Raw genomic sequence first — 241,813 nt, 5'->3', positions numbered from 1 at the left:
TAATCCTCTTAATGTTCGCTGTCAGATTACTGAAATCTCCAAACATTCCATTCCGTTTATAATTAAACAAGGGAACATTTCCTAATACTCTCAGACTTTTAAACACACGTCTATTATTTTATAGTGTACTTTGATATGTTCTGAAGAGAACTTAGTTTTCTTCCACTTTTTAAAAATTGAAATATATTTCATATACCATAAAATTCACCCTGAATTTTAAAACATGCACGCAAGTCAGTGGTTTTTGTTATATTCTCAAGGTTGTACAATTACCACCACTAACTCCAGAAATCTTGTGTCCATTAGCAGTCACTCCCCATTGCCTCTTGCCTCCAGACCCTGGCAAACACTACCCTACTTTCTGTCTCAATTTGCCCATTCTGGACATTTTATATGAATGGATAATACAATATGTGGCCTTTTGTGTCTGTCTACGAATAGCATAATATTTTCAAGGTTCAGTCATGTTGTGGTAACTGCCAGTACTCCATTCCTTTTTTCTTTTTTTTAAGATTTTATTTATTTATTTGACAGAGAGCAAGCAAGCACAAGCAGGGGGAGCAGCAGAGGGAGAGGGAGAAGCAGGCTCCCCGCTGAGCAGAGAGCCCCACCCTGAGCTAGATCCCAGGACCCTGAGATTGTGACCTGAGCCAAAGGCAGATGCTTAACTAACTGAGCCACCCAGGTACCCCACTCCTTTCCTTTTTATGGCTGAATGTATTCCATTGCATGGATATACCACATTTTGTTTAAACTTTCATCAGTTGATGGACATTTGGTTATTTCTATTTTTTTTTGGCTATTATCAATAATGCCGCTATGAATATGCATGTTCAAGTGTTTGTGTGGACATATGTTTTCAATTTTGGGGGGTGAATTAGGTTTTTAAATTAAACTTTTTATCATTTTAAGAGACCAACTTATGCATAGAATGTTATTTTTCTTTTTTTTTTTTTTTTTTTTTAAGATTTTATTTATTTACTTGACAGAGACAGCGAGAGCAGGAACACAAGCAGGGGGAGTGGGAGAGGGAGAAGCAGGCTTCCCGCCGAGCCGGGAGCCCGATGCGGGACTCGATCCCAGGACCCTGGGATCATGACCTGAGCCGAAGGCAGTTGCTTAACCAACTGAGCCACCCAGGCGCCCCTAGAATGTTATTTTTCTTATTCCCACACTAAACCTAAACCCAAAGGCATGTGTTAGGATAGAAGGTGAGTTGCCATATTTTCCAAGGGCCTACTATATGAACAGTAGTGAACAAAATCCAGAAATCCCTGTCTTTGTGAGGCTTACATTCTAGTTATTGCCAAATTCATGAAGATGAAATAATCAGATTAAGTTGAACTATATGAATTGGTAAGTTTTATCTACATTTTTAACTACAAAATGGCAATTTCATATGGTTCAATTTAATAGTGAGCTAAATTTCTATTGGAATATTATGTAGTATTTTTATTCCACTCAGGTTAATTTCCCAGACAATGCTCACAACGTTGAAAAATCTAAAAACTTTGTTCTTTTAACTATTTCCTAATGGTGTGCATATTAGGTAGTAGTTGAAAATATTCAGAAAGAAAAGCCAGCCTGAAAACCTAAAGACATCATTCTTCAATAGCAAGATAAAGTTTGTTGAATGCTACATGATGTCATGCTCAATGTAATCATGTTCTATAACAATAAATTGTAGCGGGGCGCCTGGGTGGCTCAGTCGGTTGGGCAGCTGCCTTCGGCTCAGGTCATGATCCCAGGGTCCTCGGATCGAGCCCCACATCGGGCTCCCTGCTCAGCAGAGAGCCTGCTTCTCCCTTTCCCTCTGCCTGCCGCTCTGCCTACTTGTGCTCTCTAACTCTGTCAAATAAATAAATTTAAAAAAACAAAAACAAAAAACAATAAATTGTGGCAAAGTTTTAATTATTTTTAATCAAATATTCCTTCCCAACAACTCAGTATTTTCAACTATCATACACTATTGAACATTGTTTGATAAAAATTCTCATGACTCAGAAACAAAGTAAATATTATTCTCAGAAGACCTGTGATTAGAAATTTATTGATTTTACATGCAGCCAAATGAATGATAAGATTTTAAAAACCAGTTTTTCTTCCTTTTTTCTATCTAAAGGAGAAAGTTCAGAGCTCAGAATATGCTGTCAGAAATTTGGGTTCAGATCTCAATGTTGCCACTTAGTAGTTGGATAAGATTAATCCTCCAGGGAAATTAAATTGCATAAGCCTCTTTTTTCTCCACTGTAAATATGGGATGATGGTAAGTAGTACTCTCTTCCTAAGACTGTTGAGCGGCACATGGACCATTCACCAAGACAGACCATATGCTGGGCCACATGACAAGTCTCAATAAATTTAACAAGTCTCTGACCCGTCTGCCCGAAAGAGTCCCTGTCACATGGTTATTCCATAAATATTTGTTGGATGAGCAAATGAATACAACCCTGATTCCCCATTCCAACACACCTGTGGACCATGCCCATCTCTCCGATAACCTCCTGTCCCTGTGAAAACAGTACATTCCTTCACAGCATTTCAAGGCTTACATCCCTAGGACTAGTTTCAGGGGAGAGAAGACGAAGAGATTTAGAGTATTTCCCCTCTGCTCCACCTGCTTAGTGAATGAATTCAGTGATTGGCATTTGTTCAAGGGCAACTCAGTTTGGAGTTGGTGAGGGCCTGGCCTAAAGTGCCTCTGGGTGCCCCACCCAATCACGAGTGGTGAGGCTCCCAGTCCCCAGAGGGCAATTTCCTTGTACAGATTTATGGAGGAATTCTTGGGGAAGTCACTGGGAAGGCAAATTCTGAGAAGATGGTGACACATGGTAAGTAAAGCTCTATCATCTCAATTGCTATGTATTGAGCAAGATCCACCTGGAGGGATCCAAGGTTCAACAGAGTGAGTACCTAGATGGGAACTTCAGCAAGTGGAATAATCGTAACTGCAAACGCCATCATTATCCTGTGCCAGGCTCCGTGCTGTTTTATGGACTTTTTTTTTTTTGGTCCTTACAACAATCTTATGAGGTACTATTAATGCGGGGATAACTAAAGCTCTCAGAAAGTTTTCTTTGTTTACTCAAAACACCTGTAGAGACAGGATTCAACTCAAGTAATCTAATTCCAGAACTAACATCTTAACAGTGTTACTATACTCTAGGACTGCTTTTTTTCCCCCTCTCTAAAAAATACCCAAACTCCTTTAAACTACCTACCCATAGAAAGATTTCAGAGCGCAGCTACAGAAAAAAAAAAAAAAAGACTTATAAAATGGCTATCATGGCCTGTTACAGATGAGAATGAGCCAATTAGAGAGTCCCCAATAAGTTTGAATCTTTCAAACATATTGAACAAAATAAACAAGCCCACCTCCCACTTAAAAAATACAGTACGATTCCATTTATATAAAGTTCAAAAACAGGCAAAACTAAGCTACGTCATTTGGGGATTCTATATGTAAGTGGTAAAGCTACAAAGAAAAGCAAAGAAACTATCTTTCTTAAGAAAATAAGCTAAGAGTGAAAGAGAGAGCAAGCTGTACTTGGGGAGGCTGGCAATATTCTAGTTTCTTCCCCTGGGTACAGGTTACATGGCTATTAGCTTTATAACAGTTTACTAAACTGTACGTGTATGTTTTATACACTTTCTGTGGGGATTTTATCTTTTATAATAAACATTTTAAGGAATAGAGTTAGGGACATCCTTAAAAGTTGGTTGGAGACCTACATTTAGTTTGTTTTGTGAATAACATTCCTCGATTACAAGCAGAAAATAACTTTCTAGGGTCAGAATAAGTTGAGACCATCGTCTAAAGAGAGAAGGGAAGGGTTTCAGTCTGGGACAGACTGCAGCCACAATTACGTGGATGATGCAGAGAAAGAGATTTGGGGCTAATCTTTGTTTTAATTATATCAATCATCTTTGCAGTGGAAAATTGGCCTTGTAGGTTTTTTCAGGAACTGAACTTCCTGAATCTTTTTTTTTTTTAAAGATTTTATTTATTTATTTGAGACAGAATGAGAGAGAGAGAGAGAGAGCACATGAGAGGGGGGAAGGTCAGAGGGAGAAGCGGGCTCCCTGCCGAGCGGGGAGCCCGATGCGGGACTCGATCCAGGGACTCCAGGATCATGACCTGAGCCGAAGGCAGTCGCTCAACCAACTGAGCCACCCAGGCGCCCGTTCCTGAATCTTTTAAGCTCAAAAAAAAGAAATAGGAAAAGGTAAACATTAACCAAATACTGCAAATACTGTGTTCTTATATTTAATTTTAACTTGATGGGGCTCTTTAGCTCCTGTGTCTCCAAACTTAAAAAGTACTAATAATAGAGGCGCCTTGGTGGCTCATTGAGTTGGGCTTCCGACTCTTGATTTTGGCTCAGGTCATGATCTCGGGGTCCTGGGAATGAGCCCCACGTCGGGTTCCATGCCCAATAGGGAATCTGCTTGAGGATTCTCTCTTTCCCTCTCCCTCTGCCCCTCCACCCAACTCATGCTCTCTCTCTCTCTCTCTTTCTAGGATAAATAAATAAATCTTTAAAAAAAAGTACTAATAATCCTTAACTTATTACAAGGAATCCTGACCCGAGAAAAATCACTTGAACTGGGATGGTATGAAACTCATTTACTCCTAGCAAACCACAACCTTCTCTTGACATTTTGTTGGGTATGAATTACAATTCTCCCGTCATTTGTTACAGGGGTTTCTGCTTGGCAGCTTTTCTGACTTCATTTGGAGATTATTTAGGAGAAACTTTAGGAGCCTGCAAAGGGAAACTTATTACAGCTCCTGAAATGTTGACGCTAACCCACACAGGGTGTGGTCTGAGTGGCACATTTGAGATCTGTACATGAAAGGGAATATTTAGTCACTCAAAAAATATTTACTCCGTACCAGCTCTGTACCAGACCCTGTTCTGAGCCCTGGAGATACAATGGACTCAAGACAGACAGGGTCCCTCACGGAGGCTTATACTTTAGTTGGGAGACAACAAAGATGATTAAACTGAAAATGAACAAGATAATTTCGAATAGTGATGAATGACTTAAAGAAGTGAAACCAGCTGGGGCGCCTGGCTGGCTTAGTCAGAGGAGCATGTGACTCTTGATCTCAGGGTTGTGAGTTCGAGTCCTGATTTGGGGGGTAGAGCTTAAATAAACAAACAATTTGGGGGTAGCGCTTACTTACATAAACAAACAAACTTAAAAACAAAAAAAGAAGTGAAACAGGCTAAGGAGAAGAGAGAGGGCGGGAGAGGCAATGGACAGAACTACGTAGGGTAGAATGGACACCCATGGCTGTCTCAAAGAGGTGATATTTGAGCTGAGACTTTAATGATGGGAAGGAGCCAGTCAGGCAGAGATCTGAGCCAAGAACATCCTAAAGCAAAATCGAGGGCCACTTCAGGCATTTAAAGAACAGGAGGCCAGGAAAGGGGAGTTGAAGTGTGTGGGAGATGAAGTCTGAGGAAGGTGGAGGTCAGGCCTCGGATGCCACGTTACCTGCATGTGTGTTTTCATCTAACAGAATAGAATGGGAAGGCTTTGGAGGGGTTTAGGCCTTTCATAGTAATGAATTTATGTTTTAGCATTTTGTGGAATTTTAACTGTCCACCTAAGCATTTTCCTGTTTTTTAAAATAATTTTTGATAACACTGAGGACTTATCTTTTGAAATTTGTAGCTTCTGAACAGAAAGGACTAAACCTGAGCAAGAGAGCCAGGGTGATCAGAAACCAATTGATAGGATCTTGAGAAATGCAAACTGACTCTTATTTATCTTCCTACATGCATCTTCATTAGAAAGGTTGGTCTCGGGCGCCTGGGTGGCTCAGTTGGTTAAGCGACTGCCTTCGGCTCAGGTCATGATCCTGGAGTCCCGGGATCGAGTCCCACATCAGGCTCCCTGCTCAGCAGGGAGTCTGCTTCTCCCTCTGGCCCTCCTCTCTCTCATGCTCTCTGTCTCTCATTCTCTCTCTCGCAAATAAATAAAATCTTAAAAAAAAAAAAATAATAATTCCGCTGGGGCGCCTGGGAGGCTCAGTCGGTTAAGCAACTGCCTTCGGCTCAGGTCCTGATCCCGGAGTCCCTGGATCGAGTCCCGCATTGGGCTCCCTGCTCGGCAGGGGTCTGCTTCTCCCTCTGACCCTCCTCCCTCTCATGCTCTCTGTGTCTCATTCTCTCTCAAATAAATAAATAAAATATTTAAAAAAAAAAAAAGAAAGAAAGAAAGAAAGGTTGGTCTCTGTGCCTGAGAGGTACAAGCCGCTGGAGGGGCTAGAAACGGAGGTGGTACAGGGATTTCTGCAAGTCATAGGATTATTTTTCATGCTTTTTCTATGTTTTCTAAAATTGCTCAGTGAATGAGGGTGTATTCCTTTTTTTTTTTTTTAAGATTTTATTTATTTATTTGAGAGAGAGAGCAGAGAGAGAAAGAGAGAGCACGAGCGGGGGTGGAGGGGCAGAGGGAGAAGGAGAAGCAGGCTCCCCAACAAACAAGGAGCCCAATGCGGGGTTTGATTCCAGGACCCCAGGATCATGACCTGAGCCAAAGGCAAACGCTTAACTGAATGAGCCACCCAGGCGCCCCCAGCATGTATTCTTTTTGACAATTAGGAAAAACATAGGTTTTCATTTTTCACTTTCATCCTAAGTTACTGTGCTGGAAAATTGAAACTTACAGAAAAGTCGAGAAGATAGCACAATGAGCTATATCCTTCACCCAAATTCACCCATTGTTAAGATTGTTGTTGACATTTGCACTTGCACGCACGCACGCACACCCACACACTAACATACATGGTAATTTTTTTCTCAATCATTTATACTCATTGATATCTTTTTTGGTTCAGCAATTTAAAACTTACTTGCAGATGTGGGGGGAGTAACACTTCACCCCACATACTTCAACATGAATTCCTAAGAACTGAGACATTCTCCTACACAGCCACAGTCAGGTTGTGCTGCTGTAACAGAATACCAGCTACTACCCAGCGTTATAAATAATAGAAATTTCTTTCTCACAGTTTGGAGCATGGAAGTCGGAGATCAGGCTGCCGGCACGGTCAGGTTCTGGTGAGAAGCCTTTCCTGGGATGCAGATAATAGTTTCCTCCTTATTTGGTGAAGGGGGCCAGATCTCTCTCTGGGGTCTTTTGTGAGGGTAGGGCACTATTCCCATTCACAAGGGGTCCACCCTCATGACTTAATCACCTCCCAAAAGGCCCCACCTCCTAACACCATCAGATTGGTTAGGATTTTAACAGAGGAATTTGGGGGGATACATTCAGACCATAACAACCACCATAACATTAACAAACCCCCGAAAATGAACATTAATATATAATCATATCTAATATGTAAGGACATACTCACGTAGCTACAGTTGTTCCAAAAATGTCTTTTATGGTCTATTGTTGTTGTTGTTTAAATATTTATTTATTTGAGAGAGAGAGAGAGCGTGCACAAGCTGGGGGAGAGGCAGAGGTAGAGGGAGAGAAAATATCAGACTCTGACCGAGCATGGGCCCAGGCCGGGCCCCATCTCACGACTACAAGATCAGAACCTGATCTGAAACCAAGACTCAGACGCTCAACCGACTGAGCCCCGCAGGCACCCCTGTTGTTGTTGTTTTAAATCCAGGAGCCAGGGTGCCCGGGTGGCTCAGTCGGTTAAGCGTGTGCCTTTGGCTCAGGTCATGATCCCAGGGTCCAGGGATCCAGTCCCCGCATCGGGCTCCCTGCTCAGCGGGGAGTCTGCTTCTCCCTCTGCCACTTCTGCTTGTGCTCTCTCTCTCACACACAACAATAAATAAATAAAAGCTAAATAAATAAATAAATAAATAGATAGATAGATAAATAAATAAAATCCAGGAGCCAGTCCAGGATCATTCCTTGCATTTCGTTGTCGTGTCTCTTTAGTCTCCTTAATTCTTGAGCAGTCCCATTACCATCTTTGTCTTTCATGATATTGTCATTTTTAAAAAGAATCTGGTCCAATTGTCCTGTCGAATGTCTCACCATTTGGATTTGTATGCCCCCTCCCCCCTGCCAAATGTTAGAGTTAAAGCAAACCCCATTGGCAAGAACACTGTATAGGGGATGCTGTGGACTTCTTATTCCATCACATCAGGAGGCTGACACTATGAAGTTGTCTCAGGACAGTGATGCTAACTTTGAATCAGGTGGTGCCTTACCCTTTATAACCAAGAAGTACTCCGTGGGGTGGTACTTCGGCTGTCTTATTCTCCAGCAACCTTTCATCCGATGAAAGCTTTCAGTGTCCATTGCTGATTCCTGCCCGACTCAAGTATTGCATCAGCTGGTGCATGTTATCTGCTAATACTATCAAGTCTTAGCATCAACACTATTGAGTGCCACCAAGAAAAAAAAAACAACACACACAGAATTTCCAAAGTGGAACACATTCTAAGTCATTAACATGTTGACCTCACATTCAAAAAGTTTCCTTTTTGTGATACAATTTTTTTCTGTGTTGCCTTTAAAAAGTCAACCAATTCCCAGGACACCTGGGTGGCTCAGCTGGCTAAGCATCTGCCTTTGGCTCAGGTCATGATCTCAGGGTCCTGGCATTGAGCTCCACACCAGGCTCCTGGCTCAGTGGGGAGCCTGCTTCTTCCTTCCCCTCTGCTTGTGCTCTCTCTCTGAAATAAATAAATAAAATCTTAAAAAATAATAAGTCAACCAATTCCCTTACCTGCATAATATGTATAATGAGTGTTTTTTTTTTTTAAGTTTTATTTATTTATTTGCAAGAGAGAATGAGAGACAGAGAGCACGAGAGGGAGGAGGGCCAGAGGGAGAAGCAGACTCCCCGCTGAGCAGGGAGCCCGATGCGGGACTCGATCCCAGGACTCCAGGATCATGGCCTGAGCCGAAGGCAGTCGCTTAACCGACTGAGCCACCCAGGCGCCCTGTATGAGTGTTTATTTATGAAGGAGGGCAGGTGATGCGGGGAGAACGCAAAGCCTACTTTTGTATAGCACTCTTCCCTCATGCAGCCTAGGAGATGAGGTGTACATTCATAAAAATAAAAAATAATAAAACAAAAGGACAGGTAAGTGCTGTGTGAATAGTAAAGATAAGAACACTCTCTTTTCTAAGTGCACCTGCAGGTGAACAGTTCTCTTCCTGGTCTTCCTACTTGTGTCTCTGCGCCTTGCCCTTTGCTCACACTAATTCCTCTACCTGGAATGTTCTCCTTCCACCTTTGCATCTGCAGGCTCATGTCTTAAGATATTGCCACTGCTTCAAGACTGAGCTACCCCCTCTTCTGTTAAAAAAAAAAAAAAGGCAACAAAAACGGTTTCTCGGGCGCCTGGGTGGCTCAGATAGTTAAGCGTCTGCCTTCGGCTCAGGTCATGATCCCAGGGTCCTGGGATCGAGCCCCGCATCGGGCTTCCTGCTCAGTGCAGAGCCTGCTTCTCCCTCTCCCTCTGCCATTCTCTCCACTTGTGCTCTCTGGCTCTATCTCTCTGTCAAATAAATAAATAAAATCTTAAAAAAAAAAGTGGTTCCTCCCAATTCTGCACAAATTCCAGAATCAACTTACCTAATCTCTTGGCTGTTCAGTCTTACACCACTTTCTAACTTGGATTATGTAAGTGGGTGGCTCCTCCTTCTCAGCTACACATTGACTGCAGGTAAGCTCCCCTTCTGCCTTGCCTGGGCTCCCAGTGGGCCCCTCTTTCTGGTACTTTGCACTTGTCTTACTTTGAGTACATGAACAACAGTCAATGCTTCAATAAACCGTCCCTACGTTTGTTGAGGTTGAATTATGCTGGTAATAATCTTGATGAGAAACTCTATGTTTCCCCTCTGTGCTTACTTCTTTCCAAACATGCTCCTTACAGTAGTAAGTTAACCAGGAAGTTTCCTTTACTTCCTTCCTCTAGATAGAGGGGAAAAAAATAACAGGAAACCAACCCGCAGCAAACAATGAAGATGAATATCAAATATTTGTTCCTTTCTGTACAAAAGGTGGGCACAGTATTAGGTCATCATAGAACCACTTGAAACAATCAAAGTTCCTTTGAGCTTTAAGAATTTTTAGTAGAGCAATTTGGCTGTTTTTATTGAAATGAGGTCACATTAAAATACAGCCTTTTAACAGAAATCAGTAGATATTATTCCAAGTGTCCACAAGTGTCGCCTGGAAGCTGTGCTTAGTCTCAAAGCTGTGATTCAGGAACTCAGCCTGAGGCTACTGGTAGATAACTTCCTTTCTTTCTGTGCTCCCATACATTTTGGACACCGTAAGAAAAGAAATAGCAGGTATTATCAAGTAACTTTCCTGTGTCACTACAACATCACAAGTTAAATATTAACTCCGTCTTGTAGATAAGAAAACTCAGTTTCATAGACGATAAAAATTTGCTTCCAATTACGCAGCTAGAAAAGGATAAAGAAAAAAAATACATGTCTTTCAGACCCAAATCCATGCCATCATCATAAGACTGTGCTTTTAAAAGATTTTTTAAAATTTATTTGAGAAAGAGACAGTGAGCGAGAGAGAAAGAGAGAGAGAGTAAGCGAGAGAGCGAGCAAGGGGGGAGGAGGAGCAGAGGGAGAGGGAGGAGGGATCATGACCCCAGCCCAAGGCAGCACTTAACCAACCAACCAACCAACCAACCAACCAACCAACAAGCCACCCAGGCGCCCCAGGACTATGCTTTTTAGATGCCTGCCCCCTCTACCAGACTGTGAGGTCCTTAGGTCCACAATACCTACTGTTATGGCTGGTGCATCAATACTGAATACGATCGAGGATGTCCCAGTTTCCATGTCCCCTTTCCTCTGTCTCACTGAATGTCAATTTCAGTCTTATATTCACCCTCCCCATGCAGCCAGGGGGCTTCTGGAGAAGCTGACTCCACCCCAGCTCCAGGGGGAGTGGCCTGGTGGCTAAAGATAATCCTAGTCCCTTTGCCAGTGATTGGCTCAGGAACTCACCCCTAAGGCCATCAGCACAAAACTGGACACGCTGCTCCACTGCTGTTAGCAGCCATCTCACAACCTCGAGGGGAACCCGCATAGAGATCAGGTCCACACCGGACAAAGCAGAGACAAGAGAACCAAGAAAAACCAGAGCCTAGAGCCCACTCTGGATTTCCACTTATGTAAGATAAAACATTGCCTTATTCTTTAAACAACTTCAAAAATGTTTGTTGTTGTTGCATTGAGCGCTGAAATGGTCCTGATATAGACAATACGCGGATATTAATAAATATCCATTGATGAATATTTTCTTTTGTGCCAGGAATAACCCTTCCAAGGTGGGTATCATCACCCTCGTTTTCTAGATAAGGAAATAAAGCCTCAGCAAGTTAAGTGATTTGCTTAAGGTCACAGAACTGGTGAGGTGAAAAATGAATTTGGAACTCTAGAAACTAGGATCTTTTGATTCTGTGGGTCCCTTACCTACCATACAAATGAAGGGGGTGAAGGTCCTCACTCTGTGACACCCTTTTGCTTAAGGAAGAACTCACACACAAGAAGTGATAAAACCATTTCTTGGCAAGATTAATTTTTCTGCTTCTTTTACTAAACAGACATTTCCACAAACTTTCACCCACATTGACCAAAACATCCATGTCCAAAATGGCCAAGCAATCATGGTGATTCAATCAACATAGTCTAGGTTGCGCTGAATTAACAAAAACCTCACAAAATCTTGGTGACTAAACACAACAAAGGTTTATTTTTGCTCATGTTCCGTGTCTAAAGAGAGTTGGTTAGGGGCACTGCGTCAGAGCTTTCTTACTCTAGGACCCAGGCTGTCAGAGAAGCCACCATTTCAAAGGTTAACATAGTAAAGGAAAAGAAAGTTCTGGAGGCTCTCACACTGACAATTAAATGTCTTAACTCAGAAGTGATGCAAGTCACTTTCATTAACCGTATATTGCCAGAACTAGACCTATGGCTCCATCCAGCCACAGTCTTCCGTGTGCCTGGAAGGGGAAGAAAACTGGGGATCTAAGTGGTGAACAGCGGTCATGACCACATAATTGCTTATACTAATGCCTGTATTAATGTTTGTTCTTAAAATAAGACAAAATAATGTAAAATGTAGAGCTTACAAATTTCACAGAGCCCTTCAAAACACTTTACCAAGGTAGTTTTACTAACAAGACCTCATTTTATCTTCACCACAACCCTTGAAGTAGGCATAGTAGATAAATGTTAGTATTAACCAATTTTATAGCACATTGAGGCTCACGGAGGTTTCCCAGCTTGTCCAAGATTACAAGTACCAAAGCTGAGAATCAAGAGTTGGACTCTGCATCCTATGTTACTTGCAGTACACTACACTATCTTTAAGGAGTCATCTTCATGAGAGAGTGTGAACACATCAAAGTGTCATCAAACACAGGGACAAACATTAGCCTTAGAAACAAGACAGTATGTGAGGTTTCCTTTGGCAGATTCCACAACTCAATAAATTAATAGTACACATGGTAAGAGTCATCCATTATACACACATATAATTAGGCTGAAAGATAGAGGCAGCCTAGTTACCTACCAGCATCATGGCCTTCTAGGGACAAAACCATATCAAGTCTTCTAAGAAGTAGTGGAAGAATGACCAAAATGTCTTTCTCCTCTTTCCTTCCCCTGTGACATCAGTCATGGTAGCAAGAGAGAAGAAAAGAGGAAGACTTCCTAAGGGAACTGGACTAGAAGCCAGGAGACCCAGTTATACTTGGGTCTGCCAGAAACCAGCTATGTAATATTTTTTCTCAGTTTTATTTATTTATTTATTTATTTATTTATTTATTTATTTAAGAGAAAGAGCAGGAGAGCTGGGGGAGGGGCAAAGGGAGAGGGAGAAGGAAAGAAGCAGATTCCCCACTGAGTGCAGAGCCTGAAAGGGGGTGTGGGGGGGTGGACTCTATCCCAGCACCCTGAAAAATGACCTGAGCCAAAACCAAGAGTTGGTTGCTTAACCAACTGAGTCACCCAGACACCCCAGAAATCAGCTATGTAACTTTAAGCCAGTCATTTAATTTGTCTTTACCAGTGACAATAAAATAATGTCTATTATTTTAAAAGGTTTTATTATACATTTTATTATATATTTATAATGTCTATTATTATTATAAAAGGTTTTGAAAATATAAAGTGCTATAAGTAGTTAATCATTCAGTATTTAATACTAAGTTGCTCTTTGTGCTTGGTCTTGGGGGAATACAAGAATAATTAAGGCATGATGTATGCTATGGGCATCTGATGTTTTTGTATGTCTAGCTTCTGTTAAGAACACACAGCTCTGGGGCGCCTTAGGCTCAGGTCATGATTCTGGAGTCCCAGAATTGGGATAGAGCCCCACACTGGGCTTCCTAATCAGCTCAGAGTCGGCTTTCCCTCTCCCTCTGCCCCTCCCCCAACTCGTGCTCTCTTTCTCTCTCAAATAAATAAAATCTTAAAAAAAAAAAAAAAAGAACACACAGCTCTTCCTTTGAAGACTTGTCCCTTCCCCCACTTCATGAGGTCTGACAGAGCTATGGGTCAGGATGTTTTGTCCCCACAGTGGTGGGTTTGCTAATAAGATGTGGCGATTGGTTCAAAGATGGACATAAGGCCCAACCAAGGCCTATCAGAGGCTTTCCAGAGATGTGGTAGAGGATTGCTGGAAGAGAATCTCCTTAATCCCTGGGCATAACCATGGTGCTTATGGGAGCTGAGCCATCTTCCTCAGTTACACAGAAGTATAAATAGAGGAAGATGAGACTAATATGCTGTGAGAAGCAGAGAAGACAGAAGGATGGGCTGATAGGGAGCCAGGGAGGCTGAAGCCAAGTCAATTCCTGAACTATTCTGTTCTCTAAATCAGTACATTCAGTCAGTCTCACCTTCTCACCCTGCTTTGTAAACGCATCTCAGGGCTCAACTCCAACCCTACCTCTTTATCCAAATATTCTCTGGCCATTCCAGCCTACTGTAGCCTCTCTAGAGCTCCCCTCCCCCTCCCCAGAATTCCTGGCTCTACCGGGGTCTGTTAATCCTGAGATAAGCTCTATAAAAGTGCTTAAGAAAGAGGATTATATAAATGTAAAAGTAAAGTAAAAGTAAAAATGGCATGTGTTGAATTGTTAAAAGTATTCCCTCATCCTCAGCTCAGTAGAACTAAAAATGCTCTTCAAACTGCTTTAAATCCCAAAGAGCACTCACTTGCTAATACCAGCGCACTTCATCATTCTCAAACCCTGTCTAGCCTTCACATTCTTTCAAGCTTGCCTCGACCAAGCTCTGTTTTTACTGAGAACATCTACAGTACTTCATCCTTTTTGAAAGGTCTCTAGAGTCAACCCTCTTCTCTCCTCCACTCCCTCCCCCTCTCCCCACATTACTCACCCTCTCAGAGTTAGCTTTTCTCTCCAAGTGCACCTCCTATGGGGCTTTCCACTAATCCCAAATTGGAAGTCCTTTCCTTGGTTCCTGTGTTCAAAAATGCAGGAGTTCCTTTTTTCTTTTTAAGGAGTAAATTTTTGTAAAACAGCAGGTCATTAAAGTTATTAAAGGTCACTCATCTTTGCCATTCATAAACCAGAGTATTGGCCCTTCACTCAAGTTCACACAGAACTTGATTCAGCCTTGTGCTGAGAAGTTGCAACTTTGCAAAGGTCCCACTATACAATTACCCGGATAGTTGGAATTCCTTAGTTTTCCAGCTAGAAGGCTTTGCTAAGGTGCATTATCAATGTTGACTCAGGTTGGTCTTTAGGTATTAGGTTAGCTTAGTCTTTCCTTGAAATGTCAATTATTGTTAGTCTAGCTTTATTATTGTCCTTTGGTGTGTTGCTTTGCTAACCATATAGTTTTTTTTGTTTTTTTTTTTTAAGATTTTATTTATTTATTTGACAGAGAGAGACACAGCGAGAGAGGGAACACAAGCAGGGGGAGTGGGAGAGGGAGAAGCAGGCTCCCCGCTGAGCAGGGAGCCCGACACGGGGCTCCATCCCAGGACCCTGGGATCACGACCTGAGCCGAAGGCAGACACTTAACGACTGAGCCACCCAGGCGCCCCTAAAATATATTGCTATCTTAGACAAGTGTGCCAAGACTATTCAGTGAGGAAAGGACAGTCTTTTCAACAATTGTTGTTGAGAAAACCGGATACCCAAAGGCAAGGAAATGAAGTTGCATGCCTACTTTAGACTGTATAAAAAAACTAACTCATGGCACCTGGGTGGCTCAGTCAGGCAAGCGTCTGCCTTCTGCTCAGGTCATGACCGGGAGGTCCTGGGATGGAGCCCCTCATCGGGCTCCTTGCTTGGCAAGGAGCCTGCTTCTCCCTCTCCCACTCCCCCTGCTTGTGTTCCCTCTCTCGCTGTGTCTCTCTGTCAAATAAATAAAATCTAAAAAAAAAAAAAAAAAATGCCAACATAAACAGGAAGCCACAGAAGAACTTTTAGTCTCAAAGTAGGGAGGGCCTTTCTAAGAATGAATTAAAACCCCCCAAAGACCAATAAATTGGATTCTATGAATAAAATGTCTTCATGGCAACATCTGATGGACTAACCCCCAGTACCTTAGAATGTAACCTCATTTGGGAATAGAGATCTTGCAGATATAGTTAAGACAAAATGGTATCGTACTGGAGTAAGGTGGGTCCTGAATCCACCATGACTGGTGTCCTTATGAGAAAAGAAGAGACAGAGAGAGACACAGGGAAGACACCATGTGACAATAGAGACAGAGAGCCATGTGCTGCAGCTAGAAGCCAAAGAATGCTGAGGGTTGTCACAAACCACCAGGAGCTAGGAGAGAGACGGAGAAAGACTCTCTCCTACGGGTTTCGGAGGGAACACTGCCCTGCTGTCACCAGAACTGTTTAACAATATATTTCCGTTGTTGTGAGCCACCCAGCTTGTGGTACTTTGTTATAATATCCCTAGGAAACTAAGAGACCCAGCTTCCTTTCTGGCCCGTTCAGACAGCTAGTCTGATCCTACAAAAGGTTTTGCTCTTGATCACTCTGGGAAAATGCACGGAGGTATAAAACACAAGGTACATTTACAGAGGCTCCAGAGGTTACAAGTGGCCTTGCCTAGAAGTATACTTATCGTGATGAGCCCTGAGCAACGTATAGGATTGTTGAATCACTATATCAAACACCTGAAATGAATATAACACTGTATGTTAATTACACTGGGATTTAAAAAGTAAATAAATAGAAGTTTGTTAAAGTGGCCTCCCCTGACCCCCCAGTTTTAAGTAGCCATGCAGCTCCTCTCTTTGACATCACAATTCCTCTCTGATACTATTCTTATTTACCTTTGTCTGCTTCATGAGAATACAAACTGCATGACATCAGGAGCCTTTTCCTTCCTGTTCACCACTGTGTCCTGAGGAGATGCCTAATAGATGGTAGACAATCAATACTCTTTGGATGATGAATGAATAAAAATTGTAAAGAATTCTAGCCCATCACCGACTCTGTGACCTAAGGCATGTTCTGGAGCTATTCCAGCTCTATGGGTCTTCATCTGTAAAATGGGGAGATGGGTCCATGCTGCAGGTTGGGGGGCAATGGTGGGTGCCATGGGGAGTGGGGGTGTTTTTTGGTTTGGTTTCACTGGGCAGCAATCAACCAGACTGGGTTCTCCACCAGAGTCTGACTTACTGCCGTGTGCCCCGTGTCTACTGCGGCCTGACACATAGTAGGTGGTCAACAAATTTACTGAATAAGTGAATAGAAGGCTTCTGGAGGTGAGGGTTTTGAGAAATATTTAGCATGTAAAACCTGGTACTGAACTGGATGTTGGGAAGATTAAAGTAGTGACGCCACATCCTCTCTTTAGCCTTGGGAACTGGTGTGAGCTGTCCACAAATTTTAAAACTTGTGAAGAAAAGGAAATAACACCCCTCCAGGGCTTTTGAACTGGCAGGCTGTACCCTCTGATTTCCACCACCCCAGCCCCTCAGAGAAGAAAAGGCAGACTTTCAAAGCTGGCAAAATAACAAAGTTTGGTGTTTTAAATGGAAACAAAAACAAACATTGACAAACCTTTTTCCACTTCTCAGCCTCCTCCAGGCAAATCCACACCACTTTTCTCTTTACAATTTAATATATTAAATTAAGTGCATATGTGATATTCAAATATATATGATTCCAGTCCCTTCTTAATAGTTATTTTATAGATTAATAACACCCAGAAATTTAAAAATTATTTATTTATTCATGTTACATAAAGGTTTTATTAAGTGATTTTGGTAGAATTTTTTAATACTTTCCCTCCTCTTGTTTGGACCGTATGTTGAATAATTATAATGAAATGGCTAGATAAAAATCATTTTCTATAAAATTAGATATAACCAATTTTTGTGTTGCTATTTTGAAAATGTCCATTTTTGTCAGCATGGTGCTTCAGTTATTTCATGCAACTGTCTCAGCACTTAAACGCTTGTATCTTGTCTTCAGTCTAAAGGCTTAACCTAGACTCCAAACAAGGCAAAGGTTACAGCATGAAAGTAAATATTGCACTGCCTCTTAAAATAACTCTGCCAACTGCAATATTCCCATAAAACAGTGTTTCTAAAACCAGCTCCAAGGGTGAAAAGCATAACTGGGTGTTTTTAAAAATTTTAAAACTCGGGGCGCCTGGGTGGCTCAGTTGTTGAGCGTCTGCCTTCGGCTCGGGTCATGATCCCGGGGTCCTGGGATCGAGCCCCGCATCGGACTTCCTGCTTAGCGGGAGGCCTGCTTCTCCCTCTCCCGCTCCCCCTGCTTGTGTTCCCTCTCTCACTGTGTATCTCTCTGTCAAATAAGTAAATAAAATCTTAAAAAAAAAATTTTTTAACTCTATCCCCAAATGTTTACTTCTGAACAATTACTTCCTATTCTCTTAGCTAATATTTATATATCTAAATGTCCCTTCCTCAACGTCTCTAAAAGTGCTCCGCCACAGTGTACTCCTAATTTCATTCTTATGTCTTACAGTATATTCACCAAGTGTATACTCTATCTGCTTCAGACCCTTTTGGCTGAGTGAATTCAAGGATGATACATTGAATGATACACTGGAGCACTCCTTCCCCCACTACAAGCCAGGAACACCTCTGAAACGTCTCCCTTCATTTCCCACCAGTTCATGGACACTCAGGCTTAGAGTACAAAGGCCAGCAGCAGGCTTGGGTACCATGGTACCCAGAAAACACAGGTCTGAAAAGAGCCTTCACTTTTGTTGCTTGCCATTTTTGTGTGTGTGACTTACTGTCCTTACCTAATCTGGCCAGGCCAGCCAGCAGTCTATCTGTCATACCTGTTGACTGAAGTACACATACCCCCACAACATTAAGTCCCCATCAGATTCTACTATTTTATATTATACTTCTGAAGATAATCTAATTAAGATTATTTTCTGGAGTCTGTATTTATAGATTTTTCTGATAAACAAACATGGATTTATTTTTTTATTTTTATTTTTTAAAATTTTTTAAAGATTTTATTTATTTGACAGAGAGAGACCCAGCAAGCAGAACACAAGAACACAAGCAGGGGGAGTGGGGGAGGGAGAAGCAGGCTTCCCGCAGAGCAGGGAGCCCGATGCGGGGCTCGATCCCAGGGACCTGGGATCACGACCTGAGCTGAAGGCAGACGCTTAATTGACTGAGCCTCCCAGGTGCCCCTGAACAAACATGGATTTAGTCAAGTTCAAAACTAAACCAAGTCCAGAGCATACAAAGAACTAACAGCTCGACAATGAAAAAAAAAACCAATAAAAAAGGACGAAAAGGCCTTATGTAGACATTTCTCCACAGAAAATATACCTGTGACCAATAAGCACATGAAAAGATGCTCCACATTACTAATCATTAGGGAAACATACATCAAAACCATAATGAGATATCGCTTCACAACCACTAGGGTGGCCATTTAAAAAAAAAGAGAGAGAAAGTAACAAGTGTTGGTGAGAATGTGGAGAAATTGGAACTCTCATGCACCGCTGGAGGGAATATAAAATGGTGCAGCCACTGTGGAAAATAGTTTAGTGGTTCCTCAAGAAATTAAACAGAGAATTACCCCATGATCCAGCGATTTCACTCCTACGTATATAAACCATAATAACTGAAAGTGAGGATTCAAACATATCAATATTCATAGCAGCATCAGTCACAATAGCCAAAAGGTGGAAACAATCCATATCCATCAACTGATGAATGAATAAGCAAATACCCTATACAGGCAAAGAGAATTCATTGGCATAAACCAAACAACCATGTTAGAAAAAAAGCATATTTTGTGAAAATCTGCCAATCATTTGCACATGTTTGCTCCGCTGTTGTGTGCTAAGACACTGTCCTAAGTGCGCTTTACATGTTTTAGTTCAATTAATCTTTTTTTTTAAAGATTTGAATTTATTTATTTATTTGAGAGCAAGGGGGCGGGGTAGAGAGAGAGCAAGAGAGTGAGGAAGAGCTGGGGAGAGGAGCAGAGAAAGAAGCTGGCTCCCCACTGAGCAGGGAGCCCGATGCGGGGCTCGATTCCAGGACCTTGGGTTCATGCTTAACGGACTGAGCCACCCAGGCGCCCCTAGTTCAATTAATCTTTACAAAGGCCTTAGGGGGCAAGTGATATTATTCTCATTATACCATAAGAAACCTGAGGCACAGGGCGCCTGGGTGGCTCAGTTGGTTAAGCGACTGCCTTTGGCTCAGGTCATGATCCTGGAGTCCCGGGATCGAGTCCCTCATCGGGCTCCCTGCTCGGCAGGGAGTCTGCTTCTCCCTCTGACCCTCCTCCCTCTCATGCTCTCTGTCTCTCATTCTCTCTGTCTCAAATAAATAAATAAAATCTTAAAAAAAAAAAAAAAAAGAAACCTGAGGCACAGAGAGGTGAAGTCACTTGGCAAAGTTTACACAGCACGTGTCATTGCCAGGATTTGGACCCAGAGAGGCTGGTCCCAGAGCCAGTACTCTCGGTCACTCCACTCCAACTTTCCACAAAGTTCATGAGCATATGGGATGCAAACAACTTCTGTGAGAGAAAAAAAAACAACAACCATGCTTACGTCTCACGAGTAGTGTAAGCAAAGCACCTGCTTTGTACCCTGGAGGTGCTCAAGTCACAGTCAACTAACATCGCAAAGGGGAGATGGGTAGACCAGGCAGGCATTGCAAATCATTCCAGCCTAGATGTGAGCTGACGAGGACGTGAGTGTCACAAAGATGAAGAGGACTTTCTATGGTCCAGTCGTGCAGTACCAATTTCTCATCATGAGAAGAGGGGAAAATCAAAGAGCCCCCTGCAGGGAAATAGTGGCACGATGCAAGTGACTCCTGAAGAATCACTCACTCACGCCGGCATGTCGACAGCAGACACCGACAAGCACCCTCTTGCAGTATGTGCTCTCGCCACGTCCTCTGCTTTCAAGCCCTTAATCCCCAGGGTTTCTAAGAAAATCCCAGAATCACCACTAATTGTACCAACAGCTGCAGACCGTTTCCACCACTCTGTTGCATCTGGGCGGCTGAACCCCTTGGCGGGCACCTTCCAAATACTTTTGAAGCTGTTCTGCATAGCTTTGTCTCACTGCCTAACTTGGGCTTGCCCTTCGGCAAGAACGATCCGCAGAGTACGCTTGATTATTAACAACGCTGGCAGGCTTCCTGGTCACGAACACCATTTAAATAGGGAAGGGTTGCTGCTTTTCACACATTACTAAGAAAGAGTATTTTCCTCACCAACCATATATCCTGCAGCCTCTTGCCCTATGCACAAAGACGGTTCACAGGCATGGATACAACAATGTTAGAGGAAAAACATGTCAACAGGTAAAAATAATTTTCAGGTTCATTCCTTTGCAAACTTTCTGTTTTTGAGCCGCTCACAGAGGAAAAGGTGAAGAAAATGGTTAGAATCTGCCGTCTCAGATGTGGGATTCGGTTCAAAGTCACAAACACAATCTTGGGTTTCAAGCAGGACTCAGTAAGCCAACAGTTCTAAGACTGTTGTGTTGCTCTAGCTATCAGTGTTCTCCAGAGACTACTAGAACAGTAAGCAGTTTTCAATTTATGAAAGGGTTATGTTCCTAAATTTAAACCGGGAACATACTTTTCTTCAAACATATATGGTTGTTAAAAATTGAGGGATTATATATGTATAGTTAAAAAGAACTAATTTTAAGTGTTCAGCTGGTGAATTTTCTTCTATGTACATACCCAGGTAACCAACCGGATCAAGGTATAACACCCAGGAGGGCCCTCCATGCGCCTTCCCAGAGGTAACCTCTATTCTGAATTCCACCAGCAGAGATTAAATTTTTTAAGTGATTATTTTTATTGATATAGAACAGACATATGTTAGGTGCAAAAAGTGAGTGAATCTCAAGGGTAGAGTGAAACAAATATTTAGGGGCGCCTGGGTGGCTCATTTGGTTGAGCGACTGCCTTTGGCTCAGGTCAGGATCCTGGAGTCCTGGGATCGAGTCCCGCATCGGGCTCCCCGCTCGGCGGGGAGTCTGCTTCTCCCTCTGACCCTCCTCCCTCTCATGCTCTCTGTCTCTCATTCTCTCTCTCTCAAATAAATAAATAAAAAAAATCTTTAAAAAAAACAACAACAACAAATATTTAAATATGTATATACCCGTGTCACTATCATCAAGAACAGTATATAGAACATTCTCATATCCCAGAATGCTCCCTCATACCCCTTCCCAGTTAATAACTGGCTCTCCTGAAAAAAAAAGAAAAATTTAAAAAACAGGAGCCTGGCTGGCTCAGTCAGTAGAGCATGTGACTCTTGATCTCAGGGTCCTGAGTTCAAGCCCCATGTTGGGTGTAGAGACTACTTAAAAAAATAAATTAATAAAATAACTGGCTCTCCTGAAGTCATCCCTATTTGTAGGTCACCCTTGCTTAATTTTGCATGTTTGGGGGCTTTAGATATATCAAGTTGTTTAGTATGCATTCTTGTCTGGCTTTTGTTCAACACTGTGTCGTGTTTTACATATAACAGCAATTTGTCCTTTTTTTATTGCTCTGTTGTATTCTATGACTGTATCATAATTTAATTTTATTTCTACTACTCTTTTTTTCACTCTACTGTTATTTTTAATAAAAATTTTATTTATTTATTTATTTATTTATTTATTTATTTATTTATTTTAGAGAGAGAGAGAGCATGTGCGAGCAGAGGAAGGGGCAAAGGGAGAGGACCCCAAGCAGACTCCCCGATGAGCCAGGAGCCCGAAGCGGGGCTCGATCTCACGACCCTGAGTCGAAAGCAAGAGTTGGACGTTTAACTGACGGGAGCCACCCAGGTGCCCCTCTACAACTCTACTGTTGATGGACATTGGGGTTATTGCCTATTTTGGGCTATTATGTGTTAAGCTGCTAAGAACGTTCATTCATTCATTCATTCAATCATTCATTCATTCATTTGACAGAGAGAGACATAGCAAGAGAGGCAACACAAGCAGGGGGAGTGGGAGAGGGAGAAGCAGGCTTCCCGCGGAGCAGGGAGCCCGATGCGGGGCTCGATCCCAGGACCCTGGGATCATGACCTGAGCTGAAGGCAGACGCTTAACGACTGAGCCACCCAGATGCCCCAAGAACATTCTTGTACATGTCTTTTGGTAAACATTTATACTCGTTTCAGGAAGAGGTACAGGTGTATTAGAGCATATAATAGGAAAATTTGACCTGTTCTGGTAAGGCCAGGAAATTATTGCACTAAAATGCTTTTTGGGTAATAATGTTTACTGAATCTCAAACCTGGAGGTCAGGAACACATCTCCTATGACTAGGAAGTTAGTCCTGCCTTTTCTTTCAGTCCTAGAAGTGCTCAGGTTAAAGATGTTTGGCACTGGCTGTCACTTACGTATCTGGACTATTCATAAATGAGCAAGATAAAGCCCTGACTACACTCAAAATTAGGACAACTACTATTCTGTAGGTGATATGTCTTTTCCTTTTGCTGTCAGCATCCCGATCCCTTCACATGCTTGCGGAATTCCATAAGTGATGACTCTCAGTTGGAAGGCTCAGCCCAGGTACTGAAGCTTAAAAGGCCCTTGCTACCCCAGTCTCCTTTGTAACCAGATCACGGCAGGTGACCTGCTTGCACAAATGCACCTGTCGCGCTGAGTCACCTGAATCTGAGTTGGAGTGCTTCCAGTGTCCAAGCATGGCAGAGTTGGTGGTGCACCTGGCACACGGAGGGCAGCAGGAGCAGCAGAGCTGTTCCCAGCAGATGGGATTGTAGGTGTCATTTTGGACACTGCTCCTGTTGCAAGGCCTCCAACTCAGTTCCTCAGCCATCCCCGCCATGCTGTAAGCTAGACAGTACATGCTCATACATTCCTCTTGTCCTTAAATCAACCAGCTGTGGTTTCTGTGGCTTATAACTAAGACCCCTGACTGCTAAATCCTCCGAACCAAATTCTCCCATTAATGATGATTACAAATATATATTGTTTTTATAGAACTAGAACAAAAAAAACCCTAAAGACTGTATGAAGTCACAAAAGACTTTAACTAGCTAAAGCAAACTTGAGAAAGAACCACCAAGCTGGGGGCGCCTGGGTGGCTCAGTCAGTTAAGCGTCTGCCTTCAGGGACACCTGGGTGGCTCAATCGGTTAAGCCTCTGCCTTCGGCTCAGGTCATGATCCCAGGGTCCTGGGATCGAGTCCCACATCGGGCTCCTTGCTCAGTGAGGAGCCTGCTTCTCCCTCTGCCTCTGCCGCTCCCCCTGCTTGTGTTCTCTCTCTCACTCACTCTCTCTCTCTTTTTCAAATAAATAAATAAAAACTTAAAAAAAAAAAAAAAAGAAAAGAACCACCAAGCTGGAGTTACCGCAATACCAGATTTCAAGCCATACTACAAAGTTATAATAATCAAAACAGGAAGGTACTGGCAAAAAAAATAGACACGCAGATCAGTGGAACAGGATACAGAGCCCAGAAATAAACCCACCCTTCTATGGTCAATTAATGTACAACAAAGGATGCAAGAGTATACAATGGGAGTAAAGACAGTCTCTTCATAATGGTGCTGGGAAAACTGGAGGGTTACATGCAAAGAATGACACTGGACCATTGCCTTACACATAAAAATAAACATGAAGTGGATTAAAGACTTAAATCTGAGACCTGCAACCGTAGAACTCCTCAAAGAAAACATAGGCAGTATACTGATGGACATTAACCTTAGCAGTATTTTCCTGGATATGTCTCAGGAAATATGTTTCCCAGGCAAGGGAAACAAAAGCAAAAATAAATAACTGGGGCTACATTGAACTAAAAAACTTTTGCACAGTGAAGGAAACCATAAACAAAATGAAAAGGCAACCTATTGAATGGGAGAAGATACTTACTAAAGATATATCTGATAAAGAGTGAATCTCCTAAATATATAAAGAACTCATACAACACCAAAAACAAGAATCATCTGATTAAAAATGGGCAGAGAACCTGAATAGACGTTTTTTAAAAGATTTTTTTATTTTTAAGTAATCTCCACACCCAACGTGGAGCTCAAACTCACAACCCTGAGACCAAGAGTCACGTGCTCTAGTGCCTGAGCCAGCCAAGTGCCCCTGAATAGACATTTTTCCAATGAAGACATACAGATGGCCAACAGACACATGAAAAGATGCTTAGTATCACTATTCATTAGGGAAATGCAAATCAAAACCACAAGGAGCTATCACCTTATACCAGTCAGAATGGCTAGACCCCCAAAAAACAAGAAATGACAAGTGTTGGTGAAGTTGTGGAGAAAAGGGAGCCCTGGTGCACTGTTGATGGGAGGGTAAATTGGTGCAGCCAGTGTGGAAAACAGTATGGAGATTCCTCAGAAACCTTAAAATAGAAGTACCATATGATGTAGTAATTCTATTTCTGGGTATCCAAAGAAAGCGAACACACTAATTTGAAAATATATATGCACCCCTATGTGTATTGCAACATCATTTAAAGTAGCCAAGATATGGAAGCAACCTGGCTCCTTCGACAGATGAATAGATAAGATGTGGTGTACATATATAATGAAATATCACTCAGCCATAAAAAAAGAATGAAATCTTGCTATTTGCAGCGATCTGGATGGACCTGAGGGTACGATGCTAAGTGTACTAAATCAGAAAAAGACAAATACCATACAATTTCACTTATATGTGGAATCTGAAAACAAAACAAACAACAAAAACTAATAAATATAGAAAATAAAATCTTGGTTGCCTGAGGGGCGGGGGGCGAGTGGATAGGCAACTAGGTAAAGGGGATTAAAAGGTGCAAACTTCATTATAAAACAAATAAGTCACAGGGATGAAGAGTACAGCATAGGGAATGTAGTCAATAATACTGTAATAACTTGGGGCGCCTGGGTGGCTCAGATGGTTAAGCGTCTGCCTTCGGCTCAGGTCATGATCTCAGGGTCCTGGGATCGAGCCCCGCATCGGGCTCCCTGCTCCTCGGGAGCCTGCTTCTCCCTCTGCCTCTCTCTCTCTCTCTGTCTCTCATGAATGAATAAATAAAATTTTTAAAAAATAATAATAATAATACTGTAATAACTTTGTGGGGTGACTACACTGATCATGGAGAGCTTCCCACAATGTTTGTAACTGTTGAATCACTATGTTGCACACTGGAAACTAATATAACATCATGTTATATGATTAAACATATATATATTTATATATATATGTATATATCTCATTTTAATTGGTAGCTCAAAAGGGTCTTTGGTGTAAAAAGAGAAACCTTGTATGCTACTTATAATTCAAACTGTCCCGGTGAATGCCTAGGAGGGGTCCAACATCTTGCAATAACTATAGTTTCTTCAAAGCAATTAAATGGTAGGGTTATCCATTAAACAAATTACAGGGCAAACAGAATTACACATACCTGGAGGCGAGGTGCGTGATAAGCTGCTCCCAACTGGTGGCCTTTTCCCCTCTCCTTGTAAAGAAGAAAGTTAAGGTGCCCAAATTTGCATTTTGTTAGTTGGAAACTGTCTCTCCTGTTCTCCAGCTTTCTCTTCTCTTTCCTCCTTTTGCTTTGCATCTGACCTTGTGGCTTTGCCAAGTCTATCAGTTGAAATGGAAATGTTATTTGAATGTGTCAAAAGCCATTGTGGAGACAGTAGGCTGCACCAGAAGATACAGACTTCCAAAGAAGCCCCGATTATATGATAAATGTACTCATTAAGAACTCAAGTTATTCATAATGAACCGCACTTCTGCTAATGAAAAGTTATCGATTACATTATCAGAACCAAAAATGTAAAATTAAATGTAAGCATTTTCATAGAGAATTTGTTTACGATATGATTGAAGGTATTTTTTCTTTCTCATATGCTCTCATTGCTCAGAAGAGTTAGGTGACTTGCCTGAGGCCACACAGTTTGGACCTAGATTTAATTCCCATTCCTTGCTTTTTATAATGTGAACATCAATAACTTTAAAACAGGGACACCTGGGTGGCTCAGTCAGTTCAGCATCTGCTTTCCGCTCAGGTCATGATCCCGGGCTCCTGGGATCAAGCCCCTTGTCGGGCTCTCTGCTCAGGGGGGAGCCTGCTTCTCCCTCTCCCTCTGCATTTTCCCTCATCCCCCCATTCCCCCTGCCTTGTGTGTGCTCTCTCTGTGCCTCTCTCAAATAAATAAATAAAATCTTTAATGGAAAATAACTTTAAAAAATTATGTAACTGAATTGCATTAAAATGAAACAGAGAACATAAAAGCTCTAAATTCAGAAAAATTAAATGATCTAGTTTTAGTTAAAACACAACATACTATATAATAAAAAAAATGTTGTGAATACCAAAGCTCTTCTTTATGGAAGAAGTACATGCCTGAGCAAGATGAGAATGGAGGAATATGCTCCAAAATGTTACCAGGCACTGTATCTGCGGGGTGGAATTATGGGCAATTTTATTTGTGTGTGTTTGGGAGGAAAAGTATGAGCTTACCTTCATTTTCTAAATTTTCTGCAATAAATGCACTACCTATATACTTTCTGAAAAAGCCTTTTTTTTTTTTAAAGATTTTATTTATTTAACAGAGAGAGACATAGCGAGAGCAGGAACACAAGCAGGGGGAGTGGCAGAGGGAGAAGCAGGCTCCCCGCTGAGCCGGAAACCCGATGTGGAGCTCTATCCCAGGACCCTGGGATCATGACCTGAGCCGAAGGCAGACGCTTAACGACTGAGCCACCCAGGCGCCCGTGAAAAAGCCTTTTATTACTATTATTAGTGATTTTGATATGGTACCTTTAAAATAGCCAATTATTAACTCAATGAAATGTATATTTTGAATATCTAGTCACCAGTTACTGAGCAAGCATCTTCCTGGTATGTTACATACATCATTCTGTTTTAATTTTTTTTTTTAAAGATTTTATTTGTTTATTTGTCAGAGAGAGAGAGAAAGAGCACAAGCAGGGGGTACAGCAGGCAGGGGGAGAAGCAGGCTCCCCGCTGAGCAAGGAGCCTGATGCGGGACTCGATCCCAGGACCCTGAGATCATGACCTGAGCCGAAGGCGGCCGCTTAACCGACTGAGCCAAGCAGGTGTCCCTGTTTTATTTTTTTTTTTTTAAAGATTTTATTTATTTATTTGAGAGAGAGAAAGCACAGGCAGGGGGAGCGGCAGGCAGAGGGAGAGGGAGAAGCAGGCTTCCTGTGCAGCAGGGAGCCCGATGCAGGGCTCCATCCCAGGACCCTGGGATCATGACCTGAGCTGAAGGCAGATGCTTAACCGACTGAGCCACCCAGGCGTCCCATCCCCCAACACCCCCCCCCCCAGTTTTAATTTTTACAAAAGTTTCATCAGGTAATAGCGGTATCATCACGTCGCAGATAAGGAGGCTGATGCTGACAGAGGTTCAATGGTCAAGATCACACAGCAAGTAATGGAGTCTTGGTTGTGGCGAGCTCAAAGTCCACCTTCTTCGTCTGCTGGGCTGCACCAACCCTCCTACCTTCTGACCACTCCCAGCTTCGCTAGTATAGGAGAGTTGCTCTGTCACAGGCTGGTGTGGCCTCTCAGATACTCTTCTTTAAAAACACATTGAAGGTATTAAAGTAGACAATTTAAAAATGATTATACGTATCATAAGAAGACTGGAAGGATATGTTCCAAACAGTATATATTGCCAAGGAGTGGAATTGATAGTGGTGGGACTTTTATTTACTTATTTTTTAAAGTACTCTACCCCCAACATGGGACTTGAACTCAAGATCCCAAGATGAAGAGTCACATGCTCTACCGAATGAGCCAGCCAGGCACCCCAATAGTGGCGGAACTTCTATTTTCTAAGCTTTTATACTTACTAGTATTTTTTCCTAAAAAATTTTTCTGCAAGTTTTTTTTTTTAAAGATGAGAATCAGAAAAAAATTATAGATTTTTTCCTATATTGCCTATCTTTTGAACATTGGCCCGTCTCAGTATCAGGTTCAGTACACAAACCATTTCTAGAAATGTGCATAACAAAAACGTGTACGTCATCACCAAGCCCTGGCCTTCTCACTCAGATCTCCTCTTGGACAACAGCCTCAGGTTCCCTGCTTCACTGACTACTGTACCTTCAATGCTAGAACAGTGATCTGACCAACAAAAGCCTTTGGCACATAACTGGCAAATGCATGACTGAAGAATATGTACTTTCTTCTAAGTTTTAGATATATTGACATATTCTCCTATTAAGTTTCAAATTAGGATATATGTTAAAGTCATCTGGAAGAAGGAAAATGTACAGGGAAATATCTTTGCTTCTGGATCTCACAACTTGCTAAAGGTGGCTGTTATGGGTTGAATAGTATCCTCCCCCCTGCAAAAAAATGTTCTAACCTCTGGTACATCAAGATGTGATGTTATTTGGAAATAGGGTCCTTGCAGGGGTAATTAGTTAAGACGAAGTCATAGATGAGAGGGTGGGTCCATAATCCAATATGATTGGTGTCCTTATAAGAAGATAGCCAAGTGAAGACTGAAACACAAGGGAGAAGGCAATGTGAAGGCAGAGGATTGGGGTGATAAACACACAAGCCAAAGAATATCAAAGATTGCCAGCAAACCACCAAAGCTAGGAAGGATTATCCTACTTGTTTGAGAGAGCGCTTGGCCATGCTGACACCCTGATTTCAGACTTCTGCCTGCAGAACCGTGGGACAACAGATTTGTTGTTGTAAGCCACTCAGCTTGGGGTACACAGTGGCCTTGGCTTTGAATTTTTGCAAATAATGGGGGAGGAGGAAACTGTCACCTGAACATCATGACCTACAGGTTTTCAATGACTTTCCAGTTTGTTTTCTTTTTTTTTTTTTTTAAGATTTATTTATTTATTTGAGAGAGTGAGAATGAGAGAGAGTACATGAGAGGGGGGAGGGTCAGAGGGAGAAGCAGGCTCCCTGCCGAGCAGGGAGCCCGATGCGGGACTCGATCCCAGGACTCCAGGATCATGACCTGAGCGGAAGGCGGTCGCTTAACCAACTGAGCCACCCAGGCGCCCCCAGTTTGTTTTCTGATAATGGAAAATATTTTCAAGAACATGCCCAGTCAACCCAGGAATGCTAGAAAAACAAACAATGAAGGGCACACAGAAGAAACAAGTAGTTGAAATTTTAATATGCCTAGGTATTGACATAAAAAATTTTAAAAGTTAGTGTTACAACATTGGTTTTCAAAGATTAACATTTACGATTATAGTAAAATTCAGTTTCACAAAGTTAAATTTCTTTAACACTTCATTTCACAATGACTCTAACTCCTTACAATCTATCAAAATGGTATTATTTCATGGGTTGTTTTTTTTTTTCCTTTTTTTAAAGCATTGGTGTGCTTCTTAAGTAAAATGTTAACATGGGGCCCAAATATATAAAACAGAAAGTGAAGCTGTTCCAGTTAAGGGGGGGGCTTCGAGAGGGACCTCACACTTCCCCACATGTCACCTCTTCAGACACTTAGGGCGTTAAGCATACTCTGGGAGCCATGGCATTAAAATATTAACAATAGACACTAAATGAGATTTCAAAGATAAAGAAAAACTAGGAAGTCCATTCAGTATCCGACGCTTTTTAAGCCTCTTGCTTTTCCACATGCTTTTCTTTGGTTTCACTGCTTTAGAAAGTTCTCTGAACATTAACTGTCCGAATGGCAGCTACGGTGTACTTCTGCACCTAGGAAACTTGCCGCAAGATAGACGCTGCTAAATAGGATCCAAGAGCAATGATATTTAAACACATTTTTTTAAGGTAGTCCATTGTTTATACTAATAAAAATAAAACACTTCTCGTGGATAAAGCCCCACAGCCAAGAGAATGGTTGGGAAGATGAAGCATCACAATAAATCAAAAGGAGATTCTAAGTAAATGTAGGATCATGGGGCCTTAGCCAACAGGGCAGAAGAGGCAACAATGGTTACACAATCCTTGCACTGGGCATGTACGGGAAGGGCTGGGCTGCAGGGAGGTGGACCTCTGTGCAGTGATAGCGATTCACGATAGGAAGGGTGTGGTGGACCCCAGTGGGCGCAGAACCACAGGGAAGCATCTGCTTAAGGCTACATGTGGTAAGAGTTATTCACCACAAAAAAGGAAATGCATGAGACACGTGGGCCTTCTGGTTACCTGGTTGAGTGTGCTCATTAAAAGCCTTTCCTTGGCAGTTTGTTCATGTCACAATCACTTCTACAGAATGCACGCGCTAATGGACTGTGTGTAACGTGCCGGGGTCTCTTCTAAGTGCTTTACAAACATTACTCATTTCATCTTGATAACAACCTGACAAGGTAGGCACTACGGTTAGCTTCAGTTTTGCAGACAAGAAAATAAGCACAGAGAGGTCGAGCAACTTGCCCGAGATCGTTAAGACTTGAAAATGTTGATCTCGGGTTCAAGGCCCTTTCAAGAGAAGGCAGGACACCTAGGCTAGGAAGAGACGCGTGTGCTAGAAAAACCCCAGGAGTCGGCCTGAGTTAAAAAGGGAAAAGCAGCACCAGAATGATACTCCGTATGTTCATCACACTGTGAGGATATGATCTCTAAACGACTTTTACCTCTAACAGGATAAATATAAAGTGTACACAGATGGACACAGCATTTCTTCCATTCTGAGTAAAGGTCCTTGGTAAGTTTGAACTTGTTTTGAAATGTCTGAAGTGAAGTCATACTATCAAAGCATGGCATCCCAGCTAAACCAACTAGATGCTGATGCAGAGAGCACATACTTCTCTATCACAGACTAGCATGGAAAAGACAGTAAATAAATATTAAGTTTAATATAAAAAAAGTGTTTTCAAGTAAGGTTTTAAGAATAACCTTGTACATTCCAATTCATTACTTTATCATATTCTTGAATTCTTTGCTTTATGTGAGAAAGTTTATTCTTCAGATAATCACAGCGTTCTTTTTTTTCCAGAAATGTGGGATCCTGGAGGAGAAACACAACCAATATTTTAGCTTCTAGTTTCCTCAGTGAAGAACACAGAAACGTATCATCACCCGGAAAATGACCCTTCATCGCAGATTTCCTGCAACGGATTTTAAAATCTTCCTAAGAAGAATAACAGCTCTTTACATTTTTAAAGATGATTTTATTTTTTAGAATACTAAAAGTTTCACAGCAAAATTGAGTGGGAAATACAGAGAGCTGAGACAACTTTAACTTCAGTAGTTTAAAATATATCAAAGAGCAAATGATAAGTACAGAAAGGATTAATAAAAGCTCTCTCCAGTCTCTACTGATCTGTGCAATTACGGATGGAGTGAAAAATGTAAATCAACTTAATTTTTTTTGAAGGAAATTTCAGTGAAAAGTTCTATATTGGTGCTCATTTCTCTAGGTTGCTAAAAACCAGGATGTAACAGAATGTGTTCAGGACAGAGAAGAGAAGAAAAGGCATTCAGGAGCCACTCATGTTCTCTAGTAAGTAGCATCTGAAGAAATATTAAAAAAGAGCTACTTTAGCTGAAAGAATCTAAGGTCTGTCAGCTGTCACCACTGTACCTGGGTAAGAATATACTTTGAAGAAGAAAATGGGTTTACTCACATTCTTTTTTTTCTTAAACTCTTCATGGATTCTTGAAATTCTCTCATGTTCCTAAAAATAATATATTGTACACTTGAATTAAAACACCTGCATTTACTCAAATCATAGCTCAAGATTATCTAAGTACACTGGGAATTAGAACAGAAAATTTTTATCTAAGACTATAATTAAAGTATTCACACACTAAAATTCAATTCACTGGACAAAGATTAGAGGGCTTACTACCTGCCACACTCACTGGCATCTAGAGGTGAACACGAGAGAAAGGCCCCGCCTGCATGAAACCAGCACTGAGTCCCAGGGCCACTACATACCAGCTGTGTGACCCTGGGCAAGCCGTTTATCCCAGGACTCCGCTCTCTTACCAGTAACCCCAAGTACCTCATTAAGTTATGAGAAGGTTCACATATTTGAAATGATCCTTGTAAAGTGCTTGGTATGTAATAACCACATTACACGCTGGGATTAAGAGGTTGAGACTATTCGACTTTCAAAAATAACTAAATAAGGTTCCTTTGAACTAGGAACATATTTATAATAAATACGAAATTTGTTAATGGACTGAACAGTCTGTCCAAAGGGAACAGACTAAGGCAATTTATCCATGTAAAACCTGTGCTTTAGAGTTGCCAGACACTGTAAACCTAAGACATAAAATATAAAGTATAATGTTTAGTTCTAAAAGCCTCCCCTGAGAACGTTTCTCATCACCCACCCACATTCTCTTCGTGACATATTTTAATTCTTCTGTGCCTTTCACATGAGTTTCATTTGTGCTCTGATCACTGGCCAGCATCTAGGTGACGGGCTAATTCAGCTGTCACCTGTCTGAAGAGGGCCTGGACTCTTAACTAGCTGCCCGGGGCCAGTGGTGCAGTGATGGAGATGCAGGCAGGGATAAGAACAGCAAAACCTATCCAGAGGCGGTCTGAAAAACGAAATTTAAGACACTGAGGACCGGACAGATTATTTTGGGCAATATTCCTCTCTTACAGGCTTAGAAAAGTCATGTGATTAATTTTTCAAGGGCACACAAGCAGGTCTTTGGGAGAACCTATACCTCCAAACGAGCCCGCTGGGCTTTGGAACACCGCCCTGGGGACCTGCCGGGAAATGAACGGGCCTCCCCTCAGATTCCCATCCTTGGCAAACCTCAGCCTGTGGCCGACGAGAAGTTAACTTTTGTGATACAATTAATATTTCTGCTTTAGATCGGGACTTGAGGACACATGGAGACTAACTGTGGCCTTGTCATTTGGCTACTTACTTACCATGCTGTGTACAAACCACAGGAAGTGATTATTGTTGACATTGTACAGAAATATCACGGGGGGACCCAGTCTCAGCCCATACTACAATCAGGCCCTTCCCACCCATCAGTTGCAGACCCACATGGCTGAGCCCTTGCCCATCCACACAGAGCCCATAAACCAGAGCCCACTGGGTCCAGGCTCAAAAGACTACACGACTGGATTGTCAGTGTCCTGTCCGTCAACCAGCTTGCTCTTCCCAGCCTGTGCCCATCCAGTCTCCTGGGGCCTGCTCAATCCTTCTTGCACTCCTTCGAGGGCTAAAATTTGGGCGACCTCCTGGAACCGTGGACCTTGTTTATCTTTCAAATGGTACTAGGTGACTCTTGACCTGCAATATTTGCTGGATTTTTCGTGCTTCCTGGTACTGGCATCTCATAGGAAACACCATTCCTTTGCTCCAGGAGTGGGAAATTGTTACTGCTCTAGATATTTTGGCTTAGAGAGCTCATAATTATAACTGATTTAAATGTACACTTAAAAAAGTCTGTGGTCAAAACAAAGATGCCCAGTCAATATGGATCACAGGAGCAGAATACATATATATAAAATACATATATATATTAGTTATATACATACATTAACTTGCTTGACATTTGTTAAAAATGCTGTGAGTTTTAAAAATTTGAATTATAGGGGCGCCTGGGTGGTTCAGTCAGTTAAGCATCTGCCTTCAGCTCAGGTCATGATCCCAGGGTCCTGGGATCGAGCCCCGCATCGGGCTCCTTGCTCAGCGGGAAGCCTGCTTCTCCTTCTCCCCCTCCCCCTGCTGCTCCCCCTGCTTGTGCTCTCGTTCTGTGACAAATAAATAAATAAAAATTTTTATAAAAAATTTTTGAATTCTACAAATAATAGCTTAGATTAATACATCGTCTTTTAAAAGGTTAGGATATTACAAATGTTCATAGCATTATTTGTCACAGCCAAAAAGTGGAAACAACCGAAATGTCCATCAGTTAATAAATGGATAAACAAAATGTCGTATATACAAACAATAAATACCACAAAAAGGAATGAAATGCTGAATCTTGCTACAATATAAATAAATCTTAAAAACATTATGGAAAGGGGTGCCTGGTGGCTCAGTCGGTTAAGCGACTGCCTTCGGCTCAGGTCCTGTTCCCAGTGTCCTGGGATCGAGCCCTCTATTGGGCTCCCTGCTCTGTGGGGAGCCTGCTTCTCCCTCGGCCTCTGCCTGCTACTCTGCCTGCTTGTGCTCTCTCTGTGTCAAATAAATAAATAAAAATTCTTAAAAAAAAAAAAAAAAAGTTATGGAAAGTCAAACACAAAAGGCCACATAGTATATCATTCCATTTATATGAAATGTTCAAAATAAGCAAATCCGGGGCGCCTGGGTGGCTCAGTCGTTAAGTGTCTGCCTTCGGCTCAGGTCGTGATCCTAGGGTCTTGGGATCGAGCCCCACATCAGCTCCCTGCTCCGCGGGAAAGCCTGCTTCTCCCTCTCCTACTCCCCCTGCTTGTGTTCCCTCTCTCGCTATGTCTCTCTCTGTCAAATAAATAAATAAAATCTTAAAAAAACAAAACAAAACAAAATAAGCAAATCCACAGAGACAAAAAGTACATTAGTAGTTTCAGTGGTTGGAGAGGGGCAGGGATGGGGACTATGTGCTGATGGGTATGGGGTCTCTTTCTGGAGTGATGAGAATGTTCTGGAATTAGGGAGTGGTAATGGTTATACAACTTTGTGAATGTACTAAAACCCTGTGAACTGTTCAATCTGAATTTTACGGTTTGTGAATTGTGTCTCAATAAAAAATGTACATCTGATAAAAAAATGCCATGGATTACCAGGGCATCCTGATTTCAGAAATATTAAAATGCGATCCCCCCTCCCCCAACCTTAAACTCCAGAACATTACAGAAAGCGACTGAGTCCCTGGTGACTGCTGTGAGCTCTTCCCTGGCTCCCTCTGTCACTATCACGGTTATCAGTCTGTTGTGTGTGCCCAGCGGCTCAGATCTACTCTCTGTCCTTACGCACTGTGCTCTTTGGACCTGGGGTGCTAACTGCTTGGCTGTTACTTACCCCTGGAGAATCTGGAGAATGCATGTCCCCTGGTTGCTCCCCTACACCCTGCCCACCTCTTTGTGAATAAATCTTTTTTGAATTATCTTAGTTTGAGTGTGCCATCAGTCTCCTTCGGGACCCTGATGGACTCAGTATGTATCTTAGGCAAATTTGTATTTCACTTAAGTAAGAAAATAAAACAATTGTTTTATAACTGTTTAATAATTTAGGGCAAAAGACACGAAACTATATAATGTGAACTGTAATCCTGACTAGTGCCCTTGAAGATCTCAAATGACTTTCCTAGACACAGACAGCAAATGCACATGGTTATTACACCCTCCCCACATTTACGTGAAGGTCGGATTTTATCCTTCCTTTTTCAGGGCTCCTCCTAGGCAGCTGCAGGCACTGACCTGTTGGTTTTCTGAACAACGTGGCAGTCTGCTCATCACTGCATCCAGCTCATCAAACTTCCTCAAGACGGCCTGGACTTCTGCAGAGAGCTCTTTGTACTCTGAAAACTGGTCTTGGAACACAGCTTTATAGCGTTCTCGTTCATCTTCTGTCTGAATCACAGGGTATTTTCTGATGGAAAAAATTAACCAGCGTTGTGACTTTTTCACAGAAAATAGGCTGAATGGGAAATCAGCCTAGCTTATTCCTCAGTGACCATGCCGTATCTTCAATTCAATATACTACCTCTCCAGGAATAAACAACTCTTTAAATACAAATGTTATTAAGCAGAGAAAATGAAATGCCCGAACGGGATCTCTCCGTTTCTACCTCAAAGAAGGATTTAAACAGACACTCACGCTACATAGTCAGGCATCACGATAGGCTTAGGGATGTGGCCTGGCGGGATGTGCCCACTCAGAAGTTCAGGTTTCATTTTTGTTGGTCTCAATTCTTTGAAATTAACTTCTTGGTCTCTCTGTCTGTCAGCACCGGTGGCCACATCACACTACAGTTTGGGAGAAAAAGAGGATTTATTTGTAAACAGAGGCCGAGGAAGAGGGGAAAAAAAAACCCCATGAATTTATCTTAGAAGAAAATGGTGGGGAGAAGCAGGAGGAAGAAAAGTAGAAGCAGCAATTAACATTTCACTTGAGAACTACATGTTTTATAGTCACAAAATTGTTCTGAATGTCTGTAATAGCTAAGGGGAACCACACTGAGGTACAGGAAGGAGTACACAACAGGTAAAACAATCGTGTGTATGTCAAATGTGGATGATGAAATGCTAAATGTGGGGTCTTAAGTACTTTATTTAGCATTTATGCCCCAACTAGCTATAAGAGAATACAAAATGTAGGGCGCCTGGGTGGCTCAGTCGGTGAAGCGTCTGCCTTCGGCTCAGGTCATGATCCCAGGGTCCTGGGCTAGAGCCCTGCATCGGGCTCCCTGCTCAGCGGAGAGTCTGCTTCTCCCTCTGCCCCTTCCCCAGCTTGTGATCTCTCTCTCTTTCTCTCTCAAATAAATAAATAAAATCTTAAAAAAAAAATACAAAATGTAGTTCAAAATAAGAAATTCAGGGGAAAAAATGGAACAAGGCTACTTAAATGGAAAGGGAAAAAATGTCATGGGGAACTTGAGATGAATCAACCACAAGCAGCCACCGAGTAGGTCATACAGGGAGACGGGTTACATTGTTTTCATTACCTGAAAAGGAAAGCAAGCAAACACAGAGGAAAGGTGGTGGAGGCCTTTCAGCTGTCCAAGAGTTCTGAGCCTGTGGTTCCCTCGTTTAAGTCACCCTGGTTTCTTAACTGGAAAGTTCTTAGAGGTGTTTTTAGCAAAAAATGGTACATTCAAAAGAGGAGAAGTAGCACAAGATGAAGTGGCCTGGAAAGGAAGTAGCAGGGCACAGGCCTCCAAGCTCGAAAATACTGATGCACAGGAAGCAGGACTGTCAATGCCCAGGGAAACCCACTCTGGAATGGGCGGGCTCACATGGACGTGCAGCACTGGGGAAAGACCGTTCAGGGGCCCCAATGGGCACTGCCCAGAACACCAACCACACTGGTGAGGCAGGTGGATGCCGGGAGAGGGGTTTCCATTTTACACGGGAACCAGCCAGGTTCAGAGAGATTAAGTAAATTTTCTAGGACCTCACAGCTGGGAAGTGGAAAAGCCATGATTAAAATCCAGAACTTTCTGGGGCATCTGGGTGGCTCAATCTGTTAAATGTCTGACTCCTGATCACAGCTCAGGTCTTGATCTCAGGGTTATGAGCTCAAGCCCTGCCCTGGGCTCCACGATGGGCATGGAGCCTACTTAAAACAAACAGGGGTGCCTGGGTGGCTCAGTTGGTTGAGTGTCTGCCTTCGGCTCGGGTCGTGATTTTGGGGTCCTGGAACTGAGCCCTACATCAGGCTCCCTGCTCAGCGGGGAATCTGCTTCTCCCTCTGCCGCTCCCCCCAGCTCGTGCTCTCTCTCAAAAAAACAAACGAACAAAACAACAGAACTTTTTGGCTTACTGATGCTTTAAATGAATAACACGAGAAAGGTTTACTTAAATGCATACTGTTCCATCCTAAAGTGTCCTGCAATTCCGGCAGCTCCCTAGAAATGGGAATTTCTAATGAGAAAATTAGAGCAGTAAGCGCCCCTCCACTGGCCCCTTGGGACTTCAGCACACACTTGTTGAATTAAACTTCTTGAACTAAACTGAGAGCAGCTTAGCAGGGCTCCCACTTGGCTGAAAACAAATGACACATTTTAAAACTTTGCTCTTTAGCTTGCCAGGCAGAGCTTTAAAATCCTTTTGTTTCCTGATTTCCCTATCTCTGAGGCTGCCTCTTGAGGTTTGGCTTCAGATTAGCTCATCCTAAAAATCACAAGCTTTTAACTCCCCAAACAGCGCAGCCCACACATTAACCGCGTCAGCCGGTGAGGCAGCTAACCAGCCCTGGGGAGGGTTATGAAGAGAAGCACAGCCCACGGCACCCAGGGCCACAGCAGGAAGGGGAACCAGATGGCCTTGGTGCAGGAGGCGCGTTGGCCACTGGGTCCCAAACAGCAAGAATGCAAGTGAGGAGCAGGAAACCCCGAGGAAAGGAGATTAAACTGGAGTTTTTCAGGGAACACCTTCTGAGGTTAGTATTTATTCTCCTTTGTCTCCACTATTTAAGATGCCATTTCTTCAAACTAAGGAATTCTTACCTGTTTGATCTTGATAATGAACCACAGTATTAAAAAGAGGAGAACGGGGACCCCCTGGGTGGCTCAGTCAGTTAAGCATCTGCCTTCAGCTCAGGTCATGATTCTGGGGTCCTGGGATCGAACCCCGCATGGGGCTCCCTGCTCAGCGGGGAGTCCGCTTCTCTCTCCCTCTGCCTTCCAGCTCCTCCCGCTTGTGCTCTCTCTCTCAAATAAATAAATAAAATCTTAATAAAATAAAACGAGGGGAACCTTTTTTGGCTTAAATAAATGGATTTCTATTTTATGGCATCCTTCTTTAGCTTCTAAATATTTTTTTAATTTTTAAAAAGATTTTATTTATTTGAGAGAGAAAGAGAGAGCATGAGAGGGGGGAGGGTCAGAGAGAGAAGCAAACTCCCTGTTCAGCAGGGAGCCCGATGCGGGACTTGATCCCGGGACTCCAGAATCATGACCTGAGCCAAAGGCAGTCGGCTTAACTAACTGAGCCACCCAGGCACCCTAGCTTCTAGATATTTAACAATCCATTTGCCACACAGCTGGCTGAGGGAGACGCTATGGAGCATGCTCACCCTTCAGAGCTTAACAGCAGCCCCAGGTTCAGAATTCCGGGTTAAAATCATAAATTCTGCCCAGGTAGAATTTTTTTCCCTAGGTAAAGTTTTTCAAGCAGGAACTATCATTTTCCTTATTTGCCCATTCCTAATTCCAAGATTCACTTTTTAATTTAAAAAGGGAGCTTTAAGAAGTCAGAATATTTTCAGAGACTATTTCATCTGCTTTAAATTTTTCTGTTTTTATGCTCTTAACATTTTCTTCCACTGTATTTGGGTGAACCTCACTGATCATCAATTCAGAAAACCTTACTGAGAAAAAAAAATCTGAAAGTACACATAAGACAAAGAATCAAAACCTTGTTAGGCTCTTATCAGAAGGATGAGTTGGGCTCCAGCCGTGGGACACACAACTTTCAAACAGTATTCCTGACTACAAACACACGGCCCCAGATTTCATACGACCTTTCTTTGCTTCTAGCGAAAAATGAGTCTCGTCAGCAAATATCAAAAAAGCTTTATTGTGACGCAAGAGAAAGTAATTAAAAAACGGGGTAAGTAATGCTATGGTTATAATTACTAAGCTTTTCAAATTAAAAAATGCACTGATGAGGAGGGTGGGGGATGGGCATAATGGGTGAATGTGAATGGGAGGTCCCCTTCCAGTTAACTTATTCAAGGGGATTAAAGACACAGCATAAGGAATACAGCCAATGTAATAGTGTTGTTTGGTGACACATGGCAGCTACACTTGTGGTGAGCATAACATAACATATAGAGAAGTTGAATCACCATGTTGTACACCTGAAACTAACGTAACATTGTGTGTCAACTAACTTCAATTAAAAAAATGCTTTAGATAAAAACGGACTGAATATGCTGCCAAGTTAGAAGTAGTGTGCATTTGTCCAAATGCTGAGCCTCTCTCCCTCTGAGCACACCATGCATTGATGCAGAGGCCCCGATCCCAAACCCACACCACCACCTTCAATGCTCAGACTGGATTCTGACTTTTCTAGCTTGGAAAAAAATCTGTCCAGCACTTAGGGATTTATTAGAATTTGTTTCTATCTCTGTTTGATCTTACTTTATGTCTGTATATTTCTTTTTAAAAATGATCTTATTTGCTCTTCAAAAAGTGTATTTGTTAAAATACAAAATAAGAAGTTACAGCCCAGTAAATAGTTCCAAACAAGGGACAGGAAACTTAAGTTCAGAGAGGGTAAGTAACTTCCTCAGAATCACAGAGCTAGTAGTAATCCAATTCAGATTTGCGTGATTCCAAACTTCATTTTGTCTTCATCATACTACACTGCCTCTCCTGTGGTAGCCTGCCAATTCCTCCCTAATAAGAACTGGGAAGGAAGCAAGTGAAAAACCAATGAGAAACTGGTGATCCAACCTTTTCTAAAAGGTTCCTAGTAGGTAAGTCCAATAGAGATTCCCCAATTAAGTCACGTGATTCCCTCACAGCGGTCTGCCTCTAGAATACACCTAAATGTTGATCCACTGTGATTCACTTCCCAGGGAAAGAGCCTTGTGAAAGGGTGCCCTTTGCATTCAGTTCCCTTATCTTGAAAGACTGTAAATTAATGGGATTGGTATGATTTTCAAAGCAGCCCTAGGAATAGGGGTTCTAACGCCATTAAGATTATTCCTGACTATTCCAGGACCTCTTGGGAGCTGGGACCCTGCAACACACCCTGGATATGCTGGTACCAGTCTTCCAGGTCAGCCTGAAAGAGGTACCCTAGCACTTGCTGGCAGAGCTCCCTAATCCTGTCCTACCTATGGAGCCTGCTTCAGCCACATTCTCACCAAACAATGACGCTGACCACTCTAGCTTTCGGGGCAATTCCCCAGTTCACCCAGGCCTTTCAGGCTGACTATTCTGCACTTTTTTAGGACTCTCACTAGGCTGTGATGCAGCCATGATGGTCATTCCTGGCCAGGGTGGGGTTCACGAGTTTCCCAGTCAGTCCCTCTGAGGGAGTAGGATTTATGAAAGGGTTAAGGCAGTACTGGCAATCTGGAATAAGAGTATTGGCAATGATCTGGCCAAACAACTCGCATGACTCCCAACTGGGAAGAGTGCTCTATTCATTTGGTCAAGGTCACCAACACTGGAAGGCAGCCCATGGGGTAAGATAGGGAAGCTGCACTTAAATCTCAGACAAAGGGCCAGTGTTACTAATTATTTAATTATTAATTATTTAAACATCAGCTCTACGTTGCTTATGTCAATTTTATTTGAAGTATTTATTAATTTAGTTTGTTAAAATCTTAAAAATTTTTTAATAGGTAATATATACACATGATATATAATTCAAAAGTCCAACAGGGTACAGAATGAAAAGTAAGTCTCCCTCTCCCCCTGTCTTCCCACAGTTAGGCACTGGCCCTCCTAAAGGGCAACTGCTATCTATCTATCCATCCATCTATCTATATAACAGTTTAAAAGTGAGCATCCATTTCGCTTACTGATTGTGACTACCCCTGAGTTAACGAGTCTAACTGAAATGCACATCCTGAAAGCAAGAATAAATAAATATTTAAAACTAAAGCACAAGGGAATTAGGAAGTTAAAACAAAGTACAATAAAAGCAAAAAAAAAAAAAAAAATCCACAGGTACACAGTCATGTGTGTGACTAATTCTATGAACAATGTTTCAAGTGCATAGGTTTGTAGCTCTAGGTCCACCCTACCCTGTGAAAGAGGAACTTCAATATTCTGTAGACCAACCAATCCCAGCCTCATTTATCCCATGCCTGGTTAGTCAGGGCTGCTCAAGCATCTCATGATTTCTAAAGATTTATGGATCCTGGCAAGGTGCAACTGCAAACTGCAATTCAGATGACTTAACATACATGTCAGAAGTTATTTAAGACAACTGACCCATTAAAAACTGTGGCTAATTACAGATCCCAATTGCTTTGACCAAGTAACAATGTTGAATTTGAGACATTATCATCCATAAATTGATTTCCCCAGGAGATAGCAGAGAACACAAATCTCTCTCTCTCTCTCCTTTTTTTTTTTTTTTTTGAGGAACACAAATCTTTAAGCAAGTTTAGTTTTATAGTTCTTGCTCACTCTCTCTTTCACACATACTAACACTTTGGGGTTTTCTTTTTCATTAGATTTGTAAGCCCTTGGGAAATGGAGATGATGTACCTTGTAGTATTCATATCACCAGGCCACAATCTAATTGGGACATGTTTGTTCACTGAATGAATGATGACACTGATGTATTAATCACAGTCTCTTGAACAAAGTGTCATTTGTCCACTTCATAAACCCCTTACTTTACCAGGAGCAAAAAATTTTCATACTGTATTTGTGTTATAGAGAATAAAGTTTAAAAAAACCTATAAAAGGTATTTTCAAAATGCATGCACTGAAAGGACTTGTATAAATTAGCAACTCAAAAAGTAGACAGGATACAAACAGTTAACAGGGAAGGAAAAGCAAACATAATATGTGAAAAATGCTCAATCTCACTCTTTATAAGAAAAATGCAAATTATAACTACCTTAGGTATCATTTTTCACCTATCAGGTTGACAGATGTCAAGAATTTTCCTAACACTGTTGGTCAAGGTGTAAGGAAGCCTATAGTGCTCCTGGGAGTGGAAATTGGTAAAACTTCTATCAGGCAATTTGGCAGTCAAAATAGACATATACGTTCATACAATGCAATACTATAGCTATAAAAAGAGAATGCGTAAGTTCTTCATGTAGTAATAAGTAAGTATCTTAGAAATGTATTGTTAAGAGAAAAAATAAGGGACATAACAGTGTGTATGGTATGCCAGCATTTGCGTGAAAGGGGGAGTAAAGTGTGTGTGTGTGTATACATGTACGTTACATATACAGATAATATAAACACACGTCTGAAAGGAAACACGTGGCACTGCTAACAATAGTTCCTTCCAAGCGGTAGAACTAGGAAGATGAGGCATGAGGTGTGAGAGAAGACTTTGTATTACAGACCCTCTGAATTTGAACCAAGTAAATACACTCCCTTTTCAAAGAAACAAATCCAAAGGTTGGATTCTCAACTTCTTGCTTAGAAATAATGCCCAATATCTTAAAAAAAGGACTTTTCAATGAGGTAAAATTATGATTATTAATATATATTAGGTTTTTTTTAAGATTTTATTTATTTATTTGACACAGAGAGAGAGAAAGAACGAGAGCACAAGCAAGGGGAGCAGCAGAGGGGGAGGGAGAAGCAGGCTCCCTGCGAGCAGGGAGCTTGATGTGGGGCTGGATCCCAGGATCCTGGGATCATGACCTGAGCTGAAGGCAGATGCTTAACTGACTGAGCCATCCAGGCATCCCAAAATATGTTTTTATATATATGTAAATAATTATAATAACATATCATTTAATCCTCTTGGCAAATATGTGAGGTAGGACTCAATTATTTTTTTTAAAGATTTAAAAAACATTTTTTTTTAGGAATCAATTATTATTATTCCAATGTTACAGATGAAGAAATCAAGGCATGGAAAGGTAAATACCTTGACTACTGCCATGATGTTAGTCAATTCTGGGCATAGGAATTTTCTTTCTGCCACAACAAAATTTAACATCTGAAAGCAAGGTGAGAAGGACAGAAAAAACAGCAAAGAACTGTAAAAAGACTAAAGAAAGTTTGAGAGAATCCCCTTGACTTAAAAAAATTTAATTTTATTTTTTTAATTAAATTAAACTTTTTAATTTAATTTTAAACATAAGGAGAACCTTGCATAATCTTTTAACTAACAAAATGAAAAGAAGCTATAAAAACTATAGAACTGATAGTTTTGCCCAGTATACACCATATGCATGTCCAATTTGGTCCTTTCATTATGAGAAAAAAGCTAAAAGTTGAACTGGATATTCAGTCAGGAACTCAATGTAACAGATACACTTTCACAGACAGATGATCTACTCTGTAGGTAAACAGAGAGGAGAGAAAGTATTGAACAATCTAGACATAAAATACAATGTGAACTTTATTCTTACCATTTTCCTTTTGGATGGCAAAGATGGCTCACTTATCTAGAACAAAAAAAAGAGTTAAAATGACTTTTCAGAGGGGTGTGAGGCTACTTTGTAAATATTTTCATCCATTTGCATTTATAATCCAATCTCAATTTCACAGACATTGATTCTCTACTTGACAGATGTCCCTCCTCCTCATCTGGGCAACTTTTGATGGGCTAGTGGAGAAGCAGAGGATGTGGGTTAACTGTAACTCCCTGTCCATCAGTCAGGAACACACAGCAGGGTTGGAGGTACAGACATGATAGAGACTATTAGGTAATTGCTTTGAATTACCTAGAGATTTTTATTTATTCTTGGCTCCTATTACCTTGTGCAATTAAATAATTTGAAACAGTTATAGTTATAAAATTAACAGAAAAAAACCCACAGGCCACTATAGCCTCTAACCTTTAAGAAGTTACAGCAACATACAAACTGGCACAACCTCCTACATGAGAGCTAATTCAAGTCTAATCAACCATTATAAAAAGTCTTATGGAGGCGCCTGGGTGGCTCAGTCGGTTGAGCGTCTGCCTTCGGCTCAGGTCACGATCCCGGGGTCCTGGGATCCAGCCCCACATCAAGCTCCCTGCTCGCAGGGAGCCTGCTTCTCTCCCTCTCCTCCCCGCTTGTGCGCGTGCTCGCTCTCTCTCTCAAATAAATAAATAAAATCTTTGGAAAAAAAAGTCTTATGGAAACAAGTTTTGAGAAAGGAGAAAGAAATGAATGTATTATGTTGGTAATTAAAGTCATACTCGTGGAATTTTGAAATGACATTAAGAAGTCTGTTGCTGGGACGCCTGGGTGGCTCAGTTGGTTAAGCGGCTGCCTTTGGCTCAGGGCATGATCCCAGTGTACTGGGATCGAGTCCCACATCGGGCTCCCTGTTCACCGGGGAGCGTGCTTCTCCCTCTGCCTGCCGCTCTCCCTGCTTGTGATCTGTCTCTCTCTGACAATAAATAAATAAAATCTTTAAAAAAAAAAAAGTCTGTTGTTATTAGACTTACAAAAAATCATTGACTAAGTGTATGTGTTTCATATCTGCACTTCACATTGATTAAAATTTGAAATTATTTTGTATACACAGATGTAAATTTAAGAAATATGCTTAATGTGCTGAGATAAATTTTTAGAAATAACTTGAATCTATGTTCTAGTAAGTCCTAGTAAGATTAATATATTTTGTGATGAGACAGTATGGATCACAATGAAACATGTTGAGGTTCTTTGTGTAACACATAAGGTACCTGTTAGAAAATTAGTGAAGTTTTTTGTTGTTGTTATGTGTAAAATTCCTACGAAAGATTAAATACAAAATATATAGGTGAGTAAAGAAATAGGTTACTGAGTAAATAAAGGCAGGACTTCATTTTTACCTATAGTTATGCCCATATATATAGTATTTGCAATTATATAGTATCTAGGAAATCTTTTAAAAGTGGGAAAAGAGGGTGCCAGGGTGGCTCAGTAGGCTAAGCGTCTACCTTCTGCTGAGGTCATGATCCCAGGGTCCTGGGATCAAGTCCCACATCGGGCTCCCTGCTCAGTGGGGAGTCTGCTTCTTTCTCTACCCTTCCCCATGCCCATACTTTCTCTGTATCTCACTCTCTCTCTAAAATAAAATATCTTAAAAAAAAAAAATGGGAAAAGAAAATGCATAATAAGTTGACTCAAAATTAAGAAAAAATTAGTAAGACATTGTTGGTAGCATAGGAAATTCTACTACACACTTCTCTGAAGAAAACAAAACATTAACTTATTTCAGGGTATAATGAAGCTAAAGGAACATACTCTAACATTTTTGCTACTGTTCAAATAAAATAGTTTTAAATATGGCTTTTATATAATCTTATCCTCCAGGTATTATTATTAATAATAATAATTCTCCTTCTCCTTCCTCTTATATTTAATTAGTTAAATCCTAGAAATAAAAACAAGTGCCAGGCTCCCATTCTAATTTGGGAACACACATCTTCCCAAAATAAGAATGAAACATCAAAATGCCTGGGCAAGTTTTCACAGAGTATGTTCATTACAACTCAGCCTCTCAATACTTAAAAAAACCAAACATGGTTCACTCTATTCTTACTTGACTTTATTTAAGTCACTGGAAGAAAGCGCTGCTCGTCGTTAACATGTATATGAGCACCTTCCTCCTATAACCGAAAAGTTTTGTTCTTTATTAAGCTTTACCACACTAAAGAATCAACCCTGTTCTCAAACTTACTTTAATGAGGAGATATTTATTGTACTCAAAGTGGTGTTATTTTGTTGCGGAAATTTGGTAGCTGTGTCTCCCCTTAAGCATCACAGACGTAGCGCAGCTAACAAACTATATACCATGTTCCGTATCTGGTGCCCAACGCAGTGCTATGCATCAGTGACACACCACAGTGGGTTATCCCACCAAAAGCAGATCGGACACTGAGCTAGGACTTTCGAATTTTAGATCATTTAAGAAACAAAAATGCCTTTTATAAAATCTTTGTTTCGACAACTATACATATCTAACAAGGGAGAAAATAACAGGAAACAAATGAAGGATGGTGAATGAATGAAGGATGAATGAAGGATGGTGAAATTCCTTACCTCCTGTTGTTCCATGTACTCCCTATGTCTCCGAGCTGCCTCGTGCCTCCATAACTTTAGGCAAACCAAAGCACTAATGAGATAAACAATCATGGTGACAAACAGGAAGATCATGGCTGCTATCTGTCCTCCTTCCACCCGGCAGAACACTGCATTCATCGGCGTATTAAACAACGGATAGTAGCAGAGTCCACCTCGGTTGGTATCATTCACATAGACTATGGCCGCAGCCATATACAAAATAAACAAGGCAACGTTAACTCCAAATTCAGTTAGAGGCCACCAATTAGAATCCAAAAGAATGGTCCGATAATACATGGACATGCCGAGAACCAGAATAATAACGGTGGCGATCCAAGCTAATCCAGCAACCACGAGTACAAACGGGGTTTTGGGGCCACTGTAGTAATAGCCCCCATAGGTACTGCCCAGGCCACCAATACCTCCCATGCCATAGGGCTGTGAGTAGCCAAACAGGTTATACCACTCGCTGTCCTTGTAAATGTAAGCTGTGACGCAGGCGAAGACACCAGCCCCCAAAAGCAGCTCCACCACACCCAGAATTCGCAGCAGGCCTGCCCACGACTTCATGTAGGCGTACCTCAGGTTATACTCTTCCACCTTCTCACTGTACGTTCGGGCGGTCTGGGTGTGTCGGCCTAGTGAGCCATAGGGGTCGTGGGGAAACATCGCCTCAGCCTCTTTCGGGGAATTAAAGGTTCCTTCTGGCCCTCCGCAAGGATCTTTGTAGGAGCTAGGGGGTGAGCGGTGGTTTGGTCTTGCTGGAGAAGCTGGAGGCGAACACTCCACTCCATCCGAGATGTATCTGATGTCAGACACCGGCTTATCCCATCCCGGGTCCTTTTTCTTCCCTCTGAAGAAGTTCTTCCAGGACTCAGGGACAAAGCGCCTTACGGGTTTGAGATCTGGTGCTATGGCCGGTTCCTCGGTGTCACTTGAGTAGAAGTCTGGGCCGAATGGTGGCTGTAATGGGAGAGGGGGTGGTGGCAAGGGATCAGCGCTCACGGCCAGCTCACTGTCACGAAGAGTCTGGAGGGTTCCTATGGTGCCATCTTGATAGGGTGAGTCCCTTGGGACTTCATCATAGTGCCTGTCCCGATTCCTGGATCTTCCATCATTTGACGACATTTGTGACTTTTACACCTGTGGCCAAGATTAAAGTTATCACTTATGCCTAGTTATTTATTCTTTCAATGATGCTGGGATTTTATTCACTTAATGGTAGATGATTGTATTTAGGAAACCAATATGGTCAGGTCTAATTATCATGATATGTAAAAATCATAATATAAATATTTTAAACATGTACCACATAATAGCCAGGGATAACATCATCATTCTGTATGATTTTTAAGGGCAATCAAAATTAAAATCTTAGTTCTGAATTAAAACATTTGTAAGTCTAATTTACCTATGAGTGCAGTAAACGTGTAGAAACCACGTAAGAAGCTAAATTTTAATCATACAGGATACTAACACATCCCAAGTAGAATCCTTTCCTCAAACACCTAAATCAAAATATTTAATAGTTTGAGCATACCAAAGTCTGATGAGCCAGCAAATACTCTTCATTTTCATTACCTCAAATCTCCTTTGGAATGGCTTGGGAGAAGCAGTCTGTTAAATACAGGGATTGAAGAGCCCCTTTCTTTCTCAAATCAGGGAAGTCAGTTTAGGGGAGTTGTTTCTTCCACTCTAAAATATTAATACTTGATACTCGATTTTAAAAATTGAATTCTCACGGCGCCTGGGGGGCTCAGATGGTTAAGCGTCTGCCTTCGGCTCAGGTCGTGATCCCAGGGTGCTGGGATCGAGCCCCGCATCGGGCTCCCTGCTCGGCGGGAAGCCTGCTTCTCCCTCTCCCTCTGCTTCTCCCCCTGCTCATGTTCTCTCTCTCTCGCTCTCTGTATCTCTGTCTCGAATGAATAATTAAAAAAATCTTAAAAACAAAAAAAGGAAATGCATTTCTCTTTTAAAAAATTGAATTCTCGGGGCACCTGGGTGGCTCAGTCGTTAAGTGTCTGCCTTTGGCTCAGGTCATGGTCCCAAGGTCCTGGGATCGAGCCCCGCATCAGGCTCCCTGCTCTGCGGGAAGCCTGCTTCTCCCTCTCCCACCCCCCTGCTTGTGTTCCCTCTCTCGCTGTGTCTCTCGCTGTCAAATAAATAAATAAAATCTTAAAAAAAAAAAAAATTGAATTCTCAGAGAAAAAAAAAATCACTGAAGGTTAAGATTCCCCAAAAGTACAACACAGAGCAACTGTGTATGTCATGGGTAGCACTCTTCTCAGAGTGGCCACCTAAAGGCGATTTGCTGTTGCCGTAACAACACTCAGACAGTATCTCAGAGGGGATTTGATCCACCTAAAAAAATAAGGCAGAGAAAAAGCACTTTCACTAAACCTGTTAATTTCCTTCACAAAATCAGTGAACCTGGACATGTATACAAAAAGGACACTACTCGCTAATGTAACTTAAACAGGCACAATAAATTTCTCCCTCATATTGCTTATAAGCGAGTACTTACTGAAAACTCACTGGGCATACAGCATGTACTTGGCACTATGAAGGTCTCTAAGTTTAAATGGAGAATCCCACCTTTGTGGTGTTGAACCATTTAGAAACTCCTCAGGCTTTGTTTTTTTGTTTTAGTTGAGAGAGAGAGAGAGAGAGCAGAGGAAGAGAGAATCTTAAGCAGGCTCCACACCCAGTGGGGAGCCTAATGTGGGGCTCGATCTCATGACTTGAGATCATAACCTGAGCCGGATGCTTAACTGACTGAGCCACCCAAGTGCCCCCCCCCCCGCCAAGGCTTTGTTTTATTTCATTTTGTAAAATGGAGACCTATCGTTCAACAAATTTACCAAACATCTGCCATGCACCAGGTATGCTAAAAGTGTTATCAGTGAGCAAAAGCAACTGAAATCCCTGCGTTCATGGAACTTAAGTCTCAGTGGGGGGATTAGAGATGACAGATAAGGGAAGTGAAATACATCAGATGCTAAGGAACAAAGTTAAGAATGGTGATAAGGAGCACTTTGCTGGTCAGGTGTTACAATTTTAAATAGAATGACTGGGAAGTCTTCACAGAGAATGTGACATCTGAATATAGAAATGAAGGGGGTGAAGGAGGAAGTCAGACAGCTATCAGGGAAAGTGGTCCAGGCAGATGGAACAGCTAGTCAAAAGCCTTGAGGCCGGAGTGCCTGGCAAGTTCAAGAACTATTAAGTCATGGAGGCCAGTGGGGCAGCAGCAGAGTGAGTGAGAGGGTAAGCAGCAGAATTAAGTCTGAATCATTAGGGAGGGCCTTGAAAACCACTGGAAAGGATTTTGGCTTTTACTGGGAGTGAGATGAGAAGACAAGGGAGCATTCTGAGTAGAGCACTGACGGGATCTGACGTGTTTTAATGGGATCACTCTGGATGCTATGTTGAGAGTACACTCCAGGAGACAAGGGAGACAGGAGGCCGCGGACTAAATCCAGTGGACCATGGTGGTAGCAATGAAGATAGAAAGAAGTCACATTTTTTTTTAAAGATTTTATTTATTTATTCATGAGAGATAGAGAGGGAGAGAGAGAGGGGTAGAGGCAGAGGGAGAAGCAGGCTCCCCGCGGAGCAGGGAGCCCGATGCAAGACTCGATCCCAGGACCCTGGGATCATGACCTGAGCTGAAGGCAGACGCTTAACCGACTGAGCCACCCAGGCGTCCCCGAAGTCACATTTTTTAATACAGGGAATTAAACATTTTTATTATATAAAATTGCAAACATAATAAAAAGTGAAAAGAATAGTATCATGAACCCTATGTACCCATCAACCAACTTCAATAATTATCAATTTATGACCAATCCTGTTTCATCTATCCCTCCTACCTATTCCTTCTGCCAATAGATTGCTTTGAAGCAAATCTCAGACGTCCAATAATTTCATATGCAACATTTCTCCCCCCCTCCAAACTGGAGATGGCCCTGGGACAAGCAGCCTGAAGAGTTTGAGATACCCATTAGAAATCCAGGTGGAGACGTCCAGGCGGAAATGTACATACAGAAGGGTAGGTACTACCATAGAGTAGATCCTGTCACCCACGGAATGGGTGAAAATGGAGAGTTCTAAATTTCTGGGTCTTCTAATGGGGTAACCCAATTTTAGACAATTACTGTGCTAGTTCCAGCATGGTGCCCAGTGCAAAGTAGGAGCTCTATAAATGATAGCAATAAGCAGTTATTTTTGTCTCGGTCATTTATCTCATCTGCATCTAAAAACATTTTATTTTACTTTTTAAAAGACTTTATTTAAATTTACTTGACAGAGAGACAGAGAGAGAACACGTAAGGGAAGCCGAAAGCCGAGGGAGAGGCAGAAGCAGGTTCCCTCAATCCCAGGACCCTGGGATCATGACCGGAAGTGAAGGCAGAGGCTTAACCAACTGAGCCACGCAGGCGCCCCGTGTCTAAAAACATTTAAATTCTAGAAATGCACAGTACGACTACAGTTTTGAAATACACTTTCCTAAGAAAAGTAGAAAAAAAAAGCACATAAATAACTTCAGCAAGTTTTATATAACTCAATATCCCGTTGCTTAACACACTGGTAAAAAAAAAAAGTGTGCTTCACTGTAATGGATTTACTTTATCTTCACCTGTGTAAAGTGGCTCATTTGAATTAGAACACCTTATCAATGTTTACATACTAAGAATTTTTAAATAAGCAAAAAAAAAAAACATGTGGAGAATCATGGAATAACAAAATACGTGATTTTAGAAGGGAATGGTGAGCGGTATTTGACGACATCGTCGTTATCTGGTACCCTCGTGTATCTTTGAGGGTGTCACTGAGCCCTCTTGGATTCAGCACGCTGAGGCACAGTGGGGTCTTTGTTTTGGACAAGCCCCGGGGCTCTGGCTCCATCCTGTAGGAACACACAGCTCTGAAAGCCATAGCGTGGGAGGATAAATGGTCTCCCCCAAGAAAGTGACACGGGAACCTTTCTCGGTCGCCTTTACAAAAACAGAAGCCTCGCCTTAGCGAGCTTTAAAGTTTTGCTGGGCCCACGAGATGTTTCCGGGCTCCTTGGGAGCAGGGAAAGGCCCGAGGGTTTTAACTCAACCCACGCGTGAGTGACAAGGGACACCGACCATCCGCGCTGGGGTCGCTCCCGAGCCCGCCGCTCGGCGTCCGGTCCCACCCATCTCTCCCAATCATCGCGTCTGCCCACCCCAGGGAGCACTCGGTCAGCGCGCCCGACAGAAGACCCGCTCTCGGTCCGTCGAGACGACGCCCCAAAGCGGCCGGAACTAGGTCCTTGCGCAGGTCGGGCTCGGAGGATCCCGGCGCCGGGGAGGGGCGGCGGCCGGGCGCGCTTCACCGCGCACCTGTGGCCCCTGGGTGAAAGCGGGCTGGCTGAGCGGCTCTCCTGACGCGCAGGCCCCGCTCTCCCCGGGGCCCTCACCTCTTCGCGCGCCGCGGTCCGGCCTCGGCCTCGGCCGCGGGCTATGGCGGGGCTGAGTGGCGAGCGCCGCGGGCCGGGGCGCGCGCTGCGGGGCACGGGGCCCCGCTTCCGCACCCGCGCACCTGCCGGGGGGCCGCCGGGCCCCTCCCCGTCCACCGCCGCCTCACGTGCCCCCCCCCCCCCCCCGCCCCACTCACCTGCGCGGTAGCGGGGACGAGCGCACACGCCGCCCACGGGACTGAAACCCGGCTCAGCTCCCGGGGCGGAGCCCAGCCAAGTTCGCCCCGCCCGGCTTTGTCAGGCTCGGACTCCCGCTCCCGGCCCGGGAGGGTCGGAGCCCGCCCCGCACCTCGGAGCGGCGGATACAAACCCAGCTCCGCCCGCGCCACGGCGCGCGCACACGGCTAGGAAAGGTATTAGAGGTGTGATTAGTCCGCCGGAGAGTTCTCATCACAAGGTTGCCATTCTCTTCCCTATTTTTGAAAAGTTAACAACGGATAAAGGAGAGTCGTGTACTATGCCCAATGATACCTGGCCGACAGTACATGTTAGGAAATGGTAAAAGAAGAAACGAAAAGAAGTTCAACATTTTAATTTTGATATAAATTAAATACTTTCCAAAAAGCATCTAAAATAGTCCACTGTACAGCATATAAAAATGGTATTTGAGAAGTTAGAGACCATAGAGAAACTGTGGATAAGGCACAAAGTTTATTTACACTCATAATTGTATACTAAACTGTTTCATAATTCGTATTTACAACCCCATAAAGTTTTAGTATTCTGAATTATTCCTTCACATTCTTTGATATTTGGCATAATGTTCACTCTTCATTCACACTGACCTCCTCTCCCAACACAACTCACAAGACTAAATAAATACTAGAGAAAAAAATTAAGATATTATTTGAAGCTTGATCTGTTTACTTCAAAATGACAGAGAAATCAGGTTCTTGTGCTACAAGAGTGAAGAATTAAACTGTCATTCACTTGAAAAGTATATTATCTCTGTTCAGATACCACTGAATAAAATGCACATGAACCTGCCAAGCAACAACATGACCCGCAGGCTGGTTTCTAGGTCCCATCGCTCTCATAGTCTTCTATTACCAGCTCTTCTTCCTCCATGTCTCCCTGTGCGGAAAAGGGCTGAGGCTGGCTGGCAGGCAGCTCACTCCCACTATTTTGACTCAAAGGCAGACAGCAAGTTTCAGGTTCGGCGGTTTGTGTGGGTTCACCCAGAGCTTCCTCTGCAGGCTGCCCTCCATTAAGCAGGGCTTCATCTCCACTGTCGGGGTCTAACAATCCAGGTTCCCTGTCCGTCAGGGCTTCCATTTTCAACCTGCCAGATTCATAATGCAGGCATCAATAATAACCAAGAAGACGGATACCTTTAAGTTATACCATGCGTGTGAGAATTATGAAGCCATCTCTTAACTTACCTTGACGTGCTCACTGTTTAGCCAAGCCCTTTGGTTTATTTAATGGTATAAACAAAAGCACAAGGTAAATGACAAAATGTGAAAAAATCATTACAACTTACAATACAAATGACTTAATTAATGTCTTTGCTAAAGAGTTCTTACAAATTAAAAGAAAAATTAAATAGAATAGAAAAATGGGTAGGGCACCTGGGTGGCTCAGCTGATTAAGCGTCAGGCTCCTGATTTTGGCTCAGGTCATGATCTCAGGATCGTGAGATCAGGCTCCACACTAAGAGTGGAACCTGCTTATATTTTCTCTCTTCCTAGCCCTCTGCCCCTCCTTTACCTTGTGAGAGCACATGCATGCACTCTCTCTCTCTTAAAAAAAAAAAAAGAAAAATGGGCATAAAACATGGACAATTTACATAAAAAATACAAATGGTAACTAAATTGTTCAACCTAATTAGTAATTTTAAAAATTGAAATTAAAATAATGAACCACTACCATCATCTTTAAAACTGGCAAAGACCTTTTATTTATTTAGTTATTAAAGTTTTATTTATTTAAGTAATCTCTACAGCCAACGTGGGGCTCAAACACACAGCCCTGAGATCAAGAGTTGCATGCTCTTCTGACTAAGCCAGCCAGGTGCCCAAGACCTTTTAAAAAGATTTTAATAAAACCAGTGTCAAGAGCTAGGAGAAAAGAATATACTGATACACTGTAAGTGGACATAAAATTGGCAAAATATTCCTGGAAGTAATCTGGCAATAGAGAGGAAAGGCTTCAGAAAAGTGTATATCCATTGATTCTGCAAGTTTTTCGGAATACATCCTATGTAAATAGCATTTGATGTTCACAATGATTAAAGCTATGAGGAAAACTGTGATAAAGTTGGAAATAAGCTAAATATACACAAATAAGGTGTAGGCTTTATTACAGGAAACTAGAGAACTACTGAATATTAACTATCAAGCTGAATATTAATATTTAGTACTGTCAACATGAATCAATGATAATGTTAAATATGGTCATCATGATTATTGATTTAAATAAGCTCTACACCCAGTGTGGGACTCGAACTTATGACCGTGAGATCAAGAGTCTCATGCTCTATCTTGACTGTGCCAGCCAGGCATCCCTAAATATGGTCATCATGAATGACTGCAATAAGTAGCACTGACAAATCCTGTCTCCCAAGTTAGATCCGGTAGTTGAACCAATAAAAACAGTTAAAAAGCCTTTTTAAATAAAATGCCAAGTACATAATTTGACCTTACAAATAAGTAAAGTAGAAATGAAATACAGGTGTTGTGTTAATCACTGATATTAGCCCAGAAGTGATTTTGCAATAAAAGGAACAGCACAGATAATGATTTACCTCTCTATATCTAAAAAAACTACATTTTTAAAAATTTGTCTGAATCTTCTAAGAGAAGGAAGTTTACAAAAAAAAAAAAAAAAAAGCGTGCTTTTGTGGTAGTTCCTGGTCACTGCAGCCTTTAAACACAGGCTAAGAACACCTCTGGGCAGGAAAGGTGAAAAGGGGTTTTCACATAGGCAAGATTTGCTAAATGGAGGATTTTAAAAATCCCCTTGCTTTTATGATTCCATATATGAGCTAGTGAAAATATACTGTTATATGTAATAAAATGGTGGATCTACAATGCAATCATATGACCATTAATCACTGGGAATTATATGTATCTCTTGGATTTTACAGATAAATTTTACTGGCTGTATACTGAATAAATTAGGTAACATTCAGTGGACGTTTCAGTAACAGGTCTTGAAACAGGTTTTGAAAATTAAAACAATCAGCTTACCTTCCAAAGTGTCGTTTCAGAGGAAGCCTTCCAATATCTTGGATAAAAGAAATTTGAGCTGAAACAGAGATTTTAAAAAAGCTTTAAACAGACAATTCTCTGAAGATAAACAAATGGACAACAAACACATGAAAGGATGCTCAAAATCACGAATCCTTTGGAAAATTCAAATGAAAACCATGGGATACCATTTCACATCCTTTAGGATGTCTGTTAGAAAAAAAAAGGTTTCACAAAGATGTGGAGAAACTGAAACCCTTGGGAATTGCTGGTGGAAATGTAAAACGTATAACTGCTTTGGAAAATGGTAAAGCAGCTCCTTAAAAAATTAAAGACAGCATTACTATATGACCTAGCAATTCCACTTCTGGGTATATACCCCAAAGAACTGACAGCATGGTCTTAAAGAGTAATTTGTACACCCATGTTCATAACAGCATTGTTCACAATAGCCAAAAGGTGGAAGCAACTTATGTGTCCATCAGCAGATGGATAAACAAAATGTGGTATATACACACAATGTGAGGTTATTCAGCCTTAAAAAGGAAATTCTGATATATATATAATATTATATATATTTATTTTATTTTATTTGGGGCAGAGGAAGGGGCAGAAGGAGAGGGAGAGAGAGAATCTTAAGCAGGCTCCACACCCAGTGCAGAGCCTCAAGTGGGGCTCAATCTCACGATGCTGAGATCATGACCTGAGCCAAAACCAAGAGTCAGACGTTTAACCAACCGAGCCACTTAGGCCCCTCAATACATGCTATAATATAGATATACTTTGATGACATGCTATGTGAAATAAGTCAATTACGAAAGGACAAACACTGTTATGAGTCCACTATGTGAGGTACCTAGAGTAATCAAATTCAGAGACAGAAGATAGATGATGGGCAGGGAGTGGGAGGTAGTGTTCAACATGTGGTTTCAATTTTGCAAGATGACAAAGTTCTAGGGATTGGTTATACAAGGTGAATACGCTTATCACCACTGAACTACATACTTAAACATGGTTTAAGTTGATAAATTTTTATATTCCGAAGAAACATTTATTGAGGAAAATCTAACTGCAAGAGTCTGTGGCATTTGAACCAGGACTCACTCCTTTGCTTCCTCAGCTTTAAGGAGACTTCACGCCAGTGGGTGCAGCCAAGGACCCATAGGACTCCCTTCCTCCTGTGGCCAGCCAAGAATTCAGGACTCCCTTTCTCCAACCCAAACCATGGAAGCTCTATCCTAGTAGCGCAACAGGCTGAGAATACTGCCTCCTCCTTGAACTGCAATGGCCCTCGCCCAAGTTCATTCATAGGGCAGGGGGCCCATGCTGTGAGGGGCCCAGCCATGATGATCAGAGGCTACCTCCACTTGAGCACTCACCCGGAACAGTGACTCACAACAGGGGCTCAACAGATCTGAACTGGCAGAAGAAAGAATAAGTCAACCTGAACAAGACTGATAAATATTGCAGAATCAAAGAAAAGGGAGAAAATGAAAGAAGAGAAATAAACAAAGCTATCAGAGGTATGTGGGATACCTTTAAGCATTCCAACAAACACTAACAGAGGACCACAATAAAAAACAAAGAGAAAGGAGTAAAAAATAATGTCTAAAATGACATAGTAAATAAAGAAAAGGGGGGAAAATGGTAAGAAAAACCAAAACATCTTTTTTTTTTTTAAAGGTTTTATTTATTTATTTGACAGAGAGAGAGAGACACAGCGAGAGAGGGAACACAAGCAGGGGGAGTGGGAGAGGGAGAAGCAGACTCCCTGCTGAGCAGGGAGCCCGATGCGGGACTCGATCCAGGGACTCCAGGATCATGACCTGAGCCGAAGGCAGTCGCTTAACCAACTGAGCCACCCAGGCGCCCCAAAACATCTTTTTTTTTTTAAGTAGACTTCACACCCAATGTTGGGGCTTGAACTCCCACCCCAAGATCAAGAGTTGCATGTTTTTGGGGGCACCTGGGTTGCGCAGTGGGTTGAGCGCCCAACTCCTGGTTTCCGCTCAGGTCATGATCTCAGGGTTGTGGGATGGAGCCTAAGAGCTCCATGCTCAGTGCTGAGTCTGCTTAAGACTCTGCTCCCTCTTCCCCTCTTCTTCCCCCCTGCCCCGCCCCTCTCGCATGTGCTCTCTCTCAAATAAATAAATACTAAAAAAAAAAAAAAAAAAGTTGCATGCTCTAACAACTGAGCCAGCCAGGCGCCCCCAAGACATCTTATTTTTGACTGAATTTTATGAACCCTTCAAAGTTTGTAAACCAACACTATGAGAGCTCTTGGATACTTACCTTTTTTAAAGATCCACTACAGAACAGAATCAGGATTTTTTTAAAAACCAGCTTTTTGATATGGAAAACTGAGTTTGTGATCCTGTAATCTGAATTTTTAACTAGTGGATAAATGATTCTCCAGATAATTTCAGTGTAAGTAGTCTAAACCAGTACTAGATACTAAACTGGGAAAGGTTAGAATAAACTCTGTTGTGTTAGGCTGAAATTCAATGTATTGGTGTGAACTCATGGTTTACACACACACACACACTTCCTAGCTCTGTTCCACTGAAACAGCCTAGACACAATGATACTCCAGTAGCAAGGACCATACCTTGTATCCAGATCCTAAATTCTTTTTTTTTTTTTTTAAGTAGGCCCTACGCCCAACATGGAGATTGAACTCACAACCCCTAGATCAAGAGTCACATGCTCTATCGACTGAGCCAGCGAGGCACCCCCAGATCCTAAATTCTACATACTATTTCCGCTATAAGGAACCAGGGCTCCTGAAGTATAAAATGATCCTGGATTTCTGATATTTATAAAAGGGACATCAGAGAGAGCTCTCTCTTTGCTCTGCTCTCTGCCATGTGAGAATATAAAATGGCTGGATCTGCTTGTATCTTGATTTTGGACTTTCCAACCTCCAGAGCTGATTTAGTACTTATTTATAAAATATGGAGTGCTATCCATGGTAAGTGCCATATGCCAATTAAAGCATATGCCTAATATTTGTATACGCACAGAAAAAAGTCTGGAAGAATTCACACCAACCTTTCAAAAGGAATTACCTGTGGTTATAGGGAACTTTTAATTTTTACTTTATATACTTCTGTATTGCTTTATTCCTTTTTAAATCAAAAACACGTATTCTGGATCAAAAAATAAAGGGAAAAAAACTTAGCTCACTAGAATATAGCAACGAGTTGACCTACAGAAAGATAAAGTTATAAAACACTACTTCTTGGGATAACTAAAAACCCATGTTATTACCTGGATTTCTCATTGGTATGGTTAGCAAGGTAAGGTATGGCAACAGCTGAGTTTGGAGGCATAAAGCTGGTAAGCAGAAGTCAGAAAAAAGTGCTTTTGCTGCCAAGCAATTTTCCCGATACTGTACAGAAAAAAAAAAAAGATGAAATGAAAACTAAAGTAAAAAAATATGGAGATGTATCCCTAGACAAACTAAGTTTACTATATCACAAATTGTGTTTATATACCACATACTTTTAAGAGTTTATCTAATTAGTTTTTTATTACTGTCCTAGCCTTACCTAATAAAGGATTTTACCTATAAAACTATTTCATATTTGACATAATAGCAATAAGAATATTTTTTTTTAAATTTTATTTATTTATTCATGAGAGAGAGAGAGAGAGAGAGGCAGAGGCAGAGGGAGAAGCAGGCTCCCCGCAGAGCAGGGAGACCAATGCAGGACTCGATCCCAGGACCCTGGGATCATGACCTGAGCTGAAGGCAGATGCTTAACAGATTGAGCCACCCAGGCGTCCCAGCAATAAAAATTTTTTAAGAGACCTAAGGTAGAAAGAAAAAAAAACTTAAAAATGAAAGGAATTTTGTTTATGAGCATACATCATAAATTATGGGAGGATATTGTTTCTCAGTAAAAAAATATATATTCTTCAGTTAACATGGGTACAATGCTAGTAGGCTGAGGAGGAGAGAAGCACAATCTGCCTTCAAGGAGCTTACAGCTTTACAGAGACAATCTGTATGTAACTATAAGGCAAATTAATTTTCATGCTATAAAAAGCAAAGCAAGTCAATAAGGGACATAAATTGATTAAAAGTCATGAAATTCTCCAAGAAATCTGTTGGAAAAAATGTTAGGTAATGAATTACAGGCTTATATTTAGCCATATGATTTACGAACTGGAAGACATCTTAGAGATAATGTAGTCCAGAGACCACAAATTCAGATGCTGTAGGAGACAGGTGGGTATATAAATCAGTGCAGTGAGACAGCTGGGGAAAATAGTACCCACCACTCCCATCTTCAAGGGGCAGATGCTACTTGGCTTGATCAGATTGCTGCCATGTAAAAATATAGGCCAGTGCTGCCTTACTTTGCATTCTTTTCAGGAGAGTCCAGGAATTCTGAGCCAGAAATCCATATATGAATTTTAATTACCATGCTCATTTTTTAAAAGACTGGAAATTCACGAAAAAAAATCTTTTTGTGTGCAGTATTCAACATGGGGGGCCATCTATTTTTGATTTCTAATCCAATCCTCCACATTTAAAGCTGTGGAAACTAAGTGCACATTAGGTAAAATAATGCATCTAGATGGTGAGAGGCAAGTCAAGGATTTATTTTTCCTTCCCTTTTTTTTTTTAAGGGAGTTTTTTTTTTTTTTTTTTTTAAGATTTTATTTATTTATTTGACAGAGAGAGACACAGCGAGAGAGGGAACACAAGCAGGGGGAGTGAGAGAGGGAGAAGCAGGCTTCCCGCGGAGCAGGGAGCCCAATGCGGGGCTCGATCCCAGGACCCTGGGACCATGACCTGAGCCGAAGGCAGACGCTTAACGGCCTGAGCCACCCAGGCGCCCCCCTTTTTTTTTTAAAGTAATCTCTAGGGGCACCTGGGTGGCTCAGATGGTTAAGCATCTGCCTTTGGCTCAGGTCATGATCTCAGGGTCCTGGGATCGAGCCCCGCATCGGGCTCCCTGCTCCGCGGGAAGCCTGCTTCTCCCTCTCCCTCTACTGTTCCCCCTGCTTGTGCTCTCTTGCTCTCTCTGTCAAATAAATAAATAAAATCTTAAAAAAAAAATTAATCTCTATACCCAACGTGGGGCTTGAACTCACGACCCTGAGATTGAGTCACATGCTCTTCCAAATGAGCCAGCCAGGTGCCCCTATTTTTAATTAAAACTAAAAGATAATTATAATGATACTGTGAATTCAATAATAATCATCTAATAAGTATGATAATGTTTTCAAATTTTGAGTGTTTTCCTTAAAAATAATGAGGCATTTAAGACCATCCTTTTTGGGGCGCCTGGGTGGCTCAGTCGTTAGGCGTCTGCCTTCGGCTCGGGTCATGATCCCAGGGTCCTGGGATCGAACCCCGCATCGGGCTCCCTGCTCCACGGGAAGCCTGCTTCTCCCTCTCCCATTCCCCCTGCTTGTATTCCCTCTCTCGCTGTGTCTCTTTCTGTCAAATAAATAAATAAAATCTTAAAAAAAAAAAAAAGACCATCCTTTTTATGTCTTACTATAATTCTAAGAAAATTGTGGCTGTTAGCAACTATTGCTTACTATAATAAAACACTTTTTATTTATAAAACTTATAAAGAAATAACAGCTTTATTGAGATATAATTCACACACCATAAAGTTTACCTATTAAAAGTACACAATTCTTTTTTTACCTTTTTATTTATGAGAAACCACTGGGGTTTGTGCAAGGGTCGAAAACTTGATCCTCCTCCTTGGCAATGAGCAAATCCTCGGGCTTTGTTGGAATGTATCACACCTCTCGTAGCTATGGATGTACTATATTGCCTGAGTAAAGAGCGTGTCTAAAAAGGAGACAAAATGTAAAATAAAGAAAATAAGAGATTTACAATGCAGTGCTATTGGTACTGCTGACACCAAAAAACCACTAATCAGATTTACTTAATGTATGTTCACTTTTTTTTTTTTTAAGATTTATTGATTTATTTTAGAGAGAGTGTGCACATGTGTGAGGGGAGGGGCGGAGGGAGAGAATCTTCAAACAGACTCTGCCGAGCGTGGGGTGGATGCAGGGCTCTATCCCATGAACTATGAGATCACAGCCCGAGCTGAAAGCAAGAGTTGCTCAACCAATCAAGCCACCCAGGCGCCCCAAATGTATGTTCACTTTTTCCAATATTACCAAAGCCCTGAAAATAATATGCTACAAAATTACCTAAATCAAATTCAACTGAGACACAACAATTAACTGGTATGTGTGAACTCTGAATGGATCTTGGATGCGGGTGGTGAAAACAACTTAAAATACATTTTTTTAAAAAGACTTTATTTTTTATTGCTTCTTAGCCTTTTGGCTAAGATCAAGTTAAGATTTTATTTTTGAGTAATCTCTACATGTGGGGCTCAAACTTACAACCCCGAGATCAAGAGTTGCATGCTTTACCGACTGAGCCAGCCAGGTTCCCCTTAAAATACATTTTTTTTAAAGATTTTATTTATTTATTTGAGAGAGAGAGAGACAACAAGAGGGGGAACACAGGCAGGGGGAGTGGGAGAGTGGGAGTGGGAGAGGGAGAAGCAGGCTCTCTGCTGAGCAGGGAGCCTGATGCGGGGCTGGATCCCAGGACCCTGGGATCATGACCTGAGCCGAAGGCAGATGCTTAACGACTGAACCACCCAGACAGCTGATGAAATCAGAATAAGGATAATGTTACTGAATTAATGCTAGTTTCCTTAAGTGTGATAAACATTCTGTGGTTGTAATAGGGCACTGTCCTTATGCATGCTTAAGTATTAAGTGATGTGGTACCTGCTATTACTTTCCAATTATTGGGCCAAAACAAGTGTATAAACACACAGAGGTTAAGCAAATGTGGCAAAATATGAAAAAGTGGTGAAGAAAAGCTAAGGCTATACAGGCATTCATCATACTATTCTTTCAACTTGCCTATAGGTTAGAAAATTTCAAAATAAAAAAGAATATAAGAAAAATTAAGCAAATGCAACTGCTGAATAGTGAAACTAAATATAACACAGAAACCATATCATACATGTTTTTTATTGTATCTTTCCTAATTTTAATTATTAATGCTATTTCAATATTTATAATATAGAAACATTAACATATCAAAAACAGTGTTGTGCAAAAGAACTTTCTGTAACAGAAATGTTCTGTTATTTAACAAACTGTTCAACACAGTAGCTGTTTAACACAGTAGTTACTAGCCACATGTAGCCATCAAATGCTGGGAATGTGGCTAGTCTGTCTGAGGAACTGAATTTTATTGACTTATTTATGTATTTATTTAAAGATTGTATTTATTTATTTGACAGAGGGCTAGAGAGAAAAGTGGGGGAAACAGTACAGGGAAAGGGAGAAGCAGACTCCCCACTGAGCAAGGAACCCGATGCAGGGACCCTGAGATCATGACCTGAGCCAAAGGCAGACACTTAACCGACTGAGCCACCCAGGCGCCCCTGAATTTTAAATTAAATTTAATTTAACCTAATGTAAATAGTCGTATGTGGCTAGTGGCTATTACATTGGTCAGAGCAGTGTTAGAATGTTATGGAAAAATATAAATTTTACAGTGAATAATTTCAAATTTGTAAAAAAATTTATTTAAAAAGTAAAAGAAAGTATAAAAAGCACACTTCTCCTTCTACTTTTCAATGGTTGTCAAAATTTCTGAATATATATATTAATTTCATAATCAGAAAATAACTTTAGAAAAAATTAGTGTTATCACCAAAAAAGTCAGATTAACCACTGTCATTACAAACACTGGATTGGATGAATTAATTTTATTATTGTTATTAAGAAGTTACATAAGTTACATAAGGGGCCCCTGGGTGCCTCAGTCAGTTAAGCGTCTGCCTTCGGCTCAGGTCATGATCCCGGGGTCCTGGGATCGAGTCCTGCATCGGGTTTTCTGCTCAGTGGGGAGTCTGCTTCTCCCTCTGCCCCTCTCCCCTGCTCGTGCTCTCTCTCTCAAAAATAAATAAATAAAATCTTAAAAAAAAAAAGAAGTTATGTAAGATGTCAAATGAGGAATAAAAGTAAACTTTCTCAATTCTGAGGAAACATTCATAAACAAAAACAGTTAGTCAAATGGTCTTACATTCCAGTCACCACTGAGGGTATCTGCAAAACTCAGAAAGTCACTGGCTCTCACAAGATCATCTACTTCCACGAAGAAATCTATGTAGTTTTGGTGAAGATATAAATTAAATAACTCTCCTGGCATGTGTGACATTTCTACTACTTCCTATAAAAAGAAGCAAACACATATAATTTAGGCAAAAATGCAGTGGTTAAATGTATACATCCATAAATGTAAATAATATATATCCTGTAAAAAGTACTAAATGTTTAATTAAAGACTTTACCTCAGGTTGAACAAGTAAGGTATCCCGCTCATACTCTGATAAATGCGAAGGCAACTGAGGGGAATCCAATTCTGTTAAAGATGCTCCTATAAAAAAATTTCTGGAATTATTAAAAATACCACCACCTACAGTTACATAGAACCACTCATTTGAAGGTTTTTTCAAAACTTTAGGCACATAATACCAAACATACTAAGCAAGATGTTAAAAATAAAAAAACAAAGTAAGTGGAGGCTTATGTGAGTTACCTCACTATTACAGTGCCTTGCTGCTGTATATAAAATGAGTTGTCTCATTATCACTATTCTTAAAAAATCAAATTAGAATTCTGATGTCTGGATTATGGCTTTTCTAGAAATAAAATATTCCAACTCACAAAGCACTCTGCAACATTTCACCTTTTCAGCTCTGCATTGCTTTCTTCTTTTGATCCTCATTCTCAATATAAAAATCTTTACTATTTTCTTTACTATGTAGGATGAGGCTGCTTTCTGCATGGGACAACAGGAACCCTGTTCCTTGATGCAAGAAGTTATAAATGAATGTTGAGAAGGCAAACAAAAAAATAGAAGGAAAAGAATCAGTGGGAATAGCCACTGAGGTTCGGAGGTAAGAGACCCAAGGACAGAGGTGCATCTTACTTCCACCTAAGTGTCCCTGTTTCATTTTGTTCAGGTGGCAGGAAGGTTTCCATTTAGAAATCCCAAATTTTCAACCATCTGGAAAGAAGAAACTGAGAGATATTAGCCTAAAACAAGAAGGATGCCTGGAGTGAGAAGACAATGAAGCAGAAATAGAGAAACAACAGAAGACAAAGAGGCAAGGAAGATAAGATGGAAAACAGGTATGTGAGGCACTCGAGTTTTATAGGACGATAAAAACAGCTGTTTATTTATTTTTTTAAAGATTTTTTATTTATATATTTGAGACAGAGAGAATGAGAGAGAGAGCACATGAGAGGGGGGAGGGTCAGAGGGAGAAGCAGGCTCCTCGCTGAGCAGGGAGCCCGATGCGGGACTCGATCCAGGGACTCCAGGATCATGACCTGAGCCGAGGGCAGTCGCCCAACCAACTGAGCCACCCAGGCGCCCTAAAAACAGCTGTTTAAAACAGCTAGGTTTTTGGCAACCAGAAAACAGTCTCAGATAATAAGAGGTGTGATAAGCATGAAGCTTCAACAAATGTCTGTCCACATACTGTTTGTGATCCACCGAAGCAGCTATTTTACAAGAGGTTTGAAAAACTATCTGAGAGGAAATTAAGGACATGACACATATAACTTTTCTCAATGGTCCATTATGATGATTTACTTTGTGCTATAACAGATAAAACGGTTCCAAACTACAGCAACAGTTTCCTTCAAAATTTGGTAAGAATTGTTTCAATCTATATAAAGGCATGTCAGATGCCCACCCACCCCCCACCCCCAATCCTAATTCTCTTCCTTCAGGATCCGCAGACTAAGAACTGATGTTTTCTACATGAAAAACAGAAGTCTGGGATTTTTTTGAAGGGAAAAACAATCTGGGAGCTTAGAGATCAGTGATCCGAGTGGAGGGACTGAGGGGAAGCAGGCATTAAAGAAAGAAGAGGGAAACAGAACATTTCTGGCTGGGGAGAGGGCAGGTAGTAAAGAGAAATGTAAGGAGTTCCAAAGAAGCCTGAAGCTACCTGGCAATTTGTCTAGGGTCCTGGTGTCCAGAGTTCAAGCCTAAGAGGGCTTTGGGCTACCAACACCTGCCACTAAAATTCTAGAGAAACTGATGTCTTACCTGCAGCAAACTATACTTTTAAATAAGATTTACAGACATGGATATAGTCTACAGTAGTTTTTACATTTAGTCCTGTCCATAGTCCAAAAATACTCTATCTACATACATTTACTGGCTAGGTCTTAGGCCTTGCCAAACAGTATCAGACCTAGCCCTAGATGTGAAATATGTGACATTTTCAAAAGCTGGTATTTAATTTCAGTTGTAAGACTAATACCTAACAGATTTTTTAAAAAACATATCAGATTTTCTTACTTTTACAATATAATATTTTCCCCAGAGCTCTGAAGAGAAAAAGAGAAACATCTTTGCCACCAATAGCTTGGACCTCTTGGTTTTCAAAAACCCTATCAGTTTTTTTCCTTTGTTTTGATTTTGACAGCGCAGCATCTGATTTTATTGAAGACACTCCTTTCTTCCTTGGCCATAAACGATTTTCTCCTAAATAATATACACCCAAGAGACAATATTGAAAATAAAATTAAAATATGAAAAATAAAACTGACATTTTATGTAAGTTACACTAAATAGTCAAATTAAAATATATTTTTTCTAATAAACCGTAATTACAAAATTTGTGAACTCAGTTGTCTTTGGGTTGCTACACTATTAAAATGGAATAAAACATCATCTAAAAGTACCTTATGACACAGATTTCAAATTTTCATCCATAAACACATTCTCTAATATAGGCCTATCATTTTGAATTCTCATGGTACTGCTGGTGCAAGGTACTGTTCTTGGTGTATGATATGTATTAGCCAACTAAATCCTCAAAATAACTTGATTAGGTGAGAACTATTATTACACACATCAAAGACAGGAGTAGGACATAAAAAGAGATTAAGTAACTGCCTCAAGGTCATCAGCTAGTAAGTGATTTGAATCCAGGCAGTACAGTTCTGTAGTGCATGTTCAACAACTATTCTGTATTATCTCTCTACTGATTTGGGGAGTCTTTAATTTATGAATATGCCTGTGTTGAAATTTCATTGGTAAATCTACTGTTCAAAACTCAGAATGCATCACTTAAGAAAAGTAGCCTGGAAGAGCAAAAAGAACATCGAATCTGGGTTTGATTCTTTTTTTTTTTTTTTTTTAAGATTTTTATTTATTTATTCATGAGAGACAGAGAGAGAGAGGCAGAGGGAGAAGCAGGCTCCCAAGGAGCAGGGAGCCCGATGCGGGACTCGATCCCAGGACCCTGGGATCATGACCTGAGCCGAAGGCAGACGTTCAACCATCTGAGCCACCCAGGCGCCCTGGGTTTGATTATTATTGTTTATCTCATTAAGCTGGTCAAGAATTAAATGAAGCAATATATGCTTACTAATACAGTTCCTGACCCACTCAAAAAATATTTTCTTCCCTTTAAAATTTCTGAGCTCAGAGTAATAAGGTTATAAATGACAGGACTGCAGACTGGCCTACTTCAGCCTTCCCAACCCATAATTCCAGTAGTGAACCTAAGCACCATTTACACTTATGTTTCTATAGGAATAAGCAGAATTCTGGTTTCGGTTGTATTACGCTGCCTATTTACTCTTCTCTACAGTTATTTTGAAAAACAAAAGATATAAACTAAACAAACAGGTTATATTTGTAGGTAGATGCTAGGATTGCAGGTGGATTTTGAGAGCTCCAAAGATGGCTTTTAATTTTTCAAGGTCAATTTTTCAATGTGAAACATCAAGTAGGGTGCTTGTTAAATGTTTTCTGATGAGAACCATGTACAAGAAACCATGTGCTATCTCTCTCTTTCTCTATTTTTTCGTATTTATTTGAGGGGCGCCTGGGTGGCTCAGTCGTTGGGCGTCTGCCTTCAGCTCAGGTCATGGTCTCAGGGTCCTGGGATCGAGCCCCACATCGGGCTCCCTGCTCCGCAGGAAGCCTGCTTCTCCCTCTGCCTCTCTCTCTCTCTCTCTCTCTCTCTCTCTGTCTGTCTCTCATGAATAGATAAAATCTTTAAAAAAATTTTTTTTTCTTTGCGAATTGGAAAGATGTGTATTTGAATGCCCGGCAGGCATTATGCGGCAGCCATACAAACCTCAACAGTTTGTGTTAAAAATAACAGAAGACATGGGCGCCTGGGTGGCTCAGTTGGTTAAGCGACTGCCTTCAGCTCAGGTCATGATCCCAGGGTCCTGGGATCGAGTCCTGAATCGGGCTCCCTGCTCCGCAGGAAGCCTGCTTCTCCCTCTCCCACTCCCCTTGCTTGTGTTCCCTCTCTCGCTGTGTCTCTGTCAAATAAATAAAATCTTTAAAAAAAAAAAGATTTATTTATTTGAGAGCGAGGGAGAACGAGCATGCAAACACACGAGTAGGGGGAGGCGCAGAGGGAGAGAACCTTGAAGCAGACTCCCTGCTGAGCGCCAAGCCCCACATGGGGCTCCATCCATGACCCAGGAGATCATGACCTGAGCCAAAATCAGGAGTCAGTCGCTCAACCTACTGAGCCACCTAGGCGCCACTTTCTCTTATTTTTAAGTAGGCTCCATGCCCAACGTGGAGCCCAACACAGGGCTTGAACTCAGGACCCTGAGATTAAGACCTGAGCTAAGATTAAGAGTCAGATGCTTAACCGATTGAGCCACAAAGGCGCCCCTGTGCTATCTCTTTTAATATAGCATGACACTGCACCTTTTTTACAACAAAGGTAAGTCAATTTATTAAATATATCATACAAATTAAAAATATAAAAGTAAATCTACGTAAGCAAAATACTATGTATTTAAAAGATTTATTTATTTTGGAGATAGAACACATGCACATGCACTCAGCGGGGAGAGGGACAGGAGAACCTCAAGCAGGTTCCATGCCCAGTATGCAACCCCATGTGGGGCTTGATCTCACAACCCTGAGATCATGACCTGAGCTGAAATCAGGAGTCAGATGCTTAACCAACAGAGCCATCCATTAATGAATTAAAATTCATTAATAGCTGACCATTTCCTGACTCCTTAATATATATCAAGCACTGGAATAAACACTCTACAAGTATTAACTCACTTTCACACAAGTCTGTAAGAGAGGTTCTCATATAAAAGGTGAGGATATGCAGGCACAAAATGATTGTCATTTGCAAGATTATTCACCAGTAAACGGCAGAGCCAGGATTTTCACCCAGGAAGTCTCATCCAAATTAACTTTAAAAAGTAAAGTAGCAAACCACATAAATCAATCAGGTTTTGTCTCAGGTACACAGATATATACAATGACATATTCACAGGGGTGTGTGTATGTACGTGTACATACATGATTTTATAGAACGGTCTCAAAAAGAACAGTAGATGGAGATATATATCAGTAAGTTAAAATGTTTAGTTTGATTCAGATTCATGAACAATTAAGAGAAAGTCGCCTACACAATGCAGTAAGAATTTATCTTTCATAGTTACCTTTTGAAGAAGAAAACTGGAGGCTGTTTATTGCACTTCTGATATCACCAGAACATCCTTGACAGAGCAACTCTAGAGAACTTTTATCAGGGATAATAATATTTCCTCCATTCTAAAATGAAAAATATTAAAGTTTAAAAAACTAGTTTCTAAAACCAAAAAAACACTCCCTCATTCTCTCAACTAAATGAAAAAGTACATTAGAATCTTTTAAAGATGCTAAAAAGCTTCCATGTTAAACGCCAATCTGCTCAGAAAGTCAATGATTTATCATAGCTTAAGATAAATTCAAGAGTATAAAATAATTTTACTTATTTACTTGGACTGTTATATTTTGAAGTTCTTACTATAATATATATCCATACATATATACGAATTATTACTCCCTTGTCAGTTCAAGTATAAGACCAGAAAAATTTATCTATCCCTCTCCACCTTAAGAAACTCCTAATGGTTTACTGACAACATGACTTAAGTTGAATCCAGGTCATGATCTCAGGGTCCTGGGATTGAGTCCTGCAGTGGGCTCCATGCTCAGTGGGAGTCTGCTTGAGATTCTCTCCCTCTGCCCCTCCCCCTGCTTGTGCACACATGCACCCGTTCTCTAATAAATAAATATATCTTTAAAAAAGATATATATATTTGTGTAGAAGGAAAATTCCCTCCAAAGTGTCTCTAACAATTACTAATTTTAATTTTTTTCTTTTTTTTTTTTTTTTAAGATTTTATTTATTTGACAGAGAGAGACACAGCGAGAGAGGGAACACAAGAAGGGGGAATGGGAGAGGGAGAAGCAGGCTTCCCGCCTAGCAGGGAGCCCAATGTGGGGCTCGATCCCAGGACTCTGGGATCATGACCTGAGCCGAAGGCAGACACTTAACAACCGAGCCACCCAGGCGCCCCTAATTTAATTTTTTCTACCAGTGGTATGTGAGAGTGCCCATTTTTTCTTTATTTTTGGCAATCTTGTTTATTGATCTCTTAAAACTTTTGCAAACTGATACATGAAAAATGGTGTCTGGTTTATTTATTTAATTTATTTTTAAAGATTTTATTTATTTTTTGACAGAGCAAGACAGTGAGAGAGGGAACACAAGCAGGGGGAGTGGGAGAGGGAGAAGCAGGCTTCCCGCCGAGCAGGGACCCCAATGTGGGGCTCGATCCCAGGACCCTGGGATCATGACCTGAGCCGAAGGCAGATGCTTAATGACTGAGCCACCCACGCGCCCCATGGTGTCTGGTTTAAGTATTAATTTTCTTTGATTCCTAGTAGGGCCAAACACCTCTCATGTTTATAGCCATTTGTATTACTCTGTGTATTGGCTTCTCTGTTCTTAGAATTTTTATTGATTTATTTTTTTAAAGATTTTATTTATTTATTTTTGCGAGAGAGCGAGCGAGCGAGTGAGAAAGCACAAGAGGGATGAGGGGCAGAGGGATAAGCACACTCCCTGCTGAGCAGGGATCCCAAGGTGAAGCTCGGTCCTGGGACTCCAGGATCATGAACTCAGGCAAAGGCAGATGCTTAACCAACCGAGCCACCCAGGCACCCGTTTTTAGCCTTTTTAGGTAGGCACATTTTTATATATTCATGTGTTAATACTTTGTTACATAACTTGCAAATATTTTCTTCCATTCTCATGCTTGTCTTTTAACTTAGCTTACCATGCCTTCTATCATTTCCTAAGCTTTTCATTTTTTTGAAGTAAATCCAATGTTTTTAGGGCTTTTGTTTCTTACTTAGGAATACTTTCCTTCAAACCAAAGTCAGTACTTTTTCTTAATACTATTCTCATTTTGGGGCACCTGGGTGGCTCAGTAGATTAAGGATCTGCCTTCCGCTCAGGTCATGATTTCCAGGTCCTGGGATGGAGCCCCAGGTCAGGCTTCCTGCTCAGCAGGGAGTACGCTTTTCCCTCTCTTCCCCTCTGTCCCTCCCTACTGCTCATTCTCTCTCTCAAATAAATAAATAAAATCTTAAAAAAAAAATACTATTGTCATTTTGGTTTTTGCAATAAGATCTTTAATCTACCTAGAAATTATTATTATTTTTCTAAAGATTATTTATTTTAGAGAGAGAGAGTGCATGCGCAAGGGGAGAGGGGGCAGAGGGCAAGATTCTCAAGCACTGAGCGCACAGCCCAATGCAGGGCTCATCTAAGGACCCTGAGATCATGACCTGAGCCAAAATCAAGTCAGAGGCTTAACCAACTGAGCCACCTAGGCGCCCCTAGAAATTATTTTTGTGCATAGTATAAAGATGCAACCTTATGTTTTTCCATATGGATATCCAATTGTGCAAATACCATTTATTAATTATAATAGTCTCCTCTTTCCCCAGTGATGTAAAATACTATTTCCATTATACAGAAAATTGCCATTTACACATACTGATCTATTTCTGTGCTGTCTTACTGAATCCTTCCTTTTGTCCGTTACTGTGTCAATAGTACACAGCTTGTAATATTTATAGTTTTACATTATGTTCCAATACATAGACAGCAAGTCTCTCTTCATTATTCTTTTACAAAATTTTCTTGCTCATATCTGTGAATTTTCTCTTCCAAATAAACTTCATTTTTATTGTGAATACATTTCTTTAATTTAAAATTGTTTCAAGAAGAGTATTTGTTTTTGAAAAATTCTAGTTTGGATTACTTGCCAAAAAGGAAATGTAATTTTTTTTTTAAAGATTTCATCCATTTATTTGAAAGAGAGATAGTGTAAGAGAGAGAGCATGAGTGGGGGGAAGGGCAGAGGGAGAAGCAGACTCTTCATTGAACAGGGAGGCTGACGCAGGGCTTGATCCCAGGACCCTAGAATCATGACCTGAGCTGAAGGCAGACGCTTAACGGACTGAACCACCCAGGTGCCCCAGGAAATGTAATTTGAAATTATGATCCTTGGTAGCTGAAGGAAATACCATGGATGTTAATCACTTTGAACACACAAATGTGGTTGAAATGTGTGATCACACTTTACATACTTAATGATATTACAAAGAATAAAGATCTTTTTTTCTTGTAAAAACAGAAAAACATCTAATTAAACTCAAAAAAGCCCAAACCTAACATACTCACCATTCTTTCTTTCAACTAGATCACTTAAGATGTCAACACTCTTTTTTAAATCATTAACTGAGCTACAGAATGCCAGAGATTAAAATGTTTTGATTTTCCTCTACCATCATTATCATCCTTGGAGACCCCAGACAGTATCTCAACATTTGATCTTATAAAAGCTTGAAAGACTTGAATAGTGTGCTGGTTGTTGCTCCTGTGATGTAACAGTATCAACAATAATATCAAAAGTATACTAGTTCTAGGGGCACCTGGCTGACTCAGTCAGTAGAGCATTTGACTCTTGATCTTCGGGTTGTAAGTTCGAGCCCCGTGACGGGTGTAGAGGTTATTTAAATATTAAAAAATCTTAAAAAAAAGAAAAATACTAGTTCTAACATTCTTGCAGGTCCATTAGTTAAGGTACAGCATGTTAACTTGGTAACAAAAAAGTCGCAGTATCTCTTTTTACTATTCCAACACAACTTGCTAAAGTGAATGCCATTTGCAATTTAACTACTTAGTCTTAAAAAAAAAATTTGAGTTAATGTGTTAAGGTGCTATGGTGTTGATTATTTTTATTAATGCTCAATGTTTCTTTAATAAATATTTAAAAGCTGTAATTTGTAGTTATGCTCCTGGTACAGAACGTAGTTTCTTTTTTTTAAAGACATTAAAAAAAAAAATCACAAGTAATCCTACTATCCAGAACCAATCACACTCAGCATTTTTATGTACTTTCTTCTAGTACGTACAGGTTCAAGTATATATGTGCATTCTGCTGTTACTGAAAATTGTTTTTTTTAGCACAGTGAAATGGAGTGAGAATGAAACTGCAAACCTATCTGATACTTAATAGTTGTGGGATATTATGCAAGTTATTTCCCCCCAAAAGCTGTTTCCTTATCTGTAAAATAGGGATTATGTACCAATTTTGTATGGTTGTGGTGAAATTTAATAAGATCAGGTATGTAGGGGTGCCTGGGTGGCTCAGTCGGTTGAGCGTCTACCTTCAGCTCGGGTCGTGATCCCGGGGTCCTGGGATCGAGCCCCGTATCGGGCTCCCTTCTCGGCGGGAAGCCTGCTTCTCCCTCTCCCACTCCCCCTGCTTGTGTTCCCTCTCTTGCTGTGTCTCTCTGTCAGATAAATAAATAAAATCTAAAAAAAAAAAAAAAAAAGATCAGGTATGTAAAAATACTTTGCATAGTGCCTGACATTTATCAAGGGCTGAAGACAGAATTTCTATTGTTAGCATTGTTAACTTCATTTATTTATTTAAAGTAATCTCTACACAGAATGAGGTCACAGCCCTGCGATAAAAGTTCCACACTTCCAAATGAGCCAGCCAGGCGCCCCTGCATCTTGTTATTTATAACTTGACATTAAATTGTATTTCCTCATGTCACTAAATATTCTCAAAACACTAATCAATTACATGATACCTCACCATAATAACTGCTCCCTCTATTACTGGATTCAGTTTCTTTCTAATTTTTCACTATTAATAGTTTTTATTTATTCCACTAAGTGCTCTACATAATTTTGTTTAATCCTCAAAGCAAACTCTCGCTTGGAGATTTCCCTCAGTTACTATGATCCAAGTGATGCAAAAAAAAAAACCAAACCCTTACATTTCATGCAAGATCTAGTTGATCTGTAGTAGTAGGGCCTCTTAGAATCATGCTGCTGGGAGAAGTTCCATCAATTTATTTTAACATTATGTTGATTTGAAAGATAGAAAAAAAAAAAAAGATGTATTAAAAATGACCGCTGGGGGGCGCCTGGGTGGCTCAGTCATTAAGCGTCTGCCTTCCGCTCAGGTCATGATCCCAGAGTCCTGGGACCGAGCCCCGCATCGGGCTCCCTGCTCACTGGGAAGCCTGCTTCTCCTTCTTCCACTCCCCCTGCTTGTGTTCCTGCTCTCGCTATCTCTCTCTCTCTGTCAAAAAAATAAATAAAATCTTAAAATAAAAAAAAATGACAGCTAGGACGCCTGGGTGGCTCAGTCAGTTATGCGTCTGCCTTCGGCTCAGGTCATGATCCCAGGGTGCTGGGACTGAATCCCTCATCGGGCTCCTTGCTCAGTGGGGAGCCTGCTTCTCCCTCTGCCTGCCTCTGTCTCTCTGACAAATAAATAAGTAAAATCTTTGAAAAAAAAATGACAGCTGTTTTATAAGAATATTAATATACATACTACTACTGAACTGTACACTTAAAAATGGCTAAGATGGTATAGTTGATAATACTGTATAACTACTTGAAAGCTGCTGAGTAGATCTTAAATATTCTCACCACAAAAAAGAAATGGTAATTACATGAAGTGATGGAGGTGTTGTATAATACTATAGCGGTGATCATTCTGCAATACGTAAGTATATCAAATCAATGTGCTGTACACCTTCAACTTACTAAACTTAAATAATATTATATGTCAAGTGTATCTTCATAACGTCAGAAAATAAATGGTTAAGATAGTAAATTTTGATGTTTCTTACCACAATAAACATACTATTAAATTAAAAAAAAAATTGACAACAGGACAAAAGTAGAGTTGGACTGTTGATAACTAATGTACCTAGATGCCAGGAAACAGTTTCTTGATAATAGACACAATTTATAGCACTAAGCCAAGCAAAGGGAAATTTACTTCAATGTGAAAGAGAAAGCTAGGTTTAATAATAGAGAAAGGGATTTTTTCTTTTTTTTTTTTTTTTTTAAAGATTTTATTTATTTGACAGAGAGAGATACAGCGAGAGAGGGAACACAAGCAGGGGGAGTGGGAGAGGGAGAAGCAGGCTTCCCGCCGAGCAGGGAGCCCGGTGCGGGGTTCGATCCCAGGACCCTGGGATCATGACCTGAGCCGAAGGCAGACGCTTAACGACTGAGCCACCCAGGCGCCCCAAGGTTAGGGATTTTTTTTTTTTTTTTTTTTTTAAAGATTTTATTTATTTATTTGAGACAGAGAGAATGAGAGAGAGAGAGCACATGAGACGGGGGAGGGTCAGAGGGAGAAGCAGACTCCCTGCCGAGCAGGGAGCCCGATGTGGGACTCGATCCCGGGACTCCAGGATCATGACCTGAGCCGAAGGCAGTCGCTTAACCAACTGAGCCACCCAGGCGCCCAAGGTTAGGGATTTTTAAGATCAGTATTTCCTGCCTTTTCTAGAATGATAGGCCTGACAAATGTAAACAAATATTTTAATTCTAAAAAGTGAAATAATATGTTTCTAACTCCAAGTGTGGCTTTCTAAAATTACAATGTAAGATTCAAATTAATCAGTTCTTAAGAGACTTACCTTGTTAGCTTCCATTGTCACTATTCGATTAAGAAATTTCATCATAATTGTTGGTGCCACAGGATTAAAACTGTTAAAAGTTTTATAAAGAAAGTGTTTAGATGATCAACTTATAAACATAACATGTATGTGAGCATTACAAGCAGAAATTTCGTTCTTACCTAATGTTTGCTATAGCACACTCTTCCTGAATTTCTTTGGGAAACAGTAACCTTTGATTATTATCTCCACTGAGACTGTCAGAAATTATAAATATTAGAGGACATCGACCAGTGTGCACATATTTCCTAGAATAGAGTATAGCAATGTTGAAATATAAGCTATTGCCATTTTATTCAAAGTTTGAGAAAATTTCACTGAAACTCACCTGAGAATTTCATGTAAAGTATGAGAATTTCGATAAAACTGGTTAGGTAAATCCTATTGAAAAATGATAAATATTATTGTTTTATTATTGTATAAATTTATAGAAGATTCATATTTACCATATTAGGGAAAAAACGTTACCTTTTCAATGTATTGCAACTAAAACTTTTACAGAAATTAAGGAAAACGTGAAAAAGTAGATGTCCAAACAATAAAATCTATCAATGGGAAACCCAATTTTCAATCAAATTTCTTATGATTACTACTAGTCACAGTATTGTCACTAAGACATAATTTTCCAAATTATTTCTTTTGCTTTTCTATACTGAAGGCATTAAAATTTTAAATTTCATTAACCTATAGCTACTCTATTCAAGTTTACTGAAAAAGACCTGAGGTTTCTGCTATCACCGAGCTTTTACATTACGTTTTATCACTATTAATACTATGGAGAGAGTTAATGGCACTATCAATAAGATATATCTTGCAGTTATTTACTCAATAGTTACACCAGGATCTCAAAATTTGTCCATACTTCAACCAGAATTATCCTCTTATCAGTTCTTAGTTCATCTCCAAGCATTTGTAGTTTGTTATACTTTGTTGCTCTTAGTAGAAACTCTTTAAAAACTGCTATCTGAGACTGGTAGGGAAATACATGGAAACTGGATTCTGAAAGAAAACATATTTAACACTTTTACTTTCAACATATTATATATATATCAAAATTACACATACATATATAACACACACATATATGTTACTGAATATATTTGCATATACCTGAAGGAGCTTACAACATTGTAGATTTTTCTATTTAGGCAAAACTGTACATATTTTTTTTTTCAAGATTTTATTTATTTACTTATTAGAGCGCGAGCAAGAGAGAAACAGCATGAGAGGGGAGAGGGTCAGAGGGAGAAGTAGGCTCCCCACTGAGCCGGGAGCCTGATGTGGGACTCGATCCCAGGACTCCGGGATCACAACCCAAGCCGAAGGCAGTCGCTTAACCAACCGAGCCACCCAGGCGCCCAAAAACTGCACAAATTTAAAATAGGATATTCATTTCAAAAGATAAGAGTCATCATGGATCACAGTGAATTTTCTGTAACAATGAATGTTAATATGGAATTAACTGACTTTAGAACACAGCTGTCAATGTAATAGTTACACAACTGGTAAAAACATTTATATCTTTTTTTTTTTTTTTAAAGACTTTATTTATTTGACAGAGAGAGACAGCAAGAGAGGGAACACAAGCAAGGGGAGTGGGAGAGGGAGAAGCAGGCTTCCTGCCGAGCAGGGAACCCGATGCAGGGCTCGATCCCAGGACCCTGGGATCAAGACCTGAGCCGAAGGCAGACGCTTAACGACTGAGCCACCCAGGCGCCCCAAACATTTATATCTTTGCCTCTACAATGAAAATACTCCAAATGAGTTGTGTTGATGATGAATCAATTAGTCAGACTTAATCCTCAAAGAATCCCATTCTCCTCTACTAGAAGCAAGCTTCCCCTCTTCTCCTGAAAATACTTTTCTGAAACTGGGAAGTATGAAAGAAAATGGTCTCATATAGTTTAATCTGATTGCTACTCTCATTTTGTGAAGCTTTTGATAGTGGGCAGATGCCAATCTAGCATAGGGGTGACAACATATATTTTCTCACAAAAACATATACCCAAAAGGATCTTAGGCATCTCAAGAATATAGATGGGGAATTCATTTCAAACCTCCTTTAAACATACATAGACTTTAGGGGCGCCTGGGTGGCTCAGTCGTTAAGCGTCTGTCTTCGGCTCAGGTCATGATCCCAGGGTCCTGGGATCGAGCCCCGCGTCGGGCTCCCTGCTCTGCGGGAAGCCTGTTTCTCCCTCTCCCACTCCCCCTGCTTGTGTTCCCTCTCTTGCTGTGTCTCTCTCTGTCAAATAAATAAATAAAATCTTAAAAAAAACAAAACAAAACAAAACATACATAGACTTTTCCCACTATTTCCACTACCTTCATAGCAAATCTTACCAGGATTAAGTATCTCCTTGAAATCATCTTTTTGGAAGTCTGGTAAAATTGGATTAATCCACTCTTGTACTTGAATACCATGCTCCTTTGATAGTATTTTTATAGTTGTTGTTTTTCCACATCCAGGAGGACCTGTTATTAATAAAATAGACCCACCCTAAAACCAAAAACAAACATTAATCAAAAATCAAAATCACTGCTAGAATATTATGTTTGAATTTTCTTTCAAATATAAATTACTTCTATAAATATTTATTAAATATCTGGTATAAGCTGACTAAATTTTACACTGTTGTTAGCTGGATTATACCATCTTTAGATAAAAGAGGATAATCTTATTTCCTAAACTTTAAGCATAACTTCTGATAGTTCTTCAATTCTTGCATTATGTCCCTCCCAAGGACTACTTAGTAGTCAAAGTAAAACAACTAAACTTCAGCTAGATTAAGGAGGTAATGTCTGAAACAAGTATTTTTAGAGGTTACCTGAACTCAAAATTCAATCTTAATACAGACCTCTTTGGATTATATGCTTTAATATTAAACAAGTATAATATTCTTATGGGAAGATGGTAGTTAGGATATCAGAATCTTTAAGAAATGTGTAATAAGAAACATATTTTCCAGAGACAGAACTCCAAAGAGAGACTAGAGGTGGCAGGTCACAATAATTATCTTCTCGTATAATAAATCTGATAAAAAAGTTAAAGCTTAATAAAAAAGTTAAAGCTAAAAAAAAGTATCAGGGGAAGATGATTTCCTACATTCCCTGGTGGGCTATAATCCTTGCTCAACTGTTTACCTTTGCTAATATAAATAAGGGCCTTCTACGTGGCCCCAGAAGACAACCAGTCTCACTTTTTAAAATGTATGAGTGCATGAGTTATAGTGGTATCAGCCATGACTTTAATGATTCAATAATATATATTAAATATGGTATCTCTGAACAAAAACAAATAGAAAACAAGGTTATATACTGATGAGTTGACGTAAATGTGACCAGAGGAAGACCATTTTGCAGGAATCTAACCCCTTATTTCTCTTAGGAACTATGACTCATTATTTGCTTATTGTTTCTAGTAACTTTACAGGACATACCTAATGTAAATAATGAGAACTGACTACTTCCAAGCAGATTACTTTTAAAAAAAGAAAAGGAAGATCAAGCATGGGCACCCATGTATGTTTCTTATACAACAGAATCAAGTGTCTTGTTTTTTGACACAGTGAGTAGAGCTACATAGCAAAAGTTTTGCTTCCAATAAGAGAAGTGCGAGATAGTCTATCAGAACACTAAAACATGAAGACTTCTGTTAATATTCCCATCATTTACATTATAATAGTTTTCTTTTTTTTAAATTGAAGTATAAATGGCATATGGCATCCTAATAGTTTCATATGTACATATTTTTTCGATTCTATATTTTTATGTCATTAAAATATTCTAAGTCTAGTTATCATCTGTCACCATACAAAGTTACTGCAATATTACTGACCATATCCCCTATGCTGTACATTTCCATCACACTATAACAGTTTTATCATATTTTGAAGATGTTGCCCTGAAAAATTAAAGTCAGTGTATATTTTAAGTACTTATGATAAATTTAAGAAAAAATAATTTTAGCTTGCCCATAGAAAAATCTACAAGTTATCAAATTTCTTTTTTTTAAAGATTTTATTTATTTGAGAGAGAGAGACAGAGTGAGAGAGGGAACACAAGCAGGGGGAGTGGGAGAGGGAGAAGCAGGCTTCCCGCTGAGCAGGGAGCCCGATGCGGGGCTCGATCCCAGGACCCTGGGACTATGACCTGAGCCGAAGGCAGACGCTTAACGATTGAGCCACCCAGGCACCCCTCAAAAATATTTTTGAATAAAAATGTCTTATAATTACTGTTATCATTGAACTTTTGTATAATAAAGAATATTATGATTGGTGAGAATCTAACTTCTTAGAAGGAAGAAGCTTTTATTTTCTTAAAGATTTTAGGTATTTGTCCAAGAGAGAGGAGAGAGTGCGCACAAGCAAGGGGAGCAGCAGGAAGAGGGAGAAGCCAATTCCCCGCTGAGCGAGAAGCCTGATGCAGGACTCAATCCCAGGAACGCTGATCCCACAACCCCTAACCAACTGAGCCGCCCAGGCGTCCCAATAAATAAAATCTTAAAAAAAAAAAAATCATCACCATTTCACAATTTTAACAAAATAACTGATTCAGGCAAGGACTGAAAATGGACACTAAAGCACTTATGTGAAAGACTGCTGGGGAACTGGACATTTAACACTGTGAAATTATCTCTATGCCCATAGATTATGTTGCAGTTGCAAGGGAAAATTTCTGACTATTATTGGGGCGCCTGGGTGGCTCAGTCAGTTAAGTGTCTGCCTTTGGCTGAGGTCATGATCCTAGGGTCCTGGGATTAAGCCCCTAGTTGGTAGGTTCCCTACTCAGCAGGGAGTTTGCTTCTCCCTCTCCCTGCCCCCAACTCATGCTAATAAATGAATAGAATCTTAAAAAAAAAGATTTTTGACTATTATTTCCTTAACTTAGTAATCAAATGTAACATGAAAGACAGCAGAAGAACCAAACATATTTTCTGATATGGTGTAATATAAAACATACACCATGACCTAGAAAGTATATATATATTTTTAAAGATTTTATTTATTTATTTGGGAGAAAGAGACACACCAAGAGAGGGAACACAAGCAGGTGGAGTGGGAGAGGGAGAAGCAGGCTTCCTGCAGAGAGGGGAGCCCGACGCGGGGCTCAATCCCAGGACACTGGGATCATGACCTGAGCCAAAGGCAGATGCTTAACAACTGAGCCACCCAGGCGCCCCGACCTAAAAAGTATTCTTACAAAAATGTTGAACTTGAGTCTAATCAAACCCTTGATTCAAATTTCCAGGCCACAGGAAATGCAAGGTAGAAGAACAAGTTAGTCATCACAATGAGGAAACAACCTGACAAATCCAGAATGTGAGAGTTCTATATGTCACCTGGCCTGGACTCTTCAGTAAGTCAATGTCTTAGAGAAAAAAAGAGGGTAAAAGAGAATCATTCTAGATTTTAATAGCCCTAAGAGGTGTAAGAATCAAATGCAACATGTAGTCCTTTATTAGATCCTGGTTGTAACAAATCCACCATAAATGACATTTTGCAGACAAATAGAGAAATGTGAATATGAAACGAGCATTAGATAAAATTAAGGAATTAATTTTGTGGGGCGCCTGGGTAGCTCAGTCGTTAAGCATCTGCCTTCGGCTCAGGTCATGACCCCAGGGTCCTGGGATCGAGCCCCGCGTCGGGCTCCCTGCTCCACGGGAAGCTTGCTTCTCCCTCTCCCACTCTCCCTGCTTGTGTTCCCTCTCTCGCTGTGTCTCTCTCTGTCAAATAAATAAATAAAATCTTAAAAAAAAAAAAAAGGAATTAATTTTTTTAGACAGAATAATGGTATATATAGTTAATTAGGAAAAATGCCTTATTTAAAAAAAAAAGAGGCATACTGATGTTTCCAGAAGTCTGACTAAAATGTCACATATTCATAATTGAATATTTAAGAGTGAAAATGATGGTTACATAATAGGCATAAGAGTATTCATTTATTATTCTACTTTCCTTTATGTTTGGAGAATCTCAAAGTTTAAAAAGAGAAAGAATATTCTAGCTTGGAGGCTAAAAGTAATTACAGAAGTAGGAAGTGAAACAAAAAACATCTGCCTTAAAATGAATGATGACTGTTTTAGGCTGTATTTAGTACAAAAACTAATATGTAATTTGCCTGCTTGCTTCAGCATGAGATAATCTGATGTGCTAAATATACTAGAACCCTAACTGGTTTATTACGCTTTATGATGATGATGAGACATAAATGGGGAAAAGAAGTACAAGTAAAGGAGAAAACTCAAAATCTCTGAGTCTTTTAGTGAAGTTTGTAGTAGTAAATCAGAGACTTTTTTATTATAGGTGATCTGGACTTAACAGAGTCATCATAAAAGTTTGACTTCTGGGTGCCTGGGTGGCTCAGTCGATTAAACATGTGACTTCGGCTCAGGTCATGATCCCAGAGTCCTGGGATCAATCCCCACACAGGCTCCCTGCTCCGTGGGGAGGCTGCTTCTCCCTCTCCCTCTGCCTGCCGCTCCCCCTGCTTGTGAGTACTTTCTCTTTCTCTGTCAAATAAATAAATCTTTTTAAAAAGTTTAACTTCTTACAACCAACTGTAAATCAGAGGAACATTTGATGTTACATATTTTAAAACACATTTCTTATTGAATTACCTGTTTTGGTTGCCCTTCTAAGACTTTAGCTTTTAACCAGGTTTCAACTTCTTCAATTTTCTTTTTATGCACAGCAAGTTCATGCTAAAAATTTCAAGTTTAAAATAAAACATTTTAACTCAAGAATTTTTGGTATAGCAGCACACATTAATCTAAATTAAGCACTTTTAATGAAAAAACTAGCAAACAACATGATACAAGAATTAAAAAGTCTTTGCTATTACACTTCATTTTTTATATTGAAAAATTCCGTTCTTAAAACTGACACCATTGTATGAGAATTTGGGGCAGGTTTGGAATTACATAATTTTTTAAAATCCTGAAATACATTTTGGGAAGGGAATAAACAGGGAGAGATATTACACTTAAGAAAAAAATAAAATTCTATATTGGGATTAAATTAAATCTATGACAAATAACCAATGGTACAATTTCAGAATAACTTGAGAAATGCTGAGTCATGGAACATAAAAAAACTAGGAATTACTGTTTTTTTTTAATTCATTCAGAAAAATATTTTATGAGTAATAATCTGAAAATATACATTCCTCTTCTTCCGGAAGTTAAATTATGTGCACCTGTTTGCATCCTTTTTAGTACCTGAGTTTCTGGCTTGTATTTATCCACCCATGGTTCATTTTCAGACAGATACTCTTTTGAATTTTCTAGACCATAAATCTTTTCTGAGGAAGATGGCTCTTCTCTTTTTCTAGCTAGAAATCTGCTACTTTCTAATCTGGAAGGCACATTTTTCCTTCTGTGACTTGAGTTATTCACACCTAATGATGTGGCAGTAATAGAGATGCCTGTAGTCTCTGAAAAATCATCAAATGATGGGTCTACCCAGTCTGTTACCTGAAAAAAAAGAAAGCATGTAAATATTACATTATCTACATCTGTTCCCCATATAAGTAAATTACTCTACAAAAAAAATATATATATTCATATATCTGCAACATTTTAAATCAAAACCTCACAAATTAGTTCTTTAAATAAAGCTGGCACTATATGTATTATTTACTTCATAGTAGGTACATATGCATACTTGTCCACTTAACCAGGGTAATGACAAATGCCATATAAAGGAATATAGAATACAAACTTAATTCTTTTTACTAATTATAATCTTCCTAGTACAGAATAGGCTGATTCTTCTTAAGCTCATTTGTAGGTCTGAAACACAAATATTAAAATTATGTGTCAAAAAAGAAGCAAAACAAAGAAATAAAATCTTATTTTAACCATATATAACCATAAGAGTAAACCTTCTGCCTTGACCAGGTTAATACATTCACAAACTAAGAACCATTGCATATATCCAAATAATCCCTATCAGCTTTAGGACTCTGAGAAGATAGAGCCTAATAATCCTGATGCTACGAATAATTTGTAATTATGACTTGATTTTATTTCTCTTCAGCCCACTAAAGCAAATAGTACTTTCATAAAAGGGAGGCAGGCTTTCCAGGGAGGATGATTTGTTTCCCAGATTTGTCTAAGAAAACAGAACTGGGATAATAGAGTAGCAAAATCAGTGAGTTCTACTTCATGTTCTTCTGGTCTACAGAAACTGCTGATCTCTCCACATTTCCCTTCATCATTACCCTTTCTTTAGAATCCTTTGTAAGGATACACAGAGAAAGATGATGAATTAAGCAGTTTGAACCTAAAAATACTTGGAAGTATTAAAAAGGTTTTTTTAGTAACTAAAATTTTTAAGATGAATTTTCTTAATATTCCTACAGTATAAATCTAGAAAAACCTAGCTTAGTACGTGACTTTTGAATTCCTTGGCTAGCTAGTAAGGTGGAACCAAGATTATATTTTCCTTGAAGAATACTCAGCCATAGTTGTGAACCATTTATTAGACAATGCTAAGGAAAAGCAAGTTGGGGAGTAGAACTATTTCAGGAATGAAAGTCACACTTCACTCCCCCTTTAAAGACAGAAGATAGGAATATTATCAGTGAGTAAAGAAATGAAGACCTATGGAAAAAAATTTCAGTCATAGCCAAATAATTCATTTCCTCTTCTTCAAAAGACTGTCTATAGTACTACAATTTTGGCTCTTTGCTTCTAATTTTAAGAGTTTAGGGGGACCTGGTTGGCTCAGTCCGTTAAGCATCTGCTTTCGGCTCAGGTTGTGATCCCAGGGTCCTGGGATTGAGCCCCACCTCCGGCTCCCTGCTCAGCGGCGAGCCTACTTCTCCCTCTCTCTCTGCTCCTCCCCTCAGCTCCTGCTTGCTCGCTCTCTTTCTCAAATAAATAAATAAAATATAAAAAAACAAACAAGGGGGGCACCTGGGTGGCTCTCAGTTGAGCTCCGACTCTTGGTTTTGGCTCAGGTTGTGATCTCAGGGTCATGAGATTGAGCCCCGAGGTGGCTCCATGCTCAGCACAGAGCCCGTTTAAGACTCCCTCTCCTTCTGCGCCCCCTCCCCCCCCCAGCTTGCATAGGCTCTCTCTCTCAAAATAATAAAAAAATTAAAAAAAATAAATCTTTAAAAAAAGAGAGAATATGTAAAAATACCATGTTATAGTAAAACTTTTGATAGCAAATCTGATCTTGCCATTCTGATCTGTAAGTTACTTATACATTTTATAGTTTTATTTCTTACATAAATGTGGACTCCTATTTACTGGGAAAAAAACAAACAGCAAAGTTTAATAATTTACTTAAGATCAGAGAAAAATATGACCCACCAGTAGGAAAATAACAACCCAGCAAATGAGCATGATACACACTGACCCCCATCCTACTCTACCACTAGCCTTGCTGAGAACTGGCACACGAAAACATATGATTTTTAAGAGGCAGGGCTTGTGGTTAAGCTTTATTTTTATTCATCTGTTTTTTAAAGATTTTATTTATTTATTTATTTGAAAGAGAGAGAGACAGTGAGGAGAGGGACAGAGTGGGAGGGAGAGAAAGGGAGAGAATCCCAAACAGACACCGCACTGAATGCGGAATCTGCCACAGAGCTCAATCCCATAACCCTGAGATCATGACCTGAGCCAAAACCAAGAGTCAGATGCTCATCAACTGAACCACTGGCGCCCCTTATTGTTACACTTTAACGCTAACTATGACTCATATGTTTCTCTTTCTTCTATTGATCTTTCATTCCAGAGTTTTCAGCCTTTCTTTGTGACTGGAATTGCAAACACCTTTTTAAAAATTAAGGTTGTGCTTTTAGTCATTTCACGACTTATTATTACAATTTTTAGATCACCAATTACAACAGATACTGGACATTGTTACTTTGATGGCAATAACAAGTCATTAAGAACATACACAAAAATTACCATTCTTTTTTGGGCAATTATTACATGGCCATTTTAGTGTATCATACCTTTGTGGAAGATACCTTTGGTCTAAGAAAAGTTTTTGACATTATAAACTTTAATAGTTCCCATCCGTAGTATACAACCTGTAGTACATTAAAGTATAATTCACCTAAGGAAACAAAAGAAAAAAATGTCAAGTTAGGAAAAACTATAAAATAGATGTAATATAAACTGATATAATCCACAGTATGATAAAGGCTCAAGAACTAATGAGATCACATAGTAAACATAAAGAAGTCAAAATGCTAAAATAAAGTTTACTTTTAATCACTATAACTGTCAATCCACATGTGGTGGTATTAACAGTCTTTCATACGGACTCAAGAACATATTAGAGAAAACAGAAAAAACACCTATTCGACATTCTGTAAGAAAATCAGACAATTCTATTTGTGCAGCTTCTATGCTGAAAGTTAAAATTTCCCTCATTTTAAATCACAGTTCCAGGGGTTTTTTTCCCGCAAAATTTCAAAAAACTCACCATGTAACAAATTCAGACTTTCACTTACTTTGGAAAAAAACTTTAAATCTAAGTGTATATTTCTTCGTAACTCTTTTCCTTACTTGAACATATTAGGAAATTTGGGGGCAACACTCTTTTCCGACTTCAATAACTCTCCAATGTTTACATAAACTAGTGAATTCACCAGTTTGAAGTGAGCTCGAAGCAATGCTTTTTAAGGTCCGCAAACTTGTAAACTGGAAGGTGTATTGGACTTTTAAGGTTTGGATGCACATACGGTATATAACGTGCAAAAGCCTCCATACACGAAAAAATAAATTGTACACACACACACAAACTATTCACATTAAATAGATTTTTGCTTTGGAGATTCAAAGAGATACATGGGTGGAAAAAACACTTATTGACTAAATATAGTTGGCAGGTCGAAATAAAAGACGCAAACTTTTTACGGTTAGGACTGCAGTCGCTCTTCAGAAACAAGACTGACAATTACCTCCTTTAAAAAAGAAGATAACTGTCCCGGATGATGTCAGGTTCCTGAAATGAGACGTCAGAGGTAGAAAAGACCTTCAAGAAGACTTCTAGCCTACCCACCACCCGCCCTCACACACTGCACTGGGGATACTAAGCCCAGACATTCGTCCAACGTAATGCTACCAATCAGCGCAGCGAGAGGAGCTCGCATGTCCCGACTCCAGGCCAGAATTCTGCACCCCCACCCTCTATCCCCAAATGGGATGGGCAGGTCGGGAGGAGGAGCGAAGAGAGCTCGGGAGGCGTTAAGGCAGAGATGGGTTCGCGTCTCTAGAACATACACAGACCAAAGCCGCAGCCGCGGCGGCCTTACTTTCCGGGAGCTTCATCCCCTCGTGGGCGGAGAGAAGCGAAGGAGCCAGGCTCTGCTCCAGCAGAAAGGCAACCACCCGGCCCTACCCGGGCTCAGCGCCGAGCCTCTCGGAGGTCCCGCCTCCCGGGGACTTTCTAGGCCGGTCGGCGCTTCGGCGACACAGGCAGAAGGGCGGCCGCCAACGGCGCCAGTGGCTTAGGTATCTACCGCATTGCCTGACCCGAAGCGCGGACCCGACCTGTGCCCCTGCCTTGGACTCTTGCGCTGCAAGCGTGCTATAGAAGGCCAGGTAACCACTGCTCAGTGACTAGGCGGTGGAGACGGGCCGCGAGCGCCGCACAAGGCCTCGAAGCCCCCGGGGCCACTGGCGCTTGCCGCAGCTCGCCGCTTCCGGCTCCTCCCTGTTGTGCGTAAAGCGCGTGGGCCTGGACGCCCGGAGCCAGCGCGGTGAGGACCATGTTGCTTCCGAACATCCTGCTCACCGGTCAGGCGCGCGGCGGGGAGGCGCTGGGCGGCGGGATAGTCCGGGGGCGCGGAGTGCCGTGGGGCGTCGGGCGCCTGAAGGGGTGCCGTTCGGTGTTCTGTTTCGAGGCTAGTGGGGGGCCGCGCGGCGTGGCAGGTGTCGGGGCCTCGAGACCGGTTCCTCCGACCGTTGCGGGAGGCGGGGTAGGGGGCGGGGAATGTTGGTTTTGTTGGCCCGAGGCCGCTCGGGGAGAGAGGGAGACCTGTTCGGGTCCCCTTTCTGGCAAACTGCCGAATCTTTCGGAATCTGGTTTTTGTTTGTAAAATTCTGTTAATTTCTTATTTAGCAGGGTTGTCTGTAGAACTTTAGCGAGATAATGTAATTTACTCTCTGACCCTTACTAGGTCTTTTAATGCTGGACGCCTTGTCCTTAGGCCTTCATGGGCTGTATTTCATTTTCCTTTGTATCTGACAATCACATTTGGGTGAAAGGGTTCGAATATTTATAGGGTAGGGTAATTAACTTGCCGTGTACGTTTGTTGAATTAGCATCAGAAGCTTTTTTACTGTAAAATTCCCGGGGTGATAGCCGTCTTTCGTAGTGGTTAAATTTTTTCCATAAGTAATTTCTTAATTTTTTTTAAAGATTCTATTTATTTATTTGACAGAGAGACAGTGAGAGAGGGAACATAAGCGCAAGGAGTGGGAGAGGGAGAAGCAGGCTTCCCGCCGAGCAGGGAGCCCGATGCGGGGCTCGATCCCAGGATCCTGGGATCATGACCTGAGCCGAAGGCAGACTTTTAACGACTGAGCTACCCAGGCGCCCCAGTAATTTCTTAACTTTTTAAAAATTAAAGCAAACAGATGATGGTAATTTGAGATGGCTAGTGTTACTCTGGGAGTATCTGTTATGGTGGCAGGCAGTCTGCGAATTGGTATCAGAATCCCCCAAGCCCCACTCCTGACACATCAAATACACTTGGTGAGATTCTGTTATGCAACAGGCTTTGAGTAGTTTTTGATTAGGTTATAGTGTGTATTAATTCACAGAGAATTGCTAATTAGGACATTTTTCATTTCAGTTGTTGAAAACTTTAAAAGGGGTAGATAGGTGGCTAAAGTCTAACAAGTATCTGTGGCTTGTCTTACAGGTACACCAGGGGTTGGAAAAACCACGCTAGGCAAAGAACTTGCATCAAGATCAGGACTGAAATACATTAATGTGGGTGATTTAGCTCGAGAAGGTAAGGGATACACTGGCGTTGAGTAGGTAATGGAATGTTAGTACTATACTTGTGAGAGGGTACAAAAAGCAGAGACAGAGTGCCATTAAGGAATTTATGCTCTGTTGGAAACCGGTAGAAAGAAAACGTAATATGTATGTAGTACTATGTCTTGGTTGTTTTGACCATTCTACCCCATCCTGCCCCACTTTGTTGGCCAGTAGTTCTTCTGAATGGTAATAATTGGGAAGGCTTCCATGAAGAGATGGGACTTGGGGAGAATGTTTTTGAGATGGGCAAACACATAAAGGTTTGGATGGTACCAAGCATATTTGTGGAGATGGTGAGTATAGAGCTCACTGGAAGGACAGATTATTTTGAACTCAGTCAGTAGGACATGACTTGTTCTATGGTTTCTTCTTAGCTTCGTTTGATAGTTCATGCCTGCGCACAACTGCACATTATTCTAAAGTGATAAATGTTTTTATTTTACCTTGTTTTCTCCCAGTCTTTTATGACTCCCTTATTTGTGTCTTCATTTTTTTATTCTGTAATGATTTGTACAGGATAGAAATTCAATAAATTTAAAGGGAACTTTTAAGTGTGCCTCTTTAAATTAAGAAAATACAACATTTAACAATTTTAAATGTATTTTCAAAAACTTAACAGTATTTAAAATTTTTGAAGTTCCTGACAGTTGCTACTAAAGTAACTATTTCAGATTTGATCTAATGTACATATTTTTTTCAAATGATCTAAAGTCTGATCAACGGATATCATGGAGTCTGGCAAGATGGCTTCTCCCAAGAGCATGCCGAAAGATGCACAGATGATGGCACAAATCCTGAAGGATATGGGGATTACAGAATATGAGCCAAGAGTTATAAATCAGATGTTGGAGTTTGCCTTCCGATATGTGACCACAATTCTAGATGATGCAAAAATTTATTCAAGCCATGCTAAGAAAGCCACTGTTGATGCAGATGATGTGCGATTGGCCATCCAGTGTCGTGCTGATCAGTCTTTTACCTCTCCTCCCCCAAGAGATTTTTTATTAGATATTGCAAGGCAAAGAAATCAAACTCCTTTGCCATTAATCAAGCCATATTCAGGCCCCAGGTTGCCACCTGATAGATACTGCCTGACTGCTCCAAACTATAGACTTAAGTCTTTACAAAAAAAGGCATCTACTTCTGCGGGAAGAATAACAGTTCCACGGTTAAGTGTTGGTTCAGTTACTAGCAGACCAAGTACTCCCACACTTGGCACACCAACCCCACAAACCATGTCTGTGTCAACTAAAGTAGGGACTCCAATGTCCCTCACAGGGCAAAGGTTTACAGTACAGATGCCCACTTCACAGTCCCCAACTGTAAAAGCATCAATTCCTGCAACATCCGCAGTTCAGAATGTTCTGATTAATCCATCATTAATTGGGTCTAAAAACATTCTTATTACCACTAACATGGTGTCATCACAAAATACTGCCAATGAATCATCAAATGCATTGAAAAGAAAACGAGAAGATGATGATGATGACGATGATGATGACGATGATGACTATGATAATTTGTAATCTAGCCTTGATGCTTGTAACATGTATACTTGGTCTTGAAACCATTGTACTGAGATTAAACATGCATGCTGGGTATTTTCAAGTTGTGTTGTAGAAAACTTAAATGGCATTTAATGAGTAAATATGGTTATCCTTTCCGCTTGAGATGTTGGGTTTTCTTTAATAGGATTAGTAATGGTTATTCATCATCCTTTAAGTGTAAAAATAAAAATGTTCATCAATTTGATCATCGGTACTTTGGCAGTAATGTTTTTAGAAGCAGTTTTCTTACGTGTCAACAACAGGAATAACAACTTGAAGTTGTGATCTGTTCATAAACAGTAAAGTGGTACTTCTAGTGTCTTCAGATGTTTATTTTTTTTTCTTTTAAGATTTTATTTGAGAGGGAGCGAAGACAGACAGAGTGGTGAGGAGGAGCAGAGGAAGAGGGAGTAGCAGACTCCATGCTGAGTGCAGAGCCCGACGTGGGGCTTGATCTCATGACCCTGAGATCATGACCTGAGCTCAGATCAAGAGTCAGACGCTTGACTGACTGAGCCACCCAGGGGCCCCTTCAGATGTTTGGATCACAGTATGATCTCTGGTATATAAGTCACTCTTATGGCTCCATTTCTAAGATTGCTGAAGTGTTAACCATGTCTCTTTTTTGGAGAGTCCACTTCATCTGTTTGGATTTCTCTTCTTCAGTCACTCAGCCTCTTCCTTGGTGCTATTTTTCTATCTCTAGTTATATTTAAGGACCCTTGGTGTGTCTCCCAGAATGTCCCCACTTTAAAAATTTTTTTCCATTATCCCTTTTTGCAGCTCACTTTTGCACGTCTTAGCTTTGTCATATTTTTGGTACTCTAAGTCAGTATCACGCTCATGTTTTTAATCCAGGTCTGGTATTTAAGTATAGTTAATAAAACTTAGGTATTTGCTTGCTGTTTTCATGGCTAGTCAGTCTCCCATTTTATACCTATATAAAATCTGGTTTTCTTCCTTTGCCTTTTGAACTTTACAGTCTCTGACAAGTGATTTCAGAGTCACATAGTTGTCAATTTCAGTCTTCCAATTTATCTTACCCACTGAATTTAACATTTTTAAACTTAATAAAGTTGCTATATAACCTACTACGAATAGTACTGAGGAACAGTAACACTAGACATTTGGTTCCTTTCATACTTGTACTCGACACTGTGTTAGCCAGTGTATGTACACTTAACTGCGTATAGTCCCAAATGTCCTCTGTGGTTTTTAAAGATTTTATTTATCTATTTGAGAGAGAGTGTGCACACACAAAGCAGGGGGAGGGGCAGAGGGAGAAGCAGGCTCCCCGCTGAGCAGGGAACTGGATTGGGGGGCGGGCCTCGATCCCAGGACCCTGGGCTCATGACCTGAGCCGAAGGCAGATGCTTAACTGATTGAGCCACTCAGGCGCCCCTAGATGAGGTTCTTTATAAGGTTGTTCATAATGTGCTAGATTGGTTTTTTTTCCCCCCAGATGCCATTTGAATATATCTAAAAATCTTTTTTTTAATATCTGAAATTCTTAACTAGAAAATATGCCAAAATCTTAACTAGAAAATATACTGAGACACCTGTCCTCATTTTTCTCAAATAGTGATATATTTTAAGGGAAACCATGTAAACATCTATAAAGCAGTGGTTCTGAGATAAGTGTGATTTTGTCCTTCAGGGGACATTTGGCAATTTCTGGAGATTTGATAGTCAAGACTGGGGTTGAGGTCAGGGATTCTATTGAATATCCCACAATTCACAGAACAGCCCTCCACTCCTATAAAATCAAGCTCAAAATGTCAGTAGTATTTGAGATTATGAAACCCTGGTATAAAGAAGACAAAAAGCCACCCTGATTTTAAATAAATGTGTCTAAATGGAGTTTATTGCCATTCTAGTAATCCTGTTGAATGTAAGAGATCATTCGTAGGCCATTTGGAACCAAGGAAGGAAAAATTAGGTGGGGAATTAAGTTTAATAAAATTATTGGAATTCGTAAATATGGTGTGGCTAAGGATGCTTTTCTTACCCTTGTTATTCCCAGTCTCAAGATTCTTCCTCACTTGATATCCTTTCCCATATGCAATCACTTACTTACACTTACCAGCACCCCTAATTTTCCTGCCACAAGTTTATCAGTCTTCAGCCTCTGTTCGTAAACCCCAGGATTCCCATAGGTCTAGGCAAAGTATTATATTAACATTGGATCCATTGGAAACTGGTTGTAAAGCACAGCTGAGCCCTCAACACTTAAAATCTTGATCTTTTTCTAATCCAGGAGTTGGCAGGCTGCTGCTGTTTTTTATAGGAACCACACTAGCTGAAGACTAGCCCACAAAGCCTGAAGTATTTACTGTCTGGCCTTTTACAGAAAAAGTTTGCCATCCTGGTTCTAACCTCTTTATCCCGTTTTTTCCCTCCACTGGAAGGCTTTGAAACGAACCTCTATGGGCCCCTCCAGCACTGCTGTCTCCCAGTCTGCATGTGATCCTCTCCCTCGCACCATATACTTTTTTTTAAAAGATTTTATTTGAGAGAGACAGAGAGCATGAGGAGGAGAGGGACAGAGGGAGAAGCAGACTCCCTGCTGAGCAGGGAACCCTATGCGGGGCTTAATCCTGGGGTCACAGCTGGACAGGTGCTTAACTGAGCCACCCAGGCGCCCCCCCCCATATACTTCTTTCCCCACGATTTCAATGCAGCTATATTGTAATTTTGCCCCTCCCTTTAGTAATCTCATCCACTCTGGACCAGTCACTCCCTTTTAAAAGAGCCTAACTCCAAGACACCTACGAAAGGTAGCCACCTTGGTAGTTCCCAGACCTCTCCAAACTAATAGACTTAAAAAGCACATGCTCTGAGGGCGCCTGGGTGGCTCAGTTGGTTAAGCGACTGCCTTCGGCTCAGGTCATGATCCTGGAGTCTCTCTGGATTGAGTACCGCATTGGGCTCCCTGCTCGGCAGGGAGTCTGCTTCTCCCTCTTACCCTCCCCCATCTCATGTGCTCTCTCTCTGTCTCTCTCATTCTCTCAAATAAATTTTAAAAATCTTAAAAAAAAAAAAACGCATGCTCTGAAGTCCTACCTGAACTTGCCCACTCGTGATTCCTGTTCCCCACACATAGAGACACAATTCAAACACTACACAGATGCATTTGCCCTGTAAATCTTGATGGTTTGCCTAAATATGATCCTCATCCCATTTTAAAGCCCATTTCTGCTGAATCTCCTACTGTTTAGTATCTTTTCCTTCCCTCTTTATTACTGTCCTTTAAAAAAAAAGGGGGGGGGCGCCTGGGTGGCTCAGTTGGTTGGGCGACTGCCTTCGGCTCAGGTCATGATCCTGGAGTCCCGGGATCGAGTCCCGCATCGGGCTCCCTGCTCGGCGGGGAGTCTGCTTCTCCCTCTGACCCTCCCCCCTCTCATGTGCTCTCTCTCTCATTCTCTCTCAAATAAATAAAAATCTTAAAAAAAAAAAAAGAGGGAAAAGGAATAAATAAGACTTGAACTTTTTCTGATAAAGTCCATCTTCCATAATATATAGATGATGAACGGTCATACTTTGCCTTCAGCGTTCCCTGCAGCCACTCATCCTGAGTCCCCTTCAGTCTATGCACAGCGCACTTACTGTTCCTCAGATACTGGAAATTGACCTCCATGTCTTTATATGTGCTATTCTATTTTAAGAGATTTATTTATTCATTTGAGAGAGCGAGAATGAGAGAGAGAGAGCACACATGAGAGGGGGGAGGGTCAGAGGGAGAAGCAGACTTGATCCCAGGCCTCCAGGATCATGACCTGAGCCAAAGGCAGTCACTTAACCAACTGAGCCACCCAGGTGCCCTGCTCTTCCTTAAAAGGCCCACTCAAATGTCACATTTTGTTGCTAACTTTTCTAAGTAGATTTCATTGTGCTTTATCTACATAAAAGGTCAGGTATTGGGCGCCTGGGTGGCTCAGTTGGTTAAGCGACTGCCTTCGGCTCAGGTCATGATCCTGGAGTCCCTGGATCGAGTCCCCCATCGGGCTCCCTGCTCGGCAGGGAGTCTGCTTCACCCTCTCATGCTCTATCTCATTCTCTGTCTCAAATAAATAAATAAAATCTTTAAAAAAAAAAAAAAAGGTCAGGTATTAAAGTACTCAATCCTTCCAAGCCAATTAACTTCTTGTACTAGTTGCGTCACAGACATAAGCTTCTTGTTGGATTGAAGTAAATAAATATATTTCCAAAGTAAGAAATCTGAAGGTCACCTGGCTGGCTCTGTGGATAGAGAATGCAACTCTTGATCTCAGGGTTGAGTTCAGGCCCCATGTTGGGCATGGAGCCTACTTAAAAAAAAAATTAGGGGTACCTGGGTGGCTCAGTCAGTTAAGCGTCTGCCTTCGGTTTGGGTCATGGTTCCAGGGTCCTGGGATTGAGCCCCACAGTGGGCTCCCTGCTTAACAGGGAGTCTGCTTCTCCTTCTGCTCCTCCCCCCTCACTGCTTGTGGCCTCTGTCTCTCTCAAATAAATAAAAATCTTTTTAAAAAATTGTATAAAGTAAGAAATCTGAAAATGTTTTAGTATTGGCAACAGCACCAAAATAGATAGCTAGCATCCCAGTATCATTAAATAACAGCTTTCGGGGCGCCTGGGTGGCTCAGTTGGTTAGAGCCGACTGTCTTCGGCTCAGGTCATGATCCTGGAGTCCCGGGATCGAGTCCCGCATCAGGCTCCCTGCTCGGCAGGGGGTCTGCTTCTCCCTCTGACCCTCCTCCCTCTCATGCTCTCTCTCATTCTCTCTGTCTCAAATAAATAAATAAAATCTTAAAAAAAAAAAATAACAGCTTTCATGTGAGTGTATAAATTCTAGGATGGCAGTTAAAGAAAATGTAATGATTTTATAGTTTAACAACAGCTGGGAAGATCTTTTGAAGTAAGAACTTACCATTTAACTGGCCCCACAATCATTTTTCTTCTGCAACTAACCTAACTTTAAATAAATCATAAAAATTTGTTGAGAAAATTAATTTTCTAAGCTTTTGGTAGTTTAATCAATTCAAGCCTTTTCATCTCTTCTAGATTAGGACCCTATACATATACAACTCTAAATTTGACTTCCAACTGAAACTTTCTAAAGTAGCATATGTTAAAAAAAATTAAAAGCATACATTTTTCCCTTTTTTGGGGAAATTTGAAATGAAGTTTAGAATCCATTTCTCCATTCCCTGTGGTACAGGTTATAATAATCAGTCATCTAAAATTCTGCAGTAGCCTTGATCTGGTGTCCCTGCTTCTGGATTTGCTTCTTTTCAATTCATTCGCTACACAGAAATCAAAATTATTTTTAAATATTTGTAATTGATCATGTCATTTCATGATTAAAATGCTTTAATGATTTTACTTTGCCTTGGGATAAAGTCTAACTCTGCAACCTTTAAGGCTCTTTTTGATCTGGCCTCAATTTACCTGACCCTTTATCATCTATTTTCCAACTAGTCTAAGAGACTTTCCCTCCCTTGGGTCCTCCCCTCCTAATTCTCTCTGGCTTTGAATATCTTTTTTCTGTGTTGAAAATGGTCCTCCCTACTTTTTCCCTCCGGTTACTGCTTCAAGTCTCCCCTTAAGTCACTTGCTCCAGGAAGTCTCCCCTGACATCCCATGTTTATGTTCCTAACATAATAGGTGTCCATACTTTTGCTCTTAAAACACCAGGAATCGTAAACATTAAAGTATTATCCTAGTATAATTTCTAGGTTACTTGTCTGTCCTCTCTCATTTTATTGTAAACTCTTTGAGGGAAAGACAATGTTTGCCTTCCTGGTCATTTTGCTAACTATTAAATCCTTATTAACCCTACAGACACTTATACATGGTATTTGATAAATGTTTTTTTTTTTTAAGTGAACATTTGAAAGCTTGGATTACACTACTAAACTACATTAACATGATTTAAGAAATCCTGCATTTCAGCATTGCAGTATAAAGACTTTAATTCTAAGTTAATATTGCAGTAGTTGTCTTTATTTTTGACAGCATGTATTTTTTTTTACTATGTTATGTTAATCACCATACATTACATTAGTTTTTGATATAGTGTTCCATGATTCATTGTTTGCGTATAACACCCAGTGCTCCATGCAGTACGTGCCCTCTTTAATACCCATCACCAGGCTAACCCATTCCCCCACCTGCCTCCCCTTTAGAACCCTCAGTTTGTTCCTCGGAGTCCATAGTCTCTCATGGTTCATTTTCCCCTTCGATTTCCCCCCCCTTCATTTTTCCCTTCCTTCTATCTTCTTCTTTTTTTTATTAACATAAAATATATTATTTGTTTCAGAGGTACAGTTCTGAGATTCAACAGTCTTACACAATTCACAGCGCTCACCATAGCACATACCCTCCCCAATGTCTATCACCCAGCCAGCCCATCCTCCCACCCCCCACCACGCCAGGAACCGTGTTTGTTTCCTGAGATTAAGAATTCCTCATATCAGTGAGGTCATATGATACATGTCTTTCTCTGATTGACTTATTTTGCTCAGCATAATACCCTCCAGTTTCATCCACATCATTGCAGATGGCAAGATTTCATTCCTTTTGATGGCTGCATAATATTCCATTGTGTGTATATATATATATATATATATATACACCACATCTTCTTTATCCATTCCTCTGTCAATAGACATCTTGGCTCTTTCCACAGTTTGGCTGTTGTGGACATTGCTGACAGCATATATTTTTAATGATTTCACTAGTCTAAAAGTCAAGGGTTTAAAATGTGAAGGAACAGGGCGCCTGGGTGGCTCAGTTGGTTAAGTGACTGCCTTCGGCTCAGGTCATGATCCTGGAGTCCCGGGATCGAGTCCCGCATCAGGCTCCCTGCTTAGCGGGGAGTCTGCTTCTCCCTCTGACCCTCCCCGCTCTCATGTGCTCTCTCTCTCACTCTCTCAAATAAATGAATAAATAAAATCTTCTATAAAAAAATGTGAAGGAACATCAGTATTTATCTACTTCAGATTCCAACATAGTACAGAATCAGCAGTAGGTATTAGATTTTGTTACATTGTAAAAATAACACAGAAGGGGCGTCTGGGTAGCTCAGTTGTTAGGCGTCTACCTTCGGCTCAGGTCATGATCCCAGGGTCCTGCGATTGAGCCCCGCATCGGGCTCCCTGCTCCGCAGGAAGCCTGCTTCTCCCTCTCCCACTCCCCCTGCTTGTGTTCCCTCTCTAGCTGTGTGTCTCTCTCTCTCAAATAAATAAAATCTTTAAAAAATAATAATACACAGAAAAAGTACTCCAAATCCTAATTTATTTCCATCTTTTGTTTTTCTTCTAATCTTTGGCCCTGTTGCAGACAACTTTGAATTCTGCTTTTTATGTTTTATCCTTTGTGTTATAAGTATTTATCATGTACAACCTAGTCTATACTACATAATACTACCTTAATATTTACTTTAATTATATTTCATCAAATTAGAAAACCGAGATTTAAGTATTTCCTTATTGTTGAATGTTTTTTATCATTTTATCACTTAAAATTTTTTCAGGTTAGAAGTAAATGGTAGAGGAAATCTGTGAATGGCACATTTTTCTTTTTTTTTTTTAAAGATTTTATTTATTTATTTGACAGAGAAGAGAGATAGTGAGAGCAAGAACATAAACAGGGGGAGTGGGAGAGGGAGAAGCAGGCTTCCTGCTGAGCAGGGAGCCTGTTATCGAGGCGCTCAGTCTCACAACCCTGAGATCATGACCTGAACCAAAATCAAAAGTTGGATGCTTAACCGACTGAGCCACCCAGGTGTCCCTAACCTTTGCCAAAATACCTAAAGGAGGGGCGCCTGGGTGGCTCAGTCGTTAAGCGTCTGCCTTCGGCTCAGGTCATGATCCCAGAGTCCTGGGATCGAGCCCCGCATCGGGCTTCCTGCTCAGGGGGAAGCCTGCTCCTCCCTCTCCCACTCCCCCTGCTTGTGTTCCCTCTCTCACTGTGTCTCTCTCTGTGAAATAAATAAAATCTTAAAAAAAAAAATACCCAAAGGAAAGATGTAGGAAGACTATAGCATGCTCTTAGAGATGGCTAAAAGGATGGTCTAAGCCTGCCTTCTTACCAGTCTCTTAGAGATTCAGGTGAGGGTGGGATTATGTTTATTTATGTGGGAGAGAGCAGGAGCACAAGTAGGGGTGGAGAGGAGGGGCAGAGGGAGAGGAACAAGCAGACTCCCTGCTGAGCAGGGAACCTGGGGAGCTTGGGGAGCTCAAAGCAGGACTGGATCCCAGGACTCTGGGATCATGACCTGAGCTGAAGGCAGATGCTTAACCGACTGAGCCACCCAGGTGCTCCTATGTGTCACCTTCTAAAGCAAGACATCTTTGAAAGGCAGTTTTGATTTGTTGGAAAATTCTAATGTGAGATTTAAATCTGCCTTCTTTAAAACTGCCCATCATTCTTGTTTTGCTTCCTAAAGTAAGATGTTTATTTAACCTGTGGGTTTGGGGAATACTGGAAATCTAGAAGTAACAACACTGTTCAGGAGCACTTGGGTTCTGACTCTTCTTCCCCAGTCCCCACGGAGATGTCACCTCTGTGACAGAGGGCTCATTCTTAGAAACAAGAATCTGTTGTTGCTTTTACTAAATTCCATCTCCTTAGCCTTATAAATGTGATACTTAATCTGCTGTTAATGTGTGTGTTTGTATTCATGTGTCCCCTCTTCCCACCAAACAGTAGCTCAACAAAAATAAAATACAATCCTCTTCTAACAGCCCCACAAATTCTGAAATTGTTTTTCAGTTGGTTTCAATTTTGATAACTAAAATTGGTATCAGATAGATTGCTATCCAAGTTTCCTTTCAGATAAAATTCTAATTTATCAGTATTGCTCTTTGCATTTGGTGTCCATGTGACATCTACTGTAGTCCACTTCAGTCTCTAAAAGAGTAATTGATGATATATTTCCTCTCCTAGTGTCTAAAATTAATTGAAGACTACTGAGTTACTTAGAAAATACTACTTTACTTTAATATGCCAATGTAAATCTCTTTTAGGGCAGTTGTATGATGGCTATGATGAAGAGTATGAATGCCCCATTTTAGATGAAGACAGAGTAAGTACAATTTTTTTTTTAATAAAGTATACTTCTTTTTTTGTTTGTTTTTAAAGAGAGAGAGAGAGAGAACACAAGGGGAGGGGCAGGAGCAGAGGGAGAGGGAGAGAGAATCTTAAGCAGGCTCCATGTCCAGCACGGAGCCTGACACGGGGCTTGATCTCACAACCCTGAGACCACGACCTGAGCCAAATAAAATATTGGACAATAACCAACTGAGCCACCCAGGTGCCCCTATAAAGTATACTTCTTAAAATTTAATAGGAAAGTTGACCTCATTTTTTTTAAGGAGCATTCTTTTTTTCCCTTTCTCACAGGTAGTTGATGAATTAGAAAACCAAATGAGCGAAGGTGGAGTTATTGTTGATTACCATGGTTGTGATTTCTTTCCTGAACGCTGGTTTCATATAGTGTTTGTGCTGCAAGCAGATAACAGTGTATTGTACAAAAGACTTGAAACAAGGTAAGAAAGGAAAAACGTTGAATTCTTTTTTTCTTTTTTTTTTAAGATTTTATTTATTTATTTGACAGAGGCAGTGAGAGAGGGAACACAAGCAGTGGGAGTGGGGGAGGGAGAAGCAGGCTTCCCGCCGAGCAGGGAGCCCGATGCGGGGCTCGATCCCAGGACCCTGGGACCATGACCTGAGCCGAAGGCAGACGCTTAACGACTGAGCCACCCAGGCGCCCCAAAAACGTTGAATTCTTAAAGTATGATATAAACCTTTATTCGGATTCCTGAAATTGGCCAGTATTACCATGATAAAGGATTCTATTTGAAAATGTGATTTTTGGTCTCTCATTATAAACCATGTCTATATGGTACCAATGTTCTGAATCCAAAAGAAAAAGATTCATGTGTAAAACACAGGCAGTAGTTTATAACTGAGTAAATGAATACTGCAATTGACAGTTTGATTCAGTAAAATATACTATACAGCAACCCTATTTAGTCATGCTCTTTCCTTAATGTAAAACCTTGCTGGGAGAACAGCCAAGCCAAGAACATACTCTTGACTACTGATTGAACATTACCCTCTCACATTATCCCCTCAACATGAATGGGAGAGTTTATGAAAAACGGACATGATAAATCAACATTTCACCACCTTTAAAATATATTTGAGTTGGTTCCTCCAAGAGGGCATCAGACTTAATCCAGAATAACCAAAAAAGAGAAAATTTTTATGGGAAACGTTTTTCCACTGTCTTTTGATTCAAGCTGGGAAAGATGGAGGTTCTACAAGGATTTACAAGACAATCTCAGGAGGAAAGCTCCAAAAGTTTGCCCCTAAATTCAGGATTAGAATTTGAAGGTCTCACTGACGGTGGTAGTCAGCTGTCACTAACCATCACTGCGTGGGATACTTGCAAAATCCTTGCACCAAGGAATATAGTAGCAAATACAAAGGGAGAGTTGGAGCTAGACCTAAAACTTTAATCATCTTTCTTTTGGCAGTGAAAAGCCATTAAAAGTATTTTAAATGGGAAGAGAGACCATAATGGTACACATCCTTTTCTCAAGCCAATTTAAAATTTTTATTAAAAATTAGTGTTTTGGGACACCTGGCTGGCTCAGTACAGCATGTGACTTTTTTTTTAAGATTTTATTTATTTATTCGAGAGAGAGAGAGACAGCGAGAGCAGGAACACAAGCAGGGGCATAGGGAGAGGGAGAAGCAGGCTCCCCGCTGAACAGAGAGCCCGATGCGGGGCTCGATTCCAGGACCCTGGGATCATGATCTGAGCTGAAGGCAGCCGCTTAACCGACTGAGCCACCCAGGCGCCCCACAGCATGTGACTCTTGTTCTTGGGGTTGTAAGTTAGAGCCCAGGTTGGGTGTAGAGATTACTTAAAAATAAAATCTTAAAAAAAAAAATCACTGTTTTATGTAAATAGCCAGACTGACAAGGTCTGAAAAAGCTATGAGAGCTAGTCTTCTGTTTTTAGCCACTGAAAAAGTTACAAAGTAATCACCTTTAAAAAAACAGCTTTACTGAGATAATTTCACATACATAAAATGTACCCATTTGAAGTATACAATTCAGTGGTTTTTAGTATGTTCACAGAATTATGCATCCATTACTACAACCAATTTTAGAAAATGCTCATTGTCCCCCTCCTCCCCCAAAACCCGTACCCATTAGCCGTCACTCTCCATATATCCCCAGTCCCCCAGTCCTAGGCGACTGGTAATTTACCTTCTATCTCTGTGGATCTGCCTATTCTGGACATTTTATATAAATGAAATCAGTGTGTGGTCTTTTGTGGCTTTTATTTAGCATAATGTTTCAGGGTTCATCTGTGTTGCAGCATGTATCAGTACTTCATTTCTTTTTTTTATCAAATACTATTCCATCGTATGGATATACCATATTTTATTTATCCATTGATCAGATTATAGATGTTTGGGTTGTTTCCATTTTTGGCTATTATAAATAATACTGCTATGAATATCCGTGCCTGTGGTTTTGTGTGGACATTATGTGTTCATTTATCTTGGATATGGAATTTAAGAATGGGACTGCTGGGTGATATGGTAACACGTGTTTAGCCTTTTGAGGAACTGTTAGACTGTTTTCCAGAGTGGCTGCACCAATTTACCTTCCCAAGAGCAATGTATGAAGCCTCTAGTATTTCCACATCCTTGAGAACACTGGTTATCTGTCTTTTTGATTGTAGCCTTCCCAGTGGATATAAAGTAGTATCTCATTGTGGTTTTGATTTGCATTTCCTTGATCACTATGATTTTGAACATTTTTTCATTTGCTTACTGTCCATTTGTATGTCTTCTTGGGAGAAAGAGCTCTTCAGATTCTTTGCCCAATTTTTTATTGGGTTATTCTTTCTTTTTAAGTAAGTTATAAGAGTTCTTTTTGTATTTTAGATGCAAATCTCTTATCAGATACTTGATGTGCAAAAATTTTCTCCCATTCTGTTGTATTTTCATAAAGCTAATCACCTTCTAAGTAGTTCAATTTAATCTTGTTACAAGGTTGAACTAATTTAAATTTGAATATTTTCTTTATCTTTTTCATTAGCTAATTGGCTAATTTACATATCTGCCTAAAGATTATGTAAGTTAATTTCTTTAAATGTCTTTGGAATTGGGAAAGCATAAATAGATCTATCTGTATGATCAAGTACCCAATTATATATATAGTATATATAGTATTCCCATCATAAGTATTCCATTTTTTAAATAGATTTTAAGTAATCTCTGCATCCAATGTGGGGCTTATAATCCCGAGATCAAGAGTCACATGCTCCACTGACTGAGCCAGCCAGGCGCACCCCCATGAGTATTTCATTTTTATATGCCATCTAGTTATTTTATCTGTCTATATCTTAGCTCCTCTAATGCTTTTGAAATCTAGGACCACAGCTATAGACTTATTTCAAAGCTCAATATCTGTGGTATGTAGATATGTTTGCTAATTGAGTGGATGACGAATTGTGGGGAGAAAATTAAGATAAACCTAAACACTGGACCTTAGTTTAACCCTCTTGTCAAAAAAGTCTCTCATATTTACAGGTGCCAGTCTTATTTTCTCAAGGTAAATAGACTACAAGAAGTATTTTTGCATGATTTTTCATGTATTTAAAAGTGCCCAGTTTCTAGTATGTTTCTAAACTTCCAGTTAATGTCATTCAGTTTGCTTTTTGTTTTCTCCTCATTGCCTTCCAGGGGTTATAATGAAAAGAAACTAAAAGAAAATATTCAGTGTGAAATTTTTCAAGTTCTTTATGAAGAAGCATTAGCATCCTACAAGGAAGAAATAGTACATCAACTGCCCAGCAATAAACCAGAAGATCTAGAGGATAATATCAATCAGATATTGAAGTGGATTGAGCAGTGGATCAAGGATCATAGCTCCTGACTTATAAGACTGGCCACTTTACAACCACTCTTGTTATATCCCTGCCATAATGAATAAATTGTCCAGTTATCAGTAAAACTTTCTTATTAAGATTGTGCTGCAGGACTAGTAGATGGATAATCTAAAGGTTTATGTTTGGGCTTTTTTTCTCCACGAGAAAGCAAAACATTCTCAAGTATAGTATATATAGTATCATTAAGGATTTAAAGTAAAAACTGTCATCTTAAATGCTTCAACTGCTGAAGAATAAATAAATCTGACCAAATGGGTGGCTATCTTCTAAGCTGGTTACAAAAGAAAATGAAGATGATCCCTTAAAATAAAACTTAAGACTAAGGATAAAACATCAGAGTTTTTCATTTTTATTTCTTAAAAAAACAAACACATGATTAAGTGGTAATGCTTATACTCTGTATAAAAACCAAAAGGTACAAAAGAGTATCCTGGAAAGGTAGGTTTCCCTTCCAGGCCGTCCCTATTCTTCAGCCACCCAGACCCCCCCCCTCCCATTAGGAAGTAATGTTGCTGGTTTCCGGTGTCTCTTTTCAAGAGATTTTATGCCTGGGAAGTGTGTGTTTGTGTATGGTAGTTTCTTTAAGCATGTGGAAGCATGCTGTGTATGCTGTTCTGTTTTGTTTTGTTTTTTTCATTTAATATGTTATGGAGAGCGTATCATCTCAGAACATACAGACCTCCCTATTCTTTTAAATTAAGGTAAAACTCACCATTTAAAAGTGCACAATTGACTGGCTTTTATTATACTCACAAGAATGTGCAGCCATCACACATTAACTGTTACTATCTAATTCCATATATAACATTTTATCACCCCACCCAAAAGAAGTCCCGTACTATTAGCAGTCACTTCCCATTTTTCCCTTCTCTCAGCCCCTTGGAATCACTGATTTGTCTATATGGAATGTGCATATTCTGGGCATTTCATATAAGTGGAATCATACACTATGTGGTCTTTTGTGCCTGGCTTCTCTGACTTAGCATAATATTTTAAGAGTCATCCATGTCGTAGCCTGTACCAGCACCTCATTTTTATAATCAAATCATATTCCACTGTATGTACCACCTTTTGTTGATGCATTCCATCAGTTACATGATTGGGTTGTATCCATTCTGGGTATTATGAATAATGCTCTGAACATACGTGTACATGTTTTTTTGTGGATGTAGGTTTTCAATTCTCTCGGGTATACAGGGAAATTGCTGGGTCATACTGCAACTGAGTTTAACTTTTTGAGGAAATACCAAACTGTTTTTGCAAAGTGGTTGCATTACTTTACATTCCCACCATCTATGTAATAGGGATCTAATTTCTCCACGTCCCTTGCCAACACTTGCTACTGTATATCTAATAGTCATCCTGTGGATGAAATTGTCGTATTTCGTTCTGGTCTTCAGTGGTCTTCATTTTGGTTCATTTTGGGGCAGGTGGGGGGATGGAGGGGCAGCACGAGACAAATTCTCAAGCAGGCTCCACGCCCAGCAGAGCCGGATGCTGAGCTGGATCTCACAACGCTGAGATCATGACCTGAGGCAAAATCAGGAGTCAGAGGCTTAACTGACTGAACCACCCATGCACCCTGGGCTGTTTTTCATATGCCTATTAGAATATGATTCCTATGGGGCACCTGGGTGGCTCAGTCATTAAGCATCTGCCTTCAGCTCAGGTTATGATCCCAGGGTCCTGGGATCGAGCCCCGCATTGGGCTCCCTGCTCAGCGGGAAGCCTGCTTCTCCCTCTCCCACTTCCCCTGCTTGTGTTCCCTCTCTCGCTGTCTGTCAAAATAAATAAATAAAATCTTAAAAAAAAAAAAAAGAGTATCATTCCTACATCTTCTTTGGATCCCTAATCTTTTTTTTTTTAAGTTTTATTTAAGTAATCTCTATACCCAGTGTAGATTAAGAGTCCGAGATTACTATTTTTAGTAATACTAATGGCTGTCTGAAAAGACGGTATTCTTTTCATTACTGGGATTCACTAAATTATCAAATGATTGCTAATTATCTTAACACTAAAATTGATTCATCATAAAGGTTTTCCTTCAACAGAAGGGAGATTATGATCTATTAGGGAGTTTAATATGGAGCTATACACCTTTTGGGAATTTTGTAAATATACTTACTAATTTCAGTCCTACGTTTTCATGTGAACTAGTAACAATTCTTTAACATCTTACAGTTATTTGAAGAAGGTCTTAGGGACGCCTGGGTGGCTCAGTCAGTTAAGCCTCTGCCTTAGCTTGGGTCATGATCCCAGGATGCTGGGATCGAGTCTTGCATCAGGCTCCTTGCTTAGCTGGGAGCCTACTTCTCCCTCTGCCTCTAGCCCTCCCCCTGCTTGTGCTCTCTCTCCTCTTTCTCTCAAATAAATAAATAAAATCCTTAAAAAAAATTAATAAGGTCTTAGAAATAGCCCCATTTACTGTTTGGTTTTATTCAAACCTAATTGTTAACTTTTTTATTAAATAGACTAATTTAAAACAAACTTAAGGAGAGGGGCACCTGGGTGGCTCAGTCACTTAAGTGTCTGCCTTCAGCTCAGGTCATGATCTCAGGGTCCTGTGATGGAACCCCACATCGGGCTCCCTGCTCAGCGGGGAGTCTGCTTCTCCTTTTCCCTCTCCCTCTGCCCCTCCCTTCCACTTGTGCACCCTCAATCTCTCTCAGATAAATCTTAAAAAAAAAAAAAAAAGAGATAAAGTGTACCAAATTTTAAATTTTTTCCTTTTTTCTTTTCTTTCTGTTTTTTAATAGGGGAGAGCACGAACACAGTCCCCCACTACCACAAATTATGCAGTTGAGTTTGCCACATTTGGGGAAATCGCAGGGGTCAGCACATCTGGAGTGCAATGGACGAGCTGGGAAAACCACCTGGTATCATGGTATCTCCCCTGCCAGGTTTAGTATAAAAGTGTATCAAATTTTTAATCATTTTCTATTTCTGTAAATGAGACTTCTTAGTAAGATTTATTCAGTTCCTCATGAGTGCCTTAATAAGCTTAGGTGTATGCATAACCACTATTTTCCTTTTGCCCGCCCTCGTTGGTATATATATTCTTGTGCGGGCTTTGAAAAAGGGGTTTGGCCTCACTTCATCTATATTTCTTCTTACCACCAATCCCTGACCAACATTTAAATTTTTTTTTTTTAAGATTTTATTTATTTATTTGACAGAGAGAGACACAGCGAGAGAGGGAACACAAGCAGGGAGAGTGGGAGAGGGAGAAGCAGGCTTCCCACGGAGCAGGGAGCCCGACGCAGGGTTCCATCCCAGGACCCCGGGATCATGACCTGAGCCGAAGGCAGATGCTTAACGACTGAGCCATCCAGGCACCCTAAATTTGTTGGTTTTTAACAAAAAGTGATAGGGGTCAAAACTGCCAAGAAACATATATCCTTTCCTATGGAGTGTGGAAAGTCCCAAGGTTAAAAAAAAAAAAAAAAAATCACAGTTCTTAGTAACTTTAACTGCTGTATATGTGAAAAACAATGTCATGAAAATTATTTATATATACCTAGACTTTTATTTAAAATTTCGTTCCTTAACCCTTTTTATAACATAAATCCCTTTGACAGTCTGATGTAAGCTATGAACACACTTCCTCCAAGGAAGACAGATACACATATATTACTATAAAATGTTTTTTAGGTTTTTCAAAGACTCACAGACCCCTGAAATCCATTCAGAGGTTTATTGTCTAAGGGGCTTATTTTTACGGAAGGGAGGATTCAAAAAATTACAACGTTGGGGCACCTGGGTGGCTCAGCTCTTGATCCTGAAGTTGTGAGTTGCAGCGCCACACTGGATGTAGAGATTACTTAAAAATAAACTTTAAGGGGCACTTGGGCAGCTCAGTTGGTTAAGCGTCTGCCTTTGGCTCAGGTTATGATCTTGGGGCCCTGGGATAGACACCTGCATCGAGCCCCAAACCAGGCTACCAGCTCAGTGGGGAGTCTGCTTCTTCCTCTCCTTCTGCCCCTTCCCCCCACTCGTGATCTCCCTCCCTCTCTCTCTCTCTCAAATAAAGTCTTAAAAAACTTTTTTTTTAAAAAAGTGAACCTCAAACTTAACTACATACCATATTAATGCAAAATGTTTCAGAGACCCAAATGTAAAACCTAAAATATATAAAAATTCTAGTTGAAAACTAAGTAAAAAATTTTAGTGTTCTTTGATTAGGCAAAGATTTCTCTGATAGAACATAAAAAACACAAGCCAAAGAAAAAAGAATCGATAAATTTGACTTCATCAAAATTTAAAGCTCTTCCTCTCTTCAAAAGACACTATTAAGGGATGCCAGGCTGGCTCAGTTGGTAGGGCATGCGACTCTTGATCTCAGGGTCATGAGTTCGAGCCCCACATTGGGTGTGGAGCCTACTTAAAAAAAAAAATAAATACTGTTAAGCAGAAGCCACTGATTGGGAGAAATGTAAAACAAATATATGAAACAGATTTGTCTTGAAAATATACAAGGTACTCTCAAAACAATAAGAAAATGAAAAACTTGATATAAAATATCAACAAAATTAGCAAACCTTTATCTAGATTGACCAAGAAAAAAGAGAAGACTCAAATTACTACAATCAAGAATGAAAGAGGCAATATTACTACTGATTTAACAAATCAGATTATAAAGGAGTACTATGAACAACTATATGCCTAAAAAGTAATTCCGATGAAATGGGCAAATTCCTAGAACTTCACAAGTATTGAAACTTACTCAAGAAGAAATACAAAATATGAATAGACCTATAACAAAGAGAATGAATTAGTAGTTTTTTAACTATTTAAGAGAAATGACAGGGGTGCCTGGATGGCTCAGTTGGTTAAGCACCTGCCTTCAGCTCAGGTCTCAATCCCAGGATCTTGGGACTGAGCCCCACATTGTGCTCCCTGCTCAGTGGAGAGCCTGCTTCTCCCTCTCTCTCTGACCCCACCCTCGCTTGTGCTCTCTTTCTCTCACTTGCTCTATCTCAAATAAATAAAATCTTGAAAAAAACCTTTTTTTTACTGTATTAATCTTGACTCTTGATTTATTTAGTAGTATAATAAGTTTTTAAAAAGTATATTTCAGGGGCACCTGGGTGGCACAGTCAGTTAAGCGTCCAATTCTTGGTTTCAGCTCAGGGCATGATCCCAGAGTCCCGGGATGGAGCCCCACATCGGGCTCTCTGCTCAGCAGGGAGCCTCCTTCACCCTCTCCCTCTGCCTGTCGCTCCCCCTGCTTGTGCTCTATCTCTCTCTGTCAAATAAATAAATAAAATCTTTAAAAATAAACAAATAAATAAAATCTTAAAAAACAAAAATAAAGACATTAAGAAGACATAAGTAAATGAAAGACATCCCATGTTCATGGATTATAAGACTTATTGTTAAGATAGTAGTACTTGCCCACTGATCTACAGATTTAACCCAATCTATATCACAATCCTTGCTGGTTTCTTTGCAGAAATTGATAAGCTGATCCTAAAAATCATATAGAAATTCAAGGGACTCAGAATGTCAATACAAAGTTGGAGAAGTCACATTTGCTCATTTACAAACTTATTACAAAGTGACATTAATCAAGACAGTGTAATCAAGATCTGCAACATATATATGCGCCACACAGTGTAGCCTAAGAATAGATCTGAAGGATCAATAGAGTAGAACTGAAAGACCAGAAATAAATCTTCACATTTATGGACAGTTCATTTTCTTCTACATGGTTGCTAAGAAAACTGAAGGTGGAAAGAACAATCCTTTTCACAAATGGTGCTGGCACACCTGGAAAACTACACACAAAAGAATGAAGATGGGGGCGCCTGGGTGGCTCAGTTGGTTAAGCGACTGCCTTCCGCTCAGGTCATGATCCTGGAGTCCCGGGATCGAGTCCCACATCGGGCTCCCTGCTCAGCGGGGAGTCTGCTTCTCCCTCTGACCCTCCCCTTCTCATACTCTCTCTCTCTCTCAAATAAATAAATAAAATCTTTAAAAAAAAAAAAAAGAATGAAGATGGATCCCTTTCTTACACATATGTGAAAATTAACTCTTAAGAATCATAGACCTAAATGTAAGCGCTAAAACAATATAAAAGAAAACAGGAGTAAACCTTTGACCTTGGGCTATGCAAAGCCTTCTTAGGTAAAATAATAAAAGAAGTAACAAAAGAAAAAATAAATTGGACTTCATCAAAATTTTTTAAATTGTGTACTTCAAAAGACACCCTCAAATCTCAGTGTAGCTTCATCAATCATAACAAATACGTAACTTTTGTGAGATGCTGATAATGGGGGAGGCTGTCCATGTGTGCATGCAGGAAGCATATAGGGAATCTTCATACCTTCCTCTACCGTACTGTGAACCAAAAACTGCTCTAAAAAATAAAGTCTTAAAAAAAAAGATACTGGGCGCCTGGGTGGCTCAGTTGGTTAAGCGACTGCCTTCGGCTCAGGTCATGATCCCGGAGTCCTGGGATCAAGTCCCCCATCGGGCTCCCTGCTCGGCGGGGAGTCTGCTTCTACCTCTAACCCTACCCCCTCTTGCGCTCTCTCTCTCTCTCTCACTCTCTCTCTCTCTCAAATAAATAAATAAAATCTTTAAAAAAAATAAAAAAATAAAAATAAAAAAAAGATACCATCAGGGGCACCTGGCTGGCTCAGTCCATAGAGCCTGTGACTCCTGATCTCAGAGTTGTGAGGTCAAGCCCCATGTTGGGCATAGAGTTTATGTTCAAAAAAAAAAAAACACCATCAAGAAAGTGAAAAGACAGGGCGCCTGGGTGGCTCAGTCATTAAGCGTCTGCCTTCGGCTCAGGTCATGGTCCCAGGGTCCTGGGATCGAGCCCCACATCAGGCTCCCTGCTCTGCAGGAAGCCTGCTTCTTCCTCTCCCACTCCCCCTGCTTGTGTTCCCTTTCTCACTATGTCTCTCTCTGTCAAATAAATAAAATCTTAAAAAAAAAAAAAAAAAGAAAGTGAAAAGATAATCCACAAAATGGTAGAAAATATTTGCAAATCATAAATCTGATAACAGTCAAGTATCCAAAATATATAAATAATTCTCACAATTCAATCTTTTTTTTTTTTTTAAGATTTTATTTATTTATTTGACAGAGACAGAGAAAGCAAGAGCAGGAACACAAGCAGTGGGAGAGGGAGAGCAGGCTTCCCATGGAGCAGGGAGCCCCATGCGAGCTCAATCCCAGTACCCTGGGATCATGACCTGAGCCCAAGGCAGACGCTTAATGACTGAGCCACTCAGGCACCCTCACAATTCAAACTTAAAAAGATATATAACCCAACTGAAAAATGGGACAGTAGATTTGAAGATATTTCTTCAAAGAAAATATATAAATGGCCAGTAAACACATGAAAAGAAGCACATCATTAGTCATTAGAGAAATGCAAATTAAAACCACCATGAGATACCACTTCACACCCGTTAAGATAGCTATTATTAAAAACAAACAAACAAAACCCCAGAAAGTAACAAGTGTTGGTGAGGATGTGAAGTTGAAACTAGCTAGTGTTAATGTGAAATGGTGCAACTGCCTTCAAAAACCTTTTGGCAGTTCCTCAAAATGTTAATCATAAAGTATTATATGGCCCAGCAACTCCATTCCTAGGAATATACCTGAGAGGAATAAACACACACATCCGTCCACACAAAAACTTATTGATGAATATTCACAGCAGCATGATTCATAATAGCCCCAAACTGGAAAAAAACCCAATCCAATGTCCATCAACAGATGAATGGGTAAATAAAAGTGATACACCCATAAAATTGAATATTATTTGGCCATAAAAACAATGAAGTACTGATACATGCTACAGTTTCACGGTGTATCTTGAAAACATAATGCTAAGTGAAAGAAGCCAGTCACAAAAGACTATATATTGAATGATTCCATTTATAAGAAATGTCCAGAACAAGCAAATATTTAAAGACAGTAGAGTAGTGGCTTTTCCAGGGCTGGGGCAGTTGAAGGAAAATGACAAGTGATTACTAATGGATAAGGGGTTTCTTTTTGGAGTGATAAAAATATTCTAAAATTGGTTGTGCTGGGGCACCTGGGTGGCTGTCAGTTAAGCATCTGACTTCAGCTCGGGTCATGATCTCTGGGTTATGAGATTGAGCCCCCAGATGGGCTTCCTGCTCAGTGGGGAGTCTGCTTGTCCCTCCCTACTCTCCCCTTCCCCTGCTGGAGCTCTCTCAAATAAATAAAATCTTAAATAAATAAAATTGGGACGCCTGGGTGGCTCAGTCAGTTAAGTGTCTGCCTTTGGCTCAGGTCATGGTCTCAGGGTCCTGGGATGGAGTCCCACCTCAGGCTCCCTGCTCAGTGGGAAGCCTGATTCTCCCTCTGTCTGCTGCTCCCCCTGCTTGTGCTTTCTCTTTCTGACAAATAAACAAAATCTTTAAAAAAATAAAAATAAAAATAACTGGTTGTGCTGATTACATAACTGAATTACTAAAAAATCAGAGCTGTATACTTTAAATTGTATGCTATGTGGATAAGAGCTAAATAAAGCTGTTAAATAATACACATCAGATTTGAAATGTACGTTTTTAAAGACATTCAGCACACATTTGTTATGCAATAGTTTACCAGCATAGCACATAGTGATGAAAACCAACTTCAGACTCATGTCTTACTTATTTTAAAGATTTTATTTATTTATTTGACAGAAAAGAGAGTGAGCACAAGCAAGGGGAGCAGGAGAAGCAGGCTCCCCACTGAGCAGGGGGCTCGATGCCAGGACCCTGGTATCACGACCTGAACTGAAGGCAAACACTTAACCGACTGAGTCACCCAGGCGCCGGGACTCGTCTTTTTTAAATAAAAATTTTATATGCATGCATTCAAAGTTCTGCTTTCTGGAAAAGTCTGACAAAGAAAATAGAGTTAAAGTTTTTCTAGGGGTAAAGTTTTGAAATATTTTTAGGGTAAAGAAGGCTATTTTAAATAGTTCAAAGTTTAAAAAAAAAAAAACTATTTTTGGTTTCCAAAGCTACTGAATATGCTAGATAGTAGGCAAACTGACTTTAAAGCTATAAATATATTAATCTCTTATGATAATCTTAAATCCCCCGAGGATCTAACATGCACACAGCATTGATCTTGTTCTAAGTCTGGTTTTCCATTTGTGTAGGTTATGCTTCCTTGGGGAAGTGGGCGGTTAAGGGAAATGTGGGCTGGATCTGGAGAAAAGGAAGAATAAAGGAAGTCTGCTACTGTGAAGAAGGGGCTCATTAGCTTGTTTCTAATCCAGAGAAATCTTTAAATCCTGCCAAGTTTCTGGACCACCACGAAGTCCCTTCAGTTACTTCAAGGACGTCGGATATTAGAAAATACTACCAAAATCACTTCCCCCAGGTAAAGAAGCTATTGACTTGGCACGTTCCGGGGGGGCTGGTGGGAGCTAGGGCCCGTCTCCGGAAATCCACGGGGCTCGTTCCCAGCAGCAGCTCTCCAGGCCCCCTCCTGTTCCTTCCCACTGCCACGCCTTTGCCCCAGCAGTTCGTCTCGCCCGCAAAGCCCTCCTCATTTCTTGCACGGAAAGCCTGCTTTCCCGGTCCACCTACACCGCAGACCCTCAGTTCGCATCCAGCTTCCTCTTACGGGACCCCTGGACACTTCGTGTTTCAGCCATCTCATTTCTACCTTTACTGACGCATACACGGGCTTGTCCTAAGGCTCGCGCTACCATTTCTAATTCGGTCACTCGTAGTGGGCAAATCTTGGGACCTGCAGCTGGACGGAGCCTGCGGCGGGCGCGGGGGGCCGCGGAGGCGTCCCAGACGACGCCGGGGGCCACGGCGGCCGCGCCCCTCCTTCCGGTCCGGGCGGCGCGCGCGGTCACGTGGCTGGAGGGCGGCGGCGCGCGCGGCGTAGACGCTCGGCGCCAGGTGAGCGCGCTGGGTGGGGAGGGGTGGGGGGCGGGGGCGGCGGGGGTTCTACGCGCCGGGTCGGAGTCTGGGATCCCGTCCCCGCGATCGGCGCTGCGGAGGTGCGGGGCCAGGCGCGGCAGGTGGGGACGGCCGGGGGACGGGGAGGCCCACGGGCCCGGGCTGCGCGGATTCGTGGAAACTCGGCAGGTTGTGGACAAGCTGGCACACCGGCTACTTTTGCCCTAACCGCTAGTTTAATGGCCTTTTCTCACGTTGAAAAAATAAGGAATAGATTTGAAAGATTCTGTTTCTGCTTTCCGCCCCCCTCCTCCTTTATTTTTCCTATTAGTGTTGAGCCTTAAAATTACAGCGCATTAAATGCAATGTAGTGTCCTGCAACAGAAAAAGGACATCAGTAGAAAAACTGAGGAAATCCTAATAAAGTTTGTAGTTTGGTTAATAGCATGTATCAATATTAACTTATTAATTATGATAAACGTACCCTAATATTAACAGAGGAGTCTCAGCAAAGGATATACAGGAACTCTCTGCACTGTCTTTGCAACGTAATGTAAATCTAAAGTTATTTTCACAGAAAGTTGAAAAATAAAATGCCAGAGAGTGGTGTAACAAGCCATTGTTCACCAGGGAGGGCCCACATTAGTTCCTCTTTGTGGAACCTGCCAGGAATTAGGTATCTGTTTGACCAACCTGTTTGCTAGGGCAAGAGTTGTCAGGCTAGTGGGTGTGGATGCTTCTACTCCCAAGTTTTCTGGGCAGGAGTCTTTTTCTTTCAGTTCCGTCTATCACATTTCTGTGGATACTCCTTGCAGGAGGGGCATGTGTGATAAAAATGTCAGGAAGGACCATTAAAAAGGTACAGAGATGCCTGGCTGGCTCAGAAGAGCATGTGACATTGCATCTTGGGGTCGTGAGTTCGAGCCCCAGGTTGGGTGTAGAGATTACTTAAATAAAAACTTTAAAAAATGGGGCGCCTGGGTGGCTTAGTCATTAAGCGTCTGCCTTCAGGTCAGGTCATGATCCTGGGGTCCTGGGATCAAGTCCCACGTCGCGCTCCCTGCTCAGCGGGGAGCCTGCTTTTCCCTCTCCCACTCCCCCTGCTTGTGTTCCCTCTCTTGCTGTGTCTCTCTCTGTCAAAATAAATAAAATCTTTAAAAAAAATTTTTTTTTTTTTTAAATGGGAGGCATGCTTGGCTCAGTCAGCTAATCATCTTACTCTTGGTTTCTGTTCAGGTCATGATCTCATGGATCATGAGATCGAGCCCTGTGTTCGGCTCCACACTCAGCGGGAGTCTGCTTGAAGATTCTCTCCCTCTGCCCCTCCTCCCACTTGCTCTCTGTCTCTCAATAAATCTTTTTTTTTTTAATTTAAGATTTTTTTTATTTATTTGACAGAGAGACACAGCGAGAGAGGGAACACAAGCAGGGGTGTGGGAGAGGGAGAAGCAGGCTTCCCGCGGAGCAGGGAGCCCGACGTGGGACTCGATCCCAGGATCCCGGGATCATGACCTGAGCCGAAGGCAGACGCTTAACGACTGAGCCACCCAGGCGCCCCAACTCTCGATAAATCTTAAAAAAATAAAAAGGTACAATACAGAGCTAGGGAGCTCAGAGGTAGGAGAAATCACGTCTGGCTCAGGAGTGTCAGGAGGGCTGCTGGAGGGAGTGGCTGTCATGAGCTGATGGGGACTTAGAGGAGAGAGCATTCCTGGCGTGGAGAAGAGCGCCGGCAGCGCCTTGAAGGTGACTGCACAGAGAAGGCCCGGGTGCAGGTGCAGTCCTTAATGGAAGCACAGAGCCTGTCCAGGGAGCAGTGACAGCTGAAATGGGAAGTAAAAACTGAAGTCTCATTGTAGATAACAGGGTGACACTTTAATTATATATGCCACAGGAGCCATGGAACATCTTAGGGTAAGAGAGGGTTATCACTAGATCTGTGCTTGGAGCAACAGTGTATAGGATGGCTTGGAGTAGAACAACTAGGGAACTATTGGTTTAGCCCAGGAGAGGTAATAAATTCAGCCAGGGCTGCAAAGTTAATATCCAAAGAAAGATATGGTTTGGGGAGATTTTGTGGGCCTAGAGGACTTGGTAACTGAAGGGATCAAGGAAAAGAGAACTTCCAAAGTTTTGGATCTGGGTGTTTTGGAGTATGAATGATACATATGCAGAAACAGAGGACCCAGGATGAGATCTTGGGTGGGGCGGGGGGGCACTGATTTCTTTTTTGAACAGCTGTGTTTGAATTGCTGGCAGGACATCCAGCTGGAAATGTGTTGTAATTGTGTTTAACATTTGAAGCCAAATGTACACAGCAGGGACGGAAAGAGGAAAAGGAGCCTGAGCAGGCCGGCAGGAGGCAGTCAGTCATTCCTGTGGGGCTGAAGGGCTAAGGTCACTGGGGGCCTGCTCGTAGCAAATCGGTAGTGTCACAGATTCTGCACAGGTGGGAGAGGCTGTGGAGCAAGCCTAGATCTCGGATTTAGCAATTAGGAAGTCAGTGGCCACTTTTCAGAGAGTTGTTTTAGTGCAGATGTAGGAAGATTGCTCATTGCCATCTGTTCATCCTATGGCCTCTCCCAAGTGACCAGAACACTGGGCCAGGAGCCAGAGATATGGCTTCTAAATATGGCCACTACCTGTGTAATTTTGGGAAAGTCATGTATAGCTGTACTAGCAAAGAAAAATAAAACTGGAAGAACCCTTTTATTCCTAGCAACAACAGTCCATTGAACTAGTGTTCTACAGGGCACACTGGGAAATGCTGATACAGAACCAGAATTTTAGAGCCTTAAAGAAACAAAAAACCATCTTATCCAATCCTCCCATTTAACAAAAAAACTGATACTCAAATTCTAAATCAATAAACATTGATTTCAAATACATCGATGGTACCCAAAACAACCCTATAAAGTAGTAATGCTTAAGCCCATTTTGGAGATTGGAAAACACGCTCCGAGAAGTTAAAGGACTTGCCCAAGATGATAGAGCAGCAAGTGGTGGAGTGAAATTTGAACTCAGACCTCCTGAGTCAGGGCCTTCTCTCTCACATATCCTGCTGCCTGCCTGGTTTTCAACTGGCTACTGGAACATTAGTAACTTAGAACATTTTCCCTTTTTTAGAAGGCATGTGTTCAAAAATAAAAAAATAAAATAAAAAAATAAAATAAAAAAATAAAAATAAAAATAAAAAAAAAAGGGCGCCTGGGTGGCTCAGTTGGTTAAGCGACTGCCTTCGGCTCAGGTCATGATCCTGGAGTCCCGGGATCGAGTCCCGCATCGGGCTCCCTGCTTGGCAGGGAGCCTGCTTCTGCCTCTGACCCTCCCCCCTCTCATGTGCACTCTCTCAGTCTCTCTGTCTCAAAAAAAATAAAAATAAATAAAAATAAATAAAAATAAAAATAAAAAAGAAGGCATGTGTTCTAAAAGTCGTTTAGTTTGACTTCATTACATATGAATATTAGTAAATAAAACATGAGAGAGTACACAGCTGGCCGTTCCCAAGTTATATTTTTAAAAACGGTAGAGTACTGGATCATGGGAAAGCTCATTATGTTCAGCTGTGAACAGCAGAAAGACAACGATGATACCTGATTTTATGTGGCACATTAAAAAATATTCTTAGCTAATCCTGCGGTTGCTTACTCTTTCCTCATGCTACTTTTTTCCTTTGTGTTGACCAATTCCATTTTCTCCACTGCTGGCTGCCCAGTCCTGATCACACCGTCCTTAACAGAGGTGTGAGATTGCATTTATAAGCAGGAATTTGTGATAGAGGTAAAACACAGCTTCTTAGGGAGTAATTTCCTGTCTATCTTGACAAGTAAAAATAGATAAACTTACTTATTTCAGAAAGGAGCCAAGATGATTTTATAAAAATTTGGGGGAAAAAATGACTTTTATTTTCAGTTCTGTTTGATGTCATAAATAATAGAAATGTGGTAATTTCATTCACATTCCCAGAAAGCAGTGGCTAAGAGTGTCACAGTGTCTCTGACATGAGGGATCAGGATTCAAAATCTGGTTCTATCTCTTGTTAGCTATGTTACTTAACCTCTCTGTGCTTAAGTTTAATTATCTAGACTTAAACAATAACAGGAGTGTCTTGCAAAGTAAAAATTAAATAGAATAAGTAAAACACTTAAATAGTGCCTAGCACATAGAAATAAGCAACAAGTACTATTATTACATCACTGAAAAAAAACTGGAGCTGATTTAAAGCATCTAGTTTAATAATTTGCTTATCTAGGAGGGTTACAACTGATGAACACATTTCTCATCTTGTTCCCTAATCCAGTTAAAGATCCCTTATTCTTTTTTGTTTAAACATTTTTTCACATTCTTAAGGTATAATTTACATACAATAAAATGCACCATTGTAAGGATGATGAGTTTTGACAAACCATCACTCTGGTCAAGATAGAAGACTTTTCTATCACCCCCAAAAAGTTTGTTCATGCTCTCTGAAGGCAGCCTTTCACCCTAGGCAACCACTGATCTGTGTCTGTTATGCATATTAATTTGGCCAGGATTTCACACAGCATGTCTTCCTCTGTTTGCATAATGTCTCTAAGATACATCCACGTTGTCACATACATTAGAAATTCATTATTTATTGCTGAATATATTCTGTTGTATGGACTTACCAGTTTGTTTTTCTGTTGATGGACATTTGGGTTATTTCCAGTTTGGGGCCAATCTGAGTAATGCTATGACCATTCATGCACACACCTTTGTCTGAGCATATGTTTTCATTTCCCTTGGGTAAATATCAAAAATGCAATTGCTGGATCACCTGTTTAAAAGAAACCGTCAAACTTTTCCATAGGGGTTGTACCATTTTATACCCCCGCCAACTGTGTATGTCCCCATCCGCAGCAACACAGAATTGCCAGTGGTATGTAACAGAATCTCATTAGAGTTTAAATCTACAATTCCCTGACAACTAATGATGAGCGTCTTTCTGTCCGTGTACCTTCTTTTATGATGTTATCTTTTCAAATCTGTAAGGGATTTTGCTTTCAAATATTGAAAAAATATGGTACTGGGGCGCCTGGGTGGCTCAGTCCATTAGGCATCTGCCTTCGGCTCAGGTCATGATCACCGTCCCGGGTCCGGCTCCCTCTTCTGCAGGGAGTCTGCTTCTCCCTCTGCCTGCCGCTCCCCCTGCTTGTGCACTCACTCTCTCTCAAATAAATAAAATCTTAAAAAAAAAAAAAAAGTATAAAACAACAGAAACCCCTTCAAACATGGTCAGATTTATCTGGCATCTATGTGTGGTTTTCTTTCTTTTTTTTTTTTTTCCAAGATTTTATTTATTTGAGAGAGAGAGAACACAGAGGGAGAGTGAGAGGAAGAAGCAGACTCCCTGCTGAGCAGGGAGCCCGATGTGGGACTCAATCCCGGGAGCCTGGGATCATGACCTGAGCTGAAGGCCAACACTTAAACGACTGAGCCACCCAGGCACCCTATGTGTGGTTTTAATAGTGGAAGAATAAGAGAAACATCTCACTAAAAAAATGCAACACTTAGATTTAATTGTTTTTTAAAGTCCTGGTAAGCAATTATGTAAACAGCAGGATATTTAGAAAAGATGTCAGATGTATTTTTTTTTAATGAGTCTTGAGAAAAGGATGAGATGTTTCTAAACAACTGCATCAAAACAGCGCTTTTGAAATGCCTGGTGGCCAAAGTCCTTCTCAACCGTCCTCTGTGCAGGAGGAACAAGGCTGAGCAGTTAAGGTGCTTTCCAGCCACCAGGTAGGTGCCTACAGTGGTCAGTGGTCTCCCCACAGGGAGGGCTCAGTGGTGGGCACTGTATGGCATTTTATCTGGAGTGTTTTCTTCTGGGAAGAAGGGCAGGCACTTAGCTCCACGGTATGCAGGGTGGAGCCTTGCTGAGGTGACTGTTTTTCTGCCGGACAGGCGAGTATTTCAGTTTGTTTGTTTATTCCTTCCTTCATTCACTTATTTAAGAAGTATTTCTTGAGTACCAGTTATGTCCCAGATACTGTCTTAGGCATTGGGAACGCAGTGATGATCCAAACAGACAAAATTTTCTATTCCGCTTAGGGCCATCTGGAGCAGGTCTGGACTCCGGCAGAGGAAAAGTTTCAGGTTGCCCTACTTTTGAGAGGCATCACAGGCCGGTCAGAACCAACTCCTACTTTCCTAGGCTCCCACTTTTGTACTCCCTTCCCCCTTTCGGTGGCATGATTAGAAAAATGAGTAAAATAGGGAGGGGTATGTTAGAAGGTCCTAAGTGCTAAGGGGCAAAATAAAGCAGAGAAGTGGGAGAAGGAGGAGTTGGCAATTTCAGACCCGGTGTCAGTCACGTAGGTGCCACTGAAGGAAAGACCCAAAGGAGGTGAAGAACCAGGTGAGCAACTGTCTGGGGAAGAGCATCCCAGGAGAACTGTGTCTTCATAGAAACAGAAGATGAACCAAGTAGAGCTAGAGGAGAGATTCTAAGCACCGAGCCCCTGAAGTGCATGAAGGGCCATGAAGGGACAGAGGCGGGGTGGTCTCCATAGTCACTGCAAGTCCCCGTTTTCAGAGACTTCTTGAATTCTATATAGTTCTTCGCTTGTGAAAGCCATACCCTTTCTTCTCTTCCCTTGGCAAAAGCTGATCTGCTTTCTCCTGATCAGGAGATGGTTAGATTCAGTTAAAAGGTTTTCCTGCTTCCTTACAATTCACTGCAATCTTTGAAATAAGAGGTTGGATCTTCTCCGACCTAAAAGGCCCTTAAATGTTAAATAACTTGGACTGGATTGTAAGGGCTCTTTGTGTGCCAGTGCCTCGCTGGGATAGCCATGCCTGTATAATAGAGAAAGAAACTTTTCTCCCCACCAAAACCCAACTTTATTATACTGATGGTTTTTAAACTATTTCTCTGAATCACAGATAACAACCTGGTTTTCCTTATGTTAAATACGGCATCTGGCTGATGAGCAGGGTTGTGAGGCCGCCGAGTGAGGCAGAGGTGTGGACCTGGGAAACAGAGGACGATGACATGGCAGAAGGCGACTTAGGGTATGGCCTCGGAAGAAGGCCCGGCGGTATTTACGAAGTGCAAGTTTCACACCTACCGACATCAAGAAAAAGATCTGATGGCAAGAACTTCAGCCCGCCCCCACTTCCAGGAAAGGGGGAAGAAAGAAGTGGTGCCATTTTTCAGTATTCCAGGCATAAGAGCTTGCAAGATACATACCCTGCAGAGCCCAGAACTTCCCACTACGCACGACAGAGTAGCAGTGGTAAGAATGCTTAGTGCCCTCTCCTTTCTCCTCCTCTCCTGTGAATTTCATCAGTGCTTTCACCCTTCCAACACCAGACAATAGGTCACTGTAGTGTGTGGAAATTCATCTTTACTCAACCAACTACCACTTGGTGATAGTATAAAAGTAACCCATGTTTCTATTTCCAACTATTGTATGAATGGAGGAGTGTAGCAGTTATTCTGCATTAATACACATATGTTAGTGATATTGGTGATTACCTACCTTGCTTTTGTGTGTGTGTGATTTAGTGGTATGCGTCATCCATTTTTTTTTTTTTTTAATTCAAGTATTTATTGGGTACCTCTTAGGTGCCAGGGGCTGTTCTAGGCTCTGGGAACATTAGTGAACAAAATAGTCTCCATGTCATGCAGTTCACATTCTAGTAGAGGAGTGAAAAAATTAATCTACCAGTCAACAGCTATGTAACATCAGGCAGTAGTAAGTGCAGGAACACTGAATATTTGGAGGGGTTGGCGCATGCTCTTTCAGGCAAGGGTCGGGGTACCTATCTAAGGAGGTGGCTTTTGAGCACCAGAATGAAATGATGTCCAGGCCTGGTACTTATCTGGGGAAGGTGTGTTCCAGGCAAAACATGTATGCTTCCAGTTATTTTACAAATGTCATGAAATCTTCCCCCTAAAAATTAATCTTTTTTAAAAGTAATCTCTACTCAGTGTGGGTAGTGCAACCCAGAGATCAAGAGTTGCACGTTCCACTGACTGAGGCAGCCAGGTGCCCTTCGAAAAATTCATCTTAATTTATCAGAAAAAAAAATAAATTATGCCATATATTAAAAAAAGAATAAAATTCAGAATCACGGTGTGATAGAATGTTACAACTCCAAAATGGTTGGGAACCCAGGGGTGACTCCATGCCTACCTGGTGGCACAGCTCTTGTCTGGCTGAATCTTCTATAATCCATGTGGTAAAACTTCCCCCACGCAAGTGGAACAAACACAAATTAGAACAACATGAGAATAATTTAAGAAACACGGTTTTTAGATTTACAGAAAACATGCTGCAGATGTGGATCTTATCCCCCATCTTTCAAAATCCTTCTTGAAATTAGGACAGGATTATTTATATATTTTTCTTTCAGTTCCTATCATGCATAGAGGTTGGGTTCTGTTTTGCAAGCAAGATGTTGAAAACCGCACATATTGCTAAAATGCCTTTATAAGAACATGAGGAAACCACTGGGATATAAAAAAAATGTAACAGTAAAAGTATGAGCTCCTGTCTTGTTGGGTTATGGACTTTTATCTTAAGTTATCTTGATCCTACCTAAGGATATTGTATTGGTTTCTTGTCACTAATAGGTAATTTCCAAATTACCACAAATTTATTGCCTTAAGATAACACAAATTTATTATCTTACAGTTCTGCAGGTCAGAAATCCAAAACAGGTTTTACTGGGCTAAAATCCAGATGTCGGCAGAGCTGCGTTCCTTCTGGAGACTCTATTCCTGAGAATAGTATCCATTCCTGAGCCTTTTTCAGCTTCTAGAGCCCACCTACATTCCTTGGCTCGTGGCCACCTTCCTCCATCTTCAAAGCCAGCAATGGCTGGTCAAGTCTTTCTCATGCTGTTTCACCCTGACACTGATTTTCCTGCCTCCCTCTTTCATTCATAAGGACCCTTTGTTGAGTACAGTGGGGTCACCTGAATAATCAAGGATAATCTCCTACTCCTTAACTTAATCAAACAAAGTCCCTTTTGCCATGTATTCACAGGTTCTGGGGATTAAGATGTGGTCATCTTTAGGACCATTATTCTGCCTAGCACAAGTATTACTACAACAGAACTTGTCATTGCCAACCCAGTGTCACTTGTCTCTCCTTGGAGCTTTGTGCCATCAGAATAAAAACAAGATTTAGTTTTTGCCTCGGATACTGTCATACTGAAAGTTCAGAACAGCAAAGAAGATATTGTTTTGAGAAGTTTTTAATGTCCCTCAAAATACTCTTTCTAAAAAATCTTTTCTTCCTTTTACTTCTTCTTAGTCTTCTTGCTTGTAATTTACCACTTTCATGTTTTTCTATTGCCAGTGAGACCACAATGAAAAGGAAGCTCCTGGGAAGCTCAGTTTAATGTCTCAATTGATCACAGTAAGGAGAGAATAATTGAAGTTACAGGAGACTTCTAGTCATTCTCCTTGGAAAGAAATTAAATTCAGGTTATTTCTTAGATATTTCGTATCACTATATTGATCAAACTTAAGCCAAACCACCAAAGTTTATTTCACTGACCAACATTCATGTTTTTAAATACTGTTTTGTATGTAATAATTAACCAATTCATTAACAACAGTTTTATTAGAGAGTCCCTTTTTAAGGAGTATTTTTATTCAAAAGTATGTATCTTTTCATTTGTGCAATGTTTTAAGCTACCTATTTTTATCATTATGTGGCTTATTACAATTCTTTCCTCTTGACAAAAAATTGTATTTGATATTTTGTAAACAGATGTCCTGTATTCAACTGGTTAAAAAAAAAGTATTTGTTTTGTTTTGTTTTGTTTCCTAATAGATTCTAATTCAGAATTGTCAAATGTAGAATTAAAGCGACGTCTTCAGGATACTCTAGAGGTAAGTACTCCAGCTAATATAAAAATTCTCCTGTGAACAAAGCCCACTGATATTTTAAATAATGCTGGCTTTCCAGATATGCTCAGTGAGCCACAGTGTAAAGCTCATAACTTTCAACTGTCCTCCTCTATCTCTTATCTTCCTCATCTCTCAAGAAAGCTATTTACGTAAACAGGCCCTCCAGCTCGCCTTTCGCCCGGAACCTTTCACAAGAGAGTTACAGACTTCCCTCCATCTGTCTTCCCTGTGTGTATGGCTTGAAATAAACTGACTTAATTTAACCTCTTTGAAGTCAGAGGACAGCAGGCTTCCCAGGTGCTCTGAGTCCAGCCTGCTGCTGGGAGTAGGAGTATGTGTGCAAGGTCCCTATCTTTCCGGGAACAGGAAGACCGAATGTGAATTTGTAACTCTTCTGGTGAAAGCTACCGAGCTACCGTTTTGTTTTCTAGGGCTGCTGTAGCAAAGCACCACCAACAGGTGGTTTGAAACTACAGAGATTTATTCTCTCTCAGTTCTGGAGGCTAGAAATCTGGAATCAAGATGTCAGTTGGCCATGTTCCCTCTGGAAGGTCGAGGAGAATCCTTCTTTGCCTCGTCCTAGCTTCTGGTGGTTGCCCCTGACATTCTTGGCATTCCTTGGCTTATAGCCACATCACTGCAGTCTTTGCCTCTCTTTTCACATGGCCTTCTCCCCTTTGTGTCTGTACCCAAACTTCCCTTGTCTTAGGACATAAGTCATTGCATGAGGCCTACCCTAATCCAGTATGACCTCATCTTAATCTGATTATATCTGCAAAGACCCTGTCTCCAGATAAGGTCACATTCTTAGTACCAGGAGTTAGGATTTGGACAAAACTTTCCTTGGTGGGAAGGACATAATTCAACTGATGATAGCCACTAGCTCTGTGGGTGAGCACGTGCTTATTGTCGGTGCTGTAAAGATTATTTTCAGATTATTAGCTGTGTGGTCTGGAAGGGTAAAAGCAGGTCTGGGCTTTTAGTTACAATGGGTACCTGATGGTGAGAGTTTCAGTCTAAAGCCTGCCTGGGCCGCTTAGGAAGCCTGGAGGAATTCCCAGCCTCTTTTGTAAGGTCAGAGCACTTAGGTTTAGAGCGCTTAGGTTCAGAGTGCTTGCTGAGTGTCAGAGTGTTGAGCTTACATGTAAAATATCCAAATTGATCATTTTGGGGGTTGCATATCTTACAGATATGTAGACTAATTTTACTTCTCCTCTCAGGAGGTAGAAATTTTAAAAACTGAACTTGAGGCATCTCAAAGACAACTAGAAGGTAAAGAGGAAGCGCTAAAAATTCTTCAAAGCATGGTAAGAAGTTATTTTTAAATTTTGGTCACTTACACATTCCAATCATAGGTAGTATGGTTTTATCTTTTAAAACAAAAGCGTCAGTGCTTAATATAGGGTTGTTTTTTTTTTGAGGTGCAGATTTTTAAAACAGTTTTATTGAGGTAAAATTTATATGCCATGGATTTCACTTGTTTTCAATGTACAACTTATTTTTGCTAACCTTAGAGTTGCATAACCATTACCATAATCTAATTTTGAATATTTTCAATATTCCCCAAAAGGAAGCTCTAACCCATTAGCAGTCATTCCCCATTCACATCCCCAACCCCAGACAACCACTAATCTCCTTACTGTCTTTTGGATTTGTCTTTTCTATTTCATGTAAATGGAATGATATAATATGTGTCTGGATTCCTTTAATTAACATGTTTTTGAGGCTCATGCATGGTGTGGCATGTGTCAGTACTTTCTTCCTTTTTACTGCCTAATATTCTATTGTATGGCTATGCCGTATTTTATTTATCCATTCACCATTTGATGGGCACTTACACTGTTTCCTCTTTTGGGCTCTGATGAATAACACTGCTTTATTTGTTCATGTGCCAGTCTTGTGTGGAAAGTTCATTCATTCATTCTCATACTCATCAGGAGAGTCAAACCAAAATCTTTTGACGTGTGAACTATCAAATTCTCTATAAAAGGTGGTCTCTGTGGAAATTCTCTGGTTTTCTATCATCTTAAAATAAAAATGTGAACCTTACTGTGCATATAGGAGTAATGAGAAATTTAATTTATACTGATGGGCTTCTTATTCTTCTTAGGCAATTTTTGGCAAAGCCACAAGTCACACCCAAATGATGCTGCAAAAAACTATGGAACAAAAGAGATCCTTGGAGAAGGTATTTGCCACTTTTAGTGTAGACTTGTTCAGTCCACCAAGCTTTCAAATAGAATTTCCTTTAAAAATCACCATACTAGATGGATATGTCATTTGCGCATACCCTCTTTTAGTTGGGCTTCTGTTTTATACAGTCCCTTCCCTTTTGGAGCTTACAATACAAAACATACTATTACACGGGCAAAGAATTAAGATTTCTTTTACTGCCTCATTTTAAGGTAGTAGGAGGCTTGCCAAGTTGACACTATTTTTCTTCTTTTTCCTTTTTTCTTTCTCCTCTTGCCTGGCAGAGCCTGCCTCTTTCTGACCATCTCATCGTCACTAAACGGTAGTTAGGAATCACCTTGGAAGGTCTTGTTCCTGTGCCTGTTGTAGCCTCTCTTGATGGCAGTGTCCTGGGCTCAAACTCCCGGGCACGTGTTTTGCTTGTGGTCTGTATGGGTTGGGGATGGGGCAATGAGAAATCCAGCTTCCGAGCAGCAAAATTTGAAGCTGTTTCTTATAATAAGCAAGCTTTGGCAAAGCTTTTCTTGAGTGCTAAAAAGGCATGTTACATGTGCTTACAAATGTCACAGACTCTTTTTGAACAATAATTAGTTTCTCTTTAACCTATCCCTTTAAGTGACTGATGATTTATTTCAGCTATTCACAGTGTCCTGAAGTGATCTGTAGTAATTTTCCATGAAAAGTGCTATTTTCTTTCTACAGGAAATAAATGCCCTGCAGTGGGAAATAGAGTTTGATCAGAATAGATTTAAAAATATAGAGGAATCATGGACCCAAAAATATGACAGGTTTGTATATTCTTATTCTATAGTTTTTCTTTGGAAATCTTTTTTTTTAATTAAAAATTATTTATTTATTTATTTGAGAGAGAGAATGAGAGAGAGAGAGCACATGAGAGGGGGGAGGGTCAGAGGGAGAAGCAGACTCCCTGCCGAGCAGGGAGCCCGATGTGGGATTCGATCCTGGGACTCCAGGATCATGACCTGAACCGAAGGTAGTCGCTTAGCCAACTGAGCCACCCAGGTGCCCCTCTTTGGAAATCTTTGAAGTGTGTATAAGTTACCTGTATTTTTATTATTTTTAATATTTATTTATTTGAGTAATCTCTACTCCCAACATGGGGCTTGAACTCATGACCGCGAGATCATGACCTGAGCCGAAGGCAGACGCTTAACGACTGAGCCACCCAGGCGCCCCAAGGTTAGGGATTTTTAAGATCAGTATTTCCTGGGCATCTTGTGGGGGAGATGCTTTGAGATTATGTAGTTTATCAGATTTTCACCCACTAGTTTTTACATCCACAGATTATTCTGCCTGAAGCAATCATTACTGTGATGGTTGCCAAATGGTAATTTGCTAATTCTGTTACTTCTTCTGCATTTATTTGCTGGCATTTTACTATACTAAAGAGCTTTTTTTCTCCATTTGTTTATACCAAAATGGATTCATGAATTCTTGCATTATTCAACTGGTTAAAAGCCATTACTATTGTAATTTCTTTTGTTGCTTAAAATTTTCCAATTTGGGGAGCACCTGGTGGTGCAGTGGGTTAAACATCTGACTCTTTTTAGTTTCAGCTCAAGTCATAATCTCAGGGTTGTGAGACTGAGTCCTGCATCAGGCTCTGCACTCAGTGGGGAGTCTGCTTCAGATTCTTTCTCTCCCTCTCCTTCCTTTCTCTTCCCTCCTCCCCTGGGTGTGCGTGTGCTTTTGCTCTCTCTCTAAAAAAAATATATAAATCTTAAAAAAAATTTCCAACTTTGGTCAGTGGGAGCCCCTTCAAGCTGGCTCCTGTGGCTTTCTGACACCTCCCTATTATTGTTTGAGCACTTTGCTTTCTGGTATAAGATATTCTAGGCTGTTATGCATAAAATATTAAGCATTTCTTCAGGGATCCCTGGTTCCTTTTAGTGGGGAATGGTGTTTAGAAATCAGGATCTTGGGATGCCTGGGTCGCTCAGTCGTTAAGTGTCTGCCTTCGGCTCAGGTCATGATCCCAGGATCCTGGGATCGAGCCCCGCATCGGGGTCCCTGCTCGGTGGGAAGCCTGCTTCTCCCTCTCCCGCTACCCCTGCTTGTGCTCCCTCTCTCGCTGTGTCTCTCTCTGTCAAATAAATAAATAAAAATAAAATCTTAAAAAAAAAGAAATCAAGGTCTTAGTGCTAAGTGTGCTCATTGCTACTGGAAGTCATTGCTAAAAGGTCTCAGAGGACAGAGCTGGAAATACACACCCACACTGACACAGACCTAAACCTCGCTCTCTCTGTTCAAAACCCTGAGTTCAGGCCCCTATCTCCAATTGCAGACCACCACCACAGCGTTAATTTTAGCCTTGCTCCTTGCCACATTTGTAACTTCCACAGTGAGAAACATGGCTCTTTTAACCCAATGTTTACTTATTCATTCTGTCATACAATATGCAGAAAGTAGCTTTAGAATTGCTAATATACACCATTACAGAATCAAACCTAGAGTTCAGTATTTGTTTATAGTTTTTTTTCTAGCCTGAGGAGATCCAGTCAATACACCATGTTCAAAACTTGTTTAGTTTCTTGGGGCACCTGGATGGCTAAGTTGGTTGAGTGTCTGACTCCTGATTTCAGCTCAGGTCATGATCTCAGGGTCATGAGATTAAGCCCTGTGCCGGGCTCCATGCTCAGCAAGGAGTCTGCTTGAGTTTCTGTCCCTCTCCCTCTGCCCCGCCCCACCCCCTGTGCTTACTTGCGCTCTTTCAAATAAATAATTCTTTAAAAAAAATAAAACTTGTTTACTTTTTTCTCTTCAGTGTGGTTATACTGTTCATTTAAGTTCATTTGTTTCTATCTATATTCGATCTTAGGTTTTTTTCACCATCCTTGTTGATTTAGTTATTCGTCTTTATTTTTGACTTTGTAAAACATTCCCATGCTTCCAAAAGTCAGAACTATGCTGAGAGGTATACTCAGAAATGTCATTTTCCCCCCATTCCCAACCTCCTGTCATCCTTCCTTTTCCTCACCATCTGTAGATAACCAGTCTATTTTCTGATTTATCCTTCCTGTGTTTCCTTTTGCACAAATGGGCATATATGTCTGTTCTCTTATTTCTCCTTCTTTCTTACACCAAAGAACAGTTGACTGTAGATAGTCTTTTAAACTGTTTTTTCTGTTTAACAATATATCCTGGAAACCAATCCATTGTGTGGATGTGCCATAGTGTACTCAACCATTCTCCTTGATAGGCACTTAGATTGTTTCCAGTATTTTGCAGTATAAACTATGTATCTTTTTATGCAAGTTCTTGGAGGTGGCCTAAGTTTATAGGTGGTGGTTAAGATGATTAAAACTTTAGTAAAGAAAATGAATATTTAAAAGGATGCCTCAGAGATACTTCTGATTCTTTTATTATTTTTATTTTTTTAAATCTTATATGAGAGAGAGCATGATGAGCAGGGGCAAGAGGAGAGGGAGAAGCAGGCTCCCCACTGAGCAGGGAGCCCAATGCAGGGCTTGATCCCAGAACTGAGAGATCATGACCTGAGCCGAAGGCAGATGGCTCAACTGAGCCACCCAGGCGCCCCATTTTTTTTTTTTTTTTTTAAGATTTTACTTGTTTGAGAGAGTGTGTGTGTACACAAGCAGGGAGAGGGGGAGGGATAGAGGGAAAAGCAGACTCCCCATTAAGTGCAGAGCCCGACTTGGGTCTTGGTCCCAGGACCCTGAGATCATGACCTGAAGTCAAGATGCTTAACTGACTGAGCCACCCAGGTGCCCCTGATTCTCTCTTTTTTTTTTTATTTTAATTAATTAAAGGGAGAGGGAGAAAGAGAATCTTAAGCAGGCTCCATGCCCAGTGTGGAGCCTGACATGGGGTTTGATATAACAACACTGAGGCTCATGACCTGAGCTGAAATCAAGGGTCGGACAGATGCTTAACCCATTGAGCTGCCCAGGCACCCCTATTAATTTTTATTTTAAGTAGACTCCACACCCAATATGGGGCCTGTACTCATGACCCTGAGATCAAGAGTCATATGCTCTACCCACTGAACCAGCCAGGCCCCCTCCCTTTTTATTATTTTATTATTTTTTAATTTGAGATACTTCCGATTCTTTCTCAGCTAAATACACAGACGAATTAAAAGTATGTTCAAAATCTTACCACACTTTTTTTTTTTTAAGATTTTTATTTATTTATTTGACAGAGGGAGAGACAGCAAGAGCAGGAACACAAGCAGGGGGAGTGGGAGAGGGAGAAGCAGGCTTCCCGCCGAACAGGGAGCCTGATGTGGGGCTCGAACCAAGGACCCCGGGATCATGACCTGAGCCAAAGGCAGACGCTTAACCATCTGAGCCACCCAGGCGCCCCATTACCACACTCTTTTAAATTGTTTTTGTTTTGTGACACATATATGTTCTAGACTGTTTTGAAGTAGGAAAAATTTTATTTGGGTTTTTGTGTTCTAATTATGGGATAAAAATATTCTCATTCAACCATGAAGTGTTAATGTTTTAGTTATTTGGAGGGTACTTTTTTCCAGGCTAAACTGTGAAAATGCAGTCCTCCAAGAAACTCTAAATGTAAAAACAGAAGAAATTAAAATGCTCAAGTCGGAAAATGCACGTAAGTGAAGAGTGGTATTTTGATGATTCTTTAAAAATACTGTTACAAGATCATTTTTAAATAGAGTATCCTACGTTAAGAACATACATATTGATAGACAAAGTGCTATTATTTCAAAGTAATATGCTTTAAGGATAATAGAAGATATCCATCTTTTAGGGTTTTTGCAATTTAAAAACATTTTTAGGTGAAATTCAATTAACAAAATTAACCAACCATTCAAAAGTAAATAATTCATAACACCCACAATGTTTGCAACCATCTCGTTCCAAAAGATTTTCATCACTCCAAAATAAAACCCTATATCCATTAACTATTTCTCCCCATTCTCCCTTTATCCTTTAGTTTTTATACTCCTTGTAAAACAAGATTGTAGAGCATCTGATGCTGAGGAACCTTAGTTGGTATATATTTTATTGGAATACTAGTAGTAACTGTGTAATTCAACATTACTTTCTCTCAAAAATATCTTTTGTGACTTTATTGCTAAGATTAATATTCTTAATTTTTCAAGATGACTCATTAAAAACTTGAAATTTCTTACATATATGTGTATACATATATACCCTTTATGTAGTGAGCCATCTTATGACAAAAGTTAGTAAAAGAATAGTAAGGTGTTTTAAGAATATTAAGATGGCATCAACTTTTTATAAAATTTTAAGAGATGTTGGTTCTTCCTTCTTAGCAGAAACTGTTTTAAAGTAGTGGCTTGAAAGGGACAAAGTTCTAAATCATGTCATGGACCTGAGAGGGGCACTTTCTGTAGTTCAGTAAGGCAGGGTCCCTGGGTGAGAATTGCACACAGAAAGTGGTGCTTCCCAACACCAGTGATTCGAGCAGATGGGAGATCTCTCCTGTGTTAGGTTAGTTCAGGACAGAAGTTGCCCATAGCCACATCCCCTCCCCCTCTACCACCTCACCCTGCAACAAGAGAGGGAAAGTTACTATTTTCTGCTCAGTAGATCGCAGGACCCTTCTTGTTCTAAATGTTTGGTTGAGAGCCTCTTGTGAAAGCTCTTAACAGAAGTCCGATAAAGTTTGTATAGCTGGTACATTTGACGTTAAGGTAGGAGATCTCATCATCTGGTTGTCTTACTATCCAGCAAGTGCAAATAATTTGCACTTGTATGTTCTCTTTGAAAATCCTGCAAATTTTCTTTGAGCAAATGAAGACCAGACTTCGTTTGCAAAATTAAAATACTTCAATGTTAAAAACAGTCCTATTTAATCTAGTGTTATATATGTATTATCTCACTTGATACCTTTTTTCAGGATGGGGCCAGATGTAGTAGGTAATGTCTGTGTATAAGCATTGCTTATAAGAAATGAGTGCATGATGCTGGTGTAACTCAACTGGGTGAGGCTGGAGTTAAATTTCATAACTAACACTCTGCTCTTTGGCCCTTCCTAGTTTTAAATCAACAGTATTTAGAGGCCCTCGCCATGCTTGATGTCAAACAGCAGATGGTGGCTCCGGAAAACGTGTGCCATGATAAAAGTGGTTTTACAGAGGTTTCAGGTCTTGAGGTAGGTAAGCAGGTAAGAAAATTGAACAAGAGGGAAGTTTTCTACTTTCCTTTTCCCCATCACCTGCTCCATGTTCTAGAATAGCATTATACTTAGCAGTTTGAGAGTGAGGGTAAGGAGAGGCCCATCGGTTTCCCCAGGGCAGTTCTTCAGCCTTACTGGCACCATGCCCGTCCATGCACTATATTCTTGGACACTAGAAGATGTGCGGGCCACCTCCTGCCCCTTTTATTTCTTATTTTTATAGCTTTAGCAGAAGCTGTGTTAGCTGTGTCTCACATTACATGATGATAGGTATTTTTTAGAAGTGGAAGGATGATGATTCTCCTGACGTATTAGAAATCATTCATCATTTCTGAGCATGCACCTCTCCCTGGTGGGAACTGGAAGGAGTAAGTACTGGGCAGCAGGACCAAGCTCAGTCACAAGAAGTAACAGTGGGTGTTAATATTTACTTCATTAGGTCAAGTTGCTGCCAGGGATACAGAACTATACAAAACTGGTGCCCACTTAAAGGTTTTGGAGAAGGAAAAGCAAGGTAGAATTCCTTTAAGGTTTTGTTCCAAGTAGTAACATTGTTTCCTCATTTGTAATTTCCACTTGGATCTTGAAATCCTCCTCCCAGCTTTCTTTTAGTTTTTTCTTCTTTCTTTCCAGGTTCTTTGAATGATGCTTGAATAGAAATGTGTATGTGTGTGTGCGCCCTTATGTTTGTGTGCAGCTAGGCAGTACGGCACTTAGTAACAGGAATAATGCTTTTGGATTTGAAGCTTGCTGTCCTCGGAGCCTGCCTCTGCCATGGCCCTAGAGGGAGGCCCTGTGATTGTGCCAAAATGGCAGCGTCTGCTCGCGGAATGCTTCTTAAGCTCAAACAGGAGGTACTGTATTATCAAAACACTGAAGCTTTGGTTTTGTTTCTCTAGTAATAGAATAAAGGAAAATATCTGCAATAATTAGCTCATTTTGGTAGTCATTGGCTATGGAACTTATTTGTAGTTTTATGTGATAGAATTAACTTATAAATTTAATTTTATTTTTATTTACACGGTTCCAAAATACAAATAGTACCTGGCACAATATGGTGGCAACATAAAGTTGTTTGCCTCAGCTTGTACTTAACATTGCCTAAATTTTTCTTTTCTCTATAAATGGCCCTCAAAATTACTATATTGCACACTCATGCTTAAAATCACTAGGATCCACAACTCTGATAAATGGGGAGATAAACACGAAGCTTATTAGAAAAGCAGCAAGGTACAGTGGAAAGAACCTTTGTACCAGCCAGATCTAAGTTTAAGTCTTAGCTCTAGTATTTTCTAGCTGTGTGGGTTTGGATACACATTAGAGAGTAATAACTAGTTATTGCGCTGTTGCGATGATACAGAGGAAGCAGACATTTAATGTTTAGCACAGCGCCATGCAGATGCCTGGCATTTAATCAAACAGCGTTTGCCATTATCATTAGTTTTAATAACAAATACGGAACATGGACCATAATTTTAAAAATATTTTACCTTTATTGAAGAATGGAATTTTAAGTCTTCAGATATAGGAAAAATAACATAAACATTGGCAATTCATTAAGAAAAGCCTAAGATTACACAGATCAGAGTCAGGGTCAGCCATGGCGGACATGTAAAAAGTGATACTCGTAATTATTTTCAGTGATATTGCCTGGAATGGCCCAAGGCGGAACTGAAATGCAGCCTTTGGTGTCCTCCTTTCTTACTCTCTGGGCAGGACACACACAGGGCCTGCCTAGGGTAATGTGGTGAGGTCCAAGAAATGGATTAACAAGGAATGATCAGGCACCACAAGGGAAACGTCTGGTAATTTAGCTCAGAGTGGGCAGCTACTATAGAGGGTAATTAGCAAGTACTAATTAGTTTAAGCAGATGGACTAGATCAGACACTAGAACCATGCTTAGGCAGGGAGACTACATTTGCTAATCTGATTCAGTATTCAGGCAAGAATTGTTATGTTTTGCCTCTGACACCTCTCAAACTTTCTTTCAAAACTAGCTGGGACTTTTGCAGAAGAGTAAAGAAGAAGCCTACATAATGGCAGATGCATTCAGAATTGCATTTGAGCAACAATTAATGAGGAAAAATGACCAGGCACTGAGATGGACACAAATGGATAAAATGTATACAAAAGCAACAAAATGGATAAATTGGAAGCACCTTAAGGAGGATGGTAAATATGAGTTATAATGGCAATAATCAGGTGTAATTTTAGTTGTTTTTGGTAATAATCAAGTTGATTAAGCATAGTTAATGTAATGGAGAGTATAACTGAAATATCAAAGATAGTTGTGATTTATTACAGAATTTAGTAACTGTGGTTAAAAATGGGGTCACTGGATGTTACATATGCAGATGAGGTAATAGGATCACCAAAACCTTAAAATAACAGAATCTCTTTTTTACTATTCATCTGTCTCATTTAAACAAGACTACGTTTCGTGGGAAAACTTTGTAAAAATGCCAGATGAGTAAAGGGAAATTGCCTAGGAAGTAATAATGAAAATAGTGAGGGGCGCCTGGGTGGCTCAGTCGTTAAGCGTCTGCCTTCGGCTCAGGTCATGATCTCAGAGTCCTGGGATCGAGCCCCGCATCGGGCTCCTCGCTCTGCGGGAGGCCTGCTTCTCCCTCTCCCACTCCCCCTGCTTGTGTTCCCTCTCTCGCTGTGTCTATCTCTGTCAAATGAATAAATAAAATCTTTAAAAAAAAAAAAAATAGTGAAACCCAACATTAAATGTATCTAATTAAACTTTGTTGAAATATGTAAAGAGATATTGAGGGGTAGAGGAAAAATTTTAAGTTGGAAATATTAATATTCATGGGGTGCCTGGGTGGCTCAGTTGGTTAAGTGACTGCTTTCGGCTCGGGTCATGATCCTGGAGTCCCAGGATGGAGTCCCGCATCAGGCTCCCCTCTGACCCTACCCCCTCTCATGCACTTTCTCTCTCAAATAAATAAATAAAATCTTAAAAAAAAAAAGAAATATTAATACTCATAAAAATGAAACAAGTTAAGGTTTAGGTTTTGGTTCACAAACCTATCAAAGTTCATGGACATGGCCATTTTTTTAGTACTGTTGTACTAGTGGAAAACAAAATATATAAAAATGTCATCAAAGAATAAAATTACAGTTGAAGTATATCATCCAATATAATCAAAGTACCTGTTATTTTTTAGAAATGTTAGTTCCTCTAAATGGTCAGTATCAGTTTTTATTTATTAGTATTATTCAGTGCAACTTCTAGTGCTTCAATTTAAAATTCTAATTTGAAACCTTTTCTTAGTCAAGAAAGATCACAGTGAAGTTTATAAGTTTAAATGTTATAATATTAAAATTCTGAGATGACTGTATTTCTAAATATTTTTTAGTATGTCAAAATCCATAATCCTAATTCCAGTATCTCTCATTCTCAGATGAATTTGGGTTAATAAGAATCTTATATTAAAAATTAAACTTTTAATAATAGATACCTATTTTGCTTTAAATATTTTTTTTCAATAGTACATATTCCTAATAGCATACATGTTATGTGTTGTGAAATTTTAGCTTCATTAACTAAACTTTACCTGTCTCTTTGCTGAAATGGTAAAAAGTGCTAAGCTTACAGGGATAATAAAAATAGAAGCAGTACACAAGAAGTATGTAAGTAGGGGCGCCTGGGTGGCTCAGATGGTTAAGCGTCTGCCTTCGGCTCAGGTCATGATCCCAGGGTCCTGGGATCGAGTCCCACATCGGGCTCCCGGCTCAGCAGGGAGCCTGCTTCTCCCTCTGACCCTCTCCCCTCATGCCGTTTCTCTCTCGCTCGCTCTCTAAAAAATAAATAAAATCTTAAAAAAAAAAAAATAAGTATGAAAGTAGACAGAAGCAGATCATATGAGTTACATATTGAGACTTTTCATCTGGGAGAAGTCAGGGAAACACAGGAAAACGTATTTCTCAACATTCATTCTTAAAGAGGCATTCCACACTGTCCTGAAATTAACTTTTAAAAAGTTTTCGGACATGAGACTTATAAAAGAAATCACTGAGCTGGCTAATATAATGTCTAAGTCCTTAACTATCATTTATGATAAATACAAAATCAGTATTTATATGACTGTTACTTATAATAATCCCTTAGTAAAAGCTGAAGGTATAACCTTAATGTCCAGCTCAAGGTAGGTGATTCTGCTAGGGAAATAAGCACAGTCCATATACTTAGGCTTTTAGGAATCGATGGAAAATCTTTAGAGTATCAAGGACAACAAATGTGTAGGTGATCTTCAGGCACCTCTTCTAAATTAGTCCGCTGATAGGAGTTGGGACTGCTCAATTTTCAAAGATACTGTCTTTGAGGATAGCCTTGGTGTTCTGTGACATAAACTAAAGGCAAACCCCTTTGGAAATCTGATCTTAACTGCTTGTTTTTACAGAAGGTAAGGAGAAAAGTTAGGGGAGAAAGAAAAGGGAAAGGCCTGGTTAATCCTAGGAAAGCAGCCACGTTCTTTCACCTGGCATAGTAGACCCAAGGGTGTGCATGGAAGTAGGCCACAAGGGTAGTGGTAGGTAGAAAAGGCTGGGTTTTTCCTAAGAGGTAGATTTGTATACATTCAGCACTTGAGTATGTATTCATTTCATATACCAGAACTCCTGCCTTTCCTAGCTAATAAGGAACCTCAAGAAATTCCCCATAAAAAATATGATTTGATAGGTATAGCTCCTGATCTGTTTTCCATTAAGACCCTGAAGAGACTGGAAGCAGTAAAATAACTGATTCATCTCGGAAAGACCTTTACAAGTCCATACAAGTGTCAGTAGCTCTTTGTCAGTTTTTCAGTGATGAGACTGATTTTATTCATTTATTTCAATAATCTAAAGGTACAGGATGACTGTCACAGGTCATTTTCTTATATGTGGTTAACACGTTAAGAAGACATCAACTTTTGTCATTGATACGCAGCTTAGACGAGTTCTGAAAGATAGGTTATAAGCATATTTCTTTTTTTTAGACTGCCAAATAGACATTCATCCACTTGTCTGGCCTTTCTCCTTTTGCCACAGTTGCTGGAGGAAGAGGTCATGAGTGAGCTCGTCACTGCAGTTTATCAGGATTGGGTGTAAAGAGAAATGTCTCTTATCTGTTCTCAGTTTTCCATTAGACCATTTACAGAGCATTCCGAAGGCATTCTTGATGTTTTCTTTGTATAAATCCGCAATTTTTGTACCGTCTGCTATACAACTGCATTCTTTCTATGAAGAACATCATCAGTGTACACATTTCAGGATGTGGCCTCTTAAACATTATGTCCATACCTGGGCTAGTTTTCACAACTGTGGCTATGTTATTTTTTAATTGTGATAAAATATATACATAAAATTTACCATTTTAACCATTTTTAAATATTCACATTTTGGTAACCATCACGACCATTCATCTCTACAACTTTTTCATCTTCCCAAACAGAAACTTTACCCATTAAACACTAACTGCCCACTCCCTTCTCCCAGCATCCCCCCTGCTCTATTATTTAATGGCACCGCAATCCTGAGGCATAGGTACTATTATTCTTATTCTAGAGGTGAGGAAACAAAGCTCAGAGACCTTGTCCAAGGTCATTTAGTAAGTGGTTAAATGAGGATTCAAGTCCAGGTCTTTCTGCTCTAAAACAGAATTTGCATGGTTCAGAGCCAGGTTTTGTTGGGTGTGCACAGTGTTCTCAAATAACAGGGGTGCGTAAGTGGCTGACATTCAACATTGGGAGATTTCACATACAAAACTGGATTGCTGCCTCCTCTGGAAAGCTGCTGATAATGTGGGCTGCATGCTGTCCCCAGGAGCAGCTGTACGATGAGACAGAGCGGCAGGCAGGGCATTGCACTGGGTCTTACACTGTGGCCCTCTCAACCTCCGTTTGCCATCCTGGCTCTAAAGTCTGTGTTCTCCCAGTACACACTGTGATGCCTGACTCACTAGAGGTCTCCTGAAGAGAACCACCTCCTGGCTGATTTACAAATGAATTGTCCCTGGTTCATACTTACCTCTATTCCTGGAACTACATTAGTGAGTGTGTTTTTATGTCTCAGTTGGATTTGCATGTTCAATTTTAGGGTTACCATCACAAGGAAGTAAGAAGACCTTAGGGCAGAAACTGCTGGGGATGCTCCCTTCAGAAAACAGTTCTAAGAAGACCGATGACCAGAATAACCCTCAGGAGGTCTTTAAGATGCTAACAGAGTTGGTTAGTATCTTTGCTTTCCTTTTGTTAGAGGTTGTGGTTAAGTTAATCTTTCTGCTTCCTATTAATTAAACTCTTTTTTTTTTATTTAATTCTTTAGCACTCTATACTTGCCTTTTATGCCCTTTTCCCAGCTGAGGTACCATCCTCCAGTTTTGATCTTCATCTCCTTAAATTCCCTGCATGCTCTTCCCACTTCTCCCATCCATGTTCTTCCTGTACAAGTTTAAAGCTTCACTTCTGAAAAGAGGGGGCTCCCCTGTAATTAACTGCAGGCACCTCTGTCATCTGCATGTATGCATACAATCCATGCCACTCAGGAATTTTTAAGGTGTACAAGGCAACTTTCTCACACATTATATCCTTTAATCATCACTACAACCCTGAAAATCAGTCCTATTATCCCCATTTCATATATTACTAAACTAAAAGACCCATGCTATATGAACATATTTATCTATAGAAGTGTTCAAGTTATTCTCAAATAAATATATAAAAACAATTTCACATATAAATAACTTCAACATTCTCTTGCAGAGGTAAGTACATGTTAATATTATATACACATAGGGCGCCTGGGTGGCTCAGTTGGTTAAGCGACTGCCTTCGGCTCAGGTCATGATCCTGGAGTCCCGAGATCGAGTCCCGCATCGGGCTCCCTGCTCGGCAGGGAGTCCGCTTCTCCCTCTGACCCTCCTCCCTCTCATGCTCTCATTCTCTCTGTCTCAAATAAATAAATAAAATCTTAAAAAAAAAAAAAATTACATACACATATATACACACACACCCCATGTATATGTTTTTCCCCTTTCTTCAGATGATCTACAAAAATTTCAGCAGAAGGAATGCTGCTTTCTGTTCTTCCTTAAAAAAAAAAAGCCTCAGTAATGTGTACCGTATTATTTGGGAATCAGTAAACAATTATTTACATTGACTGACTTGACAGACTGAAGACAGAACATTTATTGACTAACTGGCGTATTTTTATTTAATCTTTTTTTTAAAAAAGATTTATATATTTATTTTATAGAGAGAAAACATACAGGTTGGGGGGGGTAGAGGGCGAGAGAATCTCCAGCAGACTCCCCAGTGAGCGTGATGAGCACTGAACGTGGGGCTCGGCCTGATCTCATGACCCAAGCTGAAACCAAGACTCAGATGCTTAAATGACTGAGCCACCCAGGTACCCATAACTGGTATAATTTTAAATTTTTGTATATGCAGTTGAATGATAAAGAAGAAGCTCTGGCTCATCAAAGAAAAGTTAGTTACATGCTTGCTCGGGCACTGGAAGAGAGAGACACCACCTCAAATGAGAATAAAGAAAAAAGTCCCGTGAAAGACAATTTTCCATTAAAAAACCTCTGGGGGAAATCTTCAGAATTCCCTGAACTGCATGATCCTGTATTTTCAAGTGTTCAAATTTTAAATTCTGCGGGCTGCATTTGTTCAATCCAGCACCTTCACAGAGATCAAAACTGCACAAGAACTCTCAAAAGATCCTGTTCTTTGCCATCAAATATCATATTTTGAAAATAAACCAGTTGAAATCAGAACCAAGAGCTGTTTCTATCAAGAGACTTTAAAAAAGGACTTAACAAATGTTGCTACATCATTAGAAGTTGTGCAGCTTAAATACTCATTTTCTACAAGAAATTTATTAGTATTATGTTGACATATTTTATAAATTACATTACCATACCTTATTATATTTTCAGTATTTGCCAACATCTTAAAAACAACAAAATGATTTTTGAGAAAAATAGTTACTTACTTAGATTGACTAAAGGGATCTTTGACTGGCTTAAGTAACAATATAAATTAATGCTCTAAGAAGTAACAATGCCTAGGAGTGACTGAATGTTAATTTTTAGATTACATATATTTTGTTTTATTGTATTTTTCAGGATTTTTCATTTGCCACAGGAAGTTTAATAATTTCCTTAACTTCAATTAAAAAGTTATTATGGTGGGACTTTGGCAGAAGTATATTCAAAACATTGTTAGTTACCTTTATAGCTTCTTTTTTTGTTGGGGTGGTGACACTTTGTAGCCAGATCTACACATAATTCTAGCACTCAAACCATTCTGATTTACCTTCTTGGTTTTGATGCTGAATTTTAAGCCCTTTAATTTTTTCTTTCTTTCTATAAATGTTACATAGTAAAGATCTTTAATAACTTCTGGGAATGTTACTATATTAATAACATCACATGTCAAAGGAACTGTATTACATTATTAGAAATTTTAATAAAACTTTTATCTAGTTATGATCTCTAGTAAAAAAAAATACATACATGGCTTGGCTACGTTAACTACTACTTAAATAGATGAGGTAACAACAGGGTAAAATGAGGTAACAACGAAGTATAAACTATTGTTGTGTTAAAGCAACACCATTTAGTTGGAATTAATAAATATTAATAAAAGATGAAAACTTGGCAAATAAATTTTGCAAAAAGGAGTAATGATGAGGAACTAGTGTTACTAGATATTAAAAATGCATTGTCCTGGGGCACCTGGGTGGCTCAGTTGGTTGAGCGACTGCCTTGGGCTCAGGTCGTGATCCTGGGGTCCCGGGATCGAGTCCTGCATCGGGCTCCCTGCTCGGCAGGGAGTCTGCTTCTCCCTCTCCCGCTCCCCCCTCTTGTGCTCTTTCTCTCTCTCACTCTCTGTCTCAAATAAATAAATAAAATCTTTAAAAAAATGCATTGTCCTGATAGTAATATAAAGCTACGTTATTTAAAACAATGTGGTACCAGTAGGTCAATGGAACAGGATAAAGACCACACACAGATTTAATACATGTAATGATTTAATATGTGTAATGATTTAATATGAAATAAAAGGTAAGAAAAGGAAAGATTTGGTAATGCTCAACAATAACAAACCTGGAAGTGTAAAAAAAAAAAAAAATCAAATAAAAAAGGTTCTTTTTTAATGTGTGTGTGTATAATATGTGTATATATATAAAATGCAAGTTCATATAAATTGATAAACTTTGGAACACTCTAACTGAAAAAGAATCTAAATCAACAGTTCACAAAAGGGATTACATATGGTTAGCAAATGTGAGGAGCTATTCAACCACAGTAGAAATTTTAAAAATGTAAATTAGAATGAGATACCAAATTAGCAAAGATCACAAAGATTATGTGAGTACTAGAAATGATGAGGTGAAACAGATCCTTTCATACAGTGTTGATGGGACTGTGTATATTTGAGACCCTGCATTCAATCTTGGGGGGTATACACTCAGAAGTGAAACTGCTAGATCATATGAAAATGCTCTTTAAAAATTTTTAAGGAAAGGCCAAAGTTTTCCACAGCAGTGACACCATTTTACATTCCAACTGATAATGCACAAGGGTCCCAACTTCTCCACATCCTCATCAACACTTGTTATTTTCTGGGATTTTTTTTTTTTTTTTTTTTTTATAGTAAAGATCCTAACTGGTATGAAGTGATATCTCATTGTGGTTTTGACTTGCATTTCCCTAATGATTAGTGATGTTGAGCATCTTTTCATGTGCTTATTGGCCATTTCTATATCATCTTTGGTGAAATGTCTATTCAAGTCCTTTGCCCATTTTTTAATATTTTTTTATTGTTGAGCTTTCTTATCAGATATATGATTTGCATCTTTTCACTCTGTGCTTATCACTCCTTTGATACATACAAGTTTTAAATCCTGATGTAGTCTATTTTGTCTTTTTAAAGAAAGCAGAGTTTTCTCTCTTGGTAGCAAAGAAACCAGATTCTAAGCACACCTGTTGGCTTATAGATGGAGAATACCATGTGACAAGGCATGTGGACTGCCTTAAGAAGCTGGGAAAGGCCTCTGGCTGACAGCTACCAGGACAAGAAGCACGTGCATTAAAATTACATGAAATGAATGAGTTTGGAAGCCAATTCTTCCCTAGAAACTCAGATCAACTGACATCTTGATTTTGACCTATGCAAAAAACACAGTTGGGCCAGGTCAGACATCTGGCTTACAGAACTGTGAGCTAGTAAATTTGTGTTACTTTAAGCTGCTATATTTATGGTAATTTTTATACAGAACAAGAAAAATAACAGTCCATAAAGCATGAGTATGTAGTGTTATATACATAATATATATTTTTATATATTAAATGGATATTAAATAAACTAGATTTATATGTATTAACATGGAAGGAATTAAAGTTTTGAGTAAAAAAAATTATGAGATGTACAGCCTATCACTCATAAAATTTTGAGACCCAAAACAATATGGTGTATTATTACACGTATTTTTATAAAATAGCAGTATAAAATCATGGAAGGACACACTCATTTCCTAAGAGTCACTCTCCTTTCGGGAAGGTGAAAAGGAAAAGAATGGAATGACATATTAAAGGACCTCAATTTCATTTGTAATTTTTTCTTCTTTTTTTCCTATTTAGTATATTAACATTTGTTAACTCTAGGTAGGAGGTATATGCTACATTTCTACTCCTGCTTCAATTTTTGAATACTACCCCTGCTACTACAAATCTGTGGCCAGATCACCAAAGTAACTGATGATTATTTTTATTAAGGTTTCCTTAATGCATTTTCAATTCTACATTTCAGAGAATTGAACTTAATCTTACTTTTGCACTCTCATCAAAAAAATCAGAATTAAGTTTGTTTTAAAATACATTTAATAAAAATAATCCAGTTTTACATATTTTACATGTGTGGAATATTTACAAATTCCTTCTACAGCATTTACTAAACGTTTACTATTTCTCCATTATTTGCCTTGACTATTTCCTTCAGTAGTAAAATACTGTCCAGTGATCTCTGTAACTAAAAAATTAGCTTCTTGGGTAATCCTCCTAGGTGAAAAAAAAATGAGGTTGTTCACATTTAATCTTAACAGCAATTCTAACCAGTCACTGCATTCCAACTACATTCATTTTACTTGCTTTGATTTGCTAATAAGACTTATTTAACATTAAGCATACAGTATACCAGTAAAAATTTATGAAGAAAATAAGGTACATATTGGTAAGTTCTCGCAACTCTGAGGTATACTCAGAAGTGCCCATATCCTTTTAAAAAGCTTGATTTAATTATTTTCAGTGGAAACAAATAACACTAAAATACCACATTCTGTACCACACTTACGAAACAGCTCACAATCTACATTTCTTAGCTGCCCCTCGGTCACTAGCTATATATTACCTACTTGGGAGTTTTCTGAATTCATTTCTTATGAAAATGAAAGTTTTACCTTGTTCCAAGGCCTGTGTTCTCTTCCGTTTTGTTGCTACAGCTGGATTTGACTGCTCCTTTAGAGTTTCCAATGGACAGTTTGGTCTTGGCAGCTGACATCCAGGTGTTGGCCCTGGCCGATTACTGAAATATTTAGTTTTCAATGCCTTGAAAAAGGAAACATACCAAGGAAAGTAGCGTTTTAAGTGAGTATCTGAACCGTGTTTAAGGAAATCTAACCTCCAGGGGCACCTGGGTGGCTCAGTCGTTAAGAGTCTGCCTTCGGCTCGGGTCATGATCCCAGGGTCCTGGGATCGAGCCCCGCATCGGGCTCCCTGCTTGGCTGGAAGCCTGCTTCTCCCTCTCCCACTCCCCCTGCTTGTGTTCCCTCTCTCACTAGATCTCCCTCTGTTCAAAAAAAATCTTAAAAGAAAATCTACCCTCCAGAATTTTGGGAATATTAAAAACACTATGTGAATACCCCACTTCCAAAACGAAATTAATTTCAAGAATTTAGATGAGCACATTACTACAAATAGACATAAAAGAGCTTAAGATCAGCTGATAATTCCATTACCATAAGAAAAAGACACTAAAGATTTTATTTGACAAAGCCAGAACACATTTTAAAAAATGTATTCTATCAAAATACAACTCACATAAGTTGTCACAACTAGTATTTTTCTATAAATTTCGAGTTTTACTATTAATGAAAACAACTTTCTAGATAATCTGACCTAGTCTCAAGTTTCTTATGATGGAGCTAATAAATATATGTGTATGGATGGAAAGGTAACGAGGTATTCTAATGGTAAAAATATCTAGCATGTATGTATTAATGTAGCATCATGTACTGCAAAAAAGAGATGGCCTATAGAAATAAATGTAGTAAACAGTGATTTGGTAGTCTGTAATAAAATTAAGTGGAAAAAAATCCACCTTGTATTCTTGGTATATTGTACATTAACATCATTTGTTAGATATGAAAACTTGTGACATTTCATTTTAATCAGTCTTACTTTATGAAGCCAAATCATTGTACTGTGATGCATTCCTTCATTTCCCTGCTCCAATTTTAAGTGTTTGTGACATTATCCTTTTTTGTTTTGTGCTTGTTTTGAAAACAAAGAAATTGGATTTTGCCCCCCAATCCGCAGGGCTTTTATTTTTTTCTTTGGTAACATTTCTCCCTTCTTTTATAAGAGCAGATATTCTTGGTCTTCCTAATGTTTTCTGAGTTTGATTCTTATTTCCCTTAAACAAGGGTATCAGTATTTGTTCTATTTACAGTATCTTTCAATCTCTTGTAAGCATAAGTTGTATTAAGAACTATACGGGGTGCCTGGGTTGCTCAGTTGGTTGAGTGTCTGCCTTCAGCTCAGGTCATGATCCCGGGGTCCTGGGATCAGGCTGCATGTTGGGCTCTCTGCTCAGCAGGGAGCCTACTTCTCCCTCTCCCTCTGTCTACCGCTCTGCCTGCTTGTGCTCTCTCTGTCAAATAAATAAATAAAACCTTAAAACAAAAAACAAAACGAAAAAAACTATGATTTTTGGGGTGCCTGGCTCGTTCAGTCACGAGAGCACACAGCTCTTGATCTCGGGGATTTGAGTTCGAGCCCCACATAGGGTGTAGAGATTACTTAAAAATAAAATCTTTAGGGCACCTGGGTGGCTCAGTCGTTAAGCGTCTGCCTTCGGCTCAGGTCATGATCCCAGGGTCCTGGGATTGAGTCCCGCATCGGGCTCCCTGCTCTGTGGGGAGCCTGCTTCTCCCTCTCCTCCCCACTTGTCCTCTCTATCTCACTATCTCTGTCTCTCTCTCAAATAAATAAAATCTAAAAAATAAAATAAAATAAAATAAATAAAATCTTTAAAAAAGAAAAGAACTGTATTATTTTCTTCCCCATTATCACTTTCTGACTATGACAATGATCAGGATGCATACTGGGACTGTATTTCATGGGGAAAAAAACCAAAACACTTTTGGCATTAGGCTAGCACAAACCTAATTGAAATAACCATTATCTTAACAAGTACAGAACCCTTATTTTTTCTTCTCTAGGTAAACTACTTGAAAGCCAATTAATTATGAAATAAATATATATTTATATGTTCCTTAACAAAAGTAAATTCTCCTGTTGTTATGTGTGCTTGATGTAATTTAATATCAGACTGAACAGCTTGTAGCCTGGGGACAAGATAAAATTTGTTATTCCTTAAAACAAAAACACATCTTTACAGTACTTAAAGAATGTTAGAATATCTTAAGAAATTCTACTTTTATCTATGCCAGAATTAAGATTATCCTCATATTTCCTAATATAAGAAAGATATGCTAAAATACCTGTGTTGCTGTAATTCGAGTACATGGGTTAAATAAGAATAAGCCTTGTATGAGATCTAGCAAGTCGTCTCCTGCTGCAATGAAGATGTGTTGTAACGGGATTCCAGGAAAACTCTTAAATGTCACGAAATCTGGAAGACTACACATGTCCTGTAAAAATATTTATAATTCAAACTTAAGGATTGAAAGGCATATAGTTCTGAAATGAAGAACTAAAACTGTCAAATGGAGAATGTAATGATTTCCATTGAATTGCTGTGCACCATTGTCAGAAATCATTTGGTCAGATTCAGTGGCCATCCGGGGCACTGGACTTTCCATCCTGGAACCATGGCCCAGTTTGTTCATAATCTTGTGGAGAAGACCTGGTGTTGTGAACGCTGCTATGACTTACTTCAAAACTTTGATTGACCACATTTTGGCACTATGGCAAGGTTGAACTGGTTCCTCTAACACCTGCTGAGATTCCTATAGCTATTCAGAGCTTGAAAAAATTTTTACCACAGTTTCAATCAGAAGGTAGAGTCTGATTAAAATTTCTCTTTTCTAGTATTTATTCTCAGGAGATGGGCTGTAATAGGGTTAGGAAAATCTAAAGGTTTACAATTTTAATTTAAGAATAAACAAATGAGGGGTGCCTGAGTGGCTCAGTCAGTTAGGTGTCTGCCCTTGGCTCAGGTCATGATCTCAGGGTCCTGGGATGGAGTCCTGCATCAGGCTCCCTGCTCAGTGGGGAGTCTGCTTCTCCCTCTCTCTCTGTCCCTACCCCCGACCCCCTACCCCCTTCCTCATGCTCTTTTTCTCAAATAAATAAAAATTTTAAGAATGAACAAGTGAGATTATCTTACTGAACTATAATATATAAAATTTAGCAACTTAAATTGGTGTAAATTTTACCCAAGATTTTTCTTTTTTGTAGACAAGGTAATGGGTTAAAAATATTCATGGTACTGAGACATCTTAACTGTTGGTGAAAATTCTATAAATACACCCTAAATCCACCGAGATGTTGATAAACATGAAATACCCATCAAATGAATTATCATGCAGCTGTTAAAAAGAAAAAGGTTAGTAATAAATATTAAGTAAAAAGAGCAAGTTGGTTGCAAAACAATTATATGGTATGATCCCATTTTTATTAAGACAAGACAGAAAATGCAACTCTATGTTTATGTGCTTGTATATGTATCCTCATAGCGAGACTTTCCACCAAACTGACAGTGATTAACCCTGGAATGGGAACTACTGGGATGGAGAAAGGGCAACATGTACAAAGAAGGCTGGACGGTATACCACAATTTTAACTTTCTATTTGATATAAATTTTTCAGAGTATATATTACTAGTAAATTAAGACAATGAATACATTTAAGTAATATCTACATGACATCAACATGAAGAATCCTAACTAAATTTCAAAGAACATGTATGAAGGCTTACAGGCCACTGTTCCTCAGTTGGTGTGCCCAAAGTTTCAAATATTCTTGTTAGTTGATCAAGGTCTGAATCTCCTGGCAAAAAAGGAACCTGAAAGAGTGAGATGCAGGTATTTCAAGGTGGTTTATAATAGTTACACAAATAATACTATAAATTTAATAAAAAACCTAAACTGTGGGGCACCTGGGTGGCTCAGTCGGTTAAGCATCTGCCTTCGGCTTAGGTCATGATCCCAAGGTCCTGGGATTGAGCCCTGCATTGGGCTCCCTGCTCAGCAGGAAGCCTGCTTCTCCCTCTCCCACTCCCCCTACTTGTGTTCCCTCTCTCGCTATGTCTCACTCTGGCTATTAAATAAATAAAATCTTAAAAAAAATACAAAACTAAACTGTTTAACAAAAATCAAAATGTAGTCTGAGGTATACTAGATGTGGCACTGGATCCTACCACTGCTAACCAAATAAAGAGCATCATGTTTCCCATTTTATTCACTCCAGAGATCTTTAATAAACACCATGTAATAGGTACTGTGCTAACTAATTAAACCCTAGGCATTTAAAGAGGGAACAAGACAAGGACACTTGGGTGGCTCAGTCAGGTGAGTGTCCAACTTTTGATCTCAGTTCAGGTTTTGATCTCAGGGTTGCAAGTTCAAGCCCCACACTGGGCTCCACATTGGGCATGGAGCATACTTAAAAAAAAGTGAACAAGACAGTCCTTGCTCTCCCATAGGGTGCATGTAGGGAATGCTGGTAATACAACTAAAGGGGCATCTGCCAGATGATGTTTTCAGTGAGAGCAGGATACTAGCATACACAGAACAGCACCTAGCCCACTCTAATAGGTCAAGGAAGGCTTCCTAGAGGAAGCAGCAGAGAAAGCTGAAAGATGAGAGTTAGCCAGAGGAAAAGTGTTAAGATGGAGGAAAACTATTCTAGCTAAAGTATAGGAGCAACGGTTGCCAGGCAGAAGAACATCTATATTACAATCTTATTTATTTTTTTTTATTTTATTTTTTATTTAATTTTTATTTTATTTTTAAAGATTTTATTTATTTATTTGATAGAGAGAGAATGAGAGACAGAGAGCATGAGAGGGAAGAGGGTCAGAGGGAGAAGCAGACCCCCTGCTGAGCAGGGAGTTCGATGTGGGACTCAATCCAGGGACTCCAGGATCATGACCTGAGCCGAAGGCAGTCGCCCAACCAACTGAGCCACCCAGGCGCCCTACAATCTTATTTAAATAATATCTTGGCATACTATTTCTCTGAAGAGGTATAATGCAAACTTTAAAAGGAAAAGTGATTACAAGTTAAAAATTAGAAACTAATAAATAATTAAAATCCTTGCTATACACAGACATTATTTCCCAATTCATTCTCAAACATCTAAGTAAATACATAGGAGAGTAAAAAAGAGTTTGCTCTGTGAATAACAGAGGCCTTCCATACTGTTAGAGGCCTTGAGAAAGTTTATCAACTCAATGAGAAGATAAGATCAAGTACCAGCTTTCCAACATTTCTATTACTGTGGACCACTACCACCACCTCCACCAACCCCTGTCAAAAAAGCATTTAACTCTACCAGTTATCAATTTATTCCAACCTCACCCTTTTTGCCTTTTCTGAGAAAACAGATGTGGACCTTTAAATGTGTTTCTTTTGGCAGCTGAAACATTATAGGAAGACTTCTGCTTCCTGGTTCTAGCTTATATGCCCAGTCGACTCCTGGGGCACTCTCAGCTTCTCTAGCAACAGGTTCCCATAACGGTGGGCACCTTCTTCAGTGCCCAGTGCACAGAGCCGCTTCCCTCTACAGAGGGTTGTGTAGCAGAGTGCCTCCAGAAAACCATCTCTCCCAGAATAGCTTTCCTCTGCATGTAAGAGGACAGATTTTCAACAAGTTCTGCCAACACAGCTCTACAGCAACTTCTCTATCATCCAGTGTGCCACATTGTGCCCTTTCCAAGGTCTCAGTCCCAGCGTCCTCTTCCTTGGGTGCTCTCAGTCCTAGGGTGGCTGCTCCTTTTGACTATTCATATATTCTTTAAAATATTCTCTTTGCTTGCTTTCTTTTTAAGATTTATTTATTTTAGCGAGAGACAGAACTTGCACTCGTGGGGGGGGCGGGTAGGCAGAGGGAGAGAGAGTCTTAAGCAGACTCAGTGCTGAGCACAGAGCCCAATACCTGAGATTGCAACCTGGCAGAAACCAGGAGTCAGACACTTAACCAAACGCACCACCCAAGAACCCCTCTCTTTACTTTTTATTAGTCAATCCTTCATTATTCCAACAGCTAATCATAGTTAACTCTTAATATTAAACTTCCCTCTTTAATATGTGGTTTCTATTTTCTAACTGGATCCAGATTTAATACAATCCCTATGTATAACACTGGACTATTATGTATATATGAAATGTGCACCCAAAAAAAGAAACCTGAAATTAACACTGCATGACTATTTTTAGGCATGCTAATATTTTCTTCTCATACTTCAGAAGATAATCTCCTACTCTGCAGACTACTAAAGTAAATTGTACTGTTAAGATCTGAAGAGGGGGGCCTGGGTGGCTCAATCGGTTAAGCATCTGCCTTCAGCTCAGGTCACGATTCCAGGTTCCTGGGATCAAGCCCCGTGCTGAGCTCCCTTTCCTTTTGCTCCCCTCTCCACTTGTGCTCTCTCAAATAAATAAATAAAATCTTAAAAAAAAAAGATCTGAAGAAAGGGACACTCATCATCATAGCCTTATAATTTTGTGGGCAAGCTGGCAATTTAATCAGATTTTAAGGATGGGTGTTTTAGTATGATGTAAAAAAAAAAAAAATTTTTTTTTTTAGTATTTATTTACGTAATCTCTATACCCAATGTGGGGCTCAAACTCATGATCCTGAGATCAAGAGTCACACACTCCAAGGTGCCTGTGTGGCAGTCAGTTAAGTGTCCGACTCTTGGTTTCAGCTCAAGTTGTGATCTCAGGTTTGTGAGATCAAGCCCTGCATTGGGCTCTGCACTCAGCATGGAGTCTGCATGAGATTCTCTCTTTCCCTCTGCCCCTCCTGCTCATGCTGTCTCTCTAGATAAATCTTAAAAAAAAAAAAAATCACACACTCCTCCAACTGAGCCAGTGAGGCGTCCCATGATGTAAAATCATGGATCTCAACTTGAATAAACCAACTATAAAAGACATTTATGAGAAAAAGTGGGAAATCTGAACACGGACTGGTATTGATTTATCATCCTTCCTTTTCTTGAGAGGATAATGGTATTGTAGCCATAATAAAAAAAATTCTTATCTTTTAGAGACATAGTAGTATGAAGAAAATAGCATATCTGGGATTTGTGGCAAAAAAAAAATGTGGTGTAAGAGAATTATAAAATAAAGCTGGTCATGGGTTAAAAACTGTTGAAGCTTATTGGTGGGCACACTGAGGCTCATTTTTCTCCCCAGAGACTCCCCTGCTGAAACTCTCATCCCTTCTGCTTCAATCTGGACTAGTTGCTTTCTGGGCCTGATGCACACCTGCTTCCTCAGAACTTCCTTTCACTATTAAATGAGGAATTCTATTCACCCCTTTTCTGTACTCAATCTCATGTTCTTGGGATCCTACATCTTTCTTTTTTTTTTTTTAAAAACTTTATTTATTGGAGAGAGAGAGGGACAGTGACAGAGAGCACACAGGTGGGGAGGAGAGGGAGAAGCAGGTTCCGCACTGAGCAGGGAGGCCAACGTGGGGCTCAATCCCAGGACTCTGGGATCATGACCTGAGCCGAAGGCAGATGGTTAACCTACTGAGCCACTCAGGCGCCCCTCGGGATCCCACATCTTTCTCTTGATTTACTGTCATGTAATAGTGAGCACAGCTTCCAATAAATTCCTAAGAAAGGAAGCAGATGTAAAATTTTTAGTGTTATAAATTGTATTTATTCTCAAAGCTAACTGAAAATACAAAAGGGCACAAAATTCTAGGTTGAAAATTATTTTCCTCCACAATGTGTTCTATTGTCTTCCAGATTTCAGTGTTACTATTAAGAAGTCAGATGCCATTCTTTTCCCTAATCCTTCATTATGGTTTCTATGTAAGCTCTCTGGTTTTCCTCTCTGTGGAAATAAAGTATTTTTCTTATACTCTGGTACCCTGAAATTTCACAATATGCCTTGGCATGGGTCTTTTTTCATTCACCGTGCAGTCTTTTTGGCACTTTAAGTCAATTCATATCCACCAATGCTGAGATATTGTCTTGTGAATTTCCTATCTTACATTTTCTTTGTTCTTTTTTGTTATATTCTAGGATCAATCCTGGATCAATCTGCTAGTTTTATTTTTTGGTCCTACTTGATGAAAGAATTCTTTAGCTAATTTTCCAATCTTTCCACTGTTTCTATTTGCTTTTAGTTACCCTATCTGGAAATTTTCAAGTATCCCTTATTCTTTGACTGTTCCTTTAGTAATAGAGCATCATGTTCTTGTTTTACAGATGCAGTATATTCTCTTAGTTCTCTGAAGGTGTGGTAGGGGTGGAGGGTTAATTTTCTCCTGCTACCTATTTTTCCCAAGTTTCTTTTTTATTTATTTTTTAAAAGATTTTATTTATTTGAAAGAGAGTGAGAAAGAGAGCATGAGCAGGGAGAGGGGCAGAGGAGAGGGAGAAGCAGACTCCCCGCTGAGCAGGGAGCCGGAGCGGGACCCTGGGATCATGACCTGCGCTGAAGGCAGACACTTAACCGACTGAGCCACCCAGGCATCCCATATCTAATGATCCTTGCCAATTACCTTATAATTCCTACATGCTGGAAGCCTTCATTAAGTATCTGGAAATCCTTGATAACTATGTAGTTATCACTGACTAACCATTCAAGGGTAAGGTATTAAAAACATTGATTAGAACTCAGAGGCTTTCTCTAGAAAGACTGGGTGGGGAGTTTAATGCCAGTTATCTGTGGATCTATTCTCTGGGGCCACTCAGTTCTTCCAGTAAAGGATCCTCTAATCTTTTGCCTGGGTTAAAGAGTTACTACAGCTTATTATAAAGGCTACCAGCATTCTGGGAGCTGAGCAGGGACCTACATTGAAGGTTTTACTGTTCAGTATACAGACTTTTATGTAATTTGCATGTTTTCACCCACATCCTCCACTGTCTCTAAGAATGGCTATGTCTGGAGATTTGTGTTTCAATTTCTTTAGAAAATAAACCTGTCTCTAGTGGAGGTATAAATAAGGTGGAAGTACAGTTGGACAAAGGGAAGTGACCTAGCTGTGTAGAGGGACCCTGGTATTAACGACCCATATACAATTTTTTTTTGACCAACCCAGTTTTTAGTCTTATACCTCATTATTGTCATCAATGATCACAGGTGCTTCTCAATAACTAAGCAACTTTAGCATTCTGTGTGCCAAGCCAAAACTGCCTCTAGTTGGCTTCTTTTTCTGTAAAATTTAAGCCGCCTTCATTTCTGGTTTTACATCTTCTGGCATAGTATTATGGGCATCTCCTAGTTTCAAACATGGCATTTATATACCTTTTTCAAGATAATTTATAAGGGTGAGGGGGGAGTTTTTGCCCTGCCATATTGAAAATCTTTAAGATATAATTATCACTTGGGCGCCTGGGTGGCTCAGTCGGTTAAGCAGCCGCCTTCAGCTCATGATCCCAGGGTCCTGGCATCGAGTCCCACATCAGGCTCCCTGCTCAGCAGGGAATCTGTTCTCCCTCTCCCTCTGCCCCTCACCCCTGCTAGTACTCGCTCTCTCAAATAAATAAAATCTTAAAAAAAAAAGAATGAAAGAGAGTGTGAACAGAGGGACAAGGGTGGGGAGGGGTAGAGAGAGAAAGAGAATCCCAAGCAGGCTCCACACGACCCTAAGATAATGAACTGAACTGAAATCAAGAGTCGGACACTTAACGGAGACACTAAGGCGCCCCTCCAACCTGTTGTTGTTTTTTTTAAAGATTTTATTTATTTATTTAATTGACAGAGAGAGAGAGAGAGAGAGACAGCAACAGAGGGAACAAGCAGGAGGAGTGGGAGAGGGAGAAGCAGACTCCCTGCCGAGCAAGGAGCCCGATGTGGGGCTCGATCCCAGGACCCCGGGATCATGACCTGAGCCGAAGGCAGACGCTTAATGACTGAGCCACCCAGGCGCCCTGTTCATTTTTAACTTGTCTCTCTCCACTTACTTTCTCAATGGAATGATAATTCATAACATTAGGGGCTATTTTTTTTTTTTAAAGATTTTATTTATTTGACAGAGAGAGACACAGTGAGAGAGGGAACACAAGCAGGGGGAGTGGGAGAGGGAGAAGCAGGCTTCCCGCTGAGCAGGGAGCCCGATGCGGGGCTCGATCCCAGAACCCTGGGATCATGACCTGAGCCGAAGGCAGACACCCAACGACTGAGCCATCCAGGTGCCCCAGGGGCTATGGTTATATCCTGGTAATGAATGAACTGTGTTTGGGGGAGCTGACAGATTCTCAAATGTAAACTCTGTGTTTTCGTGAGTAGCAGAGCTGTCACATAGCTCATCCACAGGACCCATCACTAGCACAGGGATTACTATTCATCTTCAAATCTAAATGTGTGTTTCTTCTGCAAGCACCCAAAGAAGCAAGCTTCTCCAAATGATGCAGAGAACTCACACCAAACTAAAAAAGATGTTTGAGAAGGTAACTTTTCTTTGTGGCATATAGAAGCTATTTTCTGTGTTCAAGGAACTAAAAACCTGTTTTTTATGTCTCGGGTTCACATTTCTTTAAATACATATCACTTGAGAAGAAGAGTAGGGGTTGGAAACTGGAAGGCAGGGAGGAAAACACTCTCAGCTTCAGAAGGATTCCCCAATATTCCTTTGCCTTCATCATTCAGAAAGGCTAAACTAAACTTTATAGCTCAAGAAAAGTCTCTAAGGCACCATCTTTATCTCCAGTGCGGGTAGCAAGACGATGTTTTATTTTAAGATGGTTCCAGTCCAGAGAAATGCTACAGGACCACCACATCTACTTAGTTTGAACAGAACTAAAATAATCTTACACACACTCTGCTGAGAATGCAGCTGTGGTGGCTGGTGTTACATATCTCCTAAAGTGTAATTTTTAACAGCCCCAAACAAAAAAAGTCCCAGGACTACAAAAGTGCATCCTAACACTTTTAGTTACAGCAAAGATGTTACAATATTACAGCCTGATGAGTTTTATTATAATTTTATTTTAGATTATAGAAACGAGTTATAATAAAATCTTTATTGTCCTCAATGAGAGGTCTTCTCATCTCACGTTAACAAAAAGGTTTGCTTTGGAGGAGGTGGCTTTTTTTTTAAATGGTCTGTTTTTTGGCCATTTTTGGAAGAATGGTGCTCCTCTCTAAGAATTATCTATGGGAAGATAATTCTTACACAAGTTATACAAATAGCTATTACAATATTGTAGTGTATACATCAATCCTAGACTTACCCTTAGAAGCAGCTCTGCTAATATACAGCCAACAGCCCACATGTCCACACCTACACCATACATTCTAGCTCCAAAGAGTAACTCAGGGGCCCGATACCACCTGAAGAACAAAAAGAAATAATGTAATCTTAAAATGGAATTATTAAAGTATTTCTTGGAGAAAACTCCTCAGCAAAACATCATCCCACTGATGAAATTCACTTTTATGGATATATTAACTCAAGAAAAACTGGCTATAAAACCTAGCAGTTCCAGGGCTCCTGGGTGGTTCAGTTGGTTAAGCGTCTGCCTTTGGCTCGGGTCATGATCCCAGGTCCTGGGCTCGAGTCCTGCATCGGGCGCCCTGCTCAATGGGGAGCCTGCTTTTCCCTCTGCCTCTGCCTCTCTTCTCTGATGAATAAATAAATAAAAAATCTTAAAAAAACAAAACAAAAACAAGCAGTTCTATACTGAAGATTATACACATCCTTGGTCCATTTACTCTCCCAATCATAGATGTTTAACACCTTCTCTCTCCTGAAACTCTCAACACCGTCCTTCCTCTAAGCCAATGACCTTACTTCCGACTTCACTGAAAAAAAATCCAAGTAATGGGGGAAAAAAAAAAAGGGAAAAAGAAAAAAAATTTCCATGGACTCACCTATGGTCATTTATAATTCACACAGTCTGCCTTTCCCAACTACAGATGAACTGTCCTAAACTGTTTTAATGCTAATATGTCAACTTGGGGAACCAGGTAGCATGGTACCATTTTCAAAGATACTGAAATTCTCTGTCTCCTACATCAATGTTTTCTTCTTCACTAGACTTTTCCCACTAACATTCGAACATACCATAATTTCTTCAGCCTTAAAAAATTAACTAAAAACAAAGTAACAAACAAGAAAAACTTCTTTAGGCCCAACTTCCTCTAACAGCTACCTCCACATTCTCTGGTTATTCTGAAAAGCTGTCTGTTCTTACTGTCTCCAATTCCTATTTTCTTATCCTTTTAAACCCTTGCAGGGGGTGCCTGGCTGGCTCAGTTGGTACAACATGTGACTCTTGATCTCACGGTCCTGAGTTCAAACTCCACCTTAGGCCTACATAGAGCTTACTTAAAACAAAAAAAAGCCAAACAGGGATGGCTGGGTGGCTCAGTCGGGTTAAACGTCTGTCTTCAGCTCAGGTCATGATCTCAGGGTCCTGGGATCAAGTCCCACATCAGACTCCCTGCTCAGCAGGGAGTCTGCATCTCCCTCTCCCTCTTCCCCCATGCTCATGCTCTCTCAAATAAATAAATAAAATCTTTAAAAAATTAAAAAACAAATTAATCCTGCACAATATAAACTTTCCGTTTTTTAAGTGATTCTTACCTGGTTACAACCTGATGTGTATAAGCTCTATTGGGGCTCCCAAATGATTTGGCCAGGCCAAAATCTGCCAGTTTTAGAACTCCATTTTCATCTAGCAACAAGTTGTTTGGTTTTAGATCCTGTATCATTGAGGTTTTAAATAAACAAGTAAGCAGGTGAGAGAGAATACCATAATGATATATTTAGTTGGCTTCACTTTAAACTTTGCAAAAAATAGGGTAAAACCCTAAATTTAAACAATAATCAGTATTTTTTTCATTGACGTTAAAATCTTACCAAAGCAAAATAAGATTGGTTATATTACTTAGTGAGACCTTGGATCAAGATCTTGGGTCACTGAGCTTCAATTTACCTACTTCATAGGGTTGCTGTGAGAATTAAATTTAACATTTTTCTATAAAGAGCCTACTGTAGTGACTAAGAACTCAATAAACAGTTGCTGCTATTTATTAAGAGTAATACATATTAACTTCAGTAAATAAAAATATTATGCACTTACAGAGGATGAGGAATATATTCCTCAAAATCTATACTAAAAAGATACTAACAATAACCTAAAAGGGATTCCAAGTTTAAGGTCTGAGAATTACGGACTATAAATTATATATTCTTAGCGATTTATCTAAATAGAGTGCCTAAGAACATCTACCTATTGAGATTTTCAGCCTTGTTTCAATAGCTGAATGTTTCTAACATTGACTCAACCATTTCAGAAACTTTCATTACTTCATAAAATTTTAGAGTTACTAGAAATATTTTTTTTCTAAAAATATTTTAGCATTGTATAATTTAATCCAGACTCTTGCTATATTTTTTTTCTGTTACAACAGTATAAGTATAGCACAAGAACACCGGACTTAAAGCCAAAAATGTAGATTCCAATACTCTGTCAGTTACCAGCTACTGACCTTGAAAAAATATATGTAACCTTGGTCAGGTGATGTAGCAACTTAGCTCTTCACCTATGAAAAAAATGAAGAACTGGGTCTCTTCCATTTCTAAATTTTACATAGTATTTTAGAGTCTTCATGTCACCACCTGGTGGAACAACTGAAGGGAACACCCAGAGGAAGGTGGGAAAAAATGGCCTGGCTCTATTTTTATTTTAACAATATACATATTTAGACTATTTATGTAATAATTGACTATATAAAACTTGACTAAAACATAAAGAATCAATCATACTTGGTTAAAAACCTTACCCTATGTAGAATCCAATGTTGATGTAAATATTCTAACCCTTGAAGAGTCATCAGCATGTAGGCTTTGATGTGTGATGGTGTCAGCACAAGACTATTATCCTTTATTATAACCTGTAAATCCAGTACATAATATACAATTATTCCAAATAAATCACACCATATAAAATCACATACAGACATAAAATGAATTTATCTACCATACAGGAGAATCTCAAGAAACACTGCCTAACTCTCCCCTTAGGAGGCACTGTCAGAATTTCCAGTTATATGGTTAGGGAAAGTATCTCTCCTGGTGCTTTCTCTCTTACTTCTTTGTAAAAGGCACTAACATACTGAACATCTGTTGTTTTGCTTGCCTGACGATGTACAGCCCCTTCTGATAATAGCATTCAGCATTCCTCTGGGAAACCACCTGGTTAAAATAGGACTGACCACGACCTGTGGCCTCTAGAGGTAGATACATGACTCCCGCATAGCCAACCACCACACTGAAGCCTACTGTCCAGAAGATTGGTTTAGGGATGGACATGTGATCCAAGCCAAGCTAATCAAACAGGCCAAATACTTCTGCTAGAATCAAAGCGAACAAATCACCTTCTTTCCTTACAGATTATTAAACTCTTAAGGATATAAGCATGAGGTGCCTGAGCCACTATATTGAGAAATTATGCCCATGAAGGAAGGGGAAACAAAGAAGAAAACAGAGCTGAATTAAAGTGCAAGACTGAGTTCTCATGGCATTATCTGAGAACTGTGCTTAAAGCCAATTTATTCCTAAACTTACAAGTTATATGAGCTAAAAGTTCCCATTTTCTTTTAGAAATCAGATTTAGATAAAAGGTATCCAAATTGTAAAGAAGTAAAACTTTCACTATTTGCAGATGACAATGATTTATATAGAAAACGCTAAAAACTCCACCAAAAAAACCACTAGTACTGATCAATGAATTCAGTAAGGTTGCAAGATACAAAATCAATATACAGAAATCTGTTGCATTTCTATATACTGATAATGAAGTAACAGTAAGAGAAATTAAAAGAGGGGCGCCTGGGTGGCTCAGCCGTTAAGCATCTGCCTTCGGCTCAGGTCATGAACCAGGGTCCTGGGATCGAGCCCCGCATCGGGCTCCCTGCTTGGCGGGAAGCCTGCTTCTCCCTCTCCCCACTCCTCCTGCTTGTGTTCCCTCTCTTGCTATGTCTCTATCTGTCAAATAAATAAAATCTTTAAAAAAAAAGAGAGAGAGAGAGAAATTAAGAGAACAATCCCATTTACAAAAAAAAAAGAAAAGAAAGCAATCAGATTTAGGCAAAATATGCCCTTTTCAGTGCAGAGTTCCATGAGTTTTAACAAAGACATCCAGTTGTGTAACCACTACCATAATCAAGATAGAGTTCTTTAACTCCCACCCCCACCCCAATCGCCTCAGGCCCCTCTATACCCAATACTTTCTTCTACTCCCAACCCTGGCCACCACTGATCTGATCTGTTTCTTTAGCTTCACCTTTTCCAGAACATCATATAAATGGAATCATACAATATATAGCCTTTTGAGCCTGAGTTCTTTCATTTAGCACAATACATTTGAGATTCCTCTATACTATTTTATGTATGGGCAGTTCATTTCTTTTTATCCCCAAACAGTATTCCATTTTATAGCTATACCACAGTTTGTTTATACATTCACTAGATGAAAGGTATTTGAATTGTTTCCAGTTTGGGCAATAATGAATAAAGCTGAACATCTATGTACCAACTGATTTCTGTGTAGACATATTTTGGTTTCTCTTAGATAAACACCTGGCAGTGGTATGGCCAGATCATTCTTTAGCTGTGTATTTAACTGTTTAAGAAACTGCCAAACTATTTTCCAAACTGGCTGCACCATTTTGCATTCTCACCAGCACTGTATGAGAATTTCAGTTGTTCAACATCCTTGAATTGTCAGTTTTTGAGATTCAATTAGTATTAAGGAAAAGCATAAGATCTTATTTTCTCAAAAATAAAACAAAAAACTTGGTTTTCAAAAGGAGGATATTCTGTGATAATATGGAAAAGGAACTCTAAATTCTCAAAGGCCTAATATTCATTTCTTTAAAAATAATGTCAATAAAGGTATAGGGAACTTGGCAGACAGAAATGCTTTGAAATCCCAATCTCTATATTTAACACTGGGCTAAATGATTCAGAAGAGAAAAGGAAATAAACATTTAGGTTCTCTTTTGATAAAAAGAGAAAAGAAAGTCCTCTGGGAATCCTAATCTTACCTCTAGATCAGTTTCCATAAAATCAAAGACAAGGCTAATATTAGATTTATGTCCAAAAGCATCAAGGAGCTGCAAAGCAAAAATAAATAAATAAATAGATAGATAAATAAAATGTGATTTTTCCATAAAATACTCAAAAATATTATACCAACTAAAGTAATCTTTAAAAATTTAAACAAGCATGTGGCCTGCTGATAATTCCCTGCTAAATTTGAATTATTTTATTAAATTTGACATTTATCCTTTTTCTTGCTAGGAATTAGTAATTTGAAGCACAAAAATACTAAACTTTATTTTTTTAAAAGATTTTCTTTATTTATTTGAGAGAGCAAGACAGAGAGCACAAGCAGGGGGAGGGGCAGAGGGAGAGGGAGAAGCTGACTCCCCACTGAACCGGGAGCCTGATGCCGGGCTCCATTCCAGGACTCAAAGATCATGACCTGAGCCAAAGTCAGACACCTAACAACCAACTGAGCCACCTAGGTGCACCTAAACGTTACTATTTTTAAAAAGTCGGGGCACCTGGGTGGCTCAGTCATGAAACGTCTGCCTTCAGCTCAGGTCATGATCCCAGGGTGCTGGGATCGAGCCCCGCATCGGGCTCCCTGCTCAGCAGGGAGCCTGCTTCTCCCTCTCCCACTCCCTCTGCTTGTGTTCCCTCTCTCGCTGTGTTTCTGTCAAATAAATAAATAAAATCTTTAAAAATAAATAAATAAATAAAAATAAAAAGTCACTAAATACTTAAGCTCTCCTCCAAAATTTTGAGTTATAATTAAGAAGTAAATTAATGAAAACCTCATCTCAGTCTCCAATTCTGCGCTCAGTATTTAAGAAAATCCTATAAACAGCAGTGGCAGCTATCATTCATTGTATGCACCCTCTATGCCAGGCTCTATTTCCAGGTACTTTACATTTTACATGCATTCAATCAATTAAGTAGTCTCACCACAACCCTCTGAGGTGGAATTATGGCACCAAGTTGTAGGGGAGCTTACTCAAGATCTTATGCATGCTAGGGCTCTCTACGCTTCAAAATGATTTTTGACAAAATTAGGCCGTATGCCAATACTAAATTTATTTCATCAGCTGTATAGCTTTAAAGACACTGCCTAGGGATGCCTGGGTGACTCAGTCGGTTAAGTGTCTGCCTTTGGTTCAGGTCATGACCCCAGGATCCTGGGATGGAGTCCCACATTCGGGTTCCCTGCTCAGCGGGAGTCTGCTTCTCCCTCTGCCCCTCCCCCCTGCTTGTGCAGGCTCTCTTCCTCTCTCTCTCAAAATAAATAAAATCTTAAAAAATAATAAGAATAAATAAATAAAGACACTGCCTACAGTATCAATTAAAATAGAAAATACATATTAGCCTGATAAACTTTTAAGCTTTTTTGAAAGGTTCACCTAAAATAATTCATCTTGCTGAGCTTTCAATCAACATCTACCACATTCAGAAATGACAGGGTCCCAGGACGCCTGGGTGGCTCAGTCAGTTAAGCGTCCGCCTTCGGCTCAGGTTATGATCCCAGGGTGCTGGGATCGAGCCCCGCATCGGGCTCCCTGCTCAGGAGGGAGCCTGCTTCTCCTTCTCCCTCTGTCTACCACTCTGCCTACTTGTGCTCTCTGTTAAATAAATAAAATCTTAAAAAAAAGAAATGACAGGGTCCCAAATCCCAGAAACAACTTAGATCATACTCACACCAATTATATTTGGATGACTTAGCTCCTGTAATAATTTTATCTCTCTTAAGGCTGTTCTATTTATACCTACATGAAAAGGCAAAGCACAATGTGAAAAATAATTCTGACATCTCAAATCTTATAAACATATTTTTGGGGATAGGTTAGTCTTTCAGGAAATAGCAGTGAATATAAGAAAAATAAGGACTATTTTGACAATTTTTTTTGATATCTGGTTTTCTTTTATATTACTTCATTTTCAAAAGAGCTTAACAATGACTATGATAAATGGTGATAAAAAGTATTCACTTTATACCATATCACTTGAGAAGACTGCTGGAATAACAATGTGATAGTGTGTTATTAAAGCAATAAGTCAACAGCTTCCTCTTTCTCGCATTATGTTAGAAACAGATTCTTTTTTTTTTTAGAAACAGATTCTTGATGCTAACAACAAAGTAGTGGTAAGACAATATCTTTCCCAATACAAAGGACAAAACTCAAAATTAAAAATAAGATGTGGTACTGTTAAATAGAAGAAGCGTCCTTTTTATAAAAACTAGTTCTTGATGACTAAACAAGACTTAGCATACTAGTACAAAATGCTATGGAGGAAGGGTAAAACCATGTTTTCTTCCATTTATCTATTTCAGTGTGAGCTTTCTGTACCTCCATGAAGTTGTATCCTGAATTTTCAAAGTAATTAGAAGCTCAGAAAAAGAATAAACAACTGCTTGCAACACCTTAAAGAGTAATGAAGACAGCAAAACAAGCCACTAATAACCTTGTTGCCTTACATTTACTCAGATGACTTGGATGACTTACAGGACTCTTAACATCCAAATGGTAGATATCACAAATATCCTGTCTCTATCCTGAGTTTACTCTTCTATCACCCTGCAATAACTCTATCTAGAACCACTCATAACTCTAATACGTTGCTAACTTCCTTAGTGAGAATAAAAACTTTTCCTGTTCTGTCAGATTACATGGAGTACTCACCATCTTTAGCTTCTGATCTATGTCCAAGTTTAATCTGCGGGGGGGGGGAACCCAAATACATTAAAAATGTTAAATTATTTATACTTAATTCATAACATATAAACACTTCAGAAACTTAGCCACAGTAAAAACACGTAGCAACTTATATGCAAGAAGGGAGTGGAAATCATGAATTTGAAAGGCAAAATTAACAATATAAGAAAGGACCAAGTACCTATCATTCCTTGCCCCTTAGTTTTTGAATTACATTCAAGTAATGGAATTAAGAAAATAAATGTCTCCTTTATCTTTGCAAGATTAAATGTACAAAAGTAACTGAGGGCATACTGACTAATAAACAACAACAAAAAATGACTTCAAGTTAGCCTACTTGGGAGGAAATATATGACATATAAACATAACATGTTTAATACGCCCAACAACATGTTCTTAGGGAACACATTTTCCAAAAACCAAAATTACAAATTATGATCGATATGGTTAAACTGTTACTATTAATACACATAACAAAACAAAACAAAAAAAGCACAACAAATTGCATTAATAGGTTCAGGCTTACACCAGTCTCTTACTCACTGCTTTATATAATGACTACATGTAACCAAAAATACAAAAAAAAAAAAAAATTACTTCTGGAAAAACACAGCTATTCTACCTTTAAAAATATCTCCCAGGGGCACCTGGGTGGCTCAGTCGTTAAGCGTCTGCCTTCGGCTCAGGTCATGATCCCAGGGTCCTGGGATAAAGCCCCGCATCGGGCTCCCTGCTCGGCGGGAAGCCTGCTTCTCCCTCTCCCACTCCCCCTGCTTGTGTTCCCTCTCTCTCTGTCAAATAAATAAATAAAATCTTTAAAAAAAATAAAAATATCTCCCAGCTAAATGCAAACTGGTACAGCCACAGTGGAAAACAGTATGGAGATTCTTAAAAAATTAAAAATGTAATTACCATATGATCCAGTAATTCCCCTACTGGGTATATAACCAAAGAATACGAAAACACTAATTCAAAAAGATATATGCACCCTATGTTTATTGTAGCATTATTTACAATAGCCAAACTATGAAAGCAACCCAAATGTCCATCTTTATCCATTAATCTCTCGATGGACATTTGGGTTGCTTTCGTAGTTTGGCTATACACACACACACACACACACACACACACAATGAAATATTAGCCACAAAAAAGAACGAAATCTTGCCATTTGTGACACGAATGGATCTAGAGGGTATAACACTAAGTGAAATAAGAGAAAGACAAATACCATATGATTTCATTCATATGTGGAATTTAAGAAACAAAACTAACAAAGAAAAGAGACAAACCAAGAAACAGTTAACTACAAAGAACAGATGGCTATCAGAGGGGAGGTGCGTGGGGGGATGGGGGAAATAGGTGAAGGGGATTAAGACTACACATCATGATGGACACTGACTAATGTATAGAATTGCTGAATCACTGTACTGTACACCTGAAACTAATGTATCACTTTATGTTAACTATGCTGGAATTAAAATTAAAAAAATAAGATTCCTGGTAATGATAAAAATAGATTAAAAGATATAAATAAATATATACATATCTCCCAGCGATATACTACAAACACAACTTTTTACTTAAAGGTAAACTACTATAACACCAAAAAAATAAGGCACTCAGTAATAAATCTGACAAAATCTGCAAAGCTTTCCAAAACTAAATAATAAAACAATATGAAAACATGCTTAAAAATGAGACTAAAATAACACATTCATGGATAGTAAGACTCAGTAATCATAAATATGTCAATTTTTTTTAAGTTCAACCAAATCTAAAGCTCAACAGCATTTTTTAAAGAACACTGACAAATCAATTCTAAATTTTATATGGAAAAGTAAGGATCTAAGAACAATTTTAAAATTTTTTACATTTTATAAACACAATAAAAATACATTGTTTTCACGAAGCCATCTACTTCCTCACCCAGATTAAACAACTATCAATATTTTGCCACACTTACTTCATTATTCATCCTCCCCTTTCTGCTGGCTAAAATGTTTTATAACAAACCTGAGATTTCATGTCATTTCATCCCCATGTACTTAGGTAAGCATCTCTAAAACACGGGACATTTTCTTACATATTCAAAATGCCATTTTCATACTTAATAATAATGCCATAGCAGTAGGTAATACCTAGTTCATATCTAATTCTCCTGATTGTCTGAAATTTCCCAACTAGCAGATAAAGTAGCCAAGAGATAATTTTGAAGAAAAACAGGTATGTTTATCTTATCAGATTTCAAGGCTTTTGAAAGACAGTAGTAATTAAATACACTATAGTATCTGAGCAGGGATGGAAAAAAAAAAATCAATGGAAAAAAAGTGTGCCCAGAAATGGCTCCAAGTATATACTGGAACTCGGCATTACAACTAATGCAGAACTTTTGTGTTACAACTCACCAGGAAAAGGACAGACTATCAATAATGCTGGGACAGCGAGGAAAAAATATTGGATCGCCATATTACACAAAGTAGAAAAATTAATTCCAGATGGAATAAAGACCTAAATGTGAACAGCAATACTTTAAAATTTTTAGAATATAGAATCCTTAATAAACGAGGTGGCAAGCAGACAAAAAAGAAAACCATAAAGCAAAAAAATGGATAAACTCAACCAGAACAGAATTATAAATTTCTGTGCCCCAGAAGATACTATATATAAACTAAAAGTCTAGGCAAAGACTGGGAGAAGATATCTGAAGTGCAGATTTCTGACAAAGGATCAATGTCCAGAATATAATAAAAAATTCCACTAATCAACAGGAAGAAAAAAATTTAAGCACCCTAACAGAAAAACCGGTAGGAGAAAGTCTAAAAAGCCAATAAATCTAAGAAAAGATGATCAATCTAACTGGTATTCAGAGAAATATTAATTGAAACAATCATATGCCAATTTTGATCCAGGTAACTGACAAATGTAAAATTTGACAATACAAACATGGTAAAAACGTGGAAGGAGGTTAAATTAGTCCAAGCACTTTGAAGAGCAATGACAATATGTGGTGAGGCTGATGCTGTATATTCCCTAAAACAGGCATGTCTGTAGGGCTGTATAAAGGGAAAACATAAAAAATAACAAAATAGCTTAAGTGTGTGCATCAAGAATTTGGGCAGGCAAATTTTAGTGTAGTTATATGATGGAATTTAATTATCAATGATCATATATAAACCACATCTACATGTATCCATGTAGAAGATTTCAGAAATAACGCGGATTCAGAAAAACAAACTGCAAAAGAATATTTACATATGGGGGGGTGGGCAGGCAGGTGGGCAGGCAGGCAGGCGGGCGGGCAGGCGGGCAGACAGCCAGCCATTGAAAGAAATAACCTAGAAGGCCACCAATAGAGGACTGGTTAAATAAATGGGGAAACATAAATTGAGTATGATCTTTTTAAAAAGATGAGGCAGAGATCAATGATTTTTTTAATAAATTTCAAAAGAAATGAAATTTTACACTTACCTCTAAACATACTTTAAAAGTCTAAGATACAATAGGTGAAAGAATATTGAATATTCATTTTTTGTAAAATTAAACATAAATGTTAGTAAATGAACAAGTGTAATACTTTATAGCAGAAAGACTAGATAATGTCTAAAATGAGGTAGGGGCAAGCACTCAAGAAATAACGATATAGGGTGCCTGGGTGGCTCAGTTGGTTAAGCGACTGCCTTCGGCTCAGGTCATGATCCTGGAGTCCCGGGATCGAGTCCCGCATCGGGCTCCCTGCTCGGCAGGGAGCCTGCTTCTCCCTCTGACCCTCTTCCCTCTCATGCTCTCTCTATCTCATTCTCTCTCTCAAATAAATAAATAAAATCTTTAAAAATAAATAAATAAATAAATAAATAAATAAAAATAAAAAAAGAAATAACGATATAAGCACATTATTTAATGTAATAGAAGTAAATACCAGAGGAAAACTATAGGAGTTGTGATTGCTCTAAGGAGTGAAAAACTGGGCTAGAGGAACCAAGCACCTTAAAAAGCCTGGGCCTTTTAACTGATTTTTAAAACCACAAAGCAGCATTATTTGAAATAAAAATTAAATGTAAAAGAAGATTCCATTGTGAGTAACCTTCAAGGGGTAAAAGTCTATCAAAGAGAAACAGGAGGGGCACCTGCATGGCTCAGTGGGTTAAGCGTCTGCCTTGGGCTCAGGTCATGATCTCTGGGTGCTGGGATGGGCCAGAGTAGGGCTTCCTGCTCAGCAGGGAGGCTTCTCCCTCTGCCCCTACCCCCACTCTCAAATAAAAATCTTAAAAAAAAAGAGAGAAAGGATGGATTCTAAATCCTAACTTATGTTAAAAAAAAAAAGCAACCCCCCCCCCCCCAACAAAACAAATCCCACTAGGACTTTCAAACAACTACATTAACTCAGTATGCCAACAATGAAGATTATATCAGTCGGGTTAATACATTTTTTTTTAGGTTAATACATTTTTAATCAATGTCCTAAGTATAATTTGAGTGGAAGTAAACAGACAATAAGCTCACAGATAAGAGGATTTCAGATTTTGATAAATGTTATGAAGATAATGGAGAAATAGGGCAAGGAACACTAGGGAAGTAGGGAGGCACACCTATTTTAACTAGAGGCCTCTATGTGGGGGAGACATTTGAGTGAAATCTAAAACTTGCCAAATTTTAGAGAAAAATATACTAGCCAGAAGGCAGGCAAATCCAACGATCCTGGGAATGCACTGAATTTAATGTGTTCAAAGGACAGAAAGGTCAGTGTGACCAGAACATAATGGACCACGGGTAGAATAAAAAAGGTAACTTTAGAAAGGGTCAGAATAGATAAGAATTTTTACACAGGAGTAGCTACAATGCTGGATTATAGAATTTAAGTTGGAAAACAGAGATGAGAGAAATCAGAAAAAGTAAAAAGATAACAACAGCAGGAATAATTGTGGAGAGGGTGACAGGGAGTGGGTGTAAGTGAATCAGGGGACTAGGCTTCAAAGGAGTTAGGAATTTTGAAGGAGAAATAAATTCAAATAGCAACAGGAACAATAAGGAGGTGAGGACACCTGGGTGGCCCAGAGTCCTGGGACCCAGCCCTATGTGGGGGCTCCCCGCTTTAGCGGGGAGCCTGCTTCTCCCCCTACTTGTGCAGTGCGCGCTCTCTGACAAATAAAATGAGGAGGTGGAGGTCACCTACCCCACCAAGAGACCTTGAGATATGACAAAAACCTCTCTTTGAGAGGATTACTGATTTCAGTAGCATGGGAAAGAACAAGCAACCTGGCAGCAAAACACCTGGATTTAAATCCTAGTTTTAGTATTAGTATCTGTGTCATTTTGACAAGTTACTCAATCTCTCTTGGTCTCAGGTACCTCAAGTGTAAAATAAGGATACTTCCCCTACTTCACATGGCTATATTGAAGGCTAAGTGAAAAGAATGTAAGTGAAAGTGCCTGACATGTGGAAAATTAGCTACATATGACCCAAGCTTCTTTAATGAATGCAAGTAAAAAAGCTACTAAAAAGGCACATCAGTGTTAATGCTCACGAAAGCCTTTCATGGAAAATCTGTACACAGAAAACACAGATGATACACATGAGGGATGCAGGTGTGGCAGAAACCGTGACCTGGGAATATCACGGCACTAAATAGTTCTGAGGACCCAACAGATGGGTACTTGGTCCCCTTGCCTACGTCTGAGTTTATAAAGTAATATATAGCTTCCTCTTCATTTCAATTCCAATTAATGGGACAACAAAACTAGTTCAACCCGAGTTCCATCCTGAACACAAGCACTAATAAATTGTTTTCTCTGAAAACGACATAAATATCTCATTAGCAGAGCACTGTTGAGAGTTGTAAAAAGCCCAGGCATCAGCTCATACATACAAACATCTTCAGGGACTCAAGGAAAAATAACAGTAACTCACTTTCTTAATGGCGACAATTTGGTTGGTGTTCTTGTCTCTGGCCTTGTAAACCGTGGCAAACTAGAGAGAAAAACAGAAATAATCCTAAGTTTGTGGGAGCTTTGTGTTTGTGTTTGCCTTTTTACTTATTTAGTTTGGAGAAGCAAAGAGCCCGGGATTCCTGGATCGGATCCGTGGCGGCGTGGAACGTGGTGAGGCAGGCCACTTCCCGTTCCAGTCTATCCTTCAGAAAGGACAGGGCCCCGAGGGGCCTGGGTGGCTCAGTCCTTAAGCGTCTGCCTTCGGCCCAGGTCATGATCCCGGGATCTTGGGATCGAGCCCCGCATCGGGCTCCCTGCTCCGAGGGAAGCCTGCCTCTCCCTCTCCCACTCCCCCTGCTTGTGTTCCCTCTCTCGCTGTCTCTGGCAAATAAATAAATAAAATCTTCAAAAAAAAGAAAAAAAAAGGACAGGGCCGCTTAGGGGTTCCCCTCGAGGGCACACACAAGGGGCAGCAGGTGCGTCTGGGCAGCCTCGCCCAAAAAGGAGTAGCCAGGTCAGTCCTCTCAGTTGCACCAGAAAATCTGTGAGGGTGTGAGGCGGCTCCGCGTTCTCTGTTCAGAGACCTCCGAATCCCGCCGAGAGCCTCACCTGTCCCTCCCCGAGGAAGTCCAGTTTTTCATAACGCTTTGCTCGCGACTTCACGTCCACCGCCATCCGTCCCACGAAACTCGACTCCAACAGAAAGGGGCAAGCTTCCGAGACACCAGGAATTTAAAGCTACCTTAAAGCCTCCAACAGCCACTTCCGTTGAGTGGGCGCCGACGCTTTATTAGCTCCGCCCCGACTTCCGGTTTGGGCTTGGGCGCTGCTAAATAAGTCCGGCTAGAGCCCGCCCTACGGAAGCTGAGCGAGGCAGCGTTCGACGGCTTTTCTGCGCAGTCCCCGCCCTGTCGCTCCGTAGCCTGTTGGTGCCGGAAGCGGAGTGTTTTCGCAGGTGATTCTGTCACCCTGTTACCGTTATTAACTTCGATATTCCCTTCACTACCGGGGACAGGTCAGCGTTCTGATAGGATATTCTGAGTTCGGGATTTAATGGGTGTGTATGAGTGTGGAAGGCTTGACCTTATCCCTGATCTCGCTTTCTGGTTCTTGCTCAAGGGCGTCCGTCGCCACGGTTGCTATGGACGCTTAGCGTCGCAATCTCAGGTTACTTGGAAGAGAGCCCAGTTCTTAAGGGCTGGTCTAGAGGCTCTCTTAATTCATTCCTTTGTGAAATACTCCTGGGGAAACAAAATCCAAGTCCACTGAAGAATTTCGTGCTGTGGAACAGACTTCTGGTCATCAGTTTTATATTCTGTAAAATGGTAATAATAGGCGACATCATAACTGGTTGTGAAGACTAAATGAAACACCCAGAAAGTTTAGACATAGTAAGTGCTCAATTAAGTGTTAATTGAGTACTCAACCTTGATTCTCATAAGTTTTCATGCAAATCAACACGTTAAATACATTAATTCACTTACTCATCAAATATGTATATAGAGCGCTTACTATGTGCCAGGCTCTGTTGCAGACTGAGAAAGCAGCAGGGAAAAAGACAAAGATCCATGCTTTCCAATGGAATGAGATAAAATATGTTATGATACATACTGTTAAGTTCTACAGAGATAAAGCAGGGGAAGGGGAGGGCTTGCAGTTTAAAACAGGGTGTTAAAAGACGTCACTGAAAAGCCACTGCAAAAAAAAAAAAAAAAGGGCACTGCAGTTTTCTGCAAAGTGGTATGATCTGACTTAATGTTTTAGAAAGTTCACTAATGGCTGTTTTGAGAGACCCAATATAGACTTAGAAAGCAAAAAAAGCAAGGCCAGTGAGAGAATTATTGCAGTTATCCCGATGGCTATATAACATTTTATCAATTTGACTTCTAGCCAATAGGATTTGCTGACAGACTGGATATGGGTTGTGGCAGAAAAACCCCCGATAATTCCAAGGTTTTGAACTGAAGCATTTGATGTTTCTAAGAGTTGAGAATATTCATTTTCAGAGGTGTTGAAGAAGGCAGCAGAATATTAAGGTTCATAATTTAGTCACGGTAACACAGAGTCAGGGTTGAGTTCTTGCTCTGGATCTAGACTACTTGCATTTGAATACTGACCTCACAAGTGTTCAGTCACTAGATTTATTACTTGGGCAAAATATTTAACCTTTTCGTTCCTAGTTTTCTAATATTTAATAGGACTACTCATTGGGTTGCTGCAAGGCTTAAATGTTTTACATTTCCAAAATCCTTAGAAAAGTGTCTGACAGTGCTCAGTTAGCTATCATGTAACTATTACTGGTCACCTTCCAGCTCTTTGTCACTTGGGTTTTTATTGAGTTTTAATATGTTCATAGACAAAATTCTCATACATTACACAAAACACCATCTTTACTATTTTTCTCTTATGTCAAGATATACCTAATGATACATGGTATCATAGAACTTAGGTCGAAGTTCCTTCTGAAAGTTATCACTTCAACAGTAATCTAACCTCACTTGTAGTAGAAATAAGTAGTGAGCTAAATGTGATGGTACACTTGTGAGGCTAGAGGTTCCAAAGTGTATCATGGCATATGAATTGATAATAACTGCATTATACTATGATGCTAAGTAAATTCTGATTTGGGGACATTTTAAGTATGGTAAAAAAGGCAGTTATTTAGGTAATATTCTGGGTTTACTGGGTCACTGTATTTATAAAATGCCATTCAGCATCTGTATAGCATTGTCCAGTTTACAAAGCACTTGCACATATTAGCTATAGCCAGCTTTCAAGGTGGTCCCAATGAATCTTTCCTTCTGGTATCAATGCACTTGTGTAGTCTATTCCCACAGTGAAACAAACTGTTCTGTGTTACCTGTAGAATATGGCAGAATTCAGTACGTGTAATTTTTAAGATCATAAAAGGCATTGCTTCTTTTGCTTTGCATGCTTAGATCATTTGCTCTGAGGGAAGTCAGCCATCATGTCAAGAATTCAATCAGGTAGCCGTGTGAAGAGGCCTATGTGAGGAGCACCTGGGGCCTCCTGCCAACAGGCAGCATCAACTTGCCAATCATGAGTGAGCCACCCTGGAGGTAGATCATATAGCTCCAATCAAGCCTTCAATAACTGCAGCCCCAGCTGGCATCTGATTACAACCTCCTGAAAGACCGGGAGCAGAACTGCACAGCCAAACTGCTCCAGAATTCCAGACCCATAGAAACAATGAGCTATTAAGTGATTATTATTGTTTTTAGCCATATTTTGGGCTTTCAGGCATTAAGTTTTGATTTGCTACAAAGTAATACACAATAGGGACACCTGGGGGGCTCAGTTGGTTAAGCATCTACCTTCAGCTCAGGTCATGATCCCAGGGTCCTGGGATCGACCCCGCATCGGGCTCCCTGCTCTGCAGAGAGCCTGCTGCAGCTCCCTCTGCCTCTGCCTGCCACTTCCAGGGTTGTGCTCTGACAAATAAATAAAAATTAAAAAGAAAAGTAATACACAATTCACTAATGGATCCTATCATATTGTACAGTATTAGGGAGGAAAACTGAAGCTTGAACAAATTCAGCACTTGGCAGGTGATTATATATGTATTTAAGTGCTTATCTCCTAAATGAAAATACAGCCTATTTATTTAAAGCTAGGCCAGAATTCCTCCTATACCATCTCTTTGGGAGCTCATCCTACGACACCAATTCCCACTGAACATGCCTTTTTGCCATACTTATGCTCACTAATTCTGTAAAAGTGGTAATTTTTTTCATTGCGACATTCATGGTAGGAGCTGTAGTAAAGATGGACTTCAGACGGTTCTAGTATTGGGGCTTCTGACTGCTGGCCCACAGTAACACAGAAGTCACTCTTCATTACCTGAACCCACTCTGTTTCGGAAAGCAAAAATATTGGCTTCCTTTTACTGAAATGAAAAAATTAGGGAGAAAAAATAGAATAGTGCTAACTTTTATGAATATTTTCCAATTAAGTTTTTAAAATGATAACAGAAAAATCATGAATCACATTGTTTTTCTGAGTCACCAGAACAGCTTACTGCTAGTACCAAACACCTGTCTCATATTCGACTTGGGCAACATCTATACTAGGCCACAACAGAGAATTTACAAGAGAAGCAGATCAACTAAGGAATAGCAAAAAAAAAAAAAAAAAAAAAAAAAAAGCATGGGGCGCCTGGGTGGCTCAGTCATTAAGCAACTGCCTTCGGCTCAGGTCATGGTCCCGGGGTCCTGGGATCGAGTCCCGCATCGGGCTCCCTGCTCCGCGGGAGGCCTGCTTCTCCCTCTCTCACTCCCCTCACTCTGTCAAATAAATAAAATCTTTTAAAAAAAAAAAGCAAAGCTTAGTTCACAGGCAAATGAGCAATACTCAACAACAATTCGACTTTTTTTTTTTTTTTAAAGATTTTAAATTTAGGGGCGCCTGGGTGGCTCAGTCGTTAAGCATCTGCCTTCGGCTCAGGTCATGATCCCAGGGTCCTGGGATCGAGCCCCGCATCGGGCTCCCTGCTCGGCGGGAAGCCTGCTTCTCCCTCTCCCACTCCCCCTGCTTGTGTTCCCTCTCTCGCTGTCTCTCTCTCTGTCAAATAAATAAATAAAATCTTTAAAAAAAAAGATTTTAAATTTATTTCAGAGACAGAGATAGAAACAGAGATCAAGAGTGAGTGGGGAGGGGAGCCTGGACAGCTCAGTTGGTTAAGCGACTGCCTTCAGCTCAGGTCATGATCCTGGAGTCCCTGGATGGAGTCCGCATCAGGCTCCCTGCTCGGCAAGGAGCCTGCTTCTCCCTCTGACCCTCCCCCCTCTCATGTGCTTGCTCTCATTCTCTCTCTCTCAAATAAATAAAAATCTTTAAAAAAAAAAGTGAGTGAGTGGGGAGGAGAGAGAGAAGCAGGCTCCCCACTGAGCAGGGAGCCCAATACGGGGCTCTATCCCAGGACCCCGGGATCACGACCCCAACGGAAGGCAGGCGCTGGACCAAGCGAGCCACCCAGGCGCCCCTCGACTCTGTCTAATGCCCAAAAGCTACCCTTACTATTAGGGGTGACTTCTTTAAAGCATATTCTAGAAATCATTCAAGGTATGGAAGAAAATTTATTTAGCTTTGTGAGGCTTTACTTTCACAATTAATACCTACCCTTGGCACTGTAAGACCCTATTAAAGTTTCATAAATTGCCTCAGTAAGGTAAATATTTAGGTTGATTTTATGAGACTTTCAGACATTAAGTTTGAGAAAGTTAGTGGTTTCCAGAATTTGCACAGATGATAATTAAAACAGTAAAATAAAGAATAAGACTTTCTTAACACCCCTAATAACATAGTAAGTTGCAATTTCTAATCAAACACTATTTCTACGTTATATTCATTTTGATCTCTTATTTTCCATTTTAAACTCTGGTATTTTCTTCTGAATATAGGTTACAAATAATCTTTTGTATTAACTCCCAGTTTTAATACCACAAAGTCACCTATTTTACCTTGACTATATTTTTATCATTTAGGGTAGGACACACTTTTTAAACTAGTTATACTCCAGTAACTTTGTGAATGAAAAAAAGGGGAAGAAAACGAAGAACAAATAATGGAGTCATTCTTTCACTGATCCTCATCCAATTTCAGGAAAATCAATTCCCAAAAGCAGCAATTCTAATAAATCTTTCCATGTCTAAAAAGAAACTGAAACAAAAGGGAAATCATGGGAAACCTGTGATAGTTTACTAGATATTGTGTGCTTTTAGTAGCTCAACACTGGTAATACTTGATAATCGAGAGTAAATTAATAGGCTAACATTTAGGGCGCCTGGGTGGCTCAGTTGGTTAAGCGACTGCCTTCGGCTCAGGTCATGATCCTGGAGTCCAGGGATCGAGTCCGTATCGGCCTCCTTGCTCAGCAGGGGGTCTGCTTCTCCCTCTGACCCTCCCCCCTCTCATGTGCTCTCTCTCTCTCATTCTCTCTCTCAAATAAATAAATAAAATCTTAAAAAAAAAAAAAGGCTAACATTTAAAAATGTATACTTTAATAAGCATATAAACAATTAGGTAAGCTTGTGGAGAAGCTGACCAAGACACATATATTAGGAGATACAACTGTCCATCTAAATTTTCTAGATTTCTTTTTTTTTTGCAGAGTATTTATTCAAGTTGTTTACTATATAATTTCTCGTGTGCCATTTTGGAAGTCCTTTATTGTAAAGACTAGTCTTTTGTCTGATGACAAGCAGCAGCCACACTGTCAGTGATTATTCTGGACCTCCACGCTGAAAAGGAAAAAACAAAGCAAAACGATTAGGTGTTAAATTTACAGAAGAAATGTTCTCATGGCCACTATATGAATTTACACTATTTTAAGCAAATGATCTTTAGGCGTTTAAAAAAAAAGTTTCGGTTTTCCTCTTAAGCACTCCTATCAATGTTATGAACAATTTTTGATCTGAAAAGGACTCAAGGTTGACCCTGATTGGTGGTCCTCAAATTTCATGGTCTCAGCAGCCCTTCACACCAAAAAATTACCAAGGATTCTACCGAGCTTTTTTCATGTGGTTATGGCTATTGCTACTTCCCATATTCTACTTCCACACATATATTCCTTCATGTACTTTTACTGAGGGCTTGTACATGGTTTATTTCTCATAGTCCTGGTCTACCCGACTATTTTGGTCTTAGCTACTGACCCACCATGACAAGGTGATGGAAAGAGCAAGTAAATCAGCCTATGAAATTCCAAAAGCCAAAAATGTTCATGTGTTTTGCACAGTACTAAGATAAAGAGCAATAACATACTTGGATAAATTCAATTTCTTCTTGAGATACAAGTTTCCTTCTGTATTTCTGAGGTAATGTTTTTATTATTTCTGCAGTGTCTGGTGGGCCCTGATGCACCAGCAAATCTGGGGATTTACTTCCCTTAGAATGCTGTGAAATTGAAGAAGAGTGAGACGGTAGTCCTGCTGATCTCAAAACTTCTGATACTGAAAAATATTAGAGAAATAAATTGTTCAGGTGTCTTAAAATACTATTTTGAGTTATCTATTATTGAGTAAGCAAGTCATTCTTCAAATGCTAAGTGTAATTCTGAGAGGTACTACTGAGTAACTTAGTTGAGTACCTATATTTAATTTCATAAAGTTCTTTTTAAATAAGGAAGTAGCTGGGGCACCTGGATGGCTCAGTCAGTTGAGCGTCTGCCTTTGGCTCAGGTTATGATCCCGGGGTCCTGGGATCGAGTCCCGCATTGGGCTCCCTGCTCAGCAGGAAGCCTGCTTCTCCCTCTCCTCCCCGCTCATGCTCTATCTTTGTCTCTCTCAAATAAATAACTGAAATATTAAAAAAAAAAAGGAGGTAGCTTTAAGTGAATGAATTACTAAATCAAACAAGTTTATAAAATAAAATTTCTAGGTAGTGGAGTTCAACCCATATGGATAATCTACCTGACTTAAGTTTTGTCAAATGGGGGCACCTGGGTGGCTCAGTCGGTTATGCATCTGCCTTCGGCTCAGGTCATGATCCCGGGGTCCTGGGATCGAGCCCCACATCAGGCTCTCTGCTAGGCGGGAAGCCTGCTTCTCCCTCTCCCGCTCCCTCTGCCCCTTCTCCAGCTTGTGCTCTCTCTCTCTCGCTCACTCTCTGTCTCTCAAATAAATAAATAAAAAATCTTAAAAAAAAAAAAAAGTTTTGTCAAATGGTGGCATTTACAGTTAAAAATATCCCTATAAGGGGCACCTGGCTGGCTCAGTCGCTTAAGCGATTGCCTTTGGCTCAGGTCATGATCCCAAGGTCCTGGGATGGAGCCCCGAATTGTGCACCCTTGCTCAGCAGGAAGCATGCTTCTCCCTCTCCCACTCCCCATTTGTGCTCTCTTTCTGTCAAATAAATAAATAAAATCTTAAAAAAAAAAAAAAGGATGGAAATATATATATATATATCTCCCTACAAAATTTGATAAACTCCTCCCTGAATTAAAGATCAAATATCTTATAATAAAGACAGGGACAATCATAATGATCACTGAGTAATGTATAGAATTGTTGAATCACTATACTGGACACTGTAAGTTAACTATACTGGAAATAAAAAAAAAAACAGGGACAAAGGATCGGGTAAAAAGGAGGGGCAAAAGAAAAACAGGTCTTGTTCAGAATCTTCAGAATGTTCAGAATCTTCGTTAGGAAATGATTGCTCAGGGCTAAGGCAGTCTTTATTGAGTGAATGAATGAGTGAAAGAAAAGAAGGTCAGCTGGGAGAAAAATATAGGAATGGCTACTGTTCCTCACAATCTCTCCAATGTAAGCATAGGAGAGTCTTTTAAAGGACAGAAGAAAGGAAAGAACAAAAATTTCCCTATATAAAATCGTTATCATTAAAAAAATCAGAGATATGTTCTGTTGAGTCACTACCTTTTTAAATGGAGGTAATAAGTTAATTTCTACTTGCATGAAACCTAGCAGACCATTGTGATCTAAGCTACAATGGTCTCGCTGATTTTAAAATGAGAAATAATGCCTATAATATTCATATATACATATGCCTGTACATATATTTTTTTAAAAATCTGAAGTACAACTTACCGTTAGGTTTAGGATTGTCTCTTCTGTCAGGGAACCTTATTAATGGAGTATGTGGCTTGACTACCTAAAAAAAAAAAAATCCATGGAAAAAAAAAGATGAAGCACTAAAATAAACTCGTTAACTATAAAAGAAGCAACCTACTGGGCTTCATAGATACTTTTGTTAAAATTAACTTAGTATTTGACAGCAACTTTATTTTATTTTTTTTTAATAATTTTTTTTTTTTTAAGATTTTTATTTATTTATTTGAGACTGAGAGAATGAGAGAGACAGAGAGCACATGAGAGGGGGGAGGGTCAGAGGGAGAAGCAGACTCCCTGCCGAGCAGGGAGCCCGATGCGGACTCGATCCCGGGACTCCAGGATCATGACCTGAGCCGAAGGCAGTCGCTTAACCAACTGAGCCACCCAGGCGCCCTTGACAGCAACTTTAAATTTTCCTATTTTACTCTTCCCCAACCAGGAAAGCTGGTCTATGAACTATTAAGTTGTTTATCTGTTCTTCACAATAACTTTGGACTTTTCACATTATAAGACATTTTACTATACTACCAACTGACCTCAGAAACAACCCTATGAAAAAGATGACACAGATTTTATGTTGCATGATATATATTGCCCTGCTGCCTGGTAAGAATTCAAAGTTTCCTGACTTGTATTGAGTGTTGTTTTCCTACTATGTCAATATCTAGCAGTGTAAAACAGGGTAAGAAGCATACTGAAAATTAGGTCATTAAGAAAATACTTTTCCTGGGAGGCTCAGTTGGTTAACCATCTGCCTTCAGCTGAGGTCATGGTCCCAGGGTGAGAGACTGAGTTCCCCATCAGCGAGGAGCCTGCTTTTCCCTATGCCCCCCGCTCCCCCTGCTTGTGTGGGCTCTCACTCACTGACAAATTTTTAAAGGAAAATACTTTTTCTGACTACAAAAGTAACACATGTTCTGTGTGAAAAATTCGGAAGAAATCGAAAAAAGCACAAGTAAGAAAATACTATCTATAATCCCCAACCCCCATAAAACAGACTTAAACATTTGTTAGCACATTTGGTTTGAGGGCTATACCCACAGAAATATGTATTTTTAGAATATTGTTTTTATAACAAATATTTGCAGAGTATTAATGTTTTATCCCTAAAATTCCAGATAATGCTACAGAGGAACTTAAATGGACATTTCAATATGAAATTATCTGAATACACAATGCTAAGACTCTAATGAACAGTACTATTTGCATCTAATCTCTGAGTTGCTCTGTAACTAATGATATTGAGATGTGTGTTTATTTGCAAAATATCTGTATATATGTACTATATATTATATATTTTATATGACTACAGAAGTAAATAGGCTTGTTGGGACTCACCTGAAACCACAATTGTGCTGCTGAGAGAAAATGCTGGAATAGAGTTGTCTTCCTCAGCATAAGGGCACACACAAGTCTTTCATGGTAAAAAACAAAACTCTGGGGCGCTTGGGGGCTCAGTCGTTAAGCGTCTGCCTTCGGCTCAGGTCGTGATCCCAGGGTCCTGGGATAGAGCCTCATATTGGGCTCCCTTCTCAGCGGGGAGCCTGCTTCTCCCTCTGCCTGCCCCTCCCTCTGCTTGTGCGCTCTCTCTGTCCTCATGAATAAATAAATAAAAATCTTAAAAAAAACAACAAAACTCTAATGTAATATTGCGTGTCAACTATACTTAAATAAAAATTTTTAAAAAACCAATTCTCCCTCTAGTGACTTTTTCCCTTTTCATAGCCAAGGTTCTTGAAAGAATGTTCTTCTAGCCATCCACGCTCAATACCCCATTTAAAAGTTTTTAAAATGTTCAACAGCTTTCAAAATAAACTTCAAACTCCACATCTGTCCTTCACAAGGCCCATCCTGATCTGGCATTTCCTTACCTCTCAAGCCTCATTCCCCACCACTGTCTTATAGACCTTTTATTCCAGGTATTCTTTTTTTTTTATTGCAGGTATTCTGAAGTACTTTTCTGTTCCCTATTCATCATGCCATTCAATCCACAGCTTGTGTTCTCTGCCAGGAAATCTATCCTCAGTCCCGCCCCACTTCCATGCCTCATGCTTTCATCTGGTTTTGTTTTGTTTTGTTTTTAAGATTTTATTTATTTATTTGAGAGAGAGCAAAGGGGGCCGAGAGAGAGCACGAACAGGGAAAGGAGCAGAGGGAGAAGCAGACTCCCCACTGAGCAGGACACCCGAAGCGGGGCTCGATGCAAACACCCTGGTATCATGACCTGAGCTGAAGGCAGACACCTAACAGACTGAGCCATCCAGGTGCCCCTCATCTGTTTATCTTTTAAAACAATCAAATATCACTCCCCTCTAAAAAGCTTTCCTGATTTCAAAGTCTGATTTTAAAACTCCTCCTTTGTGTTTCCACGGCATCCTGAACATTTTAAGAATACTATGTAGAGGACAGATCAATGAGCCAATGATTATAGGACAGCTAAGCTCCTGAAAGGGCAGAGTCAGAGAAATTGGCATTTCTGCAGTAGTTCCTGGTACATACTAAAGGCTCAGGAAACATTTGCCAAGTGAGTGAATAGAGACCATTTGTAAGTTAGGACTAACTATGTATGTATACACATACTTACACAACTGTACGTACACAGAGAATCCATTTCAGCATTACTTTTGCACACTTAAAAATATGATGTAATATGCCCTTATAGATTAAATTTCCAGTTTCATGTCCTTTTTTTTAAAGATTTTTTAAAATTTATTTATTTGACAGAGAGATAGCATAAGTAGGCAGAGCGGCAGGCAGAGAGAAAGGGAGAAGCAGTCTCTCTGCTGAGCAGGGAGCCCGATGCAGCGGGGCTCGATCCCAGGACCCTGGGATCATGACCTGAGCCGAAGGCAGCCGCTTAACCGACTGAGTCACCCAGGCGCCCCTCGTGTCCACCTTTTAAAAGATTTTATTTATTTATTTGAGAGAAGGAGAGAGAGAGAGAGAGAGAGAGAATGAGCAGGGGGAGGGGCAGAGGGAAATAGACAAGCAGACTCCCCGCTGAACAGGGAGCCCAATGCAGGGCTTGATCCAGGACCCTGAGATCATGACCTGAGCTGAAATCAGATGCTTAACTGACTGAGCCACCCAGGTGCCCCTGGTATCCCCTTAAAAGAAATTTTTCTAAATACACGAAAGTAGAGAAAGTACTATAATAAACCCTAATAAACAAAAAATAAAATAAATCCTGACAAACACATTATACAATTTCAACAGTAATATAATCTTATTTTATCACCCCTTCCCCCATTAAACAAATCCCAACCATCTCCTCTTACCTGTTAATACCTTCCATATGTATCACTAACAGAAAACAGATTTTTGTGAAATCACAGCCCCAATACATTTTACCACAATTCACAAGTTAAAAATAATTCTTCAATATCATCTAATACTTAGCTTATGCTCAAATTTTCCTCTCTCAAAATTTGCTTTTTAAACTCTAAATGTAAACACAAAGAAGCAACTCTAACTGTATATTAGTTGGGTAACATAACTAAGAGAATAAAAAAGAGCTAATCCAAATAACTTTCATAGGGCTTAGACTATACTTCAGTCTAAAGGCAATGGTAATAATAATAATAATAATAAATACAAAGAAATTTTGAACTTCTCAGTTTGGTGTTGGGAGTTGTATAAATACAGCAATTTTGAAACCATTTTCTATCTACTGTAGGACTGAGCCAATGAGTACATACATTTATATTGATATTTGGGGGAGCCAGGGATTTGCCTGTGGGAGAAAGAAAATAAAAGTGTGGGATTGGGGGGGGAAGAGAAGGAAGAATGCTGGGGTGTTCAGACTGGAATCTAAGGGATCAGTATAAATTCATGATAAATGCCATGTTTATTCAGCCTGTCCCATTAATGGATATTTGGGTTGTTTCCAGTCTTTATTACAAATAATGCATACAGTAAATATCCTCATACTATTCTTATCTGTGCCAGTATATCTGTGGGATAGATTCCTAGGAAAGAGATTGCTGGGTCAAAAGATAAAAAACTAATTTTGAGAGCTACTCCTAGATTTTCTTTCACAGAGGTTCTACTGTTTTACATTCCCATATTGGTTCCTAGAGCGACCGATAAGTGCCTGCTTACACACAGCCTTCCCAACAGACTTATGTTATCTAACTTGTACATTTTTAATAAAATCTAAGTGAGGAAAAATGTTATCTCCATGTAGTTGTAATTCTCACTTATTGTGAGGCTGTCCAGTTTTTCATATGGTTAAGAGCCATTTTCATTTCTTCACCTGTGAAGAGTACATTCACAGCTCTTGCCTATTTTTCTATGCTTACAAATTCTTTATATAGTATGGTTATTAACCCTTTTTCTGTTGCAAATTTTTTACCTAGTTTTTTTTTTTTTAGTCGAATGCTTTTTAATTTTTTGAATGAGTAAAGGTGTTTTTTTCTTTCTAGTATGGCCCAAATTGTCAGTTTTTTCCCCTTACTGTATCTTGATTTTAAAGCATAGTTGGGAAAGTTTTCACTGTTCCCAGGTTATAAAGAAAGTCTTGTTTTCATTTGGTATTGCATGGTTTTGTTTCTTTTAATTTTCAATTTTGAAATAATTATGGAGTCATAGGAAGTTGCAAGAAATGTACAGGGAAATTGCAGGTACCTTCATTCAGTTTCCTACTACAGTAATATCTTACAGAACTATAGCACAGTAACAAAACCAGGAAACTGACATTGGTACAGTCCATATAGCTTATTTAATCAGTTTTATATGCACTCATTTGTGCATGTATAATTCTTTGCAACTTTGGCTTCATTTTTTACATTAAAATATCAGATCCAGGGGCGCCTGGGTGGCTCAGTTGGTTGGGCGACTGCCTTCGGCTCAGGTCATGATCCTGGAGTCCCTGGATCGAGTCCCGCAGCAGGGAGCCTGCTTCTGCCTCTGACCCTCCCCCCTCTCATGTGCTCTCTCTCTCTCTCATTCTCTCTGTCTCAAATAAAAAAATATATATATATCAGATCCATATGCAATTTATCACTTCCTCCCCAACAAACCCCTGGCAACCACTGATCTTTTTACTGTCTCCATAGTTTTGTCTTTTCCAGAATGTCACGTATTTGGAATCATTCAGTAAGTAGTCTTTTCAGTTCGGTTTCTTTCACTTAGTAACATGCATATAAGTTTCCTCCATGTCTTTTCATGGCTTGATAGCAAATTTCTTTTTAGTGTTGGATAATAGTCCATTGTCTGGATGTACCACAGTTTATGTTATCTATTTACCTACTACTAAAGGATATCTTGGTTGCTTCCAAATTTTTACAGTTATGAATAAAAGCTGCTATAAATATCCATGTGCAGGTTTCTATGTAGACGTAAGTTTTGAACTCATTTGGGTGAACAGCGAAGTGCAATTGTTTGATCATATAGTAAAAGTATATCAAGTTTTTATTTTTTTTAATTAATTAATTTTTTTAAAAGATTTTATTTATTTATTTGAGAGAGAGAATGAGAGAGAGCACGTGAGAGGGGGGAGGGTCAGAGGGAGAAGCAGACTCCCTGCCGAGCAGGGAGCCCGATGCGGGACTCGATCCAGGGACTCCAGGATCATGACCTGAGCCAAAGGCAGTCGCTTAACCAACTGAGCCACCCAGGCGCCCCTATATCAAGTTTTTAAAGAAACTGCCAAACTGCCTTCCAAAGAGGCTGTACCATATTGCATTCTCACCAGGAGTGAACGAGAGTACCTAATGCTCCAGATCTTTGCCAGCATTTGATGTTCTTCTGGATTTTGGCCACTCTAAGAGGTATGAAGTAGTATTTCATTGTTGTCTTAATTTGCAAATCCATGATGACATATGATGATGAGCATCTTTTCATATGCCTGTGTGTGATCTGTCTTCTTTGATGAGGGGTCTGTTCAGGTCTTGAAGCCATTTTGTTGTTGTTGTCTTTATGTAGGCTCCACAGCCCAGGGCAGGGCTCACACTCAAACTCAGGACCCTATCAAGACCTGAGCTGAGATCAAGAGCCAGACACTTAACGGAATGAGCCACGCAGGCACCCTGCCCATTTTTATTTTTAATTTTTTTTTAAAGATTTTATTTATTTATTTATTAGAGAGCGAGCGAGAGAGAAACAGCATGAGAGGGGAGAGGGTCAGAGGAAGAAGCAGGCTCCCCGCTGAGCCGGGAGCCCGATGTGGGACTCGATCCCAGGACCCTGGGATCATGACCTGAGCCGAAGGCAGTCGCTTAACCAACTGGGCCACCCAGGCACCCACCCTGCCCATTTTTAAATCAGGTTTTCTTATTGTTAAGTTTTAAGAGTTCTTTGTATAATTTGGATAATGGTCCTTTATTAAATGTTTTTCGCATATATTTTCTCCCAGTCTGTGGCTTGTCATCTCACTATCTTAACTGTCTTTTGCAGACAAGAAGATTTTAACTTGAATAACATTCAGCTTATCAATTATTTCTTTCACATATCATGTCTTTGGTGTTGTATCTAAAAAGTCATAGCCAGGGACACCTGGGTGGCTCAGTTGGTTGGGCGTTTCCCTTCAGCTCAGGTCATGATCCCAAGGTCCTGGGATCCAGTCCTGAATTGGGCTTCCTGCTCAACGGGGAACCTGCTTCTCCCTCTGCCCCTCCCCCTACCTCTGTCCCTCCCCCTGCTTCTGCTCATCCGTGCTTGGGCATCAAGCCATGAAAAGACATGGAGGAAACTTATATGCATGTTACTCTCTCTCTCTCTCTCTGTCAAAATAAATAAATAAAATCTTTGGGGGGGAATAAATAAATAAATAATAAAAAGTCACAGCCAAACCCAATATCATCTACATTTTTTCTTATGTTATTTTCTAGTTTTGCACTTTACATACAATTCTATGATCCATTTTGAGTCAATTTTTGTGAAGGGTATAAGGTCTATGTCTAGATTCATTTTTTTCCAAGTGGATATCCAGTTGTTCCACAACATTTATTTATTTATTTATTTTTAAAGATTTTATTTATTTGACAGAGAGAGACACAGCGAGAGAGGGAACACAAGCAGGGGGCGTGGGAGAGGGAGAAGCAGGCTTCCCGCGGAGCAGGGAGCCCGACGCGGGGCTCAATCCCAGGACCCTGGGATCATGACCTGAGACGAAGGCAGACGCTTAACAACTGAGCCACCCAGGCGCCCCTGTTCCACAACATTTATTGAAAAGACTATCTTTTCACCATCTATTGCGTTTGCTCCTTTGTCACAGATCAGTTAAATAGCTTTTAATTTTTAATTTTACCTTTCTAAGTCTCTTAGTTTTAGGTATGCCTCATATATAGCATAGCATTGGATAGGCATTTCTTAGCCAATTTGAGAATAATAATTTGATTTAGACCATTTACATTTACAGATATAATTCACAAGTTTGGTATATTTTGTCACATCATTTTATGATTATTTAAAAATAAATTCCTTGGGGCGCCTGGGTGGCTCAGTCGTTAAGCGTCTGCCTTTGGCTCGGGTCCATGATCCCAGGGTCCTGGGATCGAGCCCCGCATTGGGCTCCCTGCTCTGTGGGAAGCCTGCTTCTCCCTCTCCCACTCCCCCTGCTGTGTTCCCTCTCTTGCTGTGTCTCTCTCTGTCAAATAAATAAATAAATAATCTTTTAAAAAAATAAAAATAAATTCCTTTGTCATATTACCTTTTTCTTTGCTTTCGTTTGTGGGATTTTTTTTAATTTGGAAAGATTTGTAAATTGTACTTTTGTGTATTTATATTTACATTACTATCTTTACATAATTCCCTTAATGGCCACTTTCTGAGATACTACCCATTGGTTCATTATTATGAGAAAGAATGAAAGCAGGTGATCGGGATCTCTTCTCTGCTTTCCTTCCCATCTTTTACTACCAGTTAATAACCAGGGGCAGTAGCAAGTGTATTCTACCTTTTGTATACTCTCCCCCCTTATTCCTCCATTTTAAAAGTTGAACTAGAGCTATACTGTCAAACAATAGTATTACCAACAAGTCTTTCCCCCGTATCTCCATTATTTAGTCTTAGTTCTTACAGCCACATACATTCAATGTTCATATCCGTTTCCTATGTTTAAACAACTCCAAGTACAACTAAATATTCCTTAGTTGTCTTTCATTCTTTGGGAGATCTAGTAGGAAGGGCTCCAGGGAACAATATTCCCTGAGTTACTGAAGATGTAGAAGGATTTGTGGGCTTTACAACTTGAAGGTCAATGTAGCTAGATATATCTCTGGTTCACATTTTCCATCTTTACCTTAAATATGTTATCCACATGTCCTCCTTTATGAACTATTATTGTTGAAAACTCTAACTTTCGTTCTCTGTTAAGTGCTTGGTCTCATAGCCTGGATCACCCAAATTTTTTCTTTTTCTCCTTTAAAAATCTAAAGATTCTAGGGGCTCCTGGGTGGCTTAGTCAGTTGGGCATCTGACTCTTGGTTTCGGCTTAAGTCATGACCTCAGGGTCCTGGGATCCAGCCCTGTGCATCAGGCTCCCCGCTCGGTGGTGAGTCAGCTTGTCTCCCACTCTCTCTGCCCCCTCCTCCCCATGTGAGCACTTGCGCGTACGCGTGCTCTCTCTCAAATAAATAAATAAATATTTTTTAAAATTTTCAAGATTCTACTAGAATATACCCATTACTCAAACACAGTTGGTTAATTCTCTCAAGTCTAAGGTATACGTTTAAGTCTTCTTTTACATCAGGCAAGTTTTAGTTAACTTACAGGTTTTGAGACTTGTTCTATTTGCTTTTACTTTTTCAGAGACTACTTATTATATAAAAGTTGCAGCTTCCTGTTTTTATCTACTTCTATGACTTTCTCTGAATCCTTCTAATCTTTTCCCTCATTATTCTGTGATTTTTTTCATTTTCCTCTTTTCATGCACTATTTCCTTTAACAAAACTTCTGAGTTGCCTATTTACCTTTATATTCCTTCTACTTCAGTATTTACTTCTGAAAAGTTCTTTTAATTCTTCACTGAGTTCAGAGCTTTATTGTCCCTAAAATAACCTAAAATCTAACCTCAACTACAACTTTTAAAGTATAACTTTTCTCTGTTACTTCCCACTATAAGCTTCACCAAACCCTTCATTTCTTTGATTGTTCTTTTTTCCAGTCAACTGGTTCCACCCTGACTTGACCTCCTTTCTTATCTAGCCTAGGACACAGGGACCATTCAATATTCTATAACCAGCACTCTCAACCTCCTTCCCGGAGGTGCATCTTCACTTCACTTGTAAATCTCAAACCTTCTTCCCATGTCTCATGTCTCATGCAGTGAAAATGATTTTGTAAATGATAAATTATCATTTTTCTGCTTACATCAGTCTATATATCAAATATATATGCTTGGCATTCAGACATTTCTATGTCTTTTTGTAGATAAATGTATGTTATTTCTCTTGGATATAAACCTATGAGTAAAATTGCTAGGTCACGGGGTACGTATGTTTAACTACCAGAGACTGACAAAACAGATTTTAAAAAGTGGCTATACGAGGGCGCCTGGGTGGCTCAGTTGGTTGAGCGACTGCCTTCGGCTCAGGTCATGATCCTGGAGTCCCGGGATCGAGTCCCGCATCGGGCTCCCTGCTCAGCGGGGGGGGTCTGCTTCTCCCTTTGACCCTCTTCCTGCTCGTGCTCTCTCTCATTCTCTCTCTCTCAAATAAATAAATAAAATCTTAAAAAAAAAAAAAGTGGCTATACGAATTATACTCCTACCAGCAACGTATGGGTTTCAGGTGCTTCACATTGTCATCTCTCCGTATGGCCAGTTTAAAAAAAATTTTTTTAAGATTTTTTAAAAAATTTATTTATTTGACAGAGACAGCGACAGAGGGAACACAAGCAGGGGGCGTGGGAGAGGGAGAAGCAGGCTCCTCGCTGAGCAGGGAGGAGGCTCGATGTGGGGCTCGACCCCAGGACCCTGGGATCATGACCTGAGCCGAAGGCAGACGCTTAACAACTGAGCCACCCAGGCGCCCCGCCAGTTTTTAAAATTTTAATAACTTTGGTAGATGCAGTAGTACTTCCTGGCTTTAATTTGAATCGTCCTGGCAAGTAATGAAGTAGAGCATCTTTTCACAGGCTTATTGCTCATTTGTGTATCTTCTTTTGTGCAGTTTCAACTTTTTAGCCCGTTTTTAAATTGAGCTATATATTATGGATATGTATGGTCATACATTATGGATACCTGTCCTTTGTTAGAGGTTCTCCTTGTCCTCCCAGAATCTTTAATTAGTTAATGCTCAATATCTACCCACTGAATGAGTGGTAAATGAAGATCATTCCTTGCAATGAGACCGAAGGCTGGGATCTAGGATTATCTTTCAAACTGAAACAACTTTAAGAAGTCTTTTTAAGAGGTGTATTTGTAACAATGAATCATGGAACACTACATCAAAAACTAATGATGTAATGTATGGTGATTAACATAACAATAAAAATTTTTTAAAAAGAGGTGTATTTGTGCAAAGGTAAATGCACTTCTCATATCAAAGTTAAAAATCATACAGTAATATACTTTGAGAGTGTATTTTACACAGATTGTGTAAAACAACCACAAATGTGGAGGTTGTGTCCCTTTATATACCAACTTTACCTCTCGTATTTAATTTAAGCAATCACAGCTGGAGAAGCAAACATAAAAGCTATCAGGAGTTAGTAAATGATGTTCGGATTAACAAAGTTCCTCTAGCTACCAATCTAAACTCAAGGGAAAAAAAGCTTGGGAAACCAACATCTGTAATGTAATGTAAAAGCATTATAGATAACCTTAAATAATATCTTTTCCCCCCTCCAACTCCCTCCATCCAGCCAGTAACTAGACGCCCGGACTGGTGGGGGAGAACAGGCCCGGGGTAAGCACGCAGCTCGCAGGGCCAGCTCTCCTGCCATTCCCGAGACCTTGAAGGGACACTGGGTCAGACACAAGGTTCGCTTCCTTCCACTCGCCGTTACCGCCGTCCTTACGATTGGCTGATCCGGGACATCACAGACAATGCTGAACGTCGATTGGCCAGACTGTTGCCAGGGAAGCCTAGCCCGCTGACTCCTCAGAGGGCTACGGAGATCCTGGCAGAGTACAGTCCGGGAACCGCGTAGCTGCTCTGTGCCTACGTGCTGACACACTGCAGTCCTGCAGCCTGGCGGGGACCCTCAGCTACAGTCCCGGCTCACTGCCCGACCCAATGGGCTCAAGGTCCAATTTTCACACATACCCCCGGGTCGCGTCGCTGGCGCTAGCCAAGGCCGCGGTGACCGCGCAGCCTCCGCCACCGCCCTGTCTCCCCAGCGCCTTTGCTATAATCAGCACTATCCCTACCGCCCACGGTGCGAAAAAGCGACCGAATTTCCTTACCTGGACGACCCTGCTGGCAGACGCCATCTTACTGCCCATCATGACCCCAGGATGGGGCAGCAGCTTCCGGCGCGCTCGCTGGGCGCAGAACTAACAGGAGTCCTGGGCAGCTGCGGGCGGGGCCCTGCCTGCGGCGTCACGGAGGAGGGACGAGCGGGCGTTCGCGGATCCTCCTCCGCCACCGAGCCAAGCCACCCTCGGTGCCTGGCCCCGCCCCACCCCGCCCCACTTCCCGCCTAGGAACTGCCCCACGTGCTCCCCATTGTTCAGTTTCGCGGACGAAGGTTGGTGGTGTGGGGTTTGTTGTGCCGTCCGCCTACGAGTAAGCTAGGGCCATTTCTTCTCCAGATAGCCAGTTTCTAATTTGAGTCCAAAATTTAACCTGAAACCAAATAAGTAATACAAAGTAGTGGCTTTGTATTTAGGAAGTGGCTTCCTAAAACGAACAATCTCGTTAAAACTTGGGAGTTAGTGGCAGGCTCAGGGAGGTCAATTCCAGGTCTACACTAGGCTACTTATTATTCCCTCACTTACTGGCATTACTTGACAGGGTCTACCATTAGTCCTGGTATTGAACTGCTGTCTGCTTCAAGTATGAGAGAACTCAAAAGTCTGTTTTTCTTTTTGAAGCATAATGCTTCCATATTATTCCCCAAAAATTATACTAAATTTTGTGGCAAATATTAGTTTATGTTGTTATAAATTTTAATACACGATATGCTGCAGCCACTTAACATAATTTTGTAGGTAATGTAGCCATAAGTTGTTTTAAATAGAGTGACACATTTGTTTTGATGATCTAGATCAGTGGTTTCTAAATCTGGGAAGCTTCTTAGAAATATATTATTGTGCCCCCAAATGGGCCCTTCTGATAAAATTTAAATTACACTGAAACACTTATTTTCACCCATCCAACTGGTCAACATACATAATTTGGATAACACATCCTGGGGAGGTTGTAGGAACACAGGCACTCAAACACATCTTTGGTAGGAGTAAAAGATGGTATTTGAAAAACTTACATACTGAATGACTCCCAACTATGTGACATTATGGAAAAGGCAAAATTATAGAGATAGTAACAAGATCAGTGATTCCCAGGGACAAATAGACAGAGCATAATGTTTTTTAGGACAGTGCAGCTATTCTATATGATACCATAATGGTAGATACGTGTCATTATACATGTCAAAATCCATAGAATGTACCACTTTTGGGTAATAATGACATATTAATATAGGCTCAATAGTAACAAATACACCACTCTAGTAAGGAATGGTGTTAGTGGGGGAGACTGTGAATGTGTAGGAGCAGTAAGTATATGGGAACTCTTACTTTCTGCAATTTTGCTGTGAACCTAAAACTGCTCTAAAAAATAGGCTATTAAAAAAATTGTTTTAAGCCACCACTGCTGAAACCAGATAATGTGTTCTTAAAGCTCAAAAGTGGTGATGTGTTAACTCAGGTGTGGGAATCTCTTCACAATGTATATGTACACCAAATGAAGTTGTACACTTTAAATATCTTACAATTTTATTTATCAATGACCTCAATACAGCTAGGGAAGAAAAGCTCAAAAGCAGCAGAAGCTTAGATTTCTAGTACAAAGACTTTCCGTTTACACACAGAGAAACAGCAAGTTTCTATGTGAATAACTACAATATTAGATTCTCATTCTATTTCTTAAAAAGATTTTTTTTTTTTGACAGAGAGAGAGAGCACAAGCAGGGGGAGCAGCAGGCAGAGGGAGAGGGAGAAGCTCCCTGTGCTGAGCAGGGAGCCTGATGTGGGGCTTAGTCCCAGGACCCTCAGATCATGACCTGAGCCGAAGGCAGATGCTTAACCGAGCCACCCAGACATTCCCTAGATTCTCATTCTAAGGTCATTTAAAAGACATAGACTTTCTTGGTTACTTTTCTAAATAAAAGTTTTTCATTTTCCTTTATGACTATATTTAAGAAATGATTATGGAAAAAGAAGTCCCATAATTTAGAGAGTTTATTAAAAAATAAACTTTCCAGGGGTACCTGGGTAGCTCAGTCAACCTTCGGACTCTTGATTTCAGCTCAGGTCATGATCTTGGCATCGTTGGATCAAGCCCCACATCTAGCTCCATATGGGCTCAACGCAGAGTCTGCTTGTCCCTCTCCCTCTCCTCCAACCCCCTGCTGGCACTGTCTCCTTCTCTAAAATAAATAGTCTAAAAAAAAAAAAGAAGAAAGAAAGAAAGAAAAAGAAAACAACAAAACTTTCCAAGTCCTCAAATACAAAGAAGTCTCCTGGGAATACCTGATAATAAATTTCAGAAAATGTCAAATGCAGTGCAAATTACTGGTCATATTGGTATGGATTTTGTTTTGGGGAGTCAGCCAGGAAAATATGACTTTTCTTTACTTGTGGCTTCATTTCTAAATGTTGATATTCATACTCCACAGAATTCTCATCCAGCTCTCATAAATTAATTCTCTCTAGGATGAAGATGATAAAAGTAATTAAAGTGGAAGCAGCAACTTGCTTCAACCCTCAAATCATGTCTTCTTTTCCTACTGCTAATCAGTTTCTTTTTTTTTTTTTAAAGATTTTATTTATTTATTTGAGAGAGAATGAGAGAGAGCACATGAGAGGGAGGAGGGTCAGAGGGAGAAGCAGACTCCCTGCCGAGCAGGGAGCCCGATGCGGGACTCGATCCAGGGACTCCAGGATCATGACCTGAGCCGAAGGCAGTCGCCTAACCAACTGAGCCACCCAGGCGCCCCTGCTAATCAGTTTCTATCAGTCACCATCAGGTATGTCATCAGATCATTTGATTATTGACCCTACTCAGGTCCTGTGATTTCTGTCTACACTCTCAATACTATTATTTGGCTATTCTCATGAACCTGGAGCACACCATCTGATTCTACTTCTTGTATTATGTATTCTTAAATGTCTCTATCTACTTGGCCTTTGACTACTTTCTTGTTCCACGTTCCCTTTTCTGACATTGGCTGTAGACCTTTAGGTAAAACTCACCATACATGTCAGCCTCCTGATGTGATGCAATATAAAGTACATATACAGGGGCGCCTGGGTGGCTCAGTGGGTTAAGCATCTGCCTTTGGCTCTGGTCATGATCCCGGAATCCTGGGATTGAGTCCCGCATCGGGCTCCTAGCTCAGCAGGGTGCCTGCTTCCCCCTCTGCCTGCCGCTCCCCCTGCTTGTGCTCATTCTCTGACAAATAAAACATAAATGAATGAATGAATGAATGAATGAATGAATGAATGAATGAATGAATGTACTGAGTACAACTTGGTGAGTTTTTTCTTGATAAAAAAATTGGGGGGCGCCTGGGTAGCTCAGTTGGTTAAACAACTGCCTTCGGCTCAGGTCATGATCCTGGAATCCCGGGATCGAGTCCCGCATTGGGCTCTCTGCTCAGCAAGGGGTCTGCTTCTCCCTCTGACCCTCTTCCCTCTCGTGCTCTCTGTCTCTCATTCTCTCTCTCTCAAATAAATAAATAAAATCTTAAAAAAAAATTTTTTTTGAAACTCCTGGGGCACCTGGGTGGCTCAGTCGTTAAGCATCTGCCTTCAACTCAGGTCATGATCAAGGGTCCTGGGATCGAGCCCCGCATTGGGCTCCCGGCTCCGCGGGAAGCCTGCTTCTCCCTCTCCCACGCCTCCTGCTTGTGTTCCCTCTCTCGCTGTGTCTCTCCCTGTCAAATAAATAAAATCTTAAAAAAAAAATTATATATATATATACATACACATATATATACACATACACTAACAAAAGCACCACAGCCCAGAATTTGAGACTGAGATGTAAAATGATATGTGTCCCCAATTGAGGAAGCTGCTCAGGACATACTCTCTAATGCCCTCTTCAGATATGTCCAAGGTTAGTCATGGAAACAGGGGACTTGGGCGCCTGGGTGGCTCAGTTGTTAAGCGTCTGCCTTTGGCTTAGGTCATGATCCCAGGGTCCTGGGATCGAGTCCCGCATCGGGCTCCTTGCTCAGCGGGAGTCCGGTTCTCCCTCTCCCTCTGCCCCTGCTTGTGTCCCCTCTCTCGCTGTGTCTGTCAAATAAATAAAATCTTTTTTTAAAAAAAGGGTGGGGGAACTTAGCAAAGGGCAGAGTCGGAAATGACAAAATAACCTCTTCCAATGAGCAGCATAAGAGCCTAATCATAAGGTGTTCCCTCTCCTTAGGAAGGGGCACCTCCTATCATTTGCAAGCAGTATCAGAATTGCTAACCTTGTCCACTATTGTATGCTGGCTATGTGAAGCAACAGAATTTGTCTTTTCAGTTCATTAATCTCCAGATCATGAAGAGCCACATCTGGACCGGATGTGAAAGACTATCATGAGATCCCGAACTTTGAAACTGTTATGATTGGATGACACTGTTAACTTACTTTCCTTGGGGAAGGGTGTGTCTTTTATGTGCAAAAGGGAAGTTAATATTTAAGACCAAGACTGCATATACTGTAGTGGACTGTATTCTTTTCAGCAGATACCCATTTTCTTCCCCCTTTCTGAAACCTAGCACTCCCCTACTGTGGGAGTATACTTTCCTGTCCCAGTGATGTTTGGCTTGGTGAATGGAGCCTTGGTGGAAACAATGTACACCTCTTCCAAGTAGAAACTTTATTTGAAAAAAAAAGACTTTATTTCTTTATGTCAAAGAGAAAGAGAGCTCAAGCAGGGGGAGCGGCAGGTAGAGCAGGCAGAGAAGCAGGCTCCCCACTGAGCAAGGAGCCCAATATGGGGCTCGATCCCAGGACCCTGTGATCATGACCTGAGCCGAAGGCAGATGCTTAACCAACTAAGCCACCCAGGTGTCCCCCAACTAGAAACTTTAAAAGTGCTTATGTAATTTGACTTCGCCACATAAACCATGAGAATGTTTCAAACAGTGAATGGTCCTCAGCTCCTCCAATGATCAGCCACACTATGGATCCAAGAGAGAGATGTTTGTTGTTAAGCCAGGGAGTTGTTATTCAGCACTTGAGGAAAAACTGACTAATGAAATTTCTGTCTCAGATTTGGGCTTTAGAAGGGAATACAGAAGATAAGAAAATCCCAGGAAAATGCAAAAAGATTTTTAGATGATTCTGAATCTTTACATCAGGAAGGTATTTTCCAGAATAATGCTTTCCTATAAGAAAAATAAAACCTGGGAGCGCATGGGTGGCTCAGTTGTTAAGCATCTGCCTTCCGCTCAGGTCATGATCCCAGGGTCTTGGGATCGAGCCCTGCATCTGGCTCCCTGCTCCGTGGGAAAGCTGCTTCTCCCTCTCCCACTCCCCCTGCTTGTGTTCCCTCTCTCGCTGTGTCTCTATCAAATAAATAAGATATTTTTAAAAAACAATAAAAAAATTAAAATAAAAATAAAACTTGTTGGGGCGCCTGGGTGACTCGGTTAGTTGAACTTCCAGCTCTTGGTTTCGGCTCCAGTCATGATCTCATGGGTGGGGGAGGATATAGCCCGGTTTTGTGCTCTGTGCCCAGTGAGGAGTCTGCTTGAGGGATTCTCTCCCTCTGCCCCTCCCCCTGCTTGCGTGCCTGCTCTCTCTCTAGAATAAATAAATCTTAAAAGAAAAAGTATACATATATATGTACACATATATGCATGTATGTATGTATGTATATATATATGTATATATATATATATATACATATATATATATATATATATATATATATATAAAACTTGCTTTACAATAACTTATATAGACAATTTCCAAGAATACACTATGGCAAAAAGAATAAAACTACACATAAATTATAATTTATCAAAACAAATGAAGACTAAATATTTCAAAGAAAAGTATTTAGAATTCAAATTTAGACTAATCTCTGTATTTCCATTATTGGTCTAAAGAACAGATTTCAAATGCTATTATCCACTACAGTGTATCTTTTTTTTTTTTAAGATTTTATTTATTTATTTGACAGAGAGAGGCACAGCGAGAGAGGGAACACAAGCAGGGCGAGTGGGAGAGGGAGAAGCAGGCTTCCTGCCGAACAGGGAGCCTGATGTGGGGCTCGATGTGGGGCTCGATGTGGGGCTCGATCCCAGGACCCTGAGATCATGACCTGAGCCGAAGGCAGACACTTAACGACTGAGCCACCCAGGCGCCCCTACAGTGTATCTTTTCAAGTTTAAAGTCCTTCTTAAGAAAGTGTTGAGGGGCACCTGGGTGGCTCAGTCAGTTAAGCTTGGGTTATGATCTCAGGATTCTGGGATCGAGCCTCAACAGGCTCCCTGCTCAGCAGGGAGTCTGCTTGGCCCTCTGCCCTTCCCCCCACTCATTCTCTCTCAAATAAATCAATAAAATCTTTAAAAAAAGAAAAAGAATATTGAAAATACTACATTGTCTATGAAAATGATTAATAGCTCCAAACTAATAAAGAACTCAAATTAGAGCGTTCTCTAAAAAGGGATGGGACACTATAAAAGATAGCAAGTTCTTTTTTTTTTTTTTGAGTTTATATATTTTTAGTAATCTCTATACCCAACATGGGGCTTGAACTCACGACCCTGAGATCAAGAGTCGCATGCTCTATCTACTGAGCCAGACAGGTGCCCCAGCAAGTTCAAGTTATTAATAAGACAGAGTAACATTTACTCTTTTTACTTTTTAACTTATAAAAGTAAAATGTGATATAGAAGTACAAAATAATAAAGTCACAATTACTCTACAATAACCACAAGTCTTAACATTTTGGAAATGTTTATCTTTTTTGTTTTTCAAGGTTGAGGTGCTTTATCTGGGTTTCTGTTTAAAGATGTGGATGGATGGGAAAATAAACAAAGATGTGGATGGGGTGTGGTGGACTTGGGGAGATGTTGGTCACGGAGTACAAAAATGCAGTTAGAAGATGAGTAAGTTTTTGGAGATTGAATGCGCAGCATTGTGATTATAGTTAACATTATTATATACTTCCAAGTTACTATGATCTTAAATGTTCTCACCACAAAAAAGAAATAATTATGTGACATGATGCAGATGTGAGCTAATGCCATGGTGGTCAAATCAACCCATTGTACACCTTCAACTTACACAATGCTATGTCAATTATATCTCTGTATTTAAAAAAAAAAAGGCAAAAAATGAATTTGTGTTGAGATAAAACTAAAATGAGATTTATTTCAATAAAAAACAACTGATAGTTGAAAACACATCAGGATGTGGATACCCTTTTCTAATTTTTCTAATATTTTAGTTGACTGACAAATGCACAAAAGTATTCCAAATAATGGGGGTGGAGGGATGGGTTAAATGGGTGAAGGGTATTGAGGACACTTGTGATTTTTTAAAGATTTTTATTTATTTATTTGAGAGAGAGAATGAGAGACAGAGAGCACGAGAGGGAGGAGGGTCAGAGGGAGAAGCAGACCCCCCGCTGAGCAGGGAGCCCGACGTGGGACTCGATCCCGGGACTCCAGGATCATGACCTGAGCTGAAGGCAGTCGCTTAACCAACTGAGCCACCCAGGCGCCCCGAGGACACTTGTGATTAGCACTGGGGTGTCATATATAAGTGATGAATCACTAAATTCTACTCCTGAAACTAATATTACACTATATGTTAACTAACTGGAATTTAAATAAAAACTTGAAACAAGAAAGAAAGAAAGAAAAGAAAAGAAAAGAAAGAGAAAAAGAAAGAAAGGGAGAAAGGGAGGGAGGGAGGAAGGAGGAAAGAGAAATGAAAAAAGAAAAGAAAAAGAAAAAAAGAAGTATTCCAAATAAGAGTTGGGACGGCCAGAAATGTTGTAGAAAAAATTTCCACATTCAGTGGAAAGCTAGATTAGATGTCTTTTGGGGCCCTTGCAAGGCTAAGACTTTCAGATTCTTTTAGAGAATGCCAGTCACTTTAATTAACATAGTTGAAAGAACAAATTCCATGTTATAGTGTTAAGCTACAAAAACTTTGCAATATTAGTTCCAAAAACACTAAATAAAAATTTTACTTTAAATTTGCTATTTAAATGACATATTAAAGACTGAAACAAAAAATAACAAAACAGAATTCTTATTACATCATGGTGAGATTCTTCTCAAGCTGTAGAACAGTTTCTTTAAAGGCAGAATCCTCTGCCCAATTGGCTTTACTTCCTAAAATGAGGTTCTGTAATAAAAAAAAGAAAAAAAATTATATTAAAGTTATAAGTACGTTTAAAAATATAACAAGATTTTTTAAAAATCCTCTTTCACTAATTTTTTTTAAAGATTTTATTTATTTATTTGAGAGAGAAAGTGAGAGAGCGAGCACGAGCAAGGGGGAGGAACAGAGGGAGAGGAAGAAGCAGGCTCCCCACGGAGCAGGGAGTCCTATATGGGGCAGACTAGATCCCAGGCATGACCTGAGCCGAACGCAGACGCTTAACCCATGGAGCCACCCCGGGTGCCCCGCTCTTTCACTAATCTTATCAAATATTTACCAAACTAGGTATGGGCATCTACTTTATGAAAAAAATACATTTTGGGGTTTCTGGGTGGCTGAGTCAGTTAAGAGTCCAACTCTTGGTTTTGGCTCAGGTCCTGATCTTGCAGTATTGAGATAGAGCACCCCCCCACACTCCACCACCTCAGGGGAGAGTTTGCTGCTTCAGACTCTCTCTCCCTCTCCCTCTGCCCCCTCTTCCTACTTATGCAAGCGCTCTATCTCTCAAATAAATGAATAAATAAATAAAATCTATTAAAAAAAGAAAAATACATTCTTGTATCCTCATTTCCACTTTCAGTAAGGGTTCAGCCTCAATCCCCATAATGCTAGGGACTATTTACAATGTTTACAACAATTTTTTTTTTGGCTTCATCAGTTTTTGGAGACAACTTTTACCTATTAGGGATGTTTGCAATGGTATTCTAGATTAAAGGAAAAAGACTGCAGCTGTGATTCAGTCATTTTGCACTTCTACAGTGAAAAACAATTTAAGCATAAACTGTTATGCCCTATTTATTTTTTAAGATTTTATTTATTTATTTGACAGAGAGAGACACAGTAAGAGAGGGAACACAAGCAGAGGGAGTGGGAGAAGAAGCAGGCTTCCCACTGAGCAGGGAGCCCGATGCGGGGCTCGATCCCAGGACCCTGGGACCATGACCTGAGCCAAAGGCAGACGCCTAACGACTGAGCCATCCAGGTGCCCATGCCCTATTTATTTAAAAAAAACTATGGCTCAATGATACCAAGTGACTAATTCAAATCCTGTTCAAATAGATTTTAGAATTTAAGTGTTATATTATTATGTATAAAAATATTTAAAAATTTGTCCTATACACAGAACATTCTTGCTACTGGGCTGGTGTATATAAATCCAATTAAATTTACAAAGGCAAGGGGAAGTAAACATTCAAATATGACTGAACTCATTAGGGGCAGGAGCTCCAAATGCAGCCAAAGCTATGTTCTGCTTAGCAAAGCAATGATTTCATTAAATCAAAATTAACACTAAGAGGATATGAATAAAAGCTAAGAAATATAAAATAATAGACGTCTCAAAGCAGTAGGAAAGAACATGTGCCAAAGAAAATTAAAATGATCCTGTACTGGGGCTCCTGGGTGGCTCAGTCATTAAGCATCTGCCTTTGGCTCAGGTCATGATCCCGGGGTACTGGGATCGAGCTCCGTGTCGGGCTCCCTGCTCCGCGGGAAGCCTGCTTCTCCCTCTCCCACTCCCCCTGCTTGTGTTTCCTCTCTTGCTGTCTCTGTCAAATAAATAAAATCTTAAAAAAAAAAAAATGATCCTGTACTTATGATGCAATCCTCCACTGGAGGTTAGTCTAAGGGACTTCTTTACTCCTAATAGAGCAAAGCACTGCTACTAAAAGGTAGGTTTAAGACCTGATGAAGAGGAGTGCCTAGGTGGCTCAGATGGTTAAGCGTCTAACTCTTGGTTTTGGCTCAGGTCATGATCTCAGGGTCATGAGACTGAACCCACGACGGCTCTATGCTCAGCGTGGAGTCTGCTTCAGATTCTTTCCCCCTACTTCTCCCTCCTCACTACTTCTGTTCTCTGTCTCTTAAATAAACAAATAAATAGAATCTTAAAAAAAGACCCAAGGAAGAATATCTTACGGTCAGATATAAGAACTCACATTCTACAAGGATATGCTTTACACATAATAATAAATATTTGCTTTACACATAATGGGCAGGTTTTTAAAAATTTTTTATTGTTATGTTAATCACCATACATTACATCATTAGTTTTTTGGGTTTTTTTTTTTAAGATTTTATTTATTTATTTGACAGAGAGAGAGAGAGAGCGAGAGCAGGAACACAAGCAGGGGAAGTGGGAGAGGGAGAAGCAGGCTTCCCGTGGAGCAGGGAGCCTGATGCGGGGCTCGATCCCAGGACCCTGGGATCATGACCTGAGCCGAAGGCAGACACTTAACGACTGAGCCACCCAGGCGCCCCTACATCATTAGTTTTTGATGTAGTGTTCCATGATTCATTGTTTGCGTATAACACCCAGTGCTCCATGCAGTACGTGCCCTCTTTAATACCCATCACCAGGCTAACCCATCTTCCCACCTCCCTCCCCTCTAGAACCCTCAGTTTGTTTTTCAGAGTCCATCATCTCTCATGGTTCGTCTCCCCCTCCGATTTCCCCCCCTTCATTCTTCCCCTCCTGCTTTCTTTTTTTTTAACATATATTGCATTATTTGTTTCAGAGGTACAGATCTGTGATTCAACAGTCTTGCACGATTCACAGCACTCACCATAGCACATACCCTCCCCAGTGTCTATCACCCAGCCACCGCATCCCTCCTACCCCACCCCCCACTCCAGCAACCCTCAGTTTGTTTCCTGAGATTAAGAATTCCTCATATCAGTGAGGTCATATGATACATGTCTTTCTCTGATTGACTTATTTCGCTCAGCATAACACCCTCCAGTTCCATCCACGTCGTTGCAAATGGCAAGATCTCATTCATAATGGGCAGTTTTAACTGTGTATCTTCCTAATTGAAATCTGGTAATTTAAGTAGTTCACCTCAACAGTTTGAGACATTTTGTAATTCAAAAGAGAAATGAAAACCCTCCAGAATAAAGGAACACATAAAATTTAAGAGGTAATATGGTAATAACTACCGACATTTATTGAGAATTTACTTGGACCAGACATTATGCTAGACAGATTAACATGAATTATCTTCTTTATGTTTTACAACCTCTTTTTCTAAACAGGGAAACTGATGTTTAGAAAACTTAAATAATTTGCTCAAGGTTCTCAACTATTAAGTTGCAGTATGGATCATAATTCTAGATTACCATCACCCCATCCATGTTTTCCCCCACCTCCCAAGTTTAAGTTCTAATGCTTTCCACCATTATACCTGTCTCCACAAAGCTAAAATCATTCCACTTATAAATGCCTAAGATCTAACCATAATGAAAAGTCAAAGCCTTAAACATTAAATAGACATAAATTCCAAATATAGGTAAACAGACTAATACTTAGCATTGAATTCATGATTTTTTCAGGATCAAAGACTAACTGAAAGCAAATCTGAAAGTAACAGAACCAATCATTTTCAGAAAGTTCTTTACCTACTTTCCTTATATAAATATTACCTGAAACACATGTTGAATAACTGTCGTAATTTGTATCTCCATCTGCAGGTTTTGTTGTATGGTCTTTATCTTGTCTGAATTTTCCATACTGGCCAAATCATCTTTCTGTTTGTTCTTTTCAGTCTGTATTTCTAAAAGCTTACCTTCTGAAGCTTGTTTTAATTCTATTAGGTTAAAAAAATACTATATTTAACAACTCCTACAAACAAGAATCTGGAAAAACTGTGAAGCAGAACAGTTCCTGACTATATCAGTCAAGAGAAAATATTTAATAAGCATCATTTTATTTATTTATTTATTTATTTATTTTTAAGATTTTATTTATTTATTTGAGAGAGAGAATGAGATAGAGAGAGAGCATGAGAGGGGGGAGGGTCAGAAGGAGAAGCAGACTCCCTGCCGAGCAGGGAGCCCGATGCGGGACTCGATCCTGGGACTCCAGGATCATGACCTGAGCCGAAGGCAGTCGCTTAACCAACTGAGCCACCCAGGCGCCCAGTAAGCATCATTTTAAGTTGCAGTTCCATTTTGATCTGAAAATGACTTTCGTGGTGAAAAATACCAGTATTTTAACTTTATCCTTAGCAATGTCCTGCATGAAATATGTTCAGGGTATGTATGTATGATAACGACAGCTGTCTACTTATGTTTGAAGTGTTAAAGAGGACTTACTCAGGGTTGCCAAAAGGAAGGCAGAAGATACATGTAAGGAAATACCTTTTCCTCCTTTATTTACAAAAATGACACATCAATAAGATAAATTTTCAATAAGAGATTCTCTTCTCCAGGGATAAACACATCATCAACCATTTCCTATAGTTCCTGAAATGTTCTAAGAATTAAACTATTTGAAAACATAAATGGGTGTGTCCCAGGAGCTTGGTTCCTTGATATAAATGGATCAAAAACAGGTTGGAATGCGATGGAAAAACATTAAACATCCAAAGAGTGATTAGATCAGATGACCGGAACTACTTCTGACCCTGAGATTACTTACAAACAGGCAAATCTGTGTAATATTTAAAAATAATAAATCATGCCTATACTATTAAATGAAAAAGGCAGTTTACAACATAGACTAAAATGAGGCCAATTTTATTAGATAAGAAATAAGCACCGAAGCCCTGAAAGGCTCAGTCAGGTATGGGTCTGACCCGATTTCCACTCAGGTCATGATCTCAGGGTTGTGAGATCAAACCCTGTGCCTGGCTCCACACTCAGCATGGAATCTGCTTGAGATTCTCTCTCTCCCTCTCCCTCTGCCCCTTCCCCTGCTCACACTCACTCCTTCTCCCCTCAAATAAAGAAAATAAATAAAATCTTTAAAAAAAAAAAAAAGGTGGGGGCGGCTGGGTGGCTCAGTCGGTTAGATGGCTGCCTTCGGCTCTGGTCATGATCCTGGAGTGCTGGGATTGAACCCCACACTGGGGTCCCTGCTCAGCGAAGAGCCTGCTTCTCCCTTTGCCCCTCACCCCACTTGTGCTCTCTCGCTCTCAAATAAATAAAATAAAAATCTTAAAAAGAAAAAAAGCACTGAAGAGTGATTATCTCTTCATAGTAAATTAAAAAATTTTACTTTCCCTAAGTATATTTTTGTTTCCAAATTCTACTGAAAATGTGTATTACTTTAAAAAAAAAATTCAATAATTTCCAATGCAAAAAGCTATCTCATGTTCATTAAGTTAAAAAGCTGTAGAATCATATGTATCAAATGATAACTTAAAATTATGTATATATAAATATGTTTATATGGACATGGAAAAAGTACTTGAATGATTATGCCTAACTGTGGTCACACAGGAAGGAGGTAAGGCTTTCACATTATACTTTTCTGTATCATTTGATATTTTTCTCCCTGAGAATATATATATATATATTTTTTAAGATTTTATTTATTTATTTGACAGAGAGAGAGACAGCGAGAGAGGGAACACAAGCAGGGGGAGTGGGAGAGGGAGAAGCAGGCTTCCCGCAGAGCAGGGAACCTGATGTGGGGCTCGATCCCAGGACCCTGAGATCATGACCTGAGCCGAAGGCAGACGCTTAATGACTGAGCCACCCAGTCGCCCTCCCTGAGAATGTATTAATTTTGTGATTTAAAGTTCTAAAACAACAGAAATGAATCAAGCGAAAAACATTTTATATACTAATTTTAAAAATGCCATGTGCAAAATTTTAAGAAAATCTGAAAATTAAGAAATTTCTCAATGATTGAGGTAACTGGCAATCTCCACTGTAAATGAAAATGTTTTCTACAAAAAAAAACAAAAACCAAAAAACTGTTCTACATACGTAGTCTCTTCTTTCTAACATCAAGTAGTTTTTCCTCCAAATCCCAAGATTCCTGTTATTAAAAATAAAAAGATTAAGGCACATTCTCTAAGAACAAACCTCTAACACTTACATCACTGAATTTTATCTATTAGCCCATGTTTTCCAAACCTCCAGTTTTCAATCCCTTTATTTCCATACCAAAAAAGAAAAAGGACAGTAGCTTAAATTTTAGTAAATAATTAGCCACAATAGTCAGAAATAACTGAGTTATGAGAAAAAGAAAACTTAAGAACAGTGAATTCCAATCATACCAGTAACCTTTTGGTAATCCTATATAATCATACACAATACAGTTGCCAGCAACAAGTTACTGAAATCATGAGAATGCATAAGCAGCCCAATGTGCAGTTACCTGTTGTGATTTCATTATTAATTTGTTTAGCTTTAATACGTGTTTCATGTTATCCATGAGCACACTGAAAAGGAATAAAAAAATGATTTGTTAACCTTAATTAAAAATAATATCATTAATGAATAAATCAATTACTATGTATTTCCTTTCATGAAATTTACTTATACTTCAATAGAAAGTCAATTTTTTTTTTTTAAGATTTTATTTATTTATTTGACAGAGAGAGACACAGCGAGAGAGGGAACACAAGCAGGGGGAGTGGGAAAAGGAGAGGCAGGCTTCCCGCTGAGCGGGGAGCCCAATGCGGGGCTCGATCCCAGGACCCTGGGATCATGATCTGAGCCGAAGGCAGACGCTTAACCAGCTGAGCCACCCAGGCACCCCTAGAAAGTCAACTTTTAACAAAATAAACCTGGAAAAGTTTGATGTAAACTAAACTGTTTAAAATTAGAGGTGCAAGGGCGCCTGGGTGGCTCAGTCGTTAAGCGCCTGCCTTCAGCTCAGGTCGTGATCCCAGGGTCCTGGGATGGAGTCCTGCATCGGGCTCCCTGCTCAGCTGGGGGGGCTTGCTTCTCCGTCTCCCACTCCCCCTGCTTGTGTTCCCTCTCTTGCTGTCTCTCTCTCTGTCAAATAAATAAAATCTTTTTTTAAAAATTAAAAAAAAAATAAAATTAGAGATGCATTTCCCTAAAAAATCTGTAATCACAGACAATAAAAAATATGAAATTCTAGCATGTAGGAACATTTCTAAAAATCTACTATTTTGGAGAAAAAGCCCTAATAACATGCTAATAAGTTGTTTTTAAAAACAGACTTTATTTTTTAGAGCAGTTTTAGGCTCATAGCAAAACTGAATAGAAAGTAAGCCCATATGCCCCTGTCCCCCACCACACATGGCCTCCTCAACTATCAATATCCCCCACCAGAAAGGTCCATTCATCACAAATGATGAATCTACATTTAACATATTATCATCCAAAGCCCATAATTCACATTAGGGTTCACTCTTGGTGGTGTACATTCTATGGGTTTGACAAATGTATAAAGATATGTATTCACCATTATAGCATCATAGAGAATAGTTTCAATGAATATTCAGGCTGCTTCTTACCCTCATGTCTTCAACAAATATTTCTGATTACCTACTATATGCTAAGACCTGTGCAGGTACCAGGAATATAAAGCAAAGTAAAACACCAAGAGGAAGGAATCTGCTGAAAGAGAAAAATGGAACCACAACTATAGTATGGTTTCATTACAACCAGTAATGAAACAGCTGTGCACAGAGTAGAACAAGGGAAACTCTTGAATCTTAAAGGACATGAAGTAATTACCTAGATTACCTAGTTTGGTATAGCTGGAGCCAAAGTGTAAAATAAGACTGGGTAAGAACAATGGTTCTTATACTTCAAAGTGCCACAATCCTTTGGGAGGATATTTAATGTGGATCACCACATGACCCCCATCATGCCCATTTGGACTCAGAGATTGAGTCAGTAATTTTGGGATGGGACCAGCAATGTGATCACTGTGATAATACTAATTATTCTGATACCGGCCAGGCATGAGAAACATTGCATGCAGAAGGAGTTTGTTGAGGAGGCTGAAAATGTAAATCTTTGCATAGACCTGTGAAAGCTAAACTCATTTTCCACTAGTTACAGCTATACTGGTTTGTAAACTTTAAAACTTGCTAAAGGCACTACTACCTCAGCCTATTTGGCCTTTCTGTCTCTTTGGAGCTCAATTTGTCCTGTACCTCTTTAACTCAAGAATGTTTAAAGCTCACCTTTAATGGAAGAGCAATCGTTAAGAGGACCCAAATTCATGTTTTAGGATTTATGTAATCCTGGAGTTATATGGAATATGGGGAGAATACATTATCAGTCTGAACTAAGACACCCAGAAAGGGGAAGTGCCCAGATGCATCTTAACACTTTTCTGGTGTTAATGGGAGGGAATCTTTTATCACAAGATTTTTTTAGAGCTTTGATAGATAAGAGCACAGGTAAGGCCCCTGAGGCCATACACAAAGGATCAGATTATAAAAAACCTTGACCGCCAGAGTTTTAATTTTATAATCCTTGGCAGATAGTTTAACATATACAAGCTCATTTCTGCCAGTGAAAAATGAGGCATATACTTCCTGTCTCATTCATGTCTCATTCCTATCTCAATAACCCAATTCCTGGGTTATTGGATAAATAAGATAGCCCTATCCCTGTTTTACAGTAAATACTGAACAAAACTAAACTTTTAAAATCTTCCTTCAAAGTTTTCAGACTGTCTGCCTAAAAATCTCCATTGCTTCTTAGTGTTGCAATCCAAACAAAATGTCAGTAGGACTAAAAATTATAATGCTGAAGAGGACCCACAAAAATTCCGTCACTTTTCTTATTCCCCAGATAAAGGTGGTTGGCACTGACAGCTAATTAAAAAAAAAATCAGAAACCTAAAGTCATTATGCAGATCTCCCTTCTTACTCTAAGCCTTAACAAATTCAGAAAAAAAGAAAAAAGGAAAAAAACAAACGTACTTAGTCTTGGGGTTAATCTTCTCCAGGTTTTTTTTAAGTGCAGTCGAAAGTTGCATCCTACAATGCAAGGAAAAAAGCTGGCATTATAAAACATGGATAACATTTGTGGTACATTGAAAAGAAAAAATGTATATATATACAAGTTAAAGATGGATTTCCCTTTAAATGTAACCTAAACCATAAGTAGGTTTATAAACACTATTGTGTGGGAAATACTTTGATAAATAAGTCACAGAAATGGAAAATAACAAGATGGAAAGGGCTGCTGCATGTGGTTGTGCACTGCCAGGCTGAGGGACCAATGAGACTTGAAATCAGCCTGAGCTTTGCTCTCCAAGCCATCCACCTTGGTGCAGGACTAGGAGGAAGCATTAAGGCCCTACAGAGATCAGCACAGGCCTGACATGGAGTTAGGGCATACAAAGTCATACCTGAATGTAAACTTTAAAATATGCCTACATACAAACTGCATAAATTACTTTTAAATCCAAATAGCTAATAAATAAGTAATAATGAAAAGGCAATCAACTTAGCAATATCAGAGTCATTTCTTCCTTTCTGTCACACACAAAAAAATTCAATTCATTAAAACAAGATCTCTTAATAGCTCTGAAGTCATCTTAAAAAACATGATCTAGGGACCTCAGTGATGTGAGGAATTCTTAATCTCAGGAAACAAACTGAGGGTTGCTGGAGTGGTGGGGGGTGGGAGGGATGGGGTGGCTGGGTAATAGACATTGGGGAGGGTATGTGCTATGGTGAGTGCTGTGAATTGTGCAAGACTGTTGAATCACGGATCTGTACCTCCGAAACAAATAATACACTGTATGTTAAAAAAAAAAAAAAAAAGAAGAAGATAGCAGAAGGGGAAGAATGAAGGGGGGGAAATCAGAGGGGGAGACGAACCATGAGAGATGATGGACTCTGAAAAACAAACTGAGGATTCTAGAGCGGAGGGGAGTGGGAGGATGGGTTAGCCTGGTGATGGGTATTAAAGAGGGACGTTCTGCAAGGAGCACGGGGTATTATACGCAAACAATGAATCATGGAACACTACATCAAAAACTAATGATGTAATGTATGGTGATTAACATAACATAATAAAAAAATATATATATGATCTAGGGCACCTGGCTGGCTTGGTGTGTAAAGCATGCAACACTTGATCTCAGGGTCATGAGTTCAAGTTCCATGTAGGGCAAAGAGCTTACTTAAAATGAATTAATAAAAACTACATATAATCTATATGTAGTTTAAACGAGCCAACTTATATGTTCACTACTAGAAGCAATTAAGAGGACTTTAACTACTTTTCAATTAAATGTGTAAGAAATTCATCTGGGAAGGCCAGAAACACAAGGAAGTAATTTTAAAAATCATTCACTTAATTGAGATTATTAATTCAGATCACATAAGAGATCCTGTTTGTCTTATTAACAACAGTATACCAACACCTACCACAAAGCTTTCTAGACATAGTAAGCATTCAAATATTTGTTCAATGAATTTTAAAATACGGATGCAAAACCTATATTAAAAATATATTTAGGGGCACCTGGCTGGCTCAGTCAGTAGAGCATGAGACTCTTGATCTCAGGGTTGTGAGTTTGGGTTCTGAGTTCAAGCTCCATATTGGTGTTTTACTTAAAAACAAAATCTTTAAAAATCAGGAAACAAACTGAGGGTTGCTGGAGTGGTGGGGGGTGGGAGGGATGGGGTGGCTGGGTGATAGACATTGGGGAGGGTATGTGCTATGGTGAGCACTGTGAATTGTGTTAAGACTGATGAATCACAGACCTGTACCTCTGAAACAAATAATACATTATACTTTAAAAAAAAAAAGAAGATAGTAGGAAGGGAAAAATGAAAGGGGCAAAATCGGAGGGGGAGACAAACCATGAGAGACTATGGACTCTGAGAAACAAACTGAGGGTTTTAGAGGGGAGGGGGTGGGGGGATGGGTTAGCCTGGTGATGGGTATTAAAGAGGGCACATACTGAATGGAGCACTGGGTGTTATACGAAAACAATGAATCATGGAACACTACATCAAAAACTAATGATGTAATGTATGGTGATTAACATAATAAAATAAAATTTAAAAAATAAAAATATATACATATAGATATATTTAAACTTGATGACAATTCTTTTACTTGATTAATAGTTACTGTAGTAATCAAATCCATGTAATCCTTTGGAACACTGGATGGGATTTAAGCTCACCCTTCTATTTCCTTGATTGACATTTTCTTATTAAGTCAATCTTATGTAACTACTTCAAATGAAGGTATTAATGAATGACGTAACTTTTCTCTCAGAACTCAAAATCTGTGTAACCATTATCTAATGATCATATCACTTGATTAATCATTTAGACTAATTAAAATATTCCCTCCACCTCAAAACATACCCATTTTTCATTCAGTTCTCAATGCTTATACCTAGATTGTAAAAATTACCTGTCTAATGCAAGCTTTTTTATTTCAAAAGCAATTTTCACATCTTCAATTTCATTTTCCAGGTCTTCAATTTTACTATCAAAGAAGCATGAACAAAAAAATTTCAGCAATATCAATATCAAAAAAATTCACTGAATATCAAAAAACATATAAAGTAAACCTTTGAAAAAAGTAAAATGACCCTATCTACATAAAATTATTCTATAGGCTCCCCACACTGATGCATTTATAGATTTGGTAAACAGATGCCTCCGAGATATTCAACTAATTATCTGGTGAAGGGGAATGCCAAAAGTGCTAATGTGATCACTCAGGTACATGTTAAGTCCATCTCCCGTATCAACAACTTCTCAGTACATACATGAAAAATTACTTGGAAAAATAAAGAAAAGGAAAACGAAGATAATGGTGTAAGATGGGTAATTATATCAAATCTTAGTAAAAAACACAAAATTTAAAATATGACATACGCTTCAATTTGCTTATCTTGCATGATTTGTTCTGGAGTTTTTTCTTCATCTACAAATAAATAATTTTTTGAAGTTAGTAACAGTTTTAGAAGAGTGTGGTCCAACAGAAATATAAGCCACAAATGCAAACCAAAAATTTAATTTTTAATTTTTAGTTTCCATATTATAAAGCAAGTGAAAATATTTCAGTATAACTTATTTTAACCCAATAGGTCTAAAATATTATCATTTCAACATGTAATTAATCTAAAATTACTAATGAAATATTTTATAATCTTTTCTTCTGTATTTTTCATTTATACTCCCTCTCAAAGACTAACCACATTTCAAGTTTTCAATTGTCACATGGAGCTAGTGGCTACCATACTAGACAGAGCAGTTTGAGAATAATGGAAAATAAAAAAGGAGTAAAATATTAACATGAGCAATGTCAAAAAGATCACCTGTATGTCTGTATGTTAGAAAAAAAACAGTCGGGGGTGCCTGGGTGGCTCAGTCTGTTAAGTGTCTGCCTTCGGCTCAGGTCATGATCCCAGAGTCGTGGGATCAAGTTCCACATAGGGCAACCTGCTCAGTGGGGAGTCTGCTTCTCCCTCTGCACCACCCCCATTCATGCGCTTGCATTCTCTCTCTCTCTCTCACAGAAATAAATAAATTTAAAAAAAAAGAAAAAACAATTGGAAATTAAAAGGTAAAATTACAATATACAGTTTCTTTCAAAAACATGAACTACTTAAGGATAAATTTAACAAGATATGCATATGACCTCTACACTGAATATGTTCAAATACTGAAAAGATATATCATCTATAGGTATTAGAAGAATCAATATGGCTAATACAACAATTTCCCCCATATTGATCTATAGATCCCAATCAAATCCCAATCAAAATTCTAAGACTTTTTTTTTTCTGTAGAAACTGACAGGCTGATTTTAAAATGCATATAAAAACACAAAGGACCCAGAACAGTCAAAACAATTTTGATAAAGAAGAACAAAACTGGAAGACTTACAAGAGTTGATATCAAGATTTACTATAAAGCTACAGTAATCAAGATAGTGTGGCACTATTGTAAGCATAGACAAATACCTCAAGGGAACAGAGCAAAAAGCCCAGAAATAGACCCACACATATACAATGGAGAAAGGAAAGTCTTTCGAACACACAGTGCTAGAAAATTAGATTTCCATAGAGGGAAAAAATGAACCTTGATCTTTAGCTCACACCATACACAAAAATTAACTCAAAAAGGATCAGAGAACTGCATGTTAAACCTAAAACCGTAAACCTTGTAGAACAAAACAAAGGAGAAAATCTCTGTGACCTTGGAGTGGTCACAGACTTCTTAGGACTTAAAAGCATACACCACAAAAGAAAAAAACCTGATAAAAATCACTTCTTCATATTAATGCCTTCAGTGCCTCAAAAGATAGTTAAAAAACAAAGGCAAGTTGGGCACCTGGCTGGCTCTGTCAGTAGAGCATACAACTCTTGTTATCAGGGTGGTGACTTTGAGCCCCATGTTGGATGTAACGATTACTTAAAAATAAAAAGATCTTAAAAAAAACAAAAAAACAAAAAACAAAAGGCAAGCAACAAACTGGGAGAAAATACCTGCTGAATATATAAGTAAATACACAGATACCTACATATCTATAGATATATACTTAACATCTGTATATATACCTGTAACCTATATATAGATACCTGAAAAGAATAACTAAATTTATAAAAAGAATTCAAATTCAGTAAGAATAACAATCCAATTAAAAAAATAGGCAAAGATTTTAACACTTCATAAAAGTAGATTTACAGATCTACTTCATAAATGTAGATCTATTAATTGCCAATAACCACATGAAAAGATACTCAACATCATTAGTTATCAGGGAAATGTACACTAAAACCACATGGGATACCACTACAAACTTATTACAATGGCTAAAATTTAGTAAGACTGATAGTATCAAATTTTATTTATTTTTATTTTTTTATGTTACTTTCCTGCTTTTTAATTAAAAAAAAAAAAAAGCCTTAACAGTTGATGGGAGGTGAGGATGTTGCAGCCACCAACACAGCCCATTCTTGGAAGAACCTCTGTTACCTACGGTAGGAGGAACCTGGAGCTGCAATTACAAGGGGACACAAGACGAAAGGGCATTTTTCCTTCGGAGGGGAGGAAACTTGCTTCGTTCACCGCCGAATCTCGGGGGCCTTAGAACAATGCTGGCCACTCCACTGGCGTTCGAGAAAGCCTCGAGCTGGCCGGTGCCGGACTCGCAGGACGCTGTGGAACACGGACGGGCGCAGGAGCCTTTCCTTCCACATCAGGCAGCGACAACCACGGCTCCGCCGGTCCCTGACAGCGTAGTGCCCTCGCCCTAAGCTCACCCACCTTGGGCCACGGGGAAACCACAAGCCGGGAGCACGGACCAGAGACGATGGGGAGGTTTGGGGGAGCAAAGCTACACCCGCTGACAGGCTTTAAACTCCAGTCAACAGTATCAAATTTTAAAGACGATGCTGAGTAAATGGAAATCTCATGCTTCTAGGAAGAATGTACCAGAATGGTATAATCATTTTTCTCATTTTTTTTTTTAAAGATTATTCATTTATTTGAGACAGAGAGAGAGAAAGAAAATGCGCACAAGCCAGGGGGGAGGAGCAGAAGGAAAGGGAGAAGCGGACTCTCTGCCGAGCAGGGAGCCTGATGTGGGGCTCAATCCCAGGATTTCGAGATCATGACCTGAACGAGGCAGATGCTTAACTGACTGAGCCACCCAGGCACCCTGGTGTAAACATTTTAGATGTCTGGCAGTTTCTTAAAATGTTAAACATATAGAGGTACCTGGGTGGCTCAGTCAGTTGGGCATCCCACTGTTGATTTCAACTCAGGTCTTGATCTCAGGGTTGTGAGTTCAAGCCCTGCATTGGGCTCCACACTGGGCATGATATTTAAAAAAAAAAAAAAGTTAAACATGGTTACCACATGAGCACACAATCTCACTTTTAGGTATTTAACCAAAAGAAATGAAAAGAAGTGTCTACAGAAAGACAGGTAGAAATGACAAATGTCCATAGCAGCTTTATTCATAATGGGAAAAAACTGCAAACAATTCAAATGGCCATCAACAGGTGAATGGATAAACAAAATTTGGTAGAGTCATCATGAAATATACTCTACAATAAAAGAGAAAAATTTACTGAAACAAACAACATGGATGAATCATAAAATTATGCTGTGCAAAAGCAGCCATACATATTGGGAGTGACCACTATCAGGTACTGGGTTTCTCTTTAGGGTGATGAAAATGTTCTGGAATTGGATATTGGTAATGATTACACAATACTGTGAATATACTAAAACCTACCTAACTGCACATTTTAAAATGAATTTTATGTTATATGAATGAAATCTCCATTAAAAGAAAGTTGTCAGATACACACACATAAATACATATCATATAATGCTGTTTACATCACATTGTAGAACAATCCTGTCTAAGAGAAATTTGTGATGGTAGAAATGTTTAATATCTCTGCTGTCCAAAAGGGTAGTCACTAGACACATGTGGCTACTGAGCATTTGATATGTAACTAGTGCAACTAAAGAACTGAATTTTAAATATAATTTTAATTAATTTAACTTTACAAGGCCACATGTGGCTAATGGCTACAGCACTGGACAGCCCAACTCTAGAAGGCAAATCTATAATGTGGGTGCTGGGGTAAGTATAGGGACTGACTGTGAAGTAGAACAGGGGAGGTATAACAGAAATATTCTATCTTGACTGTGGTGGTGGTTACAGTGATATATATATATTTGTCAAAACTCAACAAACCATACGCTGAAAATGGATGTACTTACTGTTAAAAAAAATCCTTCAAGCAATAAAGTAACACATTCTTTTAATGGTAAAATAATTAATTTTAGATAAATATTTTATCAAAGATTACAACCTCACTTCCTGCCCTAAAGCTGTAATCTCCTTTAGTTGTAGAAACTCTACAGTGTGCACTATTAAGCCTACTCAAGTGTTCAGAAGTCATAATCCCTTAAAAGAAAAATTATATATAGATGGAAAACAAGGACTCTATTGAGAAGCTGGACTACTTCTTAACACTTGGACTTTACTCTCATGTCATCTTCTCGAACACACCATCTTTGATCACAGTATCTAGAGTAGCCCCTCCTTATGACACCATTATTTCCTTCATCACACTTAACCATACTTCATAGTTATCTTGCTATGTTTCTTTCCTTACCTGTTTTGCTACACAGAATTTAAGCTCTACTAGGGCAAATTCTGCTTCTTCAACACTATGTCTCCATGCCTAGTTAGATGTCCCTAGTGGGGACATATTGAATACTTAAAAATGATTTGAATGAATGCAGGAATACACAGAGATAATTTCTCAATGGCCCAAATTCTGAATAGCTTTCCCCCTACAGCCTGTCCTCTAAGAAGATACATTATCTTTTTTTATTACGTGGGCTCTCATGGCAGCAAAAGAATTTAGCCATATCCTACCTTTATTAAACATCACTAGTTTAATACAAGGAGCATGGGCTTCAGAAATGAGGAGATCATTAATGCCTCCAGGGGAAGGAAAATGACTTATTGGTAATTTTTTTTTTTTTTTTTTAGTTTTAATTTATTTGAGAAAGAGAGAACACAAGCAGGAGGAGGGGCAAAGGGAGAGGGAGAAGCAGGCTCCCCGTGGAGCAGGGAGCCCGATGTGGGGCTTGATCCCAGGGCCCTGGGATCATGACCTGAGCCAAAGGCAGAGGCTCAACTGACTGAGCTACCCAGGCGCCCCCATATTGATCATTTTTGATGGTAACATTATTGATATAATGGAAGGTCATGGCTTTGGAGGCAAAAAGACCTGTTTCATATCCCAGTTTCAAAAATTACTAGTTATGGGGTGCCTGAGTGGCTCAGTTAGTTAAGTGTCTGCCTTCAGCTCAGGTCATGATCCCAGGGTCCTGGGATCGAGTCCTGCATCGGGCTCTTTGCTCAGCGGGGAGCCTGCTTCTCCCGCTGCCTCTCTCTCTGTCTCTCATGAATAAATAAACAAAATCTTAAAAAAAAAAAAAAATTACTAGTTATACCAAGCAGAAAAGCAGCCAGGGGGCCCATTTCATAGTCCTATTTTTTTGTTGTTGTTGTTTTGCATAAAAAGACTTTAGAAAGCCTGGACTATCAGATGGACAACATACTAGAACTGCCTTTGGATCTATGGCCTTATAAAAGAATCTGAGCAGACTCTGAAAAGTTCCTAAGTTACATGTATTCAGGTGAAGTGACTAAGTCACCTCTGTGGCCCCTCAGGTTTTCCACAATTCTTGATTCAACCTAAAGTATTACTTGGTATTATTCTTTAAGCCTATTTGACAGAGAAAGAAAGACTCACCAAAACCTATCTTTGTAATCCAAAGGCTTACAAATTAGGTTGTAATAATGGTTACTACTTTAGGAGAGCTAAACTATTATTTTAGTACTCTCTTGCTCAAGACGTCTAGATTTTAAAAGATAAATTTACATTTTTTCAGGGGTGACTGGGTGGCTCAGTCCGTTAAGCATCTGCCTTCAGCTCAGGTTATGATCCCAGGGTCCTGGATTGAGCCCTGCATCAGGCTCCTTGCTCAGTGGGGAGTCTGCTTGTCCCTCTCCCTCTGCCCCTCCCCCTCCCCCTGCTTGTGGATTCTGTCTCTCTCTCTAATAAATAAAATCTTTTTTTTTTTAAAGATTATTTATTTATTTGAGAGAAAGAGGGAGCGAGAGAGAGAGCATGAGCTGGGGGAGGGGCAGAGGGAGAGGCAAAATCCCCAATCATCTGATCCACTAATTTAATCTTCAAGTTGTTCATGATCAAGTTCTATGATTCCTTCCCACAGAAATTTCCCAATTCTCTGATCAACAGAACTTAACTTCTTGCATTATTATTTAGTTTTGTTAATCTGTTTCCTGAATTCCTAACAAGTTCCTGAGGGACAGGGCAATTGTGTTTTTTGCTTTCTTATATAGTACAGTACCACATTATGCTGACACTCCCATTCCCTAAATAAATAACTTTTTGTAAAGTTGATTTTCTTTTCTCTAGAATACTGTTCATCACCAAGCTCACAAAATCTTATTTGAAAATGAAAATACTTACTTGCATCAACTACTGATTTATATTCCAAGAGTTGTTGTTTTGTCTGTGCTCTCAGCCTGAAAGCATAAAGAAAAGAGAAAGTCTTTTTTATAAATTAAGTAAACTCTACCACCAACATGGGGCTCAAACTCAAAACCCCGAGATCAAGAGTTGCATGCTCTGCTGACTGAGCCAGCCAGGTGCCCCAGAAAGTCATATATTTATAGAGGTTTGACTCATTACCAACTCACCTTTTTCAGAAGTTTATGCAATAAAATGAATGTAAGTAAACTCGGCAATAAGTCTTCTAGTTTGGCCTGATTTATTTAAAGTGGGTGTAAAGAGAGTTCTAGTTGAAGACGGGGTTGTAGAAAAAACTATGTCCTCCTCCATGGAACACACCAAATTACATCTATTAATTGAACAATTCCTCCTGAAAAACTAAGGGCTGACTGAACAGCTACTGAATAACCAAAGATAGAACAAAAAGAGAACAGGAAGAGAGATGGAGACATGCCACAGTTTAAAAGAGTAACTAGCATATACAGCCACAGCTCCAGTCAGCCAGCTAAAGTCACCAACCACAAACAGTCTGCACAGAGGACACCATACACAAGATCACCCCTTCAAGTTTAGGAGAAGTAGCTCTTTACCTTTCTATAGAAACAAACACAAAAACTCAAGCAAAATGGGGAGACAGAGGGTGCCTGGGTGGCTCAGATGGTTAAGTGTCTGCCTTCGGCTCAGGTCATGATCCCGGGGTCCTGGGATTGAGTCCCGCATCGGGCTCCCTGCTCCTTGGGAGCCTGCTTCTCCCTCTGCCTCTCTGTCTCTCATGAATAAATAAATAAAATCTTTAAAAAAAAAAAAAGGGGGGGGGAGACAGAGGAATATGCTCAAAAAAAAAAAAAACCCTCAGAAAAAGAACTAAATGAAACAGAAATAAACAATAAGCCTGAAAAAGAATTTAAAGTAATGGTCAAAATGGCACCTGGGTGGCTCAGTTAGTTAAGCGTCTGCCTTCGGCTCAGGTCATGATGCCAGGGTCCTGGGATCAAGCCCCACGTCAGGCTCCCTGCTCAGCAGGAGCCTGCTTCTCCCTCTCCTCCCCGACTGTGATCTCTCGCTATCTCTGTCACTATCTCTCTCAAATAAATAAAATAAATAAAATCTTTAAAAAACAAAAAATAAAGTAATGGTCATAAAGATACTCACTGGGCTGAAGAAAAGAGTGGACAAATTCAGTGATACCTTCAATAACAAGACAGAAGATATTAAAAGAAACCAATCAGAGCTGAAGAACACAATAACTGAAAAAAAAAAAACATACTGTAGGAAATCAACAGCAGATTAAAGGATCAGAAGGATATATCAGTGATCTAGAAGAGAGGGTAATGGAAAGCATACAAGCAGAAGAGCACAAAGAGAAAAAAAGTTCCAAAAATGTAAATAGATTAAGAAATCTTTTGGACAATATCAAGCAAACATTTACATTACTGGGATTCTAGAAGACGAAGAAGAGAAAGGTGTAGAAAAGTTATGTGAAGAAATAAGTGAAAACTTTCCTAACCTAGGGAAGGAAATAGATCTCCAAGTCCAAGAAGCACAGAGAGTTCCAAACCAGATGAACCCAAGGAGCTCCAGACCATGGCACACAATAATTAAAATGTCAAAGGTTAAAAATAAAAATAAAGACAGATTTTAAAAGCAGCAAGAGAAAAACAAAAAGTACCTACAAGGGAAAACATGAAGCTATCAGCTGATTTTTCAGCAGAAACTTTGCAGGTCAGGGCAACCCTATTGGGACCCCTCTCACTCCTGTGAGCTTTTTTTGTATCCTTGCTTAATAAACTTCTGTTGCTTTACTCACAAGAGAAAAAAAAAAAAAAAAACTTAGCAGGCCAGAAAGGAGTGGCATTATATATTCAAAGTGCTGAAAGGAAAAACTATAACCAAGTACCTGCAAGGTATTCATATTTGAGGAGAGAGTTTCCTAGACAAATAAAAGATAAAGAAGTTAATACCGCTAAACCAGTGTTATAAAAGTAAACTGTGGAGAAGTCAGTAAAAAGGGAAGAGAAGGGGGAAAAGATTTTTTCTTTTACTGTTTTTGCTTTGCTTTTTTAGAAAGTGTTTGAGCTTAGATGACCAGAAAGGTAATATGGACTGTTACTCATTTGGATATTATATATGAACCTCATGGTAACCACAAACCGAAAACCTATGGGAGATACATAAAAAATAGAAAGAAGCCAAACAAAACACTATATTCACCAGTCACAAAGAAAGAGAGCAAGAGAAAAAGAAAGAGAGCAAGAAAGGTGTTTCATAGAACTAAGTAACACAACCAGAAAATAAATTTTAAAAATGGCACTAGGTACACACTTATCAATAATTACTTTAAATGTAAATGGCCTAAATACTCCTATCAAAAGACACAGAATAACAGAATGGATAAAAAAACAAGACCCATCTATATGCTGCCTACAATAGACTCACCTCAGACATAAAGACACGTACAGACTGAAAGTGAAGGGATGGAAAAACATTCACCATGAAAATGGAAGCCCCCCCCCACCAAAAAAAAGAAGCCCAGGTAGCAATACTTATATCAGACAAAAGACACTTTAAAATAAAGACTATAACAAGAGACAAAGAAAGGCATTACATAATGAGAAAGTAATTAATCCAACAAGAGAATATAACAATTGTAATTATCTATGCACCCAACACTGGAGCACCTAAATACATAAAGCCACTGTTAACAGACAAAATGAGAGAAACTGATGCTAATATAATAATAGTAGGGGGACTTTAACAATACACTTACATCAGTGGATAGATCATCCTGACAGAAAATCAATAAGGAAATGTCTTTGAAAGACACATTGGACTAGATGGACATAACAACATACACAGAACATTCCATCCAAAAACAAGAGAATAAACATTCTTTTTCAAGTGCATGGGTAACATACTCCATAATAGATCACATATTAGGTCATAAAACAAGTCTCAATAAATTTAAGAAGAGTCAAATCATATGAATTTTTTTTTTTTTAACTACAATGGTATGAAACTAGAAACAAATCACAAGAAAAAAAAAAAACTGGAGGGGCGCTTGGGTGGCTCACTTGGTTAAGCGACTACCTTCGGCTCAGGTCATGATCCCAGCATCCTGGGATCAAGCCCCGCATTGGGCTCCCCTCTTGGCAGGAAGCCTGCTTCTCCCTCTCCCACTTCTCCTGCTTGTGTTCCCTCTCTCACTGTCTCTCTCTCTATTAAATAAATAAATAAAATCTTAAAAAAAAATTTTTTTTAAGAAAAAAAACTGGAAAAAATACAAACACATAGACATTAAACAACATGATACTAAACAGCCAATGGGTCAATGAAGCAATCAAAGAAGAAATGAAAAAACAGGGCGCCTGGGTGGCTCAGTCGGCTAAGTGTCTGCCTTCAGCTTAGGTCATGATCCCTGAGTCCCAGGATCAAGACCCGCACTGGGCTCCCTGCTCAGCAGGGAGTCTGCTTCTCCCTCTGCTTGTGCTCTCTCTCTCTTACTCTCTCTCTCTCAAATAAATAAAATCTTTAAAAAATATATTAAAATTAAAAATAAAAGGAATAAAAAAATACATGGAGACAAATGAAAATGAAAACACAATGGTCCAAAATCTTTGGGATACAGCAAAAGCAGTTCTAAGAGGGAAGTATAGAGCAATACAGACCTACCTGAAGAAGCAAGAAAAAAATCAAACAATCTAAACTTACACCTAAAAGGAACTACAAAAAGAATAACAAAATCCAAGGTGAATAGAAGAAAGGATGTAATACAGATCAAAGCAGAAATAAATGACATACAGACTGAAAAAAGAAAAAAAAGGAAAAAATATCAGTGAAACAAGAACTGGTTTTTTGAAAAGATAAACAAAATTGATAAACCCTTAGCCAGACTCATCAAGAAAAAAAGAGAAAGGACCCAAATAAATAAAATCAGAATCAAGAGAAGTAACAACTGACATCAAGAAATACAAAGGATTATAAGAGCATACTATGAAAAATCATATACCAACAAACTGGACAACCTAACAGAAATAGCTAATTCCTCAAAACACACAATCTTACAAAACTGAACCAGGAAGAAATAAAAAAGTCTTAATAGACCAATTACAATAAGAAAATTGAATTGGTAATCAAAAAACTACCAAAAAGGGATGCCTGGGTTGTGAGTTGGTTAAGTGTCCAACTCTTGGTTCCAGCTCCAGTCCTGATCTCAGGGTTGTGAGATCAAGCCCCATGTCAGGCTCTGCTCTCAGCGTGGAGTCAGCTTGAGATCCTCTCTCCCTCTGCCCCTCCCACTCATGCTCTCTCTCTTTCTCAAATAAATAAATAAATCTAAAAAAAAAAAAAACTACCAAAAGTTCCAGGACCAGATGGATTCACAGATGAATTCTACCAGACATTTAAAGAAGAGTTAATACCTATTCTCAAAGTAGTCAAAAAAAAAAAAAAAACCCAGAAGAGAAAGGAAAACTTCCAAATACATTCTACGAGGCCAGCACTACCCAGATACCAAAACCAGACAAAGACACAACAAAAAAAGAAAATTACAGGCCAATATATCCCTGGTGAATATAGATGCAAAAATTCTCAACAAAATATTAGCAAACTGTATACAACACATTAAAAAAATCATTCACCATGATCAGATGGGATTTATTCTAGGGATGCAAGGGTAATTCAATATTTGTGAATCAATCAACATCATATACCACATCTACAAAACAAAAGACAAAAATCATATGATCATCTCAATAGAAGCAAAAAAAGCATTTAAAAAGATTCAACATTCATTCACAATAAAAACTCTCAACAAAATGGGGTTAGAGAGAATATACCTCAACATAATAAAGGCCTTCTACAAAAAACCCACAGGTAACATCACACTCAATGGTGAAAAACTGAGAGCTTTCCCTCTAAGTTCAGTAACAAGACAAGGATGTCCATTCTCACCACCTTTTTAAAAATTAATTAATTAATTTGAGAGAGAGAGAGAACAAGAATGAGCTGGAGCGGCAGATGGAGAGGGAGAGAGAATCTCAAGCAGATTCTGGACCCAGTGTGGAGCTGACGCAAGACTCAATCTCATGACCCTGAGATCATGACCTGAGCCCAAACTAAGGGTTGAATGCTTAACCAACTGAGCCACCCAGGCACCCCCACCCTCACCACTTTTATTCAACATAGTACTGAAAGTCCTCTCCACAGCAATCAGACAAGAAAAAGAAAAAAGAGGCATCCATTTTGGTAGGGGAAGTTAAATTGTCACTATTCGCAGACAGCATGATACTATACACAGAAAATCCTGAAGACTCAACCAAAAAACATACTAGAATAAATGAATTCAGTAAAGTGGCAGTATACAAAAAACACAGAAATAAGTAGCATTTCTATATACTAACAACAAAGTCACAGAGAAATTTTAAAACAACACCATTTATAATTGCACCAAAAACAATAAAATACCTAGGAATAAACTTGACCAAAGAGGTGAAAAACCTGTACTTTGAAAACTATAAAATACTGATGAAAGAAACTGAAGATGACACTAATGGAAAGATATTGCATGTTCATGGATTAAAAGAATATTGCCAAAATGTCCGTATTACCCAAAGCAATTTATGGTTTCAAAGCAATCCCTACCAAAATACCAACATCATTTTTCACTAAACTACAACAATCAATACTAATATTTGTATGGGGGGGCGGTGCCTGGGTGGCTCAGTTAGTTAAGCATCTGCCTTCGGCTCAGGTCATGATCCCAGAGTCCTGGGATGGAGCCCTGCTTCGGGCTCTGTGCTCAGCGGGGAGTCGGCTTCTCTCGCTCCCTGTCTCCCTCTTCCCTCCCCACTTGTACTCTCTCACGCTCCCTCTCTCTCTCAAATAAATAAAATTTTAAAATAAAATAAAACTTGGGCGCCTGGGTGGCTCAGTTGGTTGGGCGACTGCCTTCGGCTCAGGTCATGATCCTGGAGTCCCGGGATCGAGTCCCGCATCAGGCTACCTGCTCAGCAGGGAGTCTGCTTCTCCCTCTGACCCTCCCCCCTCTCGTGCTCTCTCTCCCATTCTCTCTCTCAAATGAATACATAAAATCTTTTAAAAAATAAATAAATAAATAATAAAATAAAATAAAATGAAACTTTTATGGAACCACAGAAGATCCCAAATAGCCAAAGCAATCCTGAGAATGAAGAATGAACCTGGAACTATCACAATTCCTTATTTCAAGATATACTACAAAGTTGTAGAGATCAAAACAGTATGGTACCAGCACAAAAACAGACAAATGGATTAATGGAACAGAATAGAGACCCCAGAAATAAACACACATTTATATGGTCAATTAATCTATGATAAAGGAAGCAAGAATATACAATGAGGAAGAGACAGTCTTTTCAATAAATGGTGCTGGGAAAACTGAACAGCCACATGTAGAAGAATGAAATTGGACTACTTTCTAACAACATACATAAAACTAAACTCAAAATGGATTAAAGACCTAAACAGGAGACGAAACCATAAAAATTCTAGAAGAGAAGACAGGCAGTAATTTCTCTGACATTGGCCATAGCAAAATTTTTCTAGATATGTCTCCTGAGGCAAGGAAAACAAAAGCAAAAATAAACTATTGGGACTACATCAAAATAAAAAGTTTTTGCATAGCAAAGGAAACCATCAACAAAATGAAAAGACAACCTACTGAATGGGAGAAGATATCTGCAAATCATTTATTTTATAAGGGGTTAGTATCAAAAATATATAAAGAATTTAAACAACTCAACACCAAAAGAAAAAACAAACAGTCTGATTAAGAAATGGGCAGGTGACCTGAATAGACATTTTCCCAAAGAAGACATACAGATGGGGCGCCTGGGGGGCTCAGTCATTAAACGTCTGCCTTCAGCTCAGGTTATGATCCCAGGGTCCTGGGATCAATCCCCACATCGGGCTCCCTGCTCTGAGGGAAGCCTGCTTCTCCCTCTCCCACTCCCCCTGCTTGTGTTCCCTCTCTCGCTGTCTCTCTCTGTCAAATAAATAAAATCTTAAAAATAAATAAATAAAAAATAAAAAAGAAGACATACAGATGGCCCACAGACACATGAAAAGATGCAGCTCAACATGACCAATGATCAGGGAAATGCAAATCATAACCACAATGAGATATCACTCACATCTGTCAGAATGGCTAAAATAAAAAAGACAAAAACACAAGTGCTGGCAAGGATGTGGAGAAAAAGGGAACCCTCTTGCACTGTTGGTGGGAATGTAAATTAGTACAGCCACTGTGGAAAACAGTATGGAGATTCCTCAGAAAATCAGAAGTAGAAATACCATATGATCCAATAATTTCACTATTTGATATTTACCCAGGGAACGCAAAAACACTAAGTCGAAAGATATATGTATCCCTGTTTACCACAGCATTACTTACAATAACCAAGACATGCAACCTAAATATCCATCAGTAGATGAATGGATAAGGAAAATGTGGCATATACACTATGGAATATTACACAACCATAAAATATGAGATTGTGCCATTTGAGACAACACAATGGACCTAGAAGGTATTATGTTAAGTGAAATAAATCAGACTGAGAGACAAATACCATGATTTGACACATAAATGGAATCTAAAAAAAAATGAATAAACAAAAAGCATAATCAAAACTATAAATACAGAGAACAAACTGATGGTTGTCAGAGAGAGGGTTTGGGCAAAACCGGTGAAGGCGAGAGGGAGGTACAGGCTTCCAGTTATGGAACGACTAAGTCACCGGAATAAAAAGCAGAGCATAAGGAATACAGTCAGTGATACTGTAATAGTGATGTAATGAGAGAGATGGTAAGCTATACTTGTGGGGAACATAGCATAATATATAAACTTTTCTTTTTTTTTTTTTTTAAGATTTTATTTATTTGTTTGACAGACAGTGAGCACAAGCAAGGGGAGCAGCAGGCAGAGGGAGAAGCAGATTCCCTGCTGAGCAAGGAGCCCGAAGCAGGACTCGATCCCAGGACCCTGGAATCATGACCTGAGCTGAAGGAAGATGCTTAACCGACTGAGCCACCCATGCACCCCTAAACTTTTCAAGTCAGTAAGTTGTACACCTGAAACTAATGTAACATTGTGTCAACTATGCCCAAATCTTATGGGGTGCTTGGCTGGCTCAGTTCAGGTTGTGAGTTGGAGCCTCACACTGGGTGTAGAAATTGCTTAAAAATAAAAATCTCTTGGGGCGCCTGGGTGGCTCAGTCGTTAAGCATCTGCCTTCCGCTCGGGTCATGATGTCAGGGTCCTGGGATTGAGCCCCCGCATCGGGCTCCTTGCTCCGAGGGAAGCCTGCTTCTCCCTCTCCCACTCCCCCTGCTTGTGTTCCCTCTCTCACTGTGTCTCTCTCTGTCAAATAAAATCTTAAAAAAAAAACAAAACCATAAAATAAAATAAAAATATCTTTAAAAAAGGGGGGGACTCAGAGAAAGATGCAAAATGGACTCCAGTGGGAAAACAGCAACTATTGGGAAAAGTTAAAATTCTGATTTTTAAATTTATTATATGCCACACTCAAGAAATATGGGTTACACAAAGAAGAAATCCATCAAAATGGTGAAAACCGCAAACATTTTAACGAGTTTAAAAACAGTTTGTAACATTCCTAGGAGACACAGAAAAATAACAAATATACTAACTCTTGGATAGATAATTCATATAGTTTCTTGGTTGTCCTAACATTGTACTTAATTGAAAATCATATATAAAATAAGTAGAAAAGCTATGGGTAAAATGCTAACTTACAAGATGTTGGACATTTACATGGTAGTTTCATAATTCTGAAACTGCTCTGTGATTTTGAGACCAATATAAGTAGCTAAGTGACATTAGAAGGATTTTTAAACCTCCGTGGTTTAAGTTCCTTATGTTTGAAATTCCAAATGAAAAGAATTTCTTACAGATTAAGAAGTTACGCTAGCATTTTAAAACACACCGTAAGGGACGCCTGGGTGGCTCAGGTCATGATCCCAGCATCCTGGGATTGAGCCCTACATCGGGCTCCCTGCTCAGTGGGTAGTCTGCTTCTCCCTCTGCCTGCCACTCCCCTTGCTTGTGTGCTTTCTTTCTCTCTCTCCGTCAAATAAATAAATAAAAAATAAAAAAACACACCACACTGTAAGAACAGTTCTCTTTTAGCTGAGATAAAAAAGGTGATCCCATATCTTTATTATTTCAGAATTTTATGTTATAGGTAGGAGGGAATTTTTAAAGTGAGACTGTGAGACTTAATTAGCCAAGACCTTTCAAAGTAGTGGTAAAGCTAAAATACAGGGGAGGGAGAAAAAAAATCCCCTTACTATGATTTAGAATAGTTTTTTTTCCCCCCTGTACAGGACCAAACAAGTATTTTAGGCTTTGTGATTCATACGGTCTCTACTGTAGCTACTCAACACAGACCCTGTAGCAGGAAAGTTGTGTTTCAATAAGCCTTTCCTTACGGGCACTGAAATTTGAATTTCATATAATTTTCACGTGTTACTAAATATCCTTCCAGGAATTTTTTTGTCCCAACCAATTAAAGACATAAAAACTATTCTTCGCTTGAGGGGCCACACCAAAAGCCACACAAGGCTTAGTGGAAAAGTATAAACATAACCCTCTTCGTAGGAAATATAACAAATAAAGCTTCTGGATTGAAAAGGGTCGTAACCATAAAATAAAGAGGCAGGACGTTTTTTTATGTAGCTAAGGCCGTCGATGCACCTCACAACCCGTTTGAATATCGGGGCCGCAGGGCTTGAGTAGATGAGAAAAGGAGGGGAAATTACAGCTCCGAAGGGCCCGGGGCACTGTGCTAACCGCGTGCCTCTGACTATCACATTTAACCCCCACTGCAACTCTATTAAGAAGATGTAACCGTCCTCTTTTCCGAAGATGAAGGGGCTTAAGGAGCTCAACTGATTGATGCAGTGACGCAGCTATTAAGCGACCAAGTCAGAATTCGAAGTCTTCGGGACCCTGAGAACAAAGGGCGGGGCTCTGGGCCACGGCGCCCGTTTGGATCCGGCCGAGCCGGCCGGAGGGAACAACCTGAGCAGCAGGGTCAAGCGGTCCTCGGGACGCGCCGTCTGGGCGCCGGCGACCTGTGGTGACCCGCCTTCCTCGCCTCCCGCTCCGGAGTCCGCGGGCTCGGTGACCGCTTGCTCTCTGGGTTGCTTCTCCATTCTCCAATGCCTCCGGTGCAAAGAGGAATCGTCTGGGGCGGAAAGATGCAGCCTCAGGACCCGATTTTCCCGCCACTAAATTGACGCCCGGAAAGGGCCGGACAACCGCCGCACTCCGTCCCGCCCCTTCCGCCCTACGGTCCCACCCCTTCCGTCCCGTTCTCTGGTTGCCGTGGTTACTCCTTTCACGCTTATCCTGGCGACTAGTATAAGACCACTAGTAAGAAAAAGTGAAACTTTAGGCATCAGCTTTGTCGAGTGCTGGCCTAGGGGTTGGGTTACAGCTGTTTGGGACACACCCCGGCTCCCGGGAACCGCCTGGAAGCCTGGAAGGGAAAACCCCGACACATATGGTCAATCATCCTTGGCGCTGGGACAGCGGTTTTTGGACCCATCTTGGCACTCCGTTAACCTTCACAGCCTTGGAAAATGGGTGTACCCGGGCAGGCCAAGAAAGGGAAACAATGGAGGGTTGTTTTGTTTAAGCAGACTTTCGATCTGAGTTCTTAACGTCCAGACACCCCTCGTTTGACGAAGTTCAGGGATACCCAAAGCCCCTACGAGGCAGTGCATATACTTGAACCCCAGACTTGCAGCGTGAAATTTCACTATCAGTAAGATTCGCACTGTTAACAGTTCTGTGCCCCGACGTGTTGGCTTGTCGACTTACTAGGTTGCAGTTAAGCTTTTCAGCTGGGCGATGATGGTAATGGAGAAAATGCAGGACGGATAAATCCCTGATTGTAGTTTTTCATTAAGGGCTGTCGCTCTAGCTTTGTAGCAAAAGCACAGGAACTCACACCTCTGAACAAGAAAGCCGAGCATTCCCCTTAAGTAACTAGTTTCCCCTGTGTTACACTTGGTCATACAGTGCGCGCTCTCCCTTCTTCCTCTTCATTATCAAAGTAACAACTCCCGGTATAATTGCGATTCAAAAGGATGTAAGTAAGACCGTAGATTCGCCACTCCTACCCTCAAACTCCTGGAAAAGCATGGTTTCCTTTCACTTTTTATTTTACACAAAAAGAGCAATGTTACTGTTTTTTAGGTTTACCCTGGATGTCTTCCAATATCTCACATCAATCGCATACTTTTAAGCAGTTGCCTATCTGGTGTCCCAGGCCAAATTTGGGACAAAGACAATGCAGTAATTCCTCTCAGCAGGAATCAGAATCATGGGGAGGACTAGTTAAAACCGACTGCTAGGTGGGTAGGAGGATGAGTGAAATAGGTGAAGGGGCTTAAAAGCAGACTTAATGTGATGAGCACAGAGTAATGTAGAGAACTGTTGAATGGCTATGTTGTGCACCTGAAATTAATATAACACTGTGTTAATTTTACTGGCATTTAAATTGGCAGGTGCCTCTCCCAAGTTTTTATTCTGATTTTCATTTCTAACAAATGCCCAGGTGATATTCATGATGCTGGATTGGGATGACACTTTGAGAACCACTGGGGGTAATGGATTATAACTGATTTTTAAAAATCCAGAGTAAAACAAAAAGGGAATATGTGGGTGTGGAGCTATTCTTTAGAGAATGTCCAATAATATAGAAGGGATAATACAATTAGCTAACTACCATCATGTGACTCCTAGTGAGGTAAATGATTCAAAGTTAATATCATTAATGGATAATAAAACTAAAGATTACAGCACCTTTATAGCAAAGCTGTATTAGGTGGTTACCATCTTAACCAGATGATCAAACTCAGTATCATCAGTAGCTTAACAACTAATATGTGACTCCAAAATGATGCATAACTTGTACAAATCACCTATATTCTTGCTAGAATGCATAACCTGAACTTAACTATGAAGAACCAATCAGACAAGAAATTTGAATGATGGGGTGCCTGGGTGGCTCAGTCGTTAAGCATCTGCCTTCGGCTCAGGTCGTGATCCCAGGGTCCTGGGATCGAGCCCCGCATCCGGCTCCCTGCTCTGTGGGAAGCCTGCTTCTCCCTCTCCCCCTGCTTGTGTTCCCTCTTTCATTGTGTCTCTCTCTATCAAATAAATAAATAAAGTCTTTTAAAAAAAAAATCTAGAATGACGGACATTCTATAAGGCAAACAGACTGGACAATTCATGTCCATGCCTTGAAAAACAAAAAGCAGGACAACTATTATATATGGGAAACAAATTTTGATTGGAACCTGTTTTGGAAAAAAGCTTATAAAACATCTTTGAAACAATGGAGGAAATCTGAATATGCACTGCATATTACATATGGAGTTGTTAATTGTCTTAATGTGATAAAGATTATGGTTATTTAGGAAACTGAATTATTAGATGCATGATGAAATATTTTAAGGTGACATATTGAAATCTAAAATTTACTTTGAAATGACTCTGAAAAAGAAAAATAGATGCACACACATATAGATATGCTCCCAACATACATACTTTTCTTTCTTTATACCTGTAATTTAATATTTGCCTACAAAAGTACCTAGAACTTTGTCCCCTAACAGGAAAAAAAATCTTTTTTATATCTTTGGAATATTTACAGAAATCATTCAAATACTTATCTACAGAGAAAATATTAAGTTTCAAAAAGGCTTTTTTTTTTTTTTTAAAGATTTTATTTATTTTTTTGACAGAGACATAGCAAGAGCAGGAACACAAGCAGGGGGAGTGGGAGAGGGAGAAGCAGGCTTCCCGCAGAGCAGGGAGCCCGATGTGGGACTCGATCCCAGGACCCTGGGATCATGACCTGAGCTGAAGGCAGACGCTTAACGACTGAGCCACCCAGGCGCCCCTCAAAAAGGCTTTTTAAAGACCCCCATTTCCAATAAAATTAAAAAATCACCAACACGAAGATGTTCGACAAAAAACTTTAAAAGAAACCGACTACTTAGGGGCGCCTGGGTGGCTCAGTCGTTGAGCGTCTGCCTTCGGCTCAGGTCATGATCCCAGGGCCCTGGGATCGAGCCCCGCATCCGGCTCCCTGCTCCGCGGGAAGCCTGCTTCTCCCTCTCCCACTCCCCCTGCTTGTGTTCCCTCTCTCGCTGTGTCTCTCTCTGTCAAATAAATAAATAAAATTTTTTAAAAATTAAAAATTTAAAAAATTTAAAAAATAAACCGACTACTTAGAAAATTAGCAGTTAAATAATCTCCAGATCACGAAGAACCACAAAAGAAATTATAATGACCAGAAATAGATAAAAAGGAGGGCTTCAGAAACAAGCTATCTCAAAGAAAATGTATAAATGCTTTTATCACCAAAATACATTGAATATTTAACTTAAACTAGAAAATAACAAAAGAAAAAGATGGTGAGAATAGTGTAAAAGCTAAAACTACAAAATAAAGGTCATAGAAATGTAACACCAAAACGGATTCTTTCAAAATACCCCCCCAAAAAACAAAACCTCCATGCAAGCCTGGTTAGGAAATAAAATATTTAAGATCAGGAACAAGAAACAAGATATAATTACATACACAGCTATAATTTTAAAAACCTAGAATAGAGTATTTCCTATTAATGGGGGGGAATAGTTCCTAAAAAACACCAAATGACAATGGAAAACATATCCTTTTAAGCAGATCCAGGCCAAATGATTGTAAAAGTTTAATTGAGCTAGTTTTAAATGAATGAATAAGGATTTCAAAGTATGTGATATAAAAATGAAAACCTCTTTAATCCACCTTAAACCTGGTAAAATACAAGAAAAACTAGAAAACCATACCAACAACAAAAACTGGGCCAATTTCCCAAATAAGATGCAAAATTTTCTAGAAGAAATAGATTAAATCTATGTAAGATGAGCAAGAATTCATTCCACTTTAATAAACCTCTAATGCAGAATATTATACCATATTAATAACCCTAATAACACCATAAGCTGAAAAAGTAAATGAATTTCCACAGCCTTGCCAATTAACAACTCTAAACAAAAACAGAAAAATACCTAGGATATAAAGACTACTTAAAGCCTAACAACAAAAATATTAAATGATAAAAACACTTGAGATGTCTAACCCAGAAACAACACAGGGATTTGCCTATTATGATTATGTTGGAGACTCTTTTTTTTTTTTTTTTTTAAGATTTTATTCCTTTATTTGACAGAGAGCTAGCATAAGTAGGCAGAGCGGCAGGCAGAGGGAGAGGGAGAAGCAGCAGGCTCTCTGCTGAGCAGGGAGCCCCACCCGGGGCTCGATTGGGGCTCCATCCCAGGACCCTGGGATCATGACCTGAGCCAAAGGCAGACACTTCAACGGACTGAGCCACCCAGGCGCCCCAATGTTGGAGATTCTAATACTGTAAATATCATAAACATTGAAAAAATAAAATTTTTAATTTTAAGGCCTAGGTTTAAGGTTTTCTACTCCATTAAAAACAAATTGAATAAAAAAAAATTAAGAATACTGGTGTCAGCTGGATAAGAAAACTACAACTAGCAATAAAAAGATAGGTGGGAAATAGATCCCATTCACAATAGTGACAAAAAACCACAAACCAAACAATAAACTTCAGTTATATAATTAAAATTCTAATATTCTATTGGAGGGCATGCAACAAGCCTTGGAGAAAAGTGCTTCTGGATGAGAAGACAGGTCTACTCGAAACCTCCAAGTTTTTCTGTTAACTGGACATAACTTTATAAATTTCTTATGTTTGAAATTGCCCCCAAATATCTGGAAAATAGTGCTAGCTTCATCTTATCAGATAATGTAATAGTTTTACATTATTTATCGCAGGAAAAAACAAGTAGAAATATTTAGATCAGGAAATGATAGATGGGTGGGATACCTGAGGGGTCAGATGGTTAAGTTCTGCCTTTGGCTCAGGTCATGATCCCAGGGTCCTGGGATCAAGACCCACATCCAGCTCCCTGCTTAGCGGGGAGTCTGCCTCTCCCCCTGCTCATGCTCTGTCTCAAATGAGTAAGTAAAATTTTTCTAAAAAAATAAAAGGAAATGATAGATGGGCATTGTTTCAATTCAGGTTGACAAGGATAATTTTGATCATGTGGTAGGAGCATAAATGGGCACCTGTCTGTCAGAGTCCTACCTTATCCCATATACAAAAAGTTTGAGGGATTATAAATATAATGGGTAAATTTTAGAATTTTAGATGTTTACAGTTTGGGGATAGAGTTGACCTTAGGACTGAAAATCCAGGGGCGCCTGGGTGGCTCAGTCAGTTAAGCATCTGCCTTCGGCTCGGGTCGTGATCCCAGGGTCCTGGGACTGAGCCCCACGTTGGTCTTCCTGCTCAGCGGAAAGCCTGCTTTTCCCTCTCCCTCTCCCTGTTTGACAGAGACAATGAGAGGGAATACAAGCAGGGGGAGTGGGAGAGGGAGAAGCAGGCTTCCTGCTGAGCAGGGAGCCCGATGCGGGGCTCGATCCCAGGACCCTGGGATCATGACCTGAGCTGAAGGCAGACGCTTAACTGACTGAGCCACCCAGGCGCCCCTAAAATCTTTAGATCTTTAAAAAAAAAAAAAGGACTTAAAATCCAAAAGCAACTACAGGAAAAAAAGTAGATTTGATAATACACAAACTTAAAAGTGTCCACATGACAAAAGAGCATAAACAGTCAAAAGGCAAAAGACAAAATGGGAAAACCTCACATACTGATAAGTAGTCAACAAAAATTTATTCAACTAGCCATCAAAACTATAAATTACAACAGCAAACAAGATAGATTTTTTGCCAAATTCACAGAAATTGGAGAATCATTGCCTTCAGTTCTGGCAAGGACACAGAGGAATCCAGCACTTTTGTACACTGCTGATGACACTGAAAGTCATCTTTTGTTAAGTACCTGCCAAAACTTAGTACATATTCTGGAGAACCCAGTGTACAAAAAGGAAAGTGTTATTTAATGATAATAAAGACATTTGTCTGTAGGAGCAAAGAGGAAAAGCAATGTGAAGGTCAATAGCAGAATGGTTGAACACTGTAGTATATCGTACTATGGAATGTAATGACCAAATACAGGCAAGGCCTATACATGTTCAAAGGAATTGCTTATGTATAGAATGATCCCATTTCTTAGAAATCCCTGTAGCAATTTATGTGCATGTCTGTGTTTATAGAAGAAGTATCGAAGGATCTATCCCAAACTGTTGATACCTTCAGATGGATGGGATTGAGCTGTAGGAGTGGGGGGTAAAGAGTAAATTAACTTTTCTAGATACTTTTGTAGGTTTTGAGGATCTACTTTTATTTGATCAATAAACAATAAAAAGGTAAAGTAGGTTTAAAATATAAAGTTCGTATTTTTGCAAGTGAAAAAATGATACTAGCTGAAGTTGATAATTTAAGAAATAGTGGTAGAAGTAAAAACTACTTAGAATTATGGCAGCAACCACCAGAAGAAACAGAAAATGGGGAGTGGGGGGGTCCTAAGGATGAGATGGCAGGCTTTTAAGCAGAACAAGGCTGCATATTCTCCAAGACAATTGGGCTTACGTGCAGTATGCCCTACAGAAGGGCTTTAAATGCCTTCATGACCACAGTAATCCATATTAAGAAAGCGAAAGCCAAATACATAAAACAAGAACCACACAAGTAACAATTATGTATGTAAGTTGGGTCCCAATAAACTGAAAGCACTTTTTATACTCCCCATCATACCTTTAACACAACTTTTAGGTTACCCTCAAGTAGGAAAGTAGTGACATTCAAATGAGTTAAGGTATAAGAAGTAAAAAGAACCACAAACTTTATTAAAAGTAGAGGTAACATATAATATATACAGATGGCACATGGTGCCAATTTTATTTGCAGTTATAGTACTCCAACTCATGTTTACAAGTTACACCTTTGCCACAGCCTTGGCTAAATCTTGAACTAGTGCAGAATTTAGCTGTGCCAGAGTGCTGATCTTAGCATGCTTAGATGTGGCATACTTGTTCTTGATAGTCTGGAAGAGAAAAGCATAGTAGTTAATGAAGGCAAAGAGGAAAACATTGTTAAGATCCCATGGTGCAGATATTCACTTAAAACTTCAAATACTTAAAAATAAGGGTATGCATCGGGGTGTCTGGGTGGCTCGGTAGGTTAAGCATCGAACTCTTGATTTCAGTTTTGGTCATGATCTCAAGGTTGAGCTCAAGCCCTGCACCAGGTTATGCACTGGGCGTGGAGTCTGCTTAAGATTCTCTCCCATAGGGTGCCTGAGTGGCTCAGTTGGTTAAGCGACTGCCTTCGGCTCAGGTCATGATCCTGGAGTCCCGGGATCGAGTCCCGCATCGGGCTCCCTGCTTGGCAGGGAGTCTGCTTCTCCCTCTGACCCTCCTCCCTCTCATGCTCTCTGTCTCTCATTCTCTGTCTCAAATAAATAAATAAAATATTTAAAAAAAAAAAAAGATTCTCTCCCATAAAATAAGATGAAATCAGAGATGGAGACAAACTATAAGAGACTCTGAATTTTAGGAAACAAACTGGGGGGTGCTGGAGAGGAGGTAGGTGGGGGGATGGCATAACTGGGTGATGGGCATTAAGAAGGGCATGTGATGTAATGAGCCCTGAGTGTTATATGCAACTGATGAATCACTGAACTCTACCTCTGAAACTAATAATACAGTATATGTAAATTAATTGAATTTAAATAAAATTTTAAAAAATCTCTCTCCTTCTGTACCCACCCTCTAACTGCCCCCCCAAAAAAGGGGAAAATAAGCCATGCATTTGCAGTCATGAAATCTTAAGTATTTTCACTCTGCACCCTCCCGCATCCCCCCCAACATCTACAGTACCCCTGACTTACCATGTGCTTTGTAAGCCCACGATTCACCATGACTATATTCTTAGCGAGGTGTTGCATAACATTTAGAAGGGATTCTTCAGTGTATGAGAGATAATGCTGTAGAGTTGGTGTCTATGGCAACAAAAGTTAATGTTAGAAATGCTCATCAACAATGCTTTTCATAAAATTTCTGTATCTTAGTCAAGAGTAGGGTAGGAAGAGATTCCATAGGACTGATTATAACTAAGATTTAAGATAAATTTAAGATAAATTTAAGATGCTTTCTTCCCCAGGTACTCTTCTTTCATGCTTCTCTAGGACCCTGTATTTAAAAATCTATTATACACGTGCTCAAATTCTTTCACACCAACATTCTCATGCATAGTTCTACTCCGAGGGTGTAGGGTAGCACATGGCAAACAGGAGAAATATTTGGTGAATCAAAGGAGTATGAATGAACTTCTAGCATGTCGTTTGACCTGAGTGTCTTCTTCTATATAGAAAGATGAAATTAGGTAATGAAGTGGGAGTATCCGATGAACACACAAATAAGATAAACATTTTTAATCATTCTTTCAGTAGATGCTATATTTTTAGAAACCATTAGAATTGTCCTTTAATGTAAAAAGTCCAGTATTCATGCAAACATCACTTACAATTTAAAAGCTTAGGGTAACCTAAGTCTATGGGACAGAGCTTACCCATTCACCGTTATCAAGAATTTTCAGTGCTAAGCAAAAAGCTCCTGCTGCAATCTGAGAAGGAGGAAAGTGCACCATATCGTAGTCCAACATAGTTAGTTCCATCAGGTATTTGGCCAAAGTATGTTGTTCAACATCAACCTGAAACAAAACCCACAGGTCTCAACTTCAGTCAGAGAATTCTGTATTGGCAATAAGCAGTATGCCCATAACTATAATTACAAATGTTTGTCTATTGACTCTCAAATGCAATTGCCCATGGAAGGCCTTAATGAAAATATTAATATACAGCCTGATTGGAAATAAAGAACATTTTTATGTCTTCCTCATGCAGATTTATAAGTCAGCTGAATTAGATCTCCTTGATTAGCAGTATTTTTTTTTTTTAAAGATTTTATTTATTTGAGACAGAGAGAATGAGAGAGAGAGAGAGAGCACATGAGAGGGGGGAGGGTCAGAGGGAGAAGCAGACTCCCTGCTGAGCAGGGAGCCCGATGCGGGACTCGATCCAGGGACTCCAGGATCATGACCTGAGCCGAAGGCAGTCGCTTAACCAACTGAGCCACCCAGGCGCCCTGATTAGCAGTATTTCATCATGTACCATACTAAAGGTTACCCAAGAAATCTGTACCTCTCCAATCTTAGATGCTCTCCGAAGGAAATGCAGGGGTAGAGGGCGGCCCAAACCAAAATTTAAAGATCTTAGAATCTTCATTTCCATCTGTCTGATTTGGTGTTTAGTGTAAGTGTTGTCAGTCACAAAGGCAAAGTCACCAATTTCTGGAGGGTACATTTCTTCATATTTGCTTGCAATAAACATGGCAGTGACACCAACCAGCTGCAGCATCTTCTTGGGCACACAATTATTCTGCAATGGGAATTCCAACTGGATGAACAACTAATATGTACGTGAAAAAGGAGACAACAGAGCTATGAAGGGGACATGGGAAAAACACTCTCACAGCAAAATCTTGACACTACCCCAAGACAGATGGTTAGCTGGAAAAAGTCTTTTTTTTTTAAGATTTTATTTATTTATTTGAGAGAAAGAGAGCATGAGCAGGAGGGAGGGTTAGAGGGAGAGGAATAAACAAACAGACTCCCCGCTGAGCAGAGAGCCCCATGCGGGGCTTGATCCCAAGACTCAGATCATGACCTGAGCCGAAGGCAGATGCTTAACAGACTGAGCCACCCAGGTGCCCCTGAAAAAGTCTGTTTATGACTCTGCTAGGATCCTGGAAGGGAGAACCCTCAATTACTGAATTATGCTCACCTGCATGAACCGATCAATAATGGAAACAGTCATGTACATGGTCTCCTGCAGTAACCTGAATTTCATTTGAACCTGTACTAGCCAGTCAATAAGGATGGCTCTCATGTTTCCAGTGACTTCACGACCCAGTAGGTATTTTGGTCTGACTGCTTGCTCTTCCTGCAAAAGAATGCTGATTATCCTTTAGAGGCAAGACTCCATGTGACATTTCTGTCCACAGATATTAGTCACCACAGAATAGTAATGCAGAGTTCAGAATCTCTAACAGTGCTCAACTTAATTACTCATACAGTCACGACATACAGCTCTGTCACTGAGGAAGAAAGCAAACCTTAAATAGGACAGTTTGACAGGTTTTTCCTTATGCACAGATCTCATTATGTTCAACCTGCCATCACTGCTACTTGCCCACACTCTGTACCCACTTCATCCCAGACAAAGCTATCATGCCATCATCTTAAATCTTTTCACTTATGATTCTAAACCCAGAACCTGAGCTGTATGAAGTAGGGAAAGCTAGCAGCAGCTACTTCCCAGGTCAGCTGGAACCTGTGTGCTGCCCACTCTCCTGCTCTAGGATTGAAACCCCCAAAACACTACAGAGAGAAAGAATGAACCATCAAGGACCAGCACATACGCCTGCTAAACCCACTTGGCCAAGGTTGTAATTTTATTAAAAAGAAGGGAGAAAAAAACCAAAGTGGAAGGCTGGTCCTGGCAAGGAAGTTTCTGTAGGACAATCCTATAGAAAATGGATGCCTAAAGAAGAGAATGCATTATTAACAAACAGTTGGGCAAATTTGGTAGTGTACAGCTTATTAGCATACAGAATGCTTCCTTGTCTTGGGGTGGGGGACAAATGCCATTAATAGGAAGTTTCAGAAGTGATATGAAATCAAAGAAAACCAAAAACTTTTTTTGAGCGTACTCCACTTGGACACAAAGAACAATTTCCCCGGTATCACATGCACATCAGCCACAATGAGCCAAAAGGCCTTGTGTTCCTGCTGGTTATTTTTCAGCATATTCTCCGTTACCATCTCTCTCCTGCCTCTAATCCTCCAACTCAGAGCCTGGGACCTGCCCACTCCTAACTGTGATAGACATAAGTATATCACTCAACCTATGGACATTTGTTAGAGTTATGGTATTCACTGTCACTTTGAACTTTACCTGTTCAAAATGGCAAATACAGATGTCCTTAGTTTGATTAGTGACTTGATTTTTGGTACTCTGTGAATGAGAATTTGAAAGTGGAATCTACTGTTAAGAAATACTGTTCACATCCTGCTTGATTATAAACTGTCAGTGGAAAATGTCTTTTTTTTTTTTTAAAGATCTTATTTATTTATTTGACAGAGAGAGACACAGCTAGAGAGGGAACACAAGCAGGGGGAGTGGGGGAGAGAGAGAAGCAGGCTTCCCGCTGAGCAGGGAGCCCGATGCGGGGCTCGATCCCAGGACCCTGGGACCATGACCTGAGCCAAAGGCAGACGCTTAACGACTGAGCCATCCAGGCACCCCGGAAAATGTCTTTAAATAAAGTTAAATGCAGTTTAAAAAAACAAAGATTCTAAAAATAATACAGACCTCAAGTTGTCTCAGATAAGCATAAATATCTTTCACATATTCACTGCAAAGGTTTGGATCAGCTCCATCTTCTGCATCCACATCATTCACTGCAAGAATTACATCAGAGAATGCCTGACACAGATATTCTTCTGCAGGGGCACATCCAGATGTTTCCATTGGGCTTGGAGAGGGAGTATCAACCTTGAAACAGAGAGACCTTTTGAAATAATAGCAAAGAGGAGCATACAATCTAGGAATGAAGGCCCAATTATTGGTACTAACACAACAGACCAACTGCTAAATAGACATAGAATTCATAATTCATTTCCTTAAAAGGAAAAGTATCTTTCTTTTCAAATTTATTCAATTTCTCCTTAGGACATGATTAATACAAAAAGCAAAAAGCCAAAACAGACTGAGCAGATTTTAAGTTAGCAGAACCTAAACACCAATGGGTAAAACAGAGAAAAAGCAAGCAAAATCACATTCTAGACTTTCCTCCAAAGGAAATGAGTAAACAATCTGTTTATCAGCATCATGTTAAGTCAATCCAAATGAATGACAGTCTTTAGTCTTTATATCAAAACATGGACTGCTTCTCACTGCCCAGGAAAACTCAAGTTCGGCCCTGACTACTAAGGATTAACAAAGTTTGTTATTTTCTTTTAAGATCTTATTTGTCAGAGAGAGAGAACACAAGCAGGGGGAGAGGCAGGCAGAGGGAGAAGCAGGCTCCCCGCTCAGCGGGGAGCCCCTTGTGGAACTCACTCTCAAGACCCAGGAATCATGACCTGAGCTGAAGGCAGACGCTTAACCACCCAGGCGCTCCCCAGTTTATTATTATTAGCCATTTCCTTCAAACTCCAGTTATCCCTTTGTTCAAACATTTATTGGCATTTTCTTCTAGTCAAGCTCTGTGCTAGACACTGCCTTTATAGTGTCCTCAAAGGGCTTTGAATTTAGAAGAGAGAAGTAAATGAAATGAGACTGATTCTAGTAACAAGGGTGAGGGTAAGTTAGGCAAAGTTCCTGGAGTTGATGCTTGAGCTGCTTTGAAGGATGAAAGGTTACCGTCTGAAAGAATGAGAGAAGGGCGCCTGAGTGGCTCAGTCGTTAAGCGTCTGCCTTCGGCTCAGGTCATGATCCCAGGGTCCTGGCATCGAGCCCCGCATTGGGCTCCCTGCTGGGCAGGAGGCCGGCTTCTCCCTCTCCCACTCCCCCTCTGTGTTTCCTCTCTCGCTGTCTCTCTCTCTCTCTGTCAAATAAATAAATAAATAAAATCTTTAAAAAAATAAAACAATGAGAGTGAGAAAGGCCTTTTTTATTAAGTGGGAGAGCAAAGTCAAGAATCAGTATGGGACTTTCAAGGAAACCTCACGTAGTTTGGTATGGCCAGTTGAGAGACTGTGCATGCTCTAGGTTTCATGTGTTATATCCAGAATGTCAATACTAAAGCAATAGCCTCAAATCTCCTATCCTTAGATATAAGGAACTGGGCTGAATGACTTCACAGATCATTTTCTCAACTGGTTTTAACTATTATTTGTTTCTTAATTTAAAGATGTAATTGTCTTATTAAGTGATTCATGAAGTGAGCATCATCCCATCTAGCAAGTAGAGATGCTCCTTAACTATGTTTTACTTTATTTTTTTTTTAAAGATTTTATTTATTTATTTGAGAGAGAGTGAGAGTGAGAGAGCATAAGCAGCGGGGAAGCAGCAAAGGGAGAGGGAGCAGACTCCTCGCTGAGCAGGGAGCCTGACGTGGGGCTGGATCCCAGGACCCTGGGATCATGACCTGAGCTGAAGGTAGATGCTTAACTGACTGAGCCACCCAGGCACCCCCTTAACTACGTTTTAAAAATTAGAGCTTCATTAAATGCAGTTCATTGTAATTTCAGCAAAGGAGCCCCTTCTACGAGCAGTGTTTCTCCTTCACAGGAGTGGATACATTTATGTAACTGATATTTAATAAGTTCTTAGTCTTAGTTTTTGAGGCTGTTAACTCATCTACTCTCTGAAAAGCTACATTTTCTTTCTGCTTTACACCTTTGTTCCAATGTTACAGGATTATTAAATACTCAGTGGCCACATTAGGGATTAAAGGATTCAAGATAATCTGTTTCAGTCAATAAATTCCGGTCAGATGGCTTGTACCAAAGACCGCAAAATCTTTGGTCTATGCAGCTCTCACCCAATATCTCAATACCATTCACGGGGGGGTGGGGATGGGGGGTAGTACAACAAAATGATGAAGAGCCTAGCTTCTGAAGCCAGATGGCCTGGGTTTAACATCCATAGGTGCCGCTGATTAGATGTGTGACTCTAGAAAAATTACTTAATACTTCTCTAAGCCATTATCTAAAAGGTAAAGGTAATAATACAAGTAAGAGAGTCCATGTAAAGCTTATGCCAGTTAAAAGCACTTCAAGTGCAGAGCAGAGAGTACCTCCTGCTAAGTACTCTATAAATGTTACTAGTATTACTATTTGTTCAAATGCTATTCCATGTATTATAAAACGAGGGGAAAGAAACACCCAACAGATTGGATGGAGAAAAGCAGAGTAAATTTACCAAAATAGGCTCAGGCGAAAGTTTTTCTTCTTTAATAGGCTCAGGTTCTGGCTCTGGTTCTGGCACAGGCTCAGGCACAGGCTCGGGTGCCTTTTCCAGAGGTTTAGGTATTTTTTTAGCAATAACTTTTCCAGGAACCAAAGTTTTTGCTTCCTGTGGATGAAAGGACGAAAATGAAATGTTTCCCCACCAAGGGTCACAGCTGTAGGGTGAACTCTTACAGACAGAGAAGTTGGCTCAGGAAGATAGTTACCTTTTTCAGAGGCAGTTTGGCCTGTGGTTGTTCGCTGACTTTGTTACCAATGTCTCCGAGAGCCGTTCTTGGCCTCAGCCCGGGTTTGGAGGCCGCAGTCGTGGCCAGGGGCACGCGCTTTGCGCCTGCCATACTGATCTTCGCCTTATTTTCAACATTAACTTTTGTGTTCTGAAAGAAACAAGACCACTTTGAGGGCCGGCCCAACCAGCCACGTTGGAGTTAAGTCAAGGGTCAGTGAAGGTGGGGCAAGAGAGCAGCTCTCAGAAGAAAAGCTGGCTGTAAAAATTGGGTTCCGAAGGGAAACCGGGGTTCCAGGATCTACGCTTCGGCTGTGACAAGCCCATTTCTTCCAGAACCTCTTCACTCACCTATTGAGGGGCTGCCTGCTTAATCCCCGGCGACTCTGAACTCTTAATTTACATTTGAAAGGAAATCGGAAAAGCCTCCAAAGGCAGCACCTTCTCTCCGGGAAAGGGGATACGCGGTTGGTGGGAGCTCACTCAGGGGGCCTCTACCACATTTTAAAAGAGGGTTCCTGTCGACCATCCACCGCCCTCCCCCCCGCGCCAAACATTCACCCACGGACGGCCCCGTCCTCTTCCTTTCTCCGCCAGGCCCCCAAACGCCCCCACCGTGCCAGGGGCCCACCGATCCCCCCATCCTCCTCCCCAAATCGCTGCCTTAGTCCACTCGGGGAATGGCGGGGGGGGGGGGGGTGCTCCGGCAAGGGACCGAGGACGAGAGGACACGCAGCGAGCGAGGAAGGCCGCGTTTGCTCACCCTGGTGACCCGGAGCGCCATGGCTTCGTCTTCACCAGGCAGCTGCTCAGTGGGGAGAAGCAGAGCGCGGGAGCCACCAACGAGCCGGGGACCTGAAGCCACCGCAGCTCAACAGCCGTTCCTCCGCAGCACGCCGGGAGGAGCTGGGCCCGGCCTCGGGTTTAAACCCCGCACTGCTCCCTCCTTATTGGTCAGTTCGTGGCACTCGCTCCCTTCCCATTGGCGGCTGCCTGTTCCTCCGAGAATGCGTTTCCAGGGCGACCCCGCGGAGACGTTCGAGGGCGGGCGGGGCCAGGCCTTGGCTCCCCGGGCAGCTGTGCGGCCAGCTGGGGAGGCGAGCCGGAGGTGCGCGACCCACCTGCGGGGAGCGGGGTGTGCTGGTGCGCCGCGGGAGCCAACCGGGGGCACGGCTGGTACCCCTGCGGCGGGGGACAGTGGAGCCGCCTGAGTTTGAGAACCTGAGCAGCAGTTACGGCTCTAGTCCCACTTACTGTTACACAGTTTCCTCTTTGCTTTGGCATGTAGCAGGAAAGGCTTTTATATACATTCTTTCATTTGACTATTCAGCAGCCCTCTGGGTGAAGGGCCTGAAGCTCAGAGAGGCTTTGAGTGACTTTCCCAGAGTCACAAATTCGTAACATGGGAAATAAACGTCCCTGATGTTTCCACAACGCTAATGGTCTGTTAAAAATATTGTCAGCTTCTTAATCTGCCCGATTACTTTAATCGAATTGCTTCCCAGAGCCAATCTTTTGTTTTAGCTGTTTATTTGAAAATAATTTCAAACTTTGGGGAGTTGCAAACAAAACTATTACAAGGAACACATGTATACCTTTTGCCCAGATTCGAGTATCCTTAACATATTACCTAATTTGCTTTACCATTAGATCTATGTCTAACTGTATATAAGAATTTTCTTCCTGAAACATTGAAGGGTAAGTTATATATATTTATGGCCCTTGATCCCTTAATTCTTTGTGCGTATTTCCTAAGAAAAAAGGTATATTCTCCTACATAACCACAATAGTTATTAACTTCATAAGTTTACATTATTACAATATTTCATGCAGTCTAGTTTATATTCCAGTTTTGTTAGTTGATCTGATAAGGCCCCTTATAGTATTTTCTCTCCCCAGGACGGGATGCAGTCTAGGGCCAGATGTTACATTTAGCTTCCTTTAACCTGGAATAGTTCCCACAGCTTTTCCTACAATGCATAGGATAGCTCCCACCCTCCCAAGTCCACACAAATAATTATCCAGCCCAAAATGTCAATAGTCTGGACATGCCAAACTTGAGAATCTTGCCAACTGTGTAGATACCTATAGACTCACTTCTATTCAGTATGCTAGTTTTTTATGCTTAATTAGCATAAGTATCATGGATCACCTCCTTTCTTTATGATACTTAAAAATTTGGGGCGCCTGGGTGGCTCAGTCAGTTAAGCACCTTTGGCTCAGGTCATGATCCCAGGGTTCAGGGATTGAGCTCCACGCCGGGCACCCTGCTCAGTGGAGAGCCTGCTTTTCTCTCTCCCACTGCTGCTCCCCCTGCTTGTGCTCTCTCTCTGTCAAATAAATAAATAAATAAATAAATAAATAAATAAATAATCTTTAAAAAACAAAAACTTATGTGACTTTCTCCTCAGTGAACTACTCAACGTTCACTCCTCTGGCCAAATTAATAGGGCTAACTACATGCCAGGCTCTGTTCTAAGTGCTAGGAATGTAGCTCTGAATGAAAACAGAGAAAATCCTCACTTTCACAAACCTTATATTCCAGTAGGAGAAAAGAGAAACAAAACAGATAAACACAATAGTGAAGTAAAAAGAAAAAAGAAAAAAAAAAAAAAGCCAGATACTACTAAGGGCTAGGCAGAGAATGAAAAGAAGTGATGTAGAGAGTAACTTGGTAGCTACCTTAGACTTGGTGGTCAGGAATAGTCTGAGAAGGTGATGTAACTCCTAGGTTAAGCTGGGGCTTAAATGACAAGAAAGAGAACATTCCCGATAGAGGAAATAGCCTGTGAAAACCCCGTGACAGGAATGAGTTTGTCATGTTCAGAAAAGCCAATATGGCTACAGTATAGGGGACAGGGTAGAAGTGAGACTGAAGAAATTGGAAAGAATAAATTTATACAAGTCCTTGTAAACCAAGGGGTTTGAGTCTGGGCTACGTAAGTGCGTCAGAAGCCTTTGGAGGGTTTCAAGGTGTGGCATAATCCATCTTTCAAAAAGATGACCTTAGTTACTGTGGAGAGAATGTATGTGGGTGGGGAGGAGGAGGAGGAGGAAGAAGGAGGAAGAAGAGCAGCCGGAGGAGACTTCAAGAGGCTATGGTAGTTGGCTAGGCAAAAGGATGATGGCTTGGATGATACTAGCAGCACTGAACAGAAACGGATGGTTTCTGGATACATTTTGGAGGTAGATTTGCTGGGTCTTGATGGCTTGCATACTTGGGAGCGAGAGAAAATGGAATCAAGGGTAACTCCCAGGTTTTGGTCTGAGTAACTGAAACAGAAAGACTTACAGATGAGCAGCTTTTAGTGGGTAGCAGGTTGTGGGTAGGAGATTAAGAATTCTGCTATATTTGGAATGCTTAAAGATATGCAGAAGAGGTCCACTAGGCAGACTCAGGGTGGGAGCTAGATGGCTGTAGATGGTATTTAAATCCTGACAAGGAGGAGATCATCTAGAGAAGGAATGTAAAGAAGCCTACATGCCAGGAGCAAGCCCTGGGGCCCTCCATAGTTAAAGATTGAATGAAATGGGAGAAGCCAGTTAAGAAAATTGGTCAATAAGATCAGAGAGGTAGGAGATCAAACAGTGGTGTCTCAGAAAAGAGAAGGTGATGTTTCACTGAGGGAACAGCGGTTTACCATGACAGACTAAAAATACATATTGTCTCTGTTTCTCCTCGAAGACAGTAAAGGGATTTTAAAAAATGCATAACTCTCAAAGATAGGTGAGGAGACACTAAAGACAACATTTTGGAAGCAGGAAAGCCAATCGAAAAGTGGTGATAAAAGGAGTAGACAGCCCAAGAAAGTTGAAATCTAAGCTGGCAGTGGAAAACCAGAAAGCAAACCGATTCTGGCTTTAGACTCCAGCACGTTTCAGCAATTGGAGGTACCAGGAGCCTATAAAATTGATGGTGTAGGTGGAGCTGAAAACAGAATTCGTTGCTTCTCTCCTGCACATCTGAGTGCAGTGAGGGTGCAGCTTCTTTCTGGTCCCAGCTGACACCTGGAGGTTTATGTTCAGGGATGCTGAACTAAAGGAACTCTGGATTCAGATACCAGGCAAGCTGAGAGAGGAGGAAATAAAATTCTTCGATATCAAATGGTGAGTCCTTCAGTTCCTTTCTTCCACTCAGTCCCCTAAATGCAGGTAGCTGAACTTATACCCTCCAAAATAAGATAAGAACATGCTTCTCGGGGCACCTGGGTGGCTCAGTGGTTAAGCGTCTGCCTTCGGCTCAGGTCATGATCCCGGGGTCCTGGGATTGAGCCCCACATCGGGCTCCCTGCTCCTTGGAAAGCCTGCTTCTCCCTCTCCCACTCCCCCTGCTTGTGTTCCCTCTCTCGCTGTGTCTCTGTCAAGTAAATAAATAAAATCTTAAACAAAACAAAACAAAACAAAACATGCTTCTCTGGCAATGGACCAGCCCCAGAGAAAAGTCTCAAAAACATTGATGATTAGGGTATCCAAAGAAATGGTTGGGTCAACCTGAAAGCA

At 40.0% G+C, this 241,813-nt stretch overlaps 9 protein-coding genes, 1 long non-coding RNA gene, 1 other non-coding gene and 1 pseudogene across 28 annotated transcripts; 4 read left to right on the top strand and 8 right to left on the bottom strand.

Moving 5' to 3' along the window:
- Positions 1-6,357: 6,357 nt before the first annotated feature.
- Positions 6,358-8,396, bottom strand: LOC118016479. Its single transcript, XR_004680842.1, has 2 exons — positions 8,196-8,396; positions 6,358-7,090 (listed from the first exon to the last, which is right to left on the bottom strand). It is a non-coding gene; the product is annotated as an uncharacterized LOC118016479 (long non-coding RNA).
- A 21,077-nt stretch (positions 8,397-29,473) lies between these two features.
- MARVELD2 (MARVEL domain containing 2) lies at positions 29,474-52,686 on the bottom strand. Of its 2 annotated transcripts, none has more exons than XM_035014591.1 (7): positions 52,359-52,686; positions 46,692-47,855; positions 44,082-44,117; positions 36,168-36,316; positions 35,768-35,939; positions 32,013-32,063; positions 29,474-31,393 (listed from the first exon to the last, which is right to left on the bottom strand). In XM_035014591.1, the coding sequence occupies exons 2-7, from the start codon at positions 47,838-47,840 to the stop codon at positions 31,271-31,273; spliced, it is 1,680 nt and encodes a 559-aa protein (XP_034870482.1). In that variant the 5' UTR covers positions 47,841-47,855; positions 52,359-52,686; the 3' UTR covers positions 29,474-31,270. The 2 variants fall into 2 exon arrangements, with proteins under 2 accessions (XP_034870482.1, XP_034870483.1); XM_035014592.1 differs by lacking the exon at positions 52,359-52,686 and adding an exon at positions 48,294-48,335.
- A 52-nt stretch (positions 52,687-52,738) lies between these two features.
- On the bottom strand, positions 52,739-86,753 carry RAD17 (RAD17 checkpoint clamp loader component). 4 transcript variants are annotated; one of them, XM_035014588.1, is made up of 18 exons: positions 86,626-86,747; positions 86,272-86,315; positions 85,318-85,421; positions 82,565-82,819; positions 81,965-82,048; positions 77,686-77,842; positions 76,205-76,341; positions 75,671-75,723; positions 75,465-75,590; positions 75,304-75,373; positions 68,949-69,060; positions 65,806-65,991; positions 63,779-63,864; positions 63,511-63,657; positions 61,084-61,233; positions 58,683-58,803; positions 55,413-55,470; positions 52,739-53,503 (listed from the first exon to the last, which is right to left on the bottom strand). In XM_035014588.1, the coding sequence occupies exons 3-18, from the start codon at positions 85,357-85,359 to the stop codon at positions 53,239-53,241; spliced, it is 2,049 nt and encodes a 682-aa protein (XP_034870479.1). In that variant the 5' UTR covers positions 85,360-85,421; positions 86,272-86,315; positions 86,626-86,747; the 3' UTR covers positions 52,739-53,238. The 4 variants fall into 4 exon arrangements, with proteins under 4 accessions (XP_034870479.1, XP_034870478.1, XP_034870480.1 ...); XM_035014587.1 differs by lacking the exon at positions 86,272-86,315 and having other exon boundaries at positions 86,626-86,752; XM_035014589.1 differs by having other exon boundaries at positions 86,272-86,747.
- A 209-nt stretch (positions 86,754-86,962) lies between these two features.
- AK6 (adenylate kinase 6) lies at positions 86,963-102,931 on the top strand. Its single transcript, XM_035014595.1, has 5 exons — positions 86,963-87,109; positions 88,240-88,332; positions 98,917-98,975; positions 99,293-99,438; positions 102,661-102,931. Exons 1-5 carry the CDS (start codon positions 87,082-87,084, stop codon positions 102,851-102,853), a joined length of 519 nt encoding a protein of 172 aa, XP_034870486.1. The 5' UTR covers positions 86,963-87,081; the 3' UTR covers positions 102,854-102,931.
- On the top strand, positions 86,997-90,031 carry TAF9 (TATA-box binding protein associated factor 9). Of its 2 annotated transcripts, none has more exons than XM_035014593.1 (3): positions 86,997-87,109; positions 88,240-88,332; positions 89,073-90,031. In XM_035014593.1, the coding sequence occupies exon 3, from the start codon at positions 89,090-89,092 to the stop codon at positions 89,885-89,887; it is 798 nt and encodes a 265-aa protein (XP_034870484.1). In that variant the 5' UTR covers positions 86,997-87,109; positions 88,240-88,332; positions 89,073-89,089; the 3' UTR covers positions 89,888-90,031. The 2 variants fall into 2 exon arrangements, with proteins under 2 accessions (XP_034870484.1, XP_034870485.1); XM_035014594.1 differs by lacking the exon at positions 86,997-87,109 and adding an exon at positions 87,118-87,216.
- A 2,688-nt stretch (positions 102,932-105,619) lies between the features above and the next one.
- Positions 105,620-105,775, bottom strand: LOC118017204. The gene has a single exon (XR_004681072.1). It is a non-coding gene; the product is annotated as a U1 spliceosomal RNA (small nuclear RNA).
- Positions 105,776-112,091: 6,316 nt separating this feature from the next.
- CCDC125 (coiled-coil domain containing 125) lies at positions 112,092-141,311 on the top strand. 7 transcript variants are annotated; one of them, XM_035014575.1, is made up of 12 exons: positions 112,092-112,229; positions 119,672-120,024; positions 122,578-122,636; positions 123,875-123,961; positions 124,765-124,842; positions 125,550-125,635; positions 129,367-129,449; positions 130,864-130,991; positions 131,750-131,857; positions 133,002-133,176; positions 137,092-137,222; positions 138,444-139,492. In XM_035014575.1, exons 2-12 carry the CDS (start codon positions 119,715-119,717, stop codon positions 138,750-138,752), a joined length of 1,554 nt encoding a protein of 517 aa, XP_034870466.1. In that variant the 5' UTR covers positions 112,092-112,229; positions 119,672-119,714; the 3' UTR covers positions 138,753-139,492. The 7 variants fall into 7 exon arrangements, with proteins under 7 accessions (XP_034870466.1, XP_034870470.1, XP_034870468.1 ...); XM_035014579.1 differs by lacking the exons at positions 112,092-112,229; positions 138,444-139,492 and adding exons at positions 112,687-112,762; positions 141,004-141,311; XM_035014577.1 differs by lacking the exon at positions 112,092-112,229 and adding an exon at positions 112,687-112,762 and having other exon boundaries at positions 130,864-130,979.
- CDK7 (cyclin dependent kinase 7) lies at positions 120,829-168,062 on the bottom strand. 7 transcript variants are annotated; one of them, XM_035014581.1, is made up of 12 exons: positions 167,734-168,062; positions 167,105-167,164; positions 161,164-161,197; positions 160,181-160,248; positions 158,488-158,556; positions 156,223-156,333; positions 155,021-155,139; positions 153,666-153,765; positions 146,226-146,312; positions 144,787-144,936; positions 142,462-142,609; positions 120,829-120,979 (listed from the first exon to the last, which is right to left on the bottom strand). In XM_035014581.1, the coding sequence occupies exons 1-12, from the start codon at positions 167,797-167,799 to the stop codon at positions 120,960-120,962; spliced, it is 1,032 nt and encodes a 343-aa protein (XP_034870472.1). In that variant the 5' UTR covers positions 167,800-168,062; the 3' UTR covers positions 120,829-120,959. The 7 variants fall into 7 exon arrangements, with proteins under 7 accessions (XP_034870472.1, XP_034870474.1, XP_034870473.1 ...); XM_035014583.1 differs by lacking the exon at positions 120,829-120,979 and adding an exon at positions 122,098-122,203; XM_035014582.1 differs by lacking the exon at positions 120,829-120,979 and adding an exon at positions 135,813-137,459.
- LOC118016874 lies at positions 144,778-145,540 on the top strand (annotated as a pseudogene).
- Positions 168,063-173,122: 5,060 nt separating the features above from the next.
- On the bottom strand, positions 173,123-187,194 carry MRPS36 (mitochondrial ribosomal protein S36). The gene is made up of 4 exons (XM_035014572.1): positions 187,066-187,194; positions 175,692-175,755; positions 173,908-174,095; positions 173,123-173,384 (listed from the first exon to the last, which is right to left on the bottom strand). The coding sequence occupies exons 1-4, from the start codon at positions 187,105-187,107 to the stop codon at positions 173,367-173,369; spliced, it is 312 nt and encodes a 103-aa protein (XP_034870463.1). The 5' UTR covers positions 187,108-187,194; the 3' UTR covers positions 173,123-173,366.
- Positions 187,195-194,911: 7,717 nt separating this feature from the next.
- CENPH (centromere protein H) lies at positions 194,912-223,787 on the bottom strand. Its single transcript, XM_035014571.1, has 9 exons — positions 223,084-223,787; positions 212,961-213,016; positions 206,797-206,845; positions 206,327-206,401; positions 203,866-203,922; positions 201,330-201,393; positions 200,936-200,987; positions 198,644-198,807; positions 194,912-195,187 (listed from the first exon to the last, which is right to left on the bottom strand). Exons 1-9 carry the CDS (start codon positions 223,215-223,217, stop codon positions 195,095-195,097), a joined length of 744 nt encoding a protein of 247 aa, XP_034870462.1. The 5' UTR covers positions 223,218-223,787; the 3' UTR covers positions 194,912-195,094.
- Positions 223,788-228,804: 5,017 nt separating this feature from the next.
- On the bottom strand, positions 228,805-238,242 carry CCNB1 (cyclin B1). Its single transcript, XM_035014570.1, has 9 exons — positions 238,077-238,242; positions 237,294-237,464; positions 237,041-237,193; positions 234,485-234,667; positions 232,895-233,053; positions 232,253-232,489; positions 231,622-231,762; positions 230,942-231,052; positions 228,805-230,095 (listed from the first exon to the last, which is right to left on the bottom strand). The coding sequence occupies exons 1-9, from the start codon at positions 238,095-238,097 to the stop codon at positions 229,988-229,990; spliced, it is 1,284 nt and encodes a 427-aa protein (XP_034870461.1). The 5' UTR covers positions 238,098-238,242; the 3' UTR covers positions 228,805-229,987.
- Positions 238,243-241,813: the final 3,571 nt, after the last annotated feature.

Source organism: Mirounga leonina, unplaced genomic scaffold, assembly GCF_011800145.1.
Source record: "Mirounga leonina isolate KUSES-001 unplaced genomic scaffold, KU_Mleo_1.0 Mir_168, whole genome shotgun sequence".
In the NCBI taxonomy this organism is placed as follows: domain Eukaryota; kingdom Metazoa; phylum Chordata; class Mammalia; order Carnivora; family Phocidae; genus Mirounga; species Mirounga leonina.
The sequence above is the reverse complement of the archived record's forward strand: the minus strand, read 5'-3'. Positions and strand labels throughout refer to the sequence as shown.

Bases quoted from the DNA above. Each gene is read 5' to 3' on its own strand.
- MARVELD2 (XM_035014591.1), bottom strand. From the start codon at position 47,840: ATGTCGTCAAATGATGGAAGATCCAGGAATCGGGACAGGCACTATGAT. The intron at 44,118-46,691 runs GTAAGGAATTTC...TTTTTGTTCTAG, and splicing joins AGTACATGGAACAACAGGAG to ATAAGTGAGCCATCTTTGCC. The intron at 35,940-36,167 runs GTGAGTGTCTGT...TTTTTCCATCAG, and splicing joins GTGATGCCTGACTATGTAGC to AAAATACCCTGTGATTCAGA.
- RAD17 (XM_035014587.1), bottom strand. The intron at 82,820-85,317 runs GTATGATACACT...CTTTTTTTTCAG, and splicing joins CAAAGGTATCTTCCACAAAG to GTAACAGACTGGGTAGACCC. The intron at 65,992-68,948 runs GTAACTATGAAA...TATATTATTTAG, and splicing joins CCAGTTTTCTTCTTCAAAAG to GAGAAAATCGTTTATGGCCA.
- AK6 (XM_035014595.1), top strand. From the start codon at position 87,082: ATGTTGCTTCCGAACATCCTGCTCACCG. The intron at 88,333-98,916 runs GTAAGGGATACA...AATCTCTTTTAG, and splicing joins GGGTGATTTAGCTCGAGAAG to GGCAGTTGTATGATGGCTAT. The intron at 99,439-102,660 runs GTAAGAAAGGAA...ATTGCCTTCCAG, and splicing joins TACAAAAGACTTGAAACAAG to GGGTTATAATGAAAAGAAAC.
- TAF9 (XM_035014593.1), top strand. From the start codon at position 89,090: ATGGAGTCTGGCAAGATGGCTTCTCCCAAGAGCATGCCGAAAGATGCA.
- CCDC125 (XM_035014575.1), top strand. From the start codon at position 119,715: ATGAGCAGGGTTGTGAGGCCGCCGAGTGAGGCAGAGGTGTGGACCTGG. The intron at 122,637-123,874 runs GTAAGTACTCCA...TTCTCCTCTCAG, and splicing joins GTCTTCAGGATACTCTAGAG to GAGGTAGAAATTTTAAAAAC. The intron at 124,843-125,549 runs GTATTTGCCACT...TTCTTTCTACAG, and splicing joins AAAAGAGATCCTTGGAGAAG to GAAATAAATGCCCTGCAGTG.
- CDK7 (XM_035014580.1), bottom strand. From the start codon at position 167,799: ATGGCGGTGGACGTGAAGTCGCGAGCAAAGCGTTATGAAAAACTGGAC. The intron at 160,249-161,163 runs GTGAGTACTCCA...CTTTTCATGTAG, and splicing joins TAGATCAGAAGCTAAAGATG to GTATAAATAGAACAGCCTTA. The intron at 146,313-153,665 runs GTAAGTCTAGGA...TCACTCTTTCAG, and splicing joins TAGCAGAGCTGCTTCTAAGG to GTTCCTTTTTTGCCAGGAGA.
- MRPS36 (XM_035014572.1), bottom strand. From the start codon at position 187,107: ATGATGGGCAGTAAGATGGCGTCTGCCAGCAGGGTCGTCCAG. The intron at 175,756-187,065 runs GTAAGGAAATTC...TTTTTTTTTTAG, and splicing joins CTGCCAGCAGGGTCGTCCAG to GTAGTCAAGCCACATACTCC. The intron at 174,096-175,691 runs GTAAGTTGTACT...AATATTTTTCAG, and splicing joins AGACAATCCTAAACCTAACG to TATCAGAAGTTTTGAGATCA.
- CENPH (XM_035014571.1), bottom strand. From the start codon at position 223,217: ATGGAGAAGCAACCCAGAGAGCAAGCGGTCACCGAGCCCGCGGACTCC. The intron at 203,923-206,326 runs GTAATTTTTACA...CTTGCATTGTAG, and splicing joins AAAAAGCTTGCATTAGACAG to GATGCAACTTTCGACTGCAC. The intron at 201,394-203,865 runs GTACGTTTGTTT...ATTCCTTTTCAG, and splicing joins AAGATTAACCCCAAGACTAA to TGTGCTCATGGATAACATGA.
- CCNB1 (XM_035014570.1), bottom strand. From the start codon at position 238,097: ATGGCGCTCCGGGTCACCAGG. The intron at 237,465-238,076 runs GTGAGCAAACGC...TGTTTCTTTCAG, and splicing joins TGGCGCTCCGGGTCACCAGG to AACACAAAAGTTAATGTTGA. The intron at 232,490-232,894 runs GTGAGCATAATT...TTCCCATTGCAG, and splicing joins TTATTGATCGGTTCATGCAG to AATAATTGTGTGCCCAAGAA.